Source organism: Thermobia domestica, chromosome 15, assembly GCF_964235325.1.
Source record: "Thermobia domestica chromosome 15, izTheDome1.hap1.1, whole genome shotgun sequence".
Taxonomy (NCBI): Eukaryota; Metazoa; Arthropoda; class Insecta; order Zygentoma; family Lepismatidae; genus Thermobia; species Thermobia domestica.
This window is the reverse complement of record NC_137468.1, coordinates 23,433,757-23,693,552: the sequence shown is the minus strand read 5'-3', so window position 1 is coordinate 23,693,552 and position 259,796 is coordinate 23,433,757. Positions and strand designations below refer to the sequence as shown.

General features: G+C 36.4%; 7 protein-coding genes across 13 annotated transcripts; 3 read left to right on the top strand and 4 right to left on the bottom strand.

Moving 5' to 3' along the window:
- Positions 1–9,448: 9,448 nt before the first annotated feature.
- On the bottom strand, positions 9,449–31,714 carry LOC145672117 (SUZ RNA-binding domain-containing). Its single transcript, XM_081741395.1, has 5 exons — positions 31,408–31,714; positions 22,826–22,893; positions 18,459–18,636; positions 15,652–15,731; positions 9,449–12,092 (listed from the first exon to the last, which is right to left on the bottom strand). Exons 1-5 carry the CDS (start codon positions 31,465–31,467, stop codon positions 11,981–11,983), a joined length of 498 nt encoding a protein of 165 aa, XP_081597521.1. The 5' UTR covers positions 31,468–31,714; the 3' UTR covers positions 9,449–11,980.
- A 59-nt stretch (positions 31,715–31,773) lies between these two features.
- On the top strand, positions 31,774–58,971 carry LOC145672116 (tetratricopeptide repeat protein 36). Its single transcript, XM_081741394.1, has 4 exons — positions 31,774–32,160; positions 45,816–45,998; positions 52,261–52,433; positions 56,095–58,971. Exons 1-4 carry the CDS (start codon positions 32,055–32,057, stop codon positions 56,185–56,187), a joined length of 555 nt encoding a protein of 184 aa, XP_081597520.1. The 5' UTR covers positions 31,774–32,054; the 3' UTR covers positions 56,188–58,971.
- Positions 58,972–64,448: 5,477 nt separating this feature from the next.
- On the bottom strand, positions 64,449–93,277 carry Trp1 (translocation protein 1). 2 transcript variants are annotated; one of them, XM_081741392.1, is made up of 8 exons: positions 93,120–93,277; positions 81,132–81,255; positions 80,538–80,637; positions 79,177–79,351; positions 74,501–74,688; positions 72,373–72,559; positions 67,724–67,857; positions 64,449–65,403 (listed from the first exon to the last, which is right to left on the bottom strand). In XM_081741392.1, the coding sequence occupies exons 1-8, from the start codon at positions 93,153–93,155 to the stop codon at positions 65,274–65,276; spliced, it is 1,074 nt and encodes a 357-aa protein (XP_081597518.1). In that variant the 5' UTR covers positions 93,156–93,277; the 3' UTR covers positions 64,449–65,273. The 2 variants fall into 2 exon arrangements, with proteins under 2 accessions (XP_081597518.1, XP_081597517.1); XM_081741391.1 differs by lacking the exon at positions 93,120–93,277 and adding an exon at positions 83,399–83,464.
- An 81-nt stretch (positions 93,278–93,358) lies between these two features.
- Positions 93,359–150,474, top strand: LOC145672114 (dnaJ homolog subfamily C member 28). 4 transcript variants are annotated; one of them, XM_081741388.1, is made up of 8 exons: positions 93,370–93,512; positions 97,350–97,456; positions 105,522–105,675; positions 106,653–106,784; positions 112,784–112,903; positions 116,117–116,322; positions 125,822–125,963; positions 134,711–135,387. In XM_081741388.1, exons 3-8 carry the CDS (start codon positions 105,541–105,543, stop codon positions 135,209–135,211), a joined length of 1,236 nt encoding a protein of 411 aa, XP_081597514.1. In that variant the 5' UTR covers positions 93,370–93,512; positions 97,350–97,456; positions 105,522–105,540; the 3' UTR covers positions 135,212–135,387. The 4 variants fall into 4 exon arrangements, with proteins under 4 accessions (XP_081597513.1, XP_081597516.1, XP_081597514.1 ...); XM_081741387.1 differs by lacking the exon at positions 97,350–97,456 and having other exon boundaries at positions 93,359–93,512; XM_081741390.1 differs by lacking the exons at positions 97,350–97,456; positions 125,822–125,963; positions 134,711–135,387 and adding exons at positions 143,504–143,648; positions 149,873–150,474 and having other exon boundaries at positions 93,364–93,512.
- Positions 150,475–153,941: 3,467 nt separating this feature from the next.
- On the bottom strand, positions 153,942–221,156 carry Gart (trifunctional purine biosynthetic protein adenosine-3 Gart). Of its 3 annotated transcripts, none has more exons than XM_081741385.1 (18): positions 221,004–221,156; positions 208,914–209,010; positions 206,255–206,344; positions 201,100–201,347; positions 198,901–199,081; positions 197,528–197,741; positions 196,542–196,672; positions 191,631–191,754; positions 189,871–190,090; positions 186,204–186,426; positions 183,755–183,953; positions 182,666–182,917; positions 179,182–179,385; positions 176,624–176,773; positions 169,548–169,693; positions 164,505–164,627; positions 161,183–161,440; positions 153,942–157,457 (listed from the first exon to the last, which is right to left on the bottom strand). In XM_081741385.1, the coding sequence occupies exons 2-18, from the start codon at positions 208,992–208,994 to the stop codon at positions 157,272–157,274; spliced, it is 3,030 nt and encodes a 1,009-aa protein (XP_081597511.1). In that variant the 5' UTR covers positions 208,995–209,010; positions 221,004–221,156; the 3' UTR covers positions 153,942–157,271. The 3 variants fall into 3 exon arrangements, with proteins under 3 accessions (XP_081597511.1, XP_081597510.1, XP_081597512.1); XM_081741384.1 differs by lacking the exon at positions 221,004–221,156 and adding an exon at positions 216,300–216,688; XM_081741386.1 differs by lacking the exon at positions 221,004–221,156 and adding an exon at positions 215,989–216,008.
- LOC145671442 (uncharacterized) lies at positions 213,063–213,503 on the bottom strand. The gene has a single exon (XM_081740631.1). It carries the CDS (start codon positions 213,501–213,503, stop codon positions 213,063–213,065), a length of 441 nt encoding a protein of 146 aa, XP_081596757.1.
- On the top strand, positions 214,253–250,904 carry LOC145671441 (transient receptor potential cation channel subfamily A member 1-like). Its single transcript, XM_081740630.1, has 4 exons — positions 214,253–214,392; positions 236,008–236,638; positions 239,345–239,523; positions 247,285–250,904. Exons 1-4 carry the CDS (start codon positions 214,253–214,255, stop codon positions 250,037–250,039), a joined length of 3,705 nt encoding a protein of 1,234 aa, XP_081596756.1. The 3' UTR covers positions 250,040–250,904.
- The last annotated feature ends 8,892 nt before the right edge of the window (positions 250,905–259,796 follow it).

Below are 259,796 nucleotides of genomic sequence, written 5' to 3'. Positions count from 1 at the left end.
TGTTCATATAATGACTTTTTCAAATTATAATCTTACATTATGAATCGTGTAACACAAACTGTTTGGGATCTAAGACTTGAATGAACTAGTGTTGTTCACGAGACGTGAAATTTCTCATCTAGTCTCAAATTTAAAAACATGCTTCTCATCTTGTTTTCAAGACAAAACGAAAAAAAAATTCTCGTCTCATAGGCAATAGAATAGGGGAACCTAAGTTGGTGATAGTTTTTTTTAGACTTCCGAACTATGCCATGCATAAGTGTCAAAGTACGTCTTTGTCCATTCGTCTGTAGGAAGGTATCAGAGCTAAAATGGAAAGAGATATCAAGATGTAGTTCCTTGCAATCAATTCAACGTCCCAAGGATAGGTTCCATATCCTCCGTTAACCCTCTATTCAAACCGGAAGTGCTTGAAATTAATCATTTCCGGTTTCAAAGTTTATCGCCATAGAACGAAAATGATAACATAGCGAAAAGAGATTATTCGAAAACGACACAGGGTCTCAAGACAACATACCGTGACTATATACAGCACTTTACGAAAACCGAAAGTGGTTCAAATTTACTATTACTTCCGGTTTCAACGTTTATCGCCATAGAACAAAAATGATAACAAATAGCGAGAAACAGATTTTTGCAAACGATTAAGCGTCTGACAAAATAACATGATTATACACGACAATCTACTGAGACTGGAAGTGGTTAACATGTAATATTACTTCAGGTTACAATACTGATTTCCGTAGAGCAAAAGCGGAAAATTCTGTCAAGATGATGTTTTTTGCTATCGACTCAGCGTCCCAAGAATAGATTCCATCCTCCCCATTAATCCTCTTTTCAAACCTAAAGTGGTTCAAATTAGCCATTTCCGGTTTTAATATTTATCGTCATAGAACGAAAATGGTAACAGATAGCATTTTTTTGCAAACGATTCAGCCCAAAACATTCTATCGAAACCGGAAGTGGTTAAAATTTACTATTACTTCCAGTTTGAATTCTCAATTTTGTAGAGTAAAACTGTAAATGCTATTTTTTTTTCAATTGATTCAGCGTCTGAATAGGTTCCATCTGCTCCTTTAACCTCTATTCAAACCGGAAGTGGTTAATCATTTTCGGTTTCAACCTTTATCACCATAGAACAAAAACGGTAACATATAGCAAGAAAAGTTTTTGCAATCGATTTAGCGTCTGAAGACAATGTATTATGACTATCTACAACACTCTACCAAAACCAGAAGTGGTCCAAACTTACTATTTCTTCCAGTTTCAATACTGATTTCCCTAAAGCAAGAACGGAAAGTGCTATTAAGATGCGGTTTTTTGTAATCGATTCAGCATCCCAAGAATAAATCCCATCTACTCCGACAAAAAATCTTGGAACTACGGACGATGTTATTCTAATTTGCTGCAGCGTTGACAGACTATTCAAACCGGAAGTGGTTAAATTAGCCATTTCCGGTTTCAATTTAACACCATAGAATGAAAACGGTAAGGGATAGCAAGTAATGTCTTCTTAATGAGTAATGAGGAAAAGGTTTGTCTTTGAACTTATTACTCTATTGCAACCAGTACTAATAGATGCACTACTTCGTGTTTGATTATTGTATTCACATAGTTTGAAAGTCTTAGTTTCACACTGTGAAGCGAGATATTCACTTGTTTTTCTTTTTTTACCAATGCAACTGTAACTCGTATAACTTTGGATACAGCCAATAGGTGGTTTAGGCAGATTAGTTCGTTACGCTGCAGGCAGGACAGCGTTTTCTTTCAGTCACCGAGTTACAGAAGTAATACGAAGATTAAGAGTTGAATTGAGGAGCAATTTTGAAGTTATCGGTAAGTAACATTGGGCCTTATGCAGAGTCGCTTTGATGAGCGATTAGAGCCCTACTAAAGAGTTCGACTAACGTATGTCTCCTGCAGTAGTCTGGCGTTTAGTATGACACTAATCATACGTCAAAACGACTCTGCATAAGGCGGATCATGCTTTGTATCATTTCAGAAGCTTAAATTAATACAGTACAAAATACATCGATAGAGTATATTCTACTCTAAAGACAAGAAAAATAGTGTGATAAGTGTATTTGTTAGCTTTCTTTATACTTATGCATTGTACAGAAGGCTGTTCGTTTTATATCCGATATACTGGGCTTTATGCAGAGTCGTTTTGACGTCTGATTAACGTCATACTACGGGGTTGACTAACGGGCGGTTATCAAAATTGTATTCAGAGTCTCTGATTAGGAAGTAGTATTTGTCGAGGTTAATCACATGTGACTAATTAATCTAGAGCAGAAGCTGATCTTTTACCTACGGTTTAGCGTGCGACACAACATTTGGTATTTCGTATTTCATATATTTTCAGTTTTACAGACTACGCATGCGCTCTACTTCTACTTTTCCGTAGTTGCCACATTTATTTTCCTCGCCCGATGCATTGGAGTTATATAAATTAATCATACCCAAATCATCTTTTTAGTTGTACTCAAGGTAGACTCTGAATACCCTTAGTAAATTTTTAGTATGCGTACTAACTAGTCTGTGACTAAACTTCGATTAACGAATTCTCTCTGAATACCGCCCACTCACCCTAAAAGGTACCGTGCTGCCACCGCCGATCATGTTCTATTAGACCCCCGGCATTGTGGACTACAGGAACTTGCGAGTTGTTTTGTTTACAGTTGACAATGTGTGGTGAAATCTGGGGCTCATATCACGTTGGGTTGAGGGATTTTTTTGGAATGCCAATCGACGAATCCCCCTTAGCACTACGGGTGTCACTTCGCTTGCAGCCCTTCTCCTGGTGATATTCGTCGGTGAATGTTTCGCTAGGGGAGCCCTGTTGTGTGTAACGGGTCACAATAGCTTTCGCAGTAGTCACCCCGAGTGTTAATCCATTCTCCGAATACTGTTTCACAATAGGTATACTTATGTCAAAAATGATTGTCGCAACTCTATAACTGTCTTGTTGTACGAATATAATTTTATAATCATTTTGCAGGGTACTTTTTTTAAAAATGAAATCTTTGTTTTGCGTCCCACGCTTATGCCGGTTAGGCTAGAGACGGTGATGATGAGAAATGAATGAAATGGTGGAATGGAGAAAGTGGGAGGAAACGGGAGAACCCCGAGAAAACCCACGAGTACGGTGTTTGTCCACCACAGTCCTCTCAGCGCGAGCTGGGTTCGAAACAGGGACCCCAAGCACCGGAGGTGTACACTCTACCACTGAGCCACCGTGCCCCGTAGGGTACTTTTAATATTGCTACTGTGTGTATAATCGGGAAATTATATTTGAGGTAAATTTCATAGGAAAAGAATTATAAATACGAGAATTAGAATGAGTAAAACAAAATGTTGCTAAATGGACAAGAAAATTTCACTTTCGTTTTATTGTTCTTATTTACTGCTCTTTTGACATGAAATTTGCCACATATATGTCATTGCCTATTATACACATTACTAACATTATAAGAAATACTGGGCAAATTCGTTATCAAATTATATTCCTACAACATATTTATAGACATGCCATAATAATTTTGGACATGAGTGTACATAGAGAACTTAGCATGGAAAAGACATAACCCTCCCAACACAGGTTGACTTTCGGCGCCATTTGATAATACGCACCTACAAGGTCAGACACAACACTGCTCCCGTCAGCAAACCCATAGTTCCAGCATGACACTTCATTTGACAGTTTGGCCTTGTACGACGAATTCGTCATGTACTAATCCCGGACGACAAAAATCAGAACTTTTAGCTGGGACGGACTTGTCTGGCCATTTTGGCTTTCAGGATCCAGATGACTTCCACTGGGATATTACCTTGGTTACGGAGTCATAACTAAAACTCAAGCATCATTCATCCCCATCGGTAGTGCTGTTTCCTTCAGTTCCCTCTTGATAGTGACAAGAGGTTCTGGTATTATGCAAGAATCCACGGCACGAATTTCGCTGATACACACCGCATCTCTAGGACTTTGTGTAAGATTTGGTAACATGAAACGAAGGAAATGTTTACCTCCCTCTCACAAGTGCACTGACCTGAGGAATTTCCTTCTTATTCCGACTCACGGACAGGAATCATTCTTCATGGACATTCTTTCAGCTTGAAAACGTGCAAACCACTGAAAGGTCGTTGCGTGACTCATTGATGCATCACCGAACGGAACTTGTGCAACGTTTCATATATCTCTGCAGCCATTTTTTCAAGTTAAAAAAAGTCATAAATTTGCTGTTCCTTTGGATCATTCATTTCACAATACAAGAATCATACAACATACTGCACGCAATCAATCACATTTCATTTAAAACTGCCTGGGCTTAAGTGAACGATAACACTGTGATGTCATCATGATATATAGGGTGTTTCAAAACAACACCGACAACGTTTGGGAGGTGACTCCTGAGACCAAGATAAGACAAAAGTATAGACCAACCTGGGTGCACAAATGCTTCTTTTCGGAGTTATAGACTGCCGAAAACATGAGAAACTAAACTTCAAAGATGCATACCTCCAAAACTATGGGACCTACTGTAGTCGGGTCAAGACTTCTCTTAGGAACTAGTATGTGCCCTATCCAAATATCCAAGTTTCAGAATCCTGCGGTAGTTCCGCAACAGTTTTTTTTTTTTTTTTTTTTTTTTTTATAGAGATAGTTAGTGAGTACTTCAAACTATATGCCTGTAGTCAAACTCTCTGTATAAAAATTGTTGCGTGAGTACCTTAGGATTCTGAAACATGTATTTTGGATAGCACACATATTAGTTCCTAAGTGAAATCTTGATCTCCCGACAATGGTAGGTCTCATAGTTTTGGAGGTATGCACCTTTAAAGTTCAGTTTTTCATGTTTTCGGCAGTCTATAACTCCGAAAGGAAGCATTTGTGCACCCAGGTTGGTCTATACTTTTTTTCTTATCTTGGTGTCAGGAATCACCTCCCAAACGTTGTCAGTGTTGTTTTGAAACACCCTGTATTGCCACGTTTACCTACAGTGGGGAGTTCGAGAGCTTTTATGACAGAAAATGTTCTGGAGATTAAATGAACCGCTCTTATGCTGTTGATACGAGATTTTCATCGAATATTGAGGTCATGGAGTTTATGGGTCTTTTTAAACGTACAGGAAGAGGAAGCTTCTATTCCGAGCGTATTCGAATTCTGCACAAGCGCTAGTGTTACAGCCGAGGAACTTTGTGTAATCCGAAACTTAACAGGTAAGTGCATCATGATCGGTCTTACAACTTTTCAGTCAGTCCTCGTACTGTTTAACTGTACAAGACAGGCCTTCTTTCCGCATTAACGAGTTCCTGCCCTTCACCTTTGCTTGCTCAAGGTTTTTTTCCATTTTTTTTTTCAAAATTTGTGAATAACTTGAATAATATCAAAAGTATAGGAAGTGATCCAGATAGTATCTACAAAAGGATATTACATGACTAATAATTATTTTTAAGGTCCTCCGTATAGTGTATAAATTTGGGTGCCCAACTATTATGACGTCACAAACTAGACACCCAAATTTCTGGTCTATAAGAAAAGGTTTCAGAACGGTTATTAATTTGTTTAATAGCATTTTGTAGATACTACTAGGTTCACTTCCTATTATTTTTTTTATACAGTAAAACCTGTCTTCAACGGACCCTTTATTAAACGGAAAACTGTCTTAAACGGAAATATTTCACGGTCCCATGAATTTTGGAGAACAAAACGTGTAAAAAGTCCCTTCATTAAGCGAAAACTGTGTTACGCGGACAACGGAAAGAAAGATAAATATTTAACGGAAAATTCTGAGTTCCGGACTACAGCGTTTAGATGATGTTTAGACATTTTGTGAGACATATACATTATACTCTCTGCGATAAAATGTTCGTTCTTTTGTTAAATATTTCTGGACAGCGTAGACTTTCCCCAACCACTACTCATATTCACCCCCACAAATTGTCCTTAATCCCCGCAACTTAATCAAGAATCATACGGAATGTCGGAAAGAAGAAAACGAGATAGAGGAAGAAGAGGAATACGATACCGAGTTCGAAGAAGAAAAAATGAAATGAAATCTTTGAGTTTTACGTCCCACGGTTATGCCGGTTAGGCTAAAGGAGACGGTGAAGATGAGTAATGAATGAAATGGTGGAATGAAGAAAGTGGGAGGAAACGGGAGAACCCCGAGAAAACCCACGCACACGGTGTTTGTCCACCACAAAGTTCACTTGGCGGGGGCTGGGATCGAACCCGGGACCCCAAGCACCAGAGGTGAACGCTCTACCACTGAGCCACCGCGGCCCCCGAGTTCGAAGAAGAGTGTAGAATAAATACATATCAAGATGCTCTCAGAAGTTTAAAGGAACTGCAAAAATTTGCCATACGGAAAAATTATTCTGATTCACTTAGTATAATTTCTCAGGCTAAAGTGTATGCAGAAAGTCAAGCAGCCAAGCAGCAATGTACACAGAAAACCCTGCTTGGCTATTAGAAAAATAAAGAAAACGTGTGCATAGTATATTTTGTATTCATTTTAATCTTTTTGTGTATTTATTCGTAGAAGAAAGAAGCACTGTAATCGAATAATGTACGCACAGCAATATATTTTCTCAGTATGCCCCTTTATAAGCATGTTTTTTTTTTTTTTTTTAAAAAAAAAAAGGAAAGGTCTACCTCCACTAAGCGGAAACCTGACTTTAACGGAAATTTTTGCAAGTCCCGTTCGATTCCGCTAAAGACAGGTTTCACTGTATATTCTTCCCTCTTTTCACGTTATTAAGTCACTAAAATTTAAAAAAAGTGGGATAAGCTTAGCGAAAGGCTTTAACAGTCACCCAAATAAAGATCTTAAATCAACGGAAAAACAGCGTTACTAACAGCCAATCGAAAAACATCAGACATCATACACAACCTTCACCCAATTTGTGTATTTCATAATTATCAACTAATTCACCATATCTTGATTTAATGATACTAACTAACTACAGTATATATATTCCTTTCGACTGTTTCGTAGGTGTTAGATGCCGTAACTGATTCATTTTCGCTATTTTATGCCACAAAAACGGAAACGTTCGTAACATTACTATTCGGACCCACAGTTTACTTTGACGTGTGACTCTAAGCATGTGTCTTTCTTTCCACAATGCATCAAACCTTAACTCTCTTGCTGTAGCGCTTTTGAACATCGCTATGTAAAACGTGAAATACTTCCTTTCGGAGTTACAGGCTGCCAAAAACAAAACAAAGAACTTTAAAGGGTCCATAGCTCCAAAACCATGGGGCCTACCGTAGTCGGGTCAAGACTTCACTTAGGAACTAATATGTATACATTGGGACAGAAAGAGAGGGCTCTTTTTCCAGGAATTCTAAAAACCCTGTTCATTCCTCTGGACCTTCCCCTATTAGTCTTCGCGACACGTGGTAGAGATTTATGATCCCTTCCGGCTAAAAACAAATGTTGCCTCGATTCCTTTTCCTTCTTTCCTTTTTCCTAGTTGAATTTTTTTTTAAATTTTTGTTGTTGTTAACTGAAAATAGGAAGGAAACCATTCTCCTTATTTTGCCGGACTTTTAACTACACAAGTGGATCGGAGGTACGGCAACACTGAGAGCAATGACAGCTTACACGCTCGCGAGGACTAGCCGAGGGTTGTGGGGGTGAAAAGGAGCAGTGGTTGGGGAAAGAGCCCTTTAAAGCTGTCCCGATGTATAAGATATTCAAAAATACGTGTTTCAGATTCTAAGGTACTTACGTGATTGGGAGTTTGGCTACGGGCATATAATTTGAAGTACTCAGCAACTACTTCTATAAAAATTGTTGCGCAAGTACCGCAGGACTCTAAAACTTGCATGTTTGGATAAGGCACATACTAGTTTTTAAGTGAAATCTTGACCCAACTACCGTAGGTCCCATACTTTTGGAGCTATGGACCTTTAAAGTTCATTTTTTCATCAGCCTATAACTCTGAAAGAAAGCTTTTGTGCACCCACATTGGTCTATACTTTTTCTTATCTTGGTGTCAGCAGGAATCACATCCCAAATGTTGTCGATGTTGTTTTGAAACATCCTATATATATATATATATATATATATATATATATATATATATATATATATATATATATATATATATATATATATATATAACTTGAAAAAATCCAACAATACAGCTAAAATTCTTTCATTTTTTTAAACTCAACTATTTACATAAAGCTTCTATGTAAAGAAGAGTACATTCAGTGTCCTTCAGACACGTTCCTCAGTCAGTATAAAACTAAGTCGCAACTCTTGAAAAACAAATTTTCGCTTAGAAATTGACAATCCTGGATGACTCAAACTTATAGTCAGTGTTACCTTACACATATCTATGTGTTCTTAGGCTTGAATATGCGGCTGCAGAAATACACACGTGTGTTAAGACATGTTCAGGAGACACTAACTACAAGTTTATCATTAAATTATCTAACTTTCAAAGATTAAGACGATTAGTTTTTTTTTTTTTTCTTTCTTACAGTTTCTTCGACTTCTTTAATTTTCTTCTCCTCAAGAGCAGTCGTCGTCAAAGTTTCCTTACTTTTCAAAAGGTTTGGTTTACAAGCGAAACACCTTAATATACAAATCCTAATAACTACTTAGTAGACCATCATCAATTTTGGCCGGGATGAAGAAGGTCGAAAGGTAGAAAATGTATTCGTTGATGAACGTGATCCATCCACTTGATTTGAAATTATCCCTTTCCCTCTATACTCCCATTAGGTGTTGTTATAGAAGAATTGCCCCTTGGTAGAGCCTTTCTATTTGATCTGTGCCCCTTCTGGCGCTACTGTCGATGTGTGTGTTCCTGTACCTCCCTCGAAAGAGGAGAGACAAGTTGTTGCGGCCGAGATCTTTCAATTGTTGGATGCGGAACCGTTGCCACAATAAATTATTTCACGGACTTCGCTGTGCTCTGTCTTGTTAGCCATTCTAAGCAGCCTACGATCTTCACCCGTCAAGACCAAACGACTGAATCACAAATTACCAACACAGCCGAGGTCATTCACTTCTTTTCCCTAAGCAAAGGGAGGGTTTCTTCCCTTAGAGGGTGGCGGGTTCGAATATGTTTCGCATATTTTCCGAGGGCACACCTGAAATAGATAGGCTCTAGTATGTCCCACGAAAATCTAAGAGTGAACTTGGTTGCATACCATTCAGTTACTTTCAATATTTTAACTGAACTCCTTCAAGCGATGTACACGTGGCACTACTACCTGTTACTGCTGAAGTTGCCTGATGAACATCGAATGTACTCAACTCAGTAAGAAACTTATACTCAAAGAAATTCTTTAAGAAAATTCTGTAACATATACTCCGTATGCTTAGCACAGTATACTATTGCACTAAGCATTACAGAATTTTCAAAATATTAAGAAGACAATTTATTTACACTTGATATCTTTTTGGTGGTAGAAATCAAACACTTCTGTACTTCTTTGCATTTTTTTCGGCCTTGCATATTTTTTATTTACTGTAATTGTATATATTTTCTGCAATACCAAACTAAAAATATTATTTCTGATATAACAGTGCTTAATCATATTGCAATTGATATTTTTTTTGAGTTCTCATAAAAAGACTAAGCTCAGAAACCAGAAAGACTCTCTATGTATGCACCAAATACTAAAATGAATGCCCGCTACCAATTTCAAATGTAACCGTCATGTTATATATTATTTAAAATTATACTAATAGAAGAATGATAATTAATCTTCATTTTCACATTTGTTACGTAATAAATACTTATTCTCTCTCATATGCACGGGTTTATTAAGTATTTTAACACATCACTTCTTTTTTTTAAAAAAAAAAATCCGTTTGGTCAATTTTTTCCACTTCCCTGAAAAAAAAACTCACCTAAACACTATACAATAACGTTTATAACACAACCAGATGACAAATAAATACTGTCGGCCCAACAATGGGCCAACGGAGGCAGTATCATCATTTGTTCCTGCATATCGTAAATCCACATACAATAATATGCCTTTTTAATATATATTTTTACATGTCCCATATGATCTCTTAAACACAATATTGGCAAGTTTTATATGGTTATTTATTTTTTAAAAAAATAACTTTCTCTTTGTATTTTAGGCAGGGAAAATCATTATTTATATTGTACAATTTCATAGCATGGTGATTTGATACCAAAGAGTACATTTTTCTTAATCTATTGAGTCCTTATGTTACTTCTTTTCTATTTTTTTTTTTTTAAAGAAATCAAAATTTTTAGAGAAGTTCTTATCAAGCACAGTCATATAATATTCATTCTGAAAACATGCTACTTATATTTGGCAAGAATTCAGAATATAAGGCACAAACCCTTATTGTTGCTGATTTTTTAAAGAAAAATATCTTCTATAGACAATTGGACACACAAACATATATAGTGTAATATATTCTAATATTTTTAGCACTAAAAGAAGAGCAGTCTGCGTTGTTGATATGTCCGCATATCTTCACCCTATCATATTATCTATGTAGTGATCAGCAACTATAAGGGCGTATTTGGGCTGTGCAATGGTTGGCAAGAAAAGAGAATCAGTGTTGTTCGAGCCACAAGCCTTTCAACTACCAGTCAGTACTTGAAAACTGGAACAAAAACAAACTCTTTAGAAATATTACAGTAAAACATACGCTATTCCGAGTACTTCAGCGTTTAACAGCTATCAATACCCTACAACAATTGAACTGTCGCAACAAACAGTGAAAATTCCGAAAGAAAGCAACTCTTAGTTTTTTAAAAAAAAAATCTTTTTTCTTTCACACTTATATGCTTATCCTTCGCATCTCTCCAGCTGCAAATGGATGCTACGCATTTATCTTTGATTTGCGCACAATGCGAAATTAATACATCTTTATACCGTTTCAGGGCATAAAGAATCTATGTCTTAAACTTATAATATTCAATATTCCACATTAAACAGTGGAATGTATCGTCCAACAAGTCGTATAACCTTCTTTAATTTCTCATATTAATATAATAGATCTGTTCAGTGCAGAAGGTTAACAACATCATAGAACCTAGAGGCAACAGTCCTCGCAAACTGCTTCAATGTTGTCCTTGATTAAAGATATTCCACTTCTAAATAATATATTTATAGATCTATTTCAGGCGAACAAAGTAGACCTTCATACCTCGCATTTACCTAATATAAACCTCTATATGTTACTATCGGTAGTATTTAAAAAATAAAATAAAATTACACATGCGTGAGTGTCTTGGATCAATAAAAATAAAGCCTCATATAAAAATTTCATCTCTAACGTCACGCAACAACACACCTTATATAAAACATACGCTTACTTATAATTCTGTTTAAAAGGCAGAAAAAAAGGCTCTCCCTTCGTTCTTAGACTAAATGTCTGGTAATTACCCAAGCTCGCTATAGACTGCATGGTAGTCACTTACGTCATCGCTCATGGTTAAATTGTCAAGTGTGTATGCGAGTGTACAGCCTCACTAGAAATAAACAAAATCTGAGAAGATATAATTCAAAAACTTTCACTGAGCCAGTCATCTTTTTTTTATATATAAAATTACACTAACCTAAGATCGCACATGATTGTTGATAGTAAACAATTCATAAAAATGCACAAATATCAATGTTTTTCCACCTGTACAATTTTTTTCTAGTTTTTTTGTTCTTTTATTGACACATCCACACGCACACACACTATTAATATCATGATTCAGGTAACAAAACTACCTCTATGGCACCTCCCGAAACAAGCAAGAACATGTCTTTGAAGAGGGTTTTCACTGAAGGTTCAATAATTGCTCATTCCAGCAAGGAAATAGTTCTTTTCTTGTATTTTTTAATAATAAAAAAGAGGAAAAAGATTTTTTTCCCTGAGCAGCAGACTTCTCTTAGAACCTTCAGTAAAATATGACTTGGTAGGCAAAAAGTAAGTCTTTGCAAATGAATGAGTTCTGCTTGTTTAAGTTTTCACTACCTTCGAAGGTGGAAACCTTTGGTACCATCGGGGCCTTTCGGTAGACGTAAAATATTGTCAGAATCCGATGTCTTTAATAGCTCCATTTTGGTCTGGATTTTGTTTATCCTACAAAGAAATAACAAGAGCATCAATGTAACTGAAATCAAGCGCAGGAAACATATTATACAATTAAATTAATATTAATACTTATGGAGATATGGAAATGGCGTCAACTTACACAAGCAGAAAATGACGCTGATTTATTTCAAACACTGGATTTATTGCTAATGTCCGTTTGCTATAATGAACGTAAATTACTACCAAAATGTAAATATCTAGATATTAATAGGTATTCTTGTTAGCTGCTTTTTCTTATCAATTAAAAGTGTATTATATGTGGGGTGATTACCTATTTTTTTCTTTCATTCTTCAATTCTACGTAACTCTTATATCATTCGTTTAATTGTGACCAAGACTTTTTTCCTTAAGAATGTAAAGAAAAAGAAAACAGCAAGAACTTTCGAGTTCCTAATGGGCCAGGTGAAGAAAAAACAATTAATAGCATTTTACAAAATAAACAGGATTAATTACAATTCTGTAATTAAGTAAGCGCACGGAAATCATTATATATACATATATACTGTGTCCATAAAAATACCGTCATATTTTAAAGTGGTATTACGTCGTTTTTGATAATAGTATTTAAGTGAAATGGTCACATTTGAAATATATATATATATATATATATATACAGGGGAGTCTCTTTAATTCGAAGTTCTTGGTCATACAAGACACATCTACACGGTAATCAAAAATGAAATCAAAGTTTTACGTCCCACGATTATGCCGGCTAGGTTAAAGGAGACGATGATGGTGAAAAGTGAATGAAATGGTGGAATGAATAAAGTAGGAGGAAACGGGAGAACCCCGAGGAAACCCACGTACACGGTGTTTGTCCACAACAAAGCTCACTTTGTACGAGCTGGGATCGAACCAAGGACCCCATGCACCAGAGATACACGGTAAGCAAATTCTTCTCGTACTCGGTGTAGATTATCAGCCGTGATAGTCTGCAGTAGATGCGTTATCCGATCACAAACTTCCTCAAAGGACATGAACATTGGCGATACATAAAATGTATCTTTAACAAACCTCCAAAAAAAGAAATCGCATGGTGTAAATCCGGCGAACGGGCTGGCCAGGGGAGAATGTTGTCTTTTGTTGCAGCACGTCCAATCCAGCGGTGATGAAGAACGCGATTAACAAGCTCTCGTACATTCCTGTGAAAATGGGGCGGAGCACCGTCCAGTTGCAAAATATAATAATCATAATTGGTGTTCAGCTGGGGTAACAACCAGGTTTCCAACATGTCTAGAAATGACTCACCGGTCACAATTTTTTGTTCAAAGAAAATTGGGTCGTGCACCTTCTCGCGGGACACTGCATAGAAAACGTTCATTTTTGGAGAGTCACGCTGATGCTCTATCTTTGTATGTGGTTTCTCGCTTCCCCAGATACGCACAGTGGCTTCATCACAGTAGATGTCTTTCTGCCAAACCATCTTCCTCCACTCTCAACTGCATTTCTTCACAAAAGTCACTTTGTCGACTGGTGTTACGGCCTGCACTAATGGCACTATCGCACTAATGACAAGCAAACATCATGTAGCGCATGAAAAACTTGGACAGCTGCCACTGCTTACGGTGAGGTTTTACCCGTGTAAGATAATAAACAGATTTATTATTAATCTTTAAAACCGCGCCATTCACTTATAAACACGCTGTATATATGTGTATGTGTAACCTTCATTTTGAATTGTATTTCAATATGCGATTTTCTACCTGTTTAACTCCTCTTTTGTTCTAATTGTTTTCTAAACGATTCTTTGATAAGATAAAAATGTAGGTAAAAATGAATAAAAATTGTAATGCTGCAATATTATATGTACGCTACTTCAGAACATTGTTTTTTCTTAATACAGTGAAACCTCTGAATAACGCGCCACCAATGGGACACGAATTTTTGTTCGTTACTGAGAGGTGTCCGTTACAGAAATTTAATTTCTCACAACAGTAACTGTATGTAGTAATATACAGTAAATACATTATGTATGAGTGTAAATATGTAATATTCAATATGAAAATACTCTATTTAGTACGTATTTGAGTTAGTGGGAGGGATGAAGGAGAAATTCATTTTTGTTAAATATTATTATTGCTGGGGGATGTATTAATATATCCATATACTGCAAAAGATAATGCGTATGGTAATTTTCTTAAGTACATGACATCACAGTGTAAGCATTTTTCATTTATTTCAAATTCTCAGAACCTTCTCAAAACATGCGTTAGAAACTCTTTTGTTTAGCGAAAAATGTATGCTTTTTCTTCTACAAGGGTAATAAAACTCTTTAGCAAGTGTCCATTGAGAATCCTCAGTACGGTTGCAGAAGAAACACGGGTGTGTGTGTTTTGCATCGCAGAACTGAGAATAATTTCTGTCCGTTATGAAGAGATTATTGAAATGTTTGGGGGGGAAAGGATTGTCCGTATCTGAGCGTCCGTAAAAGGGAGGGTTTCGTTCCATAAGAGAATATATGTTTTTGCCGGGACAAAAAAATCTGTCTGTATTATAGAGGTGTCCGTTAAGGGTGGTTTCACTGTATATGGTATTTTTCCGTCAGTCTAAAAGCCTTTGAAGTCACAAGTCATTTTTGTATTTCTAGGCTTAAGTATATCGAATTTACATTTGATCCCGCATTGGAATTACATTCAGATTTTACTGTTAAAAAGAGTGTGGATTGGTGAAGAAAAGAAGGGTTCGTTTAATTAGTCTCTCTGCATGTAAAACAGCATTTGAGGACAAATTACTGAAATAATATCAGCAAAATTAGAAAAGCACAACATACGAAACGAGAATAGTCATACCATGTAAATAGAAAATATCTGGTAATACACATTATCAGAATATATTAGTTTGTAGTCTGGAAATCAGGTTTGATAAATTTATAAACCTATTCTTGTACCATTCTAAAATTAATGGAAAATCTAAAATTAAAATATAACTCACTGAAACAAATCGTTAAAATAATAAATGAAAAGGCATCAAGAAAAATATAGAAAATAATTTAAACATAATTTCTCTGGAAACCTTGTATGAGATCAACGTGAGTATTTGAAGTATTTGTGGTTACTTCAATAATAAAATATTAATTCTTCGGGGAAGCAGGAATACAAGAAACAAAAGGACTTTAAATTTCAGAAACACCTTATGTATACAAGAGAAATTGATTTCAGAAATAATAGTTTAGAAAAAAAGGAAAGAAAAAAAACTTAAATTATCCGTTCATTTTAGCACACCGTAAAGAAATGTGCAAGTTTACGTCCATTTATAGCACTCGACAGTCTTGTTCAAAAAACTTGATACCCTCATCTTGCTTTAGAAAAGCATTTTCTAGCCACCATATGAAGGAAATTCTATTTTTTGGGCTCTAAATAGAGGTCTCAATGGGCCAAACAAATCCATACTTGTTTGATTTAATTTCGACTATTTAAAAGAGGACAGAGCTTTTCAGACAGAGATGGGCAATCAGATTTTTATAAACAAAACTGTACATGATAATAAATAAAGAATTAACACATATTAATGTATTGCATTTTTAGTTTAAAAAAGTTAAAAATCTCACTTTTCATCATTTAGTTGTTCTTCTGGACTTCTAGCTTCGCCTAAAATTCGCAGTCTAGCCTGAGCATATTCTTGTTCTCTCTGCAGGGGTAACATGAAGCACCGGAAAAAAAATACAAACACAACTATTAATAACTGAAACTAATACATTTCTTACTACTGCTACACTAAAAGTATTTTTATTTTCGACACAAACTCATGAGTTCTTGACCACAAGCAGAGGGGGAATATTGGAATCTGCACTTGTAAATTTGGAAATATTAACAAAACTGATCAAAGTGCTAATTATATTAATAATACTCATGTAACAGTTTCGGCACTGTAACATTACCTTCATCAGACACGTTATCTGATGGACATCACTCAATAAGTTTGTAGCATGACATATAGGTATCGCCACTATTTACAAATTCATAGGATGTGTAGGAAGTACTCGGATGGTACCTAACTTATAGGCCCCAGGCCGCTTCCTTTCTTCCCCAATCCTTTCTTTCTTTCCCTTCCTCAGATAATGTGCTCCCCGAGGGACGTAATCCCTTATATATGAGGGGCTGAATGACCATAGATGCCAAAAGCCCAGAAATCTAAATCCTATTTCAAATAATACGTGTCATTTTTTTTAAAGTTTAAACGTGGCCGTACAAACACTGATGGTGGTGAACGCTCTGGTCGCCAAAATTCGGCAGTTGTTCCAGAAAACTTTAAAAAAATCCACGAAATATGTTTGGCCGATCGTAAATTGAAGTTGCGTGAGACAGCTTCACCCTTTCGCATGAACATGGTCCATTTGTCCATGAGAAAGCTCTGCTCGAAGTGGGTACCCTATTTGCTTATAGTCGACCAAAAAAAACGCACTGACGATTCAAAGCGCTGTTTGGAGCTGTTTCAGCGCAATAAAAAGGATCTTTTCATGCGGTAATGTAAAAAAAGATAAAACATGGATCCATCAATACACTCCAAAGTCGCAGTCAGTTGAGTGGACAGCAACTGGCGAAAGCCACCCACAGCGACCAAAAACGCAAATGTCAGCTGGTAAGATTTTGGCACTCGTATTTTGGGATGTGCAAGGTATTTTATTAATTAATTACCTATGTCGTTATCGTTGCGTTTAAAAGAAATTGCCAAAAAATCCCAAATGAAGAGGAAAAAGTGCTCTTGCACCAAGACAATGCACCATGTTACAAGTCGAAACGAACTGCACATTGAATTGCTTCGTCATCCACCGTACTCTCCAAATCTGGCTCCCAGTGACTACTACCTGTTTGCAGACCTAAAAAGAATGCTTTAGAGTACGAGATTTGGCAATCCAATAAAGAAGTGATTGCCGAAACTAAAGCCTATTTTGAGGCCAAAGATAAATCATTCTACAAAAAGGCATCGAATATTAGAGAAGTATTGGAATGAATGTATCACTGTTGAAGAAGAATATGTTGATGAATAAAGTCAAATTTTGCCTCAAAAGTTGATGTTTTATTAGTCATCCTACGAACTTATTAATGTTAATTTGTCTCATGAAGGCGATATTACATTGCTGAAACTGTTACACATCTGTTATTAATATAATTAGCGCTTTGGTCAATTTTATTGATACATGGAACTTGTACCCTTCTCCTTTCTTCTACTATATAAAATACAACGACAGCTTAGAAATGTTACATTGCATTCTTATTATGTCAATGTTGCCAATAACAATAGATGAAGTGGAAATTCTTGTATAGTTAATTTTACGAACATTTCTGTTATCCACTATTGTTTTAGGTTTTTATGGTTGGCGTCCTTATACAACAACAAGAGTTTTAAGGATAGAACATACTATTAATGTAGGCTTCGAACCACATTCGGGGATGGAGTCCAGTGCAACTGGTGGGTGTGCACACACTACGATGAGTCTTACCGTTCACCACAACACTATCTCGCTTAAAAGAGAAATGGATTTCAGGATCATTCCACCGGCGCCGGCAATTTCCTTCTCCTACCCACATTATGTAACGTCCATAAGTTCACTCAACTCCGATTTTAAGAGGGCATGATTGCTCAGTGGTAGAGCGCTTACCTCTGGTGTATGGGGTCTCTGGTTCGATCCTTGTTCAAGTACGTTTGTGGTGGATAACATCGTGTCCGTGGGGTTTTCTCGGGATACTTCTGTTTCCTCTCACTTTCTCATTCCACTAATTTTTCCATCATCATTCATTTGCTGTAACCAGTGTGTCCTTCACCTTAAAAGTGCATAATCGTTGGATGTTCAACTTAAAGATTTCATTCATTTCATTTCAACTCCGATTTTATCCACAATTCCGTTAGGAGTTCTGTTGTGAAATCTTGTCATTTTTCTACCAGAAGTCTAAAGAATTAAATATGATGCGCAAGGAACGCATTTTTAGTGTAACCACATATACCAACAGCTCTGATCAAAATACTTGCATTGAGTCTAGAGATTATCATTCAGATGTTACGTTCTCGACAAATAAATACAAACTAGATAACTAATAATGATAAAAGTATAGTATATACAGGGCTCGAAACTCCTGGGTGCCTGGTGACTGGAAATGAGTCTGACGTCTAAGTTTTATAGACGTCACTATTCACAGTGAACTAAGCGCGTTCAAACTAGTTTCTTAGCTTTGGCACGGTTTAACGCTTTGGTATATAAAAGCCAAGAAAACTTGTAGCATAATCTCGGTGCGTTAAGACGCCCACACCAGAAGAAGAGATAATAAAACTTGCGGAAATGTAACCATTACATAAACACAGATAACCCTGTTTAAGTACACAGAACTATAAATTAAAGTTGTCCTATTCTCTGCTCACCTGTTGTAAAGTCTTTATAGGCTGCCTAGGTTTACTATCACCATTTACTTGAGGACCTTCTACCCTATGTATAGTCTTTGGCGGCCGCTTCAAAATCTTTACCTGGGGTTCCGGTGCTACGTATTGGGTTCGCAAACTGTCTTCCCCTTGCAATATAACGTTGGCTGGAGCTGATGGACTAAACATACAAAACAAACATCGTGATAAGTTAAAAATAAATAAAGAAATAATGGCAAAATGACCAACTATTACAAAACAATTAAAAACTTTTGACAATGCACAGGATGTCCGAAAAAGTTACTCTGCACTGTGAATGCGTGCTTCTATGTAGGTAATGTATGGCCTGTAAACCAAACTGTATCTCTATATACATATCCAAAGGAATCTATTCGCTACATTAACGTGCAGAAGTGTTTGTACGTCCGAAGAGGTTCGTTTTTTAACGTCTTTTTATACAAATAATTTCAAAATGGCGTTACTTTCAGTGCACAGAAACTTTCTAGAATTGAATTAACTAAACCAAGCTTTTTCTAAACTGTATCTCATTCATGAAACGAAGTAATTGAAAGAGAAATATTTTGTGATATTCCACATGTCCCAAAGTAAACTTAATTATTCTGCTAATGGAGCGCGGACTGCAAAAATTTCCGTAAACTCAAAACAGTCTATACACTTAACAAATCGCTTTACACATTAATTAATTAATTAATTAATTAATTAATTAAAACAACTTACAAGTCATCTGAATATAAAGAAAACTACCAACACACTGAATGTTTTTGAGTGACTAACACTCTATTTTAGAAAGTAAGGCAATATGACAAAGGAAAATATTTTAATACTGGATTTGAATCAAAACGTCGAACAACAAAGAACGAACCAAATACATCTGTGATTTTTATGTAAAAAGTAGAAGCATCAATCGATATTTCTATGCCCCATTCTCTATCAGCATAAGTACAATAGAATTTTCAATTAGTGACAGATGTCTGTGGCTTTGCTGAATATCTATCCTGAGTCTTTTGGTCCCGAGTTGAACTATATTATCGCCGAAATTTGCTGAGTTTTCCAAATGGCATCATACAGTTTTTGCCAAAATTTAATGCAGGACAACTAAAAATATATATATAAGAGACCTTCCTATATGGACCACTTCACAACTATAAAAGTTTGCATAAACGTGAACATTTACAGAAAGAGACAGGCACAGAATCCAAGCAACGGAGAAGAGATTCTGAAGGAGCATTTTCGGGAAAACTTCAAATAAGGAAGAAATGTTGTATGATATTTAACAGATTGATTGAGTTTTACGTCCCGTTCAGTAGCGAGGCTATATGAGACGTGGACCTACTGATTAACGTGGGATCCGAACCACACGAGCTCCCGCCGGGAATCGAACTGATATTTAACAAGTTTCAACCCTCACTGTGGTCTTCATCAGTAACTCTTCGCCTTATTGTGAGCTCGAGACCCGTATTCGATTCCCTGCAAGAGCTCATGTGGTTCGGATTCCACGTTAAGCTGTAGGTCCACATCTCATATAGTTTCGTTGCTGAATGGGACGCTAAACTCAAATCTAATCTCCCGTTGCAATATTTATTCTTGATAATTTATCCACGGGAAGTGAGGCATTCTTGAACTACCAAAATGCTTAAGCAACGGTGATTTTAATTTTACATTAGTTAACAAAGAACAGTGCACATTTTCAAAGAGGAGTAGTTCTTTTTAGTTATTTCTGCAAGAAGATTGTGGATAGTGGAAACGTTTAAGTAAATAAAATTTTTTTTAGAAGTATTGTTGGAATAATATATTTGGTCTAGGAATTAATTCGTGCGGTTGGTACGCACACATTGAAGCTGTAGTACAAACACAAAATACATAAATACCTTAAGAAAAATATTGTCCATCGCTAGCCACCACTTTCGCCCATCTGTCAGGCAATGTACGGATTCCGTGGCGAAAGAAGTCCTCATCCTTGGAAGCGATCCAGTCAGAGACCCATGTTTCGATATCTTCTGAAGAAGTAAACGCTGTCCAATCAAATCGTTGTTCATGCAATCGAACAAGTAGTAGTCCGAAGGAGCAACGTCTGGTGAATACGGCGGGTGGGGTAAAACTTCCCATCCGACATTTTCTAAATAGGTTTTGACCGGTTTTGCGACATGTGGGCGAGCGTTATCATGTTGAACAATAAGTTTATCATGTCTGTTCTCCCATTCTGGTCGTGTTCTGGCCAGAGCTTGCTTCAAACGCATTAATTGTCGTCGATAACGTTCTCCATTCATAGTTTCACCTGGTTGCAGCAGCTCATAGTACACCACACCTTTCATATCCCACCATATGCACAGCATAACCTTTGCACAGTGAATATCTCGTTTTGGTTGTGATGGACCTGGTTCATCTGATTTCACCCAGGCCTTTTTTCGTTTAGGGTTCTCGTAATGGATCCACTTCTCATCACCCGTAATAATTCGATGCAGAAACCCCTTTCTGCTCTGTCGTTGAAGCAGCAATTCGCAAATGGTTTTTCGTCTTTCAACGTCTCTGTCTTTCAATTCATGTGGAACCCAATGTGACATCTTTTGAATCATTCCCATGGCTTTCAAGCGTTTGGAGACTGTTGTTTGATCAACGCCTAATGCTGCTGCAAGTTGTTCCTGCGTTTGACACGAATCCTGCTCGAGCAATGCTGTCAATTCTTCGTCTTGAAATTTTTTTGGCTGTCCAGCTCGCTCTTGGTCTGCCAAGCCGAAATCACCACTTCTAAACCGTGCAAACCACTTCTGACACGTTCGCTCAGCTAGAGTATGGTCACCATACACTTCCACCAAAATACGACGACTTTCAGTCGCACTTTTCTGCATGTTAAAGTAATGCAGCAGGACACCCCGCAAAAACACTTTATCAGGCACAAATTGCGCCATGTTCACTTAACTACAAACTGGTGTTGTTGACGCTTTAATCCACTGCCCTATACTACGAACGATACGCGATGACAGGGGTTTGCAACACATGTGTGGATACACGGAACTGTGGGACGCTCCGTTCGTTGCGCCATCTCTTGTCCACCCGCACGAATTAATTCCTAGACCAAATATATATATATATATATATATATATATATATATATATATATATATTTAATTTTCACAAATTTTCTACCGTTATTAGTGGCACGCTTTGTAAGTAATATTCATATCATTTAAATGTTTACAATTCTTTTCTCAAGAATGGAAGCCCAAAAGTGAAGCTGTATGAGGTTCTACAACTACACAAAAACTTATGAATTTCTCCTCATGGTGTTAATTTTGATGGTTCAACCATGTCCTCCACATGGATTAATAATCAAGAATCAATACAACAGCGGGAGAAGTTACTGATGAAGACCCCAGTGAGAGCTGAAATCATTTAACATAATACAGTACAAGACACTTTTGAGATACAAGGTTGGTGCTTAATTTTTTGTCAATGTGTCTAACCTTTTATTAATGCCGAAATTTTTAATAGAAACCCCCACCTTTGTCAGTGGCTTATTTATTTACATCAACGCATATTGGTATTTTAATACATTTTAGCTTGAAAACGACAAATCCAAGAGACAAATGACATGATGAGATATAGCAGGATGTGGAAAGAAAAGGATTGAGATAGGCAAAGTCCTGGTATGAAAACTGATGGGTTGGAAAAAAAAAAATCATTGAAGAAGCCTCGCACAAACTGTAACTCAGCAGAATGCTGAAATCGGGAACAGATTATAATAGTGATCACTGTTCAAATGGTTCCACCATTTTATACAGGAAATAAAAATTTGATGGGCATTCATTACACTTACAGTCTGACTGCTACCTCCGATGTTCTCTGCAGGTGTGAAAAAAATCACGCATGAGCATAAAGGCCTCACCAGCTTTAAAGCAGAGGACACGTTTCGTACCTGAATTTATCAAGGAAAAAAATATAGGTACGATTATTTATTTATTATTTTCTTTTAATAGATTATGTACCTGTAAGACAGATACTTGGTAGGCCACTGTGCTACGTAACTATTAGAAAGAATGATCGGTAAATTATAAAGTCTAATAAAAAAAACTTCAAACATGTGCTTTGATTTACATGTTTTACGCCACCATTATTTACAAGAAAAAAAAAGTTATCGTTATTTTATTTTGGTGTTTTATTTCTTACAATGTCTACTCACTTATTATATACCCGATAAAACCTGCAATTACTACACAAAATATATGGGTAATTCTAGTATTCTATAATCGGAAGCGGTGCATTTCGTTTCCTTAAGTTTATTTATGTTAACCATGATTAACCCCCTGTATTATTCGATTAAATGAACAATAGAGGATAAAATAGACACTTACTTCTGTGTTCCAGCATCTTCAGATGACGGACTTTTGGGTTTAATGTTCTTCAACTTCCTGTCCAGTTCCTTTATACAAAAGAAAGGAAACAAAATTAGTTTTAAGGTTTTTTATAATTGTGTTATGATTATAAAAATTAATATATATACGTGAATTTATTCCAAAGCTCTTTTTAACAATTTGGCCCTTCCTCAAAACCTAAACGTTCTACAGTGTGTAAAAGCCTACTTTTCACTGAAATCTTGTTTCACCTTCAGGTTAAACTTATAAATTGTGGTAGCTAATAACAGTCTCACTTTGAAATAGTTTCTTAAGAAGCGAATTCAGATATATAGATGTAAAAATAACTTTCCCTCTTTCTCCTACAAGACTGTATTAAGAATCATGTACCGCACAAAGGTGAGATATCTGAAAGAGCTGAAGCAAAAAATTACAGATGTGATTGGATAATCAGGAGGGCTTCAAAAATCCACTCGCCTGCTCGCCAATGGTGAGTACATTTTTACATTTGGCGAGTAAAGTCCGAGCATCAGGGTTTTATTCCACACAACAAATAAAATAAATAAAAAATAATGTAATATTGCAATGCACCACCATCGTGAACGATCTTTTTCATTCGACTCTCAGCTTCTGTGTACCGCTAAATAGGTTTTGTCAATTTTGTTATTCTTTCCTGCCAAAGAGTAGCGTTAGTGCTAAGCAGCAGTTTGGTTACGACGCAAACGTAGTTCCACCTGTTTCATATTTGGAATGAAAATCTTACCGGCAGATGAATTCTCGCCCGTACCCATTACCCTTTTAAAAACTGACGATGTTGTCCCATTTGAATGAAACGAAATAAGAAAATAGACATTGTGAAGCGTAAAAATTGTGATCCATAATATATTTAGTTCCGAGTGCTACTCCTGCATTGGCTTGCAACTACTCTTTTTTTCTTTTTATTTGTAAGAGGCATGCCAATAAATAAAATTTAAAAAAATGCATTAATATGTTTACTGTGTCGCAAAGTGGTTTCTCACTGTGACTGCAAAATGGTCTGGCTAGTACATTTTTTGGCTGACGAGTACTTGCAAGCAAGATTTTTCAAGGACTGCAAAATGGTCTGGCTAGTAGATTTTTTTGGCTGGCGAGTACTTGCAAGCAAGATTTTTCAAGTTCTGATAATAAGTGTGTATATATAAATAAATGAACTACTGAAACGGCTGATTTGGTAGGTATAATAAAAGCTTCTAATTCGAAATATCGACATAGAACTGAAGAAAAGACTGATGAAAGCATTAGTACAGAGTGTGAAGTTGTATGGATATGAAGTACGGACTTCAGGAGAAGAAAAACAAAAGCTTCTAACAGGCAATATCAACAGAGAACTGAAGAAAAGATTTATGAAAGCATATATATGGACATGAGGCATGGGCTCGTAGGAGAGGAGAACCCGAGAATACAGAATAAATGTGGTGCTGTAGAAGGGTGTTCAAAAACATAGATGGATAAGTTATTACAAGAAAACTTGTCGGAAATAGTAAAAGAAAGACAAGTGTACTGAGGGCTATATACAAAAGAAAAAATAGGATGATTGGACACATTATGCCACATGGAAGAACCACTCTATTAGCTATGAACAGAATGGCAGAAGAAAAAATACACTGAGGAAGGCCGAATTGGAATATAACGACCAAACGAGAAAAGACATAGGGGAGAAAAAGTTCAGGGAAATGAGAACTGTGGCTCAGGGTAGGGAAGAGTGGAAAGACGCATCAAATTAATCGAACGATTGCTGATCTGAGATGAAAAACAAAACAAAGACGAAAATCAATATCCTAAACGAGTGGCAGCTCTAAGTTGTGATACAAGCTTAATGGTTGAACACTAACATTAAAAAAGTAGTTTGAGCAGAACAAAAATTTCTCAGTTTTACGTCCCACACTTATGCAAGTTGCGCTAAAGGAAACGGTGATAATGAGAAATGAATGAAATGTTGGAATTAAGAAAGTGAGAGGAAACAGGAGAACCCCTAGAAAATCACGCAGACGGTGTTATTCCACCACAAAGTTCACTTGGCGTGAGCGGGGATCAAACCATGGACACCACACACTAGACGTGAACGCTTTACCACTGATCCACCGCAGCCCCCTTGAGCAGAACGAATCAGTATGCAATGCTCAGTGCATTGGTACTATATGCTGCAGACCTGGTTTTCGATTTTAGCCTAGCTGCACTTTTTGAATTACACTCAATTAAACCTACAAAGAATTTAGTCTTTAAAATATCTACTATTTCCTCTGTCTCGTAGATATCACGATAAACCACTTTTCCTCTCCTTGTGATTATATGCAATTTTGCTTTCTTTCTTCCAACACCTGTCTCTCCATTCTCCATTGATTTTTCAATAATTCAATGAATCTCGATAACATTTGTTGCTTATTAAGGTAACATTATTGACCCCATCAGGGCAGTTTCAAAACAAATCACAATCTCGCGTTGAAGAAAATACAAGAAGATATTGTGTTTTTTCCCTCTTTTTCTGTTACTCTTTTCCTCTAACTTCTTTTTATCATTTTGGCAATGCTCTAAGAATTAAAGAGCGTAAATCTGACAACTTGGCTTTACCTACAAAGAACATCAAAGTTTTCCAATATTTGCCTTTCAGTGTACACCGTGAACTAATATATTTTGTTCTACGGTTTAACGTGAAATAGAGTTTTCAGATATATCCTGATTTCAAGTAGGGTCCAAAGTAGGCAGTAGGTAAGCCTTGACAACAATCGGCATCCAGTGCTTCGGAGGGAAGTCGGGAGCTCCAAGTTTTTTTGTGTTCTGAATAACGTGATGCGATGTATCTAAGTATTTCGTCACGGTATATTTCACGTTTTATTCACTTATAAGCGTGAAAGAAAGCATCGCAGTATGCTCTTTCCCGAGTACGAGAGATCGTGCTGCTGACGATCCTTAACACTTGCGACATCGCGCCAAAGGATTCCGTGTTCATTGCTATCAAGATTTATCGTTTGCTTACTTTGGACCAATCATAAAGTCAGAGCACATCTCAAAATTAGGTTGATGGCAAGTCTGGGAATTTCACCCTGCAGGAAATACTCTGTACACTCGTTGAACATTAATAAAATACGCATTTTTGGACTGCGTATGCGACTTCCTTTACGCTGATAAGGACAACAGTCCACAGTTTTTCGAATTCGAAATAGAACCTCTTGAAATTTGGCTTTTTCACTTATTTTGATGTGAGGAGAGCGAGAGAGAGAGATAGTAGATCTAACTCTCTCAGGAAGCACCATGTAAGGTAGGCAACGGTTTTTTTTTTTTTTTTTTCCTTTCTTCTAGACACTACAAGTGACAAGTAGGGACCTACACAACATCCTAATACAAAGTGGTGTGACAAAATTAGATACCGTAGCACTGCGAATATCTTGGAAACGATTTATCCAAGACAAATGCTTATCAAAAAAATATTGGAAAGACCTTAATCCAGCAATGGATCGATAACTGTTGATAATGGTATATAAGCGTTTCAAATATAAATAACCCTCACCAGTACACTCATGTGATCCCAATTCTCATTCTTGATATCTGAGCATTTAAGATTAAGAAATAAACGCTTATACCTTGTTTTGAGAGATCATATGTTCAACTTCGTAGCTGTAAGAATTTCTAAAACTAGAGATAGTTAACTAAAATTTACTGTTCCTGTGTATAACTGGGTAAACTACTGTTATAATAGGTGCGGCAGTGAAAAGGGCGATTTTGAAACCTCCACCAGCGATACAAACTTATTCACAGCGATATAAAAGAATTACAACATGAATTTACAATGCCTGCAATTTGTGAGGAATGTTTCTGAACAACTTGCATATCTTGCACAGACATGTTACGACACAAAATGTCCATTACTTGAAATTGACATCACGTAGGTGGTCCCCCTTCAACTTCACACATATTCCAAGTTTTTTTACGGAAGTTAGACATCACATCTCGCAGGACTGGCACTGAAATTCGATTAACTTCCTTGTGACTTTGATCCATCAGTTCCTGGATGATATGTGGTGGGTCACACCGGAAGATCTCAGATTTCAAATGACCCCAAAGGAAGAAATCACATGCTAAAAGGTCAGGGGATCTTGGAGGCCAGGGAATGTCCCGTTCTTGGAGATGAGATGACCAGGAAAAATGTTTTGTAGCACGTCAATGGAAATGAGTGACGTATGGCATGTGGCCCCATCTTATTGGAAAAAATGTGTTTGCAGTTACAGGAAGATCAGCAAGCACTAGGAAATGGTTTAACGTGAACATAACGTTCTGTATTCACAGAAACAGCATTACCGCGATCGTCTTAAATAATAATAATAATAATAATAATAATAATAAGGCCTTATGATTCCAAATGATGATACGCCATACCACACTACCACTTTCTGACTGTGAAGTGGCTTTTCATGAAGCATTTCAGGATTTTCACGTGACCAGTATCTAAAGTTTTGCTTGTTAACATAACCTGACACATAAAAATTGGCCTCATCGCTCATGATCAGATTGTCGCACACGCCTGGGTTGTCGTTCATGAGTTCCAACAATTCCCGGCAAAAGCGTAGTCTCTTTGGGAGGTCGTTCGCATTCAGTTGTTGCACTATCTGCATTTTGTATGGATGATATTGCACTTCCTTGTGCAATATTCGCCGTACACTGCGATCCGGCATGCCAAATCGCAGGGCATGCTTGCGTGCAGAACGCCTGGGACTTCGGCTGAAGGCTTCTTCCACTCTTGCAACATCCTCTGGTGTGCACACGCGTTTCGCACTTCCACCCCTCTTTCTCATCACATTACCTGTTTCCTCTAAATTCCGTACCCAGAATTTGATAGCATGCGCCGACGGAATTGACGGGCATGACGTGGGAGATTGTAATGAGCACGACATACACGTTGCGCGGCCACGTAGCTGTCGTTGTTTTTGTAAAACGCCTTCACAGCAAAAGCGCGTTGCTCACCGGTCCACGACGCCATCTCAAGTGAACACCGATATCAGGATCAATGGCAAAGGTTTGTTGTCCAGATGGCACCACTCTCGTTCTCTGATTCCTAACGTAACTTACTTTTCCAGGGTTTCAAAATCACCCGTTTCACTGCCGCACCTGTTATATGAATATAACAAACGGTTCTGCGAACTCGAAATATTTTATCAACCGATTCTAGCAAACCGGCTGAATAGCATCGTTATTTTTGGTAAAGCACACAGAAGTACGCTCTTTCTATGACAAGTAAACGATATTTAAAGTGATTAACAGTTCAAGAGCTACTGATACAAAAACAAAGCAAAGGAAGGTATCCTCAATTATCACTAATAATTATAAGAAGGGAGGCGTGGCTCAGTGGTAGAGCACTCAACTCTGGTACGAGGCCCATGGTTCGAACCCCGGCCACACGAGTTTGTGGAAGACAATATCGTGTACGAAGATTTGCTCAAAGTTTTCCCGTTTCCTCCCAAATCCTCATTCGCTTTCTCCTTTAGTCTCCGGACGTGACACTAACAATTTTATTTTTTCATTGCCGCAGAAATCAACCCCATGCCTCCCAGACGCAAAAATGTGAATAATTTTAGTCATAAAGACATAGGTGTCTGCAGATTTTTTTTCACGAGAAGGCAAAGTGTGTAATCCTTTCTTTTATTATTATGGTTATTATTTAATTAATAATCTATGACCTTTCGGAAAATAACGCTCAGCTCTCAAGATAGAAGAAGGGAAAGGATGTAGAAATGTGTCGCCCAGGAGCCGATTCCGATATTTACGACATAGTATCAGCAAAATGTCAAAGCTTTTGTTTTTCGCTGATCACTTAGTATCATAAAACAGGTATATATATATATACAACAGAAGTTAGAAACGTAAAGATACGAGGAAAATACTCTAGAATTAAATTTTGAAATTATTGCTCGTCCTCGGAAACTTGAATTCCAGGAAGAGTCCATGTCCTTCCCCCTTTCAGTTGTGGACGTCCATGCATAGGATCCGTTCTGCATGTAGATGGTGGTGGTGATGGGGTTAACTCCTATTGAAAATTGTTTACATTTTTTTCAAAACCACCAAATTTCCAGAAATAAAAAGCATTTCGCTTCTGGCAATGGTGGAATTGTTATGCATTGCTAAAATTCCACATACGCACCAACATTACCTATCAGTTTTCGTAAACGGTTGGGGATGTTTGCGACAGACTTTTGCAGATAGTCCAGCGATACGTTTCCAAGAACTTCGCGAATTCGCTCCTCTAGTTCATGAAGAGTCTTTGGCACTGCGCGATGAACTTTCTCTTTCGCCAATCCTCAAGAGAAGTCACACGGCATTAGGTCAGGATTCCATGCTGGTCATTCAAGTGGGCCACGAGGAGCTAAATGAAGCGGCGCCTCATTTGATATTTATATTTAAAGAGTAGGTAGTTGTAATTTTCCTCGTGGACTTCCTGTCAACATAATCTTCAAGCACAACAAGATATTGTTCTGCACTCATTGTGTACCGAATGACGTATCGACCTACAACTTTTGTTGGACATCCCGCACCAAACTGTACCCTTTGGGCGATGATGGTTTCTTTTTAACAACCACCCTCTCCTGTCTGGTAATAACAATCGTGCTGGTAAACAAACCTCCTACCATGAAACATGGTTTCATCTGAACAAAGGAAATTGCAGCAAAAAATCGGACTAGTCTTTATACCAGTAAGCATCATCTACAGATACTCCAACCGATGATTCCAGTCTTCTGGTGATAATTCCTGATAGTAATGTGGTTTCCATGGACGAACTTTTTCTTCAGAACAGTTCGTACTGTGTGTCGCGTTAAACTACTTTCGCGAAATGCCTGTCTTTGTGATTTCTAAGGAAGTGAACATTTCCTGAACCTGCTGCATATTTTCCTCTGTCCTGGATCTTGAGGAACGACCGCAGCTTCTAATATATGCTACAGAACCTGTGTGTCTTTACCACGAACTGCCATACTTCGTACCGGGATGTCAGCTCGCTCACACAAGGTCAGACGTTGCGCCATGGACCACTACTAATACATGCAATGACATAAATGAGGTATCATGTAATAAATTCTACCGCTGCAAGGAGCAAAATGCTTTCTGTTTCATTATTATTATTATTAATATTATTTTTTAAAGTCTTAAACAATTTTTAATAGGGAGTTAACTCCAGCACACCCTGTAAGTGACTATAAGTACCGATAAAATTTTTTTAATATTCTTAAATTTCCACTGCTGAGACAAAAATCACTGTGAAGACAGTCTTGCAAAGATAGATCTCAGGCTATTCTGTACTCCCTGAGGATGAGTGTCCGATTGTAACACTCGAAATATTGGAAGAAAAAATGTCCGAGTAACATTAGTAAGTGAGTAACTTGAAATAATAAATCATATAGTATTTCTGAGCTCGCATATACATTTATTTGAACTTCCCTTCTGTAATACAACATACAGCCTACCTTTCTCTGAATCAGTTCGCTCTTAAAATATCATACTTTTAATATTATCTGCGTACTACGAGGTTAGGTTAAGTAAGTTTTTCTTAGAAAGAATGATACTCATATGCATCTAATTAATATTACCAGAAACTTGTGGATTTTTTAAACCGGAAATTCCACTTGTTCCAAAGACGTTCATCAATAAATCACACTAAGAGAATTAAAAATGAGACAGAGCTTTCACGCCTTTCGAATATAAGGGTACAGGGTAGAAACTCAAATTATAACCATATTATCAAAATACTGGTCCTGTTTAAAGGAATCTTCAACGAAATGAAACCTTCCGGCACGGGTAATTATTTTAGGAAAGAGTGTCACATAATTTCTAACATTTACGTTTGCTATTTCGCTCGGACTAAATCTACACTTCGATCTAGGATATCTGGATTTTTTTTAACTGTTCAACAATGAAAGACTCGTCCTGTACTTACATCGGAAAACACTCATGTCATATTACGAAGGAAACAATTCACTTCTAAGCGTCAACATCAGATTATTTGCTGCATACTCGTTACAAAAAAACTACCGGCTCAGCAAATTCCTTTACGCTACTGCGATATATCGTGTCACGTTATGAAAACGAGTACATCAAAATTCTGAAAACACTCTGAAATTTGGTGTTGGTACAAGGCAAATTATACACCGTCTCAAGTGATCCTCCCTGCTTTCAATACGAGCTACATGATAGTGATAGCAAGGGCAAATTCCTTTGAACTTTACATACAAACACCGAAATGTACCTAAATAGGTTAAGTATGTTTCCAACATGCAGAAGCACCACAGAAATGTGATTCATAGCGAAGTATTATTGAACCTTCCCTTTCTAAGAACTAAAAATACTATATTCCGCTAATTCAATATGTTAACTATTTTTTTGCATAAATTAATTGGGAAAAATTCTATCGTTCTTGTTACACGAGAACTGACACCACATTCTGCAGGTCTGCACGATAGTTCATTGAATTTTTTGGCTTATAGAAGTAAGAAGTCCATCTTGCAAACACGGACATACTACAAACATGTATAAATTACAAATAGTGACAGAAATAGAATGTATACCCCTGAATCTTCCATTTCTTCCCAACTTTCAAACAAATCACTGTCCTCACTTGCAGCCATCCTGGACTGGATTTATGTTCCTTATTTAATAATAGCAATAGTAACCTATTAATGATGGACAGTTCATGAAGGAACTTTCCAATGTGATAAAATCACTAGAACCGGAATGAGAAAATCAAGTGTTTCGTTCATGAATCACATGGTCGAATCGGATTTTCTTGAACTTAACCATTTGTAATACAATAATTTAGTTCCTCTTCTACACTCATGTATATTGACGTAGTAGCCAATCAGGTTTTCCACGACACTTGTTTACCTTGTCGACTCTTTATTTTCGTCCTTTTTCTTTAAACTATGTGACCAGAATGTAAAATAAAATTCCTCACTCCAGTGTCTTTATATCGGCAAGCTGTGAAAGTGTATTCCTTTTCTTTAAGTTCTAAAAAGTATGCAACTTGTGTTGTTTAAATTTTCGTATATTTAATATACCTATGGATACGTTTTGGTGCCGCAATTGAGTATTGTCATCAATTCCTACTAATCAGAGAAATTTTAATTTGCGCGTGACTTATTACATCTGGTAACTTACATTTCAGACCACAGCGTACTGCGTGGAGAAAGAAAACTTTAAAATCTCTGGTAACAAAATGACCAGTGAAAATGATAGGGCTGTTTTGAATAGCATCTTTAACCCTTTACTTCCTATTGGTGAGCAAATAACTTTATTCGACGAGCAAGGAGAAGACCTGGAAGGTAAGTTTTTTTTTTTATTGTATAGGCAAAATTTAAGATTTATATCACGCAGTATCATATACATAATTTGTCAAGGGGGGTTAAAGCTCCCAAGTTCATACCATTTTAAATGTTTATATACATATATTAATGTGATATATATTTTTTTAATTTTGTATTTGTAAATTGTTAGAGCACGCGATTTCGTAGTGTATAGATCCTGGTTCTGTTCCCAATTGATCACTAACATTTTCTGGCGTTGACCCACCATCATGAAGGGCCGTGGTATCTCAGTGATAGACCACTCCTCTCTAGTGCGTGTTGTACCTGTTTTGATCCCAGCTCCCGCCAAATGGACCATTGTGTGGGATTTCACGTGTACTGCCGTTTCCTCGCACTTTCTTCATTCTACTATTTCGTTAATTATCATCACCTCCCTTATCCTCCAAGACCTCGCGGATCGTAAAACAGAGATTTTATTCATCATGAAACAATTGTGGAACTACATGAATTAAGAAGTAGTGAACTCGGATTTGGAAAATAAAAAATAATGTCATCTTAAAGCTGATGCACAGATTATGCGTCATCACGTTGAACTACATCTAGCTAGCTTCATGTGTTCCTAGCGACAGTGAGTTAAGTGTTTCGTTCTATCTTTTAACTAATTGAAAATGAAATGAAATTTTTCAGTTTTACGTCCCACGAATATGCCGGTTAGGCTAAAGGAGACGGTGATGATGAGAAATGAATGAAATGGCGGAATGAAGAAAGTGGGAGGAAGCGGGAGAACCCCGAGAAAACCCACGAGCACGGTGTTTGTCTACCACAAAGTCCACACGGCGTAAACTGGGATCGAACCAGGGACCCCAAGCACCGAAGCTGAACGCTCTACCATTGAGCCACCGCACCCCCTGTTAACTAATGGAATTAGTTAGTATTTCAAATCCTTATGACTGTAAAGAAAACTAGAAAGAACGAGACTTGTTTGTTACGTGTCTCCGCTGCAATTCGGCTCACTTCTGTGTATTGAATAAAATTCTTAGCAGGGGCGGCTTTAGGATTTCAATTTTGGGTAGGCCCGCTCCCTCGCTTACGGATACATATACACATTTGATTGATTAATGAGAGTAGGAAATTAATTTTACAGTAGTAGATGCTGTTTGTTAAATAATTAACTAACTAACTAACTCTATGGCCTATGGAACCCGGAGGTTCAGTGCCGCGTTCACAAAAGCTCTCCACTGACTTCTATCCTTAGCTAATTGGATCCAGTTTCTACTTTGTATTCCTATCTCTGAGAGATCCATCTTAATATTATCCTCCCATCTGCGCCTAGGTCTTCCTAATGGTCGTTTTCCTATGGGTCTACCAGTCAAGACTTTGAAAGCGTTTCTACTTTCTTCCATTCTAGCTACATGACCTGCCCACCTAAGCCTCCTAGACTTGACGACCCTAACAATGTTGGGTAAACCGTATAAACTATGTAGTTCCTCGTTATGAAGCTTCCGCCATTCCCCATTCTCGTTCCTCTTGGGCCCGAATATTCTTCTCAGGATCCTGTTCTCAAATACTTTCAGTCTATGTTCTTCCCTCAGAGTAAGCGACCATGTTTCGCAACCATACAGAACAACAGGCATGATTATCGTTTTATATATTTTAAGCTTCAAATTCCTCGACAGAATTCGCGACGACAAGAGATTTTGAACCGAATAGTAACACGATATCCCTGCTTTTAGTCGACATTTAATTTCTTCGTGAATATGATTTTCGTCTGTTAATATTGATCCTAAATATTTGAAAGTATCCACTTTATCAAAAGTATTATTTAATATTTTAACGCCTCCACAATTTGCCGTATTACGGTCCCGACGCACTTCCATGTATTTAGTTTTCTCTGCATTTACTTCTAAACCCATGTCCCTGCAAGCGTTTAATAATATCTCTGCATTTATTTCTACTGTTCTCCTATCATCCCCTATTAAATTTACATCATCAGCATATGCCATAACCTGGTGAATGCCGTTCAACTCTAGGCCCTGGTTGCTATCTTTGATTTTCCTTATGGCGTATTCCAGCACAAAGTTAAATAATAATGGCGACAACGCATCTCCTTGTTTCAGGCCATTTTCGACGTGGAAGCTCGTGGACAAAAATTTTCCTACCCGGACTTTACTTTGGGATTCACTTAAATCTACCATTAATATAAATAGTGGAAAATATATTTCCTCTTTATTGTATCTTTTAGCGTTTATATATTTTCCAAAATGTTTGGGTAGGCCCGTGCCTACCCATCCTACCCGTTAAAGCCGCCACTGATCCTTAATGTGGTATCGCAACAGTACGTGAAAAAGTCAGATACCAGCCATGCGGGGAATTTTTCAGCCGGTGACACATGGTCAGTGCACTTGTCTGCGCTCGTTGACATGGCAGTTTATTAGTCCCATGATGCTTTTCTGGTCCCGCCACTGCTGTAGTCATACTAAATTATTTTTTATATATATTATTTGATATATTTATTATATACTATTTGTTATTCTTTAAGTTCTTTTTCATATGGGAAATTTAAATTTGTATCCATCTGCGTGCTTTAGTGTTTCGTTCCATGTTAAATAGTTTTAGGTATTCAGCGCACAACAACTTAAGTATATACAGGACTGATTCTATTAAATTTAATTTGGTTCAGAATATACTTTTGATTTTCTTGAAAAATTGCATATGAAAGATATCTTAAGTAAAACCAGTACCTATAATAACCCAGCCAGGCGGCTGACGTTAGTTGTACACAAGGAAATTAGTTCGCAACTTTGCCGCTCGCAGTAGATCAAACGAGGTATAACTACCTTACTTATGTTCGTATTTAATCATAAATTATTAAAGCCAAGTATTAGTTTATAGTTTGTGTAATTTCAGTGATTTTACTTACCTAAATTGTCAGCATATTCCAAGTTGGACTTCTCCGTTGTGAGCAAGAATTGCGAGCCTATTATGGACTCAAACCATAACGATTTGCGTCAACGCAACGCAAACGTAGGACAATTTCTTTTCTCAACAAAATTTTATCTTGAGTACCTATTGCTTCGACTGTAGCAAGTAAACTACTTACATATGCACTATATATTATTGAGTACAAGTATTAATTTATTTATTATTTTTATTTTACGTTGGTTTTGATTCTATTACGCTTTGCGAATAACTAAACAGTATGGGCCTTATGCAGAGTCGTTTTGACGTATGATTAGCGTAATACTAAAGACTTGACTACTGCAGGAAACATGTTAGTCGAACTCTTTAGTATGGCCCTAATCACACGTCAGAACGACTCTGCATAAGTCACTGTCTCTTTGTCATGTATATGTGAATTTGTTTTATATTTTCATGCAGTGGCGCACCCACGGGCGATCCACTGAGTCCGGACTCCTCAAGCTTCCTAAATCAACATACATTTTTACATTTTTTCGATAAAACTATACTCGTTTAACAGGGAAATGATTGATGTAGCTTGAAAACTTGATCTTGCACTTCATCTGTAGGGTCTAGTCTTTCTCTTATAAAAGCAATCTATCATTCTTTTTCTGAAAATATAGGTGAAAGTATTTTACAATTACTTATCATCTTTTCATGTGCAAAATAATACTTGTTTAATATTACATAGACGTAATGGCTTGTAGTACAGGATCTCCCCGAAACTTGGACACCTCCCACCGACGAAAGATTTTGATTGCGCGCCTGTTCTCATGTAACATATTCTTGTGTTTTTAATATATTTATTATATGTCTCCCCATATAGCGACACGTCATCGTCGAAAAGGAGTGGAGCTGAGAAGGCGGCTATATTTTTTCATGCATGTATCTCCCTTCATCTCCATGTTCTTGCACCCTCTCTCTCTCTCTCTCTCTCTCTCTCTCTCTCTCTCTCTCTATATATATATATATATATATATATATATATATATATATATATATATATATATATATATATATATATATATATATATATATATATATTGTGGTATTACTTACCACACATTTATTAATTAACATTTTATTTACAACATTATGTTAACTTTTAAATAATAACATTTTGCAGCTTGCATTATATTAAATTTATCACACTTAATTACCTTAACCTTAATGTTTTATAATATGCAATTTTTGTAATATAAACATTAATTAAAATAAAATTAAAATTATATATAATTATTAACTTAAAAAACAAGTAATACCACAAAATATATATATATATATATATATATATATATATATATATATATATATATATATATATATATATATATATATATATATATATATATACATGGGCGGCGATTAGGGAGGCAAAGGGGGGCAGTTGCCCCCACTTTTTTTTTAAATTACCCATTAATGTATATAGTTTAATATGGAAATATATAGTTTTGTATGTATTATTGGTTCATAGAATAAAAATGGTGCCATAAAATATTTGTCGTTCCATGAGTACGTAGTGGTTGTCTTCCCGTGGAATTAAGAAAGCTACTAGGGATGCGCACGAGACGAGTCGAGACAGGATTTTCCTGGCAAAATTCGAGTCGAGACATGGCTCTTCCAATAGAAAAATATACATTTTTCGAGTCGAGACATCACTTTTACACCACATTTTCGAGACGAGACAGCAACAAATCTTGTCTTGTGCGCATCCCTAAAAGCTACAGGAATTGCGTTTGAATTGCCACTAAAAATGGCCCAAAAATTAACCTATTGGAGTGCCACAATTCGAGCGTACTTTCATTTCTTCTTGCAAGGGCTCGATATGTTAGTCAGCCGCTCTGGAACTAATTGAGATAACATTTCGTAAGAAAAGAAGTCGTTCACAAGTTATTCTTTAATTGCACAAAAATCGACAGTTACTAAAATGTATTTTCTTCTTTGTAAATATTAAGGAATATTTTGATTTGATTTTTTTCAGTTTAACATCCTGTTCAGCAGCGAAGTTATATGAGACGTGGTGTTAATGATCAACGTGGAGTCCAAACCACGTGAGCTCCCTCGAATCCCCGGAATCGAGCCCGGATCTCCCACGTCAAAAGGCGTGTACGCTAACCGCTTAGCCACGAAGGAGCTCAGTGAGGAATATTAATTTTGCAGTGTAATATACGAATTTAGGGGTGTACATATACAGTTTTGTATATACAGTTAAATTTAGTGAATTCAGCATAATTCTAGGTTTTAGAATTATTTTGTATAACTGAAATGTGGAGTGACTCTAAGTATTGCTGAGTTTTGATATATTCCAAGAAAGTGAAAACCGTACTTAATGGCAACGAACATGTTTCGGGAAGTTGCAAAAGTATTTCTTTAAATGTCGTAGCATATGCTTGTAGTATTCACTGTCATTCTAAGAGTAATAACACATATAATAGCATGCGTGGAATTAAAAATCGTGGAAGTTGTTGAAACTGGAAGTTGTTCATTAATTTCCAGTTTCAATATAACCTACAAAACAAGCCTCATTATTCATTACTATGATTATTTGATTAATATTATCCTTTCTGTTTATTTGTTTTGCAAATTTGTTATTAAATAGGACCCTAATCTGATCACACAATTTTCCAGACAGGTATTCATGAGCAAGGAATATAATCTCTTCTTACACCTTCGTTGTTTAAGAGTACAAAGGGCTAGTATCTACTTGCGTTGCTCTTGTCAATTTACTTAATAAATATGAAACAAGATATACGGTATTTTAACTGAAAAAGACAGTATCCTAATAGTTATACAACCTTTCGTCAAACAAAGTGTTACAAGCAACCAGGAAAACTAACATTGATATCAAATATTCAGATCATGTCTTGCCCCCCCCCACTTTTAACATCCAACCGCCGCCACTGTATATATATATATATATATATATATATATATATATATATATATATATATATATATATATATATATATATATATATATAAGAGCAGTGGCGTATTTAGGGGGGTGGCTTCCGGGCTTAAGCCCCCCCCCCGAAATTTTACTTAGTATAGTAAAGTCAATGAAATATCTTGCAGAATTTTCACATTTCCAGGCAAAGCCCCCCGAAAGTAAGCAAAGCCACTCCCGAAACAAAATCGTAAATACGCCACTGTATAAGAGTAAGAAACTAATAATAGCTCGCACACGGTGTTTATCCACCGCACAGCTTACTTGGTGCGAGCTAAAAACGAACTTGGGACCTCATACACCATAAGTGAATGATCTACCACTGATCTGTTGCAGCCCCTACAGAGATTCAAAATAAATAAGATCAACAATCAAATAATATGAATTTGAGATTGTCTTTGAACAAATTATAGATACATGTAAATAGCTATAGTTCACTTACCCCTTCGTAAAAAAAAAAAAAAAAAAAAAAAAAATGCTCTTTAGGTTAAACGACACAGTGGTTACCGAAAGTGAATAATGATTAAATTAATTTTTTGTGTTTTCCCATTGGGAATCAAACCTGGGACCATGTGTGCCAGCGCTAGCCACTAGACCAGCGAGGAGGGCTTATTTCCTCTTTCAGTTCAGTTCAGTACATTACATCTCATTGTGAAAAGTTCTTGGTGTGGATTAGGAACCCAATACACTTGCTTTAGTATTTGTTTGTATTTTCTCCGTTTATTTGAGCTCCTCAATAGTCAGTATTGCGATGGATCAGTTTTTACAAATCTTTCTTCCCTAACTATCTACAATATCGTATAAACAATAATTATGCACTTTCGCATACTGTCTATGCAGGGCAAAGGCAGACATCGATTTCAGGAACATTTATGACGTGGACCAATAATATTGCGTTTTATTTTTTTTTTTTTTCGCGAGAGAGATTTCGGATGTTATTTCTTTCCTTGCTACAATATCTACAAATGTTGAAAAATTTTTGAAAAATCATTTTAAGGTACATTTTATATGAATACTTGCATTTAAATATTTTGAATTTAAATATTAAATCCGTATTTTATTTGAAATAGTCATTGACACACACAAGTATAAGGATGTGTTGTAAGTCTTGAAATGTTCTGGTACACAATGTACACTCATGTCCAAAATGATTGTCGCATATCTATAACCGTCTTCTTGTAAGAATATAATTTGATAAACTTTTGCAGGGTACTTTCAATACTGATACTATATGTACAATCGGGAAATGTATATTTGTGGTAAATTTCATAGGAAAAGAATTATAAATACGAAAATTAGAATGAGTAAAACAAAATGTTTCTAAATGGACAAGAAAGTTTTATTTTCGTTTTATTGTTCTTATTTACTGTCTTTTGACATGAAAATTTGCCACATATATGTTTTTGTCGATTATACATACACTAACATAAGAAATACCGGTCGAATTCGTTATCAAATTATATTCCTACAACCAGAGACGTATGCAGGGGGTGGGTCCTGGGGGTCCGGACCCCTCCGAAATTTCGACTTTTGTGTAAATTTAGCCTAATTTTAGGGGCAATTTTAGGAATTTTATTATAAAATACCCTCATATTGAGTTTGCCCCCCCCCCCCGAAATAAATTCCTGCGTACGTTACTGCCTACAACAACATTTTTATAGACATGCGACAATAATTTAGGACATGAGTGTATCTGTATGTATTACAGTACAATGAAAGGAGGTTAACATTTAAAGTATAGACACTCTACAGTAGGGATGGCCACGAAATTCCGGTTCCGGCGGAACCGGTTCTCGGAGATCCGGTTTTCAGAACTGGTTCCGGACCTGGATCCGAAAACCCGGTTCCAGAACCGGATCTTAGGAGCCGGTTCCATACTTGAATCCGAAAATCCGGTTCCAGAACCGGATCTTAGGAACCGGTTCTAGACCTGGATCCGAAAGCCCCCAAAGACCCGTAAAGGAGGCACAAATTTCACCTTCAAAACACTGCAAAGAGGACCATGCGCTTGTGGCCTCCCCGCCCAGCCTCGCTTGTGCCCCCAGAAAATTGATCCACCAGTGGGTGTTTAGCCAAATGAGTTGGCCAGTTTGCCTGTTTAACCATTAAGTTTGCCAGTTACCCAGTTAATTTAGCCAAATGAGACAAGCGGCCGCCGCCTGGGCGCCTGCCTGTCGCTTCCACCATTTCATCTAGCACACTGTTCACAGCCTTCCAGCAGCTCGGGTTTAGCGTAGGGATCGTCACAAAGTTTTGGTTCCAGAGCTGGATCCGAAAACCCGGTTCCAGAATCGGATCTTGAGAACCGGTTCCAGATATGGATCCGAAGAACCGGTTCCAGACCTGGATCTGAAGAACCGGTTCCAGACCTGGATCCGAAAAACCGGTTCCAGACCTGGATCCGAAAAACAATTTCCGGAACCGGATCTTCTACAACCGGATCCATTCAGACCCGAAAACCGGTTCCAACAGGAACCGGTTCTGGCCATCCCTACTCTACAGCCACCTTCCTGTCTGTTCCTCGATTCCACGTCGATACCACTCTTGTCCATAGAAACAAAGAAGTGAGTCATTACTGTTTCTATCTCTTGCTAGTTGGTGAAGCATGTGATTTCAGAAACTGTACTATGGACCGAAGCACGTAATAATTCGAAGAGGCAATGCCATCGTGACGACTGCTGATCAGTTTGATGCCATTAAGTTCGTGCATTTTGTTTTGCGTTTGTCGAGTCGAGTGTGGTTTTGCGCTATCCTGTTGCAGTAGAGCGCGCTTTCGGTTCACCAATACAGAATATTTTTGGCGTAGTGTAGTATGCATCCGCCTTCAATTGTTTGGAATAAAGGCTAACAGTTGTTAGAAACGAACTTGAAGTGAATTACCTCCATATAGTTCCACCGTAGTTCAGAGCATGACTTTATGCACGAAACGGCTCACGACTGGTTCTTGAAGTTAGCTCTTTCCCGACCACTATTTTGTAAAATCAGATTTTGGTAGTGTTGCCACGAGATGAGACAAGACGAGATATATCACGAGACGTCTCGTCTCGTCTCGTGGAAACACTAGATTTCGGAGAAACACTGACTTTTCGTCGCACATGACAACCCGTTTCAGGAGACGCATATCATGCGGACTTTGCATCAGTTGTCTTCACACAGTTATTCTTCTCTGGGCATAAGCGGCACCTCTTGATAGTTTTCCCGACTTCATGAAGGTGACGCGCTACAGTGACTGGGACATACCAAGTTGATTTGATTTGACAATTGTTGTGTACTGGTAGATGGATTTCCCTCAATCGTGTGTCGTATGGTCTCAGAATCAGCTACCCTGAGGCAACCACCTCTTGGGCGGTCTTTTATAACCTGCACGAAATTTCTGGAACCAACGAGTTGCTGTGCTGTGATTCATTGCACCTCCCCCTTTCACGCGATAAAAATTTTGGGTTGCTGTCGTAGCGTTATGCCCGAGTTCGAACTCATATTTAACAGTTCATGTATCAAACATAGTTCAGCATTCATTGTCATTGTCAGTGGCTTCCAGGGGCGGATTAAAGGAGGGGGCGAGGGGGGCGATTGCCCCCCCAAGAGCCCTCTAAAATATTAAAATTACACACACTGCCGCTTGTAGCTTACCGCCACAAGAACGAAAGTTTGGGATCGTTCTTGCGTTATTTCTATTTAAAAATAGTCTCTATACGGCATGACGCGTTTACGCTAACGATAACTCGAGTCATAATATCAGATAAATCTCAGGAAGAAGGACGGTGTTACTTGAGGCTAGAGCATCTGGAAAACTATTCATGGCTGGTTCTTTCCCATAAGGAGAGGGATCTTTTTTGTAAATATTGCTCATTTTTTGCAACGGGTTTTTTGGGGGCTATCGAAGAAACGTGCCCCTCCAAACTCTTGGGACTGAACATTTGAAGAAATTCGCTACTTTCTACGGTATTTTAGAAACTCACAACAAGGCACAATATCAACACTCTTGAGGTCGGAAAAGCGTTTCTGAAAAACTACTGGGAACCAGTGAAATCAGTCGAGAATCAAATCAACTCGTCAAGAAGACAAGTCATCCAAAATCGCAACAAACTGGAATTAATGTTGCTGAATGTGATATTCCTTGGAAGGCAAGGCATTGCTTTTCAAGGCCACAGGGACGATGCTTATGCGGATAATTGGACCTCAGATGTTGACGGTGGAGAAACTAAGTTCAACGAGGGCAATTTTCGAGAATTGCTCAAATTTAGAATGGCTTGTAGTGACGATCTCTTAAAGAATCACTGGAAGAAAGCATCGAAAAGGACCATTTTTGCCAATAAAACCACACAAAACACCCTCATTAAGGGTTGTGGATGAGAAATCACGTCTGTAAAATTGTCAATCGAGTGCGAGAGGATCAGTTTTATTCTATTATGTTTGATGAGACTAGAGTCGTTTCGCACACATCTCAGCTGTCTTTGATTCTAAGGTACGAACTCATGAGTGAAATAAGAGAAGACTTCTTCGGTTTCATTGATCCTCCGCCAGCAGAGCTGAAAGGTGAGGACATTGATTCGAGCTCGGAATCCGAAGACGAACCGCCCGAACTCTCACTGACTGGAGGGAAAATTGGAGAAATTGTTCTATCTTTGCTACGAGATTTCTCATTCGACCCGGAAAACTGCGTTGGTATTGGTACAGATGGTTGCGCCGTCACGACCTCTCAAAGTCGCCGGGCAGTGCAGGAGATCCAGAAGGAGGCTTCAAACGCGCTGCACTGTTCATATTGTACTCACAGCCTCAACTTATCTATCGTCAGAACAGGTCGTCGTCAGAACAGTGCGTAAGGAACTGTCTAGGAACAACGAAAGAGATCATTGCGTTTCTCACCGCATCTCAAAACGTAATACTGCCCTTAAGCTTACGGTTAGTGGCCAGTTGGAGACATTGTGTGAAACGAGATGGGTTGAACGGAACGACGCGGCATTACAATTTCACGTGAAATTTCAATAATATAAGTGAGGTTCTACAGTGTGTTCCAAGTAGTCCGAGTTAGATACAGCAGCCAAGCATGGGTACTTTCTTCTGCCATGCACGACAGCGAGTTTATCGTAACTATTACGTGTCTTCAGGGTGTTCTCACGATAACCCTCCCCTCAATCGACTTTTGCAAAAGACAAATTTAGACATGAACGCAACGTCAGATACCATTCAGGACACTATCGCAGCATTAAACAAGAAGCGTTCAAACAGCAAAGAATTCAAGGCAACTTTCGAAGCAATATCCAGAATGGCTGCTAGTGTCGACGTGCAGATTCAAACTCCTCATCTCATCCAAAGACAAACATCGTACGAACTTCAGGGCAGATGACACGACATCTTACTACTGAAGAACTGTTTACATTCCGTTTATAGAGTCGGTTGTAGAGGACCTCAAAACTCGTCTTGCGCAGGAAGTTTTCAATGTATACGGACTAAACATTTTATTGCCAACACGCGCAACTGACTAAACTCTGAGCAACAACTTCCGCATTCTAGCAGAAAGATTTTACAAAACTATCGGAACTAAAGAAAAAACACTGTTTTCCCTCTTTAGTCTGAATTTGCAATCTGCATTTCTAAATGGAAGAGAATTAAAGAAGAAGGTGAAACTCTATCACGGACTGCGTTGGAGGCCTTGACCACCAGCGACGAAGATCCTCACGTGACTATTCGAAAACTGCTGCGCATACTTGTAACCCTGTGGTACGGATTCCACGTTAATCAGCAGGTCTCATATAGCCTCGCTGCTGAAAGGGACGTTTAACTCAACATCAACTCAACTTGTAACTCTGCATTCGAGCGTGGCCAGTGCAGAACGATCTTAATCCACATTGCACCGACTGAAAACGTGGTTGCGATCTCGTTTTGGCGAAAAGCGGCTGAAGGGACTAGCACTTTTAAATGTCATAGGGACATTGTCGTAGATCGCGACAATATTATATCGAGAGATACGCCTTGGGTGGTATTCGCCGAAAAGCATATTTTGAGTGTAACTTCTAAGTTCTTTTGTCCTTGTGTTTAATTCATTTTACTAAAATACAGAAACGTTATGAGCGTTCTAAAAAAATGTTTAACCTGATACTTTTTCTAGCGAAATATTTAGTAGAGCATAGCCACGACCAGGACTGTAGACAGAATATCTTTTCGGGAGAGGAGGCATTGTCGTGAAAATTCCGTAGCAATTATACCGTTTACTCTCTTATCCTGAATCCGTTTTACCTTTCTTTTTTTTGGGGGGGGGGGATTTCGGAGAACATATCCCACTCCACAACAAAGAGCCCCTCCCAAGACGTTTGGTTTAATCCGCCAATGGTGGCTTCCATGTTAGACTGCTTGCCACTACTTCTTAGGCCAGTTTGACCTTGCACTTATGGTCGACCACGGCGTATACACGCGCTTGCTGTTTGGGTTGTCGAAATATTGCAAGATTTATCTAATCTCCAAATTGACTGAACTACTAATCCATCTGGATTGAATATAAAGTATCATATGGAAGAAATCAAATTTCTAAAGAAATTGATTTGAGAATGCGTATTATAGAGCAGAGCTCTCAATCTATGGTAAGCGTACTACTGGTGGCATGTGCGGCTAATAGTAATATTAATAATTAATATGATTTGAGGGCACGCCAATAGAAAAAGGTTGAGAACACTTGTTATAGAGAAATGTGAGGGAATAGCGCATACCTAAGACTGACAAGATTGTGAAGCTATTCTGTAATGTATAAAGCTCAAAATTTCTTAACATTTTGTAATCCTTTCTGTTTGTACGAAAAGTCAGTAAAATATTTGAATTACTATATTAGGACAAAAAATGTAATAGAATAAACACCCCTCAAATGTACACCGGTGGCTAATGCCGTGAAGTTGGAAAGAATTATATACACATGAACAACTAGGTTCCAAATTGACATTTTATTGAAATACAAATCTACTATTACAACTAAAGCACGGGCTGCTGATACCATATATTGCATGGCAGCGCAACCGGACATTTTTTAAACATGAAACAATTTTTTTACGTATTATAATAGTATTTCAATAAAAATAAACCTTTGCTCTTGAGCGCAATACACTATTGATGCATCCCTTTAAAAAAAACATTTAAAAAAACTAAAGAAAAGAGAGAGATTTACATTTTCAGTTGCAACAAGCGTTGCCACTGGATTCAGTAACATTTGTACCGTGTTATGCAAAAATGAACTACGCGCCAAACTTTGAAAATCCACGTAAATGCGACGATTGGTTCCTGATACGCATTAGAACGTTTTTCACAATCGAAAAGAGAGGAAAACCAACACCTTTCTAAGAGAAGATACATAATTTCACTTTTGATTACGGCTACATTTATGTTGGACATCAACCTTTATACGTAATTTTCTTTAAAGTATGAAAGTGGCGCTTAGTTCGTTTTCGCATGACGCGGTACATTTAGCATAGGGCAGAAAGCTCCTTAACGCAGCTAGGTAAAGCCAAGAAGCCCATAATATAGAATGGCGTGGAAGTAGTCCCCAGTAGTTCAAAAAGGGTAACAACCTAGAAGTTAGGATCTGGAGTAGAGTAATAGGTTGTGAATTAGAATTAGAATATCAAGTATACAAGAACTATGTATTTCTGGCTTCAATACATAGGTAATCACTTGTGTATGTCAGTTAATATTCCTTTGATATAAAGCAATACTCCTATAGCATCTAGGAGCCAGAATCTTAAAGATATACTCTATAAACCATCCCAAACATTCATTCTTCCAGATGGCGGCACACCACTAAATCCTGAAGTGATGGCATTACAAGCAGAAGGTGTGAAAACTGCAGAATCTGGAAACCCGCAGGAGGCAATCAATATATTCACTAAGGTTATCCAACTAGCTCCACATCATCCATCATGTTACAACAATAGAGCTCAGGCATATAGGTTGATTAATGCAATACCAGGTAATGTACTTTGATCTATTTAATACATTTTGCTACCAATGAAAGTAAAATATTATGACAAGCCCATTAAATACAGTATTAGGTGGTCCAAAAAGTATTGAGACATTTGCGTACGAGATGGCGTTAGTGTTCCAAATCTCAGGATATATATGTCGCAGCGTGTGAGGCCTCACGTCATTTGACAGTTGAAACTAGTAGATGTGCAAAAAGTTGGAATTCTTATAGCCAGACGTAAGGTATTGCGCAGTGAAAATGATGAACTTTCCTCTAAACTGTGCTACATTTTAAAATTTATTTCGATGAAGGCGCAAACGCTGCGCAGGTTCACAAAGAAATTTGTGTAGTTTGTGGGAAGATACGTTATCGAAAGCAACAGCCAAAAGATGGTTCAATCGCTCTCGTTCTGGAAATTTCGATGTTGAAGATGTTCCTCACTGCGGGCGACCAATCACCGCAAGAATGGATTATATTCTAGCAAAAGTTGAGGAAGACCAACGTGTAAGCAGTCATAACATTACCATTAATCACCAAACACTGCTAAACCATTCGGAGAAAGGTGGCTACAGAAAGAAGCTCGACATTTGGTTGCCACATGATATGACTCAAAAATATTTACTCGATCGAATTTCTATCCGCGAAACTCTATTGAAACGTAATGAGCTCGAGCTATTTCTAAAGCGGTTTATCATGAGTGATGAAAATTGGGAAAACTACGACAACAATGTGCGATAAAGATCACGGTCGAAACAAGAACCTCCAATGTCTATGTGCGTTTGGTCGAACTGGAAAGACATCGTTCATCAAGAGATGCTGCCGCCGGGCAGCACGATAGATTCAGACATGTACCGTCGACTATAAGCGCAAATGCATCTAGCAATTCAAAAGAAAGATCCAGAACTGGTTAACAGAAAGGGTATCATATACCATATTGGCAATGCCAAACCGCATAAATTTTAAATGACCCATCAGAAATTGAGAGAACTTGGCTAGGACGTTTTTAATGCACCCACCGGACTTTGCACCGTCAGACTATCATTTGCAATGGTCTCTGGGCAATTCCCTAAATTGTGTTAAGTTTAGTTTGAAATGAGGCCTCTAAAAACCACGTGTAACATTTTTTGGAACAGAAACGACGGAAGTTCTTTAGCAACGAGATAATGGTGTTGTCAGACAAATGGCCAAGGAACAAACTGGTGCATACAGGTACAATGACATTCTCAAATCACACTAAATGCTTTCTCAATTTTGATCTCCAAAGCCTCAATACTTTTAAGACAATCTGTTCTAAGGATATGTTCTTTTTTGGAAATGTACATGTCCATTGTTTTTTTTTTTTTTTTACTATAAAATACTTCACAGTTATTTTGTTAGTGAAAACACTTCCTTTCGCTCATGCGTTGATTCTAACTAGTCGAAATTTGCGATTGGATTTCTGTCTGTTACTCGTATGCGTGAAACAATGAACGTCATGCATATACGCCATCTGTCGGTTCTGAAGAAAGTCTACGTCGCTCAGTAAGGAAACGGCTTAGAGAAAGATACGATCCATGTTGTTTTTTTTAATTTTTTTTTTATATATAATAATAAATACCTACGACGTTGTCAATAAAACGAAGAATGAAAAACGTAACAGAACTTAGGGTTTCTTTGAAAAGTATTGTTTATTTGAAGATTATTTGCTTATTTGTTTATAACCAGGGTGCGAATTGGCGGGGGGGATGCCAGGGATTTCCCCCCCTGACAAAAGTCTTTCCCACCCTGGAGAAGAAAAATTTTATCCCTGGCAGGGATAACTTTTCCCCCCTCTGGAGTATTTTTAAATGGACATAAAGATAAGATAGAAAAAGAAAACAATTCTTACTTTGCGTAGCTGACCTAAATATTACTTGAGTGAAAATTTATGAAAGATCTCACATCTCAACTGTTTTGTACTTGTTAGTATATATTTCTATATATATATATATATATGTGTGTGTGTGTGTGTGTGTGTGAGGACTGGGTGCGCATATGGGTGAAATTCATCCCCCCCTGGGAAAATTTTGCAATTCGCACACTGTTTATAACCAATTAATTGAACATCTAAGAACAAGCTTATACTATACTAATTGGCAAGATTATATAACAGCGAGGTTTTCCAGTTCTTTTAAAAGCTATAATGTGTATGATACACGTATAAACATACGAAGGCCGTTGTAATAGTAATTTTATTTAGTACCTTTACGTAAATGGGCATTGTTTGTGGCCTGAATTAATATTTTAATTAATGTTCTGATGTTTGGGTGATCAACCGACCTTACGAAGCGAATTTTATTTATTTATTTTTAAGTCTTAACTATATATAAAACTACATGAGCTGACATAAATTATTGAGCACTTCCTGTAGGGCTACAATGATTAAATTTGGCATGATTGTAGCTTTCCGGAACTAACCCACAGGAAAATTGCCAAAAGTGAATATTTTTAATTTTTAGGGGGTCTAAAGAGTGGATGAAGAATTTCCCCATGTTATTTAAATGGCAATTTTTTTTACCTATAATCTCATGTTTTAGGTAGTTAGAATTGGAAAAAAGTTGAAATTCGGCATGTTTGTACCTTTTCGTTAGCACTACTTAGGTAAATCAGTAAAAATAATTTTAAAAATCCAACTTTAGAGGGGTTTTATAGGGAACTGAAAAACCTTTCCCATGTTATTTATATGGGACATCTTTTACACCCCCAAATTATTGAGCACATCCTGTAGGGCTACAATGATTAAATTTGACATGATTGTAGGTTTTCGGGACAAACCCACAGGAAAGTTGCCAAAAGTGAATATTTTTAATTTTTAGAGGATCTAAAGAGGGGATGAAGAATTTCCCCATGTTATTTAAATGGGCCTTTTTCTGGATCTGTAATCTCATGTTTTAGGTATTTAGAATTGGAATAAAAACTTGAAATTCGGTATGCTTGTACGTATTCGTTAGAGTTACCTGAGTGAATCATCACAAACAAAAATTTCCAACCATAGAGTGTTTTATGGGGAACTGAAAAATCTTTCCGATGTTATTTATATGGGACGTCTTCTACACCCCAAAATGGTTAGACACTTCCGACAGGATTAGAATCATGAAATTTGGCATGATTATAGCCTTCCACGACTAACCAACAGGAAAATTGCCAAAAGTGAATATTTTTAATTTCTTAGGGGTCTAAGGGGGATGAAGAAATTTCCATGCTATTTAAATGGACGTTTTCTTGGGATACAAAATCATATCTTTTAGATAGTTGAAATAGCAAAAGGAACGATAGAATTATGGGTTCAAAAGGTGCGAGGCCGTAGGTCGAGCAAAGAGAGTGTGTGGGGGCGAAGACCCCGGATGGGCAATTCAGAAAATATAAAGAGCAAGTCCACGAAATTCACTGTTGATGCAAAAGCCGATAGATAAGAAATGGAAGTCCTTATGGCCGATAGATAAGGAATGGAATACTCGGGGGTCTGGGGGCGGAGCCCCCAGCTAACCAAAGGCTAGTCAACAATATAAAAGCACAGTGATTTGATAGTAGAGTGCTAATTTCTGATACACAAGTTCGTCGTGAATTCGATAATTATGCATTCAGGGAGGAGATCGATGAAATTTAATCATGCGAAAACATTTCCCGAAGTAAAAATAATCTAAATTCTTCAATGAATTCAATATTATGATGCACAAACTTGAGATGATAATCATGTCTACGAGCTTCCTGAGAATTCTCCAGTGTTGTTATCGAACTACTCTACACATTAACAATATTATTTCACCATAATATCTTTACACTTACTGTCGTTTTCTTTAGACAATGAAACATACTCGTAAACAGGCCGGTAGCCAGCTCAAAAATATAGGGGGCCCGGCTGAAGTTAGGGGGGAGGGCGATCCAACCATATTATAGTTCATTTGCAAGCCTACAGTGAAAATTTTAGGGGGAAAGCAAAAATTTAGGGGGGCGGCCCCCTAGACCTCCTGGATACCGGCCTGCTCGTAAATTATTTATATTAGCCCATGTGAACACTTAGATCGACTGAAGTGTTTTTAACACGAGTTAACATTCAAACCAACAAATAGATAGATATGATAGCACTAATTCCAATTGGCTGATTACTGAATGAAATGAAATATTTAGTTTTATGTTCCAAGAATGTGCCCTGTAGCCTAAGGAAAACAGATGATCAATGAAAGTGAATGATTATAAAATAATTGGTGGAATGTTCATGTGGGAGGAAACGTCAGAATTACGAGAAAATCCACGGACAGGATGTTGTCCACAATAACATCTCATGGCCTGAGATCGATCCAGGGACATCTTGCACCAGAGGTGAGTACTCCGTCACAGACCTACCGTTTTCCCTAATTACGAAGGTTCGTGATACTGTATGTCATGATGAGTCATGTAAACAATATTCTGTTCCAGTGAGTGAAGCAATAACCTATTTACACTTACGAAACCTTTTAGAGCTGAACTTTTCAAATATTTGCTTTTATGTTTTTTTTTTCCCTTCTGGACCTCTGAAGAAAACGTACAAAACACAGTACTTTCACGATCTAATATTTTCCGAGTGTACCACCATATACCAAATATTACTCACACTCAGAGACTACGAGAAAAATATTATAAATATGAGTCGTCCAGTTCCGAAACGGCTATTGTCCATTTACAGAAAATCCCAGAAAACCGAGAAAAACTGTAGGATCGATACGTTTTGTAAAACTGGAAATATTTGAGGATATTCAGCCTTTTCATATGAACACATCGAAGTATTCCCAGTTCTACAAAACATGCAGATCCTAATTTTTTTTTAAAAATAAAGTTTTCTGATCTTCTGCACACAAGAGCCGTTTTGAAACTGGAAGACTCATATGTTCGTATGTTCAGAACACAAATTTATGTAAGGTAGAGGTCTGCACGGGCCGGAATTTTTAGCCTGGGCCCGGCCCGGCCCGTGAATTTATAAAGTGAGGCCCGACCCGAGTCCGAAATATGTTTTAGCATTTAAGCCTCCGCCTGAGCTCGCGTGACAATCAAATGAGCCCGAAATAAGCCCGTACAGAAACTTAACGCAAAATTGTATTTTTATTTACAGCAATTAGAGGTTTAATTTTGCAGTTGTTCTTTAAAATTTTTCCAGAAAGAACGGTCCAATAAATATCGTTGTACAGTATATTTAGAAAGTGAGGCCCGAAAAGACCTGAGAAATATGGTTGTATATTTGAAAATTTACGGCCCGAGCCTGGCCCGGGCCCGAAGTGATATATTTGTAGGCCCGTGTCTGGCCCGAGCCGGTGCAGACCTCTAATATGAGGTGGTTGAAAAAGAAAGTTGAAGTTTCAAAGTAATAACAAATCTAATACATAATGAAAAAAATGAAATGAAATCTTTAAGTTTTACGTCCCACGGTTATGCCGGTAAGGCTAAAGGAGACGGTGATTATGACAAATGAATGAAATAGTGGAATGAAGAAAGTGGGAGGAAACGGGAGAACCCCGAGAAAACCCACGAGCACGGTGTTTGTCCACCACAAAGTACACACGGCGCGAGATTGGATCGAACCAGGGACCCCAAGCACTGGAGGTGAACGCTCTACCACTGAGCCACAGCGCCCCCCCCTAATACATAATGAATTCGTGGCATTCATAATGTATGATCTACTAATATTCTACTTGTTCAGGCTTGAAAAATCCCGAGCGTCAGGTAGACATGGCGAATGGAAATACAAGACTGGTTCCTAGATAATTTAAATACAAAATATGTAGGTCTAAGTATCAAATTTGTATTATTGTGGTGCCTAGTTTAGAGGACTCACGCCTAGATCAGAAGAAAAATTTTCGACCACTGCTTTTGTTCACGATGTTTTTTCGCCAGCTTAACCATGTCTGTCTGTCTCTGTTTACAATAGCTCTCATCAACTACAATTGACTGCTGTGGCTACGACAGAGTATTTTCCAGTGGAATGTGATTTTTATGTTATATTAATCAGATTTTTTTTTTAAAGGAATATTATATACGGTTCTATAAAAGAGCTATCAAGAAACAAAATAAACTGAATTTGCTGAAAGTGATACAAGTCTGTTAAACACTATACAATAATGAAGAGAAGTTAGAGTTGAACCATAATTAACAGTACGAAAGTTTGATGTTGTAAGAATGTAGTGCAAAACAGGCAAGAAGTAGGAAATTGTAAGAACTCCTGCGGGAAAGCTGGGACAACTACCTTGATAATTGAACCATTTACTCTTTTCGTTGACAGAAGCTCTTATGGACTTGGAGCGTGCCATTGAGTTAAGTAATGGGACGGGATATGCAGCTCGCCAAGCATTTTGCCAACGAGGTCTCATTCATCGGAAAGAAGGCAGAGATGAGGAGGCAGCAGCTGATTTCGAAAAAGCTGCTAAACTTGGAAGTGAATTTGCTAAAGTTCAGGTAAAAATAGTACATTTCATTTCCTCATAGGCTGTTTTCTACGATTTTTTTTCTTGGTTATTATCTCGTTGCTTACCTATCAATTTCGAATCAGACAAATGACATTATGCAATATAGAAAGTAGTGAATTCTAAGACTTAAGAAACCCAAAGGTTTATGGTCGCAGAAACAATCCTATTCCCACCAAGTACACTTTCCTAAGGCTAAGAACATGTTGGAGAATTTCATCTCATCATTCACCTCCCACAGAAATTAATTAACTCTAACCAGCAGCGGCGTTGTAATTTCGTCACAAAGTCACATGCCTTCCTAATATTCCGAAGAAAAATATTTATAACTCGTTATAAAATTTATTCCTGTATACGAATGAGGAAGACCCAACACAAATTTTAGTTATTTCAATATGAACCCTGCAACCTTGATTGATGCCCATGAGAGATATGGCAACATAACATAAGTCACAGTGAGTCAATCTTACCATTTGTTTGTCTGTTTTGGGCTGGTTCTTTCTAGCATCTGCACTTTAAACACCTTTAATACAGGAGCGTCATTTCAGATTTTGCTTGGGGGGGCAAAACCCCTCGATATAAGTAAAATTTCGCGTTTTTCACTCATTTACTACTACTCTATTGATAAAATCTATATTAATCTCAAACTCAGGGGGGGCAAATGCTCCTCCCTGCCCCCCTAAATGACGCCCCTGCTTTAATATAAACATGCATTTGTAGAAAGGGTGGTACTCAGAGGAAAGTAGTTTCTGCTTCTCGCGGGAAAAAGACTGACAATTGTTTCAAGACGAGAGCTCCGAATAGACTTACGAAGAGTGATTGCATTGCGAAGCATATATGAAGGAAAACTAAAAATACTTTATTAATAGACTACGATTTCCGGATTTAATAACACTTATACGTATTATTTGTTTATTTATTGAAGTTTTTAAGGAGCGAATGAATATTCTTGAGCTACATGTTAAACTGTTTTACCTTTTAAATATTACTGTAAAAGCATATATACAAAGGTACAGATAAATATGGAACTGTTGCCCTTATACTGCAATTCAAATAAATAGCCGTAAAATACAAATTGAAGAACAGCAAAATGTCGAAAAATAAAATTTGAAATTTTACAAACAATAAATAGGCTATATGAACAGAAATTTTCTTGTTTATACTAGCTTAAAGGTCAGAACTATCGTGGTTTTGAGTTTATTATCAGTCATGTAGGCAGTATAACGCGATGAACACTCACGGTAGTTCAGTAAATTCGGTCTCCACTAAACTTGAGAAATTTCATGCATATTTTGGAGCTTTCTCGTGGAAATATATGAGAATAGCACATGCACCTTCGGCATGGAGGAAATCCTCCCTGCTGGTGTACTGGCTAGCGAGTACCTCTTTTGTGTACATGGACCCGGATTCGATTCCTGTTGGGAAAACAGAACATTGAATATCACAATCTTTCATTAATCATCCGTCTCCTTTAGCCTAACAAAAAACATAACTATGGACATTGAACCATAAACTTCATTTTCATTTCATCTTCGCCATGGAATATCAGGGTTCAATTCCAGGTAGAAACATGTGATTCAGATTTTACATTAAATAGTTGGGTCTACGTTTTAATGCTGAAAACGAATGGTCGAATGTAGGTATTTTATGTATACATACACTCACTCACACTATTTTCATCTGAATTTTCTGCATTCAAAATAGAAATAGTGCTATTCTCTAAATTACTTCTTCACAGCGTAGAAAGAGAACAAACATAATGACTTTGATGGATGGTCAAGTTTCAAATAATAATATTTCAAAGACACAGATCACTTAGCTCCATAGTACTTTCGAAGGTCCATGTTCCGTTAAGGGGGTCCAAAACTACACTGGACTCCCTTAAGCTAACCTAACCTGACCTAACCTAATAGAACCTAATATAACGTTATATTATGTAATCAAACGAAAATCAATAGAAAAAAGTGGTGTCAAAGACACTGGACCCCCTTAACAAAACATTGACCCTTTCGAAGTATCAGATCTAAAATTTTTGATGTTGTACTTCATTTTTCTTTTAACTTCACTGTTGTGTAAAAAACTTCGAATTAACTAGTAATACTTAAATTTTTTTATTACGGATTACAGGAGAAAGTGCATTAGAATACTGTGTAGTCTTCATAACTCTAAACAGTACGTACATGTAATAGAAAATAAGCAACGAAACCATTATTGCTGGAAATTTCTTTTGGTATGAATATTATTTTCGGAAATTACTGAAAAACGTTATCAATGGTGATGTGCTATTTCTTATTTAAACGTGATCTAAAAATTACTGTTATTACTAATTGTAGCACCCAATACGTTGACCTATTGTACACGGTTGTTAAAATCATGTTTAATTAAAAGCTCTAATTATCTATATTTAACACTTTTTTGTTTGTTTGTTTGTTTAAGTTTACCCACCAAGCGCCCCAAACTCAAAGCTATATGCAATCATTCAAGGACTTGGCTGTATACAACAATCCCGTAGATAGCGACATCTATTAACGATAAGCAGAAAAGCGATAGCGCAAGTGGAGACATCTATTAACGACAAGTAGAAAAACGATAGCGCAAGTGGCGACACCTATTAGGGTGATGCACTGAAACGTTTGGCGTTTATTGTAAGGGATTTTCGTTGTACCCCTTATCTTTCTGCAACCGACATTACAAATGTTTTAAGCAAGGTTGCATAACAATCAAGGATAGTATGACACACAGACAGGCGTATTATCTTTTTATAATCAGAATTTTACCATTTTTTTTATTTTTATAAAGTAGCTCGGAAATTTATCCTTTAATGTACGTATTTGATTTGTGTAACATCTTACATCTGGACATTTCATGCCACTGTTATAGCAAGTAGGCATAATTTGAATAACAGTTTCATTGTTCTTTGAATCCCTATTGTTCTATAATGCTTCCTTGGACTTATTTTCTCTCATTATGGCTATGTATTTTTTTATTAAGTCACAGACGGTCTAAACTCCAGGTCTCCATCTTAGAGCCTGTATCCTTTAAGCTTTTTCTTGTAGAACTGAGGACGAAATAAAAGATGAAAGCTATATTTAAGAAAAAAATCACCAGGAGCGATAGAATACTCCAGACAGCAACTTTTTGTTTTGTATTGTGCTTTTTTGTGGATTATGTGTGTGTGTGATCAGTTTAACCTCATGTAACCAATTATCCCAATTATTAAGTGTTTACGAATGTACTCGTTCATTTTTATTTATAATGAAATAATTTGTAATAATAATAATACTATTACCACTGCACAGGTAATATCATTTCATTCATCATATTTGTCTCAGAATTAAAATCATTAAGATGTTTTTACATGGAAAGAAACAACCTTCCTCTTCTATCCTACGGAGTCAGAAGGTTCGAGTGCGTAACATTAACAACAGACTTGAGTATTATCAATTAAAAATAGACTTGAGTATTATCAATTATTTTCTGCTATTTTCTGTGCGTATTTCAAAATTTAATAAAAATATTATTTGTTTACTGTATTTAGAGTTGAATATTATTAATCAATCAAGAATTGCAAGATACCACACTTTAAAAATACTATTCTCTCAGTATAGCCCCAATCAGTAATGCGTTTTTTAAAAATGAATTTCTTCTTCCAGGCTATACAATTGAACCCTTACGCAGCAATGTGCAACAAAATGCTTCATGATGTGTTCAGCAAATTGCAGAAGGGCGAAGTCGAAAGTAAATGAACTTCATTAAAAAAAAAAAAAAAAAAAATCACTTAGAAAAGCTACTTTTATATTCTGTAAAAATACGAAGTGATACTTTGCACAAAACAATGTCACCATTTTGAATTGCACCCACTTAACTATCACGTTCAAAAATTATACAACATAATTTATCCTCGCTTCTCAGTGTAAAAATATAATTTAAAAATTTTGTAGCGATTGGAAAGATCAACATTGTAATTTAATTTGCGTGAAAATATACACACAAATCTTCCAGACATCAAAGCCGACAAAGGGTTATAGCTAGACATACAAGAGTTAAAAAAATAATAATAAATAAATGATCCACGGCTTCCTTTGTTCTGCATTTTTTTTATTTATTTAATTTCAATCTTTAAATTACAAAATAACTGTTCTTTCAATGGAAAGATCAAACCGTGACGCGATAGATTTTTCAGTCCGAACGATTGATTTGTAGAATTAATGCAGCAATGTTCAATGATGTGTAAGTTTAATAGCATCAGTAACAACTGCTGAAAATATGAAGTTGGATTTTGTTTCAGGGAATTATCTTATATAAGCAACTGAAGTATAAATTAGCTTCTGTTAGTCACATGTTTCACGAACTAAAGTCACATTTCATATGGAAGCTCAGATCGAAAACAAGTGCAGTATTTTAACGAATTTATAGAGATCTTTAAAATTTGAAGAGGAATTTTTACGCTATTCCCAAACCTCTGTTTCAAACATATTGACATGAGTTACAAGTAAATACAAAACGAGATTAATATAATTAAATTTTACTACTGTACTAGCCTACAACATATCCGCAATTGCATTCACACAACACTTATTAGGCTCTTTCAAAACAAAATATTTGAATTTCATAGAAAAATGTTTCTCGAACTGATACGATGATAGCGTACTTTTATACCAAAGCAAAAATATGGCTTTTTATTCTTTTACGTCTATTTCTTTGCTCAAGGTAGTATTTCTTTCTCTCTTGTAAGTTTGAATTCAGGCAACCCAGAAAACACAAATAACAAGATACACTGATACGGCCCCCATGCCGTAAACATCGCCAACACCTAGTGGTCCACTTGCCAGTAAATGTCGATCGTCGATATAGCGACGTGTCGAAGGATTACCGATAGTGTGCCGGGCAGCAGGGTTTCGTCGAGTCGAAACAGATACCTAGAGTCGGGGTGTTGAGGTTACCACTGCGTAACAGCGAAGACTTCATTTTGGTCTGCGCTCTTTCGATCCGTCACGGAGTATTACGAAGGGATCAACACGAACTATCTCCAGTCATATGCATGCGGTTATTATTATATAGGTCCCTTATTTTTTCCTGACGAATCGTTCCTAACGTTAGCTCCGGGGATCAAGAGTAACCTCTGCATTATGAAGTGAAAAATCTTGAGATGAGTGTGTATAATTATGAATTTAGATGGCAATTGTCGCCGATCATTTGAAATTGAATATGGGAGAACTATGAAATAAAGTAAATAGACACGCGTCATTTTGTTATAAAATTACAGGGCGAACGCACTTTATCTGATCCCAAACGATTATCGTCGAATGTACACCGTTAAAGGAGCACTCTGATTGGTCAAATTAAAAGAACCTCAATAATTTATCCATCCTCAAGCATTTTTTTTTAATCGCCTTCGTGGCGAAGTCGAATGAACACGCGTCTAATAATCATAAGATGGGTGGTTCGCGCCCACTCCGGAGAAATTCTTTTGTAGACTCACCTTAATGGAAACACATCATGCATATAGGCAATTTAATATATTTGGGGGGAGTAATTTTGTGATTCATTGGTGTTTCGTCGCGTCTCTGCCGCTGGTGGTACAATTTTCAAAACAGAAGTGGAGCCACCGTGGATCGTCGCTGCAGGTTCGCCAATTTTTGGAGAGATGTCGCTAGTTACCCATCGGTGATTCACCGGCGCTTATGGCATGGGGTTGTTAAATTTGAATTCAGGCAACCCAGAAAACACAAATAATAAAATATACACTGTTAAGGCGGTTAGACAACCACAATAACACAAATGGCACGTTGTGTTGCATAACTGACATTGTATGCAAATAATACACTGTAGTTTGAAACCCAATTAAGATAGCCAATTCCGGACCAAATTTATGAATCGTATTCTATAAAAAGAAATTTCTTAATTTTAGAATTTACTATATCAAACTAAATTTAGTAGTTGAATATAGAAATCATTAAAAAAAAAGAAAGAAATTTATCGTTATTTACTCCGAAAAGCATTTTTGAATGATAACACAAAATATCCCACGCCGAAAAGTGGGCTCCTGCTTCTTTATTGTCTTTCTTTTCTTTAAAAAAAAAATGGATGTAGCTAGCCAGATGACTTTTAGTTAATGTGTTTCCTATCGTTGTTTTTGGTTTTCTAGCTCATAGTTCTTTACTCGTAATTTAAAGAGTTTTCAAACTGCATCATGGTACCGATTAATACCGAAAATTCCGTATTAAAAAAAAGAAAAAAACTTGGGATGAATCAGTAAACAATATGACTACACGGGAACTAAAGGTATCCATGTAGGATTCTCAATCAAGCGAGGGTTGTAATATTTTTGAACGTGACTTAGAAATGAAACTTTCGTTAACAGTGTATATTCATTGTAATTTGATTACACAGGTATATGGACATCTATAATATATACACATATATGTTAGTTAATGTTACTGTAACATGTTACGTAAGAAAAATGTTAACTAGGCTCAAAAATTTTCAATAAAATCTGTTTCTAAAATAAAATAGCGTATTGATTCAAGAATGTTCTATTAATATTTACAAGTACTGTGACACAGCCTGGCTATTCAATCATACCTAACCTCAATTTTAATAGTACCAAGTGGCTAATTAATTATCAGCAAATATAAGACGTAACTGAAAGTGGATTTTTATTTACGATATATTCTGAAATTTTTTAAGTTACACATCCATATGATGATGACAAATATTCTTCTTCATCAGCAATTACTATTATTATTATTATTCGGTAATGATTGGCAGATAATTTGCCGCTGATTGAGAAGCATCAAGGCCCTACGGTTCCAGCTATCTTCTTCATCTTGACATAATGGTTACTCCTTTTTGTATTTTTCATCAACTGTCATATTTGTCCTTTTTTTTTTTCCATTTTGCCGTATCTTTTTATCATGGTCCTCACGGTACTATTTATTCTTAAACAATGCCTAACTACAGGCTGGGGCAAAAGTCCAGCACCACTCTTTTATTTTTGAAACTGTTTGAGGAAAGATGACGAAACTTCGGATGTAGGTAATCGGGTTGGGAGTGCGCCACATGGTGCCATTTGACGATGAAATCCGCACTTTGAATTCAGATCCAATATTTCAAATAGGAAGGGGACATACGACACATGATTTTAGGTTAGAATTTCACCAGAAATATGAATCTGAAGTTATTTTTCACGTAACTTTAATCAGTAATGAAATTTTGTGAAGTAAACATTGTATGTAGGATCCTACAAGATATGCTTTATGTGTTGTCCGTTGTGTGCTATACTGCTCTTCTAGTGAAATTGTAGATTAAAATCATGTGTTGTATGCCCCCTCCCCCATTTGAAATATAAGACCTGAATTCAAAATGGTGGATTTCAAGTTGGCCACCATGATGCTAAATTGCACCATCTGGCACGCTCCCAACCCAATAATACACATCCAAACTTCCGTTACCTTTCTTTAAGCCGTTTCAAAAGTACGAGGGTGGTGCTGTACTTTTGCCTTACCCTGTATTTTTTTTTTTTTTTTGCTGCTGTTGCTGCATATTTTCACATGTTCCAGAACACAGTTTTAGTTTTTCTAAGATTACTATTATAGTGATCGCACACTTGAGAAAACGTCAAACAGCAGAAGTTCATCAACAATGTTGCCAAACTTTCAAGACATGGTAACATGAGTGACAAAAGTAAAGCAGCTCTTTAAGTAACTATAACACAAATAATAATAATTATTATTCCAATTAAATAGTAACAATAACATCAACAGTGACAACGATGAAAATACAAAACAAATCCGTTAACAAAACGAAACTTAGTGGCAATCCAACATTATAATATCGTCAAGAGATGTTCTCCGTATTGCGCGAGACAAAACACTAGCAAAATTTTATGGATATGGCTAACAATCGGAACAAAATGATAGAGTGACGATCTGAGCACTTTCATTTTCATTGATATTTTTAAACAACATTTTCGTTTTTTTTTTCTTTCTTTTTAATAGTGCTTTTCAGTTCAGATTCTACAATAAGCTTCGTATCAATTGGAACCCGTAGAAACTTAATTTATGACATGAATATACGTAAGATAATAATAATGGCGTTTTGAAGTAAACAAAGCAGTTGCGCTTTAAGGAGCAAAGAATATAAATTATTCGACAAAGAAACATATTGTCTGTGTACTTCCTCGTGAGATACAGCACAAAAAGACTGGTTCTGTTCACACGTAACAAAAAGTTCTGGTTCACTTTCAGAAGACACACCAGTACTCTATCACTGTTTGTGGCTACTCTGTTCTCCAGACTAGATAATTTGACTATACACTTAGTAGTGTGTGTATAGTTTTGTCGCTAAAGTGAATTTCCAACTAAAATACTTTCGGTTTCGGCTGTGTTTCCAAACAAGCTACTGAATTTCGGTATTATGGAGCTTAGCAGTGTCCATATACAAATATAGCAATGTCCATGGGTAACCAGTTACCAAACGTCCTCTTTTCTCCGAACATATAATCCTTTTTAAGAGCAAAATGAGCGTCCGGCCGGATTTTCGCCCACATTAAAACCGACCGGGTTTTCTAACGATTTAAAACAAATTCTATCTTAATTCCTGCGAATATTTATACCTATACACCACAAAGGGAGTGTGTAATAGTCGAATGCAGCTCGTCTGCTAAGATTGTGCAAGAAAAAAGAGACTGTTATAACTTGCTTAGCAGCAACATCAGTGAATGCATGTAACATAAATTGAAGTTTGTTGTTCAAAATATACATATTTATAGTTTGTAAAACAACGGAGAACGTCATTTAAAAGATAAAGGGGTATTTATACTTGTACACATTTTGTAAATAAATGTTTCTGTCAGATATCCTCCTTTACTTCATGAAATTTGATGATCATGTCAATAACGCAGCTAAAACCTTGAGAATTGCAACTGAGTCCAGTGTAAGGTAGTACATAGCTATTTATTTGGACCAACCGAAGTTTTCAATGGAAGGTCCTATTTTCCTCAGCGGTTCTTTCTTAAAACATAAAAAGCCAATTCCTTTCGAAACCCCATCATTCTTTTATGAATTCCCTGTAAACTATGCAGACGAATTCCAATAAGCAGTGTCTTACTAAACTAGCTTTCGCCTACCTTTCCCCTGCAATCTATTCTTCAATGACCAGAAATACAGTATTTTTTGACTCAATTATCGTCCCACATTCAAGGTCGTATGAAACATAATGATACAAGATGAATAATGGAAAAAGAGACATCGGCACCTCGTGTACTTGATCTTTAAATATACGATAGAAAATTCTTTTTAATGGTTTGTACACAGTCCGCAGCAAAAAAACTGCAACATGAACATGTAAGTTTATTGTGAAACTACGCCTATTCGCCCAGGGAATCAACATAACGTCTAAGTGGCACGAATCACGCCAGGAGAAACTTCGGCGTCTTCCCCTGCACACTTATTTTGGAGCAAAAGACTACATCGTTTCAAAATAAACTTACATGCTCATGTTACAGATTTTTTGCTGCGGACCGTACAAACCATTAAAAAGAATTAAAAGTTGTTGTAAGCCAGAAATATTGTTTGCTGCTACAAAAGACGTCAAAAGACTTTTTATTTATTAATAAATGAATTAATTAATGAAAGAAAAATATATTTGTAAGCGTATGGGAAGAGTTATAAAACAATCATACATGGCAGAGTTCAGACTACAAAAGTTCGTGGAATATATATATATATATATATATATATATATATATATATAGGGTGGCCCAAAAGTAGGTATACAGTACCGTACTGATAAACTCATTGCATGTTATATTATCATTTCTTATTGTTATCCATCAAATACGTTTAGTTTTTTTTTATTATTTGTTCTTAATGTACTTTTACTTATATCTTAAGCTCAGAACAACCGAAGGAAATAAATCTATAAGCTAGAATGTTATACGTGATCAATGCAGGAGTGTATATCTACTTTTGGGGCACCCTGTATATATACTGTTAAATAGGGAATTCTTACTAAGTCGTTTATCCAACTACTGGAGCGAAAATCAGAAAATGTCAAAAGTGACACATGTTTTACCTAAATATAGCTACATGATACATGCATTATATGTCCCTTTTTGCCTACGAGGGTAATCTCAAAATTAAGTCCTCTAAGCGTTGGGGACACAGGAAGCTGTTCCTGCGGCTGTTGGTAATACTGTTGTGTTTGTTGTTTCCCACATTGCCAAACACGACTGATAGGACCTCGCTGGAACGCTGAGTCTTCACTTAGCTGCTTGTAATGGAATTCGTGCCAAGTGCGAAGTTCGCACAATTATTTGGTTTTTGAACTCATTGAAATTCATCGCCAGCTGACGGAAGTGTTTAGCAAGGCATGTATGGAAGTCAGAAACGTCGACAAGTGGTGTAGGAACTTTACAACTGGTTGTACTAAAATTCACGACGAAGGAGCATAAGACCGTTAATTTCCGACAGTGACTAGCACCTGTTTCCTAAGCTGACAGAACATCTGACGGGAACAGTGGTACAGTATGATCGTGCAGTATGAGTCAAAAGATTCAATTGGTAAGGTTTTCCGCCACTTCTGAGGTCCAGACAGCTTTTCCAAGATGTATGATCATTACTCTGCAGAAACGTGCCAAATTCTGGTACGCTCGATTGTGGTGGTCAACGGTTGTTTAAAGCGCAGTATAGGTGTCATCATGCACCCTCGTATCATGACATAATGAAATGGCAGAACATGTTCCTGCGGAATAATTTTACTGTGCCTTAAGCGGGTGGAGGAGTGCATAATAGAAAGAGAGAGGAAGACATTAGGCATACTATGAGAGTTTATGCAAGTCACTGCACTGATTGTCAATTAAAAAACATCCTTACACTACATGTCACAAGATCGTCCAACAATATATCCAGATGTTTTCCTACGGCCATCAACATCTGCATGTATTGAATGACGGATTACAATGCCTGTTACACTATTTGCAGATACATGAGCGGAAGGCAGCAGATGTACGCACATATATGTGAATAGTTTAATCGGTGGATGTTCAAGGATGAAGCCATCTTTCACGTCAGCGACCTGTGAACACACAATCATTTTGGAAACGGAAAACCGCGCCCATCAGGAAGTATATGTTCTTTATTCTTTCAGAAGGGCACTGTTTGTACAATCATTTACTTGGATATAATGGAATAATCTGTCATACCACAGTTGAAGAAGAAAACTTGCTATATAGCATCAGCAAAAACCAATGGATATGCTAGACCTGCGAAGAAAAGTCTCAAAAGTATTTGTTCACGCCAGAAATCCTTGAGTCTACCAGGTATGTGCAAAAAGTTTTTGAACACAGATAAATGTTTATGGCAAACGAGGAAAAGCGTGAACTTGTCGGTGAAGGTGTGAGTGTGCGTTCATATCCCGAAATATTGTTCGTCGAGTCCAAGGGAAAATTGTTCACAAAACTTTCTTGTAAACCGTGGATCCACTGTATTTTATCTCAGGCCATTGAGTTGTGTTGATTGCCTTCAATTTCGTGGCATACAGCGTTGTTATATGTGAAAAGCAAGTGTTAGGAGGCAAACGAAGGCTTTACATATAAGTTGCCATAAAATGAAAACCAGAGCTCTCCGCGATGTAATTCTTGTCTTTAAAACCAGAACATTTAACGAGCTACTAACATTATACTTATCCACATTTTAGGTTATGACTATTACCCTGAGTGTACGGAAGCAAAACACAATACTTAAGAAAAGACGTGGATCACTTTCTCTATGATTTAAGTATATTTTCCAAATTACGTGAAAAACACTATTTTTTCCAGGTAATTCACAATTTTTCATTCCACCATTAACTTAACTGTTTAGAGTAAATACCAATATCGTACGATCCACTAAAAAGATTAAAAACTTTTCTCTCTAGTTTCCAACCCCGAACATGTGGCCTGATTCTCTTCTTTACCAATTTTTGAGGAAAGGACAGGGTGACGGTTAATACGAAACCACTAAAATATGGATGGGAATACTCAAACTTTTTATTGATATCGTAATATACATGCGCCAGCATTCCCCAGGATGCTGAATGAAAATAGTTAAATGTTCTTTTTTTTACTTAAACTCATGGTAATCACAGTAGAACAGTACAAAAGCTTTGTAAAAATCATTCCAAAAATAAAAAAGACTTTTCCATTTTTCAAAGTCGCCAGTAACTTTAAATATAGATTCCTATGTAACTAAGAACAACGTCGTTTGACCATCCATTGTAGTTTCCTTTTATAAGAAAAAACAATAATACCAACTCAAAATTACAGTACCGAGGTGACAAGGTTCTCACTATTAAAAGTTCAGTTCAGGTAAGATAACCGCAATGTAATAATGAATACTTTCGTATATAAAGAAATGATACTTATGAAGAGAATAGTTTTATATGTATATCATTATATATATATATATAAATAACATATTGTACAGAATACAGACTCTCACGGAATGGGCAACATGTTTATATCTATTCAATCTTCAAAAAACTTAAATGACGATTTCACGGCTTGTTGCATTTATCAAATACTTTTTGTTTTCTTTACTATATCAAAAGTCGCAGTAGACTTCATATTTGGTTACTTAACAGCCAAGCTTTCAACAATTTTAACAAAACGATCTATAATAATACAATAAAACATATGATATATTTGTATATTTTTTTTTTTAAATAAACGTAAAATGTTTGAGACGTCAACACATAATGGAAAACGTTACGTTATACGACAATTCTAAAACAATCGATAGCACTCCATCGTTATCAACCAGAGCTTGGATTGAAGTATTAATTATAATAGTTAACTGCAACCTGTTGATTCCACCTCCTCTTTCTCAACCATTTCAAAATCCTTCCCCGTTTGAGACTTTTGACTGCTCTCCGATTCACTTTCTGAATGATCCTGTTCCTTCTCAGAGCCTTCAGGAGATCTGAAGAAAGGAAATACAAAATAGCTTAAATAAATTTGCTTATTAGGATGATCCTTATTTGTATAAAGAAAAATAAATTTTGAAATTCTTTTAGACCAATCCTCTAAAATTGTTCCATATCAGACAAAAGTAAACCATGAGAAACATTAGCTCTATTGTAAAATATTAAACGATGCTTCAAAGACCTAAAGTTTTGAATGTGTTTGCAGTACATAGTATGTGGAAAAAGTCTAGAATACACCCCTTTAATTTAAAAACGGCTGAAGGGAATGATACCATATATAGGATGAAAGTAGTTGAGGTAGAACTGTACCTCAATTTTGTGTAATACCATTATGGCGGTCATCTTGAAATCTGCACCTCTTGGGTCAAGTCGAAATTGGGTCATGTGACATTTTCGAGAAGCTTTTCACCACAAATATAAATTTGATATTGCTTTTAAAATTAATTTAATAATGTCAAGTGTTACTACACGTGTGGAAAATGAAAAGCTCTGTTATTTTATATCTAGTTACGAATAGTGGATTTGTAAGAATTTTAGAAGGAATGTCTTCCCTGAAACAAACTGCTAGACAAATTTGAATCCTTGTTTCGCTATAGACTACAAATATGAGGAAACATGGAATAAATTGAAATATCCTTTATATAGTAGCGGTATGGGAAGTTTTCAATCTTGTTTGCTACATAGTTTACCTTTGTTGCATCCAGAAAAGACTGTTTGTAGTCCTACACTATCTGCAAAGAAACTGATTTTTTTTGTTCCTCATTTTTCGTAAGGACGTTGAACTATACTTCTATTAATTTGCCACCTTATTCTGTTGTATCGTTACGTGGAAGAATTTAACTACTTTCTTTCCTTGAAAATAGTGATCTCGTTATTTGGTCACGAAATCGGATCACACTAACGGAACTTTTTTGGATTTTTTTTTTTTTTTATGTCAACGAAATGTGTTTCTTGTAAAATATCACTGATTTATTTTTACACTGTAATTTCTTTCACGCCACTACATACCTCAACCCTTTTGCTGTTTCATATTTTCCGTAACAGCTTTAATTTTAACCAATTTTCGTTTTTCCACTATGCTAACTTCATTGTCAAAAAATGCCAACACTACATGTTCCTTCGACAAATACCTTATATAACGGAAAACATAGAAAAGCTGCTTCAATAATTCAGCATCTATTTTACTATAACTACGAACCTTATAAAAATTGCAATCTTACAATGGGATACTCAAGCACACTTAAACCAAGCTTGCACACAGTCTGCCAGAAAAATACTTTTCGAAGGTCTGTTTCTTCTTGCATCGTTAAACGAAATTTTTGATGTCACAGGAATATTTTCAAGGAGTAGATTGCTTTCTCCATCCACCTTCCCTCATCCCATGAAATTCTCCAAGCAAACGAAAGGAAATAAATTACTCGAGGAGACATGGCAACAAGGAATATGGTGGTTAGTTGTAATAATTCCTTATTGTCTTCTCTGCATTATCTTGTTTCTAGAGAATTTAAAGCAAAGAATCTCGGAAATGTTGCTTACAACTGCGTCGGAAATTCCTGGCATTATCGCTATCTATTTTGGACCACTTGATCTGAAAACGCTTAAATATGGGAACGTCCGGTCCAGATGTAAAAGATACATCACACTTATCAAATTCAGACGTTACAACCAATAGATAAACGTGATGTCTGCACACGGGAGATGCAGATCTTTCTGGACCTTCTGTTGCAGCAAAACGCAAGCACCGTTGGTATGACCCATATTACAGGAAGTAATATTACAACATACTGCCATCAAGAACAAGTGAATGGCCTAGAGTACAAGCAATATGTTCCTATCTTGATGATGGAAAATAGGTTTACCAATGAATCTCTCATGATTAACTTCTGTAATAATTACTGGTAACAGATCGACAGTTTCTCTACCAGCCAAATTCACCAGTAGTTCCCTGTCCCAATGTATAAAACTAATGCACTCTGAAAGTGTTCTTTATGGTTTTGTGCAACTTCGCGACGGACTTGTTTACAATTCAAGATGTAAAAGTAAGGATCCGGTGATACAGTAGTAAAAATAGTGCTGAGACGTTCCCACAGAGGAAGGATACATTAAATGAAAGTAATAAACACGAAGATAAAAGGTGAGACCTATGCATATGTGTCCTATAGCTTCTTTAGGTAGACTGAAAATAAAATTACAAAATGCTCTTAATATCATTAGTGCAGATGTAAATCATTATTACTATAAAGAATACGTATTCGAACACTCCTCCAAGAAATCCAATATTAGTAACAATATACAACACGAAAAACATTTTCTTACCTCTCCAAGGGCTCCTCTTCTTTCTCCTCAGATTTTTCTACTTCTCGCTCTTCTTCATTATCTGAATCTTTTTCTTTTCTCTTTTTCTTTATTGATTTTTTATCATCTTCTGAACTACCTCCTTTATATTCATACTGGAAAATAAATGAATACATATAAGAATATATATTAACTAGCCTTTTTAAAAAACAATACAATATTCAAATATTATTTCTACATAATGCTTGGTGTAGTTGTTTTCTAGTAATTCTAAAGTGCTGATTAATTTTTCCCCAGCATAAATTAGCTAGAGGATTTTATAAAGTGAGAAAACAGATAAACGCTGTTTTCCCGTATTTTATATTCTTCACATCTCGCGTTCGGTCAGATGAGTTTACATTTAATTGGGATTTCAGGTTAAAGGGGCAACCGCCGCAATGGTTCAGTGGCAGAGCACTTATCTCTGACACATGAGGTCTTTAGTTCGATACCAGTTCCCGCTAAGTTGTCTTTGTAGTGGACAAACACCGTCCCGTTTCCTCCTAATTTCATCATTATCGGCGTCTTCCTTAGAGTCACGTGGGTCGATAATTAAAAAAAAAAAAGTTTATTGGTTAGTTACATTCAAATAAAAATTTGTTCTGCTAATCTAAATTTAGTGAGTGTATTGGTGATATCCGCCAAAATTTTGTTTTATCAACTAAAACCTCCTAAGTTTGTTGTACGTACGGTTAAGTAATGTGAATCAGCATGGTTTTAACATTTTTAAAATAAGCCAATTTAGTTTTTTTTCACTCCATTTGGACACCTTCTGCGTAATGCATGTTATGAAGATGCGACAACAAACAGACGAGGCAGATAAGATATGTTATTATATATAGTTATTCAGCTCATGCATTAAATTTACCTGCTTACGATATGCAGTCATTGTCTCCTAATATAAAAGAACATACAATCAGTATTGTAAAGTACTTCAAGTGCGGTATATGAGTGCGGTATATAGAGAACCTGGGTAACTTAAACTTACCCTTATAACAGAGTACGATGGAAGTCTTGTAGACTGATTGGAGGAGTGTGTTAACAGTTGATCAACAGTTGCGCAAGTATGCGAAGAAAGCTGACTACTTATTGATTATGTGTCACGTTTTCTTAAACCTATGACTATTGCATTTGATGAAGTGCAGAACAAGAAGTGCACTATAGAAGACATTGTAAGATTATGGAAAAACCTCAAACTTGAATTGCAGCAAACAAAAGACAAGCAGGTACTTTCCAAATTCAGATATCACTACAATATAGCTCTCTTCTACGCTCACTTCTTAGCATTCCTGTTAGATATTCAAAAAGATAAGGAAAAACAAGATGCTTTGAAGCAGGGTGGATTGATTTAAATCAGACTGATTTAAATCACTTGATTTTTTAAATAAAAATCGTTGATTTAAATCGAATTCCGAAATAAATTAATTTAAAGTGAAAATAAGTAAAATCCCGTTTCTGTTCTGTTATTTCGATTATGGAAGTTAATAATCATAATACAATGAGATTCAAATGTACAGTATAGTATGAAAACAAGTGTCATGCAGAGGATGATTAGGGAAAATCCCGTTTTGAACAGGTAACGGAATCATGCTTTCTTCTTTTCGTAACATTGGGTTTGGGTTTTAAAATCGTTAACTATTTCACGAAGAAATTACCATCGACATTTAAGACGAAAATTCTTTTTTGTACGTGTCTGTTTGTTTGTTCCCAGATAATAGGGCGTATTTAGAGGGGTCCTATCACCTCTCTCTCTCTTTTTTTTTTTTTTTTTTTTTTTTTTTTGTTAATTTTATAACTTTAGGCAAAATTCATGTATTTCATACCGCAAGCTAGTTCTGAGTTTTTAAAAATAGGCCCTTGCCAAATATCAGTAACTTTTGTGAAAAAAAAAGTGTCATTTTGATAAACGTTGTTGTACTTTTTCCGTAATGCTTAACCTTGATCACCTATTTTTAGGTGATAGGGTAGAATCTTCATTATTCGATTAAAAAGTACCAATAAGGCTTTTTACTTCGTTTTCTTCAAGACTGTAGGCATTTTAGAACACGTTACATATGCTTCCATGCCTTTCTACGTTGAAGCATAGTGTGTGATGAAGTCATAAATTTAACAATATATATTTTTTGTTATGCGTATTATTATTATTTTTTGGCGGGTTACATTTTGCATTCAGAAGACTGAAATTTTACACACTCGTTCAGTGCACCCCTTTATAATTTTCAGATGTTTTCAGATCTCTGCGTGGAAGCAGCGGGGTCCAGAGAGCAAAAATGTTTCAAAAAGGATATTTTTAACAAAAATAGCTTTTTTCGTGATTTTCCCGCCTCAGATGGAGACATATGAATGGTACCGTTTGAAAGGCTGTTCATTCTGAAGAAAATGATGTACGTACTATGCTCCTAGGATAAATAGGGATGTCTCAGGAAACTGTTACCTGAGATTCTGTTCTATACGGGAATCTGGGGTATTTGGGGAATATTATTTTTCGCGGGCTTACTTTTGCACCTACAAGACTGAAATTTTGCACATTTACTCAGTGCACCCCTCAGTATTTTTCAGATTTGTTTCAGATCTCTGCCTTAAAACAGGGGGAGGGGTCCACAGAGGTAAAAATTTAAGAAAAAAGATATTTTTAACAGAAAATTCCTTTTTTCGTGATTTCCCCGCCCCAGATACATGATGGAGACATTTGAAGTGTACCGTTTGAAAATTTGTTTTATTCTGAAGAGAATAATGTACAAATCATGATCCTAGGATAAATAGGGATGTCTGAGGAAATCTTTATATTACATCCGGGTCATCTGGGGCATTGTGGGAATGTTCTTAGCTCATTGTTAAATAGCTTCCTCACCCTTACTACTCAAGATAGAATCTTGAAATTTTGTTTACACATTTAGTACAGCCCTTAGTATTTCCTAGTTGATTTTGAGATCTGTGCGTTAACACAGGGGAATCCAGAGGGAATCATTTTTTTTTTAAATGCCGATTACTCTCAAAATTTCCCGCTTCAGGGACATGATAGGGAAATGTAAATGTTACCGTTTCAAAAGCTGTTCTATTCTAAAGAGAGTGATGAATGTACCATGATCCTAGGATAAATTGGGATGATGCTGTAGCTGCTTGACTGAAAGTCTATAATTTACCTTTAAAAAGAGCCATAATTTAAAAGGGTTAAGAAACATTGTTTGGGATTGATATAGGTTAACGATTGGGGATAATTCAAAATTCAACCCCAATACTTTCATTTAAATGGCATAATTAGCATTTAATACTAATTCCTAATGCTTTTTCTTCAGTTCGCGATTTGTATTATACGAGGAAAAAGATTTGATTTAAATCAAAAAAATCGATTTAAATACAAAAAATCAACAAAAATGATTTTTTTTTTAAAAAAAAAATCATGATTTTTTTCCACCCTGCTTTGTAGTTTCCGAGAACCCGTCAGTCCCAAACACTCCTTCCTTTGATTTTGAAGTTTAAAGGTGAAAGGAAACTATTTAACAAGGCATATTTTGATTCTACAGTGACAAAGATGTCAATATATGAATGGTAATAAAACCACAAATTTCAAATATAGAAATAGCAATGGTTTATTTTCCGCTATCGAGCAGTTACTAACTATACAGATGGCGTTACAAGATTGTTTCTAGTTTCAGTTTTGTTCAATTATCGCTAAGAAACCATTTGGGGTCCGAGAAGACAGACTGCAACTAAGCTGATAATACTGTTTAAAGTTTTCAACATCGTCGATAGCCAGTGGCGTATTTAGGGGGGGGGGCTTCCGGGCTTAAGCCCCCCCCCCGAAATCTTACTTACTATAGTAAAGTATATGAAATATCTTGCAGAATTTTCACATTTTCAGGCAAAGCCCCCCCGAAAGTTAGCAAAGCCCCTCCCGAAACAAAATCGTAAATACGCCACTGTCGATAGCATTTACGGATTGACTAACTGCTTGAGTAGAAATGAAACACAAGTTTTTTTTCTTTCTTTTTTTTTTTAAAAAAACAAGAAAGTTAGAAAGATTTGCGAGTAGTAATGGAAAGGGATGGTGTAAGTGTTATACTTCTCTATTTTTGTACTTCCCTATAGTATAAGAATACCAAATGAAACTACCACAGCACAATTATCTTGGAAACACATGGAAGCGTCATTAGCCACAGTATAAAAATTACAATTTTCCTACAACTTATACGAACTAAAAATCTTATCAGACGCAAATATTATGTAACGTCATAAAAACATGTGCAGTAAGGATAGTCAATAACATGAAGATACAGTATTATAAAAAACTAAAAATTTAGTGCAAAACAGTCATTCCAGGCCAAGGCTGTCACTGAAAAACAAGCGCTAATCTTCAAATTTTATTATTTTCAAATTCAGCGGCCACAAATTAGTAAAGTTAGCTGGTCTTATTTCTGTAAAATTGTGTGTGTTGCATAGGGTTCTCAACTGATTCCCAATTTACTTCATTTATTAAAAAAAAAAAAAAAAAAAAAAAAAAAAAAATCACCTATTGCAGTAGAAATCATTGACAGAAAATTTCACTCTATATACGTAAGTACTAATATTTTTAATACACAAATATTACTACAGTAAGAGTATTAAAGTTAAGTAAAAATTCAATTTCTTACTTTCCATAGAGGCCAGAAAGATGCTAAGAATCCTACATCTTCTGTCAAATTAGGGAATATCCAAAAATGATGCTTGCCAAAAGACGAAACCCAAACTAAGCAGAAAATAATTACTCGTAAAATAGCCAACGCTATAATGAAAACCAGGAACCCTGCTGCTGCTATGCTCAAATAATACACTCCTTTCCTGAAACAAAAAAGTATTTCATATTAGTTCTACCTCACTCACATCATATGAGAAGCTTTATATACATTATTATTTACGAGGTGCGTGTAGAAAGGAAGGACAAATTATTTTAGTGTGGAACTAGCGTTAAATTCACCATATATGTTGCTATTCCTATATGTGTATTATCTACTCAAGTGGTTGATTTTCCTCGCCTGCTGCGATCCTGCAGTAGGTATTCAAATCTCTATGCTGCCTCCTTCAGTCCATTTCAATGTACAAAATCATGTCAGTAAAAGCTGAAAATGCACAACATAAACGTTTGGTGAGAACTGAGTTATGTCCTGATGTTCACTGACATCAACTTCACTGTGTTTCGTATCGCATGACATGTCAATACGTTACAACCGCTGAGTGGTTAAGTGTGGTATCAAACTTTTGGCTAAAAATAGTAAACTCACAGTTTCAAACCAACATCAACAATCTTATTTATCTTCTAAATAGTTTGCTTAAACATTAGAGAGCTTGTAACACTTGGGACAATTTAACCGATAACATCCATTGAAAAAAAAAAAAAATAAATAAATCCTTTAAAGCAGTGGTTATCAACTTTCTTTCAGAGGCGACATGTTTTACCAAACGGCCACGACATCGACACACATTTGCTATTTTTTTAAATAATTAATAACATAAATCACAGTAGTTTAAGACTATAACTACTATGAAGTAGTGGGCATTGTTGTTGCCATTGGAGAAGATGGTTGATAGTCTGTCAAAATTTATTCTAACTAATTATTAAATGCCTCAGGATTCTGAATTCTAAAATGTCGCTCGTACCATATAGAACTACTGAACGACACATCAGTTAGAAATGACTGTTTTAAAGGCTGAACCATACAAACAGAATTAACTTGAAGAGGGTCTCGAATTTAAAATATTAAGAAGTTATCTTTTTAAAAAAATCCGTTGTAATATATTCCACATTCATCAGAGGAAGGTACTTGTACAGTTTTGAAATAAGTACAGTCGCCTTCAAAGTCCATACTCTTTCTATATATATATTATGAGAACATAAATAAAAGGGAATTACGTTTTAAGTGTTTCCATTGTTGATTCATCAGGCCATTAGATTGGTGGGCTCTCTTACCGACTGACCTGTCTCGTAAGTCATCTACCTTAACTATCAATCTGTTAGCAATATCATATTGTACTGAAAACTGTTATGGGCGCCAAATGTGATATTACTCCGCAAATCCTCTTTTCTTTAAAAATTCTGTTTTCTCTTTCCTCATCTCTCTAAATGATGAATTGTCAGCGAAAGCGCTTACAGTATGTTTTTTTGTTTTTTGTTTGTATTTAAAAATGTTTTTCTATTAATTTCTGGTAACTAATTTGTTTTCCTATGCGCGAACCTTTAGTTTTAAAAAATTAACTAATATTGATGAAATAAAATTGTTTTAACGTACCACGTTTATACTCTTTAGGCTAAGGGAGACGGATGCTTATGACAAGTGAATGATGATGGAACAAATTATAGAATGAGAATGTGGAAGGAAACAGAACGGAAGTATCCCGAGAAAACCTACATGAACCAACTGCAACCGAAATAGTTTGTTCAACCGATTACTTAAGCTAACTGGAAATTTTTAGTACAAGATCTAACGATTTCAGAAGTACACAGAAAAGGAATGACAAGATATCTTACGAACATGTTTTTTGTATTTCATTTTTTTTTAAAAGTCAATGAATGATGCAGTCAGCTCTGGTGAGGTGTCCTTTGCTCGAACCTAAGCCAGACGCCACACGAGTTTATGGTGGACAACACCGTTCGTACTTTTTCTTGGGTTCCCTCGTTTCCCTCCAAAATCTGACTCCACCAATTATTTCACAACTACCCATTCATTAATCATTCGTCTCCTTTACCTAAGACTACAAATTTCATTTCTTTTCATAATTAATTACCTAAATGATGAGGGCCACAGCGGGAACAAACAAATAGCTATGGAACCAATAACAAGCAGGCTTCCGAAGAACCAATAGTAAATAGGTATCGGCTCATAAATCCAAACATAAGCATCTAATCCATCCACAAAGATTTGCTCTAAGTGCATTTCCAAGCGGATTTTTCTCTTCTTCTTTTCCTTATCGTCCTAAAAGAAAATCAATATATATTCAGTTGTCGCAATATTAATTATGAAATACTGTACATGATAAGTAAATAAAATAACGAAAGAGTTACCTGAAATCTTGAATATAACCCCTCTGTACATTGACTTCAAAAGCCTCAAAACCTGTTAGTTAAGTATTTTGGGTGTAATTCAATATGATATTCAACTGAATGCTTCACATCTACTTTTTCCCTTTCCTAGCTGATAAAGCTTTAAAGTTTTTAGTTTACATTCTCAATTCTGTACTATAAATATTTATACTATTTTTCCGTAATTCATTTTCCATGCATACTTCATAATTGCAATAAAATGCTTCATCAGATAAGGGACAGACAAAAAGCTATGAAGCGTCCAAGTGAGCGCTACGATGGAATAAAAGGTCAGTTGGAATTGGTTGGATGAAATTTAACGAAGAAAAGTTGCTGAGGCTTGAGTGTTGTGAACCAAAAGAACGGACTTCATTGAAGAGCTTGAAAGACAGAAAGCATACACAACATTTCATGAAAATCAGGCAGTTTTTAAGGAAGTTACCGTTAACATGTTATCACAAAATGGGGTGAATTTACCATGTTACCTTTGACTAATGCCATCTTCAACCAAAAGAAATAAGCTCCTTGTCTCAAACAAAACGCGAACTATGTTTCATAAAAGATAGAGAATCCGAATCTTCATGAAATTTTTGCGGCACTTTTTTAAAATCTGGGCAATAATGCCGAATTTACTTTTTCATAATTGACCGATTTTAACTCTAAATAAAGGGAATGTTTGGTAAGTTTCGAAAAAAAAAAATATATATATATGGCATATTGCATCACAGTCGAATATCTTTTTCCTTATGAAAATGATCATAGAACATATTTTATTAATCATGAGGAATGTGCAGCCACTCATTTTCGAAATGAGTTTACAGGGTCTCTATTAAAATTCCAAAATGAAATTTCGTGACCTTTTCTTCACAAAATCATAAAATTTCAAGAGCGAAGTTGAGTGCAAATTAGGCTGAATTTTCATCCATGCAATAGAAACGTACTTTGCTTGCGATTTGGTAGCGTCTAAAGCCGACTATAGACATTTTTGGTGGTGATTTTTGACGTTTTATAGAACGAAATTTTCCAATCTGTACTTACATTTGCAGTTAAAAAAAATCGTGACCCAAAAGCTAAATTTCGTGACTTTCATGACCGTTTTCCGATTTCGTGACTTTAGTGACCGATAGGTTTAACAAGATGGAATGGATATAGGTTAAGAAGATTCATACGACATATATACAATATAGCATCAAAATTGAACATGAATTTCTTACGGGACAACGTATTTTTTTAAAATGGAACGAGGGAGGGATAAATTCAGCCTTTCACTCTTGATAGATTTCAACCCCAAGTAGTGGGAATAATTGAGGCGTGTCATAGGAAGTTTCCGCCGCATTACGTCAAGACTGAATAATTTTGACGAAAATTATAGGGTAAAATTATATTCTTATCATATTATTTAAATGAGGGAATTTTCCTTTCTATTCTTGAAAGATCTCAGCAGTCAATGGCGATGATCAGCAAACCGTAAAGAAGATACGGCATATACACATACATACTGTCTTGTGTTAAAACTGGAATAATTTTTACGTATATTACACTGGAAAATTATCTTGTTAGTATATTATGTATATGTGCAAAACTTGCAACATGGGATGGATTTTACCTCCCTTATTCGTGAAGGTTTCAACCCCAAACAATAGGTTTATCTGCAAAGGCTAGAGGAAGGTACACTCATGTCCAAAATGATTGTCGCATATCTATAACTGTCTTCTTGTAAGAATATAATTTGGTAACGATGTTGCAGGGCACTTTTAATACTGATACTATGTGTATAATCGGGAAATGTATATTTGTGGTAAATTTTATAGGGAAAGAATTATAAATACGAAAATTAGAATGAATAAAACAAAATCTTGCTAAATGGAGGAGAAAGTTTTATTTTCGTTTTATTGTTCTTATTTACTACTCTTTTGACATGAAATTTGCCACATACATGTCTTTGCCGAATATACACATACTAACATTATAAGAAATACCGGTGGCCGCGGTGACCCAGTGGTAGAGCGTTCACCTCTGCTGCTTGGGGTCCCGGGTTCGATCCCAGCCTCTGCCAAGTGAACTTTGTAGTGACCAAACACCGTGTGCGTGGGTTTTCTCGGGGTTTTCCCGTTTGCTCCCACTTTCTTCATTCCACCATTTCATTCATTACTCATCATCACCGTCTCCATTAGGTTAACCGACATAACTGCGGGACTAACTAAAAGATTTCATTTCATTTCATAAGATATACCGGGTGAATTCGTTATCAAATTATATTCCTAGAACATCATATTTATAGATATGCGACAATAATTTTGGACATGAGTGTACATACTAAATTTCATTAAAACTGGATCAAGTTAATGAGAGTTACCGGGAAAAACACACAAATGCGAGGTTTAATAATAACAATAAATAAAGCTACAAACAAACAAATAAGCGGGATGCTAATGTATATCACAGTCTCATTTTGCTTTCTGAGAACATGGAAGAACCTAAGCGAATGATTTTGAGGATTTCTTGCAGAAGGTATGGTTAAATGTACTGTTCTGATGGGTTGCTGTCCTGGGACAGGTAATGACGAATGCTGCAATGTTCATTACTACTTATTATATTATTTGAAGTAAGTTGCACTTTGTCTTAGAGAAAATGTTCCATTGATTCACATTTAAAAGGTTCTTAATCTATATCGTTTACAATAAATAAGACACACGACTTACAATAAGAATTAAACAAAAAATATTGACCTATGCAGAAGAAAAATTCAAAATGAAAAACCTAAATAACTCAGTATACTAGGCATTTATGAACCATATTGTTGATGAAAATAATTCTTTTACTAACATGTCAGAAATCATAAAAAACGGACCAACATTCACTGAAGCATCCGAATAACAATCTACTTGCACGCGTTTCAACGATAAATTTTCGCCATTGGGAGATATTATGAAGTATTCAACCTGTAAACAGTCTTCTATCACGAAGTATAAAGTTCAATATTTCACAAGAGGTATTACCTGTCGCACGAGTCTGTGCATGTTTTGTAGTGGCGCTGCTGCTGTGTTTATGTTTTGGCACTGGGCGAAAGGGGTGGTAGAAGGGAAGGCAAGAATAGTTTTCTGTATTCCTTTACAGGGTTGCCAGGACGTCTTCCTACAAAGTAACAGGCCTTGTGCCTCAACTAGATCTTCCGCCGTGAAACACCCCCGTTTCCCTCATAGAGTATACCATGCATACTATTTCCCTATTTTATTCTCCTGCCGGCACCATCAACACATGTTAAGCGATACTGAATGAAAATATTTCTGTTCATATCCTTTTGATTTTCTCAAAAACCTGACCACAAAAGAAATCTCAAGAAACTAGTACCTCTGCCGACCCTGCCATGTTGCTCCTACCACTTGTAAACAAGGAAGTTAATTCCCAACTTCGCCGCATGCAGAGAAAAATCAGTCGAGTAATACATCTTCTTTCGAGATCAACTGTATGGAGTGACGTAATGTGTATGTATACGTAGACGAAAGATAATTGGTTGACTTATAATTAAGGTAAAAACTAATTTGATTTTGAATTTAGCATCCCGTTCATCAGCAAGGTTATATGAGACGTGGACCTACAGTTTTACGTGGGATCCGAAACACAGGAGGTACCTCCGGGAATCGAACCCGGGTCTCCCACGCCAAAGGCGCGTACGCTAACCGCTTAGCCATGAGGGAGCTCCAGGTAAAAACTGAGTTTTAATGTGTTCCAAAATATGGAAAATTCATAAGTTTTTGAATGCCGACTGTTTTCAACTTATCAACTTACATTTCGCAAGCAGTGTGAACAAACACATGTTCATTATTCAGGATGAAAGTGATGCTGAACGACTTAAAGATTTTGGTGCACAGATATAATTTGTCGACATTTTATTCACTTCAAGTCTGGATACAGGTAATATGAAAATAACACAGTCTACAAAACAAACAAAAAATCAAATTCAATATTTTACTAACCCATACTCATCATATGATTTATTAAAAATGTATTTCATCGAGCTACAAAAAAGCACTGATGATGGCAAAATCTTATCACTGTGTGTTAAAAACTTATCGAAACGTGTGTCACTAGATTGTTATTGGACTGCTTATACTGTAAGTGCTAATATTTTATTATAATCTGACATACATCTTACGTATTATCATTATTAACCTATTACCATTCGATATGCATATTTCAATAAGTAATGTCGGAAATCCCTTACTTACTACTAACTTAATTCTGAAACACCCGGTTTCCAGTACAAGAATTTATTGCGCGTCGTCCCTGTGTGATTACATAATAGATATTTTCCTGATTTTTCTCACACCACTAAAAATAGTTTGAAAATTATCTTATACATTAGAAACCCTCTTCGTACCTTTCTGTCCTCATCCTTCTTATCTCCTTCGGCATGACTGCTTTCTGCTTCTTCCTTTTTCTTCTCGTCTCCGTCCTTTTTCTTCTCTTTCTCCTTTTTCTTCAACTTTGCCTTCAACTCCTGCTCCGACACCGGAACCTTCTTTGCTCGGTGGAAAAATTTGTGCCTCAGCATCCTTCAACAACATAACAGTATATAAGTGGCAGTTCAAGAGGACGAGAATTCGGTAAAGAATACATATATTTATTTTCCTTTAACAGTATTCTTATTTTAAACTGCTCGGTGAGCGATCAAGCATAGGCGATTTAAAAAGACATTTTACCTTAACATTTCTATATTCATTTTTACCGATGAACGCTACAGGATAGATGTCACAGAAATAAATAGTAAACAAACACACATCTCTGTATCGTGTGAATATTTTTGGTTAGATATAATATCAGTTCTCTCTGGCACATTCTTCAAACTATTTCTCGTTGATACACTAGGCTCCTTACACTACACAATCTTTTTGAGAGTTGCTTCCTTGGAAAATTTAAACGGAACAGGGTCATCCGTGAAACCATTGAGTTTTGTTATATTATCCGAACTTATTCACTTCAGAATTCTGTTCATGTTATGGAAATCTCAATTAAGAATGCCATTATTTTCATAGCGAATTTCTGTGAAAGATTTTCTATAAATTTTACGTATATTAAAAAAAAACTATATATTTTTTTCCAACTTGTCTAAAACACGTAAAATTCACTCTCATTTTTAAAGCACTTTTCACTGTGGACTTGAACGCTACAGTAGAAATAACTATTAAAAATAAATTATTGTAAATGTAGACACTTTATTCTTTTTCACCCTACTTTGGCAACACTGTATAAGCAAACTACGGCAACAAAGAGAAATGGTAATGAAAGCCACTTTACCATTAGTTTAATCTAAATTAAATTAAGGTGTCCTTTTTTTTTTCTAAAGCAGGTACTGAATCTTATGTAATCTGCAACATAGCATAGTAGTTTGGTTTGCATAACTTGAGGGTTACAGACATACTCTACTTTTTGATTCTTCAGAAGATATAACTCCCATCCACCCTCGGGTCGAAAATCGGGAAAAATGTTCGTACGTAATTAGCTTTGGAGAAGATCCATCTGTGTACAAAATTTGGTGACTCTAGGAAACTCCTTCCTATGGAAAAATCTAATGATAAGACACACACGTTATAAATTCCCTTAAATCTAAATATGTTGAAAATAAAGTGGGTTGAAAAAAGTTAAAGTGTAGCAGTAAGTTTTCTTTTACAGATTTTTAAAATATGCATTCCCGTAGTTTTGGATTTTCTTATATTAGGTGAGAAAACTACACATACTTACAAGTCCAACATATTAACAACATCTTGTCGCGTTTGAAACAGTGTTCCACCCTTTGTTTGAGCCCAGTTAGATTCCATTAAGGCATCGACAGCCTTACAAGCTGAAAGAACGGAGAGACTGAGTCAGAAAAAAAAAGAAGTTATCATATTGTCACAAATCTAATTTGAAATACAAATTACGTTTATTTTCACACATTACTAGGTTTTATACGGGGAAGCTGAAGAGGACAGAACAATAAATCGGAAGGAAACCAACTATGGTCTCCTGTTAATCAAGATCTATTACGGATTATTTGCTACAATGTTCTACGTATCTTGATCATTACTGTTCCAGGCAATTACAAGAACTTGTAGACATAATTAACAAAAAACGAAAGATGTATATCTATTTCGGTTATAGAAAAATATTTACGGTTAAGTCTAAATTAAAACTTGGTTTCCACCACAAAAGAGTGTTATATAGGATATGAATAAAAGATAATATTGCAAGACCTGAAGTTTCTCGGATTAAGATACATGCACTTGTAAACAGTGGTTACGGCAAATGACCAAAATGTGACAGAAGGTAGTGAATTAGAAACTGAGAACTAATTACCTGTAAAATATTCCACATTGTGACTTAAGAATTTAGTTTTCTTTGTAGGTACATTCCTCCGCAGCCATTTAGCTATAGCATATTCATCTTTGGATGCTTTGTCTTCTTTCTCCACGGATCCTTCCTAGAAAAACAAAGTAACATCGCATAAATGAATGAAAGATGTTCAGCAATGAAAGATATCCAAGACTCTTACTCCACTAGTTACAACTGAAAAAGTTTTGTCGACGTTTGTCAATCACAACGTGATTCATAATTCAGAGCCAAAAGTTTATATTAAGGAAAGTCGAAATTGGGAAAGTTTCTGAAGTTGTTTGACAATACAAGGGCAATGAAGTTTTGAGATTACATAGCACGAAATATATTAGCTTTACAGAAAGCAATTTGGGCAATTTTTGAGAAACTCACACTTGAATTAATCAGTACTAACCAACTTATTTAATGTGTTGCGGATAACGTAGGTAAAGTTCTCAATATAAAATAAAAAATTAAAAACTCGACTAACATTCTAATCATAATATAAAAAATTCCTTTGGTACCATTTTTAACGTTTTGAATTGAATACTACCGTATATTCGGAGCAATATAGGAAACAAATTGACATTTGGAAGTATTGTTACCCTGTTGTTAGCCTACTTAATGAGTATTCTGCTGTGATGTGCGCTATAACTACCTCCTCAAAGGAGAAAGTGTATGATTTTTGTTTATTTGGATGAATGGGGTGGAACGTTTGTTTGTTTATGCGTGTGTTAGAGCGGGGAAAGGAGGAGAAGAAAAGGAAAAAGAAATTAAATAAAATACATCCTTCTATGAAGTAAAAGAAATATCCATAAAAGAGTATTACTTAACGTATGTTTTAATTGTCACGAATATTGTAAGCTTAATGTGCCAATTACCTAGAGGATGAGGGTACTCTCCTTTTGTAATTACAGTAGACTCCCGTGTATCCGAATCGCGACTATCCGGCCTACTTTTCTTTTATCATAATTAAATGAGGAAGGCAAGGCGTTACATTGGCAACATAGCGAAGGCATTGGAAGCGGGCGTCTACTACGATCCTTCTACGTGTCGTGTGCAAAATACAAGTTGTGACACGAAACGAGCAGCGTTGTATTCCTTGTTTCGTCAGTGTGTAACAGACCTCAATACAGTAAACTTGCCGCTGTTCCTGATCATAACTGTACAGTACGTACAGTACTGTATTCGTAAATTGTTCTTGGGGTATTCTTAATGTTCATAAAGAAATGAGTTCATAGAACTCCGGCCTGCCCTTCCGCAACGTTAGGTCGGATATACAGGAGTCTATTGTAATAATAATGATTTATATTATACAGTGTATTTCCCCAAAAGAGTTATACAAATTAACAATTTTTCCGCTTCTAAATATTAATTATATTTTGAATGAATTATGTCGTTGAAATATCACAAGTAACACAAAAATTTTAATGTACTTACTCGCAATTTAATTATTACGAATCCGAGATAAAAATATCTGATGTATGTTAACTAAACCAAATTAATATTTTAGCATCTAGCTTGTTCTTATAAAATAACTCTCTTCCGGTTTGATTGATTGGAGGAATTAATAACAAATTTGATTAATGAATATGCATCGCTTTCAGGTAACTACCACGTGCATGGTTATTTAGAGGACAGAAGTGGAACTACTATGTTTCTCAAAACATCAATTAGAAATTTTGTATTTCAATTCTTGATGGGAGAAGAATTATGACGTATGGTTGTTTTTCTTCTCTCTTTAGCACATAGAACCATTGATGATTTCAGAAAGATTCAACCGGAGGGGAAGTCGAAATAAACAGCGGATGAAACGAGTGCTACAAAAATATTGGTGACCCTAAACTAAAAAATACCCGTGAATTTTTTCGCTTGGGGGAAAAAGTTTCCCCCCAGTCATCCCCTGAAATCATTACTATTTAGTTTATCCTTTACACGATATAGTCTAAATAAATGAGTGATTCGTAACTGAACATTAGGTTCCAAGGTTACATCTTCATTCGAAAGAAATTAATGTCATGATCATTATTGTTAATAAGACATCTAAACAATCTATAAATGCACTGAAAACGTTTGACAAGATACTACAATGCATTACAGTACTCATGGCACTTACATATATTCAAATTTGAGGTCACGTGGCTAAGGTATTTGATTACGATTGGATTTGTTTTGCGTCCGTGTCAGAAGCAAGGCTATATGAGACGTGGACCTACAGCTAAATGTGGGATCCAAACCACATGAGTTGTTACCATAAATCGAACCTGTGTCCACCACACCAAAGATGCATATGCAATAGCCATGAGGGAGCTCTGCGTTTAGTTTCGATTTTGATCCAGTACAAACCCAAGTAATCGTTCGGATTCCACTGTAGCAAGTGGTCCCGTCTCATATAGCCTCGGAACTGAAAAAAAATTCCAATCAATTGAAAATGCATATATATATCACATCGACGCGTCATATCATGGTTTCAATTACTTTCGTGTGAATATTAAGAAAACGCACTAAATGCTTTAATTAATAAGTAACAATGATCGCTGTATTAAACACATTTCTTTCTGCCAAATATACATTCAACTTGTGGACTTTATTACACTTTCTATCAATATAAATGTGGCTATACACAGGAATTCATTTCGGGAGGCACAAAGCTTTTCGGGAGCTCCCAATTCAATATGATGATAAATTATATTAAAATTTGTAAAATTACTCCTGAAATTAGACTAAATTTACAGAAAAGTCGGGGTTTCCGGAATCCAAACCTCTAGGATCCACCTCTTAGTACGTCTCTGACTGTCATTAATCTTCAGTAGATAAATTATCAACTGCTTTGAAGTTTTCTGGAGAACCATAAACCTCTCCTCGTATATGATAAAAATAATAAGAACTTTAGCATTTAAGGAAATTGAGCAAGGTCACCGAAGTTCGAGGAACCAGTAAGTGGGTCACGACAATCACATTAAAATACTTCTGCAGATAAATAATTCTACGATCTCCAGAGATATGTGTAACGTGAAACGGTGTATCATTTTCTCTTTTAAATTTCTCTATGTAGCAATAATCCGCACAAGAAATCGAGATTTTCTAACTCTATACAAACGTCATTTATAACACACAATGCTATACAAGCGCCCTTTTGTTATACACCCGTACGGTTGAAAGGGCAACGCATTTGCAGCGCCAATTGTGCCTCTAAAGTGGTTATTTTATAGCTCTATACAGGGTGTTCCAGAGCGACCCAGACACTATCTTTTTCTCGAGAACGGTACATGCTATCAAGTTGAAATAAAAAATTGCATCACGAATGTGGCTCCAAAGAATCCGTAGAAATTATTTACAAAATCCCGAAAGTCCCCCTTCGTGGTGTAATAGGGGGCACATGCCCCGTTCTTGCGATTTTCAAATGGGAACATGTTTCGAATCAGGGTGGAAAAATTATGATTTTTTTTTTTAAATAATTTTTGTTGATTTTTTTGATTTAAATAAAATCTTACTTCTCGCGTAATACAAGTCACGAACTGAAGATAAAACATTAGGAATTAATATTAAATATTAATTATGCTATTTAAGTGAAAGTATTGGCCTTGATTTTGAATTGATTACCAGTCGTTAACTTATTTCAATCTCAAATAGAGATGCAAGGGTTCGGAAAAAAACGTTCTTTTTTTTTGGGGGGGGGGGCGTTTTAGCTGCTTCGCTTTTTTGCTTGGGAAATTTTCGGCTTTTTTTCAAATTCTGCTTTAAATTGATAAAGCAGGTTTTGTTTCGCTTCTCTACAATACAAAAACTCATTTAAGTAGTAATGGATGCAGATAATAATACAAAAACTCGAAAATAAACATGAATTTCGAAAACATATTTCAAACAATTTTAATTCTTAACACATTTTTACTATGAATCCCAAAAAATTAATCCATGTATATAATACGTTGCAGTTAAGTTTTAACTTTCATATGCATTATAAGCAATATTTTTTATTGTGAATTAAAAATACAAAAACAAGGAAAAACTGTTACATGACATACAGAATTTATTGTACTGTGTGTGTGAGTTCAAACAATAACACACTGGGAAGATAATAATATATTTACTGAACAAACGCACAAAACAAATTCAAGTTTCGACACTGTAGCCTTCTTAAAAATAACGTTTTTCCCTTTGTTCATTACGTATATCAAGTAGCTCAAGTGGTACAACGTTGGCTTCGCATTCGGGACGTTACCTTGGCCTTGGCCGATACCTTCCCAAATCCTTTCCATGTTCTTAGATATCCAGTATAAAAATAGCCTCTGAGCTGCATCTGGTGATTGTTAAATACATAAATATCATTCCCTCGTCATTCTGTTATAGCCTATACGTTTATTATGTCTGACTTCCGAGACTTTCATAAACATTTGTACTAGAGTAACAATGAAAAATAATCATTGTTTTATTATAATTCAACGTATTACTTTAAAAGACTCAAAAAAAAATGCAATCTTTGTATAAGACGCTCAAAAATCACCTAATTTGTTAATGTACCTCTTGCTTCCGCCTTTGCTATCCCTACAGAAACTTCTTTGAAGTGGAACAGAAAGGTTGAAAATGTATTTTCTATTCATTTATTACATACGTAATAATCTGTTACTACCTATCAGGCGCTTCGGACCTGCAAAATCGATAAAATCTCAAATTCTGTAATGCACTGACTGTTCCTTAAGCTTGTTTAGAGTCAGGAAAGTACTGAATTTTCTGTTCATGGATCATATGCGTAATACTGTTCATCTGAGCTTTTGGTTTCCAAGGCCTGGAATATCTAACCACCATCACGGTTTACCCAGTCCTGAAGGTTTCTGAATTTTTAACAAGAATTCAACATATCATTACGGAATCTCCCCCCCCCCCAAAAAAAAAAAAATTACGAAATACATTTAAGTGAAACACAACAAACATGAGTGAGTGGTTTGCTTTTTCGCTTCTATTGGGAAATCCGGGATTCAGTCCCGCATTCGACCATTTCGACAAAAGTTCTTAATTCCATCTGTGAATGTAGAGATAGTGCGTGTACTGTGATTCCTGGCTGATTTCATTTCTTATGTTCTTAATTGTTGTTATTACTAATTACCACCAATAACGGATTTGTGAAAGTGGTTAGGGTGAAGCCTGAAGCCTGTTCTTTCGGTCTGAAGCCTGTTCTCCGAAATTACTGAATTTCTAAAACAAACGAAATTTTAGTTATGTCTTTACTCTTCAAACTCCCCTCAAATGAAAATCAGGCTGTTTAGAAAAAAATAACCATTAATACGAAAAAAACCCTTCCAAAACACTTTTCTAAATCCGTACTGACTATTTGTATAAAATGGTAATCAAAGTTGCATCCCGAAGATTATTGCTACATCATTACACAGCTACAGTATAACAGAAATGTGGAAGTATGATCTGACGGATATATTGAAAAACACAAATTTAACTATGTGCCAGAAACTAGAGTACTAAGCTCTAAGAAATAAAACACGAATAACTAAAAATGAAATGATCTAAAGAAAAAATGTCGATAACTCAGAAGTTAAAATAAAATTTATATAGCCTCTAAAATTGCTCTCAAATACTACGTACTTAATGTTTAATTCATAAAACATGTGCTCCATCCATCATGATGCTGAATTCTAGAGGGAAATATGGCATGTAGGTCATGAAATTTTGTTTAACTATAGAGTAAACTATAAGAAAGTTATTTAGATAGAAAAATCATGAAAATGAAAAAAGCCAAAATTTCCCTAAAAAGGAGGCATTTTATGTAAAAAAAAAAAAAATAAATAAATAAACAAATAAAAATAAAAATAAATAAATAAAATAAAATAAAAAAGCCGGCTATTTTGAATCTCTAATCCCAAACAATGTTTCTTAAGCACTAAGGAAAAAGTACGGCGACGTTTATCAACATGATACTTTTTTTCACAAAAGTTACTCATATTTGGCAAGAGCATATCTATTAAAAAAAAAAAAAAAAAAAAAAAAAAAAAAAAAAAAAAAAAAAAAAAAAAAAAGGCTTGCGGCACGAAATACATATAAAATACGCAAATTTCGCCTACAGTTATAAAATCTAAAAAAGATTTAAGTTTCGGAGAGGGAATCGGATCCCTTTATAAATACGTCCCTATTATCTGGGAACAAACGAACAAACACTCACACAAAAGAATTTTCGTCTTAAATATTCATGGTGATTTTCTCGTTGTAATAGTTAACGATTTAAAAACCTTATGCTACAAAGATAAGAAAGCAGAATTCGTCCGTTACCCGTTCAAAACGGGATTTTCCCTAATCATCCTTTGCACGAAACACTCGTGTTCATACTGTGCTGTACATACATTTGCATCTTATTGTATTATGATTAGCTTCCATAATTGAAATAACACAACACAGGCTGGATTTTACTTATTTTCACTTGAAATTAATTTATTTCGGAATTTGATTTAAATCAACGATTTTTATTTAAAAAATCAAGTGATTTAAATCTCGATTTAAATCAATCCAGCCTGTTTCGAATGCACATTCGAAAAGGTGGGAGGGGAAATAAGATTGCCCTACGAAACATGTGTCCATACTACCTACCGTTTTCCGTGTACCAATTGTTCTTTCAAAAAAATCAAGCCACGCGAAATAGAGTATACGGAGTTTACTAATTAAGATAATGTAAGCACCGTCACAGTTTCGGTAACTGCAAGACACACGCTTTCCAATGATATGTCACATGGTGACTCAGGGTCTAAAAAAACAAGAAACTGCGTGACCCAAAAAAGGGGTCTAAAGTAAGGTCAGAACTCGAAAATTTCAAATGGAAAGGGGGGTCGAGTAATACCTCGTTGCAAAAGTCTCTGCAAATGTTAAAAGAACTCGAACACGATTTTGGAATCCACTAACCACTTTCAACATGGTGAACATAACAATATCGAAACCATGAATTTCTGGTTCTTCATGAAGAAATAAAACGTATTAGTGAAGTTGCCCACTTGACCAAAAAAAAAGGGTGGACATGTAATAGTACCACAAAGAAGCAAGTTCCATTTGTCTGTCCGTAAGCTTTTCACACTGCACGGTTTAACGCAAGTTATGTCGCACAGGTGCAGGTGTGTCTAGCTCTTCTGCTAGTTCTAGTGTGCTTCCACTGATAACATGAATATCTCACTCCAATCTTAGTCTCATTCACCGTTGTCTGTAGCAAAACGTTGCGTCGTCGAAGGGATTGTGTGAAAAGTCTGGATTTGTTAACGTACATTCCTCGTGGTCGTGTGCATTTCTGTCAATTACTTCGCATTGGCAAATCGTAGCATGTAAGTTGAAATGTCGTTCACAAACGAACTAGCATTTGATATGCTCATGGTGTTGGGTGAGTGCCAACGAAATAGTTTCGGTGCTGCTAGGTATCCCGATCGGAAATATCGTTCAAGACATGTGTTTCGCAACCTTGCCGAACGTCTAGATGCACAAGTGGAAATGTTCAGAATTCTAGCAAAGGAATGAACGCATAGCTCAGCCTGTTCGAGATAATAGGTCTGCTGATGCACATGCAGCCTTCCATGTTAATCCTCACACGAGTATCAGGCAAGTTGCTCGTGATTCTGGTGTCAGCGCAACTACGGTGTCAAGGATTTTAAGGCCAACGCACTTCACCCATACCATATTTCCTTGCATCAAGAGCTACATGGCACTCATTTTCAAAGCAGGCTCAACTTTTGCATGTGGTCTCAAGCTCAAGTGCATGCAAATGCTCGATTCTTTGACGAAATAGTATTGTGGATTGATGAGGCTACATTTAAAAGTGATGGTCAGGTAAATCGTCACAACATGCATTATTGGACCGCCGTAAACCCACCGTGGATACAAGAGATTGATCATCAACGGAGATGGTCTTTGAATGTGTGGTGTGGAATCATCGGCGGAAGAATAATTGGACCTCATTTTTTTGAAGCGATTCTTACGCGTGTTGTTTACCGTACATTTCTGCAAGAACAATTGCCCATTCTTCTTGACGACGTCCCCTTACACATCAGGACACACATGTGGCTACAACAAGATGGTTGCCCAGAACATTTTGAACTGACAGCAAGGAATCAGGTGAATGCAATGTTTCGTGGTCGCTGGGTACGTAGGAGTGGATTGTGCCCTGGCCTCCTAGGTCACCAGACTTAACATGTTTAGATTATTATTTATGTCTTTGACTTAAAAGAAATCGTTTATCAAAATCGCCCCACAACAAGGGACAAAATGATGGAGCGCATATTTGCTGCATGCAGGCAGATTAGTGAGGAGGAAATTATTGCGGCACAAAATCATTTCCGTTACCGTGTGCAAAAATGCATTGAATCACAGGACAGGGATTTCGAACATCTAGTCTAAGTTGGTAAATGTGCATCGAAGTCAGTGCTTTACCTATTCTTTTCGTTTTCGCTCATCATTCGTTTCTCATTGTGTTTCGATTTTCTTTTTATTTCACTTAAGACTACTGTACTATCTTTTGTCAAGCAACGTCATTTTCTGTAGCAATCATTTTCTGTACAATGAAAGACCCCTTCAGTTGGCGAAGCAGCCGTTAAACAAGCCAACGAATTCCTTATTGTGAGTGGAAATCACTGCCATCCTAAGCCTGGAAAAAGTGTGAAAACCGGTCCAAGTTACATTATTTCTTCATGACGAAGCACAAATTCAGTGTTTCGATATTGTTATGGTCGCCATGTTGAAAGTGGTTAGTTGATTCCAAAATCGTGTTCGAGCTCTTTTAACAGTTGCAGAGACCTTTGCAACGAGGTATTACTCGACCCCCTTTCCATTTGAAATTTTCGAGTTCTGATCTTACTTTGGACCCCCTTTTTTGGGCCACGCATTTAAGACCCTGAGTCACCATGTCGCATATCATTGGAAAGTGTGTGTCTTGCACTTCCCGAAACTGTGACGGTGCTTACATTATCTTAATTAGTAAATTCCGTATACTCTATTTCGCGCGCCTTCATTTTTTTGAAAAAAAAAAAAAAAAAAAAAAAAAAAGTACACGGAAAACGGTAGGTAATTAGTACGGACAAATGTTGCGTAGGGCAATCTTATTTTCCCCCCACCTTTTCGAATGTGCATTCGAAACATATCGTTCCCATTTGAAAATCACAAGAACGGGGGCATTACACCACGAAGGGAGGCTTTCAGGATTTTGTAAATAACTTCTACGGATTTTTTGGACCCACAGTTGTGATGCATTTTTTTTTTTTTTCAACTTGATAGCAAGTTCCGTTCTCGAGAAAAAGGTAGTGTCTGGGTCGCTCGGGAACACCCTATATATTAGTAGGCATTAGCGAATAAAATAAGACTAGAACGGTAAGGTTCTAGAACACAGGTAGCTGTTTCCATTTAGCTGTAACAAAGATAGAAAACAACGTGCACTGCGTGGCCCTAACCCGGGTTCACTCGCTAACGCTCGCTCGGCAATATATGTGCATTAAATAATAAACTTTAGTATAGAAAGGAACCAACCTAGCTATTAACATACATGGGAGGGCCTGTGTTCCAGAACCTTCCCGACCAGAACGCATTAGGATATTATTTATATCCACAAAAATAATGTAAAAGCATTTTATGAAGCGGCTTGCATATTAATCTGAGGTTAAATTCTGATAAGCCCAGCCGCGCGAAATCAATGTCCTTTGTGTCGCACCATAGATCTAGGATGTTAACGCTTCGGTTAGCTTAAGGTGGGATAGGTTCCATATTCTTGGATCTACTGCGGAGCTTCTTAACCCACCAATGTACTAAAGTAAGTGAACGAAACCAAATCCAACCTCACATAGGCCGATAAAGTTCCAACATTTCATGTCTTTCTTATGTATCGTACCAAAATTTGGGGTTAACTGCTGTATCGCCGGACCAATTTCATCAAATTTACCAGATGACTTGTAGAATTTATTTTGGTTTGTGAGGAAGAGTGAGTGAAAGTCAGGTGAGGAGCATGGTTGAAATTAAGAAAATACTCCTCCTTGTTAGTTGTTTTTAATGTTGTAAGCGGCACTATTTATGTGGAGGCGGAAGGTACATTTGTTATGATTTATTGGAACGGCAGTTTGGAAATGGTGCGTAAATGACAAGATTGTCACGTATTGTGTTTGAGTTTTATCGAGTTGTAAAAAAATAAGGAGTGTCAGTTGTTGAAATTGTGTGAAAGGCATGTCTACTAAACAGATGAACAGAATATCGTAAGTGTAGAAACGAACTGAAACTACAGAAAAAAGGAGCATCTAATCTAACCTAAATTGGTACATTTTGGTACTTTCGTGGATGGCATTAAGCAGCTCCCCCAAAGTCGTGCAACTCATAAGCCATGAATTTTATGACATATAAAGTGTTTCTCCACTATCCTCGTTTACGCGTATACCCACCTCCGCTGACGCGCCTGCTCCATACGGACGCACACCCTCACTACCAATCAGACCCCTGCTGCACTCCTATTCTAACTCGGTTAGATGGAATTTGTGTTCATCAGTGGCCACCTAGCACAAATTGGTTCGTGTTTTATCACCTAGTTTTTATGCGAGATGTTCACACTGTATTCGAACAATAATGACTACCAAGTGAAAAAAAAAAAAAAAAAATGAAATGCAACCTTTGAGATTTACGTCCCACGTTTATGCCGGTCAGGCTAAAGGAGATTATGATAATGATTAGAAATGAAAGAAATGGTGGAATGAGGGAAGTGGAAGCGGTAGAACCCCGAGAAAACCCACGAGCACGACTTTGTCCACCACAAAGTCCACACGGTGCGAGCTGGAATCGATCCAGGGATAACAAGCACCGGAGGCGAACGCTCTACCACTGAGCCATCGCGCCACCTAACTACCAAGTGAGCCACGCTCACAACCGGCTATTGCTTAGCTTTGGCGGGCCAGGTTTTTAACAAACTATTTTTTTGCTATATTCTATTCACATTCGGTTAGGTTAGGGCAATAACATTCAATTCAGACAGTATTACCGAGCGAGCGTTAGCGAGTGATGGCGGGTTACAGCCCCGAAGGGCACGGTGTTTTCTGTTTTCGTTAGTGTTGGCCCCATTACCGATATTTCCTTTGTGTGTTCTAGAGACGGAAATTATAGCGAAATTTCAATTTTTCTTTCGGAACTGTAATTCACTTTCACGAACCGTTTCTTAAATTGGCGATGTACAATTAAACGAATAGATTGCGACTGGAATTTTACAAGGACAATGAACATACTGCACGTAGCTACACGGCCATGCACTAATGCTGATCTTCGCTGTCCTGCGCAAACTTCCAACACATATATTTATAATACATCTAAACTGAAATATTCATGTATTATATTTGTAGTGGTAATTTTAATACATTTATTCTTTTGCTACCATATACAACATGGAATAGACTGTGCAAAAGTTCACTGAGTGACCAACCGGGGAGAGAGAGGAAAAAAAAAACGCTTCTATCCGTGAATGCATACTAAACATTAACAAATAATTTATAAATCACAAGTCCGTTTCTTATAATGCGCAGTCAATACGAACTTCATTAAACCATCATATTTTATCATGGTTTGTAATATATACTTCATTTATAGAAATATACAATTTTAGATAACATTTTATCTTTTCCAGCCGATATTGGTTGTAGATAAATTGCTAATTTCGACTTCACGCCACAAACTGATACAGGAGTAGTAATGTTAGTGCATCTGTCCATTTACTAAATAAAATGAACATATTATATTAAGGAGATAAAATGATAACTTGTAAATACTATAGTTCCGCACGACTTTTGCAATAATACAAAGAATGACATGATTGACAATGGTAAGTAGGAAAAACAACCTGTAATTACATCTGTATGTACTGAATGTAGCATTATCATCAAGCAGTTTGTGTGAATAACAGAAGAAAATAAGCAATATTTCGGACTTTTAACAGTTACATTTACATAATCGGAATATAATTATGAAAGTTATTACCTCTTTACGTTTTCGCAACTTCCTCTTCTCCGCCATGTTGTCATTTCTGAAAGATACTTGCAATTGTGATCAAATGAAGTACTATTTTAACATACATTACTATTTATTTTGTAATGAATTATGAAAAATAACACCAAAATTAAGAAATCTGCTTTATTTCATTTATTTATTTGCAAATAATTTCTTGCATTGAACTATACTTGCAATTTCGTTTTGCCACGGAGGCGGAAAACAGCTGACTATACATCAGCTGCAACGCGAACCGTGACCTGTGGAAAATGGAGCATACGTACTCTTTCGGCATGAACTACAGAATTTAATTATTTTACAAAGAAATAGCCCCTTCTCCAGTATGACAAAATTGTAATGTATGCTTCTGAATAGGATTTATAGGTATTAGTTGAAGTTTTGTTCAAACATTTTCTTTAATATCAGTTTGTGTAATTTATTTACTTCGTAAATTACCCTAACAACGTAGCAATAACAACTAGGTCTAACATTCGCATTTTGACCCGGTCGAGCTTGTAAATGAATTGAACTGTAACGAGGTTAAACCACTTGGTATGAAAGTCATTAATAAGTGTATTTCTTTCACGCCCGAGTGTAATTCACTTACTATGGATTAGGGTTAGTAAAGAAAACTCTGTGAATTGAATTTATACACCATTTGTGAGGTTGCAGAAACTCGAGGAATTTATCATAGTTCATGTATATAATTTGGAAAATTATTCGTGCGTTTAAAGTCAATTAGTTTATTACGTAGATTAGTTTGCTATCTTTAAGTAAGAATGTTGTAGTATTAGTCAATGAACATGTAAATGTAAATTTGCCAACCTCAAAAATTACCAAAAGCAATTTCCTGCCGGTAAAGCTTGATATCACTGAAAATAACACCTTTGTGCCTCAGAGTAGATCCAAGATCTGCAGGCTTAAAATGTTTAAAATTGTGTCGTTGGGAAATTCACTGTCATTACCGTAGAAAATGTCTCAAGAAAGAAGCTGCATCCCTCGTTGCAAATTCACTTTACCATTTTGCGAATCTATACTCCATCCAGACGTATGCCATAAAAAACGTGAAAAAAAAAAAAACTGCTAGGTAGCCGTTGAAAAGCACGAATGCTATCAAACAGTCAGGGCAGGCGCGGGGGTGTGTCCGTAGGGAGCAGGCGCGTCATCGACTGTGGGTTCTAAACGACAATGTCTCTAAACGTTAGGTTCGCTCAGTAGCTTTCATGATTCACTCACTGCAATTACATTCATGCCATTTCTACGATGTTCAAACTGAAACATGTAATAGTTTCTCCATTTCTTTATTTTTATGTCTTCCGACATTTATTATGCTTTCTGCGTAGTTTCAATAATCATGCCCCTTCACAAAACATAATAACTCCTGACCCTCACGCTGTAAATAACTGAAACTGGAAATATCACATCATTCAAATGAAACTAATATCTTTCAATACGGGGAACTGATTGCCCCATTACACCCTCGGCAAGGTTCTAGAACACAGGTCCCCCTTCCCATTTAGCTGCAATAAAGAAAAAACATGCGGGGCTCTAACCCGTCTTCACTCGCTAACGTTCGCTCGGCAATACTATGTGAATTAAACAAGTAGTTACCTATATGGAGGGACCTGTGTTCTAGAATCTTCCCCCTTAAGTCTGGCGTCAGCATGCCTACTTTTAAAAGTGAGTTCCCATAAGATACAGCTTTTTACATGTCAAACTAAAACTTTTAACTTGTCATTTCTGGACTTACTCTCTGGCACTTAACCCGGAAACGATAGTTGGAAAATTACATTTTTATCGCTAATTATCTTCTTATGCTTCTGCAAACTATTTACAGTACTATTTGCAATATAACAATACCCAAATGGCGCAGGTGAATTTGCTGGAGGCTAACATATATTTTTTTAAAAATTAATAATATTTCGGTAATTATCTCTACATCCTTCCGCAAATTATCTACACTGGGCGACATCACAATATTTCACCTAGTACAGGTGACATTTAGCCACAAAAAATCATTGAAAAATAATTTTAAGCTGGTTTACAGTAGTTATCAAATTATTATTATTATTATTATTATTTGCTTTTGTTGCTTAAAATGATGCCCTAAAATGATTCTAGACTTTCATATTGTTGGCACATACCAAAATAATTGCGTACAGATTGACTATATACGTGCAAACTGATGTGCTTATTGAAAACTATTTTTCACGCACTAAGAAGTTGAGAACAACTTTTGAGTTAATTTCCGAAAATTCGAGATAGAACTACTAAAACATTACAGAAGAAATTAAAATGAAATCTTGATTTTTACGTCTAACGCTTCTGTCGGCTACGCTGAAGTAGACCGTGGTGATGAGAAATGAATGAAGAAAGTGGGAGCAAGAAGAGAATCCCGAGGAACCCCACACGCACACCGTGTTTGCCCACCACAAAGTTAACTCAGCCTGAGCTACAGGAGAAATTCAGTAGTAGAACTTTTCGGATAGTACGTCGTGGGTTCAAAATCTGAAATCACTCTTTTGCAACAGCTTCGTTGAATCGCATACCCGCCTCGCTGACGCCTCTGCTTCCTGCGAACGTTACCACTGCGCGGGCACACCTACAACGCCCTTGCGTTGATTCAGTTCGTGTTTTTTAGTGGCAACTTGGCACAGAAGTACACCTTTTTCGAGTTAACACTCAACATGATACGAGTAAGGTAGGGTAGTAGAGCTGGTTAGGTTAAGTGCCGGAAAGTAGGTCACGAAATATGAAACCTAACCTAACATTAACCCTAACATCTCTCTGCGGTACAAAAGTAATGGTAGTAGGGTAAGTTAGGTTAGTATTTGTATAATGCATTTACATGTACACTCATGTCCAAAATTATTGTCGCATATCTATAAATATGTTTTTGTAGGAATATAATTTGATAACGAATTCGCCCCGTATTTCTTATACTGTTAGTATGTGTATAATTGACAAAGACGTGTATGTGGCAAATTTCGTGTCAAAAGAGCAGTAAATGAGAACAATAAAACGAAAATAAAACTTTATTGTCCATTTAGCAACATTTTGTTTTACTCATTCTAATTTTCGTATTTATAATTCTTTTCCTATGAAATTTACCACAAATACACATTTCCCGATTATACACATAGTATCAGTATTAAAAGTACCCTGCAAAATTATTATCAAATTATATTCTTACAAGAATACAGTTATAGATATGCTACGATCATTTTGGACATGAGTGTACCTTAATGTGGGTTTCGCAGTGATACGAGTACTTGTAATGGTTTCATACTAGCAACACTACACTTGCAGAAATTTGCTCATTAGAAACATATATTTCTATGCACAATGTTTAATTTTCTCAAAATTTTACAAAGATGTGGCACCAATAATTTTGACTTAAGTAGTAATATCTTTAGTCTATTTTTCTAATTTACGGATCACGGTGGCTCAGTGGTAGATCGTTCATCTCTGATACATGGGGTCCTTGGTTCGATTCCAGCTCGCCCCAAGTGAACTTTGTGGTGGACAAACAACGTGTGCGTGGTTTTCTCAGAGTTCTCCACTTTCTTCTTTCCATAATTTCCTTATTTCTCATCATTACCGTCTCCTTTAGCCAAGCCGGCATACTGTGGGACGTAAAACTTAAAGATTTCTTTATTTATTATTATTATATTTGTTGCAAATTTATAACAAGTTATGGAAGCATATTACAACACACGATCATTTATTTCTCGGTGTCTAGAACTGCAGCTGTGGTGTATTTGGTGAGAATATTCGTGAGCACTTCGTAGTTAATGGTTAATGTTCTCGTCCCTGGTGCGGGAGACATAGTTCAATTCCCTGTTGAAGCTCTAGTCTGATTTTACTCCAATTCGATTTCCGATGAGAGTATTAGTTTGTCAGATTTTACGTTAAGTTTGAGCGCTTACGAACTTAGTGCGTAAATGGAACGATAAGTCCTATTTAATCTTGTAAGACAGTCAATTAAAACAGTCGGTAACCACTCTTCAGTTGGGCAATAGAATATTGATGGTCGCGCAGGGTCTTGGAAACCGTGTTATTGAGTGAATTGAAAATAAAAAAAAAGTCAGAACTGAGACGTAATTTTCTGTATCAATACGATTGAAAAATTTAGTGATTATGTAAAATAAAAACTTAATTTTGAAAATATGCAACCTCAAAAGACACCATTATTATTATTAAGTTTTCTCCTTTTGGCAGGTCCTGAGACTAATGAAGTTTTTTAGATTTGGGCCTGGAAGTGTTTCTCGATCTTCAGCTTCCTTCATTATATTTATTCTCCTACTTCGTCCCTTCGGGAAAAAAGGGTAATGTGGTGTATTTGTATTCCCATTTCGTTTTCTTTTTTTTATTTTTATTTTTTTTTATTTATTTATTATTTCCATGTTGACCAGCTTGTGGTTCATCCACCTTTTAGAACAGTTTTCCCTTCTAGGAACAAGAACCGAGGAGGCGTTGACATTCTGGTAGAGGTTGACTCCTTATCCCAGGAGTCAGTCGGTCCTCACCTACGTTAGCCGTTGCCCGCTTTGTCTCGCGAGGGGGTGTAGGTTGAGATTTTCCTTTCATTTAAGATGAGATCCGAGAGCATTCTTCAAACCTCTCTAGTACTTTTAGAGACACTATTCGGATTAATCAGAATACTATTCATCCGCACCAGCTAGTGAGCATTCAGTGCAGACCTTTACTCCAATGTGCTCTCTGCTGATGTATCTATTGCAGTTTCCATCTGTAGGTGAATCGTGCCTTTCTGTTTTGTTTCAAGTTACAAACTTGATATCTCCTGGTGCTTGTTGATTCCACCTGTTCCTGTTTCGTTTTCGTTCGTCAGTAATTCCGGCAAGTTTTTTTCACTTCTGTATATGCCACTATTATTATTTTTTTTTTTTCTGATTTCGGCTCCATGCTGAATGAATTATTGTAAAATTTTGAAAATAGTATGACACATTACACCAAAAACAAACAGTAGTAACAAATATTATTGTGGAACTTTTTTTTTTTTTAATTGGGGATAGGGATAGTAATCTATCCCACATGAGAAGACTGAATTCACCCTTTACGACTCATGATTGATTTTTACCCCAAGCACTGGGGATTACGGAAAAATTGCACAGAAAGTGTACATTGTATCGTACCAAAACCGAATGAATTTTAGAAAATTTAACGTTGATCGCTAAAAGAAATCGAAAGGGAAGGGCGGGAGTGGGGGAAGGGTTAATAGAAGGGCAAATCCACTGTTTTATCCTTTACTGACTTTAATTCTCTGCAGAGGGGATGATTGAGAAGCCTGAAAGAAAACATAAGACGTATTACGCTAAAAATCGAACAATTTTAACGAAAATTACCGCGGAACACATTTTTCTAATTAGAAGGGTGGGGGAATTCACTTTGATTCTTGGCAGATTTTAACCCTAAGCTGTAGGTATAATTCTAATACCATAAAGAAGAGATATGCTAAATTTTGTCATGATCGAAAATTCTTTGCGTTGTTTATATTGGAAAATTATCTTGCATATACATGGTTAAACTTTCTGCATGGGGTGGATTTTATCCCCTTATACTTGATAGAGTGTATCCTCAAACAATAAGGTTATTTCGGCAAGTAGAATGGAGACACATACCAACTTCCATCCAAGTCGGTTAAATTTTACGAAAGTCATCGTGGAACAGACGGGGACACACACACACACACACACACACACACACACACACACACACACACACACACACACACACACACACACACACACACACCTCTACCTCTCTTTCTGGTTCTCTTTACACGTTTCGGTTTTATTACCATTATTATTATGTAATTTCCATGCCTAGTTATACTTGGGTGGATGAGGGTTGGGGAAAACAAAATGGTGTGCAACGTTCATCCAACGTCGTGATGCTAGTTGGAAAGCTATCTGAAAGAAAGAAAAAAAAATTGTCGGACTCAATCAAAAAAACCCAGCTACAACGGCTATGGCATGCGTGATCTGCTGACTCGTTCGAGGATTTGTGATTACGGATTTCCTTAAGTATTGAAATAAAATAGGGAGTACATTTTTAATAATGTATATTAATTTTTGTAATTTACTTACTCAACTTAATTGACATTATATATACATATAAACACAAAATCTTGGACCCGATGATTATATTCTGTCGATATGTAGAGGTTCTCTCGATACCTAGAGGAAATTGTCACATGTGTGCATCCAAAACAGAGTATATGTTGAATGATGATCTTCGTTCGAATCCAGTTTCTATCTGCATATATTTATTTATCATCCAAGTGCACTTTTTTAAGTGAATGTAACAGATTAGTAATGTCAGCATCTGAAATGTTTTTCTCCCTTTTTTGTCCTGGAACTTCAGCCGAGATATCCTTGTTGAATTTTGTACTGTTGTTTTCCTCTGTTGTTTTAGGGATACTCGATTTTTCCTTTGTTTGTTTGTTGGTGCCTGTGATTTTGTATTCTGCTTGAACAAAACAATTGCATTCTTCCGTAGTTGTGCTGCTAGTACAAGAGGTGCCAGGTCTTTCTTGAGTTTGGTTCACTGTAGCTTCAGCTGACGAAATTGTATTATTATCGATAGCTTGTTGATTCTTTGAATTGATATAAAGCTTCGAGACAATCGTTTCTAGGTCTTCAATCTCATTTTCCAGTTGCGTAGAAGGCACAGTTATCAGTTTCTTTTGTTGACCCTTTGGAGTGATGTGAATCTTCGAGAGGATCATTTGTAGGTCTTCAATCTCAGTTTTCTGTTGCGTAGAAGGCGCAGTTATCATGTCATAAGTTTTTGCTGTCTTGTGATCTCTGTTTCTGTTTGTCTTTTTATATTTACGATGATGCCTTCTGTGATGCATTTTTTCCATTCTTATTATGTCATCCAGGCTAAGATGTAACTTATCAATCTTTTTGTCAAGTGTGCTTTTAGGCTTAGTGTTATCAATGTCTGCTGGCACATATTCATAATGACGACTTTGTTCTAAACGTATTTTTTTCATTTTTATTTTTATTATTTCATCGAGACTCATCATTAACTTCCTCTCAATATTTCCCTGGCCTTCCTTTGTATTCATGCTAGAAGCAAACTACGATCGAATGCTTATTGTAATAGTCTTATTAAGCAAAAACTTACAGCTACTTAGAAAATGTATTATGTATTGATAGGTAATAGCAACAAAATTTATAATAACAATGTAAAATTAACAATTGATTTTTATTGTTTTCTAAATAGAAATTCATTGGTACCAGAATGTTACATCTAGCCCATAGCACTACACACAAAGCCAATAATAATAGTTCCGACAAACCAAAACATGAATTTATTTTTAGAAAATACATTACAGTAAAATAGTAAATAAATTAAACAATTTTGTGTTTTAAATTAGCAGTAATTTTAAAAATATAATAATACTGACCATACATTGACATCAGTGGTCATTAGTGTCAGGCCTGTGAAAAACCCAGTTAAAAATAACATCCAATGGGTTTTATTGATTAAAATTGGGTTTATTGCGAAAAATGAGGGTTTTATTAATTTTTTTTACATACATTTAAAGCTGTATTCCTATTTAAAATACCACTTAAGCTAGCGTTTCCCAACCTTTTTCAACTCGCGGCACACTACAGGTGTAATTTTAATTCTCGCGGCACACTCATTTGTAAATAGAAAATACCGTGTTTTTTTTTTTTTCCTGTGATTACTGATCTCCTTCTCACACAGAAGAAAGCTTGATCACTGGTTTTTCCCCTTGGTAAATCATTATGCTTATTATTTCATTCTAATTTAAAAATAGAAAATAATTGCAATGAAATATAGGATTCAGGTTTTCGAAAATACACTTTATTTTTCGAAAACTAGATCCAACCTTTCGTTAAGAAGGAAGATCACTAAATAACGAACGAACAAACAAATCTCTTGTACTTTAAAAGTATAAATGTAGGTAATTTGTATGCAATGTTTACTTTGTCAAAAGGATTGAATAATATTTTATAATTTCAAGTTACGAAATAATAGTTTGAAACAATAAAGAAGCAATAATGGTTATAACAATGATAACAAGTACATTTTTCGACATTAATATGAAACTTGTAATTTATTAACACGGTTAATATACGTTACAATGTTTAAATATTACACAAAGGTTAGAATTGTTCAATAATATTTTCTAATATATGAAGGATTACAATTTTTCAAAAATAAGGAAAACAGGTTGGTTCACGAAGCAAAATTAATGTGCAACTTGAGTACAATATTCTTTCATAATCTTCTTCAATTGTGGATGGATAGTTGATAAACACACCCTCATATTGTGTTCCGGAGTTAACAGTTGTGACCTGTTCTTACACTTGATTGTGTTCATTGCAGAAAATCCTGCTTCACTTAAGTAGGATGTAGAAAAGGGAATGACAACTTTCACAGCCTTTGTAGAAATGTGTAAGAGGCTGCGGCAAATAAAATTCTGTTTTCGAAATACTACCTGCTACAGAGTAATGTATGCACAATAATATATTACAGTATTTTTTTTTTTTCATTATAGATGATCATAGTAATGTGAAATACAAATATATATATATTTTTCCTATTTCTTGCAATTTGGTTGCTATAGAATTAATAATTTTGTTTCAATTTCCTCGCGGCACACCAGCGGCCTATTTGCGGCACACCGGTTGGGAAACGCTGACTTAAGCGTTTATGTTCTATTGTACATATTTGGAATGAAACTATGGAATTTCCTTGTCACACAAAGGGAATCAGTGAAGACCCATCCACGTTTCATGTGCCGGATCCCCCTTAGCACTACGTGTGTCACTTTGCTTGCAGCCCTTCTCCTGGTGGTTTTTATGGGTGAATGTTTAGCAGGGGGAGCCCTGTTGTGTGTAACAGGCCACAATAGCTTTCGCAGTAGTCACTCCGAGTGTTGACCCATTCTCCGACACTGTTTCACAATAGGTACATACAAAAACTTAGCATGGAAAAGAGCCATTTCGTAACCCTCCCAATACCGGTTGATTTTTGGTGCCATTTGATAACACTCACTCATCAACAAGGTCAGACATCACACTGCAACCGCAAGCAAACCCATAATTCCAGCAAGGTACGCCACGTGGTAGCATCGAATCGAAAATGGTCGAATATACAGCGAACAACCTTCTGTAGGTCTATTGTTAAATCACTGATTCGATTTCAAACATTCTATTAATAATATTATTTTTATCGTTGTTTTTATTTTTGGATTTCTTCTATTAGAAGCATGAGCCGTTTTGTGACTGGAACAAATAATCTTGCAGCAGACGTCCTCATTAAGCATTTTAGCCAGCCAATCAATTGTAGTAAGCGTACTTCCATGTAATCTGATCATTTAATTTTAAAAGTCTTCCCTGCTGGTCTATTGGCGACCGCGTGTGCCTTTGTTGCACGTGGTCACAGGGTCAATTACCAGTGGGAGAGCACAAACTATTTAATTTCTCAACCATTCACTTTTATTTCCATCATCTGTCTCCTTTAGCGTACGTTAAAAAAAAAAAAAAAAAAAGTTGAAGGTTCGTTATCAGGCATCCATAGTTCCTTGTGAGCTGTAGCACTATTGTCTTCTTATATTTTTAAAAATGTATAATGTACAGTTAGCTTAGCTTAGTCAATGAAGTTCACATAATTTAATAATCGACGAAGTTATGGTTAGGTCTTCATTTAAATGCAAATCTGAAGTTCTTGTCTAGATGTCTAGTTTGTTCCAGCATTAAATATTCTGATGTAACGTGATTTATAAACGAAGGTAGGGCTGGGACAAACCATACCAACAACATAAGACTTCCATATTTACCGAGTGAGGGTGACCAAGCGATTAAAGTCTTTGCTTCGTAGTTCGGATGTCTTGAGTTTAGATTCCGCTGCTGGCCATCCTAATTGAGGTTTCTTTTCAATATCGCCTGCTCGAATTTCATTTAATTTTTAGGCCCTGGCCAACTTTAGAAGCATCCTTTCAGTTTTCCTTTTCAGTGTCCAAATAAAAAAATGACTTTTGATCACACATGTGATAGAGGTATCAGCTAGATAAGTTTAGAATATAACTTTTACGTGCTATATATATATATACAGGGTTTGTCCGGAAAGTAATAGGACTGAGTCGATTTTAAAAAAATTATTGAGCCAATCGTTACAATTCTTTAAAAACTTTCAAAATAGGCTCCTTCTGCGTCGATGCAGCGCTGCCAGCGCGATTTCCAAGCATTGAAGGCGTCACGGAAGTCATTCTCCGGAATAGCCTTGAGAGCCGCGGTGCAAGCTGCTTGGATCCCCTCTGTCGTCTCAAAATGCTTGCCTTTCATCGGGCGTTTCAGGCGAGGAAACAAAAAGAAGTCCGGGGGGCCACGTCTGGGCTGTAGGGCGGCTGCGGAAGCGTTGGGATGCCGGCCTTGGTCAGGTAGCTGTTCACAAGAAAGGCGGTGTGAGCCGGGGCGTTATCGTGGTGCAGCTTCCAGTCGGCTCCGATGTCTGGTCGGACCCGATTGACCCTTCGTTTGAGTCTCTTGAGCACTTCCACGTAAAACTTGGCGTTGACGGTTTGTCCAGGAGGAACAAATTCATGGTGGACGATGCCTTTGATGTCAAAAAAGACAATGAGCATCGTTTTCACTTTGGATTTGCTCATTCTTCCCTTTTTTGGGCGAGGAGACGCCGGCGTGTGCCACTCGGAAGATTGCCTCTTTGTCTCGGGATCATACTCAAAGATCCATGATTCGTCACCTGTGATTACGTTATTTAAAAATTGGGGGTCACTTTCACACATGTTCAAATTTTCGTGGCACAATTCCACTCGCCGCAATTTCTGGTCGTCAGTGAGCACTTTTGGGACAATCTTCGCGCACACCTTGCGCATGTTCAAATGCTCCGTCACAATTTCATGAACCACAGTTTTTGGTAAATTTAACATCTGGGCAATTAAACGAATACTTAGTCGATGGTCTGAGTTCAAAACTTCGCGCACACGAGTCACATTGTCGGTGTTTGTCGAAGTCGAAGGTCTTCCAGCACGATCTTCATCGGCGACCTCTTCCCGGCCCTCCAAAAAGGCCTTGTGCCACCGAAACACACCACTTCTTGCTAAAGCATCATCTGGGTAAGCCTGCTTGATCATATCAAACGTCTCTGTCGCAGATTTACCGAGTTTAACACAGAATTTAATCGCGTACCTCTGCTCTAACGAACGCTGCATTTTCGACTTGCACCACTCACAGAAACACGTCGCGCGAAAAGGCCTGTCTTGACTCTCCGTGTGCTCGGAGACAACTGACCAACCGCTCGTTCGTTAGCTAGGAACGCCCTCTACCGGATCCAGTCGATGCACGCACGCTCCGAAGTACAGTCATGGCGGAATAAAATCAGTCCTATTACTTCCCGGACAAACCCTATATATATATATATATATATATATATATATATATATATATATATATATATATATATAGATATAGATATATATAGATATATATAGATATATATAAGTGTATTTTACAAGCGATATCGCATCGCAGTTTGCAATGCAAAAAAAAAAAAAAAAAAAACATGGAAATGCGATACAAATTGCTAAATGTATCGCAAATTGCGATGCATATTTGCATCTTTTATAACCACGGAAGCTAAAATAAGGAGCAAGCTGAAAAAATATTACTATTATTTCAAGAAACTTTTCTTTGAAAGGTCGGTTGTTGCAATAAAAAATGCCTTGACTCTGGGTTACAAAACAGTTTTCCATTCTGTCTTTCCTTCTCTTTGTCGGTTTGTTGCTAGTGGGTCATCCTCCAGATCTTCTCAGGTTTCGGGTCATACTATCTTTGTTTCTGAAAGTGTAATAAAAAAAAAAATGTCCCTTGAAGAAAAGGCACATTGGCATCAGAGAAAACGGGTTCAAATTATATTGGACCTAGCCGATATATGGTGTGGTATGAATGGAGCTTCGATATGGTTAGTAAAGCGCAAAAGTATGTTTTACTTTCCATGTTTATAAAGCTTGTAATAAACCGACCAACTGTTTGGGATTTACCAAAATTAATTATTTTTATTGCTCCGTAACTATAAATAATAATAATAATAATAATAATATATTTATAAAAGAAATCCAATAAAAACGAAAGTATTTCACAATTCCATTCATAATGAAATGTAACAGTGAAATACTTTTGTATTTATTGGACTTTTATGAATCTATAATTGCACATTATGGCACAGAAAATGCGATACAAAATTTACAAATTGCGATAAATTTGCTACACAAACTGTAAACTGTAAACAAAACGCTGCTTTATATACTCTGTATATATATATATATATATATATATATATATATATAAAACCTTTTTTCTTTCTTTTTAGATAAGGAAATCCCTTCAAAATGATGCCAGCAATCTATCGTTATCCCATCAATGAATGTCGCTCTGCTTCAGTTTATATTAAAAACTTCGCTGCCATAATTGATCGAAAGTATGTAACGAAACCGTTCATGAATTCGGTTCGAGAGGAAGAAAAGGTATCTATTAGTGCATTTTTAGTTTAGTAATTTGGAAGGAAAGTAAACGCAGTAAGAGAAGAAATCATTGTCTGGATTTTCTATTGTGCAGGATTAGTACTGAATTTTTGACACAAATAAGAAAAGTTCATGAAATCTTTCAGGGGAAGAAAATAAACAAAGGAAAGTTATCGAATTTCAGAAAAAATCGATAATCCCCAGATATATGAATAATCATATATATTGATAATTTTGAACATAAAATCTTGAGGTTACGCTAATTTGTCGAGCCTATTGTAAAAGGTCAAATTGAAATATATAGGCTTACAACTTCAAAAATTATAAAAGCGCGTATACTACAAGTCAAGAAAATCCTTATATTGTTAATCAGCAATTTTACAGTGTCATAATAAATGAATACTTTCACGCTTAGTTGAATGTGTTAAAACAAATTTCATGTTACAACTTTACAAGCACGGTAGGTAGTTATAATTCTCAAAATAGTTCATGTGAGATTTTCTCTTTTGTAGCAAGGATGCCAAACTTTTTACGTGCGATATTACTTTTTTTTTTTTTAATTTAAAAAATTTTTTTTAACGTCCACGTTTATGCTCCATGGTGATTGTGTCGGTGATGATGATCATGAACTCTGCTTTATCTCTTGCCTCGCTTTGTTTCTTTTCTTTCTTTCTCTCTCTCTCCATTCTATTAATAAGCTACTCAAGGACTGCTAGCTAAGTGTCTGGATTTAGAAGCTTTTAGTATTTTTGTATTGAAGTGATTTGATTTTCAATTGCCCACTCTAGATTCCCTTTTTACACATTTTCGCTGGTTTCTATGTATTTATTTATATAAATTTGTCTACATATATTGTTTCTTATATCTTCCTTCCTTCATAATGTTAATATTAACTGATCGACTTTGACGAACTTTGCCACACGATTATACATTTTATTTAGTAATAGGTTTTATTATAACATTCTTCGTATTATTTTCAGAAATGCTATGAAACTTTGGAATTGCCTGAAAATTGTGACCAAGAACAATTGAGAAGCACCTTCCTAAAGCTGGTAAAGCGATTCCATCCTGACAGTGGTTCGTCAGAAGCAGATGCCGATAAGTTTCAGGAGGTAAATTTATATATTATGTATATTTTATAAATCATTATTGTATGTACTCTACCATCATTGGCAGGTCTTTGTCGTACATTCAGAGAAGCTTTCATTGGGCACTGTACTCAGCTAGCTAACAATATCTTCGTTTTACCAACTTTAACATTGTTCCCTGCTCGAGTGATCCCAAGCAAAACATACTCACGTGGTCGGTTTGGCTACAGCAACCGAAATGCAACATAAAAGACATGCATTCACAGGAAATAGATCCAGTTTTAGAATCCATAATAAACCACTAAATACACACTTCATTTATTCATAAATATCAATATTCAAATATTTACTAATAGGCACTGTGGAATACATATTTATAAATTGTAATTACTAACCTTGTATCCGTGGTTAAAAAAAAAAAAAAAAAAAAAAAAAAAAATGCTAGAAGATTTCAGTAGTCTCTGCCATTTTTTTTTTTTTTTTTTTTTCAGTAACTCTTGAACTGCTGCGCTAGACTCGTTGTGTATCTTCTGATAATGTGACTGTCTCGGAAGAGGACAACGACATTACTTTGGAAAAGTCTAAATAAAAGACAATTTAGGAATGACACTGAATTATGAAGCACTTGTATATATGTTCTGTAAAAGATTGAAATAAGATTTTCTATTAAACTAGTAGGAAGTCACATGAACGAAGACGTCACTAAATACTAGAAAAACCGTTACTCTATTCATTCTTTTAATGCTAATTTAATGTAAAGTCGTTATTTTAATTTCTTACAGAACACATGTACAATGCTTCATAATATGAATTATCACACAATAGTGCATAAAGTTATTTTTATTAACATGAAACAGAATGAACAGTTAAGATCATATTTTTCAGTGCGAATATTTGTATACGCGGAAGATGAGGAAGAAATAATCAAAACTGCCAAAAGGGCAGTAACCTGGTCACGGTGATGTGAGCTGGAAAACAAACTTTTCCACAACAACGAAAACTATAACAACATCCAACTGACCTCAATGTGTGCTTCTGTGTTCTGTTATTTACAAGAAAAATTAAAAACATGAAAACATCTCGTGACGTCGTAGTTTGGGCAAATAACACGCGGATTATTAAAAACTGGACAGAAAAACAAAAATAATCAATATTTTATTTTTTAAAATGTAATAATATTTATCAGGAACTATTATTTGAACTTTCTAAAACTCAAAAATACAGTATCAAAAACTTTCCGAAAACAAAAATAGTTGAGCAAACAAGGACATTCACGCATATAAAAAGTCAACTTTTAAATCAAATCATTCTGGGTTCAGCATTTGGAATCATTATTCTTCCAGCGTTCATTCTGGACTTGGGATCCATTCTACTCGAATGCTTATTCTAATCCTAATTTATAATCCCTCATGAAAACTTTTGAGAAAACAGGGAATGTACAGTGCTTGTTTTCGCATGTTTTGCTCATGTGCTACAGGCGTTACGTGTAAAGTAAATGGCTTGGAACAGAAACAGGCACTTATCCGGGAAATAACACCTGTTTTTGAATAATAATTCTTGTCCTGACATGAAATCACATGTGTGCACTGTACATTGACTGATCAGTACCTGTGCGACGCGCATGTACATGCAATGTTCAGAAGAAAATGTTAGGGGCTGCAGACATGTGCAGATCAGCGAATGTAAGTTCATGTGTAGCACGTGGTATTTAGTGAAAACGTGTCTGCGTATATAACGGTACCAACACATACACTGTACTCCACCGATGTTGTAACATGTACATTTGCGTTCCAGGCCAGCCGGTATTTTAAATGTTGAACGAAAATTTTCTGCACATTACATATAATGTGTTCCGTTTTTTAACGTGGTTTTCAGCTATTCTGAATTTCAAAAGAAATCTGCTGTGAACATGAGCTGTTTTTTCCCTGTATTGCCGAATGTTCATGCAGGTTCCAGAGAATTGTTCATCTAGCAAGAGTGTGTCGTTTACATGTCTGGTACATGGTATGTTTTTAATACGGAAAATAGGATTTCCAGGTGGTTTGTTTTAGCAGAAAAGGGTTGTATAAACATGAACTGTACATGGTATGTAGTGACCATGTATTTGCAGGTTACAGAGAAACAGTACACTGTCTGAAATATGAAAGAAACATGCCCGGTAGACAGAATGTTTTAAATCCGAGAAAAGGCCATTTTCAGATGGGTTTCTCAAAAAAAAAAAAAAAAAAAAAAAAAAAAAAAAAAAAAAAAAAAAAAAAAAAAAAACACGAATGAATTCTTGAATTTCCAGCAAAACAGACTAATCTCGACAATATTGGAAGGCTCACTGTGTGGGTAGAAATTTGCAGGTGCGAATTTATATTTTCCTGGACCAGCAGCAGATACTGGTATGTTTAGAAACACTGTGTTGCTGGAAATTCAGTCTTGATTCTTATTCCTTCAGCAAAATTTCGAACTCAAGTTTCATTCAACAGTGTACACATTTTATAATTACCACAAAATGGAAAATAACTAGTAGGCCTAAAGACCAGGGACAGGTTAAAAAACCGAAAATTGTGCCCTATAGTGTAGATGCCCGCTAGTTTGAAATAATGGCTGCCATCTTGAAATTTTAAGTCGGATAGCCACCAAAAAGTATACGGCAAATTTCGGGTGTGTCGTGTTTTTACCCTCAAAGATAAAAGACCAAAACTGCCTATTTCCAGTTCCCTTTTCACTGCATGTTTGAGATCCCTGTACATTGCATGTTCAGTGCTCTCGAACAATACTAAAATAGCACTGGTCTTCTTTCTTTTACATGCAATGTTCAGCGGATGACCAGCTGCTGTTGAAGAGAAAACACGTTAAGATCAGTTGCAAAACATGCAGTCCACAGATGCTGCGTTCGGTTATAGGTACAAAACATGCGTTTTCCAGGTACAAACCAGGTGTTCACTTCTTCCTTGTTTACCTGTGTTTTTCCGTTTCCAAGGACTGAACACGCAATGTTTTTAAAAAACATGAGCACATGATCAGGCGTAAAACAGTGTTCCAATTTCAAGGGTTTTCCAGGCGCATGTTGTACATGCGCATGTACGGTACGTGTTTTTTTTCTGTGCATTGTATGGTAACTGCATGACAATCCAAGTATCTATTCACTTTCACAAATTGTTATTGGTATAAGTATGGAATGTTAATATTTACATTATGTATATGTGGTTTTCAGTTACAGATCTGATGATTTATGATTTCTTTCACTTTTATTTTTTTAACGGTCTTCTCAGCATCTGTCAAATCTGAATGAGAAGTGTCAGAATCATTTAGGCATTGGTCTCCAATTAACAGGCAATGTTTTATAAAGCACACAATTCTACCGATACTAACCAATCCACTACTAAGCGGTACTAATACATTTATGAATCTACTGTAGTGTAGTACTACTATTTTTTTTTATATATATATATATATGTGTGTTAATTATTCAGTGTTATTCGTAAATTGTTTATCGTGTACATTTCTAAAGTAATGGTTTTGTTCTCTTCCGAGACAATCACAGCATGATAAGATACAAACAGAGAGTAGCGTAACAATTCAAAAAATTACTGAACGAAGTAGCAGAGACTATTGAAACTTTGTATCCCTCCCACCCTCACACAGATACAAGGTTAGTAATTTCAATCAAGATCCAAACATGGAAATGGCCAAAAGTTTTATCTTCCTAAAATCAAAATCTTACCTTACACCTCTTACTCCGATCCTATTTGAGCTTCCATTTCTATGATATTTAAGTCTACACTGAGACCATGGTCACGTGCAATATACGATATATATAAAGAACTATTACTTCTATTCAGTAGTTGACCAAGTGGAAATTCTACGTATGTGCACAAATAACATTGAGAGGAATGTGTTCGAATTTTTCCTCATCAAAACAGTAAAACCGGAATTAAATTTAGACCGGTGGAACCTAGATCATCGTTGGGACGACATTATACTGAGTTAAATCAAAGGAAAATTAACTTAAACATTTTTATTTATTAATTTACATATTGCACAAACTTAGAACTGGTGCTTATCATTGACCAGCAAGCAACAAATTGGAATTTGCTCCTCACAGACAATTTGAAATTATTTGTTTGGGAAGATGTATTTCTGAAACTGAAAAGAAAAAAATCGTATCAGTTAGTGTAATAACATACAAGGAGATTAATTTGAAGCGAAATTTCACAAAAGCGACAATGTTAGAAATAATTATAGTAATTCGTTAGAGTAGTGGAAAATGTATAAATGAACATGAGTGTTGTAGAAGGATTATTATACAGGTTATAACCACCACTAGACCCACTGCATATAATTTATTGACAGCAGATATGGTTTCCGCAATACTTTGTCCTATTTTTCAATTTTCAGGACAAGGAACAGTCTATGTGATGAAATAGAATTGATAGTTTCTTCTTACTTTGCATATTGTCCGTGACCGTGATCTCAGAGTGGACCGAAATATTCTGAAAATGAAACCTTAAATAGAATCGGATTAAGAGATGCAAGATAAGATTTTGTTTTTACAAATATGAACCCTAGACCTCATTCAGTAAGTTTATTACCTTCCTGCATCATTAGGAGGATATAAATTAACGAGAAATGTTAACAGTCGTGTATTACGTCATTATGAAGTGTAACGGACCGTTTCAGCTTTGTTCATTTTATTTCAGTGTTAATGTTTGAATGCTTGGTTATGTTTATTCAATATGCCGACGTTATGTTTATCTGCGCTGTTGGATTTAAGTTTACTATTTGTTAATTACCTCATGTTTATGTTGTAAAATTTTCTCTCTGACATATAAATAATCTTTGAAAATTTTTTGTAATTTAGTTTTAAAAAAAAGAAGAAAGTAAGTGTGTGTAATATATAGTTTATTGTCGTAAAAACAAAAGGCAACGACAGAATAATCTTGTAAAATAATTTTATGTAGTTTAGACATCAAAATACTCACTTTAGAAAATAAATTGCAATTATTTATTTATCTGTTTTTCTAGTTTGGTAAAAGGAATTTGTCGCAAGGAAGTTTAATAAAGAAAATGATGTATATGTAAACCAACGTCCTCCGGAATCCTATAGTTATCATTAGCTGTATGAAACTACAGTGGATGTACGATTTATTCAGATCTGACAATCTAAGTTTTCTTTTATTGGTATCTAGCTCAACTTAACCATGTACACAATATTCATCAAATTCGTTAGCTACATCCAATTAGGCACTTTCTTATGAGGGCATACCGTCTTGTTTCTGAACCTGTAACCTAGAAAGGTGTAACACAGAAGTCTCATTACTAATTGCTGATCTTCCACTTCAATTCAATTGTTTGATCAGCATCGTAGCGAATAGTAGTAAAGCCTCTATTCCCCTGTCTACAAGCGAAAGTTGTCGTTGTCAGGAATGGTGGAGGGATACAAGTGTGTGTATATATATATATACACAACACTGTAAATAAAAGTGCGTTTCGGAAGTCTCATTACTTATGTACAGACCTCGTATTTACATATCCTATAGTGGTCAATACAGGGCATTACCTATTGCTATAACAGTGGAAAGAGTTCTAGCGACTTCGCCCGTCACTGCAGAGAACTTAGCCAAAGGGATTCATCATCGCTATGGGATTTCGGTGTGCTGGCAAATTAGTAATAGGTAAGGCTCACAAATATGTAAAGACGCGTGTGCCAGTCAACCATTATGGTCCCTATTTTCTGCAGATATTCCACGTTTGTACGGACAAGACTCCAAATGTGCACATTCACATAGAACAATTTGTGGTCTCCGAAAGGCTTGCAGAGAATTCTTAGGCCCATTCTACAGCATAATCTCCTACAATGAAAATTATGAAACGAGCGATTGCTGACAACATTATTGGCCCAACCGAGTCGAACAACCTTCTGTATGAACACTAACACAGTATATATATATATATATATATATATATGGTTCAAGGGGGATTTACACTTAATTTATTTAATTTTTGTTCTATCTATATATATTTATCCGTAGATTGAAACTGCATATCGTAAACTTCAAGATAAGTTTGCAAGGGAACGCTCTTCAGTGAATGAAGGAGAAGGGGAATTTGGCCTGTATTACCAAGAACCTGAAGACGATAATTACATAAAGGTGAGTAAAACAAACATGTGTCTGCTTCCGTCTATTAAATGTTTTATAAAACGTTTTATCTTCAATAAGCTCCCTCGTTGCTGTATAGTTAGCTACGCATCTGTGGCACAGGAAAGTCGGGTTCGATTCCCGGTGGAAGCTCTTGTGGTTCGGATCTCACGTTAAGCTATAGGTCCACGTCTCGTATAGTATAGAGGGACGCTCAAGTCTAATCAGCAGTTTATCTTTAATTTTTGCAGAAACTAATATCGAATCTTAATTCAGAGCTATTACAGATTCAGTAACATGTATCTCGATGTTCTTGAAAGCCTGCGTATATTTCGGTTGATTTTTGGGTGTATCCTTCACCAGAGTTTAAAAGAAAATTGAAAATGGGTTGTGTGAAAGTAAGAAATTTGGATGCTGTGCATTGTCGTGTTCAGAAATCAAAATATTTCGCGAATTTTTCAGCTGACTTCCTCGATATAAAAGAAAATATCCAGAAACAAATAAAGTACATTCTTGCCAGATAATGCTTCATAGTTATGTTTTCTTGTCGTATGACATGAAAAGTACTACAGCGTGTCGGAAAAAATATATTTTGCATTTGCTTCTCGACACGTTCTGTAATGGCCAAGTAGATATAATATACAGTTTGTAAAAAAATAACTACATCACTTGCTAAAAGTATGGCAGAACATCTAAAGAATAACAGTAGTTACTTTTAGTAGTGATATGCATTCATAGATTTTCATAAAAACAAATCTTGTGTGGTTCTCTTACTCAGTCTTTTGTTTTGTTGTTATTTGTTTCCCCTTTTTGTCACCAGGTGGGTCTGTTGTTGGCTAGTGTCGTTAAAAAACTGCATATGCAGCTCGGGTGGAGATTGATAAAGTAATGCACATTGTTCTTATCGCATGATTGTTTGCCTGATTGGTGTTGCAGTGTTTGCTTTTATAGTGTTCTGAAGTTTATAAATATATAAGCAGTGTATTTACTGCGAATATATTGTTATCGATTTGACGAATCATGAGCTTGAAAGACACATCACCTCGCAAGCAAGGACAAATATTGGCCCTACACAAGGAAGGAGTAAGTCCAAGAGAAATTGGTAGAAAAGTTAACGTTCATCAGTCTACAGTGTCAAGAATCATCAATAAACAACTAGAATTTGGACACTGTTCGATTAGAAACAGCTGTGGAAGGAAGAAGAAAATATTTGCGAGGGTTGACCGAAAATTGATGTCACTAGCGTTGCAGAAAAGAAGCATGAGTTCACGTCAACTGGCTGCACAAATGGAAATGGAGTTAGGTATTAGAGTGAGCCATTCAACAGTAGTGTCTAGACTGAAATCTTTTGGATTTGAGAAGAAAAAGCCGCGAAGAAAACCGCAACTGACAAAGAAACATAAGGATGCAAGGAACATTTTTGTGCAAAGGTAAGGGCAGTGGACAGAGGAAAACTGCGATCGTGTGATTTTTTCGGCCGAAAAGAAGTTTAATATCGTTGGAAACGATGCCGGAGTGAAGCTTTGGATGAGTAGGGGGGAATTAAATCATAATTGTATATCTGAGACACAGAAGTTCTCGGCAAGTATTATGTTGTGGGGTTGCTTAATATCGAGAGCAATTGGAAAAATTGAAATTTGTAATGGTTCAGTTAACACCGAAAAGTACATACAAATTCTTGATCATAAATTAATTCCAACAACTAGGACTTATTTTACAGGGGTAAATCTGAACAAATTCTACTTTCAGGATGACAATGCTTCATGCCATCGATCTCGTTCAGTCCATAATTGGTTTAAGGAGATGGATATAGAGAGAATCTGGTGGCCTCCTAATTCACTAGATTTGAATCCTATCGAAAACCTGTGCCATATTATGAACAAGAACCTGCGGAAAAGGTATTTGGAAAACAGGAACCAGCTAATGACAGCAATTGTACATACTTGGTACCATGATTTAGACATGTTAACATGCCGTAATCTTGTTCACAGTATGCCCAGAAGAATTCAGGCTGTCAAGAAGGCTAAAGGAGGCCATACAAAATACTAAATGAAGGACAGTATAAAAAGGATGATATTGTGTTATTCAGTCGCTTGGAAATCAAGAAAAAAATATTTTTTCTTGCTAAATGTTACCTTATAAGATAATTTTTTCAATTAGTTTGTTGCAAAATATTTTTGTCATATAGTTAAGTGTGTTCTAGGGGTACTTCATTTTACATAAGTTTGTGAATAATAGTAGACAAAATCTGTTTGAACTAATTTAGCAGTTACAATAAACATCCAGTAATATGCTGATTAAATTTTAAATATGTTATGCTGTATCATACAATTTATATGCCCCAAATAAGAAAATTTATTGCTATAAATCTTAAGTGATGCAGTTATTTTTTTACAAACTGTAGTAGTAATGTGGAGCTCTCACATATGTGTTTGCTGCTTCTTCCAGCTTTAACGATATTTGTGGACACATTCCTACTCTTACTCGAAAATAGCTTTAATTTTTTTTTACACTACCAAAACTTTAAAGATCTTTTTTTTAAAAAAACGGTGAACGCCTATTGTTTATCATGGTAACGTAACATTTTAAAAAATGAAATGAAATGTCCCACGATTTTGTCCTTTAGGCTAAAGGAGACGGATGATAATGGAAGAATTGGTGGAATGAGAATGTGGGAAGAAACAGGAGTAGCCTGAGAAAACCCACGGACACAATGTTGTCCATCACAAACTTACTTAGTCGGGAATCGAACCAGGGACCTCATGTACCAGAGGGTACGTAACTTTTTTAAAAACAAATGTTCTGTGAATATGATAACTGTAAAGACAACAGTTTTTTCAAAGTTTATATTTAGAGTAACCCTCTGTAGTCTTCCTAACTACTTCAGTACTTGTGACCTTGGTGTGCATAAGAAAATGACAGGTATAAATCCATATAATGAAATCAATTATGTGTATTGTTATTGAGGTACTTTTCTCTCAGTTTTTGTTTAACCGGAGTTACTAAAGTAAGAACATATGTAGATATTTATTTGTTTATTTACCGAGTATGTATATTATTTTCCTGGTGGAACTGAGGAAAATCTCAGTCCGGATTGTCAGCTACGCGATTTGAATCCGAGACCTCACCTTTACTCTACAATGCCCAATTTATGTGAAAAGTATTATATTTATTTTACTTGATATATTTGCGTATTTTTAATTGATAGAAATAATTTGTTTTCAGCACACAGCACCTCAACATAGACAGTACTTAAGCTATGAAGGTTTTGGCATGGGCTCGCCTCAGCAGAGAGAGAAACAATATCAAATCTATCGAGCAGCTGTTGCACAGGAGAATGTTTACAGACACAAGGTTAATAAGATGACGCATCTAGAAGAAAATGGTTTGGTTGGGAAAGATAAAAAAGAGGCCAAAAAGATAAAGACACGGTAATACATGAATCTTAAGTTAAAAATTTCATTTTATTTTCTGTTTGTGTTACTAGTTGTTAATTTGGAAGACAATTTTATTTCCGTATCTACGCAGAAGTTTTAGAACACCTTGAGAAAAGCAAAGTGAGCATACTAAATTTAAAACTTCTGCACTATGAGCCAGCAGTATCTTGACAACTGCATACAAAGTAAAAGCTTTTATATTTTTTATTGCCAGTTATAAAAGAGAAGGAACATTTTCTGTCACCTAATTGGTGGTAAGGAAGGGTAATTTTCTAGTGTTTACTGAATAAAGAATTAACACTTAGTGTTCATTTTTCTTGTAATAACGCAAGCACTGAAGTACAAAATGTCTGTCTTGAGAGCCGCAAGACAATTATGTATTATTTCATTGGTTTGTCAAATATGCGTAATGTGACAGAATTCGATATTCTCATTAAGGTAGAACGAATTCTTTCCGATTTTTCATCATGTGTAGTGGGGAGAAGTGCAATTTATAGCACTAAGTTCACACACACATAAAATGAGAGTTTTAGAACAACTCCATGATTTCCCAAAAATGCCTTGAAATTTCACTAAAACTCTAATTTTTGAAGTTACAATATATTCAGGTACAAGCGCAAGGCGCATGCCAGAGATGTGTCACATAGGAAGGTGAGGTTAAGGGGCGTCTGCATTTTCCATTCGCATTTTGATATTTGAAAAAGAACGTGTTTTATTAAATATTTTACTTTTAGTTATTTTATATTGTAAATAATTTTAGTCTTTCAATGTATATATTTACCACAATTTCTGTAATCATCGGGGGCGCGGTGCCTTACTGGTAGAACTTTTAGCACCGGTGCTTGGAGTCCCTGGTTCGATCCCAGCTCGCGCCGTGTGGACCTTGTAGTGGACAAACACCGTGCTTGTGGGTTTTCTCGGGGTTCTCCCGTTTCCTCCCACTTTCATCATTCCAACATTTCATTCACTTCTCATCATCACCGTCTTTAGCCTAACCGGCATAAGCGTGGGACGTAAAACTCAAAGATTTCATTTTCATTTTACTTTTCCTGTAATCATTTCAATAAAATGACAAAACATAATGCATAACTCCTGTTTCACTGTGTAAGTGTGAGTTCTTAACATTGAGCTGGATATTTTACACTTATTTTATGTTTTCCACGTGTTTAAATTCACCTATTTGTATTTGAATAAACACAACTGCTTTTTTTTAAAACAATATTTTAAAAAGTCGTCGGAAATACTACAGTAAAGTATCAAAGTAATACAGCCTGTGAGCAAACGAGCAATATATTTCGCATTGTTAGTATGAGTAGCGGCGTGTCCACGCGCAGAGAATTTTTGTCCCTACTCTTTACGGGAGAAAGAAAAACGCCAAGCCGTGGACTGCTAGAATTCACCTTATCGGCGCTGAAAATAAGTAAGTTATATATATATATATATATATAGAGATAGATAGATAGATAGATAGATAGATAGATAGATAGATAGATAGATAGATAGATAGATAGATATAGATAAGATATAGATAAGATATACGGATGTTTCAAAACAACACCGTCAACGTTTGAGAGGTCATTCGTGGCACCAAGATAAGACAAAAGTATAGACGAACCTGGGTGCACAAATGCTTGCTTTCGAAGCTATAGGCTGCCGAAAACATAACAACAACAGCAATAATAATAATAAAAAAAAAAAAACCTTTAAGGTCCTTAACTCCAAAACTATACGACCTCCCGTAGTCGGGTCAACACTTCACTTAGGAACTAGTATGTTCCCTATCCAAATACCGAAGTTTCACAATTCTGGGGTACTTCTGCTACAATTTTTATAGAGGTAGTTGATAAATACTTCAAATTATATGCCCGTAGCCAAACTCTTTCTATAAAAATTGTGTGAATACCATAGGATTCTGAAACATGTATTTTTGGATAGGGCACATGCTAGTTCCTAAGTAAAGTCTTGACCCGACTACGGTAAATCCCACACTATTGGAGCTATGGACCTTTATGAACATGAAGTTCATATTCATGTTTTCGGCAGCCTATAACTCCGAAAGGAAGCATTTGTGTACCCGGGTTGATTTATACTTTTTGTCGTATCTTGATGGCAGGAACACCTCCCAAACGCTGTCGGTGTTGTTTTGAAACACACTATATCTACATCTATCTATCTATCTATCGATATATATATATATATATATATATATATATATACAGATGGTGATCAGAAAAATGGAAACACCTGTAGTTGGCAACACGTCAGATGTGTGGGTTGGCAGTTGTGTCGTGGCGCCCGCAGCGCCGGACCGCTGGTGGTGGTGTGTTAGGTCGGTCTCCATACTACGTCAGGCGCAGTGGAACAGCAGTGTCCAGTGGCTGCAGCAGACGGAAGTAGTGTAAAATGGGAGACCTCTCAGATTTTCAAAGAGGGCAAATTGTTGGTGCGCGGTTATGTGGAGTGAGTGTGACGACAGTGTCGAAGGTGATGACGGCCTACACAACACACGGGAAAACCACATTGGGGAAGGGAAACAGTGGGCGGAAGAAAATCATGAGTGACAGGTCACGCCGGGTGTTAAAGCGCATTGTCACGCAGAACCGTCGTGCCACTGCGGAGCAAGTGACGGAGGAACTCAATTAGCACCTCCCCCACCCTGTTTTGACAATTACAGTCCGCCGCGAAATACATGACATGAACTTACGGGGTCGTGTTGCACGGGCCAAACCGCTCATCAGGGACCATAACGCTTTCGCACGCCGCAAATGGTGCCGCAATCATGCAACTTGGACCGTTGAGGACTGGAAACGTGTGATATGGTCGGATGAGTCATCCTTCACCCTATTCCCAACCACGGGCCGTGTTTAAGTGTGGAGAACGCCCAAAGAAGCTCATGATCTGCAGTGTCTCCGCCCAACTGTGAAACATGGCGGCGGCTCGGTGATGCTGTGGGCCGCCATATCATGGTTTTCATTGGGTCCTGTGGTCACACTTAGCGGACGAATCACTGCTAACGATTATGTCGCAATTTTAGGAGACCACTTGCATCCTATGGTCCGGATGTTGTTCCTGGACAACGACGCTATTTTCCAGGATGATAATGCACCCATTCACACAGCTGGCGTTGTTGCAGCGTGGTTTGAGGAACATCGGGATGAAGTTCAACACCTCCCTTGGCCCGCCCAATCCCCAGATCTCAACATAATTGAACATCTGTGGTCCGTCTTGGAAACACGACTCCGGTGACGATATCCACCTCCATCCTCTCTGACAGAACTGGCCGATGCTCTGCACGAGGAATGGTGTAAAATTCCACTTGCTACCATTCACGACCTCTATGCCTCCATCCCACGTCGCATCAAGGCTGTTCTGAAGGCGAAAGGTGGCCCGACACCATATTAATCTGATAAGTTGCAATTTCGTTCAGGTGTTTCCATTTTTCTTATCACCATCTGTATATATATATCGATTATAATTAAGTACGTATATATTCATCTTTAGTGTTTCAAATGCGAAAATAAATTCTGATTAAGTATTGTTTAGGTGGTAGGTACCTTTTAAATTAGCTGATTTTTTCGCCTGATCGCATATAAATACACAAAAGTTGTAAGTTTTGTTTCGATACCTCGCCGGTTTCTTTCTTTTTCTCTTGGACAGTCATGTTCTCCCAACATCAATTGCAAGATGGCGTTGTTTATGAAAATAGGGTCACTCGTTAGGGAAGTACATATTATGATCAAATTTCTTCATGTACATTTGTTAAAATGTCGAGAAATTTGGACTGAAAACATCGTGGTGCTCTTTGTTAATATTTTATCATTTAGGACTATCTTTTTGAAGAAAAATCGCGGTTTGGGCATATTCCAATACGCATCTTTCATTATTTATTTAGATCATAAGACTGCACTTTTAATTTTGTGGAGTTGTGTTGTTGCCGATCTATAAACATTGATGAGGAGACATTTCATTGTTACGTTCCTTTCGTCAAGAATTGTAGGTGAGTATTCTTGTATTTTGGTTTCGTTCTAGCTATTTATTTTCATAAGTATACTTTAAAACTGGAAAACTGATAGAGATATGAAACGTAGATACTTGCATTAATATGTATTCAAACGTTGTGGTTGTAACCAAATGTAGGTCGGCGTAAAAGAATCCGTTTCAAACTAATGGTACACTAGCTAATACTAGTAGATAATAAACTGGTTTTAGGGACGAGGGGTGTGCCCAGTCAGATTATGCACATTTACACCCTTATTTCTGTATTTCTTGGTTTACAATCAGCCACTGTTTGGTTCAAGAAACATTTCAATTTTTGATCCGTTAGGAATCGAACCCAAGGTTGCATACGCATAGCATTTGAGGGTATGGGAGCAGTTTCACACCAGATTAAGAGTAGCTACAAGGTCTAAATTATAAACATGTCGAAGCAACTTATTAAGGATTCGAAACAATGTATTGGTTTGCTTATAATGTGGTTGTATTCGTTATTCGTAAGTGCTATAATGTATATCTAGGTATTGCATATGTTTACTTTAATTTAATATTTATATTTGCAGGTGCCTCTTGAAGTGATTATTATGATATATTTGGTATTGTAACTGCGTACCACTACTGCAGAGAGAGAGAATTCAACAGGCAAGTCTTTAATTATTCAGGGTTGTGTCTCTTTCGAAGCAGCATTAATAAAATAAATAAGTAATGGGGAACACAATTGTTGGCGTCACATCTTGGTTCGATATTGTTTTGGTATGTTAAGCAATCAATCGTACATAAATATAGTTATATATATATATATATCACGGTAATGATGGTATCATAGACAGAACAATGATCATAAAAATTCTCAATACAAAGTCAGGAAAGTCTTTCGCACTGTACTTCATATAATTAAAATGGAAGGAAATCAAAGATAACATTGTTATATGTGAGCAGATTATGAGTATATTATACATGGAATATGTTCTACAGACGAAGCGTGAAGTCTAATAGTATACTTGCATTAATTCAGGTTGAGTAACCACGTACCATAAAAGAATAATATACATCTTGAAATATTACAAGGTAAACTACTTCTACAAATGGTGAAGTACAGCAAAGAATGTGGAACAATATACAGTAATTTCGTAGTAAACAACAAGTTTCATTTTGTACTTCTGTTGTATATAACTGTCTGACACAAGCTTCAAAATATGAAGCATATGTTAATTATGTTTTTCAGTGAATAAATATATATATTAAAGTTCCGATTGCATGTTTAAATACGTCATGAGTTTCATAGCTTTAAAGAACGTAGTTAATGTTTTAAGAGTTCAGCTTATTTATTTAGTTTTAGTATTCCAAATATAGCCGGATTCATTTTACGTTGAAAACTTCAACATTAAAGATGGAGTGGTTTATCACCCACATATTTCATATGTAATGATATGATGCGGCCGATCGACCTAATTTAAAGACTGACACCGTGTATCATCCAGCCTGTGTTTCTTCTATACTTGGACTGTTTTGTTCTCATGCACCTCCAAGGTGTATCCCTCTGCCTTAATTCACATTATTGATGTGGCCCCTGTACTCACACAAAGGAAGTAGGGTACGCCCACTGTGTGGCCAGACCGAAGTCCTGGAGTGCCTATCAGTTTATCCTATTAGTCGAGTCGCCCCTGCTAGCGAGTCAGGTCTTACGTGCTCTGCAGGCATAGCGCTCGAGCTTTATAAAGCAGGCTAATCTCCCAGCAACGCAAGCACTAGCTACCGCATCCCACGATACCACAGTCCGGCAGAGTCCAACCCAATATGAGAGCCATAGGTATGTCCGAGTGGGACAGGACGTTTGGGCGCAAAACTATTTGGGCGCGAGGTACATAGTATAAATCACAATTTACGACATATAAAGTAAGCTAGGCACTGAAAACTAAGCGCGAATCAAGATATATATACATTTCCTGCACTTTTATCTTTATCTCACCTCATTTATCTATCTATTTTCTATCTCTTATTTATTCATCTAAATTAAATAGTTTAATGCGTTTGTGGCATTTTTCCATAACCTCGTCATGGATTGATTTTTCGCTTGTTCACGATTCTTGTACTTTCAACATGTTTTATCTAATTTTTGTATTATATAAGAAATAAAAAAGCTAGGAAATAAAGGAATCGGAAGAACTGTTAATAATTTGGTTAATGTTAATTAAAACATATTGATTTAATTTTTGTATTTTTTTTAAAGTTAATAATTACATACTTATGAATATTATGAGCAAAGTTTGTTTTCTTTCATATTACGTTTGCCAAACTTTTCTCTTCCTTAAGTCTAATAAAGAACTACCAATAAAAGATTTCTGCGCACTCGAGTTGAGGGAAAGATGTTCATAGAGGGTGTCTAAGACATTGAGTTTAGGAACTGCAGTATACCGTATTTTTGGTATCACTTTTTGTTATTAACATTCCAATATAACAATCAAAACTTAACACTTATTTTCGTCCCATGGTAAGCATTTAATCTGCATTAAAGAAAGTGGCGAAAGGAAAAAAAGAACGATTTCAAAGTGAAAAATAATAGTTAAGTGTACATATATTGATCATTTATCCACTAAAAATGTGTTTGACATTCACACTGATTGCATAACTAAAGTAGTAGGCCTCTTTAAGTTCTTTAATGGAATAGGCTCACTATATGTGTAATGTAGTCAATCATATCTAGTCTGGTCTACTTACTTTGGCTTGAGAAGTTATCAAATTAAAAGCACACTTAACTTTGATTGAAATTTAAATTTACAAAATTTAATTGTTAATTAGTTTTTAGAATTTTGAAATTCCAGTATTTCAAGTATATAAAACAAAATCCAGCATAATTCCACTACAGTAGACACCTTGTGATATCTTGATTCGAACTTAGTATTCAGCGCCTAACATAATGACTTTTTAATTTAACTCACGCCCAAACGTCACGTACCGTGTCCGAGGAGTTTGATCATCCCAACCTTGCCTAACTCTGTCGTTCAGTGGCTACCGTCTTCCGCGTAGAGAGACCCTAACACGTTGAGATACTCCTTGCTCCACTAGTACGTGTTTAAGTCACCATTTAGATTTGATGCCAGCTCCTTATCCTAGAGAGATTTCTTGCTTCCACAGGGATCGGAAACCTTTACTCAAATACCTAGGATCGAGCTTTTTTCCTAGTTGCCGTTCGGTCTTCCTCCAGGATCGAGGGTAGGATCGTCCAAGCAATACAGAACTTCCTTTAAGGTACCGTAGAGGTACACTGTACATTACCAGAGCCAAGAACTAAGGTAGACTGTCGGCGAACAGACATGATCACTTGGGAGTAGGAGAATTTTCCCTTACAGGCTCGTCCAAGTAATGGGACTACCCATCTTTTACGTGTTTAGGCACCACGTTGTAGCTATGATATCTTCTGAACACAATGGTACGTGTAATCCACCATTGGAAGAGCACCTCACCCTCCCTCTTTAGTCTTATCTAAGCAATACGGAACTTCCTCTATTTACGGAAGAGGTACACTGTATATTACCAGACCGAATGACCGATGGCGGCTCCACTGATAGGATCGTGGATCCTGCATCAGTGAAGTAAAAGAGGAGCCTGGAACGAAGGATTCCTTCTACTCTCTCTCTCACCCTTGAGGTACGAGAGTGCATTAGAATACGAGTATGCCATTTGGGATCCAAGAGCACGCATTAAACGCTCATTGAGAGCTGTACCACATTATCGTCCTGGTAGGACGTCAGATCCTCCCCACTGGGCACACAATCCTTTTTTTTTTTTTTTTTTTTTTTTTTTTTCATACGTGTTGTTGTACCGTAGTCTTATCTCCCGGGTCCAAGGGCGCGGAAAATCTAGTTGCCCATTTCGGAGGTAGAGTGTGAGCTCTCTTTTCCGCCGGTGTGGACAACAACACACCATATCTACCTCAATGACACCGTGACGAGGTTACACGTACCCATTTCATATTGAATGGCATGGATTAGTTGCCATTGGAAGATCTAGCCGAAACCTTCATTTCCCAGTAGATTGTTGTCCAGTCTTACAAAGCAGTCCATAAATGGGACAGTAGCACAAACTCAAGACATAACGAGAGTAGCGTGTTTGCACGCACTTCTCAAGTTTCAATCTCCCTCTTACCATTCCCAGACACTACAATGCATGTAAACTGGTAACAGTCGAGCATTGGAAATTGATTTTTTTTTTTTAATCATTTACCTGATAGAGATGAGAAAAATCATGGAAAAATTTCAGAGTGGCCGGCCAAACGAATCGAACGCGGGACTTCGCAATTATGGATGACTATTCATTTATATCTGATTGTCCATCTAAATAGCGTTTACTTGAATCATTTATGTTATGTTATTACTAAATTAACGAAAGAACATTTTTTAATAATGTGCCTATATATGAAACGCAATGATTTTGTCCGTTGGATTGATGGGAAGTCAACGCCGCCGTTTTTACACCAAGGCTATACGAAACGAGACTTGCAGTTTAACTTTAAATCCGAGGAATGATATCGTTCAACTCCATCGCGGTTCATAATGTCGCTATAAACATTTTATTTTTTCAACGTAGTACTAATATGTGTGTAGAAGAGTGTTAAAAAAAAAATTCATTGGACTGGCGGCAGTTAAATCGAATCCATGTTGTAAATTTAAATAACTTCCAGTGACTTCTAAAACATTATATATAACTATTTCTAAATATTATATATAGACAATGGGCAATCAGTGTGTAAGATTTGTAATCCGAAGAATGAAAAGTTTAAACCCATTGTTTACAAGTTAGTTAAGATTTTTAAGTGTTTGACCATAGCCACTTAATGAAATGATGTCTTAAATCAGCCATGTGCATCAGCCGGTCCTGGCCCGCCTGACCGTTGTTGAAAATATGACCATAACTCTTAAAACAAATTCATTTTTTCTGAATAACTGATGACCACCTTGAAAATAACCTCCACGCAGGAACATCCAGTGTACTACCGAACAGTGAGAGACTAGTTCAGAATATAGATGAGTTTCAAACCGATATGATAAATAAATAATTTTGTAATGCCTTTCTTTAGTAAGTAAATATTTTGGTTACCATTATAACAGTGTGTTCCTGCACAATAAACGAATTTCTCCATTGAATATAGCTGTTCAGTTCTTGTGAAAATGTTATACAAGACAAAGTCTGTATACAAGACAAAGTACGACCCTGGATGGCAGTAAATCCTCTTTGATTAGCCCACTCCCTGTTCCAACTTGCACATGCCTGTCTTAAATTAAACTTAACGACCGTTTCTTTCTCTATCGGTTTCCAGTTAGAATGACCTAAGAAGAAACGATCGAGAAATAAAATTTTGTGACGGTAAAATATATATTCTGATCACAATAACGATTTCAATTAAGTTACTTCACTTTAAAGATAAGTTAGTAGATTAAAATATCTTTATGTAAATACAAATACCTTTACAAAAATATTTTCCTCTTTGGTTTTATGGAAGCTATGGCATGGTTGACTTTCTGAATTATCTGGTCAAGGAGACCCAAGGGAGAAGAAAAGATGTGAAACACTATGACGCGAAAATATCAAAACAACTCAGTCGCAGATGGAGCGATTCCGAAGTTGCAAGAAGAATGACACAGGTAAGTGGCTTGCAACAAAATTAATTTGTCATTGTGAATTGAAGATTTTTTGTTTTCCTAATTAAGTTTACAGATTAGACTTAGCATAGGATAGAATACAATAACGAGGTTTTGTTTTTTTTTAGGTTTCGTAAACTATTTGATTCGTTCTAGTTCTCGGTGGCCCAGGTTTTCTAATTATTGTCATTCAAATTGTACTAGAAAAGTTGTTAATTAAAAAAAAAAAAAAAAAAAAAGCTTTTTATTCAGTTAAGTTGTACAAATTATACGACATCCGTATTCATTGTGTTTGAGAAATAGATTATAGTGTTCTTTACTTATCGTGAAGATAGAACCATTTCAAAATAGATGAAACACTAATGAATCGTTTGAAATTATTTTCAAAGACTGAAAAAATGTGACTGCGTCGGGAATCAAACCTGGGTGTCAGTTTGATATGTCGATGCGTTAACCACTACACTATTGTGTTAAGTTCGTGGAGGCGCTATTCCTCGTATATTGTCTAAATCAAGTCGCGAAATTTTAGAATTTAACCAGTTAAGAATGCTCGAAGAGCATTGCCAAAAGGAACTTAGAAAAAAGAATTATTTTTTCTTATTTACTTCTACAGGCTTTATACCATTGTTCTGTGTACTTTATTGTTATAGTCATTAAACAATTCTTGTAAACATTTCCTCGAATACTAAATTTTTACACATATTTTATTTAAGAGTTCTGTTAAAACGTTCCACGATATGTCGTTTTATGAAGACACATGCTCAAAATTGAAAAATTCACAAAATATCATCTCTTTATGTCTTACGGTTCCCGAGATATGGTTCCTTAAATCTCCCGAAATCCGAACTTTTTGGTCAATATCTGGGGAACGGGGCCAGTTGGCAAGTGGCCACCGGTTACTATTTTGTACCAAAATATTCACCATCCTCTTAGGTATTCATCAATACCAGTATCATCTCTTTATGACTTAACGATTCCAGAGATTCTGAATCGCTTTTTTTGGCCAGTATCTCCTGAACAGTAAGAGTGACGCGAAAAGATTCCATCACTTTTTCAGATAGTTTTTGATACCTCTATCGAAGGGGAGGGCTCAAAATTGAAATATTCGCAAGTAACAGACAGACACAGACAGACATACATACGTAGACATAGAGAATTCAGTAACGAACGTCTTAAGTTGGTTGAAAATGATGAAGCATTTAATAATTAGTTAAATAAATTTTCAGACAGTACCAGTCAACATCTCTAGAAGCAGTAATGGTCAACACTACATAGTCATTATTTTATAGGAACTTATAAACTTACACTATTATAATTTATATCATTATTAATAATAAAACAAATTAAAACATTTGTCACGATGTCATGTGTGTTCAGTAAGGTGTGTCGTCTGTCAAAAACGGTTAGGAACCACTGCATTAATATAGTATTTTACAAATTACCTTCCCAATTAGAAACCTGAACAAATCTCGCTTAACAATATTCAGACAGGCGAAAATTCTATCAATGGAGACAGAAACTCAATAAGTTTGTTTTATATTTGTTTCAAAATATCACATCTCATGTTGTCAGTGTGACTTCCTTCGTCATGCACGACACATCTAGCTTATAGTCAATTTCTTGCTATATATATTTTAACATTGGACTATCCAATAATGCATTGGCTTCTGAGATGCGAACATGAACATCCTGAATGCACGTGTTGTGTGATAAAATTCCAGAGAAAAAAGTGACAGGGTGCAAGATTAGTGAACGTAAAAGCCAACGTAAACGTTCACTATCATCTCTACCAGCATGCCTGATCCATGTTTGGTAGTCACCTATTCAGTTTACGTCTGACATCTGAGTGGAAATGGGGTGGTGCTTTTATGTTGATAAATGAAGCCGGATTATCATGTTCCAATTGTGGAAAAAGCCATGTCCGTTACATTTGGAGGTATGAAGTCTCTGTGATTGTCTTCGTCAAAGAAGAAAGAGTCATATACCATGCTGATAGCACGAAAAACATTTACCGGTACTCTAGGGGAGTCGAGTACATGCTCCATATAACATCAGAATTTTCTAGACCTTAGACCCGACATTATGTTTGTGCACTTTGCTTGACATGTGTCTGTCAATTAATATCAATAATTGCATAAAACCATCAGTTTGGACTTGCATATCCTTGCAGAAAGACTGTCTCTTGACTTAGTCGTCCGGTTTCAGGGCTTGCAACAGTTGCAAAAGTAAGGATGGAATCGCAAACGTTTGCATTAAATCTTTCACATATTTGGTTGCAGGATGTATAATTCTGTGTTGACTGCGATGGTTGATTTTTGTGGGCTTCATACGTTATTCTCTCACACGATCCTTAATTGCCTTGCTTACTGGTGGACGGCTGGGTGACTTTTGCTTACGGATGCATCCATTTGCTTTTAAATCCAAAATAACACTTGCGGATACTATGTCCACTGGGAGCCTCTTCAACAAACTTCCTTCTAAATTAACGTTACACAGTGATAACAGACTGGCAGAAGTGAAAATCCAACACGCAAAACGACGCCTTGTCTTCATTGGCAGCCATTTTTTTTCTCCTATCGACAGCTTTATCAGCTACTGAAAAGTTTTAAGTTTTCGTTTCCATTGATACCGTGTTACTAAACGAGATTCGTTTAGGTGTATAATCAGGAATATATTCGTAATAACACTGTATAGTCACTGGGCTATCCAAAAACAGTAGGAACTTAGAGTATATGAAGCCGAGGATACTCTGTTCCAGTTTTGGAAGAAGCCATGTCCGTAACAGATCCGTCCGTTCTCTGCCAGTCTGTATTGTCAGAATGGCTGAGAACTAACTTCAGATTAAAAGTGTATTTCACCTATAGTCTAATAACGAGTGGACCGTTTCTGAAACAGTAGTCCTCTTAGATTAAACATTAGTCCAAAAAGACAAGGAAAAAAAAAATGAAATTCTAATTGATTATCTCGAACAGTGTCTGGAAATTACGTCTTTCACTTTGTCTCTCAGGATTGACACTTGATGAAATTTATTACCTTACATATTATTATTAGTATTATTAAGTACACTGGCCTTTATAAATTAAGCAACAAAGACAAAATGTGTAATAAAATGACGAGGGGTGGGGGATGAAATGCAGAGAACATGGATATCATAATACAACGAGTATTGACGAATGATCGGGGAAAGATTGTGCGGAAGAACTCGCGATTATACTGCCCTCACATGACTTCGTAAAGTACTATGTACGGACGAGGACTACATGAGCTCACGGAATTGTTGGGTGACAGTGTGCGTGTAGAGTGCAGAAGCAGGTCTAGTGGAGTGAAACAGGTGAATATAGCAACGAGGCATCATTTACAGGATGAATTACGCTGGCGTGCCATCGGTAGATTGGAAGCAGGGCAGCGTCAGGTCGACGTGGCCCGGTTGGTCACCAGGTTATGGAGCAAGTACCAGAAAATGCAGAATGCTTCGAGAAGTTGCAGTGGCGGTCAAAAACGTTTGACATCGGTCAGGAATGAACGATATATTCGTTTGAATAGTCGAAGAAGCAGGTCTGCAACAGCAACTCTTAAGTGCGTGTGGAGGCTGTTGGTGCCACTGGACGACCTCTATCAACGAGTACAGTACGCAGGCGACTTCACGAAGGTGGGTTTTATGCCAGAATACCAGTGGTGTGTGTACCACTTACCCGGTGTCACAAGAGACAGCGATTAAATTTGGCAGAAGCGCATGTGAATTGGACCCAGAAGCAATGACAGTCAGTCGTCTATACTGACGAATCTAGATTTTCTCTGGATAGTGATTCTTGACGCAGATTGGTCTGGCGAGAAAAAGGAACCCGGTACCATCCATCCAATATTGTAAAAAGGGATCGATACGGTGGTGCAGATATGCTTGTGTAGGGTGGCATCTCGCTTGGAGGACATACTGATCTGTATGTTCTCACGCGTGACACAATGATAGCTCAGCGCTATAGGGATGACGTTCCCTTGTACCCTTCAGAGGTCACGTTGTATTCTTCGCACGTGCCAGAGGTGAGGGATTCTACAGGACGATAATGCTCGTCCCCATAGAGCACAAGCGATCGATCTGTACTTGGAGGAACACCATATTTAACTAACGAAGTGGCCATCGAGGTTCCCGGACCTTAACCCGATAGAACACATGTGAAATGCTCTAGGTCGACGAATTGCAAGTCGTGTACCTCCTCCACGAACTCTCCAAGATCTTCAACCGGCTCTTCGTCAACAATGGACCCAGATACCAAATGAGCTAGTACAAACATTTATTACTAGCATGAGACGACGTTGTGAATCTTGTATTACTATGGATGGTGATCATATCCCTTATTAGTGTCAGCAAACCATCCTTTATTGGCTTCAGTGTTTCAGAGTTTCAGTGCCACCTACATCCAGCATCATTTTTTCCCCACGAGTGTAACTTTCATTTGGTAGTTTTCCTTGCTGTATAGCGTAAAATTGGTGCTTCTTTAATTTCGATAACAGTTTGTTCACTTGCATGCGTTTACTTTCCTTATACACCTGAATATCCATTTATTGCTTAATTTATGACGGCCAGTGTATTATGCCTGTTGTCAGGTCCTGGAATCAATGTTTTCTATTTATTTATTTATTTTTGTGTTGGTAATGTTTCTTCCATCTTTCTCGAACTCTCGGTATTTTCTTATATATTTCAAATCATCAATCTGTTGTGTTCTTCGTATTCCTATTCCTCGCTTTCCTTCCATCTTTCCCCCAATGGCCGTGTGAAGAAGATAATTTCTTCGCAAGATGTTTCCAATCCAGTTGATCTTCCTATGAAGGATGCTAGCTACAAGTGTCCTTTTCTGTCCTATCCGTTTTAAAACATATTCGTTTCTTACTGTTTCCGTCCACTTTATCTTCTGCATGTTCCTCCAATACCACATTTCGAAGCGCTCTAAATAATTCCTCTCTAACTTCCGTAATCCATAAAATATTTTTGATAGCTTTCAGTTATTAAAAGAAACTACTAAGTATTTTTTTTTTATTAATACCAAGGTAGAATTCAGAGAATTGTAATTAATGTTAACTTAAGAATATAAGTGATATTAAGATATGCTGAAAAGATTTTTAAAAAATGATAAATTTTGATTTGAAGGGAATGAGTATTGCGGTCTTTAGAACATTCTGACTAATAAAAGTGTTCCTCACTTGAAGACGTTTGACAAACACTGGCATAGTGGTTAACACATCTGCATGTAAGTTGGAGACCTGGATTCGATTTTCAGCCCAGTCACTTTCTTGACTCGTGTATAATTGAATTTGCACCAATAGATTGTATGGCGAAAAAAAAAAAAAATGGATTGTTTCCTCCGTATCGTAATGTGATGAGAAGTTCGTAATCATAGACAAACGTCATGTATTAGTTATAAGGAAGTACGCTAACTCATTCTTATTACAACTCTGTAGAAGACAGTGACTTAAGTTGTCGAAGTCATCAGCTATAATTTTGAACAATGGGGCATAGTAGCTTACTCAGCTCTCAGCTCTGGTGCGAGGGGGCCTGGTGACTCAATCCCAGCCCTGGGGGTGCGGTGGCTCAGTGGTAGAGCGTTCACCTCCGGTGCTTGGGGTCCCTGGTTCGATCCCAGCTCGCGCCGTGTGGACTTTGTGGTGGACAAACACCGTGCTCGTGGGTTTTCTCAGGGTTCTCCCGTTTCCTCCCACTATCTTCATTCCACCATTTCATTCATTTCTCATAATCACCGTCTCCTTTAGCCTAACCGGCATAACCGTGGGACGTAAACCTCAAAGATTTTTCAATCCCAGCCCATGTCAGTTTGTAGTGAGCAACATTGTTTTTGTGTTTTTTATCGGGGTTCTCCTTTTCCTCCCACATTCTCATTTTATCAGTTCCTTTGATAATCATTCACTGAACTGAAAAATTTCATTTATTTATATGTAATTTTAAACACAATAAAGTTAGTTCATTTTCATTTAAAGTTGGTAAATGTTGTCAGCTTTTAATCTGTGAAAAGTGTTAGCTAAAATTATAACGTAGAAAAAATATAATTGAGGGGCCTGTGACAATAATAAAATGGGTTCCATTGTAAGTAACAATGATAATAAAATTTAGCGAGAATAATAAAATTAGCCATTTTCAGTTTCAGCGAGGATCACCATAGAGCATAAACGGTCAGGTATAGCGGGAAGCGATCTTTTAGAATCGATTCAGCGTCCCGAAAATTGATTTTATATCCCCTATTAATTCTCGATTCAGACCGAAAGTGGAAGAAATATACAATTTCCGATTTCAACATTGATCGCTATATAACAAATAGTCTAATATATAGCGACAGGCTGTTTTATTGCAGTCAATTGAGCGTCCAACAATAGATGCCATCTCCTCTGTTTTCTCTCTCATCAGACTAGAAGTGGTAGCAATCAATCATTTCAAGTTTCAGTGTTATTTGTGATAGAACATAGATGGCAATAGGTAGCGAGAAGCGGTAATTTGAAATCAATTCTGCGTCTCAAGAGTAAATTCCATTTCCATGCTTATTCTTCTGGATTCAGGGTCTGAGTAACCAAGGAAAATTACTGTGATCTTATTCCTCTATTGCAACCACAAGTTATTGATGTACTACTTTCAGTTTTAGTATTGAATTTGCATAGGCCTAGTTTTAGTATTGAATTTGCATAGTTTAGAATAGAAGTCTACCGTAATTTCACACTGTAAAACGAAACTCATTTTTTGATTATTAATAGAATGAATTACAACTTTGAATTTTCCATCGGTACAGCTGCCTTAACATATCTGCCGTTTACATTAAACTATTGAGCAATAATAATAATAATAATAATAATAATAATAATAATAATAATAATAATAATAATAATAATAATAATAACTTCATAGACTCGAAATTTATAATGAAAAGTATTTCTTGTGCAAATTATGTCATGTCATTTGAGAACAAGCTTCTGAGATGAATATTCGGACCCAAGAGGAACGGGAATGGGGAATTGCGGAAACTTCATAACGAGAAACTGCATAATTTATACCGTTCACCAAACATTGTTTGGGGTATCAAGTCTAGGAGACTCAGATGGATAGGTCATACAGCCAGTATGGAAGAAAGCAGGAACGCTTTCAAAGTCTTAATTGAAAATCCAATCGAAAAACGACCATTAGGAAGACCTAGGCGCAGATGGAAAGATATTACTAAGATGGATCTCGCAGAAATAAGATACAAAGTAGAAACTGTATCCATTTGGCTAAGGATAGAAGTCAATGGATAGACTTTGTGATCGCGGCATTGAATCCGGTTCCATAGGCCATGGAGTAGTTAGTTAAGTTAAAGCTCAAAGCTCTTAATCCATACTACGAGCGCATCCAGAAAGTAACTTTCCCATGCGTCCCATAGCTAGGAAACCATATGTTGCGTGAAGCGACTACGTGCACGTGAGAAAGTAAAGTCCTAGCATGGCGCATGCGTCAGCGGAACTTCCGTAGTGTTCTCGGTAGCATCGTGGCAGTGGTTGAAGATAGACGTTATTATTCCAGCGTCTGCCGCGTGTGAAGTGCGAGCAATGATAAAGTTTTTCAATGCACAGAGCATAACGCTGATTGAAATCCATCGTCAACTGCACTAGGTCTATGGGCCTAACGTCATGAGCAAGCAGATAGTTCGTTGTTGACGTTGACAATTTGCAGCAAGATGCCAAAATGTGCATGATGAAAAGCGCAGTGGGAGCCCAACCGTCATCATAGACGACCATGTGGACCTTGTTCAGGAACGCATCATGCAGAATCGTCGCTTCACAATAACGGAACTCAGCGTTCAGTTCCCACAGATTTCCCGCTCCTTATTTCCCACCACTGTCATGGAGCACCTGTTGTTCAAGAAGTGTGCCAGGTCGGTGCCGAAGCAACTGACTCCAGAACACAAAGCAAGGCGCAAGGAGTCAACATTTTTTTTTTTTAACGATACCACGATAGGGAGAAGAGTTTCTGGACCGAGTCATCACAGGGAATGAAACGTGGGCTGCTTACAGGATTCAACATGCACATTTTGGCGTCCTGCTGCAAATGAGTACACCAGCAACGCACCTCTGCTTGCTCATGACGTTAGACCCATAGACCTGGCACAGCTGACGATGGATTTCAATCGGTGCTGTGCCGTGTGCATTGAAAAACTTTATCACTGCTCGCACTTTACATGCAGCAGGAGCTGGAATAGGAAGGTCCATCTTACTGCCACGACGCTACTGAGAGCACTAGGGAAGTACCGCTGGCACCTGCGCCACGCTAGGACCTTACTCTCTCACATGCACGCAGTCTCTTCGCGCAATATACGGTTTCCTATCTATGAGAGGCGTGGGAAAATTACTTTCTAGATGCGCTCGTAGTATGGATTAAGAGCTTTGAGCTTTAACTTAACTAACTACTCCATGTCCTATGGAACCGGATTCAATGCCGCGTTCACAAAGTCTCTCCATTGACTTCTATCCTCAGGTGGTTCTGATCGCACATAACACTGTATGTCTACGTATCAGTAGCCTCTCTACTGAAAGGTACGCTAAACCCCAGTCGAACCAACCAAGCACTTCATTAATGATCTATTTTTCCCCCTTATTTGAATTGCATATTGAATAAAAGTACGCTAGTTTTATAAATAATTGATAGTTTGTAAGATGGATGTTTTATGGAAATTAACTTGCATTAAATAATGTCTTATCTGTAAATATGTATTTCTTCGCAGATGTTGGTGAGCAATAATTTATTTCCTGAATGGGCAGACTTACAAAAGAACATAATTGAAGACATTTCAAGTATACGGCAAAGTCTTCTTTCAGTCAGACAAGATTTCGGAGACTATCCTCTGACACCTATCGAGGAAGAAGCTTGGGCAAGTGTCATAAGTAACCACGCAAGTGCAGTGGATCTTTTGAATACAAAAATTCACAAATACAACTCTCTGGCACCAGTTATTAAAAAACGGATAGTCCCATTCAATATAGAAGCAGAAGCAAATACTATATTGAAAACAAATGCAAGTATTAAAACTATAGAAATGGCAGAGTATGTTCCCGCAACGAAATTTGTTGTACAACCAAAGCCGAAAGTTGCTCCAAAACGAGAAGTGCAACAAGAAAGACCTACTGCTTCAAGTAGAGGTATTTTTGGCTACTTAGAGGAGTTGTTGAGCCGAGCGAAGGTTGCAAATTTTCTTGATATATTTTCCAGTGCGAAAAGCAAGTAAATTACTAAATTCTTTTTGTTAATATGAAGATTAATAACAATTTTTTCCTTAATTCTGTTATTTTCTTATAATTGGCAGTTTGATTTTTTTTTTTTTTTTTAATATTCACGGTTCAATAATCAAATAGTTATGTTCTGTATAATGACCTTAAGCAAATAAAAGATTCCTTCTGACTATTATAGTGTTTCATTTGCGAAAATGAAAATGCTTGATGATCAGTGTCCTGTATACGATATATAGCTTAGCTATTTTGACACGCTATTTCTTATGAACTATGTTTAGACGTAGTAATCACTCTGGGTTTTTGGATATCCGGAAGAAGTAAAATCGCACGAGAACCAACTATATTACATATGTAAGAAAAATTGTAAAGCTTGCAAAACAAATTCAACGATATCTGTTACGTTGAAAATATAACCCTATCCCCTGAAAAGGAAACTACAAATTTTAACATTTTACATACAGGGTGTCTCAAAAGTCCTTTGACATAGGGTAACTCTGTTATTATCAGAGTTACAATAAAATGTAAGAGAGGAAACCGTCTCCAATTATAATGGTTTCAATCTAAAGTGAAGGATTTTCATTTAGCATTGTGCGTATAAAGAGTATACAGCCCAAACGACTTGTCCGATTTTAAAAATTTCTTCACTTAGATTGAAAATATCATATTTGGAGACGGTTTCCTCTCTTATATTTTGTTGTAACTCTGATAATAACAGAGTTACCCTGTCAAAGGGACTTTTGAGACACCCTGTAAGTGACCTAAAAGATCTTATAAATGATGAATACAGTCTTGTTTGTGATATTCCTGTTGGGGATATAAAGGTATTAGCTCACTTACAAATTTTTCGCATTTTTAAAAAAATAAAAAAAGGTAAGTAAACTCCGGAAATCTTGACAGTCATAATCTTTTTCAAATATATTTGTTATAATGGGTTTCTTTTTTTGTATAATAAGGATATGTAATCATCCAGATGTAATCATAAATGAAAAAGTACCATTTAGCTGGGAAATGTAATTAAAAACACAACGGACTAACTACTACAACGATCAAGACAATGAAATATTTCTGTTTTTTTTTCTGGAGGACAATAACTACAGAACATGAAATGCCATTTTATTGTAACCATCGTAGTCTTTATATATAGTCAGGTTCAAAATTTGATTGAATTAATTTGACTTTAACGTTGTTTCAGCGTTTGTAAAGAATGATACTAAAAGCTGTATATGTCATACAGGGTGTAGCAGAAAACACTGACGGTTTTTCACATTGAAATTGTGTTCAGACTGACTGTTTCACAAATGGTATTTTATTTCCGAATGAAGTTTGTGACAACAAATAAGTATGAAGCATTCCACTGATACTTTTTGAAAATCATATTTTTCAAAGTATTTAACCCATTCTTCCATATTGATGAACTGTAAGCGGTTTTCCTGAAGGTGTCTTCTTTACGGCGTAAGCTCTCTGAAAAGTTCCTAATCCGCAAAATGATGTATTGTGGTTTGGAACACTGTAATTTTGATGAATGTTGAATTGCCGGGGAAATGTATGCCTAGTAACAATTACTGACTCCACCATAACACCGGGGCCGCGGTGGCTCAGTGGTAGAGCGTTCACCTCTGGTGCTTGGGGTCCCGGGTTCGATCCCAGCCCCTGCCAAGTGGACTTTGTGGTGAACAAACACCGTGTGTAGGGGGTTTTCTCGGGGTTCTCCCGTTTCCTCTCACTTTCTTCATTCCACCATTTCATTCATCAATCATCATCACCGTCTCCTTTAGCCTAACCGGCATAATCGTGGGACGTAAAACTCAAAGATTTCATTTCATTTCATTTTCCACCATAACACCAGAACGTCTAGAGTATTTTTAATCAGACTTGGTGCACATATTACTTGGAGAAGAATACTGTAGGGCTAACCCCCTAGCACACCTAAGGGATATGAGAGGGGATGACTAGAGGAACGAGTTTTTCGGAATGCGCGATAAAACGAAATGCGTTAGAATTAAGTAATTTTCAGTTTCTTGATGCTTTATGATATTCTATGTGTATTTTCATTGGTTTCCGTTGTGCGATAAAACGCGAAATTTCTAACAATACGCGATATAACGCGCAATTTTAAAAATACGTTTTCATTAATTTAAAAACGCCAGTTTTCCTCTGACGGAACGGTAGAAGTAGCATGAACGATTCATTTTGGGTGATACGGACATGGCTATAAGATCATGTGCGCGTTAGCTATCACCATCGCAGCTGGAAGGGGGGCAGCCATTTTAATTAGCTAGCCAGAGAGTCCCTTTGTAGGGGAGAAAGTGGCAGTGATGTGCGATGAGACCACTGACCGTAAAGGAAGAGCTGTCTTTGCAGTTTTGGCCTGTACAATTGAGGAAACATTGGAGCAAGAGTGTGTTTACTATTACTTTTCTGGATGCAGTAATGCAACCACATGTTCTCAAGTGATAATAGACACACTACACGGCTACAGCATTGAGTATAAGAATATTATTGGTTTTGTCTCAGACAGTGCAAGTCCTTTGACACGTTGTCTGTAATAATTGGAACCCACATGGTTCATGTACAGTAGTGTTGGTCACACAAATTGAACTTGATTGAAGATATCTGGCAGAACACTTTGAAATAACGTAATTATTTTATGTGCAAAGTGAAAAATGCATTTTTGAACGCAAGGAAACTCAAAAGCAAGTACCAAATTTTGCTTAAAGTGAAGTATCCTGATCTTGAACCCAAGTTGTTCCCCGAGCGTGTTCTGACTAGGTGGAGTATTGGTTCCATGCTGTGCAGTATCGAGACAAATACTTAGAACTACTAGATCAGTTCCTTTCAAAATGCGACGATCTAAATTCTCAAGCTAATACGCTCAGAAGTTATTTGAAAGACAAGAAGCTGTTTTTGAATGCTCAGTTAAGTTTTGTTAGTGATAATAGTGGGGACCTTGTCGATTTTATAACTTTCACTGAGACGGACAAATCTCTGACAACACATCTGTTTGGTAGTCGTCTTGACACTTAGTACTCGATTGAACGTTTTGCGGCAGGGCCTCTTTTGCTGAAAAAGTGTGCTGAAAAAGCTAAAGCACACTTACGTTTGTTATTAAGTGAAAAGAGGGTAGTGTTGAATGTGACATTAAAAGAAAAAAAAGTGCAGAAAGATCATTCTTGAAGTTTTCTTCCCAAAAAAGAAGACTCTCAAGCTACAGAAATATATGATGCTTTGGGAAAGTTGATCCTTCTGTAATTGCATGTAGTAGTGAACCAGATTGTTGCGTTGAGGAACTTTTTTATAGTTTTGCCTTCATTTAAAAAAGAAAGAAAACGGATTATGAAGTACCGTATTTGGAGTTTTACAAAGCGGCCTATGAATTCTTGACAAGTGATTCGTCTGGGAAGTGCAGTGTAGTGAATGTTTTGAAACAAGAGTTCCGAAGTGATGACTGTTTGAAGTTTGTTATAAATGCACTTACATATGTGTGGCTTCCAACAAGCAATGCCAATTGTGAGAGGTTTTTTTCCAAGTATGAACTGGTGGTACGTAACAAACGTTCAATGAAGGAGGAAAATGTGGAAGCATGTAACATGCTTATGTTTAATGCTTAAATGTAACTTGTGCCATGCGTTTTCAGAAGAGAGCAAAACTTTCCTACTCATAGTAAGTTTACTGATTTTCCTTCAGTTTGATTTTTTAAAAAATCTATAAGTGAAATTTACAATGTCAAGTAAAATATTCAGTGTGTTTTGTCTGTAGGTAATTAATGGTTTATTTCTGTAGTGATCTATGAATAAAAGAAACATATTTTCCATAAGAGCTACAAAATTCGAAACTTTATTTGGAAAATGCGACGAAACGCAAAATTTTCAAATTTTTAGTGCGAAAAACTCGTGCTCTTACCCTTAAGGATGACCTATAAAAATGATCGGAAATGACCAATTTTAGTGTCGAATCCATCCATAGTTTTCGAGGTCCCTAAGTTGATTAGTGAAATTCCGGTGTTCTGTAAGTCCAAGTTGAGCTTGCAGCGGAGTTAGGCCCCTAACACACCTAAGGAGAGTAGAACGGAGGTGACATCAAAACGATCGAAGACGACTGATATTAGGGTCGAATCCATAGTTTTTGGAGTTTCTGAGGTTAATACTGACACTCCTAATGCCGTTTCAGTCTAAGTTCAGCCCCATTAACACCCATGGGGAGATTGACATGTAAAATAATCGGAAACCACTGATATTAGTGTAGAATCTAAAATTTCCGGGGTCCCTAAGTTAATTGGTTACAGTTGCAATACCTTTAAAGTAAATTCAGCTCCCAGTTGGGGTAAGACCATCTAGCGCCCCTAGAATTGAGTGGAAAGTAGGGAACTTGTAAAAGTATATAAAAAAAATACCTTATAATAGTACCGAATCCAGTTTTCGTGACCCGTGAGATGAAATCTTTTAAGCTTTACGTTCCTCGAATATACCGGCTAGGCTAAAGGAGACGGTGATGATGAGAAATGACTGAAATGGTGGAATAAAGAAAGTGGGAGGAAACGGGAGAACCCCGAGAAAACCCATACACACAGTGTTTGTCCACCATAAAGCTCACTTGGCGCGAGCTGGGATCGAACCAAGGACCCCATGCACCAGAGGTCAACGCTCTACTACTGAGCTAACGCGGCCCAAACCCGAGATGAATAGTGACAAGTCCACGTTTATCCCTCATTGGTACCCATAAGGGGATGGGACGTAAATGACTTGTAACAGTGATTGAAAAAGACCTATATTACTGTTTGGGGTCGCTGAAATGAATAGTGACGCACCCAATACCGTTAAAATCCTAGTTCAACCCTGTTAGCACATTTTGGGAGGCGGAAATAGTAACATAAAAGAATGAGAAACAACCGATATTAGTGTACAATCCATAATTTTCGGGGTCGTTTAGCTATTACGTGACAGTCCCGATGTCATTTAATAGTTCCATTTTTTTTTTTAATTTATTTTTCAACAGCATAGTTTGATGGTTAAAACTGCAAACATCCCCAAGTACCAAACCAAGTTTAAAAACATTGAATCCAACTTGTTGGACTGGAAAATATGATGCTCTGTATTCTTTGAAATATCGATTTTACGATGTCAAATGCCTATTGTATAATTTTTACAAATAAAAGTCCAAAGGAAAGAAACGACATATTGCCTGAAGATAAACTTAGAATATTTTGGTTTGTTCTGTTGCTAGTAGTACAGTCCAAAATGAGAGAAAGTTAATATTACTTCTAAGTCATTACAATTGGAGACAACTGACTTCAATCACAACATATGAGCTTCTCTAGATTGTTGTGTTAGAAATTGTTGATCGGAGGAGAAAATTTGAAGAGTTGTTGTCAGAAGCATCTGAAATAAGTGCGAAATGAGGTATTAAGAATGAGTTTTACAGTACCGTGATGAGAACAGCAAGATCACACCCTGACATACCTCGTGAAGATGAAAGACTGATTGATCCTAAAAGCCGCTTCAAAGTAACCGAGTTTTCCACAACGGTAGACACTATGTGGGCAGTTGGGAAATCGATTCCAAGGTATAAAGGCCATTGCCGTTGTAGATGCACAAAGTGATACAACCAAAGTTCCTTATAGCCTCCACAGAAGCAGAAATTCAGGTAAAGCAGGGATGTTTTCACAAAGATTCTCCGAAGATATATCCCAATTATATTCCGTTGCAGCTGCTTTTAGTTTGGGCTACCTTTATAGACAACTTTAAGTAAATGACAAATGTTAAGCAGCACACTGATTTTTCAATGGTGGATCACAGTTCCTGATTGTCAAGTTATCTGGATATGTGCACGGGATATTTCATGTATTTGACTGTTCCAGTGACTATAACTAAAACCGAAAGATCCTTTCCGAAGCTACAGATAATTGAAAACTATGTTTGTAGATGAATGAGCCAAGAACGACTGAACAGTTTAACACTGTTATGCTTTGAAAATGAGAAGGCTTTAAAAATTGATTTCACCAAAGTAGTCGATTAATTTGCGTTCCAGAAATCTAGAAAGGTTTTTTTTTTTTTTTGAACTAATTCGTAGATACACGCCACTAATCGGTGTTCATGCTGCTACTCGCAGTAGCTTATGGGAAGTATTAAAAAGTTTTTAAAAATAAATATTATTTTTTTACACTGATTAACCGTAGAATTCCAATAACGCCATTTATCTTTTGATGTAGGTACCTTGAAATCTTAATAAAAGATTGTTATTAAAGTTTAAATAAACTTTAAAAAAAAAATATTATTTTAGTTGAAATATGTGTATGATTCTTATCATTTCTTTATATTCCAAAAAATAAAGGGCTCATGATGTTAATATTGCTCACATGAACATGATTATATTTCCTCGAGGCCTACGTGCTGAACGCGTTTCCAGATATTTGGTAGACGTTGAGTACCGTGGAGAAAGTTTGTGAGAAGGTTTCGAGAGAGCGCCCTAAAATATGATCAATGCTGAGAATGTCACGAAAACTTCCATTGAAGACCTCTTTCATTTTTTGAACAAATTAAAATCGCACGGTCTCATATCCGGGGAATATGGGGGCTGATTCAGTACCTCCTAACCCCATCGTTCTCTTTCAAGAGCTCCCTTCTGGCTACATGATTAGCGGACGCGCCTTCTACGGGAGAGACCTGGATTCAATTCCCGGCGGGAGTTCATGTGGTTCGAATCCCACGTTAGCTTTAGGTGCTAAAAGGGATCCTAAGCTCCAAATCAGCTAACCAGCTTCTTTTTCAAAGGATGCATCACTTTAAATAAATTAAAATATAAATAAATAAAATTACAGGAGCTAAATCTGGCAATAAGAATACAATATCTACTTCGAATCCAGATACTACTGCACAGTGCTGGGGTGTATTTTCATGGAACAGAAATCATGAAAGCAGTTCTGTCCTGACATGTCACATATTGGTACAAGAACTTGGATTATTACACAGTATTTTTTGTACCCTTCTGTAAAAGTTGTAGGAGTGTAGTGATTATGCTAATTTACAGTAACATCATTGTTGTTTGCTCTATGATTTAACTTTTGATCGCTTCACATACATCTTGTTCAGTGGTTGTCATTATAGCAACCAAAAGCATAAAAATAACAAACCTTTAGACATGCTTTTGCTATCCGGAACATCTTTTTTTTATTATTGTTATTGTTGTTGTTTATCTAAGGGTTCAGATAAAATTAATTTTAAAATGTTAATAAACCATAAAAGCATATGTGAAATAAAGCATAATTCTTGAAAACTTAACTGTCTCTTTAATTGTTAGTTTAATTATTGTAATTAAACAGTTGTAGTTAATTATTGTAACCAAGAATTAAATTTATTATTAAATTTACAGTAACAATGAAAACCCAAACAGGCCAATAGTGGATATTTTTAAGAGTGAAAAAATTTCTCATACACTTATACTGAAGTTCCAAATTTAAGAGTTTAAAAACATAACTGCAGTTCCGTGAGGAGCAGGACAATAATAAAAATAATGTTATAGCATGACTGTGATGGTTTCATGGTCAGTGCACACCCGAATCAGAAAAATTCATCATCAGCTTCAGTTGATAGAAGCTTTTCTACACTACTCTAAAAGGTTGTGTCCGACAGAAGAGAATCTTGAGCCCCTCCCCGTCTTTTCCTTCTACCGTACCTTTTTAGGACGTTCCTCATAACATAGTTCCTTCTCAACCAATGTCCCAATCATTTTCTCTTTCTTTCTCTAATTACATCTAAAATTGTTCTTTCTTTTCTCCCCCACCATTTCTAACACCTCATTTGTTCCGTTGGACCCAGCTAATTCTTTTCATTCTCTACTTCAACATTTCGAAAGCCTCCAGTATCTTTTCATCACTTTTCCGTAGTTCATGTTTCTGCCCCATAGAATGCAATATTTCACACGAAACACTTTTTCAGTCTTTTTCATAATTCTTTATTCAGAGATCCACTAAACAGACTTTTCTTCCTCGTAAATGCTTGTTTCGCCATTCCTATCCTTCCTTTCACATTCGCATATTATGTCCTTACTAATAGTAGTGTCCAGGTACTGAAAACTAGTCTTTTTGACAACACCCAGGATGATTTGAGTTGAGTTCCCTACTGTACGAGCTTCCAGAAACTCGTAGCTCAGGAAGCACACTTTTTCGCAAGATTTTCATTACAATGTTTTCTTTCATTTGATATAAAGAATCATAACCCGAAATGTGATGATGGCATTGTTTCCGTAGGCTATATTTAAACGTATATTGAAATAAATGTTTTGATTTTTGAAAGGTACGGCATGGAGCGTCTAGTAGAAGATTTAATTCAGGAGTCCATGTCTCGGGGGGAGTTTGATAATCTCGCTGGGAAAGGAAAACCTCTTCCTGAGAAGAATGCCTACCCTTACGTCGACTTCGTCACGCAGAAAATGAACCAGGTAGGTAAACTCGTAATGGTGACCACAGTGACTAATGAGCTTCTTAACTACTACAACGTTAACCTTCACATTTATTTTTACATTTCCGCATCGAATATTCAATGAAATACATTTTTGGGTTTTACATAACGTAAGTTATGCATATGTTAATATATTTAGGTCACTTCACCTAAGATGGCCAAAGTTTGTGCGCTCACCTGCTCAGGACAATCCCTTCCTCCACTAACGGTTGTTCTCGATGTGGTGGCCACGAGTCTGGACTATCGCCCTGCAATGCAATTTCCACTGAAGCAGTGCGCGTCGAAGGTGTGTGAGAGGAATTGTAGAACACACCGCTTCACAAGCATTCCAGAGCCCCGCTATGGTGGTGGAACGCCTTCGCGCGAGGCCTTGTTTCAGAAGGCCAAAGGCGCAGAAATCCATCGAGGACGCATCTAGTGACTTCACAGATATGGACGAGAAGGGTATAACAGACACACCAGTCTCCGTGGCCATACGCCGATAATACGCGACAGAACTGCGAACAGTGTGACTGGATGCTTTGTCCATGTGGATCAACACCTTCCCTGTGTCCCTGCGATACAACTGTGGGTTGTGCGTTGTGTATAAGTATTCCATTATGTTCGTTCGCTGCATTCACTTTGGCCTTCGAATCCACACGATACATTGGCAACTTTCCATGGGCGCAGAAAACTGCCACCACCATGAAGCCTTTCGAAAACTTCTTGTGACATTCACGGATGAACTCGCCGCGGCCCTTCGCATCATGTGGTGAATAAAAATGCTCCTGGGCTTAATGGTGTCATCAAGGTAGATCCAGCCTTCATCCAGTGACAAACCACTGCCATTTGTCATCTGAGAGGTACTGTTCATACAACGTTCTTGCGTTCGTGAATATCTCTTGAATGTGCCTTGATGATAACTTATGCCCCATCGCCTTATGACGTTTTTTCAGACCCAAATTGTCCTTTTATCAAACGACACACTGTGCTCTTGATATCCTGCATGAGGTGGCAAGGTTACTTTGGGTGGGTTGGTTGTCCTTCACAACTGATGCCCTGATGTTTCTCACAACGCGTAGTGCCCTGGCTGGACATGCACGTTTCCTTTTTACTGTCACGCCTTGATCTTAATATTTAGGGCCGGTGCTTTTAGTGCTGCCTTACCCTTCCTACTGTACGCCTGCTGATATTGTTGCTGGCTTACCCTTGCCGCACATATTTTCACAATCACTGACGCACTGAATTGTGCATCGGAAAGTGCGCATATGTCGGTGTCACTTTAACAGACATAATAGCTGTTCACCACAACAACCTCCACACAGTGTTGTACGTGACTCACTACTGGATTCACGGGTTACTAACTTCTGGTTCCTTCTACGCTGTGCTTGTCATCAGCTCTGTAAAATTGGCCACCTTATGTGAATTGACCTTCTGTATATATAGGCACGTAGCCAGGATTTCGTAATAGGCGGGGTCCGTGACATGAAATACTGCGGTTATCGCACCAGGGGCTAGATCACTCTAAACTATTTTAATAAGAAACTATGAGGGAATCTTGAGTAAAGGAATATTAAAAAAGTATTGAAAAAGATTTTCCAATATATTACGTTCCTTCTTCTGTTCATTCAAATATAAGAATTTTCCTTTCATAATGACCTCAACTATTATAAAAAGTACATATACACTATTATAAAGAATACGTATCCAATCATGTCTTGTAAAATATTTACAATATCTGCGTTCCTTTCTCTCTTGATCAAATATTTACAGAACTTTCTTTCCTTATAACTTTTTGTGTTTATTATTCCGTCAGCTATTGTCTGTTCCAAATAAAACGTTAAAGGAGCAGTAGAAAACTGTTTCTGAAATAGCATGTTTGATACTGCAGAGAAGCAATGACGAAAAATTATGGTAAAAATGTCCACACTATTACAGAATGGCTCTATGTTTTCGAAAGCTTAAAATTTCCCTGATTAGTAGCAGAAATTTTGAGAACTCCATAACTTTTCTAGGAATTTCAAATTCCCTGACTCTTCCAGGATATCCTGCTCATTCGGCACAATGTATTGTAAGTAACTCGGCTAATGCATTCCTCGTAAGGCTGAAGTGGAGAGGAAAAAATTAGAAGGGCACATACCGACAACGCTGTGCCTAAGTGTGCATATCATTCATTGACTACTACTTATTTAACTTGTCATTTGGAACAGACAGTAAAACACACGTCAGTAACTTTCTCCTTCTGTCTCAACAAATATTTACAGAAGCAACCTCCTTTTCCCTCTTCGTGCCATTACATTTAACATCTCGTTAGGGGTGAAAGGAGACATCAGAGCCATGCCAGTTAGACGTTCTTTCCCCACTCGGTTTCGTAGGTAAGTCTTTATTCTTTTCAAAGTTGGGAACGATCTCTCTGCTTCACATGTCGACACTGGTAACGATGCCAGAACACAGTAAATAGCGGATGTTCGGGTAGAAGTTTTTGTCACATGCATCTAAAGTCGTCATAATTCTATCTGGTAAAGCAGATTTCTCAACGGAATTCCATTTTTGGCACCATAACATAAATTGTATTCTGCTTCAATGGCTGCTTGGGAAGCCCCTGCCTTCGTAGTACGGTTTTAGCTTTGTGATTGTTTCTGCATTCTTGCTGTAGCTTTTTATTTTGAATGCTGCTTCTTCTTTTTCTCATTTCTTTTTGTTTCATCCTTCCTTAATTATTTTATCATTTCTGGTTTCGAAGGGGAGGGGGGTCCGGACTTCCTTAGGCTACGTATCTACATATATATACTATGTGATTAAAAGTATCCGGACACCTGGCTGAAAATGACTTACAAGTTTGTGGCGCCCTCCATCGGTACTGCTGGAATTCAATATGGTGTTGGCCCACCCTTAGCCTTGATGACAGCTTCCACTCTCGCAGGCATACTTTCAATCAGGTGTTGGAAGGTTTCTCGGGGAATGGCAGCCCATTCTTCATGGAGTGCTGAAGTGAGGAGATGTATCGATGTAGGTCGGTGAGGCCTGGCACGAAGTCGGCGCTCCAAACCATCCCAAAGGTGTTCTATAGGATCAAGTCAGGACTCTGTGCAGGCCAGTCCATTACAGGGATGTTATGGTCGTGTAACCACCCCGCCAGAGGCCGTGCAGTATGAGCAGGTGCTCGATCGTGTCGAAAGATGCAATCGCCATTCCTGAATTGCTCTTCAACAGTGGGAAGCAAGGAGGTGCTTAAAACATCAATGTAGGCCTGCGCTGTGAGAGTGCCACGCAAAACAAGGAGTGCAAGCCCCCTCCAAGAAAAACACGACCACACCATAACACCACCATCTCCTAACTTTACTGTTGGCACTACACACGCTGACAGATGACGTTCACCGGGTATTCGCCATACCCACACTCTGCCATCGGATCGCCACATTGTGTTCCGTGATTTGTCACTCCACACAACGTTTTTCTATTGTTTAGTCGTCCAATGTTTTTGATCCTTACACCAAGCGAGGCGTCGTTTGACATTTACCTGCATGATGTGTGGCTTATGAGCAGCTGCTCCACCATGAAATCCAAGTTTTCTCACCTCACGCCTTACTGTCATAGTACTTGGAGTGGATCCTGACGCATTTTGGAATTCCTGTGTGGTGGTCTGGATAGATGTTTGCCTATTACACTTTACGACCCTCTTCAACTGTGGGCGGTCTCAGTCAACAGACGAGATCGGCCTGTACACTTTTGTGCTGTACGTGTCCCTTCACGTTTCCACATCACTATCACATCAGACACAGTGGACCTAGGGATATTTAGGAGTGTGGAAATCTCGCGTACAGACTTCTGACACAAGTGACACCCAATTACCTGACCACGTTCGAAGTCCGCGCGTTTCGCGGAGCGCCCCATTCTGTTTTCTCACGATGTCTAATGACTACTGAGGTCGCTGATAATGAGTACCTGGTAGTAGATGGCAGCACAATGCACCTAATATGAAAATCGTATGTTTTGGGAGGTGTCCGGATACTTTTGATCACATAGTATATATATATATAGCCTGCTCCGTAATTCGTGTAATTTTCTAGAGCACTGGAATATGAAATTTTCACACTCTTAATGTTAAATTTGACATTCTTATTGAAAAATGTCTGAATTTTTAAACTTTTAACATTAAATGAGAGAAAGTCATTTATAAAACACAAACACAAAAGTTCATTTTCATTATGGGATATTCAGTTTTAAATTTTTGAAGCAGTTTTCTCCAATGATTGTTGGTAAGGATTTTGGGGCAATTGAGTATTATTTGTTACAAAATGCAATAACACTCATCCGCAATGCTAGTATAGTCGTCTCGAACATTATTTTGGGTAATGGGAGCAAGGGGCGTAAAAAGGTGGTGGGTGGAGTGTTACCAAAATTCCAAATGTTATTTTGGGAACGCCAGTAAGCGTCAGAGTAATCACAAATGTCACAGAATTAATACTCCGATGCTCCTTGCATGTGCCAGTGACTGATATGGGCTACAGACCCCTTCTAAAAATCACATAAAAATCACTATAAGTATACTTAGCAGGGACTACCAGAAGTTATTTTTTGGATCAATTAGTGTGAAATTCGGTTTTACTGTAGTAAAAAGGTATATTTTTAATATAGGATGTTACTTTGGTAACGCACCGCCTTAGGGGGAGCACAGGGGGCGAAACATATGATGGTGAATCTTTATAAGAATTCCAAATTTTATTCTGAAAATGCCAGTGAGCATCAGGTTAATCATAAATTTCACAGAATTAATATCCCGATGCTCCTTGCATGTGTCAGTGACTTATATGGGGCTATAGTCCCCTTCCAAAAATCATATAAAAATTGGGCATAAATATCCTTAGCAGAGACATACGGGATTTTTTTTGGTCAAATAATGTGAAAGTTGGTGTAATTGTAGTAAACAGGTACGTGCTTTTGAAATCTGGATTTCTGATTTGGTAAGACAGCACCTTAGGGGCTACAGGGGGAGAAGCATTTGATGGTGAATCTTTATAAAAATTCCATTTTTTAAAAAAGTTCTAAACATTTTACTTCTGCCGAACCGAATACGGTTAATTTAATGGAAATTTACTGTTCTATTGTCTGATTGAACATTTTGAAACATTATTGTGCCAATTATGTGGAACTTCCAGATAATTTTTGATTCTTCCAAAATTAATACTTTTTAATCTATTTTTTTTTGTGAAGGTCTTGTTTGTGTGTTGGTACACTTCTGTTGTAGTGTAGTATGATTTGTTGTTAATGTTCCAAAGGCAGTGTATGTGTGTGGTAAATAGCTCTTTGCAAAGGAGTGGATGTGAAGAACATGTAAATTTTGCTTTATGGTGATAAAATAATTATATAATTTTGTATTAAAAAAGAATATGTAAAAAATATATAATATTTAATAAGCAAATATAAATGTAAAGTTTAATATTTCAAATTTTATTTTGAAAATGAGAGTGAGCATCAAATTAATCACAAATATCATAGAATTAATACTCCGATGCTCCTTGGATGTGCCAGTGACTAATATAAGGCTACAGCCCTCTTCTAAAAACCACATTAAAAATTTACTATAAATATCCGTAGCACAAACATACCGGAAAAAAACTATTTTTTGGATCAATTAATTTTAAATTTGGTGTTATTGTAGTACAAAGGTATGTGGTTTTTTAATATAGAATGTTATTTTGATAACGCAGCGGCCTTAGGGGGGCATAGGGGGTGAAGGATAAGATGGTGGATCTTTATAAAAATTCCAAGTTTTATTCTGGAAATGTCAGTGAGGTCAGGTTAATCATAAATTTCACAGAATTAATATTCTTAGAAATAACCAGAAACTTTCATTAATTTTGAGCACCCTCTTCAATAATCCTCCTTTGGGCCGAAAATAATAAGAATGACTTCGTACGCGATTAGACTTGGCGAAGACCTGTATGTACAAGATTGGGTAGCTGTAGCTGACTCCTTTCTTTTGTAAAAACTTGATGGACACAGATGATTTTATTTACTAGTATAAATAGCATATGGTTACGTCAAACGTAAGCGCATCAAATAATTTTCGAGCCATATAAATGTGGAAAAGTAATCTTCAAAAAAGTAGGCTTCCACGCATCTAAATGTTCTCATCACTAAATACGAGTTAGCATGCATTCTGAGATAACACTGTATATTTAATTAACTTTTTCTTATTTTTATTTACCCTTTGAATTGCAGATGTTAGCCGAGCAAGGATTTGCGCCGGAGTGGATTACGTTGCAGAAAGAAATTCGTGAAGAAAAGTCGCAATTAAGAACAAAATTGTGTTTATGCAGACAACGCCTCGGTAGGTATCCATTGAGTGACGAGGAAGAAGAGCAGTGGAAACAGATGATCTACGAACATGAAGAAGTAACGAAAAAATTAAATTCGAAGATCAATAAATACAATCTTCTGGTGCCGCTAATGAGAAAGCAAATGATCCTGTTCAAACTGGAAAAGGAAGCAGAAAAAATCTTGCAAGAAGGGAAGTGTAAATATGATTTACCTGAACAGCCACCCGCGAGAAAAGAATTGCAACAGACACACAGTAACTCTTCACAAAGTAAAGGTTTCTTCGCAGCGCTAGAAGATATGTTTATGAAAACTAGTTAGTAGCAAGTTTTTAACCTTGTGTAATTTTCACATGTTGTATATATTCCAAGCTCTTGTTGAGATCCAGAGCAATAACAGACGCTGGCTCGATAGATGTTTAGCTGTGTCGCGTTTAATTAGGGGTAAATAAGTTGTAGATATGTACTATTTGTAAAGAATTGTTAATAAAATCCGTATGCTCCTAAGATACGTTTTAAGAATAAATATTTAGTTACGAGGAGTGATCGAAAAGTGAGGTTACAAAGCTTGCAGTGAAACTTATATATATTATTTCATACAACCAATACAGTCAACAGATAGTACATATATTAGATTATTTTTCTACATAGTCTCCATATCGTTTGAGGCACTTGTCATATCGTGCGATAAGTTTCAAGATTCCCTCTTTGTGAAAATCCTGTCCTTGCGTGTTGAGCCACGTTGCCACGAAGTGTTTCACCTCTTCGTCTGAAGCAAAGCAAAGCGCTTCCGAACATTCCCAATTCTGCCTTCAGATGCCGTAACGTGATCCTCCTGTTGTTCTGAATCAGCTCCTCCACGCTAGCTGTGTTCAAATCTGTTGATGCCGTGCTGGATCGGCCACTGCGTTCCTCGTCGGTGACGTTTTGCCTACCAGTCGCATATCTGGCGAGACATACAGTCTCTTCGTAAACCCCTACCAGCTGCCGGTGAATTTCAGTAACTGATGAGGTTACATGTTTCGCCCGCAGAAATCGAATAACTAAGCGGACAGAAATGAAGAGTGTGCGGTAATTTTAATACACGGAAATGTGTAGACTTTCAGCCATCCAGTTTTCCAAACGAGTCGCCATTTATGCTTACCTACAACTAGCGTTGTAGTAGTGGATCGCTGAAAGTCTACACATTTCCGTGTATTAAAATTACCGCACACTCTTCATTTCTCTATAACAGACGAAACTCTAGAAATATCGGTCTTGCAACTTTAGTTTCTGATCCTCCCTCGTAGCTGAAAAATTATATTAAAACTGGGAATCCTGAAATTAAACAGTTTCAAACAAGAATAGTTAGCACCTTTTTTTTTTCACAGCAGAAATGTACACGGTAAGTATTATAAAGTGCGAAATAAATGGAATCACTAATTAGTATTACGCAGCTTCAACATTTCCTAGACACTGGATTGGGATAAAGCATGTGTAATGGACGCCACGGGTACCTTATCTCAAACTCATAGACTGTGCCTTCTGATGAATTTTGAAATTGTGATCTACATTGAGATAGTCCGGGATCTGAATGACTTTGCGGGGAAGGGGAGAGAGTTAATCACTGCAAGGGTTGCTCACATGTTGAAGAGAATTCAAGGAATCAGCGAAATGTTCGAGGAAGTGCGTTGAGAATGCTGGCGGGCATGTGGAATAGGTACTAAAATAATATGTTTGTTAATCGTCAGTTCTTCCACTTGTTCCAAACTTTAGAAACCTGATAAACATAGATCACATCATATAACATGCACATACCAAACGGCACGTCTCACTTCTGAAATTCAAGCATGTCACATTTTAGGACCATACTGGAGTATTGTTGTTAGGAGAAAATAATTCATCCTGAGTATCGTTTTTGGTGTAATTTTTCGGCTCCGAGGTTGAGACGTGAGCCTACAGTTTAATATCCGAACCACTGCCATGCGTTAACTCTCCTATCGGAATCGCAACAAAGGCTCATACGTTGGCCACTAGAGCAGTGGAAGGAGCTGAGTATGTTTGTGGTTCTATGTAGTGTATCTAAAATTTTTCCCTCATGCCTGGAACAGATCTTCATAGCATAAAGATTCAGAGTAGTTTACAGTAATGTATGACAAGATTTTTGGCTTCTCTTAACTTGGTATCAATTAGCTGTTTGAGGCTTGAAACTTACATATTTCTGCTTAATTCCTTTAGGGAATTCTTGAAAAAAATAATGTTACGCTGAACACTTTTTTTGAAATGAAATTTAAAACGTGCTTCAAATTAAATAAGAAATTAATATGTTGATCTAATGATATTTGTATGAAAAGAGTCTTCAGTATACTATTAAAGGTTAAGTATCAAGATATGAACAGTAGCTACAAGTTTTTTTTTTTTTTTTTTTTTTTTTTTTTTTGCTAGCCCATTTTACTCTCTATACCTTTTCTTAAAACAGTTCCTAAAGGAATGCTCAAATTCTACTGGTAAGCATCTTACTACAATACTAATAATGTTAAAAGTGATTTAATAAATTACTAGAATTGATATTTAAAATTTTACGTAATTAGCTCTGTCACCCTCGATGTACATCCAAATAGAACCCAAAATCGTGTTAATCTCATTCGAAACCCATCAATGATCGAACTCAAAATTGTACTCCCACAAATACACCAAGGCCATGAGGAATAGCATGAGTTATGAACTTGAGATCCACAGTCAACACAGTTAAAAGATACTGGTGTTACCAATAGTGTTGCTAACTGGCACAATCGTAAACTAGAATTTGGCAGTGTCTAGCATTACTGGGGAGAAATGATAAAGTATTTTGAATCCATCACCAGGCGTACTCTTCTCGCATTCATTTAAAATGATGTGATCACTTATATTCATTCATCTGTCCTATTAACATTTATTTATCTTACCTGAATATTCAGTTGCACTAGGTGGATTTATGGTTCCATTTTACTCTTGTTATTTAAGCGTGGATAGCACATAGCACAGGAAACAGAACTTGTTGAGAGATAAGAGTATTGCTTCCAACAATATCCAAAGGACAACGCGTAATAATCATACATACTGGCGGAGAAACTGTTTTTATTACAGTTGGGTTAGTAATATGTAAACGTGGAAAAAGCCTGGGGATTGTCACAAAGACGTGAATTATGAAAAGTGGTTGAGGTCACGGCTAATTTCAAACTTGGCGGGTATTTCAGTTCTTGTGAGAGAGAATGCACCGTGTCACAATGCTGTCCAGTTATTTGCTTCTCCAACATCATCATCTCCCAAAAACGTAATGATCGATTGGCTTGCGAGACATACTTCTTATAGAGAAGATATGTGAAAATCATAGCTTTACAATTTAAAATATATTTGCCACTAGTTGAGTATAGATATTTAGTTCATTGCTTGCCACCGTTATCATCCATTCATTTGGGATGCAGTGAAAGAATATATAGCAGTAAGAAATACAATTTTTTCCTTGGATGATGCGATTAAATTCGCTGAAGTGAAGTTTACAATGATAACAGTGGTAGAGTAGAAGGCAAAGTGTGATAAAGTACGAAGATGTCAACAAACATATTTTCAAATGGAGCCTCAATGAGACGTTATTACGGAAGATATAATAACAAACTTGGCCGAGGACAGTGATAGGGATTTGTCACAAGAAACAGAAGATGGAAATGATGAAATCGAGGATATGGACAGCATTGAGCCTTAATAAATATTTCAACCTACATGTATCCATTACGTTAAGTATTTATCATTCATTGTTAAAATGTACTTATCTTCAACGTTAGGATCCGCGTGGGTTAGAAACACTACCAGCAAGTCCCCCCTCCTCCCTCTCCGCTACCATCTTCCTAACCAATAACGTTCTTCCTACTCTTCGATGCTCATAGCTCATTCTATACCTCGCAATATTATAATCAATCACGAAAATTACGTTCGAAATAAAATGCAATTTGCCACTATTTATTTTATAAAAATATCATCTTTATTTGGTATGTATATAAAAGAATTACAAACAGCAATAATAGAACAAAATCAGGAATGTCATATTTTCATGCAGAAGCAATCGTCTTACTTTATCATACATATAAATGCATTACAAAACAAGTCACAAGTGAGCATACACATATAATTTTGTGTGATATAAATTCAATAGGAACTTTTAACACCAGAATCTTGATATTATTAGTTCATTTCTCATCAAAAGATGCGTCAATTATTTATATGTATCTACTTGTGCGTTGTATACAATTTTAAATATTACAAAGTTAACCAGGTAATGATTCTTTTGCGTTGACAAATGATTTGGGCGCTAGACGTTGAATTTTCTATCTCACCCTACGAAATCTCGGACTTGATCATCCTATCACCAATAATCTCTTACAGACCTTTTGTTTCTAATAAAACTCCAATGATTTCAATATTTGAATTATATTTTTACAATATACCATGTCAATTTAAATAGCCATGTAGAGTAGTCTGAGTATAGAAATTAGTGACAAACGCAGGAAGCTTCTGACGTTGCTGATAGCCCAAGTGATGAAATATCCATTCGCCAAGAAGATCGGACTTCGAATCCTACTAATTCGATACAATTTCTCCAACATCATGATGTTTATTATTTTTAAAAGCTTCCAAACATATTTAATTGATTCAACAGCATCTACAATAATTCTTGAACAGTATGTATTTCCATGAAAGAGGCAGAATTTTTGTTTCTTACTATACAAATGACACAAAAAAACGAATGTTTCTAAACAATACATTTGTAGAATGAATATAAAATGCGTGCTAAGTGCCAAAAATGGAAACGTTCGCTTGAATATAAAAATGTGACCTATGTGCCTAACACTACTCAGTGAACAACTGGCTATCTAGTATTCACTGTGGAAGTAGTTCAAATAATCCCCAGACGAATGCGCGTGCCTATATGTCCCATCAGTTCTGAAGTAACATCTGAGCTATTTACTCAATATTTTCGTTTTGACACTTAGCACCGATTCCGTATTCAGTCTACATTTATATGTTATATGCATGTGCCCTCAGCAACATAACTGAAATAAAGTCTTTATACGGAAAAGAGTACGGCTTGTCAATATATTTATCTTATTCAGTCTAAAAGACCATCTCATTTTGCTTCTGTATTTCAGTATCTTATGAAGTCTCAAAATAGTTTTTGAAATACATCATTTGAGTTTACAAATATCTCAGATCTTCAATAACTTTTTTTTCTTTCTTTCTTTCTTGTTACTATTGGATACATACTGGGCATAAACTAAAAAGTGAAAATTTTTGAAGAGGTAGACCTATTGGATCAACTAGACTAAGTTTCCATTTTCAATAGCTTCTCATTTGTAAATTAATTGGCCTGTTATAATATAGTGTTTTCTGTTCGTTTTTATCCAGCCCCAAAAGTATTGACCGTTTGAAATTTTACACTTTTCGACAGGGGTACCGTCATATTCAAAAAAATGGATTCCTGTGGCAACATGTCAGTAATTTCTGAATTAAAATTAACTAAGTGCACAAGTGTGTTATTTTCCGTATAATTTACAGAAAACTATTGAAGAAAATTCATTAGCAAAGGCTTATGGAAATAACTCTTTATAACCACCCGACCGATCTCGATCAAATTTTCAACATAGATGAGGTTCGGACCTGGAATGTTTTTTATCATTTCATTTTGACGGTGCAACTTAGGGGAGGGAGAGGAGGAGATTTAAAACAAATGTTTGATAGTATCGAATCCATAGTTTTCGAGGTAGCTGAGATGAACAGTGACACTTCCGATGCCGTTTAAATCCAAACGGCAAATCAGCCCTTTATGTCCAAAATGAAACGTATACTTTTTTTTACGTGCGACTGGTACTAATGTTTTATTGTATTCCAAATGCAGCAAGTTTATCAGATAATTAACATCTACAATTTATTTTTTTAAAGTAAACTTCCACTGTATTTAAAAAGTAAAACTGAGAACATTGGACGATTATGGAAATAGTGGATGCGAATTTAGAAAACTTAGTATTTTCCTAAATTTAACCTTAAATTATAGTGTTCACTGTATTGCGCTCAGAGAAAATTTACCTACTTAGTCATGAAAGTTGGGATTTGGACTTAGTGAATTGACTAATTACTATTCGAACAAGAATTAGTGGAAATACGCGGAACAAACCTGTTAGAAGTTACATGTTAAGTAAATTGGACAGAGTATAAATGTAATTTATTATAAACATTTGCTAAATACATGAAGAACGACTGATTATATGTGTGTGCGTGGTAAATTAGAAACTCCTTACCAATATTCTTTCTATATTGAATACGTTAATTTTACAATAAACTTGGAAATTAGAAAACTTCGACATGCGGCTGAGTGCGCCATATACGCAGTAAACACACTAGTAACTATACAATTTCCCAAAATGGTTATATAAAATCGCAAATTCTACGCGTCACTTCAAACCTTGGAAGATCATATTTGAAGTCTGCTTTCTACACTTGCACATTTTGAATAATAATAATAAAAAACCTCAGTTAACGTGAAAAATCGAATTTCGAAACATATCTTTCATCATTATCTCCACATTTGAATTAAACTTTGAATGTTATCTATCTATCTATCTATATAGACCAATTTTTCATGCTTATTTTTATTTCAAGGATATTAGTTAATATATACATCTAATTGTAGATTGTGGAGTCTGAACCCCAGAACTTCCGCTTCATTATGCCACTGAGCACAGGAACCATTTTTGAACATGACTACCAAAAGGGACAAAATCACATAAAATGTTTTGGATTTATAATTTTCAACAAGGGAATTGTTCAACGATTATACACAACTTGGAAACTTCTTGAACTACCTAAAATATTTTCTTTCAAGTGTCCGGCTTCAAGTTACTGTCTTCAATTGCTGCTTAATTTTTGGCAGTTGGGACTGTCGCCTTCTGAACTATAACGTATTCATAGCTTTAAGCAATCCCTTTAAGTTTTTACCCTAAGACTACACTATTCCTACCTAGACAACACAAAGTAAGGGGACACTCCCGACTATCCAAAATTAGGTAGCGGTAGAAAACAGCAACTTGGAACCAGTATGCTTGAAATAAGGTAATCCATGTACTTTTGAATATCTCTCCTTTGCGAAATATTCCTGAACTGTCTCTAAATTATGTTACACGAATTTCAGTCCCTAATTTTCTTTTGAGTTAGCTGCAGTTGAAATGCATACAAAAACATGTTCTCTCATTTTAATTAAGAAAGTCCTTTAATAAAAGTGACGTGCGAGTATGTTGCTATTGGGTCCAAATAATTTTTCCGTTTTCATCCAAAGTAATATGTCCTCTGGCAAGGAGTTCCAATGCTTTAGGAAAAGCCTTATGTTCCACCAACTTCACACGCTCCTGTAATGTCTCTTCAGTGTCTCCTATTTCTATAGGTGCAGACTCTTGAACAATAATGGCACCAGCGTCAATGTCTTCCTACAATAAAGATAAACATATATATTTTTATTTTATTTATATGTATAGTTCCAGATACAGCACGTTGCCCATTTTACACTGAAACGTGTAAAAACAGTAATACAAAAAAAAAAAAAAAATAATAAAAATAAAAACAAAAATAAAAAATAAAATAAATAACATATCAAGAAAAGAATTAATTAACAAATACTACATAACAATATTTACAACTTAATTTTGCACAATGCGCATAGCAAACTTCTTTCGGAAGTAAAGCTATCTAAGGTATGTAGAAGTCCCTTGAAATTTGTAGGAAACCTTTGAACTACTGCAAGCCTAGGTTTCGAAACACACAATAAATTCGTATTCCGTGTTGTGCGAATGAATACTTTGAAATTGAGTGTGGGAAGTAGGGAATAACCATTTAATTTTCCATATCACCTTTTTTCAGACTAGTGTTGAGGAGATGAAGTTAATGGGATTTTATTTTAAGATTTTTTAATAATTGGATTAACTAAAGATAAATAAATGTGAGAAAATTAAAAGACAAAATTAAAAGTCAAGAAATTACAACAACACAGAATTAGGTTAAGAAAATAGATTTCAAAATTATGTTATCCAAGTATTGTTTTGGTTATGTCAATTGTAAAGACAGACGTGTGAATGTGCAATGTTTTGATTACAAAGAATAACAAAGATGAAATGTTGTGAGAGTAGTTATAATGTTTACGTTGTTGTTTGTCAATTGTTAACATCGACATAAATTTTAGGATGTGACAAAATTGTCAGATTACGGAGATAGACGTCTGGAGATTTTGTCTATTTGATGATCATTGCAGAAATGTGAATTTCGGCAATGAGAGAAAAAACACGTGAAGCGACGTAAAGCAAGATGGCAGATTGGGAAACTGACAGTTGAAAATAAATACTCTACGAAGAGGAGATGGTGAGGATTCGACGGAGAGCGGTCTCAAACGATCTTTCGACGGAGAAGAGACTCTCAATTCATTCATTTTTAAGTTTGACAAATCAACGTGAATTACTATAAGAATCTTTACGAACTATGGCGAATTAGTCTACAATATAAGTTCTACGACCAGTTTACTTTTTGAACTTTTAAATAGCGTTACAATCACCAGTGGCTGGAGTTACCTCTGCTGCACCTTAGCTTCCTGAAGAAACAACATCAACTGAAGGTATGTGTTTGCTATTCGTTTTTCATCAAATAGAGAAATTAATCAGACTCAGTAGGTTGTGATCTGGTAACGTTTGTTCATCCTTTACACCACAAAGTACACTCTAACATCACAATTGTTTATTGAAAATACAATGATTATTAACATAACTCGTCATGTGTTTACTTTCTTAAAATTAGTAATTGAATTTTCCCGGACATTATAGAAAATGTTCGGAGAACAATCTTCCTGTGTCTTCGAGCTACGCACTTGCTATTAAAGGCACACACAGGGGGGTTGACACTAGTATTATCCAATGCTATATTAAATGCTCTCAATTGTCAAGCAAGCAGAAAATTCCCTTCTGAGAAACATGACATTTACGTTAATAATATCTGAGTTACAAATGTGTCATATCACTTCATGGTTAAGATTAAATATTTTAATCCCGAGGGGTTCACATTAATAATTTTGACTATGATACTTTTAAACAATACGCTTAATAAAAATTATATTTTTTATTGTTCACCCTGATCTTTTTAAAATACGTTTTTAAAAATTCATGTTATACATATTTCATGGATTCACTTATTTAGGTACTTCGTCCTTCATGGGTGAATATGCTTTCGTCTTAAAACAAATAGCACATGAATAAGGCATGAGTTTTAAAATTAACCTGTAATACGGTGTCTACTAAAATTCCAAAATGAAATTTCGTGAATTTTTCTTTACCAAACCATAAAATTCCGCACATTCTCAAGAGCGAATTTGGGTGCAAATTAGACCGAATTTTCATGCATGTGATAGAAGCGTACTTTGCTTGCGATCCAGCCGACCATAGACATTTTTGGTGGTGAATTTTGACGCTTTATGGAACAAAATTTTCAAGTCTGTACTTATATTTTTGCAGATAAAAAAATCGTGACTCAAAAGCTAAATTTCGTGACTTTTTCTTGATTTCGTGACTGATAGACACCCTGTGTAAATATTCTATTGCAATTTACGTCGAACTGTGACTGTCGCCACAGCCTGTTCCAGGAACTGAGACAGTCACTTTTGCTGCATTCGCTGTACAGTCCTTTGTGACAATCTCTTCAACGCTTCGTGATCCCTGTCACTAAGGCTTCTCTTTGCTTATGTTTTGTCATGAACTCTGTACGTTATTATTTCTCCGAATACCTAACACACTGGCTATCTTAGGTACAATTGTGGCAATTAACCTCGAAAACATTCGTCCTCTTTGAAACTCACGAGATGTCTCATTTTGCATTACCAACATCTGTCTGCTTCAACACATGCCTCCACCCTACCCCGCCTGATATACTGCAGTCGATGACGTAACATACCACTAACAACGGTCAGGAGCTACACACGCCCTCTCAGTGTTACATGTTACCACCTCACATCTTTTTTAACGTTCAACGCTTATGCCTTTCACAGAGCTCATAGTGGTCTGGTCTCTTGTAAATAGTTGAAAAGTGACCAAAAGCACACGAAAAATGACCAAAAAGTGTTCAAAAGAACACGAAAAAGTGACCAAAATCTCCTCATGCCACTTTTTTCCTTTGTCAATTTCTCCATCAGCTCTCTCTTTGTTTCTTATTTTGTTTCATTTTTCCTTCTTTACATGTTTTTGAGCTTCCTCCTTTCTTAGGTTTTCTAAGTACGCTTTGTAGTTACGGTAAGCAGACTTAGCAGATGTAAGAAGCTTCTGAGTAAGTGGAACCAGTTCTGACCTATTTCCGAATTTTTCATCCCAGACATTATATTTAACTTAGCATTGAGAGTTCTCAAAGTCGTGAAATATTCAAATTCATCACCTACTCTTAAGAAGAACATACAAGAAACATAACACAAGACGAACATGATGAACAACACAAATACACACACACAACGTTGAGCGGAGCGAGAGAAAACTAAAAGACTATTATGATAGAAGAAAGAATAGACACAGAAGGGTTCTCAACCCCACCTTGAGAGCTTAAGCACCCACCAACCATCAACTGTGCTTTAAAAAGAATAAAAACTGAAGTGAGAATAAAGCTGACTGTTTCACGTATGGCAGCAAGTACTGAAGCTTTCAAACAAGTTTTTGCCTTTTTCCATTTACTTTTATAATATTTTTCTTAGAAAACTGCCAATGCAAAACATAAATCACACGAAAAAGTCACTTTACCTTTCCAAAAAGTAACTTTTAGTGACAAATTTAAAAAAAAAAGTAACTTTTAGTGACAAATTAAAAAAAAAAAAGTGACTTTTAGTGACCAACTTGAAAAAAAGTAACTTTTAGTTTAAAAAAGTGACTCGCTATGAGCCCTGCTTTCACACAAAAGGAGACGAGCGAATGATTAATGACAATGAATTATTATGAAATTATTTCTTTTTGTGCTTTTCCACCAGGAATCGAACCCGAGACTACGTACACTAAAGACACAGGCACTTGCTGTGTGTTTCTCATTATATATCATCTCGCAAGGTATATTAATCTAAGAATGAAGAAAGCATTTAAGATAAGTGAAATATTAAGCCTTACACGTTCCTATAAGGCATAACAAATTTCGATGTACTTACCGCAACGAAATGCACAGTGCAGCCTGTAATCCGAACTCCAGCCTCCAACGCTTGTCTATGAGCATGAGTGCCTTTGAAGAGAGGAAGTAATGATGGGTGGATATTAATAAGTTTCCCCCGCCAATTTCTAACAAATTCTCCTCCAAGCACTCGCATGAAGCCAGCTAAACACACAATTTCTACTCCAGCTTCCAAAAGGGCAGCATGGACAGCGCTGTCGAAGTCGGCTCTCGATGAAAACTTTCCATGAGGTATCACCTACATAAGACAAGAAAATTACTAACTTGTAACAGCGCACAGGAAACACATTCATATACTAATACATAACTTAACTTCTAGCTTGTTTTTGGTTTCATGCTGTCTCTTTTGGTTAAAAAAAGGTAAGGGAAGGTAAATTTCAGCATTTTTTTTTCAAAAGTCAAACGATAGTAAAATAACCAAAATTGTTGATTTTTTTAAAATATGAACCACGGTCTAAAGTATACATATATAATTTACAACATGTCATTTCATGCCCAAGGCAAGATACAGAGTTGAATTTAATATTAGAAACACAGGAGCTTTAGCACTAAAATAAAGACTGAGCTAACGTGTAGGTTACACAAAAATGGATTCAAGTTAACGAGTATTACTGTAAAATACTAACAAGATTGTTAGAACCATTTTCGAATGAAAAAAGAAGAAGAAACTTTAAATACCCGAATCTAAAAATTACAAGAAAAAAAGTATCAATTTATTGAATGGATCTGCACATAAGAACGACGATCGAAACCTCATTCTTGAATATATTTGGCTTCAATGAAATATTAAAAGCTCGAATTATCTCAATTTTATGAATTTGCAGTGTTGCAAACTTAGAATCGAATTTGTTACTAGACTTAGTGCTTTTTTAATTTTATAGGTTGGCAACACTTATAGGAATATGTTACAGAATATGAAACTTCTTTTTCTTATAATTATTTCCGATTGGTTCTATTTTTAAACATTCTTTGTTTTAGCTTCTTCTAAACGACTTCCAACAAAGCTACGTTTTATAACACGCTAATCTGTTGCTGTTTTACCGACATATTCTACCGCAAATCAGTTCTCACTAGAAGTATTAACTTTTTATTATAAAACAACCATTCAAAACTTAAAACATACGGCCCGTTACAGCAGGGTGTCTACTGATGCTGGAAATACTTGAATTATACTGGAACTTAATTTAAATACTGGAAATATACTGAAATTTTGATCCACATACTGGAAAAATCATTTGTCAACAATACTCTTTTGTAATTGTTTTAATCGTCTTACAAACAATTTTGTATCCTTTAAGATTGTAAATTTTTCGAAAAGGATAAGAGATGGCGCTGTAAACACTAAGTATTGGGGAGCTTTGCTCTAATTTTTTATTCGATTTTTACTATTTACAAATCATTTCTTTGGACAATTTTATTATTTGTTATAATCTTCATATACTGTTTTTCATTTTCAATATGTTCACGCGCTGCTTCTCCTTCTTTATTACATTAATAGTGTGATAAACAATTATATTTAAAACAGGCAAATTCGGCCATCTTGGCACGTGCCATTTTAGCACATATCCTTAATTCAAACAATTTATAATTAAAACAAATATAGTGAAATAGACTACAGGACTCTAAGGGCGGGACTTCCTTTATAAATCTCCCGTAAGGGAGGTAACTGAAACTGAACTGAAACTTTTCGAAAGCACGAGTTGTATACATTTTGTAATTTAGACATTTAAAGAAATTGGTGGAGTGGAGGGCTGTGAGGGGAATTGGGAGGCCTTTTAAAAAAATGTTAAAAAATCATTGTATTTCAAAAAAAAAATCAAGGTTAACTAAATTTACTAAAAATAAAATATTCTTTTAATGGTGTGATTATTCCTAAAGAACTTTTTAAAAAATCATTGTATTAGGTACAGGAATTTTGCTGATGGTTATACTGAATATACTGGAATTTTGAAAATGAAACTCAGTAGACACCCTGTATAGTGATCGACGTTAAAAACTGAAATTGTTAATCCACTTCTGGTGAATGGATCACGTTCTTCAAAAAACTCGATTCCTTACTTGTGATCCTCTACATCTTGGTTAAAACTTATGGTAATACGTCACAGATTTTGTATCTCCCGGTCGAACGGAGACAGAGCAAATATAGAAAGGAAAAAAGAAAAAGAAGAAGAAACTTTCAATACCCGAATCTAAAAATTACAAGAAAAAAAGTACCAATTTATTGAATGGATCTGCACATAAGAACGACGATCGAAACCTCATTCTTGAATATGTTTGGCTTCAATGAAATATTAAACGCTCGAATTATCTCAATTTTATGATTTTGCAGTGTTGCAAACTTAGAATCGAATTTGTTACTAGACTTAGTGATTTTTTAATTTTATAGGTTGGCAACACTTATGGGCCGGCTAGGCTAAAGGAAACTGTGATGAGAAATGTATGAAATTGTGGACTGAAGAAACTAGGAGGAAACGGGAGAACCCCGAGAAAACCCACGAGTAGGTGTTTGTCCACCACAAAGTCCACATAGCGCGAGCTGGAATCGAACCAGGGACCCCAAGCACCGGAGGTGAACGCTCTACCACTGAGCCACCGCCTCCCCCCCCCCCCAAATATAGAAAGGAGTTTTTGGTAAACAAATTCCTTAAAAATCATTGTTTTAAAAATGTTCACTTTTTTTTCCCTTCTGTATGTTCTCTACAAAACCATAATGATTTGCCCCTCTCTCTTAAAGAGTGCGAGTAATGTACCATTAGCCAATCAGAATTTTGAACATCAAAAGGATGCGAAGTTTTGTTTATTGCCATTTAGAGAGTTCTATAACATTTCATTTGTAACCTGTCTAAATTGCTCAGTTTAAATACCGTTTTATTTGTTCGTATTTGCTTTACTTAAAATTTGGAGAATATTATTTTCTGCATCTGCAGGTATTGCTTCATTGACCGATTTTATACGCAATGGAACCAACGGTGACTAATTTGGTATGTTTCACTATATTACTATAATCAAATATTTTACTGCATTAATAATAATAATAATAATTTGTCATTTGCGTACGGTGGAAGAAGAGAGTTTCAAAAGCAAAGTTATGTTTTTGGGAAAGATCAGTCAAATTAAAAAGTATACACAAAAATAAAGCTAAATATGATGGTTAGTTGATTTGTAGTTCAAAGACTCTTTTTAGCACCAAAGTTATATCAGATATGAACCTACAGCTTATTTAGGATCCGAATCACGTGAGCTTCCATTAGGAATCGACCAAGTATACACTAATCAGTAACTGGAAATACTGAAAACTTTACCTTTGTTGGAATATTAGCTCTTTCAGCTCTTCGAAGTCCTTCCACATCTTTCTTATTGGAAATTACAATGACGATCTCTGCTGCACTAGGTTTGAGTGGATCGGTTGTGTGATTAATAAGAGACTGAAAATAAGAAATTCCACTAATTAGTACGCATGCTATCATGTGCGAATTTCATCCGGAAGTTACATAGAGTTTGAAAATTATCCTAGATAACAAAAAAACAAACAAAAAAAAAAAACCTAAAAAGGAAGGAAAAGATGTATTTAGAACAAGGCTGTAAACGAAATAATAAAATAAAAGATAGAAACTCCCTCTTGCTGTGATTTTATATTTATGTAAGAACTGAAAAATTGGCTCTACCTAGAACTTCTGACTTCGAATCATCCAATTCTTCTATCTTTTCATAGTTTCCAATTTTATTACTGGCATTGGCTTCTTCATTGGTTCCCCTTCTTCCTTGTTTTCTTCTATGCTTTATAATCACTTCACTAATTTTCTCAGTCTTGTCCATCTCATTGTTCTCCTCTATCTTGTCCTTATCAACTGCATCCCCTTTTGCTTCTACCAATTGCAATATTCTTATTTCGGTTTCCGTTTCAGCTATATTCAGACCGTTCTCATTAGATACGCCCACTCTAGTTCACGTTGCATTACATTAGGCAACTCCTAAACTTGTTTTGGGGCAATCACATTTTCAGGTGGTGCCTATAATTCTAGTTTCCCATCATGGATAGTCATTTGTTACTAGTCCCTTTCTTTTTCTTCCAACCTGCTTTCTAGATACATCAGTCTGCAAAATAGTTTCATCCGTCACATTTAAAACGAGTTTTGCCATATGCTACACACTTTTTTTTTTTTTTTTTTTTTTTTTTTTTTTTTTTTTTTTTTTTTTTTTACCGCAGCGTTTTCCAAAGTATTCTTTGTTCTTGTACAGGATAACGAAAAGGAAGATATAGGCTGCTGTTTTTGTTTTTGTCTTAGTAAAAGAAACCTGTTTATGACTAGATGAAGAAGATGAGCCCGATTTGTACACCTTATTAGAAGATGTTTCATGGCCTTTGGAAGAAAAGATTGCATTTACATCACCTTCATCTTGCTCAATTTTGATCGAAAACTGAAAACTAATCTGACTGCTCAGCAATAACTGTAATAGTAATACATCTGGAAGGTGATTTTTCTTGGAAGCTAATAACTGACGTCCAGCCATTCCATTATTTATTCTGACCACCAACCAATCTCGGAGGGCTTGATCTATATACTGTTCAAAGTTGCAAAACCCAACCTATGTTAAGGCGTGCACGAATTACATTGCCATTTGATGCGAACCTGGGGTATTAGTTGTACCCCATAATGGTTTAACATCAAAGACGAGGAAGAGGAACTGGTTGGGACATTGGCTAAGAAGGAAATGTATGAGAAGGGATATGCTACAAGGTATAGTGCCAGGAAAAAGGGGGAGGGATGAAGGAGATCACAATTGATGGACGATATCAAAACAGAAAAATCGTACATGAAGACGAACAGGTTACCGGAAGACCGTGGAGCATGGAAGCTTCTCAAACGCTTCTTAACTGCGGCAAGAGACCTGCCAATAATGGCAGAATACCTATGATGATGATGATGATGATGATGAGCTTTTGGGTCAATTACAGAAAGAAAGGTCGACATCTTAGTCTTCATATATCTTAGACGCCCAGGACATTTAGTCAAATCTTTCCAGATAAGGCTGAATTCATGTCAAACGCTTCAAAAGATGTCCGATTCCATTATTAAGGATGATAATTGAGAACAAAATCCGAACTAAGTCTGCGCCAATGTTATGCTTGTAATGGGTTGAAAATGATTGAGTTTGATTGATGTAGAAAGTAACCGTACTGTATTTCTAAAATAACTTACTGCTCAAACTAGATCTATGCGGTGACTCGAAAAACTTCATCCATTTTGTAACAAGTATGCTACTGCTATTAACCAAGGCCACAATAAGTTTACTCAGGTACTCCCATTTATTAAATATAACTGTAACTACTTTTATAATGATCTAAATGTACCTACACTTCCACAATTACATTTATAGTGCAAATTAGCATTTAACAAACTTGTATCTGCCTTCCTTTTTAACAACACTGTCCTTAACATTTTAGAAACATCTGAACACTCAACTACTGGTAACTAAGACGTGATTATATTTTAACACAGAACAATATTGAAAAATTCGAACTACCCCAACAACTATCTCCAAACAAAAATCCCAAGAACAACTGTCCGAATATTCATATATATATACATTTTCCTTCCATAACAGCTCTGAGTCCTCCTTCAAACCAAAAATTTGATAATGTAGCAACGCCGTAAAGAAATAATGGGCCATAACATTGATCTTCCAATCCATTATATAGTTATATAGATTATTTCCAGATGATAGTTAAAGCAACTACATGTTGATACTAACCCCATTAGTATCGGTACAAGTTAAGTAAATAAATAGAAATAAACACCTAATTTGATAACAGGAGCAAGCAAATACATATACACGTGACTTTTCTTAGAGCATGATATAGCTTATACCATATGAATAGACGTGTATAGTATCAACTGCAATGCTTTAGTATCAACGTCTACCGGACTTAACTGCCATCTGGCAAGAATAGATATAACTGCTTGAGAGAATCGTATAGCAATGCGGCTAATGGTTCGAAGTTTATCTTCGATGTTGCCATAGCGTGAAATTTTGGTTGACTAACACTTGAAGGAGGCTCAGGTGGGAGGGTATATCATTACATAGCATTTTTGCTTTATTTTTACCTGTAGAATAATGTTCAGTGGTCTGTGGATGTCACTTTTCGAACATCAGATATCTATCTATGCCAGAATATAGGGTGAACTACTTAAAGTGGCCCCCTTCTTGTAACTTCTAAACTAATTGACAGAAATAGCTAATATTTTGTACCACGCAAATATTAGAAGGGGGGAAAGAGTTTGACATATTCGATAATATCACATACAAGAAGTAGTACATTTTCTTCCCTTTGAAGTAATAAATAATTTATTTTTTACCGATGTGACTTTCCAGAAGGGCAGCCACCGATATTCACACACTTTAGAAATATATACCGTACATCCTTTCGCTAAAATGATTTACCAGATCATGAAAGAAAGGGGAAAATAAATATAAAGAATAGAGAAAATGCTGAGAAACGTGCCGGTGTCCAGGCGTCCAGAAATAATAGAAAATAATTAGCGATTTTAATTCGCACCGTTGAGAAGTACGCTCCAAAGTTTACCATCAGAACCTGACGTAAACGGAGTATAGTGAAGGAAAATAAAACTAATCACATGACTACCGAAGGGTTGGTCGGTAAGAGTGCAAGGAAACGACGAAATAATAAATAAAGAGTAGTAAAACTTCTGTTAGTCCTTCGTCTAACCTGATTAAATAGACTTTGTCCTACGCCTTTCTTACATTTGTGCACTGGTTCTTATCATATTTAACTTCTACTGCTTATTTGGCCTGAGTGAATCACCTATAATATACAAGCATTCTTCAATATATTTACAAGAGAAACAAGTTTTTTATATATATATATATATATATATATATATAACCAGAAATAATAGAAATTAGCGATTTTAATTAGCAATAATTAGAAAACTTTTTTTTTTCTTCAGACAAATCTTAACTGACTTCACACACACAACCCACTTGTTTAAAATGTCAAACAATAGAAACAGTTTAACGTCCTATGAAAGTATTCCGAAACTTTGCAATACAACCCTGAGCTTTGCAATGCAACCATAACTACACTAAAGAATATGTGGTTACCTATAAGTTTGTTACTTAGCCGTAATTAACCCAGCATCCATTGAAGAGTCCGCTCCAAAGATTACCATCAGAACCTAACGAAATATATGAGAGATCACCAGGAAAGTATACTCTTTCAAACAAAATTATTAAGATCGATGTAGCCATGTCAAAGTTATTTCGAAACATACCTAGAAAATATATACGAGGAACGATTAAAAATAAAACTGACTGAAAGCACGCGACCGTTCCTAGGGGTAGTAGAGAGTTCTTCCGCTAGGTAGGTCTAGTAGAGACCTTCTCAAATCATTTGGTCAAGCAGCGTCTGCGTAGGAGGTTGATTTTTTTTATTGTGGTGGTGTTTTTCTCAACTGTTCTCGTTTGCCGTCTGCGAAATCGTTGTGAGAGATTTAAAGGAACAAAAACTATGTTAGAAAATTTGCTTCTTGCTTGCAACGGAAGCCTACCAAATGCTTTAACAGGTTTTCAAAAAGGATGCTATGAGCGCACACAAGTTTTCCAATGGTTTGAGCAGTTTGAACATGATGAGATCAATGTTGAAGATCATGCTCGATCTGGTCGCTCTTCATCATCTCAAAACGATGGAAACATTGAAAAAATCCGTCAAAAAATCAACAAAGATTCTTGTTTCACGATCGACGAAATTTCAGAATAGACAGGAGTGAGCTGGAGCTCGTGCCAGCGGATTTTCAATGAGGATTTGCAAAAGAGACGCGTTGCCGCTAAGTTTCTTCCTCGCCTGCTAACACAGGATCTGTATATTTGGGCTCTCACGAGTAGACTATCGTTCCCTACCCTCCGTGTTTGATAGGCCTAGCGCCGTGGGACTTTGTTTTTGTGTCCGAGAATTAAATAATAATAATAATAATAATAATAATAATAATAATAATAATAATAATAATAATAATAATAATAATAATAAATAAATAAATAAATAAATCTAAAAGGGAGCCGTTTTGATTTTGTGGAGGGTGTAAAAAGAGCTTAGCAGAGGGCACTGGACGACATCAAAGTTGAAAAGTTCCAGAGATGATTCAAACAGTGGGAAAGAAGACTGGAGAATTGCATCGCATCTAATGGAAATTACTTCGAAGACTGAAAGTATTTTGTAAAAAAAACTTAATAAAATATTTTTTTTAGAACAAAAGTCCAGTTTTTTTGGGTTGAATTGAGATCATCATTTTTTTAAAGCCTGTTAAAAATGACAAGACTTCACATACCTGTAGATTTGTACCACTTCCAGAAATCAATACGCCAACTCGCTTCCTAACCAGAGGCATCTGTACTTGAATAGCGTGCTTGACGTAGGGCCTCATCACAAGCTCCATACACTCCACGAAATTTTGTACTTCAACTAACGATTCATCTAAAATATACACATAAAGACATGTAGCAACCAGGGAAAAGGAAAATTACAATACACACAAAATCTATATTTCACCTTAACAGCTCATTTTCAAGACTGGTAGAAGGAATACGCGAAAAATAAATAGTGCTGCCCATGTTTTCTTTCTACTAGACTTAAAAGCACGCTTGAATAGTTATTTTACATTTTTCTATTTCTTTATAAATAGTCCATGTGTTACTGTTAGAAGAAATCAAATATTAGGTACAATCCACTACTTTTCCATTTTCATAAGTAAACAAATGAACAAATAAATGAAATCAAATATTAGGAACAGTCCGCAGCAAAAAAACCTGCAACATGAAACTACACCTAACAGCGCAGGGAATCAACATAACGTCTACGCCAAGAGAAACCTCGGCGTCCTCCCCTGCACACTTATTTTGGAGCAAAAGACTTCGTCGTTTCACAATAAACTTACATGCTCATGTTGCAGGTTTTTTCTGCGGACTGTACAATCCATTACTTTTCCATTTTCATAAATAAATAAACAGAGAAATCAAATATTAGGTACAATCTGTTACTTTTCTGTTTTCATAAATAAATAAATAACCTATTCCAGGAGAGTAAAAATTATCAACTGTATCAAGTTGGCAACGAACGACCATTTGGTACCATAATAATCATTTTCTCTGGATTTTCTTGAATGCCGCGCCATCAGATTTCCCTCGAGCGTGTCATTTTCTTCATCTCGATATAATCTATCGATTTATATAGGGTGTATCAAAAGTCCGGGTTCATAGATTAACTTCATTATGAGTAAAAAAATATGAAAAAAAAATGGAAAGAGGGAAACTTGTTAGAAATATGAGGTTTTCAATCTAAAATGGCGGAATTTTTCCAATCACGCAAGTCGTTTGGTCTCCTCACTGATAAGGCACCTTATGGTAAATGAAAAAGCAACGTTTCAAATTCAGCAGGCTCTTCGCACGGAATGTAAAGACAAGCAAAAATAACACAGTGAACTAGCACATTGTTGTGTGATGAGGAAACCTAGAACACCTCAAATCCGTTTCCCAATAATGCTGTATTGTTGATGTGGTGAGATCCTAAGAGAGCAACCTGCTGAACTGACAACATTGCTTAATTTAATATAAGGGCCTCACTAAAATGGAGCCCAAATGGCAGGCGCGACTGGAAATATTCCACCATTTTAGACTGAACCTACCTATTTCCAACAACTTTCCATTCTTTCGTACCTTCACTCATAACGGACTTAGCCTATGGTCCCGGAATTTTGATACACCCCGTACATACGGAGAACATTATAGATTTTAAAATATATATATTAAGAGCTTATCACAATTTTGGGCTATATCTCACTAGCCATACTGTGCTGCTATCTTGCAAGTACCATAATGAAAAGTTTTTCGGCAATGTATTATTATGTCTATCATCATGTGACAAGATAATGTATCTGACGAAGGGAATGATGCATTGCCGAAACTGAAATATTACTATTATTATTTATTAATAGTGATTTGCTTTGGTCAGATTTTACTTTTATTTAACACTTTGAGTGCTAACTCCGTATTTTTACGCAGTAGCTGAATTCGTAGACTGCGGATTCTGTATTTATACGTGATGTGATTTAAAATGTATTTCAATGGTTTTGCTCCTTTATTATACGGAGTTAAGAGTTGTGAAATATCCCTTGGACTTCGTAGTTCGGAATTTTGTCAATAGATGGCGTGCAGATCCTAATTAATATCTTGTAACGACCAGGGTTCAAAAACCATGTGCTTATTGTTTGGCCGTTAAAATAGCGAGAAAGAACTTACCGGATGATTCAATACGCTTCAGTTTACAAGCGGAATTAAGCGACAGTGACGGTGATTTGTTCGAAGGAGAGTTATTGAACTCTTGTGAGAATAATCCAGACTATAGCAACAGAAATATCAGATATGTCAAATAAGTAACCCTGAGATAATTCTCATATTCGCATTCATTTTCCTTGTATTACGTGTAAATGTTATTTGTGATTTGTAATGGTTTTGTGGTTGGAATACAGAATAGTATATATAAGAATAAAGAGCAAGCTCTAAACTTTCAAACGGTGCATGTTGTACTGTTTTAGCTTTTCTAGATTTTGAGATACTGTTTTTTAAAGGATGCAAAAAAAGCCCAGCATTCTTGGGAAAGCCTGCACTTCAGAGCCCAGCACTCAAAAGTGTTAAAGCAACGAAGTTCCAAAGTTAGAAAAAACGGCACTTAGCTTTTTGTCATACCCAAAAACAGAACATTCTTGATACTACTTGTGGTTGGTTGGTTGATTTGGAGCTTTAACGTCTCGTTCAGCACCAAAGCTATAAGAGACATGGACTTTCAGCTTAACGTGAGATGCGAACATAGTCCCCACAGTGAATCGAACCCAGGTCTTCCGCACCAAAGGTGCGTAAGCTTGCCATATAGCCACAAGGGAGTTTTACTGTTCATGATGTCCATGTTTCTCCTATTCAATGTAAGTTAATGCATGTGATTTTCGCCCAAAAAATTTTACTTGTTAAAGGAGAGCAAATTATAACACAAAGAGTGAAAAAGTAACTGGACCGGAACACGAATCTGGGACCTCTGGTATACCGTGCCGATGCTTTAACCGCTACACTACCCAGTCCACTTCCCAGAAGAACCACCCAATCTCTCACTCTCGAGGTTGGTATTCTCATCTCGGACCACGTGGGTTCTACCACAGACCCCCTGCTGTGATTAAACAATCCTGTGTCCTTATATCAATCATAAGGCGTAGTGGTTAACGCATCAGCATGGTATGCCAGAAGTCCCGGGCTCGAGTCTTCATCCAGTCAGTCACTTTTTCACTCTTTGTTTTAGAATTCGGACATATGTATAGAGGATTTGGTGTAGGGATGGCCAGACGGATCCGGATCTCGGATATCCGGATCCTATAAGATCCGGATCTGGATTCTATAAGATCCGGATCCGGATATCCGGTTCCTGGATCCATACCCGAAATTTCGAAGTTCAGATTCGGACTCCTGTTTTGAATATTTTAGGCCTTAGATTGAGACCCAGAACTAAAATATCCATATGTATAAAATTTACTAGGTGAATTTTATCTAACTCAGTGGGAAGACAATTCAATTTAAATGACAAAAGCTTACATCAAAATCTGATTTTCACATTTTTCGGGTTTAGACCACTGTTGTGCACACCCCATCATTTAGTCTTTAGTATATCTTTAAAGTACTACAAGTATGCCACTTTCGTCTCAAGTCAGTAGTTGTATAGATAGATCTGCCTTTTGTTATACTATATTAATCAAGTTAGGATTAAAATTCGATTGTTTGTGAGACCTATGATAATATTTTCAGAATGAGTTATAACGTTGAAAAACTGCATAGTAATGCTGCATATTTTCTTTGTGCCACATTGGAAATTAATCTAGTCTATCTGATACAGTCGGCTCTTATGATTAATCCAATGATCTGAACTCCTGCAGCATTACGCTAAAATCATGGATGTCTTTGAATTTTCATCATTTCTATTTATTTTTTTTTATTTTTTTTATTACGAGCAAAATAAATATCATAAGCGGTATTTTACATAATACATATAGACGCAGATCAGCCACTTGATTGCTTAAAGTTTATAGCAAAGCTATTACATTTCTAAGACACTGGCGGCCTTAGAACAAAATCCATGGCTTTCCCATAAAATCTTAAATCTCTCTATATAAAAAGGGCAAGGTCCTGAGTGACTGAGTGACAGATCACCGTACAGGCCAAATCGCTTAAGCTACAAACTTGAAATTTGGACAGTTTATAGGCTTTGTGACATAGGATACCACTAAGGAAAGACTTTGGTAAATTCGACGAGGAAGGGGGGAAATGGGGTGGAAAACATTGATGTTTCTTGACGTTAGATACTTCAAATTTGGTATTTGGGTTTTTCATTGAAAATAATTTGATACTTGTTTAAGTGTTTTTTGATATTTAAATTAGAAGGGGCAGGGAAGATGTAGAAAGTAAAAGAAGGGGTGGTAATTGCAATTATTGCAATTAGTATAATAATATGCCTATATGTCGGAAACTTAAAGGGTTAGAAACATGGAATTTGGTATTTGGACTTCTCACTTAAAATAATTAGATACGTATTTCAACGTTTTTTTGATATGTGGCCCAGAAGAAAAGAAAAAGGGCGAGAGGAAAATTAAGGGGATTACAATTATTGTATTAATATGTTCAATCCTTTAAGGTTAGAGACTTGAAATTTGGTATTTGCATTTCTCATTGAAAATAATTTGACATGTGTTTCAGTGTTTTTTGACGTTTTAGTAAAAAGGAAAAGAAAAGAAATGGAAACGAAAGAGGGTGGGGATTGTAATTATTATAATAACATGTCGATATCTGGGAACCTCTGAAGGTTAGGAGCATAGAATTTGGTATTTGGACTTTACATTTGAAATAATTAGGTATGTACTTAAGCGTCTTTTGATGTATGTCTTAGAAGGAAAGAAAAGGGGCGGGGAGAAAAGACTTTTATATCTCGGAATCCTGGAATGTTAGAGAAATGAAACTTGTTATTTGAACAAAAATTCGTTATGAAATGAAATCCTTGAGTTTTATGTCCCACGTTTATGCCGGTTAGGCTAAAGGAGACGGTGATTATGAGAAATAAATGAAATGGTGGAATGAAGAAAGTGGGAGGAAACGGGAAAACCCCGAGAAAACCCACGAGCACGGTGTTTGTCCACTACAAAGTCCACATGGCGCGAGCTGGGATCGAACCAGGGACCGCAAGCACCGGAGGTGAACGCTCTACCACTAAGCCACCGCGCCCCCTTAAAAATTCGTTATGTTTGCAAGCGTATGATGTGCGAGGCCGTAGACCGAGCAAATGTGTGGGCTGGGGGGAGAGCCCCCATGTACTCGCACTGAAATTCGGTATATCTCGGGATACCGGAATGTTATTACATACAACTTTATATTTGAACTGAGATTCGGGGGGGGGGGGGGTTGTACGAGGTACGAGATCATAGCCCGATCAAATGAGATATCAGAGGGTCTAAGGGCAAATCCCCAGACATTTCTTTTTAAATTGATTATGATTAGAGGCTTTTGTGGTGCGAGGCCCTAGTAACGGGGGTCTAGTGGCGAAGCCTCCAACTAGCCGAGGTCTATTAAGTATATAAATGTATTTGCGTAATGACTGGAAATTGGATGTATGCCTGTGGACAAAATTGCATAAGTAGCCACGAGAAATGACAATCCTTTAAAATAAAAATTTTAAAAAGCACCAAAATGCACTCTTGAATGAGTTGTATATTATGTTTGCGCAGGGGCGAATCCAGAGCGGACGCCTGGAGGGGGCGGATGGATTCTTAGGGGCGGTTGAGGATGCTAGCAGTGAAAAATTACTTAGATGATTTGAAATTGCCACAAATTACTACTAAAGTACACTTTAATGGTGGCGCTGGGTAGGGGCGAACGACTTTTCGCCCTCCCCCTGGATCCGCCTATGTGTTTACATGAATGATATAGCTTCTTATACAACCTATGCAGAGTTAATAGTAGTGGAATACTAATTACAAAGATACGTGTTACTGCTCGAGGCTCCATATGGTATTTTGTATACACATACAGTACATTAATACATTGATTTTGATACATTAATTGCCATTTAGAACTTTATCTCTACTACAATTCTTAATTCTAACTGGAGTGGTACGGTCACAGAGAAACGTATTTTTAAAGAAAGAAAAAAAGTTCATCAAGAGCAAGAAAAGGAAGTTGGTCCTTAATTTGATTTGATCTATATTTTATTGGCTGTTCTATTAGCTAGGGCCTAGCCATCACGACTAGGAAATGGCCTCATTCAGTGACCACAATAAGTCAGAAAGAATTAGAAAAGTAAGCAGCATGAGCCTAATGAAGAAGCTTGGGCTTGAAACTAAGGTTTCATCCCAGCATTTGACTAGTGTTACAGAAAACAAAGGACAAATTTCCATCAGGATGACCGCTTTAAAAAAGATTTACTGCCTTTTCGGTCAAGTATTTCCACTAGAATCGAATCTGACAATGAGATTGCTCTCACCAAAGTTGACAGTTTTACTCAATCAAATTTGGAGTAATTGTGACATTAAGGCACGAAAATCAAATATCAACAGAATGAAGAGAACGCAAGGCTGTCACACGATCAGATACCAAAAGTGTCTTAAAATCTTATTTTAAGCATAGGAATGAAAATCACTTTGTCAATAATTTCGAAAATTTTGCTGATTCGGAACACCCGAATTTTCTGACACGGAGTTTCGAATCCGGATCCAAGATCCGGTTTTGCGGGTCGGGATCCAAGATACGAAATTTCGGATCCGGATCCAGTGTCCGGATATCCGGATCCAAAAATATCCGGATCTGGCCATCCCTAATTGGTGTGTAAAATTAAAATAAATAAATAAATAAATAAAATTAAAAAAATGTTGTTTTCTTCTTTCATTAGTACCGTATATATGAGAGATTATTAGTTAATCTCTAAATTTAAATCCTGTAAACCTTTCAGAATTATCAGAAATAATGAATTGTTTATAAATAAACGAATAATGAATATTTGTTTGAATTATCTCAATATTATGAATACTTTAATGCTATTCATTCTTTCCATTTATTTATTTATTTAGTCATCTTTTGTATATACAGGGATTACTTCCGATTGCACATTACCTTTGTCATAAATCTATCAATTTACATTTGATTTAAGTACATCATTTTTATCTTTCAATTTCGTTTATTTTTTTTTCTTTTCTTTTTTTTTTTTAATTTTTCATAATAATTATTATTACTATTGAAAATAGATTAGCTTAGTATTTGTTTCGGTCTTTCCTACTAGAATTTATTTCTCCAAATCCTAGTATGAACTTGTAAATATAGTACTTACCTCCATCAACTTTTTCTATACTACCAATAACAGCAGGTGCTTCACCAGATATATTCCCAAGAACTGAACTGACATCATCTTTAGCTACAACAAGCACAATTCCCAAGCCACAATTAAATGTTCGTAACATTTCCTTTTCTGTCACGCCACCTGCCAAAAAACATGGATGTTTTGAGTTAATTAGCACTATGAAATATTTAGTGAATTACTCAATTTATATTTATGTAAATTCGTACCAGTGTTAGCTTAATAACAAACTAACTCTATGGCCTCTGGAACCCGGAGGTTCAATGCCGCGTTCACAAAAGCTCTCCACTGACTTCTATCCTTAGCTAACTGTATCCAGTTTCTACTTTGTATTCCAATCTCTGCGAGATCCATCTTAATATTGTCCTCCCATCTGCACCTAGGTCTTCCTAATGGTCGTTTTCCGACTGGTCTTCCAGTCAAGACTTTGAAGGCGTTTCTACTTTCTTCCTTTGAAGGCGTTTCTACTTTCTTCCATTCTAGCTACATGACCTGCCCACCTAAGCCTCCTAGACTTGACGACCCTATCAATGTTGGGTAAACCGTATAAATTATGTAGTTCCTCGTTAGCTTAATTAATATCTTAGGAAATCAAAATCTGGTAAACGAATTCGAAGTATTGATGAAACGAAAGAAGAATATGAGAATTCTGACATCCAGTAATGGTTTACTTACAGAGGTCACACGAAAAACAAAGGAGAAAATTAAGGGATGTTAGAAGAAGAAAAAATTGGGAAAAACAAAATCTGTTTTAATATTTAGACCATTTTTACCTGCATACAGTAGTAGGACTGATTTTTTTCCCGTCAAAACGTGGTGAAGGAGGGGGATGTTACCGCAATGGTTGGGTGGATGGGGGGGGGTCTTATCTACCAGTGCACCAGTCGCCAATCGTCTCCAAGCTTTCTCGGAATGTGGATCGACTTTAAGATGAACCCCTTTCAAGGTACCTTGTTATCTCCACAATGAATTGTTTGTTACAGCAGCGTTACGTGGTGAAGTTTTGCGTCAAACTGGGTAAAACTGGGAGTGAGGCCCATGACACGATCAAGATTGCTTATGGGAATGATGCCATGGTCGGTCAAGTATTTTTGAGTGGCATAAATTGTTTCGGGAGGGAAAAGAGCAAGTTAAGATAAGCGACGGTTAGGACGCCCTTCAACGGCAAAAAGTGACGAAAACTTTGTGAAAGTGCGAAATCTTTTGAACTCTGATAGCAAAAGCCCGCAAGAGCAACTCGAAAATGAAATTGATGTTGATCATCTTTTGAGTGCAAAGGAGTGGTTCACAGAGAGTTTGTACTAGGGATGGGCAAAACCGTTTTTTTATAAAAACCGAAAACCGGTTTCTATAAAAACCGAAACCCGAAAAACCGACATTTCGGTTTTCTCCAAAACCGGTTTCGGTTTTTCTCCAAAACCGGTTTCGGTTTTTCTCCAAAACCGGTTTCGGTTTTCACCGAAACTGGTTTCGGTGAAAACTTTTCGAAAACACATAAAACTATTTCTGTGGAAATGGATTCGGTTTCCGGAGAACAACGAAACACCATTCTGGTCACAAATAGAACAAATTTTGGAAAAAAAAAAATCGGAATCGGTTTTGAAGAAAACCGAAACCGGACCAGGTAAAAAACCGAACCGGTTTTGGAGAAAACCGATTTCAGTGAAAACCGAACCGGTTCTGAAGAAAACCGAAACCGGTTTCGGTGAAAAACCGAAACCGTTTTTTTTAAATTTTCAAAAAACCGGTTTAGGTTTTTCTAAAAACCGAAAAACCGGTTTTTGTGCCCACCACTAGTTTGTACTGCCTGGCCAGACTGTAAATCCTGCATTCTACGTGGAAGTAATTGAAAGACTCAGAAAACGAATCACCTACGTCCGCCCAGTAATCTCTGGATCATCGAAGCTTCATCACGACAATGCGCCGAGCCACACCGCCTTTGCTGTCATGGACTTCCTAACGAAACATGGCGTCACACAGCTTCCCAAGACACCTTACAGCCCATATGTCCCTCCTGCAGACTTCTTCCTCTTGCCCCGACTGAAAAGGGTCATGAAAGGACGCAGCACGGCTCGGCTCAGGCCATTCAAAAGGTCGTAACTAGAGAGCAGAAGAGCATTCCAGTTTCTGCGTTCCAGGGAGCCTTCAGTGATTGACAAAGTCGCTGGAAACGTTGTGTTGATGCAGAAGCGGCAAATTTTTGAAAACTATTAACTCGATGTGTCAAAATCGTGAATACATTAAAAAATAATAATAATAATAATAAATTCTACCACTTTCCGGACAAATCAAGTAGAAAAAGAAAAAGTGTATCCATTTGTTTCACTGGAATAACATCTGAATCTCATTATTGCATTATAATCAACGAAACGGTACAGAAACCTACGACTAAATATCACTATCTTTGTTTTAATGATTTTATGGCATTCCTCTTTCCTACCTGGTCGTCTTCATATCAAGCCAAGCTCTTAAAAAAATAAATTACTCATTTTATTCCATGGATAAAAGAACTCTTAATGTATGATACGTACCTATAGCTGCCAGCCAGCCAAATACTGGTAAAATTTTCCAATTTTTAGCGTTCAACACGGCTTTGACTCCCTTCGGCAATACTCGAGGAATATTTTCTGTCAGTCCTCCTCCAGTTATATGAGCCAAGGCTTTCGCTTTCCCGCTTTTCAAAACGTTCAGCAAGCTCTTAAAATAAATCTTCGTGGGAGTTAATAGTTCTTCGCCTGCAATGATTCAATCACTTTGAATCAAACCAAACAATTTTATATACTTTATACACTAAAAGATTTAAACGAAACATTTCCTTGCCCTTAGCAAGAAATAAACAGTGCTCAGTGATAAAAATTCTTTCCTTTTGTGCCCACAGTCCTTCGTTCGATTCCACGTTTGTGAGACTAATTCTCTTACATTCTCCCGTTCTTTCCCCTATCTTCATTCCTCCAATTCCTTCATAATCATCCATCTGGATTTTCCCTCTTCTTTCCTTGTCTACAAGACATCACGGTATGATTGCTTGAAAGTTTTATGATATAGAATTATTAAACTCTAAACTTCTTGGTGCTACACCCCATGAAATGAATGTATATTTATGAATGTCACGTTGTGGGAATTTGTGCTCCTCACGATAAGATTTTCAGACGTGTCGAAGTTCACGATTCTAATCCCTGTTATCATTACTTTCCTTACGCAAACATTTTTCCCTAGTATTGGTTTGAAAATATTCCCTTGCTCCATCTTCGCATTCAAATCTCCTAATAGAATTTTCATATAATATCACAAGAGTTGGATAAATACACGTTCTACTTCTTCATAAAAACCTGTTAGGACATATACAATAAGGACAATAATACCGCACCACCGACCCTGAAGAGTAATAATACATAAAGAAGAGAAAGAAAAAAAAAAAAGAGTATTATTAACAAATTCAACACGCTTAATTGTTGATATTACACGATTGTGAACGAAAAATCCTGTTCCTAGTTCGTGATTTTTATTTACTTCTCCATAAAAAATGTACAATGAAGACTTCCTATATATCATGTTCCAAATCCATTTTTAAGTTAGTTAGCTAGTACTAAGTTATCTCTCCTGATCGATAACTTCTGTAGATGTTTCTGAACGAGCCCTTTTTTTTTTTTTACCAGAATAATGATGTTAGCCTCAGATGGAGCACCACCCCTTGTCGTCTCGAACAGCAACCTAAAGACGCGCCATGTGAACCCACGTTAAAGGAAATCTACATGAAAATAAATATAAAATAGTGTGAAAAGTAGGTAAACAATAAAGATAATTTACTATTATTGTCGGTAAAGATAATTTATTTTGAGATTACACATTATATTTACTATTACAATTCAAGATTAAATTTAAATAAATTTAGTTATAAAATTTAATATAACACAAACACCATAGCTTTAATGAACACCACTGTTATAGTATAACCCTAACACAAACTCTATTCCGTCTGCTGTCCATGTATTTTTGGTTCATCATATATATATACTGGTATATATTGACAACCTCCCTGGTTCGTTTCTAAACTTGGGGATGTTTGTGTGAACACAGAGAAGTTACCTTCCACTCACTATCTGAAATGAGTGGGAACGCAACCTAATACAATGCGAGAGGTAATGGTTTGGTTCATGATATTACGGGGATTTCAATAACTGAATAACAACTCAAGATTTTGATAATTAAATAACTGTTGTATTTTCATTACTTGGTGTAAGTAAGTGTAAAGTGTCGTGTGCTAATTCGGGTAATTACAAGTTTGCCAGATCTAACATTGCATACCAAACATTGAGCTGTCGACTAATGTTTAGAAAGAAGCACATGCCTCTTGGTGTTCTGCTCTGCTACTCCTGCAGGTGCTGGTCCAATGATTCCTTCCTACCGTCAGGCCACAGGCTGGGCGGTGTCTCGCTGTTGACTCTTCACTGGACGGAACGGAGGTTCGAACTACGAACAAGCTGCGATCTATGTTGAATGTACCGAAGTTCTGCCAACGGCTAGCATATTAATTATTCTTCAAAACGTATAATGAATTTTTCAGAGTTCGTCTAGTTAAATGTTGAATCGCGTAGCTTAAGAAAAGCTGTTACTAGACATTTTATTAGATAGAATCCTTTAACTTCGATCTCCGACTCTTTTTATCCGACTGCTCTCGACTGTCTCGATCTCTCCGTCAAACTCTCTCGTAGAACTCTCTTGGTCGAACTCTCCTCGTCGAACCCTCTGGTCCTCTCGGTTTTGTGGAACTTCTTCTGTTCTGGAATCCGCCGTTTCTGCATGACGTCAGAGGCGTGTGCTCTTTCTTGTCTAGGAAACGCAGTCGTTTCCTCATTGTGGTCGACGACTGGCAATTCTTGGAATGCTTCGACTCACGATTCCTGGCAATTTTAACATACCCGAGAAAGTGTCTAGTGTTCACAAACATCTTACAATTTACTTACAATGAATTCCGTTAATTCTTTCCGATCAGCCATTATTTGGATTTTAACTTTAATTTCCTGTCATGAAAACAATTTGCTAAAGAAAGCGTGTTACATACCATTGTTACATAAGTTTTAAAAGCAATGACTTCAACGTTTATGTAATTTGTTTTCCATTGATTATTGTTTAACTGTTACTTTGCTGTTTTTATTAATCTTAAAACTCAAAATTTAAATCTTCAATAAAATATGATTAACTAAAATATACTTGAAATAAATAAGATATACGGGCTCTGCCACAATATATATTTTCTCGTATTAAAGCAGTGGTTCCCAACCTTTTTTGACTGATGACACACTGCTGAACGTCCACGAAATTGCGACACACCTCTTAGATTTTCTATTATTTATAATAATATACATTATCATAGTGCAAGCTTATAAAATGACTCTTATCTAATACTGAGCATTGTTGACTGGTACAGTCTATCTCAAAATTGATTTTAGCTAATTATTAAACGCTTCATGATTTTTAAATCTTAAAATCTCTCTAGACATCTTACGGGACTGCATGAGACATCGGTTAGGAACCACTGCCTTATGTTATCTACTTTTTATTCACGTACTTATATTCACATAATCAAGACTGCTCAGGAATTCAAAACGTAGATCTAACGTTTTTAGGGGTTTCTTCTACGCATCAAGTTGGACTTAGGAATTGGCAATACTAAAACAATATGGATGCGATACATCTACGTTAAAACTAAGTGTTTATGTTGAAAACCTTCATATTTATCGTTTTTTTCATAATTTGTACTGGATTAATATACCTCTTATACCAAACTGAACAAAAGACTCAGTGTGTAGATAAGAAGAAAAAATCTAAACATAACATAGTGGACCAGAAGTTTTTGGAAAACAACAGCAAATGTAACCAATTGGATCTTTTTTTTTTCTTTCTTTCAACAAATTTTCGTCCCTTCAAAGAAATAACAGTCAAGAGTTACTGAAATAAACAAAAGAAGGTGTATACAGGTAAATATTTTATTCTCCAATATCTTCTTTGACTTACCAAACGTTTTTGCAGTCTCGCTAAACGGTGCTATGTCGCTGTACTTTTTTCCTGATTTCTCCAGTATTTTCCTAACCAAACTAAAACCATTGCTGTGAACACCGCTGGACGGAATTCCTATCAAAACATCTCCAGGCTTTATCTGATCAGTGAGCGGAAGCAAATTCTTTCGTTCTACAGCACCAACAGCAAAACCGGCCAAATCGTATTCCGATCCTGAGTAAATTCCTGGCATTTCGGCTGTTTCGCCTCCTGTAAAACAAAAGAGTTTCAACAAATTATATGTGGTTAGATTACATTCATTTATAATTTACAATTAAAACCTTTAATGGCAAAATGCAAGTGGATTAAACAAAACAAACAAACAAAACTGAAAGAGGAGATTCCTTACATTGAATCGGGAATACATAACGTTTCAGGAGCTCTCAAAGAAATTAAAACTGAAATTATTAGGAATAAATACTGGCAATATACTTTTGGATTTAATACCATGCTCGTTTGAATAACGTTGTTCTTTGTTTATGTATAAATAAATACTGCTGTAAGCAGATAATCATAATTCTGTAATTTGTAAAAATGAAATGAAAATGAAATCTTTAAGTTTTACGTCCCACGGTTATGCCGGTTAGGCTAAAGGAGACGGTGATGATGAGAGATGAGTGAAAATGATGGAATGAAGAAAGTGGGAGGAAACGGGAGAACTCCGAGAAAACCCACGAGCACGGTGTTTGTCCACCACAAAGTTCACTTGGCGGAGGCTGGGATCGAACCCGGGACCCCAAGCACCAGAAGAAAATTCTAAATGAAAAATCGGCACGGATTGTTGCCTTCGATAGATTATGAAGTTCCTTTTCTAAAAATTTGAAGTCTCCAGGTTAAAATTTGTAAGAGAAATTGTAAATTTTCGTAAAAGGTAAAAAATACATGAGATATGAAGACCGTAGTGACATCTATCGGCAAAACTTATCCCTTTACACCAACCTTAAACTTTAGATCCATGTCTCATGAAGTTAAATATAAACAAAAGACAAAAACGTTTCAAAATAAAGTACGATGTATATATTATTAAAAACAAGAAAAAAAACTTACCTATTAGAGCACAGCCAGCCTGCTGGCAACCATCTTTGACACTTCGTATTACTTCACTGGCAACTTTTACATCAAGAGATCCACATGCATAATAGTCGAGGAAGAACAAAGGTTCTGCTCCATGTGCAAGAATATCATTGACACACATTGCGACCAAGTCAATGCCAATCGTCGAATGAGAATTACATGCTTGAGCAATCTTTAAATAAAATTAACAGAATGCAATTTTTAAAAAAAATAATAAAAGAAAAGAAAAACAAACGAAAAAAGCAGTTAAGAAAACAAAGCAAAATAAAATAAAGTAAAATAATCAAGAAAAGCAGCGTGAAATCTGAGAAAACCATAGTTTTGAAGAAACAACACCAAAAAAGGACTGTAATTGATAGATGATATTCATTTCAAATTTTCCATTGAAATGAAGGTATCAGTGGCGGGTTGCAGTAAATAAAAATTTTTAAATTGCGTCACGCGTCTTGCCAATGAAGGCAGAATACTTAAATTTTATGTTCAAATATCAAAATTACAATATTTAACACACTAAGCGTTTATTAGATTAAAAAAAAAAAAAAATGCTGAACACTGGAACAGAAGCAGAGGGTAAACCTCTACGTAACGGAACAGAGCACAGTATAACCCCTACGTAACGAATTCCTTCGGAATTTCTTTCTTTCTTTAAATTGAGGCTTTTATTAAATAGGGGTTGATCTAAAAGAAGTGCAGATCATTAAAAAAAACGTTAACTATTATGAATATTTTAATACATTTTGTGTTTTTAAAGCAGTAGAAGTGAATGATTTTCATTTCCACTTTTAAGGATTGTTCCACGTAGAAGATTTTATTTATTTTTAAAATTTATTTTGTTTAGTAGAACCGGAACAATATTGCGCTGCAGTTTCACGGATAGCTTCTTTGGATTTTAAAATCATGCTTCCCGATGATGTGGTAGTTTAATTATTTTCTTCTGCCTCCGTAAGCTTCTTTCCTTCTTGAACTATGGCTACTGCGAATACATTATCCTGATTTTAACGAGGGGAACACAGTCAGTGCACCGAACTCAGAGTGCAAAGTTCTGGAACAGATTCCGTCGCCAAACCGAGTCTGTACCTGGCCGAGTATGGCCACCAAATATAGTAATCTTTCCTCAGATAATTGGCTATTTGCTCACCAAATTTCGTTCAGATCCGGCCACCAGTTACCGAGAAATAAAGTACCACAAATAAGGCAAGATGAATCTTGTCTGTCTGAGATCGGCCATCAAATATAGAGATCTTGATTCTTTAGATGACGATAGGCTACTTGCCCACCACATTTGATTTATATCCGGCCACCAAGCAGGAAACTATAAGCTTCTGTATGCTTATACCAGGAGCTAATAATAAAAACAGCTTCCACAAGAGCAAATTTCGAAAAACCACGGCTAACTTCACGAAATACACGCAAACCGTTACGAAATCAAGTTTTGCAATGGAAATATCAGTCAATTCTGGTAAATATGGCGTTCCATGAGCGATGTACATCAATATTTTCTATTACTAGTATGGTTTTCCTTAAATGAGGATTTAAATGCAGTATGTAAATAGCGTTATTTTGCGGACCAAATTAATCTTTCGCTAAATGCGGAAACGTAAAATCGGAGATATACTGTATACATTTATATAAATTTATTCAGTCAGCCGGTGGTATTTAACACGCTTTCTTAGGAAACTTCAGAAAAACCTGAAAGAACTTGTAACTTACACATTAATACATATATTACCGAAAAGAAACTAAGAAGACTGCTGATACGTTTTACAATTGCACAAGAAAGAACAATTACAATTCACTTTGTGGGAGGTACGGTGGTTCAACAGTAGAGCGCTTACCTCTGGTGCGTGGGGCCCCTGGTTCGATCTTCGGACAAATTTGTGGTGGACGACAACGTGCTCATGAGTTTTTTTCTCGGGATACTCCCGTTTCCTCCCACCTCCTCATTCCATCAATTCTTCTATCATCATTCATTTGCTTTAATCATAGTCTCCTTTAGCCTAACAGACAAAATCGTGGGACCTTAAACTCAAACATTTCATTTGATTTTATTTACAATCCATTCTATTGAATTATATAAAATAAATTATAGATACACAATTTGAGAGTTCCTATAATTACTCTATAAAGTTTAATTTTAATTCCTACATCCTACGTAGGCATTAATATTCGGATTACGAGAGGAGAATAAGAAAGGAAAAACTCTACACTGAACTATTTGTCATTTAAAAAAACTAAAGTAAATCTCAAAAAGTGTATTGTTTAATAGAATTTTTAGAGGATGCCAAAACATTAGAGGAATGTCCTCACCCTGCACGTAAATCTATGTCTTAATCTACATTTTTGAGGTCTTTATTCTTCATAGTTTTAATAGACAAACAACATTAAAAATAACAGTCCTTAAAAACATTAAAAATCAACTCACTTTTAACTTTGTGCCGACACCATCAGTTCCTGAGACGAGTAACGGCTCTGTAAACCCAGCAGCTTTGACATCAAAAAGGCCTCCAAATCCTCCGATGGAACCCACAACTCCACTACGCTTCGTTTCATCTATGCCTGGCTTGATCTGTCGTATCAGATCGTCTGCTGCCGTAATATCGACTCCACTCTTCTGGTACGTCAACTCACCTTCTCGCAACAGTGACCTACGAGAAATCAATAGGAATTTTACAAGTTATTAGCACGGGAGGATATTTCTTTTCGACCGACCGTAAAAGTTTATAGCTCCACTACTATGGGTCCTATTGTAGTCGGGTCAAGGCACTGAGGAACTGGTATGCGAACTATCCAAATATTCATGTTTGCGAATGCTTCAGTACTTGCACGCCAATTGTTAGCGGTGTAGGTAGAGAGTGATAAAGTACTCCCAAAAACCTCTCTAAAAATGATTGTGCAAGTACTAAAGATTCTGAAAGATGGATATTTGGATAGTTCACATACTAGTTTCTCAGTGATTTCTTGTCCCGACTACGATCGGTCCTATAATTGTGGAACGGTGGACCTTTAAAAGTTCATTTTTTTCACGTTTTTGGCACCTTATAACTACGAAACTATGCACTTCCGACCACAGGTCCATATGAACTTTTTTCTTATTTTGATGTGAGGAATCAATTACCAAAATATTGTAACAAACTTTTGTAACACCCTGTATACAGTAATATTGTTACAATATACTATATAAAGAAAAAAGAAAATTACATTTTCAAAGTCAAAACTTAGTAAACACAAGAACACAAAAATATTTGACTTTTCTAAATATTTTTGAAACAGAGTCGAACAAGAGAATGAGAAAAAAAATATGCCATGTAGAACTTCACAATAGCTGCTTATTATTGAATATCATAATGATAATCACATAGAGATGTTTAAGATAGGCGAAACAAGTAGTTTACACACACACACGTGGAGTGTATTGAGTTTAAATGAAATGAAATGAAATCTTAAAGTTTTTACGTCCCACGGTTATGCCGGTTAGATTAAAGGAGACGGTGGTAGTGAGAAATGAGCGAAATGGTGGAATGAAGAAAGTGGGAGGAAACGGGAAAACCCACGAGCACGGTGTTTGTCTACCACAAAGTCCACACGGCGCGAGTTGGGGTCGAACCATGGATTCCACGCACCGCAGGTGAACGCTCTACCACTGAGTCACCGCGCTCCCTAACTATTGAGTTTAGTTACGAACTCTTTGAGATAGTAACTCATGAACAGGTAAAGAAAACTAGCAGGTCTGTGTGTTAATAACGAAATGATATACGAAGAAATAATCATTGTCCGATAAAGTGAGTGCTTGTAATGTTCAATTTTATTACATTATCAAACAAATGTAATTTGAATAGACAATGTATAGGTTGAAATTAAAGTGCCACGAACGAAATCCGCTGGTCCTTGTTTCGTCATAGCTGAGAACTGTCAAAGTGATTATCAGCGCAAAGCAGCGCATCACTTGCAAAATAAACATGAAGATAAATAGTTGCCTTGAATGACTAAAGTTACAGAAGCATTAATATATGATCTTTAACATATTTTATGCATTAAAAATTCCTTTAAGTTCTTGAAAAGCATTCAACGATGAGTTGTGATGGGATGAAAGATACACAAGAACGGCAGAAGCAAGCCAGAAGTAATATTTCCTCTGTCCACAATTTTAATAGAAAGGAGACAACGGAATGCTTTTCATTTTGTTGCCAAGTCTCAAAGGTATTAATTTTGCTGAAACGTGTCCTACATCTCACCAACATTTCCTATAAACATTTTAGTTCGTGTAAACTATAACGGTCAGTAAACGTACTGATATTTATAAAATCTATCGAAGTCACATAGATTTGAACTTCTTCCTATATTGAGTAATCCAGTCCCAAAATGACTGTTGTCCATTTATATCAAATTCTAGAAAACCGAGAAAAACTGTAGGATTGATGCGTTTTGTAGAACTGGAAATATTTCCAGTTTTACAAAAACATGCAGATCCTACATTTTTTGTAAGTTTTCTGGTATTTGCTGTAAATGGACGAAAGTCCTTTTAGAACTGGACGACTCAATTAAAAGTCAAATTGTAATACGCGTGTGTATTTTGGTTATTTTGAACGAAATGTTAATATCAAATTAACCCATTTTCAATCCTTACAAAAATAAGGCGAATACTTCAATACTATTCGAAGTTGATCGAGAAAACTTGCAATCTGGCAACACCGCAACTGATGTCAAACTTCCTTTCTGGGCGGCCACTGGACTTCATTTCTTCCACTTGTCATAATACCATAATTCTGGCTCCTTATTTTTCCAACCCAAAGACTAGTATTAAAAATTTCATGGCATAATCGTTGTTGTTGCTAACTGCTGTGACCTTGGCGAAAGGATGTTGCAGAAGTGACTCATAGAATGGCACACTAGTAGTAAGAGTACTTAATATTTTACATCCAAGTTGGGTAATGCGTTTTCTCATTACAAGGAAATATAAAACTTACGCGCAAACTTCAAACTGCGAGTATATACAATTATCGTAGTGAATTACTAATAGATTTGGATTTGAATTTAATATTTCTGGGCTGTCGGCATCGATGGCCATGGTAGCCCATCCCGTTTGAGGGATGACGTTCCTCGGCGAGCACACTATCCGGGTAAAGAGAGGGAAAAAAAAGAGGCCTGGAACCTATATGTACAGCTCACAGATGACGAGAAGAACCCTAAAAGAGGGGTAGCGGGGAAAGGTCAATGACACGGTCAGGTCCATTTTCGGTTTTTGAGGTGTGGTCTATACTTAGATGTCGTCTGCTACTCCGGGTAGCTATCTGTGTGCTATTCCGTGGTGTCATTTGAAACCCCCGTGCGAAAAGTGGGCGAGCCCATACCTACGTCACACTACTTCTGCTAGGGTTCTTCTTGTCATCTGTGAGCTGTAAGGTACCAGGCATTTGCCTAGTGTGAATGATGAAAACCTTATTCAAGATGGTTGACCTGAAAAAGCTTTTTACACTTTATTGACCGAGTGCCTCCACCGTGAATCAAACCCGGAACCGTGAATTACCAATAGTTACGCATAATAATAATAATAATAATAATAATAATAATAATAATAATAATAATAATAATAATAATAATAATAATAATAATAATAATAATAATAATAATAAACCCTTTAATCTGACACACACACACATATCATATATCACCGCACCTTTTAAAATATAATATTAAGGGTCTTCACTACAGCGAAATTAAACTACCGCTAATTTTAGAGTTCTTCTGTAATATTTTCAAAACAAATAAAAATATTCGAAATACAGAAACGTAGTGAACTAGACAATGCGATTTTGCATGTGATACCTTTACCACAATTCACCTATCTGCTTTTGGTATGCTGCTATTTACAGAACCCGCCAAAAATGCTAAATCTATCTACAGTTGCAAATCGAAAGCAGATAGATGAGTTCACTACGTTTCTGCTTTTCGAATATTTTTTATTTATTTTGAAGATATTACAAAAAAAAAAATCTAAAATTAGCGGCAGTTTAATTTCGCTGTAGTGAAGACCCTTAAGACAAAAGTGTACGACGATTATGTCAGGAAACAGATACTTTAAAAATTCTCACCTTGCAATTCCTTTGAATCCTATGTCCCTCCTATAATGAGCTCCATCAAACACTACTTTCTTACATCCTAGCTGTGCTTTGGAAGCTGCATTAACTAGAGAGGAGGCAAGGCCCACAACAATTAATACACGCCCTCCGTTTGTCACTATATTTTCACCATCTAACGCTGTGCCACTGTGAAATACTAAGTAGCCAGGAAGTTTAGTTACTTCATCCAGCCCTGGAACAAAAATTCAAGAAATTTTTGAAATTTATCTTGACAATAGTATACTCCAATGCCTTGCAATACGTTAGAATGCTATCAGTTTTGTTTCTTGATTTGACAACTTCCAGATACAGTTTGCGAGGCCAATTTATACTATAATCATTAACAAAGAATAACATGGAAAAGAAAGTGTCAGACTCTATATTTAAAGGCGCTTCGCCTGATGGAACTGAAGAAACCCTTGAGGAAAACAGTTGCGATGACTTTGCATCAGCGGCGGATCCAGGACGGACTTGGGGGGGGGGGGGGGGTCGGTAGTAATACTGCTACTTACAGCTACTTTTAAGAGCTCCAAACTTTTTATGGATGGGTTTCTTCATATAAAAAAATAAGAAAGTTTCCTCTTCTGGGGGAGGAGGGGCAATTGCCACGATCGCTCCCCTGGATCCGCCCCTGCTTTACATCGGATTCAAATCTGAGACTTCCGCACTATGAAAATAAAATTAAATTTCTTGCTTTACGCTCCACAGTTATTGCCCTTTAAGCCAAAAGAGAGATATGGTTAATAGAATAACTAAAGTGCTTTCAAAACTAGAAACAAATTAACAGCTCAAAAACACGTGCAGATTTGTTTTGAAGAAGGAAATCTACTTCACAGAGTTATTGCGGTCACTTAGCGAGGGTCGAATCGTAAACGTCATTTTAGCAATAGTGGGTGGAGGGTTTTCTTGGCAACAAACCTTAACATGCACAAACTGGGACGATAAACATATCCTTTCATCCATCCAAATAAACCAATCTTTAGAGATTTTCTTTTTCGTTAAGACTCAGAGGACAGTTCCAGCTGATAACTTACTGGGATGCGCACAAAGTGGCAACAGCGTACCACGTGCTTCTCCAAATGTCAATTTGTTTCTAGTTTTGAAAGCACTATAGTTGATTACATAGAATACTTTTTTATTTATTTATTTATTTATTTATTTATTTATTTTACCCTGTACTAACCTTTGTGTTCCAATAGTGATGATGCAATACTCACTAATTTCTTATCGATATTTTAGGCATAATACATTAATGCTTTTCGTCGGGATGAATTCTAAGCTAAACTGTGAAAAGTTTCACATTCTAGAGCAGTGGTTTTCAACGTGGGTGTTAAGGCTCCCCAGAGGGTGCTGGAACACTAAGGGGCGATAGACTATTTAGAAGGTATTTGAGATTTCATGACCTATTAGACTTTTTCCTTATTATTGGATGAAAGCCATTATACATCTTAAAAATTATCAAAAGTTTAGACTTTATAACTAATTACTCAAAATTGACATATAGTCCAAAGTTCCACTGAATGACGAAAATATTCTATTAACATGTGTTACACCTTATTTATCTATTTGCTAACTTGTTTTTCTGTACAACATTTAATCACTAGCAAATCTCATATATATATATATATATATATATATATATATATATATATATATATATATATATATATATATATATATATATGTAAGAAAGTTTAGATTGGTTATAACCTTGAGACTTCTCTCCAACTTACCTGTTATCACTTTCCCTTTAGTAGATGATTCAGGATAGCCAGCACTCGCTAACACTACTCCAACAGCGTTTGTGGACGGTTTCCATTGCAATTCACAAGAACTCAAATTTCCTGTACAGCAAGCCTGAAAAGTGGAAACTGGAAATAACTACATGTGTTTTGCTATTCCTGTGCGTGTACTATCATAGGATAAACTAATCTGATCAACCATACACATAAGAAATAATCTGCCATATACATAAAAAAACAGAAGAAGAAAAAATCCTCTATAGGTGTAGATTTAATGAAATTCAATAAATAAATAAAACAATACAACTGAGTCCGTATCGAATCCAGTTCTTCTCTTATCGTGAATATGTGCTAACCACTACACTATTAAGTTCTTCCCTTATCAAGAATTTTATACCCTTCAGATTTATTTTCACGCATTTAGACCACATGTATTTATATACAATACGCAGATGAGGAATACAATACAAAATATTGAAATGCCGTGCCCTTAATTATTCTCAACATGAAAGATTTTTATCACCACTATTTTCAAGGTCCAGTTACGAACATTATAAATTTATAATATTTAAGATCAAATCGTAAAGAACATTTCAAGGTCAATAAATACGAAAAACAAGTAAAAACTTAACAGCAAGCGAATCATGTTACTTACAAAAGGATTTCATAAAGAATTTTATTGTAGTCACATTATCATTTTCATTTGGTAAAAAGTACTTTAGTACTTTTAATCTATCGATTCAGTGAGATCTTAAAACTCTTAAATTTCTTTAATACATTATATCTATCTATCTATCTATATATATATATATATATATACATATATATATATAGTCATGACTATTTCGGTTTTTATGAAGATATCGGATCCACATAGATCCAGGTACTTTGAACAACTGACTTAAGCCATCGATACAAATAGAAATTTTTATCTGCACGAAATTAAAGAACTACAAAAATTTATCTTTACTAAGAGAAAAAGACAAACATTTACTTGGTATCTCAGTAACAGAACTGACTTTATTGCGCCTGTAAATTTTTTGTAAAATTTTATTATTAACTTAATGAAAATATGCCAAATATTTCTTCTTACATACTGGGTAGGTTTCCAACTGCCAAAAATTATATTCTTCACTGATATACAATAAACAATGAACCATAAATCAAACCCGGGTCTCTGGATTACCATGCCAATGCGGTAATCACTACGGTACCCAGTATACTTCCTGAACAACCATACATTTTATCACTCTTAAGTTACTCGTATCTCCTCTATTTATCACATTATACACAATTTAACTAACACGTAAGTTCTGTAATGTAGACACTTGATTATCCAAGAACAACCGGACATGTGACATGATCCACGTGGACTTGAGGGACTAAGAACCGACTTAAACAGTGGTAGAATGTATGGCTGTTCAGAGAGACGGCAGAACAGCATAATGGTTAACAAATCGACACGTAAGCTGAAAACTTGAGCTCGATTACAGACGTAGTTGTGTAATTTTTAATTTTTTTTTATACGATTGAATTCTCCTATTTTCTGGGGTAACATGCAAAAATCTGAACACTGACTTGGAGGAGCTTTGAACTCCTGGTTTCTTCCTTGCTAACCTAATATACTGAGCTAAAAGCTACACGTTCAATTTTCTGTTTCTGGTACTTTATTCCGCACACCAGCTGTGTGCTGAAAATTTTCAAAAAGAATATTAGTAAGGATGGAGGATATTTATTGTGACAAACATCTAAATTCATTTGAAACTGACATAAAAAATACTACACGTATATGTAGTATGTCGCTTTTTCAATTGAAATACAAATAGCAAAGCAGAGAACCACCATCATTTACTTAGAATGTCTTTCACGCGGGGCCTTTTACATTAACTTTATGGTTATATTTTACATAAATTTGAATTACTTTGTATTTCTTAAACATCTGTTACGCATTGTCCATGGCAGTAATTTGAAGAACTGTCTTATAGACAAACTCAAAAGATCGCTTAAGAAGTTGTAAGCTTTATTCTTTTCTATTTTGTTATGGTTTAATTAAAAATAAATCAATCGCCAAACTTTCGCTTACTACATTGTCAGAATTGTCAAGACAAGTAAGAAGAAAGGAGGGTTCAGTGAGAACATGCTAGTCGGCACACATGTCTTGATAATGTTGACGGTATAGTCAACGGAAATTCGACGATTAATGACTTCTTTGAATAAATCCGTGATAGAATAGAAAAGAGCAAGGTTTAGGGTTTAGAGTTTAACACCTTACAAAACTAAGCTGAAGAAAAATACAAATATTCACTTGGACCTGGTATACGTCTGTTATGTAGTAAGGGTTGAAATTTCAATGAGAAACTTACATCTTTTACAGTAGTGTTTTCTTAAAGCATCTACACAAACTTATCACATAAGGTTTCTTCTATTATTATCATAATTAATACACAAATAAAAATATTATACTTCTGTTATCAGTAGAAAAAAATAAAAGTGAAACTTTTGTTACTGATAATATTGACGTACGGGCACAGCAAAAAGATCGGATGTTTTTCAATTAATAATAATGCACTTATTACATATTTCTACGCGTTTCTTTATTCAACATATTGGAGTTTCTATAATTTGATGTGAAAATGTTACGCGATTTACGTAATCTTGAGGCTTTAGTTGCTGAACCACAGCCATTTTGTATGGATGACAATATAAATCACAATGAAGTATTTGCCCTACGCTACGATCAAAATGATGCATAGCAGAACCGTATTTATGAGCTGCCCGCTTTAACCCTTTCCAGATCCTGGCATTTTGGGCTATTTTTTAGACTTTCAGTCAAGCAGCTACTGCATCGTCACTATTTATCCTAGGATCATGGTTCATACCTCATTCTCTTCAGAATAGAGCAGGCTTTCAAATGGTATCACTTCCATGCCCATACCATATACCAGGAGAGGGAAAATTGATATCAAAGGAAAAATTTTGATGGGAAATTTTTTTGTCCAACCTTGGGCCCCCCTGGCCCCCCCTGTGTGAACATAGAGACCTCCAAAAAATCTGATGAATAGTACTTGGTAAACTAAATATGTGTACCAAATTTCAAGTTTCTATCTTGAATAGTAAGGGCGGGAGAAATTTTATCAGGAATTCCCACCATGCCCAAAACGACCGCAAAACACCATGATCTCAGGGAAAAAAATTCCTGAGACATCCCTAATTACCCTAGGGTCATGTTTCGCCCATCATTCTTTTCAGAACAGAACTGCCTTTCAGACGGTATGACTCACGTGTCTCTATCATGTATGTAAAGGGGGAAAATTCTCAAAAAAGGGATTTTTTGGGTCTAAAAATCCCTTTTTTCAACTTTTGCCCCTCTGGACCCCCCTGTTTTTACGCAGAAATCGGAAAAAAAAACTTCTGGTAAATACTACTCGGTGGACTGAATGTTTGTGCAAAATTTCAATCTTCTACGTGAAAAAATAGGCCCACCAGAAAAAATTTCCCTACTTTGCCCCACTTTTACCCTATACAGAAGTATATTTGGATAAAAATTCACTGAGACGGCCCTAATTACCCTAGAATAATAATTCGACCGTCGTTCTCTTCAGAATGGAACGGCCTTTCAGAGGGTATGACTCACGTGGTCCTATCATGTATGTGAGGCGGAAAAATGACGAAAAACGGGATTTTTGGGGTAAAAATATCCCTTTTCTAACCCTTTGCCCCTCTGGTTCCCCCCCTGTTTTAACACTGACATCGGAACAAAAAATCTGGTAAATACTACTCGGTGGACTGAATGTTTGTGCAAAATTTCAATCTTCTACGTAGAAAAATAAGCCCGCCAAAAAATACTGAACATAGGCTTAGAAAATGAGAAAAGAAATTTTTGACTTATGACGTCTTCACCTCCTACGTCTGGACGCAGGACGGTCTGAAACCATATGTAATGTCTTCTACAATGTCTCTGGACTTGAAAAACAAAAAAAAAAAAAAAAAAAACAAAAAAAAAACGGACGAAAAAGCTCAAATAGCAGAGAAATAACGCAATGTACCATGAAAAGTGCATATGGTACAAATTGTACCATAGGATCCCGAAGGGGTTAAACTATATCTACTGCTTGTTCAATGTTTTCTGTCGTCCTGGCTGACCTTCAACTACCTATTAACTTCCCGTAACAATGTTGTGTTACAGGATGAAACGTGTCCTTTTCAACTTACGTCGAAATGTTGAGGGAAGAATCACTACTTTCAAAATATATTTCCAAATGCACGATGCTCACACGACTACAGATGCATGGCTACTGAACTGTGTCGCATGCGCAGCAACTGATCAAGCCATGCTCCTTCCCCTTCCCTTCTATTTACGCTTATTCGCACCATTGCTACTCACCAATGAAAATTGGCAGATCATTTTGCTGCACGACGAGAAATTGACACTACTTGGATGACGTCATCTCCAAAACCTAAGACATTATTTTCCACCCCGATATGTTAAATAAATAAATATGTACAAACGTTGCGTAATGAGTGTTATTATTAATTAAAAACAATCTGATCATTTGCCTCATCTTCTATTTGTAGTTTTATTACTTGAAGAACCTTTCTTTATTATGATGTTTCTATATTCCAACAATGGGTGCATATGATGTGGTAAGTTTGTGGTAGATGCTTTAAAAAAATGCCGCTGAGGAAGATAGGAATTTCCACTGAAATTTTCACTTTCAGAGATTATTTATCTATAATGCTTCTTTTTTTTTTAAAAAAAAAAAAGAAAAAAAATTGCTTTTGTCTTGAGGATGGGTCGAATGTTGCTCGAAACACATCGACTACTGTTTGTGGTATACTATTAACGAAAAATAAACAAGTTAATACTTTTTTCTTACACTCTCTTGAACAGTTAAAACTTACCACCATGATGTCATACAAATCTGATTCCAAAAGAGGAAGAAGAATTTGGGTTTCGGGATCTCCAAAGCGACAGTTGAATTCCAATACTTTCGGTCCGGTTTTTGTCAGCATGAGACCAGCATAGAGAACACCTGCGCAAAGACAATCACCATATTTTACAAATAACATTTTTGTTAGTATTAAAATCTATTGTACACCACACTCTATTAAGTTTTAAGAAGTATAATAATTAAAAAGGAAAAATCATATCAAAATTTTTTCTTAAACTCTAGCTAACAAGAACTTCAGAAATCCCGATTGAAAGCCAAACAAACAAACGAAAATACAGATGGATTAGTTATGCTGTAAATGAAATACCAAACCCCCCTCAAAAAAAAAAGAAATACTTTTTACCTAGAATCCCGAAGGCATCCGATCACTACAAAGGCAGATGTGATGGTGATCCATAAAAGAAGGATGCAGAAAAAGTGGGAAAAACTCGAAAGGGCTTAAAAAGCTGGTGGTCAATAGTCAGATGATGGTGATTCATAGATGCTCTATGTTCCTGCACGAACACTCATATCCAAATTGATTGTCGCATGTCTATAGATATGTTGTTGTAGGAATATAATTTGATAACGAATTCGCCCGGTATTTCTTGTAATGTTAGTATGTGTATAATCGGCAAAGACATGTATGTGGTAAATTTCATAAAAGAGCAATAAATAAGAACAATAAAACGAAAATAAAACTTTCTTATCCATTTAGCAACATTTTGTTGTACTCATTCTAATTTTCGTATTTATAATTGTTTTCCTATGAAATTTACCACAAATATACGTTTCCCGATTATACACACAGTAACAGTATTAAAAGTACCCTGCAAAATCATTATCAAATTATATTCTTACAAGAAGACAGTTATAGATATGCGACAAACATTTTGCACATGAGTGTACAACATCAAGTAAGTCAATTATTGTTATTAATACGATAAAAGTAATTACCTACAAAGGGAGTATTTTCCTTCTTTAGTCCGTTAACAGCTCTCTGAAGAATCGTTTCTTCTATAACCTTCAATGTATCGTCAGTCACTAAAGGACAAGGAGCATAAGCACCCATCCCACCTGTATTCAGACCTTGGTCGTCTTCCAATATCCTCTTGTGATCTTGTGCTGGTAGCAACAGCTTCACTGTGGACCCATCTGTGAAAGCTAACACCTTCCAAAAAGAAAATCAGAAATAATAATATATAATCATACAATCTGAAAACTTTATATATAAAATTGTGTTGTTTCAAGTCAGAAGCATTAAGATATAACTCTTACATAATGATAAAGTAACAATAATGAAATTCCTTGGTACCTCAACTCATGAATGTAAGTTTCCTCATGCTGTATGGTTAGCGTATGCGGGAGGCCCGGGCTCGATTCCCAGTATGAGCTCATGTTGATTGGATCCCCACGTTAAACTGCAGGTTACGTTTCACACAGCCTCGGTGCTGAACGGAACTATAACCTCCAAATCGACGAACCAACTACTGAATGAATGGCTTTGGCCTTTCAAATGGCGCGCATTCAACCGGATGATGCGTAGCCACGGAATAGACTAAACAGCATTATTCTTGGCTTTCTAGGTAAAAGTGAAATGAAATTTATACTTCTACGTCTTATGTTATGCTTTCTAGGTTAAAGGAAACGGGTGATTAATGGAAGTTAATGATTATAAAATAACTGGTGGAATGATAATGTGGGAGGAAACAAGAGCGTACCCTGAGAAACCACACAGGTATGACCCCCACACAAATTTACATGGGTCGGGATCGAACCAGGAACTCATACCACAAATGAGCGCACTACCACTGAGCCACCCTGCATCCCTTTGTAGATCAAAAATTGAAATTTTGTAATTTAAGTAGCTTCCCAATTGATTGTTTGGATGGGTCAACGTTAAAAATTATGTACCTCCATTGAGAATCGAACCAGGGACAAATCATTCTAGCCGACACATGTAAGGACATAACACTGTTATTACTTAAGATTGCAACATAATGTAATATTAGGGGCCGTGGTGGTTCAGTGGTAGAGTATTCACCTCTAATGGGTGGGGCCCCTAGTTCGATCCCAGCTCGCGCCAAGTGAACTTTATGGTGGACAAACAAAGTGTGCATCGGTTTTCTCTGGGCTCTCCCGTTTCCTTCCACTTTATTCAATTCACTATTGCATTCATTTCTCATCATCACCGTCTCCTTTAGCCTAGTCGGCGTAACCGTGGGACGAAAAACTAAAAGATTTCATTTCATAATGTAATATTGTGTACACAGTCAGTAGAAAAATTTATAGTTTACATTAAGAAAAATATTTTTAAAAAAAATACTTACGGAAACTTCATCGCCTTCTAGAAACTCTTCAACTACGACGATCTCTCCTGCTGCACCGAATTTCTTATCCCTGAGCATAAAGTTGATGGCATCCTCCGCTTCCTGTTTGCTTGTTGCTATTATTACTCCCTTCCCAGCTGCCAATCCACTAGCTTTTATTACCACCGGGCAAAGATTTTCACTACAAAAACAGATTTACACCAGAGTTCAAGCAAATTACATTATACTGATAATATGTTACCGTTTGCATTTCAATGCACTTATTTATCCAGGACAAGTTATTATACCAGGATTATTTCTGTAACTGCTACTTTTCTAATTGTTTTCCTTTCTTTTTATGCGGGGAGAAAAGATAAATTAAGCACTTAAAAGCAAAAATAAGTGGATTTGCAATCACACAAGTAACACATTTGGGTTTTTAAATATGCATCATATGGTTTTATTTTTAAATCATCAATTGCCTTAATGTATTGGATAATAACATAAGGTGGTTCTACTCAAAATGAGCAAAGTGATTCTTAGAACAGAAGAAGTTAAAAGTTCTAATAACAATGGACTAGAAACGATTCAGTTAGAAGTTAGAAATAAGCAAACATGTTGATAACAAATTTGAAATGTTATAACATACAACTGAATAAATCCAGTATATTAACGCCGGTTGCATTTAACAAAAGGAGAATTACAAGAACCTACGCACATAAGAATTTTTGTTAAGGTGTAGTTGAACTATAGTTAAACAGTTTCCGTGTGCGCTGACAGCTTTAGCAGTATTTATAAGTCATCAACAAGTTGAAGTATACAATGAACGGGCTTCTTGGAAAAAGTACGATACATAGTTTATAGGGTTATTACTATTTTAATTTGTTCTTTCTGTGAGTAAAGATTGGAAAGAATTTTCCGATAATTGTAATTCACTTTTTTGCCAGATGTAGAATTAATAAATTAAAGCATAAATCCAATATATACAATTGAAAGTCACTGTTTGTGACATCATACCTCTTGAGCCACTCGACCGATCTCGATCAAATTTTCAACATAGATGAGGTTCGGGCCTGGGATGGTTTTAGTCATTTCAGTTTCACGGTGCAACTTAAGGGAGGGGAAGGAAGGGGAGATATTTAAAAATGATCAAAAATGACCGATATTCGTATCGACTACATAGCTTTAAGGGTCACTGAGATGAACAGTGACAATCCCGATGCTGTATAAATCCAATTCAGCCCCGCAACTTAGGAGAGAGGGACGCGATATATGATCAACAATGACCGATATTAGTATCGATTACATAGTTTTCGGGATCGCTGAGGCGAACAGTAACACTTTCGATGCTGTTTAAATCCAAACTCAGCCCCCAATGTCCTTTATGTTCAAAATGAAACGTATTCTCAGCGTGCGAAAGTGAAGAGTATAAAGTTGACATGAAGTTTGTCTTTCCAGTCAACGAAGGTGCCAGCGCACACGAAAACTGTCTTACTAAACAATATAATAATAAAAGACATCACCTTACGTGCCATTAATTACTTCCTTTTCCCATCATTTTGTTTTTACATTTGTTGCAAACATGAATTTTCAGAGGGCTTTTTTTTTTATTAGAATATCCTTAACAGTCCATGGCCATGTTACCCCGTCACACATATGAGGGTCCCTCGGCGATCAGACTACCGAGGGAATTGGAGAGAAAGAAAGGGATGGGGAAGGAAGGAAGCGACCTGGACAATTGTGTTAGGTACCATCCTGGCATTTGCCTAGTGTGAATGAAGAAAATCCAGAAAAGCCTCACTCAGGGTGGCTGGCCTGAAAAAGCTGTTACATGTTTTCTACCGAGTGTCCCACCGGGAATAGAATCCGGAACTGCTCGCACCAAAGGCAAGAGCGTTAGCGACTACGCTTCGCGGGTTGGACAGTCCAGTTTTAGAAGATAATGCTGAGAGAATATTCACAATTAATGTGCACTACTGTTATACATGAAAGTAAAAACTGTTAACAGTTGTTTACAGCAGAAACTTAAGGCAGTAAACAGAATCTGTTTTGAATTAATTAGTTTATATATTTTTTAAATTTACTTCTAGATGATGTGCTATAATTCATTATCAACAACAAATAAAGTTAGACACTCTCTCCCTTCAAAATTGACTGTCTAGTATGACAACTCCCACCGGTTAAGTAATTGCATATACAATATTGTTACATTATCGTTACCTTGTAATGAACTTCTTTGCTTCGTCAGCCGACGTAAACGACTTCCATTTGGCAGTAGGAATGTTGTATTTATCCATAAAATTCTTTGCCCATTCTTTGCTAGCTTCGATTTGTGCTGGAACTTTCTTTGGGCCAAAACACAGAATATCCTCGTTAGCCAGGACATCTGCTAAACCCTTGGCTAAAGGATCCTCCGGGCCAACAACAACTAAATGGACATTGTTTTGTTTACACCATGATGCAATTGCCTATTTCGTAAGAGATTAAAATAATTAGTATAGGTCGAGGCAAATACTCCATAGTAAGAATTGCTCTGTATTACTCACCTATTCGTACTTACCATAAAACAGGGATAAGACAACTAAAAGTGAAATTATGTATCTAAGTTACTTAGCGGGCTGCTTCAAATATATTGTAAGGTTCCACGTGTTTTCACACCATGCTGGATGTAAGTATGTGTTTCTACACCATGTGCTTGAAGTAAACATTCTTCAGACGACCTTGATCTTGGGAAAAAGCCACAAATCCACTGACGGCTGAACTTCGGAACATACCAAAACAAGACTTCCAACGTTGTTTCCAACAATAGCAGGAGCGGTAGAACAAGTGTGTATGTTCTCAAGAATCCTATTTTGAAGGCGATTAAGTGAATGTGTACCTATATTGTGGTAATAAATAGTTCTCAAGAATCCTATTTTGAAGGCGATTAAGTGAATGTGTACCTATATTGTGGTAATAAATAGTTCTCAAGAATCCTATTTTGAAGGCGATTAAGTGAATGTGTACCTATATTGTGGTAATAAATAGTTCTCAAGAATCCTATTTTGAAGGCGATTAAGTGAATGTGTACCTATATTGTGGTAATAAATAGTTTTCAAGAATCCTATTTTGAAGGCGATTAAGTGAATGTGTACCTATATTGTGGTAATAAATAGTTCTCAAGAATCCTATTTTGAAGGCGATTAAGTGAATGTGTACCTATATTGTGGTAATAAATAGTTCTCAAGAATCCTATTTTGAAGGCGATTAAGTGAATGTGTACCTATATTGTGGTAATAAATAGTTCTCAAGAATCCTATTTTGAAGGCGATTAAGTGAATGTGTACCTATATTGTGGTAATAAATAGTTCTCAAGAATCCTATTTTGAAGGCGATTAAGTGAATGTGTACCTATATTGTGGTAATAAATAGTTACAACGAAATTTCGGGAACTTTTGACTGCCCCACGCAAGTCCACTACTTTTAAAATTATCAAGAACGATGCCATGCAGTAAATTTTACAGCATATATAGGAAATAGCAATGGCGAGATTAAAGTTTGCTGCATGATTAGGATGACCATAGCTAACAGTGGGACACCTATAGAAAAGTTGCAGCAATTTTTGAATAAATTAATAATGTCACAGTGAAACAGTAGTACAAAATGACAATGTGAAACAAAACAGCGTTTATTGTATAGTTGAAAACTAGCTGGAAACATAATAAAGCAGTGGTATATAATGAACAAAAAGTATATTCAATAAAACTTAAATATGGTGTTTTGTAGTGGCAAAAAATCTGTGCTTGGACAAAAGTGTTATATATATAAAGAGAGAGAGAGAGAGACAGTATCTTGTATTCTCAAAACAAGACAATCTCCCAATTGATCGGGATATGGTCACCCTGTGTATGACATACCTGGAAATGAAGGTGAAGAATAAGTTGTTTCCTCGAAATATCAATAAATCATACTGAATATTGTAGAACATGGATAACGCCGCCATGACAATGGATATGTGATAACAGTGTATTCCTGTGCTCCAGACAAAGCATCACAAATCACATTATATTCTTCATTGTAGATGATGAATTTTACAGAGGATGCGCGGGAGTCTTCAGAGCAGTGATCATTTCAGGTTTTCCTCGGGGTAGGGGGAGCTTTCAATACACAGGGAGTACACGTAGTACTGCAAAAATACTAGTAACTCACGTTGAGTACGATTCGATATAAGTCGGGGGAAGGTGCATTTCGTAGCTCCGTAGGGGAATTTCCCCAGATCCTCTGAAATTATCACTGCTTCAGAGTATATTTACCCGTAGTCCATAAGGAGAAAGGAAGAGTGATATAGACATATCTGAGAATTAAACACACAGGCTATGTGATAACATATATGAAACACACAATCACACACAACCTCAGGGAAGTATGTAAGAGGTGACCAACTCCCAAGTAGCCAAAAGGAGTTGAAGTCTGATGAAGACACTGTTATTGTGTTGAAACTGTTACGTGATTGTGTGTTTTATATATATTAAATTGAGTTGAGTTGATTTTGAGTTTACCGTCCCTTTCAGCAGCGAGGCTATGGGACCTACTGATTAACGTGGAATCCGAACCACATGAGCTCCCGCCGGGAATCGAACCCGGGTCTCCCGTACACTAACCGCTTAGCCACGAAGGAGCTCTGTTTTATATATATTATCACATAGCCTTGCTCAATGTGTTGCTGTGTTTAGTTTGACAAAATGGAAACAAGATCTGATAGAATAGTTATCTGAGAATTCTACATAATAAACAATACACTTGTGCCGAAGAAAATATTTGAGTTCTGAGATAAAGGAAGTGAAGTATGAATTAATGTTGTTAAATACGTACTGAACTTCAATCTAACACTATTTTCAAAACCTCTCCTTTTAAGGCTTTAAGCACGGAAAAAATAAAGTGCACATAATTTTTAAAAATATTACATTAATTACCCTATCATTGTGGAAAGAAAAATACAAGAATTTTGTTAACTCCCTTGTATGTAATTAACACTCATGAACAGGATTGGCAAGGTAATTTACTCATTACTTTTTTTTTTTTTTTTTTTACATAATTTACTAGTAACGTGTCACGGAAAGTCGGTTTTTTATGAAAATGTAAAAAAACAATATTTTTAAAAAACTAAAACTACTCAAATCAGAATACAAAATGCATTTTTTCTCTAACTTACTAGTTGCATCAACTGAATCGATGTCTAAACTTTCAAAGCTTATATTATTAACAGAGATTGTTGAAAAGAACATATGTAGCGTGTAGGTTAATATTTTTATTGTTTTACCCTCGTTGTAGGCTACGGAGCGAACAGAGCATTGAAAACTGAAACCGACAAAAGAACCGACAGCAAGTGTGAGGTAGAGTGGGTTTTTGTGAGTGCAAAAGCTGGCAAACGCGGTGACATCGAAAGCGCATGGATATTAAAGGAAGGATTGTTACTGCATTGTACGATCGTCCTTCATTCCACGATGGCTTCTCTGGCCTAAAACTTGTCGCCCACAGACGATTTAAAACATAAAACATTATGATTTATTTTAATTATGCGTGGAAATTGTAGTACTTATTTGTTATTTATAGGGCAAGGCTACTTTACAAAGTTAATATGGCAGTTTATAGAATTGTAAAATCCAATAAGAAGCCACACAAATCCGAAAAGAACCTTTTAAAGCTTTTTTTTCTTTGTACAAAACCACACAATAATTAGGCGAAAAAAATATTTTAATTTGTAGACTTGTTTCTATTTTTTTTTTTTTTTTTTTACGTAATTTACATATTTTACGCTTCACGTAGAAAATCTCTTCTTACGTGTAATTACCCAAGCCTGCTCATGAGGATGACTCTTACTTTCTCTCGTGAAAGCGTAAGGAGAAAACAGTGCCTAAGAATAAGTGAAAGTAAAGTAAATTTGATTTTTATTTTAATACAGCCTTGAAGTTACTTGAGATAAGATTTACAATTTAAACTACAGAGGCTGATCTGTTTTTATCCGAACAACTTGCAAACAGCGACACCTGTCAAACTAGAGTTCCAAGAGCAACAAAATTGTACGCACATGTATATCAATCTCTCAGCTCTTGTGTACCAGTGAAGGTGTTGCAGTCGGTAAAATGCCATCGAAAAAAAAAAAAGTTTTTGGGAAGGGTACGACATGATTCTTTCCCGTACACTTTAGCATTTCCTGCAAACATAATTGTCGGAATAATGGTTTTGGGGCAGGACGAGCCAGTGAGAGTGTTATAATTAAATGTTATGTATACACACCAGGCTCCTCCACAACGCATAAAGAGGACATTAGTACAACTCACAAAACCTATGCTAAAGAAGATTCGGGATATGTCGGCCTGTACGAATCCATTACCACACGTTATGAGCAAGCAATTATATGTAGCTATAGTGAATCATGTAATCAAACACAAATTGAGGCTCCAAATCGTACTAAGCATGCATGCGTAACATCACTGCATATTGTGGAATGAAAGAGCAAACGTCACCTGGCTAATGACCATAGGAAATTTGTTTTGACAATGGACAACGCATAGATCTACCTAAGCAACTATGGAAAAGTTAGAGTCATCACCAACAGAGGTGTAGAAAGTTTCTCGAAATGCTTTAAGGTTATCACAACCTTTTGCTGCAGAAGGAAGTTGAAGATTTGTAAGGTCGAAAAAATGACAAAACTGATGCTGCTTATTTCCAAGAATATGCCTTATCCCCAGTTTAAACAGAAAATATAATCATAGTGTGGAACTGCACCAGGATAAAGGCTTAAGTCACACGGTCAACACGTCACTGGCCTTCTATCGGCGCATGGCTGCTGTAACTGGTATCCATGCTATTCCGATTGAGGATATTTTTCGTTACGGAGTCCACATGTTTCTCATGGATTAATGTGTTTTTAAGACTTCTCGAACGATGCCTTTTCATTACGTCGGGTTCGCACGGTACACGGCCTTTGGAAAACCTACGGGCAGTAGTGGGATAGTATACTCCTGGTACCGTTGCAATGGAAACTACGATGTCGTGCAATAGTTCATACCGATGTCTATCCTATCGAGCATGATCGATTATGGAGGGGTTGAATATCTTAGCTTAACAATTTCAGTTTGTTCGGATGGAAACTTATCAGCCTCTGTAGAATCCGAGTCACAACTCTGGTTCATATCCAAGGCAAGAAACCTGTTAGAAATGGAAAGTGGGACCACGCGCATTAGCAACTTCGGCGCTAAAAAGGGCACCAGGTATGTATCCCAGATGGAATACAGGATCGAGTCAGGTTCATGGTTTCAGTTTTATGGTATTTTATAGTTATTTTCTATCTTGTTTATGATTTATATAAGTGCCCATTAGCAGAATAACTTACCTTATGGTCGTTAACATTCAAGTCAACTCTGGAGACCTTTTCTTCAGCTAGTATTCCAACATTATTTGTAGATACGAAGATTTCTTTTACCTGAAAAATAATAACAATGCAACATTATTCAATGGCATTGTATTATATTTCATATTTTCACATACAACAAGTATTTAGTGCATAATATTAAAGGGAAAAATCTAATTACTTAAATACTTGGCGATAACTGTTTCTTAAACATGCTCTTCGAAATGCTGCTTGCCTGTCCCTCCTTTGATACTGGGAATCTGATATTTGTCATTATGAAGACTATTGTTTGGTCTCCGGCAGGAAACATAGACCCAACTCTTGTTCCAATGATTTGGCTATCCACCACCTGCTAACGAAGATCCTAACAAGACTTCGACGCGGTGTGCTTTCTGGTTGAGTGTAAACATCCTGGCATCAATGAAAGAATGTGAAGAACATACCTTTTGCACATTTCTCTAATTTTGTAGGTCGATTATTTCGGCACCTCTTGATTACTGGAGCCTTATTCAAGTCCTGATGGATATTGCAGCACTGTAAATAAATAACTGGAAAATCTCAAGATATAAAGATAAACTACCCATGATGTGAGTAAAAACCTGGATTTTTAACTACAAGGAAATATGATTTAAAAAGGCTCAAGTCATTAAGAGGCGCTGAAATAATCGTCCCACAAAATTAGAAAAATACGCAAAAGGTATGTTTTTTACATTATTTTATTCTATATAAAAGTGTATTAAACAAAAATGAAGGCTGGTCACAAATTTGGATGAAAGTATGAGCATGTTCAAAACTGACATGAGGACTGTCTGCATTGTTCTTAAGACAAAGGCACGTAACAACCTGAATAATTCTCCGAGAATTCTCACGTCCAAGTTCCCAAATTTTGCAGCATCTTCGGATGTTGTACTCATGGAAGATTTCTATGACTTCCCTTTGTCAATACTGATATTATGTCGCTCTTGAAGCAGAGTGCTCACACACGTCAGAACTTTTTGCACAGCTCATTGCTCTACTGCCATACGCCTGTGGAATCACTGGAAAAACCTCCGTTCCAGTTTTGCCTTCCTTGGGACACAATTTATACTAGTTCACAGAATTACGTCACTCGACATATTAACTCAGGAAAAATCCCTGCTCTCTGCACCTGTTATATGTTCCTGAATAGCCTCGGACTACTTTTTATTATCTCGTATTGTTAAGCAGAAGTACTTAACACAAAGTGTCATATTGAAACTTTTTTCCTACTTTTTTTAATTACACATAGCATAGCACGCTTTCTTTCCTCCATATGTTGAAAGCGTGGCGTCGAACATTCCCTTAGGACTCTCCTCCCTCAGTAGGTCACGACCCATCGGTTGAAAATCGCTACTTTAGACCATTTACTAAGAAGAAACCTAATATACAATAATATTGTCCTTTGTTCTCTGACTCTCTGTAATGCTGGGTTATCACAACTACGCATATACACAGCTCAATTAAAATCTTTACAGACATCATTACTCTATATAAATACGCCCTTAGCGTCTTATGGTATTTTCCCTAAACATCTGGGACTGTTGGCGGGAAATATTTGGTTGATTTTGTATAAAGGCATGTGTACCTGCCAACTGCATAAGGTTCAGGTTTTGGTGGTGGTGGAAGCCCACGTTAATAGCAGGTCTTATCCTTTATAACGTGTGTTCCATAAGGACGCGAAACATCTAAATCCAACGCAACTCCCTAAACATCCACTATATGAAGCAAATTACGACTCCCGGTGGGGACACACGGTAGAAAAGATGCAACACCCTTTTCAGACCAGTCATCCTGAGTGAGGTTTTACCTGGGTTTCTCTCATTCACACCAGGCAAATGTCGGGATGGCACCTAACAAAATGGTCTCAGGCCTCTTCTTTCTTTCCTTCCTCTCTAATTTCCTGGGCAATGTGATCGCACAGGGACGTCATCCCTCATATTTGTTACGGAATAACATGGCCATAGATGCCGAAAGCCTAGAAGCCTAATCCCCTAAACCCTAATGAAGCAAAATACGCACAAAAAAAAAAACAAAAAAAAAAAACATCTGATCACGTCGCATGTGCAAACATTCGTGATACTTTTCTCTATTATCCCTGTATTCATTATTCTCTCTCTCCTAAGAATAGTGATAGATAAAAATAAGGGTTTGTGTACAGCCCGCTCCCCCCAGTTATTTGTCACCGGAACTGGAAGAATCACAACTACTACTACTACTTATATCGAGAACAGAACCCAGCCAACCCCTGCGGGGCTTCTAACTCGTTCCTATTACTACTACTACTATTGCTACTAACTACTACCACTACCGCTACTACTATTATTACTACTTGTACTCAAGCTTCCTTACCACGAGATTTACATCTTATATCTTTATAACATGCGATTCCGATTCATTATGAACTAATATGAATCGTTACAATCACTATGATTCGTTAAAAATCACTGGGGGGAGCGGGCTATACTCAGTCCAAAATAAGTAAAAAGAAAGTTGGTTTCATTTCATAGAACTGCGTCTTTCATTATTACAAACTGTTTCCAATCTCCATTCTCACTTTTAACAGTCATATTATGTATGAAATTGGAATCAACTAAGAGATAGACAAAACAATGTTGTAACTCACCTTCGGAGACTGTGCTAATTTCCAACATAATGCGTGTTCCCTTCCTCCAGTACCTATTACAAGTACCTTTGCTCCTTGCATAGTCGTTTCTGAAATACTAGTAATAGAAAACAAAGTCAACATGTGTATAATATAAACATACTGCCTGATTAATAATTGATATTTCAAACAAATTATTTTCCGTAACAGTAACATATCTGTCTTTAGACTCGAGCTTCAAGTTGCATTGTTATAAACTACAAGAGTTAGTCATTTTTTTTCTACATAGTTACTGAAAAATATAATTCCAGTTTCAAAAATATATTCACGTGATGCAAAATAAACTCGTTTTAATACTGTTCAGGCCGATTAATTTGTTATTGTTGTATTCGTCATGTTATTCCTAACATAAGCCATATCAGGGCTCATAGTAGTCTGGTCTCTTGTAAATAGTTGAAAAGTGACTAAAAGCACACGAAAAAGTGACCAAAATCTCATCATGCCCCTTTTTCCCTTTGTCAATTTCTCCATCACCTCTCTCTTTGTTTGTTGTTTTGTTTCATCTATTCTTCGAGCTTTCTCCTTTCTTAGGTTTTCTAAGTATGCTTTATAGTTATGGTAGGCAGACTTAGCAGATGTAAGAAGCTTCTGAATAAGTGGAACCAGTTCTGGCCTATTTCCGAATTTCTTTATCCTAGACATTATATTTAACTTAGCATTGAGAAAAGCCATGAAATATTCAAATTCATTACCTACTCTTAAGAAGAACATACAAGAAGCATAACACAAGACGAACATGATGAGCCACACAAACACACACACAACGTTTGAGCGGAGCGTTAACTATTACGAGAGAAAACTAAAAGACTATCATGATAGAAGAAAGAATAGACACAGAAGGATTCTCAACCCCACCTTGAGAGCTTAAGCATCCACCAACCATCCACTGTGCTTTAGAGAGAAATAAAGCTGACTTTCACATGTGGCAGGAAGTACTGAAGCTTTCAGAAGAGTAATGAGTAACAAATTTCTGTTTTTTTTCTTTTTTTTTTAAAAAAAAAATAATAATAGAAAACTGCCAATGCAAAACATAAATCACACGAAAAAGCCACTTTACCTTCTAAAAAAAAGTAACTCTTAGTGGCAAATTTGAAAAAAAGTAACTTTTGGTGACCAACTTGAAAAAAAGTAACTTTTAGTTTAAAAAAAAAAAAAAGTAACTCGCTATGCGCCCTGCCATATTCAATATTAAATTTCATGTGGCTAACTAACGTATTAAAGTTCAAGACAACGAAGTATGTAGATGAGAAGTTCCTAACCTTGATTACCTATTACTCCCATCGTAAACCCTGCATACTTCCCCACAAACCCCTTCCTTTGCACTCGTTGGTCATACGTGCTTTATGCTTGCCCCTTTCTACGATTTCAGATGCAACACTGAATTCTCAAATTAACAGATTCTTCTATAATTATTATTATTATTTACTCTCACTTGATAAGTTTTTAGAGTGTGTTGTACACAGAAGTTGCACGTTGTGCTTATTTTTGATAATTTTGTAAAGAATTTTAATTTCCAAAATTATTACTTTTCGTTAGAAATCTTCAATAGTGTAGCCCAGAGCATATATTCTCAATATTTATTTTATTCAATTTTCTATTTTATTAATCATTTCTATGTTTTTGGAAAATTAAAAATTATTCATTGGGACATTGTAGAAGTATGAAGTAAAGAAATGTTAAACAATAAAAGCATTACACAAATTACGAGTTGTGCGTTAAGATTAATGTAATGATTATATAACTCTGGTATTCAGGAAGATACGACGCGGCGCATTATTGTAACTTTTGTAAAGGAGAAAAACAATCCGAAATAGTTACTAACTGGAAAGAATTAAGGAAATTTATGTGATAAAACTTTGTAAGTAATTTGTTAACATCAACAAAATTTCGGGTGTGTCAAAACTGCTAGTATCGCCGACGCGGACATTCTGGAGATTCTCGTCGCTGATCAACTATGAGGAAACTGACAAGTTTCCTGGAGCAGAGAACAACAAACTTTTGACGTAAGGACGATGAAGCTAAATCCCAGGAAGGGGAAGCAGAACAAAACCAGGGAGTCGGCGGTCTCTAGAGAGAGTGGGAGAAACGGAGTCTGATAGAGGAGAGTAGGTGGACGCATCAAAAGAGTAAATAAAAGTTCATCGAGGAGTTTTAGGAGCGGAAGGAGTCGTGACAAGTCACTTCTACTCCAAGAACCTTGAGATACTTGAGGTCCACAAATGGTCGCATAGGAGGTATCTTTAGAAGAAACACCATCGCTCTCGGGCGAAGTCAACATCCATTGCCAACTTCTTCAGGAGGTCACCACTGCAGGCCGAGGTCACCATTCGGACGTTGGAGGACGTCTAGGATCCATCAGGTATGTGTTCCTTCTCTGGTTTGGTTATCAGTGATATAATGTCCAGTAATATCGAGATCTAGCAGGATTGACTCCCCCCGCAACTAGACACACACACACTTTACACTTTAAAAGACAGTTGCTAATACGAAATATAGGAGCATAACCATTATTAATTCTGATTTGTTATTTCAAATGCTTTACCTCTCGTTTATGACTTGTTTAAGTTTTTATAATCTACCGTTCATCCTGGAAGGTGAACGGAAGGGGATTATTCCGTGTTGTCTTGCTTTAACACCCACGGAACTCAGACAACAACGCGGGGTAAGTCCACAATAGGAATAGGCAAGACGAAATGTCAAACATGTAGAATCTTTGAAGGCTACTAAAGCTTCATTGTAAATGGTCGTTATAAATAGAGATTGATTCACAATTTAATAGCTAATTTCTGTCAGTAGCTTGCTGCCCTTTGCTCGCTCTCTCCCCCCAGGTTGAGAACCACTGATGTAAATTTAAATAGGAGTTATACATAAATGTTAATGCATAACAATAAAAAAATAATTATTGCTAGTGATTGTAACCACCGCTTAAAAACGCCCTCGCGTTCCCACTCGTATCACTATTTCTGAGAATATTATTTAAAACTTTTGATTTGAACCATTACCCACTCTATTCTTCTACGAGGTTTCGCATGTGGAACAAAAGAAACTCTTTCTCTTGAAATAATATTTTCCGCGACCGAACGATCTACGATTTGCGGAACAAACTAAGATATTAACAACCTAATTCGTCTGATATTTATCTCGTATAGAATTTTTTGATTTTTAGATTTGAATGTTTCTGGAGAAATCGAGTTTATTCGCATTCTGACACTGATTTAGGACAAGAACAATTTGAGAAGGGGCAAATTGAAATCCAAAGTCCAAAGAAGATGTTCGAAAGCTTGTTCACAAACAAGATGTCCCTGCTCTTTCACGTATGCAGCCACTTCTAATCTGTGGTCAACGAGAAAGAGAACTTCTTTGCATCGTCGTCACTGGCGAACTTCAAATTCATGAAGCATCCTGGCATCGGAAAGAGAGGTCGATGTCAGTTCTTTAGATCTTATTTCACTTGCATATTCCGGCAGCATTTCCTCCTTGCCGATCATCGGTGATCTACAAACATGGGTGCGATTTCCATGGGAAAACGACAGTATGCAATGTCAAAGAAATACGGCTGGTTAGTTAAAGAACTTTATAAGGTTAAAATATTATTACGGTACTATCATTTTCTAATACTTTGATTTATTGGCGAAAAAAGCACTACAAATATATGCAGAATACAAGCATTTTGTAGTACAAAGTTCTACCATTAAAACAGTTTTATTTTTATTGTAATATCCCCCAAAATAAGCAAAATTGGTGAAAAAAAAAACAAAAATCAAAAAGCGTTACGAAGGAACGGAGGAGGGGTTCGGCCTTGCGTTACGAAGCGGGACAAGAGGAAGGGAGAAGATAAAAATTGGTCAAAAATACCGTTACGTAATATGTGGACAGCCCCTAAGTGTTTTGAGGCATAAAAGAGTGATCATCAAATTTTCAGTCTTATGATATACTTTTTTTTTTTTTCATTTAATTCTTATCGACATCGGAACTAGCTTTTGAATGGAAAAATTTGGATTTGTTTTTCCTCTGTGTTTACATATACAGGGTGTTTCAAAACAACACTGACAACGTTTAGGAGATAGTAGGCAGACTGGCGAGAAAACGTCTAAACCAAACACCTCAAATTTACTTTCCTCCACGAATAACACTTACCCACATGTTTTCGTGCAAAATTAAATCTTTTCTTCTATTGGCATTACTTACGTACGGGCTTTTACTTGGTACTCTACTATGAAGCGTGGAATATCTGCGGACTGTTTCTGCGATAACGTTCTTGCCTAACTTTGAGTTTTGGGATGCCGCAATACTCACTGCACTTAGCCTGGGATTGTTCTTAATTTTGCGAAGAATAGCACGTTCGTCACTATCTGACAATGTCCTGGGCTGTCCAATTTGTGGTATGGATTCTATTCTATTTTCATTTTCATACATCCTGACAATGTCTCCAACGGTACTCTTGAGGATGTGTAATATTTCAGCTATTTTAGCGTATTTACGCCGTTTTGCATGATGACAGATCATCAATTGCCATTGCTCGAGACTTGTGTTTTTACCTTTTCTACCCATATTCGCCACAGTCTAACCTGTTTGATTCACAACGTTCAGTGCTGATTATGCACCTTTGTCACGACCTCTCTTCTGCTGTCATCTGCAGTACATGTCTTGTCTTCATACCATACCCTCTACATAGTACAGAAACGAGTAAACACCGTAGGCATTATCAAAACCGAATATTAATTGAAGGTATTTTTTGGTCTATTATCTGTTTCACATCCTGTTACCAAGCATTAATTAGCAGTTTGTGTCACATTTTTTTTTTTTTTTTTTTTTCAGAGCTCAATATGTATCCACGTATCTTTTCCCTTACACATCACGTTTACTTGACAGTTTATTATCCAAATCCAATTTGTTTTTGGCAATTCCTAATAAAAACCGAATATTAATGTAAGCGACTGTAGCCCAAATACAGTTGCAGAACCAGTTAGGAGGGATATCAGTTGGCGTAAAGAGATCCAGTTTTCTGCCCCACCCGCTATTGAGTTGACTCCGTTACAATATTACAGATAATTTTGCACCGATGAAAGGATGGAGAACATTGTGGAACAATCAAACCCTTATTGTGTCCAGCAAACTGAGACATCCCTGAATACTACCAAAATTAAAGAGAACAGTATTTGGGAATAAATATGCTGGCAGGTATTAGACATGTGTGTTGTGAATGTCTGGATATTATATCCCAGACATTGCATGCAACAAGATAAAACTAGATACAAAAGTTTGCCGCAATTCCTTTTTAAGTGGCTGCAAGGTTGATGATGTCCAATAAGAGTGTGACACGCAAACGAGGAATACCTTCCAATGATGATAAATCTCTTCCAGTGGCTAAGCAGAGGAACCCTCATGCTATAAAACCAATTGATGATGTAAAGTACGATGGTGTTGGTCATTGGCGAGAGTACGCAACACAGAAGCAGCGCTGTAAACTTTGTTCAAAGAAAATCTAATCCAATGACTGTTTATATTACAAAACAATAAGTTTCATGTTAATGTACTTTCCTTACATGCAAATCTTGCATACCGGTAATATATTTCTCATTAAATTAGATGAGGTAATAATAAAAACTATATTCATGTAATAATGTTATCCTTATGACTTGCCCAATGATGCCGTACGGCGTCATAGGACTTTCGTACTACAAAAAACAAAATTTGGCAATTTTTTGGGTTTAATGTATTGCGTGGCATCATTGCAACACGAAATGCTGAAAAAATATTTTTTTTTCTATCACACACGAAAATTCGGGCTTGAGAGGGTTAAAACGACTGTGCGAAAAACATGTGTAAATTGGTCATTAAAATCCACGAATGCCCCCTGACAGTTAGAGCAGGAGCGCAGCACGGGGTCAGCGCGGGAACGCGTCTGTAGGGAATAGGCGCGTCAACGACGATGGGTATACACGTAAACTAATAATCACATAAAAAAGTAAACTCGCCATATATATTTACTACTTACACATTGCTTCGTAGTAGTGTAGTTTTGGCGCAGCACTAGAAATAATCGTAATTCTTTCACTAATTCACTCCTTATTGTCTCCTAAAACATTTGCGATGGGCGACATGAAAATATCTCACGTGACATAGATAAAATTCAAGTGGGTCACCCGAGATAATTATTGGAAAATTACATTTTTTTTTTAAATTTGCGTATTAATACGGTTGCCGGATGCATGGCATAAGAACTACAGTGACAAAAGCACAATCCAACGTTTGCTAGGTGGCCACTACAAAGCACGAATGCTATCTAATCGAGTCTGGGTAGTGCGAAGCTGTTGAGCCCGCGTCAGCGATGGTGGGTATGAGCGTAAGCGAGGACATTGAAAAAGAAGTGGATTTTGGCAAACATGCGAGTTTCAACAGCACTTATCATGGTTTTACACTAGTAACGTTTCACTTGTAAACATAAAATACAGCTTCTGTACACTGTGGAGAAATACACCGCTGGTGGAAAATAACATTTAATAGAGTCATTTTTCATATGCACTCACTTATTTTATTCACCGTAAAGCACTTGTAATGATTTTACACTAGTAACCCTACACTTGTAAACCTGAAATACAGCTGTATTACTTTGTATAAAATTTTGTCGCCAGCAGAAATATGTTCCCTATAAATATATCTTTTCATACAAAGTATTGAATTTCACCTCTAAATCTTCCAAAATGTGGTGCGCCAAAACTACACCAGCACCCATTGCTCTTCTGAAATAAAAGGTAATATTCATTCATTAAATTTTGCAAATTCTATGCGGACCTAAAATAAGATAGAGCCAGAACTTTTAAAAAGAAATTTCTGGTGTCTCCCTCAAGTTCACCTGTGCCAACTGTACTGTCATATCAGTCATAACAAGTAGTTTGCAGAAGCACAAGATTAGTGGAAGAATCATAATTTTTCAATATTTCGAGTAGTTTGTTCAATCTTAACCTGCACAAAAGGTAACTATTTATACGTGCTCCACATATATAAAGAATAGCTACAGTGAAAGTACACTTACTATTTAGTGCAAAGGTAAATATAACAGGTGGCCGACAAATTTACACACGTGGATGAGATTCTTTTTCACGTGGATTATAAGGATAGAGTCTAATAGCTGCTTATAGTCTCTTTGGCATCGTTAGTAAGTAGGAGTCTTTGATTATTTGACTAGCAAACAAGATAAACCGGATTAACAGCTTGGTTACAGATTAACTCTTAGACGTCGATTTTAAACTTGGCGGCATTGAGGGCTACAAACCGAAGTTGTAATACAGCACAGACTGTCTGTGTAATACAGTACCAAACACAAATAGAAATGCTATAATTTACCTGTATTTTGTTTCTAAAGGCGAGACGAAACTTCACGTGCTTCTAGCTTCGGATGAGCTGAACTTGAAGGAGAACAAGAGCGAAGAGACACGAGATCGTAGATTACTGGGGGGCAAACAGGCTCATTTCAAAAGTATCTATGATTGGAGAGTTCAAGGTTAAAACTGATAATGGTTTAACACTTGTTGGAAAGAGTGGATGCAGTGGACAGAACAACATTCCACATAGTCAAGTTGAAGATAATTTTTTATAAGTGGCGTACGTTATAATTTGTGAACTTCTGAAATAATTCGCAAGTTACTGGGTGCGGTTTTCTTCCAAAAATTTACTTAAATAAATATTATACCACCAAGAACTCTTGAGTGGTGGATACGAGGGGATGACCCGGCCCAACCCTTCGTCCTTTTACAAGGACGTAGATGTCGAAAATGGATATTATCCTATCTGCTTACATGTAGTGTGTGGTAGTGTGTTTGTTCCAGCGTTCCTCAACCACTGTGTCGCGAGACATTGGTGTGTTGCGAATACATGTCAGGTGCGTCGCCCACAAAGAAATTATCTTTAGAAGAAAATAAAAAGTTATCGCCAAGCGACTTGATTTTAGACTTATCTTCCAAGTTTTAAGCTGGAAAGCTTAAGATTAGAATTTATGGCCATTTAGCCCGTCATATATATGAGGGATGACGTCCCTCGGCGAGCACATTATCCGGAGAAAAGGAAGGAAGAAAGGATTGGGGAAGGAAGGAAGCGGCCTGGGAACTTTAAGTTAGGTACCACCCCGGCATATGCCTGGTGTTAATGAGGAAAACTTCATTCAAGATGGCTGGCCTAAAAATGCTTTTTATACTTTTTCGACCGAGTGCATCCACCGGGAATCGAACCCGTAGTTAGTGACTACGTTATGCTTTTTTATTTTTATAAAAGATCAACTGATCTTACTTTAGTTTCCTGCGCAACCCGAGTTTCCTCGTATACAAAGTCTCTTGGACCATTACTAAATTTGATAGGGACACGAAAGCATACATATCCAGGACAGTTAAAATTCCAAAGGCTCTCCCACCGGGAATCGAACCCGTGACCCCGTACTAGCCACTAGACTAGCGGGGAGGGCCTACGCGAGGCCGCTCACTTAGAAAGTCTCATATTCCTGCTTGGAAGAGTCATAAGTTTCGTTTATGTTAATATGTTTCTGTTCAAGAGTCTTATGTAATTTGCTTCTGAGATTTGTATCTCACAGTCGTTCCGTAATTTTTAGAAATATATTGTACTTTTGTTTACTTTTTTGCATCTAGGGAAAAATCACATGCAAGGGTGTCGCGAAAGTTTAAAACGTACTTTGGTGTGCCCCAAAGGAAGAAAGGTCGAGAAACGTTGGTTTATTCCATTTATGATTCCAGATATTGAGATGTTTTTTTTCTTAATAAATAAAAATTATCACATAAAAAGAGGTATTGTACAGTCATGTTAAAGAACTTACTTCCCAGAAACTCTAACGCTACATAAGATTTCAGCATATTGTAGGAATATACTGTATTTTTAATCTTTTTGACCTCTTTCTCTTTACTTTACATATTATGCATAAAAATTTACTATCTGCGGCTGCGAATGGAGAACATTAAGAAAGAAAATGGATGTTAAATCTCTCTCTCTCTCTCTCTCTATATATATATATATATATATATATATATATATATATATATATATATATATATATATATATATATATATATATATATATCTGTCTTCAGCGGAATCGAGCGGGACCCGCAAAAAATTCCGTTAAAGTCAGGTTTCCGCTTAATGGAGGTAGACCTTTCCTTTAAAAAAATGCTTATAACGGATATACTGAGAATATATATAGGTGTACGTAACTTGTTCAATTACAGTACTTATTCCTTGTACGGATTAATACACAAAAAACGTTTTGTTTATTTTTCCCAGTAGTCAAGCAGGATTTTCCGTATATATTGCTGCTTGGCTGCGGTATAGTTCAGGATACTGAAAAGCTTCCTCTGGAATTTTGAAAGTCCTCTGAACTCTTTCCTACTTGTTTTACGACACGTGATAGCGATATTTAATTCCTGCTTTGTTGCGTCAATTCCTATTTTCCAGAACCTTGTTTTGTCAGTTTTCTCCTAATTTTTGTCGGCTGCCGCTAGTCGCTACACAAGCGGAACTGAAGTACGCTGATACAAAGAAGACTGACAGCTGACATGGTCCGAAGGAACAGCTGAAACTTGTGGGGGTGAAATCCCGGTGAATATGAGTAATGATTGACAAAGGTCAACATTGTCCATAAAGATTTAAGAAAAGAACGAAGAATTTATCGCAGACAGTTTAATGTATATGTTAGCCCTCTCACATGATGTCTAAAAAAATTTCTAATCCGTGTAGTCTGAAACTCAGAATTTTCCGTTAGTTTTATTTTGCTTTCCGTTGTCCGCATAACACAGTTTCGCTTAATGAAGGGTCTTTTACACGTTTTTTACTCCAAAATTCATGGGACCGTGAAATATTTCCGTTTAAGACAGTTTTCCGTTTAATAAAGGGTCCGTTGAAGGCAGGTTTTACTGTATATATATATGACTATGTTTGTGTCTTCATACCTCTTGAACCATCCGACCGATCTCGATCAAATTTTCAATAGGTTTGTGCCTGGGATGGTTTTTATAATTTCACTTTGTCAGTGCATCTTAGGGAAGATGTTTTAAAATGATCTAAAATGACCGATATTAGTGTCGAATTCATAGTTTTCGGGGTTGCTCAGACGAACAGTAAGACTTCCGATGCCAGCTCGTGGGAAGAACGGGATTCTGCTAATATATAAGAACTTAAGGGTTATTAAGCTTCTGTTTATGCGAAGTGACCGCGGCTTAGATGTGCTATATTCGCGGTGGCACTTAACAGCATCAGGAGGCAACTGGGGAGCTAACTTAATTAAAGAGTTGGAGAACTCAAGCCCAGAAAACCAGAAATATAGTCGACTATAATTAATGGGCTGACCGTGCATAGCCATCTGTCTGCCATCTGAGATCTGACCGGTTATGAATTTCATGAGTTATAGGGGCATCTTTTGTCCCTTCCCAAAATAAGAGAAGAAAAAAAAAAAAACAATCAATCAATTATGGACTCAAGATTGAGTTTGGCTACGGGCATATAATTTGAAGCAATCACAAACTCGCTCTATAAAAATTGTTATGGAAGTACTTTAGGATTCTGAAACATGCAGTTTTGGATAGGGCACATATTACTTCCTAAGAGAAGTCTTGACCCGACTACCGTACGTCTCATAGTTTTCGAACTATGGACCTCCTCTAAAGTTTATTTTTTTCATATTTTCGGGAGCTTATAACTCCGAAAGGAAGCATTTGTGCACCCAAGTTGGTCTATACTTTTCGTCTTATCTTTGTGCCAGGAATCACCTCCCAAACGTTGTCGCTGTTGTTTTGAAACACCCTGTATATTAAAGAACGATGTCGAACATGAGCCTAAGGGTGTGACTGTCTCTAGGCGCACTCCACCAGAGGACTGAAAAACTCTTTTTTATTATTATTATTATTATTATTATTATTATTATTATTATTATTATTATTATTATTATTATTATTATTATTATCCTAAGTGCATCTGAAGACGTTCCTCCCAATTTCGCATCGTCTTCTATCACGTCTCACCACAAGGTATCTCAAAACTTACTTTTTCTATTTCAAATGATCATCAGTTTGTTGCCTACAGAATGCAAATATACAGTTATCGAGTCTATTCATGGATAGGGCTAACATATTTCTAGACGAAAACCCAGAACACTATAAAGATTTACAGTATATTCATAGTTGTATACGAGTGACAAAAGAATATATTCTTCCTATCAGTTGAGTATTGATTACTAATAAAAGCGGGACCTGTAAATATGGCACGAATGATATTAACTTATGTTTAAGAGGGAATCTCGGCACATTTGGAGTTTCGAGCATTTGCGGGGAGAGGGCAGATTATGACAAACCCGGAGTGGCCCGGCTAAACCGAGACGTCTGGGAGCCTTATTCATGGATTCCTTCAGTTTATACCAACCGCCTATCAATATATACTTCTTAAAAAAAAAAAAAAAAAAAAAAAAAAAAAAAAAAAAAAAAAAAAAAAAACCTCAGAAACAGCTCTGAGTTAATGCAATTTCATGTGAAAATAATTTAAAAGAATCCAATTATCTTCATCAATAAGAATTTTAAGAATTATCCAAAAATGGATCAAAAGATTGCGACCTTGGCCAATAATTAGTTTTTGGATCAGGGGCTACAAAATTTTTGAACGGACCCTAAATTAAGTTTTTTTTGAATTTTTTTTTACGTATTAAGCACATTATACTGAGTTAAGTGATAGTTTGGGTTTGGCTACAGTACATGTAGTTCTACAGATATAAGGCGTACAAGAAAATTTTGCCTGACCCAGGGGCGGATCCAGGGGGGCGATCTGGGCGATCGTTTTCCCCCCAGAAGAGGAAACTTTCTTATTTTATATATATGAATAAAACCCATCCCAAAGTTTGGAGCCCTTAAAAGTAGCAATATGACAACCCCCCTCAGAAGTCGGTCCTGGATCCGCCCCTGGCGTGAACTATATTATATTTGATCTTTTGATCCAAAAAGAAATGATAAATTATGTATCTGTCAATTAAATACACTAAATGTCTATAAGTAAGGTACTTACATTCTGTTTTGTTAATTTAATACTGTAATTACGAATATAATGTGTATAATTTGAATTCCAGTATGCAGTACTTCGGTTAACACCTGTTTAAAGCTATTCACTGAATATAAATTGACATTATGAAACCTAGTATAAGAGGTAGCCTTTTCTGTCAAACTTTTATCTTTCTTATATTACGCAAAACAGTTATATTTCCATTTCTATTTCGGAATCTACCCTTAAAGGTTAAATTTATGCAACTTGACTGATAAGTAACTTTTTTTCTTTTACATCATTTTTACATCAATGTTGGAACGTCAGAAACCGATGATGAAAGTTACGTTAAATGAACATAGGTCAAGATAAGAATGACTGACGTAATTATTTTAAGACTAAGTATTTAGTATATTGAACTGGTGAGGCTGAAATAATGCTATCCCACTTGGTTGCTGCTTTAGGAAGTAGGCACTGGCCTGGCAGCATTGATACTCATATGATGTTCATAGATGCTTCGGATCAGGATTGAAAATGGATCTGAAAAGATAAGGGGGAACATGACGTTATGCCGTCCCCCGTGCCTATCTTTGCCCATTGTAACTTTTTAGGAAGTGGAGGTACACAATCGATATATTTTTGAAGTGAGGGATCGGCGTCTCCATGCCTGTTTCGGATATAAAATGAACTTTGGACGAACGTGGTGAAAGTTATAAATATTTTAATAATGTGCAATCGTTCTAGTGAACAGTTATTAACAAGTACAGGGGGTTTCAAAATGAGTCAAAATAAAAATTTCAGATTTCAATTGTGTCAGGGTGGTCCAAAAGTAGATATACCCCTGCATTGATCAAGTACAACATTCTAGTTTATGGGTTTATTTGCTTCACCTGTCCCGAGCTTAACATATAAGTAAAGAAGTTTTAAGAACAAATAATAAAGCAAGTCTACCTGATGGATAACAATAAGAAACAATATAAAATGTAATGAGCTGATCAGTACGGTATTGTAGGTCTATACCTACATTTGGAACATCCTGTATATATATATATATATACAGAATATATGAAGTATATATGGCTCATGGTGTCTGGGGTTAAGCACTCACTTCTAGTGAAGGGACACGGTGCCTCAGTTGTAGAGCGCTTACCTTTGGTATAAGAGGTTCCTGGTTTGATTTTCGGCCAAGTAAGCCTAAGTTTGTGGTGGACAGCATCGGTTCATTGGGTTTTCTTGGTACTCCGCTTTCCTCTCACATTGCCATTTCACCAGTTCTTCCATCATCATTCACTTCCCTTAATCATCCGTCTCCCTTAGCCTTACAGGTATAATCGTGCGACGTCAAACAGAAAGTTTTCATTTCATTTTTATCTCTGGTGCGTGGGGCCCCTGGTTCGATTCCAGCTTCCGCCACGTGACGTTGTGGTGGACAAACACCATGTGCGGCGTTTTCAACCTTTCGATGCTGAGGAACCATCAAAAGACAGAGAGAAATGGTTGCGGATTGCAAAGTAGAAAGCACCACACACCATTTAGATTTTTATTATTAACATTATTTGTTCTTTGCATTTATAATTGAAATTACTGATTTAAAAATTACTTCTATTCTCACAGTTTTGAAATTTTACAGTTACATAACTAACTAACTAACTCTATGGCCTATGGAACCCGGAGGTTCAGTGCCGCGTTCACAAAAGCTCTCCACTGACTTCTATCCTTAGCTAATTGCATCCAGTTTCTACTTTGTATTCATATCTCTGCGAGATCCATCTTAATATTTTCCTCCCATCTGCGCCTAGGTCTTCCTAATGGTCGTTTTTCTATGGGTCTACCAGTCAAGACTTTGAAAGCGTTTCTACTTTCTTCCATTCTAGCTACATGACCTGCCCACCTAAGCCTCCTAGACTTGACGACCCTAACAATGTTGGGTAAACCGTATAAACTATGTAGCTCCTCGTTATGAAGCTTCCGCCATTCCCCATTCTCGTTCTTCTTGGGTCCGAATATTCTTCTCAGAATCCTGTTCTCAAATACTTTCAGTCTATGTTCTTCCCTCAGAGTAAGCGACCATGTTTCACAACCATACAGAACAACAGGCATGATTATCGTTTTATATATTTTATGCTTCAAATTCCTCGACAGAATTCGCGACGACAAGAGATTTTGAACCGAATAGTAACACGAATTCCCTGCTTTTAGTCGACATTTAATTTCTTCGTGAATATGATTTTCGTCTGTTAATATTGATCCTAAATATTTGAAAGTATCCACTTTATCAAAAGCATTATTTAATATTTTAACGCCTCCACAATTTGCCGTATTACGGTCCCGACGCACTTCCATGTATTTAGTTTTCTCTGCATTTACTTCTAAACCCATGTCCCTGCAAGCGTTTAATAAGATCTCTGCATTTATTTCTACTGTTCTCCTATCATCCCCTATTAAATTTACATCATCAGCATGTGCCATAACCTGGTGAATGCCGTTCAACTCTAGGCCCTGGTTGCTATCTTTGATTTTCCTTATGGCATATTCCAGCACAAAGTTAAATAATAATGGCGACAACGCATCTCCTTGTTTCAGGCCATTTTCAACGTGGAAGCTCGTGGACAAAAATTTTCCTACCCGGACTTTACTTTGGGATTCACTTAAACATATCTTAATTAATCTAATTAGCTTTCTCGGTATTCCAAGTTCTGTAAGAACGTTGTATAATGTTTCTCTCCTAACCGAGTCGTAAGCCTTTCTAAAATCAATAAATAGTTGATGTACCGGGGTATTGTATTCCCACTTCTTTTCGAGTATTTGGCGAATGGTAAATATTTACAGTTACATAACTATTTAAAATTTTCTCTGAGAAGTAATTTTTGTGAACGCAATGTAGTCTTGCTTCTGATTATTTGCCAAAATCTTATACATTACTTGATCCAATGTTGAAATTGCAAGACGTGAAGCGACATCAACGTCCAGGGTTCCTGTATTTTGCCCAGCCTAATTAGACAGAACAATAGATTCCCATTTCAAAACAAGATAAAAGCCATTAACAATTTAAAAGCTTTTCTGTTCGGATTGGGATATTATTCAGTCACGGATAATCGATACTAATTTAGACACTTGTTTGTGAACTGGAGTTGAGATTTGCAACAGAAGAAAGTTCAGCTAAACTTTTGTTCTCCTCAAGCAGTCCACGTCACTCGTGAAAGGATCAGTGATCAAATATTAATTTGTAGAGGATTCTCCTTCTTGCGCTTTGATTAGCAGTGATTGGTTTTCAAGCAGCGTTCTGAGATTTTGGCGTATAGCAGTCGTTATATATGTCGATTCTTCCACACTGATCCTTTCACGAACATACAAATATATATGTTGTCGTCACCTTAATGTCAAAGGGGAGTAAGAGACATGTGCGAATTAGCATTATTAGGCAAATGGATGTAAATAACAGAGTGGCGTATACCGCCTGTATATCAGATAATAAATTTTCAATGTATTCTGTATACGCCTTACTGTTCTTTTCCATTGTTAATATAACATTATGAAAGTTTTCTCTTTTCTTTCTTTTCTTTTCTTTTTCTTTCTTTTTTTTCAAAATCGGAAATTGGTGTCTATGGAACGAGAAGAAATGTTCGCTTAATAATTTCCGATCTTCTTAGTTGTCACAACTTTGTAAAGTATAACATAGCCGTTGATTAGTGGACTTTTTACAATGATTATCAAGTTATATTTTGGTCCAAAAATAAATTTTGTAGGTATAATGTGAGTGAACAGTATCAAGAATAGATGTGCTAGTAAGATGGGAAGACAGGAGCATAAACGTGACGTCATCAACAGTGAAGATGGATGATACGAGGATGGATTGAAAAGTTCGTGTCCTGACGTACAAAATTAGAAAATATTTAGATAAATTATATTTTATTTTTCTACGTAATACCCCTCGACCGAGATACATTTACGCCACACTCCGGTAACGCTTCTATACCTGCCACTTTTTTTTTTTTTTTTTTTTTTTTTTTTAATGATTTCTCGTGCCCTGCAAAACATCCCAGTACAGCACTTTTTAATTCTGCATCCGAAGAAAATCTCTGACTCCCCCCACCCCACTCACCCCAAAAAACTTTTCTGGTTTCTAAACAAGTGAAAGTCTGAAGAGGCCACATCCGGCAAATAGGGTGGGTGCGGCTACAGTTCGAACCCACAGGAATGAATTTCTACTATGGATGGAAGGAACGTCTGAACGCGCGCACTGCCTTAGTGAAATAATTCCTTTCTTCGGAGCATTTCTAGGCTTTTAATTCTGATTTTTCCTCACACAAACATCACAGAAGAGTGCAGTAGTATTCAGAATTAACAGTCTTTCTCTTTTCAAGAAATCAATTAGGACGTTGCCACTAGCATCCCAAGAAATTGATGTCATAACCTTGTTTGCTGACAAAACTTGTTTGCCTTTTTTTTAACGGGGGGGGGGGGGGGAAGAAGATCCAGGTTGTTTCGTCGATTGCGTTTGTGTTCAACTGAAATCACCTTGGGTTCCCCATCTCGCAAACACCTTAGAAAACCCTAATTCGTTGACAATGCTAGCTCATAGGAAATATTCACAGTCTCAGTTCTCTTGGGTTCTGATTCTGCAGTCATTCAAAATCAGGTCACAAATTTTATTGATATTTTCTGTAGTGGTCGACGTTGAAGGCCTGTCACTGCAGGAGTCATCTTCAATGCTGTTTCTGTCACTCTTAAATTAAGCTACCTACTTTTTCACCTTGGAATACGAGAACGCGGAATCTCCTAGTGTCTCTACCCTGTCCTTATGAATTTCCTGTAGTGTTAAGCCTTTTTTATTCAGGTACTTAATGACAGCTCAATGCTCGATTTTCTCCATGTCACATATTTCCATCACTTCAATTGACTTAGTGCCTTATAAACTGCTTACCTGAAACAATAGAGAAGTGAAATTGTACGCAGTGACTAGCAACGGATTAAAAAAATAAAATCTTTAAGTTTTACGTCCCACAGTTTTGCCGGTTAGGCTAAAGGAGACGGTGAAGATGAGAAATGAATGAAGTGGTGGAATGAAAGAAGTGGGAGGAAACGGGAGAACCCCGAGAAAACCCACGAGCACGATGTTTGTCCACCACAAAATCCACACGGCGCGAGCTGGGATCGAACCAGGGACCCCAAGCACCGGAGGTAAACGCTCTACCACTGAGCCACCGCGCCCCCAACCAACGGATATAGCTACGCAGTTAATGTATACAAATATAAAATAATTGCATCTTTCCTAGTCAGGCAATGAACTTTCCAATCCACCCTTGTATTGTTTACCCCATAGTTCTTTTTTTTGGGGGGGAGGGAGAGGTCGCTTATGTGAATATTGACATTCTTGGTGACATTCGAATCCAGTTCAGCCCCATGCGTATCCTAATGGGATAAGGAATTCAAATACTTTTCTCAAACCTATTCTGTTCGTGCGAAGAATGGGCATTTCAGCTAGTACGTACATCATAATCCGTTCTCAGAAAATATGCATAACAACTCCTACATTTAATTATATACCCGTATACATTGTGTCACTACATTTTAAAAGGAAAAGAGTTGTGTTATCCATAGCCTAGTTTTCATGCGATGGGGTCTCTTGAATGTTGTAAACTGCTAGCAGAGATTTCACAACTGTAGCAACAACACTCGCGAAGGTAATCCATTAACAACTTTGTTAATGGATATTTATTTGTATATATATTATGAAAAACTGATAGCTACGTAAGAGAAGACAGGAAATACTGCCCACGTAAGGAGTAATACTGAAATTAACATGTTAACATTTGTTCAAATATGGTGAAATTCAGTAAGTTTGTCTTTACATTATATTCTTTTTAAATAATATAATTTATATTGTGACAAATCTTTATCGAGATCTTCCGAATAAGACTAATTAACTTATTGTGCATTCATATTCAAAAATATCTTCTAACAGATCTTTATCTTAGATCAGTGATTCTCAAAATGTGGTCAGCAGACCGCTGGGTGTCTTGGGCGAATATTATGGGTTTCGCGAGGCAAAGTAAATTTCATGATTTTCATTATGAAAAATACGATTATAATAATCATACTGAGTAATATAATGATAATTATATTAGTGAATCTGGTTTTGGCAATTGTTGCAATGTAAGCACTGAACTTGCGATTGCGACAATCTATATAGTGTATATAGTGTTTATAGTGTATAGTGTGTATAGTATTTATATATATAATGTAAAGTACAAATCGTATTTTCTGTATACATGAAAATATTGTATTATCTTCTATTAAGGAATTTTGTTAGAAGTATGCCAAAATGCACATCTGTGAAAGAGGTGCTTAAAATCACTAAATTTAATAACAGCTGTCTTACATATAAAAATGTAATTAAAATACTATAGTTATTATGGGTTCTTTCAGTTTATTAGGTTTGAGTTTAGTGTCCATTTCAGCAGCAAGGCTATACAAGATGTGGACCTACAGCTTAATGTGGGATCGGAACCACTTGAGCTTCCATTTAGTGTGCTGTGTACTTCTGTTTCTCTTCTTAATACGGAAACAGAATTCAAAGGGAGCAATTCTTCCCAAAGATTCAAAATTGCTTCAGTTTGATTTGATTTGATGTCTCTTTCAGCAGCAAGGCTATATGAGACGTAACCAACCTACAGCTTAACGTGGGGCCCAAACCACATGTACTGCACCAAAGGCGTGTGCGCTTTCCACATAGCCACTAGGAAGCTCACAAAATTTCTTCAGAAGATTGTTATATTTCTTTGTCATATTCTCTACGTCTAACTTCTACGTATTCATGCATTACACCAGAAGAAGTAAATATTACCTCATCTTCTGTTGGTCTGTGATTACAGGGTATATATATTAGGTCATAGATAGCCAGTTTATAGCTATTGTTATACAATGAAACCTGTCTATATACGCGAGCACAGTTGCTGCATGGCGTATCTGAAAATATTTTTTTTTTTCTTAGTTTAACGTCCAACAATTACCCTTTAGGCTAAAGAAGGCGGATAATTAATAAAAGTGAATGATCGTCAAATTAAGATTTGTCCTCTCTCTCTCCGGGAATCGAACTCGGGATCATATGCACCAAAGAGACACGTAGTAGTCACTAGACTAGCTGGGAAGGTTCAAGGTGTCTCGGGTTCTATTCCCCGGGAGATTATTTGATGCAGTATGCAAATTCCTCCTTAAACTATAGATCTACGTATCATATGAAAGCTTGTAGAATAATCTTAATTAGAAATGCGCCAAAAAATTATTCTTTCAGAACAATATTATGCATGGTCCTCAAAGGGTTAAAATAAAGTCCATAAGCCAGGTCAGGTTTCTATCGGAGGCAAGGACTTACACCGGGTACCGAACCGGATACCACACGCACGAAGCATGTTCGTTAGACACTTGGCCACGATTGAGGACCGTATAAACATAATTATAATATATTTCTACATCTATGTATATTCTTCTTATAGATCTTATAGATAAGCAACAGTAATTTTTATAGTTTACATTAATAAAAGAAGTTTGATCTCTTTTACCCAACCGGGCGTGGTCCTTGTTTGTTTGAGGCTTTTTTATTTTCGCAGAACGATGGAGGCGATTGTTATCTTGTCATTTAGCGCAGTTCTCCCTGTGCGTGTTTCTTTGCAATTTGTGCATGTGAGGAAGTATCATGAAACGATGACAACCTGCAATTCACATGATACACTTCGCTTTATTACCTCCATGAAAGCATTAGTTTCTGTCATACAGGAGATGTCGATGCGAAGATCCTTGGAAGCAGAAGATTCTGTTATCTCACTCTGCAAGTTCAACAGGTTGAATCGAAAAGTCTCACAGTGGCGAAGATATTAAGAGGTAAGACCTATCTATATCTATAAGTTCAGTGGCGTAATGAAGGGAAATATTCCCTTGTCCGGCCTCAGGCGAAATAATCAGTGGAAGTGGGGGAGGGGCGGTAGGATAGAAGTGCGAAAAATATCTTCGCGTTGCAATGCTTCGACATGGGGAGTTAACATCAACATAATTATTAAACTAACAAAAATGGGTGTTAAATATGTATGAAATATATATATTAATTAGATATTCCATTAAGTGGGTTGAGTTTCCCCATCCCCGCAGGATTTCGGACCCTTGTCCGGACTCTGTCAAGTACAATGCTAGGAATTTTAGAGAACAAAATTGTACATTATGTGGAAATGAAAGTTTGGATTATATGTATATGATGAATCTAAAGAGTAGCAAATTTGCAATCGTTATAGATTCCAAACAAAGTCGTATCAACATCAAATAGCGTATATACACTCACCGCTGGTCTTGTGGGTAGCGTGCATGCCTGTGGTCTACGACAATGGTTCTTAACGTTTCCCACCGGCACCACCAATACGGCTCGCGTACCACAGATTGAGAAATCGTGGTGTAAGGGTTCCCGAGTTCGATTCCAGGTGGGAGGACAAAATACGTTGATTCGGATTCTTCCTTAATTTTAGGTTCATGTTTCATATAGTCTCGGTGCTGAAAGGGTACTAAGCTATAATCCAGTCAACTATAAAATAGCATATACAACTAACTTTGATAACGACGATGTGTACAGCTGTTCAACGCATGTTCTAGCTGAGGTTCTTTCACGTCCAAACGAATACTCTTGTAGCAACATCCGAAATACCAAAATTGCATGTGGACAATAACTATACGAATTTTCACTTTTAGGTCTTACAAAGATTTTTCAGCATTCACTTTTGTTTTAACACCCTTTACAACTAGAAGTCGCAGAGCATAAGTCTGGGAAACATGCAGGCCAAGAAAAGATACACATATCAATCTCTTCCCGAATTGTTCATCCAGATAACGTTTCAGCTAAAGGACTAAGGGAGGGGGTACCGAGCAATGTTGGAAGTAAACAGCATATATGCCTCCTCTGTTTAACTATGGAATTAGGAGTGTTTACAATATTTGACAGTATGCATTAACATAGAAAGTTCACTCCTTAAAGAAAAATTGACTTCATGTTACTCTTGTAAACTGTTTCAACTGTCGCTGCTGTAAATTTCTTGCCTTAGCCTCCTGCTTCCCGCACAACATGAAACCAATGTTGTCACATATATGTACGTCTATAAATTTTCAAAGCTTCTCGGGTGACGTAATAATTGATTGAAGATTTTTGGGGTTAAAATCCGCAGAAGGTCCAGACGCGGCTTCTGAGGGTAGGCAGGATAGGCTAAGCCTACCCTAGTTTACCTGAATAATTTATGAATTAAATCTTTAAAATATTTATAGAGCATTGTATAAAATTTCCCTGAAACAGAGTCTTCGAAATGTTTAAATTTGCAATTAATGATACACGCAAAGGCCTGGACGAATGTGCACTCTTAAATTTGCCTACTCTGCTAGATATTCTCAGTGTGTATACAAGTTTTAGCCCACGAATAAGCATAATATCCATCATATATTCCGAAGCATACACAGCGCATGCGTATAAAGCTTTGGCCAGCTCTTGCAGACTCTGCCTACTCCAACAGATACAGTGCCACAGTGCTGGCTTCCTTTTCCTGAAATCGCTAGGATCGCTTGCTTACATGTGCATTTACAGAGTTGCGAACGGCTTAAATCGTTAGGAATCTAAACGTGCTAGATACAAAACCAGAAAGTAATCGAGGGAGGGGCAGTATTGAAAACAAATAATACATGTTATTAGTGTTTAAAGATTCGGCATACAAACAACAGAAAAAATAATTATTTCAGAAATAATAATAATAATAATAATAATAATAATAATAATAATAATAATAATAATAATAATAATAATAATAATAATAATAATAATAATAATAATATTATTATTATTATTATTATTATTATTATTATTATTATTATTATTATTATTATTATTATTATTATTATTATTATTATTTGATGCATTTGTTATCAGTGGCATTGCAAGGGGTGGGCGATAACCCAAGACTTCGCGCTTTCAAAGGCCTTAAAAAGACCAACAAGCCTAAATAGGATTTAACATTGACTTTTATAAAGACCCATCGATTCAATAACTAATAATGTAAATACAAACAATTATGAATTCGGATTTGTTTACATAAAACATTACATAATAATGGTGGCTTGAAACAAACTTATCATCTATTCTTGTAACAGTGCCGTGCCGTGGGGAGGGGGGGAGCGAGGTGACGGCCCCGGACGTCGAAGTAAGGGGGTGCAAAATTCGGAGGGACGAAAGAAAAGAAAATAAGGAAAGAAAAGATAGAGAGAGGAAAATTACGTACTTAAATTCTCTTCCTGTTTAGAAAGTAGTTCTATAACGTTACTCATGTTAGGGAAATGCACAAAATGTAAAGAAAAAGTAATAAAAAGTGCTCAAAATCAAGGACAAGCAGGGTTTATTTTTGAAAATTTTCGTACGGTTCGCGCCAACAATGGTGACGCTCAGCGGCTGGTCTGTCGACCTCACTCAGTCGTATGTTTGGGGCACCTCATATACTCTCGCCCCGGTCGCTGATTTTCTACGGCACGGCACTGTCTTGTAATATTAGACTTCTAACATAGCCGAGTAGTACACAATACATTTAGTTTTATTGTGTACCGGATTATATACTTTTTTTTATAATTTGCCTACCCTTAGCATTTTGGTACGATCCGCCACTGAGAAGGTTCCTCTAAAATTAATAAATTTACTTGGAAATTGAGAGCATTATACGAAATTCAAGCATCAGACAAACCAAAAATGGCTACGAAGGTCATTACTGTACAGTAACTAATTAAAGAGAAAAATGAAGTTTAATCTTGGGCCATATAAAGGAGCGAAGTAAGACTATATTAGGTAAACTGACAATAGGGCATGTGTCAGTGTTTCAAACCCATTCTCTTAGTAGCTAACCTAGGAAGTATATGATGCAATAATGATAGTGACCAACATGCACGCCCGAACTGGGGAGCAGAAGGGGCCCACTTGGCTCATGAAAATGTATATGTAATATAGTAAACCACCTATCCCTATATGAAATACCAGGCATAATATAGCAACCATGGAGATCCCGCCCCCCTAGAAAATTTTCTTCTGGCTCCTATGGTGACCAACTAACATCGTATAATAACATATTGCCCCTTCGGGACTCCACTACAGCGAATTGGTTCCATTTGTGCTCTTTGGTGCTAACGTAGCACAAGTTGATTTGTGTTTTTTGCGTAATAGTTTTCCTGGTATACGTCAGGATTTTGCAACACTGAAGAGCTGAAAGAACTACTTTTGCGCAGTAATGCAATATAGGCCTAGATGAATACTTATTTAGTTAAGAATAAAGAAATCTCGAAACTAAGAAGTATTTGGAAATAACAATTACGATTGAAACAGGGGTAATTTCAGTATAGTGTAAGACTATTGCGAGTAACATAACGATAAATAAATAGTAAAAATAACGTTTATAGCAGATTCATGTTCCTGGGATCAGAGGTCAACCTTAACCGCTTTCGGTTTGAAACTTTTCCTAGGAGGGCATGCATTAATATTCAGGGCGCCCCAGAAAAATTAGATTTCTCTGGGAAATATAGGAAATTTCCCCTTAGAAAAGTATGAAATCGGAGTTTTACTGAAGTAGAGCTTAGCAGTAGACAGGGTGCTGGGAATCCAGACCTCCCGAAATTCCGACGACCTTTCCATAAATTTAGTGTAATTTTAGGGGTGATTTTACAAATTTTAATATAGAAATATAATTTATTCTCGCATTGAATTTGGTCTCACCGAAAAGGTTCGAACCAACCACTGAATAAATTTCTGCGTACGTGCATGGAGGCCAGATTGCATTTATGCTTCATCTTAGGGTAATACATTTTATTCAAATGATGGGGCAGCAGCAACACTTTAAATTATTTTCAGTTCTTCTGGAATTGGCATGCTGGGCTCAAACCATGCTTAACAAGTTAAAATGAGGGAATAATGTTTGATATGTCTTAAGAAATATATATTATTTCTAGGGTATTTTTCTCCATAGGAGTCTTTTTATGTATGGTAGAGGAAAAAGAGGAGAGTGTGGAAGTGGTACAATTGATAGACAGTACTAAACAGAAAAAAAAAATGTATCAAGTGAAAAAAAAAAGTAGCGTATTGTAAGCAATATTCTCATTTTGCGGCACGATCTGCCAACAATGGAAGAACGCAGAATATCTCTAGTCTTTCGAGGGTGACTCCACGTCCTATTTTCGGTTGCTTTCGGTGTTGATCCAGTATCTTAAAGTAATACGGGGCTCATTCAATTGAAATGTAGCGAACTTCGGTCTAGAAAGCCAAAAAATATTGGTGTTACGAGTCGATGCATTACCCAATTGATGATCATATTCGACCTGGTGTGAATTTGAATGGAGTTTTTTTTTTATTATTCGCTGTACACTGGAGAATAAAGTGCTTTATTGTCTCTTGATTTTCTTTCGTTATGCCGTGCTCGTTGGTTTTCTCGGGGTTCTCCCGTTTCCTCCCATTTTCATTATTCCACCATTTCACTCATCTCTCATCATCATCGTCTCCTTTAGCCTAACCGGCATAACCATGGGACGTAAAACTTAAAGATTTCATTTCATTTCTTTCGTTATGCTGGAATAAATTAACTACTCGTACTGTGAATATGGTTCTCGATAACGCACAAAGAATTGTTTTCTTCTACGTTAAGAATTATTGTATTTATCAGTTTCAAAGCTTCAGTACAAGGGGGGTATCAAAAATTGGCACAATCATCTGGAAGGAAACAATTTTACATACCTTTGAGGCCGTGATGGCATCAATCATTCTCTGTGTAGGTCACTGTATTTCGTGACACAATCCCTGTTATCAAAATAGCCCTTTATTAGTGGACAATTCATTTCTGGAAAAAAGAAAGAAAATCACTTGATGCCAGGTCCGGTGAATATGGAGAATAAGGTAAGATTTCATATCCTACCTGCCTTCGCTATGGATACATTTGCTGAATGAGTTGTTGGAATGTGTGCCAAAGTAGCGGCCGTTTGCTGAGCATTCCTCGACGTTTGGTCTTCATCTCTTAACCGAGTTAGGAGATGATAATATTGTTGACTAGTTGATATTTAGTCCTCTGGCAGGTAATCTGTCATGATTACTTCCTCACAGTCCAAGAACACATACAGCATCACTTTGGAGACAGACGTTTGCACCTTTGCCGTTTTAGGGGTGGGGCAGGAAAGAAGTTTTCACTGCTTGCTCATTTCCTTTGTCTCTGGGTTATAAAGTTATACCTAATTTTAATCTATTGTGACTAATTGGCAGAAAACTCACACTGATCGAACATTTTCCTTGACGCTTCCTCTCGTAAGCAACCTGACACTTTTTGAAAATGCAGCTGGTTATGAATTATATTTCACACGATCCATAACTAATACCTATTTCTGCTACACTTTCAATGGTTAGGCTAGTTTTAGGCGGAAGCATATATCGTAGCAGATGTGCTGCCAAAAATCTCGTATAATATTCTATGGCATCGAAAGTATATGGTGCTTTTACACGGTAGCATTTTGATAAGCATCTTGTCATGACGTAGCAAACAAATCACTGGAGAATAGCGCAATTATGGCTCCGAAGCTAAAGCGTGAAGTAGCTAAAACTATGGTGGTTGTAACAACAATTCTCGCCGGTTATATTAAAAAACGAAAACCACAAAAAAGTATGAGGGCAAAGAATTGGTTGTTGCGGAAGGATGATAGTATTTAGTTATTTCTGTGGTAGAGAAAGAACTGAAGCCTAAGGATCCTATTGCATTCAAGAACTTCCTGCGTATGGATAATGCAGCCTTCGAAAAGTTCTTTGTATAAACACAGATGATCGTCATATATTTTAATCAGCATAATAATAGCATCCCTACTCCAACTAATTTTTCTTTAATACAATTCAATTTCCCTCACAAAACAAGAGCATGGATATTTGGCACAAAATCTTTCGCTTCCTTTTAACACACCAACACCACGGTGCTGCAATCGGACCAGAAATGGTGGGGAAAATGCTGCGAAATAGAGCAGGTTCTATCGGCAAGAAATACCAGAGGATATGCCATGGCATGTGAAATACTATAGCATTTGCTATTTTACACAGTAGGATATGGATGATACGATTTTTGCTACGACAAATGTTTCCATCTAAAACTAGCCTTACCCTTTTGCCTTCCAGTATGATATCTACTTTCCACGTCATGACGACATCATTTGTGAAAAATGGTCTCCCAGATCTAAGGCTATCCGAAGTGGTCGTGCTTCCAGTTTGAAATTACCATTTCCACTTGTATACCATCCCATAGGATGGTCTTTCATGCTCACAAACTGCTTTGCTCTTCTTGTGAATTTGCTTTGCTGATTTTCCCTAGAGATGCAGGAACTTGATAAGGTATCGTGCATCAAGTTTATCATTAATACATCTTGAGTAGCTTATCTGTAAGAAACAGTGTATAATATACATGTCCGAGATTCGTAGTTCGTTTGTTTCCTTCTGGGTGATTGCATGAACTTGACACTTGCTCGTGTTAACAAGAGAGTACGTACGGTCAATAATGTGGATACCTGTCTCATATAACACATAGGCTCTTTTATCAGTAACTTCCTAATAATCTGAATAAAATTCTCTTTGGTATAGATGACTTAGATCTATTTTAATTTTGCTTGTGAAGTACGTTCTATTGATTTAACACCATTTTTCTCTATCAAGGATGAGTAACTTGGAGAGACGAGATCCTCTATAGTTTATTGTGGGATCCATACCACACAGTTGAGTTTCCACCGGAAATCGAACGGGATCTGTACAATCAAAGGCACATGCAAACCATATAAACACAAGCAAGTTGAAGGCTATATGAAACTTTGATCTAAAGTTTGTTAAGAAATCTCAACCACGTGCAATACGTAATACGCACGGAAATGGCACTCGAGACTCATATAGTATAGAATTTTAAAAATATTTATCACTTCTGTGTGTAGAAACTACATAATGAAATTACGTTATTTATTTCAGCAACTGTGTAAAACTCGTTGACGACATCAGACAAATGGTAGAACTTTACGCAAAGTATAGCCTTTTACCAATAACTGAAGAAGGAGATGGTACGCAAGTTGACTCGAACAGCTTACCTTCGACACCTGGCTTCAACCATCATTCAGCCCCAACGAGTCCAGAAAGGAAGAACTCTCGCAAACAATCGGATGTATCATTATTTAACATCAGCGCCTCTTACGGACATAAAAGAAATCTTAAGCGTAGACAAGCGAGGCTTAATAGTCAACTATTATATTCAGCAGAAACAGGAAATGTCCCCCTCTTCAACAAATGCTTAACAATCGGAGCCACTGTTAATGCTACATGTTGGCCACTGAAAGTGTCCGTTCTGCAAGTGGCTGCTCTTTTTGGAAGACATGAAATGATCAGTACTTTACTTGCTTGTGGAGCTGAAGCCAGCATTGCAGATACTAACGGAAGAACAGCTCTACACCTTGCTGCTTGGTCGGGGAATGATACATGTGTAGAATTGTTACTTAACCATGGATGTAATGCAAACCAACGCACACAAACACCAGATAGTATTAACATCTACCCAGAGGAATGCAAAGATTCCTGTGACCATAACCATAACAGTCTAGGACGAAAGGTAAGTTCATTTTTACTTTTGTTACTTCTCTGTTGTTTTAATCAAATCTTGAAACTTTAATTTCACGCATTTCCATATCTAACTTACTAGAGTAGTGCTTCTCAATCTTGTTTACCTGGCGCCCCCTCCCTAAACCTTGCTATTTCATGCTTCCTCCTCCCAGGTCGTTATTTTTTTTTTATTTTTTTGTCTGAGTCCTGCAATTTCAGATGCAGCATTGAATTTAAAATGTTCAATAATAATAATAATACACCAACTTACAAAAAGAAGTTAAGTATTTGAAAGGAATGGTCCAATATCAACGTAATTTCGTACACATGCGCACCATCGGAGGGTATGTAAATGATTAGACTTGCAATGATCTTTGACGGCTAGAACGGCCACCAGAGTGCACTAGTGTTGTCACCACGAGACCATCTTATTAGGCCTGACAGCGTATATAAGGGGCGTGCACAGCGTCAGACGGTTAGTGACCGCAGTGAATATAATAACCATAATAACCATATGAATATAATAACCATAATCTCCCATTATTTCTAGCAAGACTTCTGGATACCATTGTAGTGCAGTATTATTTTTTAAACATTTTTTTCTTAATGAAACTGTAGTTGTTAAAACTCGACAGTTATTTTGTGAGTATACAGCATTTAATTGAACGCTTCTTTGTTACAAGATTCGTAACACAGTATTTGTAAGTTAAATAATTCTTAAAAAAAAAAAAGCGTGGTTAGGGAGCTGGCTTTAATGCGAGGCTGAGGAATTCAGAGTTGATTGACAGGTGCCCCACCCCGTCACCAAGAAACGGTCACTCGACGGTCCTGGGCAGGGTTGCCAGTGCGTTGTCAAAAAATTCAGCTAATACTAATATTCATAATTCAAAGAGTTTATGCATTTTTGGAATCCATATCGAAGATCCCTGTATACGTGGAACACGCAAATTAGGCTGTGATAACAAATGCTTCAGTTTTTCTCTCCCTCGCTTCTTCGTCGCACTGTACTTTGGCCTTCCTTATTACTTCTCTAGCTTCGCTCTGTATAGTTTGCCCTCTCTTACGCTGTGAAGCCATTGTCAAATGAATAATAAGCACCAAAACCGCAACCACAACAGCACACAACAAATAACCAACTCACACTCTCTTCAGTATGACATTCATATGATAATTTTTTAACCCTGGCAACGCTGACATATAGAAGGAGGGTAAGGGAGTATTGCAAGAGCAAGGCAGAACAATTGTTGAAAGTTTTCCCCCTTTACCTCAGTCCCCGCTGGTAAACAAGCTAGCTCCCTATAATATACATTCTTGGCTCCGTATAAATCAATTATTTGTAAATTATTTTAAATGTAGCTTTTATATTTTTCAATACTTCCAACAACAGCGACAATCTTTTAGAAAAAGTCAATGCTATTGATTAAAAAAGGCTTTACAACGAAATGTTATGGGTAACGTAGGAAGAGAGTAGCATTTAGTGTTTAGTAACCAAACACATAGCGTCTGTAAAGTTTCCTAAAGTTAAATTGTAAATGATCATTGCAAATGTTGCTTTATTCATAATTTCATGGTTTATTTCAAACAGTAACTTGCTCAATCCTTGATCACTCTTCACGCCCCCCTCCCTTTTCCAGTTTCAGTGATGGAGTAAATACATACGAGGGTGATTCAGAAAGTAATGTCTCCAAGCCCGCTACTAGCCAATAGTACTACAAACATTCTTAACTGTTAATGCAGTGATGTTTAAGCTATAGAATGTCACTTGTTTCACCTTCCTATCTCTTCTCTTTCCAGAGTAATCGAGCAATTCATTGCATCCAGTGGTGACGTCCGGTTGATTTCTGATTGCGGAAGATTGTGCACCCAGGAACATTCATCGTGGGCGACGAGTCGTGGATGCATCATTAGGAGTCGGAAACGAAGTGTCAGTCGATGGAGAACCTCCCACACGTCCTGTCCTCCGCCAAAAAATTCAAAGTTGTCCCATCTGGTGGCAAAATGTTGTTGACATTCTGCCTCATCCTGCGTATAGTCCGGATCTTGCACCATGCGACTTTTGGCTCTTCCCCAAACTTAAGGATCACCTTAAGGGCTAAAGATACAGTTGTGACGCGGAAGTGGAGACAGCAGTTCGACAATAATGTCGCCAGCACACACCACAGTTCTTCGCCGACAGCATGAAAAACCTTGCTTCGCATTGGTGGAAGTGTGTTGCCCGTAAAGGGGACACCATTTGTAGCTGACATTGCAAGCTTTTCACTGATACCTGTATCGGTGCTATCTGTCAAATTCAAATAAAGGTGTCACCTAGGAGGCATTTCTGAATCACCCTCGCATATAAGGTAATTTTATTAAACCAAACTCCTTAAACCAGTGGTTCCCAACCGGTGTGTCGCACAGTCCCACAGGGTGTGTCGCGAAATTTTAGAATTTAAAAATCATGAAGTATTTAATAACTAGTTAAGATCAATAATTTTGAGACAGACTGTACCAGTCATAACGCCTCCAGCGCCTGCAACAATACTCAGTACTAGATAGAGTCATACTTTAACCAATTGTTTTGTATCATGAAATTACATACTTACACAGATTACATGCATAGCATCAGATTACATACTTAGAAGTAACATATGTTAATATTACTTCTACTTCAATGATAGATAATGCTATTGTTACTTTTCGTTTTATGAAAATGATAATACAATTCTCTTTCCAGCTTCCAGTATTTGAAACGGGTCATACTCCACTGCATGTGGCTTGCCAGAGAGGGAATCTGGAATGTGTTCAACGGCTCATAGACGCAGGTGCAAACATAGAAGTCGCAAACGATAGAGGACTTACCCCATTGGAAGTAACTGGTGATAAGATTATGCAGGATGAACACTCTGCTGAAAGGTAAATTTAACATATCCATTAACATTCCGGGATGGGCGCTATAGTAAGGTGTTATGACCTGTTAAAGTTTAAAATTGCAAGGAGGTGATCACTTGCAATTTTCTTTATTGTTGCAAGTGATCCATTATGGCACTTACACAGGAGGAAATGTGTTAATAGTCTGGAGGATCGGTCATATGATCGTGCACTTTTTGATACAAGTATGAAATTTACAGTACACAATAATTGATGTGTAAACAACAATATTAGGGATGGAGCCAATCGAAATTGACGCTCTTCTCATAATGGCGGCCATATTGAAAAATTAATCTCGTAAAGGTGTTTTTTCTTGAAAATAGCTTATATTTTTCTCTTTATGTGCAAGTGATAATATTGTTTTAATTGCTATTGACCAAATAATGAACAATTTACACATTTGTATATTTTAGTTTGTTATTTAGTTTATTCAGTTTGTTATTTTTCAACATGGCGCCCAATGTGACAAGATTTAACATAATGCCATAACTATAGAGTGATGGGTATCAAAATATATGTTCTTGAGGTCACTAATTGCAAATATATGCTTAGAAATACTATCAGACGGTCTGTTCTTGATTTAGGAGAATGGAATTCATAGCACTATTAAGTATTTTAAGTTTATCTTTCTAACTTTACACGTCAAGCTTGTGGAAATTGAAGTTTGAATATAAGATTTCTGCAATGCCAAAACTGTACAATAAAACATATCACATAGCAAGAAAATTAAGAGTTTTACTTCATGTTAAAACATGAAGGACAGTAAAATTGGAATTTACAGTCTTTCTTCGTGTACCTATATTCAGCGTTCACATCTACAAAGAGCTGTACATGGTAAGTCAGCTTTGAAACAGCTACACTTTCCAGAACACACTTTGGAACAATTACATTTCAATATCTCTCTTGAAGACTCACTGACTAGTGGAGTTATTATCCAACGAGGTATCCATCTTTCTTCCTCGGTTTGTGTCCATCCGTAAATACTCGGAGATGGAAGTTCAGGTTCTTTTTCAAGTGATCTTCCCCAAATCTGTCCTGCTTGATAAGCTGTTCGAAGTAAATGCTGTAGCAAAGCATCTTGAGTTGGAGGTATAAGCTCAAGCTCACGATTGTTTCGTGTAAACATCTTTTGCCTCACTACATTTATGTCCTTTTCTATGCTGCAACGGTCATATAGCGATACAACAAAATTTTTCAACAATTGGAAACACTGTCTTCACGGCTTCTACATCTGGAGCGCTTGATAATGCTTGAAATGCCGAGGTAACCTCATCATAAGCTTTCCACGCTGTCCAAGCTAATATTTTACCTTTATCCTCAAAGTTAGATGTAGTGTCACTTCCCGTCAAAGCATGAAAAGCAAATATTGCATAGCTTTTCTCACTTCCCAGTGCCTTTGATATTGCTGTAGCATTGATATAACGCATATGTTTTCCTGATCCATACAATACCCACAAACAATCACATTCCAACTTATCTGCATGGTTGAATGCCAACACAACCACATCTGAGTCAACCGTACAAACTTGTATATTTCGATACCCTTCTATTATAACATCTGCTGCATGTAAAAATATTTTTGTCTGCTTCATCTTGAGAATATGGTACTATTCGACTTAAATCCGCAGGTTGTGAACTAACGGCACTGTTTCCTTGAGTGACAACAACTTTTCCTGGATATTCTGCTAAACTTACCAATTTTGCCAATAAAAGAAAAAATTCTGTTTTGTTTTCATCAATTTTAAGAAAGTCCTTCCAGTTTTTAGGCACCTTTTTATCCGCTTCAACTTTTCTTCGAATGCCTGTTCCTCTCTTCTCACGAACACAACTCTTCAAGCTATCTGGTTTATAGGTATCAAACACTACGTCAACACGTTTCACTTGCCCTTTAAATCGATTTCTAATCATGTTTATGAACTTTCCGGCATAGTCAGCAAACGAATCTGTAGCTTCGTGTGTCAGAAAGTGCACAATGACTGCACCATCAAGAATAATCATTTCAACATCAGGTCCAGCTTGATGAGGTTCGTCACTATCTTCTTCACTGCAAGAAATAACTTTTTCCAGGCAGGGTACTATGTCTGATTTACCTCCATACCGAATGCTTCCATTGCACTCTGCCAGTGACGGAGGAAATGATTGATGCTCATGACTGAAAAACTGATAAAGGTCGCTATCTCGCATTGACATCCTATGTACATTCTAAGGAAAAGATTGCGGTCTTGTTTGACGGCTACAATTTGTTGGGTGATTGTACATTTCGACCTAATTGGAGAACTGAAAAGCGGAAATTTATTCTTTGTCAGAGTTTCATTTATATTAACTTCACAGTTTAATAGACGATCAATGAAGAATTGTGTGCTCTGTTCTCTTCCAAGTGCTTCCATGTTTCTATATGATTTTGTAACATTTTCGTCAGCAATCACACGTGAATCCAAGGTAACTAAATCTTGTTGACTGTCCAGAAAAGGATCTCCCATTTCTTTTATTGTTTCCGCCAGGTTTCTAACATCCTTGATAAATCGAATCTGATTTGATGACACTTGTTCATGATGAATAGTTGAATCTGAGGAACTTGACAGGCTAATAATTTTTAAGAATTCCTCCACTACCCTTGTTGTTTCTGGCCCTGAGACCTATTTCGCTATTTGGAGAATGGACTAAATGCTGTGAAACTTTTCTACGTTTTTTAAAACAATTAAAGGACAAAAGCTGTGAAAGAGAGAGACAAACTTGGGACATATAATCCGCTTTGTTTTCAATGTTAGGACCATATAATATCATTCCAATAAGAGTTAACAATGTCGTTGGTACACTGTTTCGTTGGCACTTATTCTCAAATGACTCTTTAAATTGAAACTGGGGATGTTAAAAATATCTCGTCTTACTATGTTTGCAGTATGAGATAAAACAGTGGCATCTAACTCAGAATAATGAGAACAGGCTTTCTTGAGGCTTTTTCCTATATCACTGTTTCTCACAAGCAAAACTTATCGACCAGAGCCATGGGATTCAAGTTCTGGAAAATGACTAAGTATTTTCTCTTTTAGCCGCGTTGAATGCACTGTACTTGGGTCACCACCCAGTTGCTACATTCTCTGACAATAGAGTTTCTTGAGATGGCTCAACTGCAGCACAGAGGAAATTTCGTAGTCATCAAGAATACTTTCAATGTACATTAAAAGTTCTGCTAATGCGTTTTTTTTCATATGTATGATCTTCTGATCTTAATTTTAAATCTCCTTCCCGATTATATAGGGCTACAAGACATGTTGCATAATACACTGCATCTTGAGCAAACATATCACCAGCACTTAGCTTTGCAATTAATTTGTGGTCTTGAAGAGTAAACGCACATGATCTCACACGTTTATCAATTTTAAGTGTTCGTGATTTTCGAAATGACTGTGATTTCTCATCCACTGTTTCGTCACAAAAGAAGCACAATGTACACCCACCTTGACTGACTGAAAGTGAGTCCTTTGATCTGGTATTTTTCTCACTTGATGCAGATATGTCTGACTTATCTTGACTTCCACTTTTCTTCTTCTTTTCTTCTTTCAATTGCCCTGTTCAATTTAGTTTTATTGAATTTCAAAGAACAGCTTTTATGATATTTTGCCTTTTTATCCATAAATGTTTGCTTAATACCTTGTCCATCCAGCCTTCTTATTTTAAACCCTGAAGGTAGTGACTCTATTTCTTAAAATTTTACTAAATTTTCCGCTATAGTTGAATAGCCAGCAGCATCATTTGATGATTTACCAGCAAAATCACCAGGGCAGGTCAGCCTCTCCTTTGTTACTTCTTGGCAAAAAAAAAGACAAAGATCCCAGTTTGTGATTTCATCACGTGGTTTGGAAACCTCAGTATTGTCTATTAGTTTGAAATTTCGTTTCATTTTAGCTGCAGTTCAGTTCGGAAATAAATCGAAAACAAAATTTGAGTTACATTGAAAGACGAAAGAAGTAGCAGGCAAAATAACCGTAAAACAACTAATAAAAATAAATAAATCAATCAAAATTAAACATTTAAATTCAACATTTAAATTCAACATTTTACCAGGCCAAGTATCAAATGACCTTTATCAAAAGCATAAAAGTGAAAAATAGATTATAATTTAAAAATTAAAATGCATTAACATGTTAAACAATACAATTAAATGAATTTTATATGTACTGAGCGGCCATTTTTAATATGGCGGCTATCTCGACGAAATCACGTGATATTTTTTGGATCCACCCCTAGAATTGTTTCTTATGATGTCTATAAACCGCGTGTAGAATTTGACGCTTGTATCATAAATTGCACGATTCTTTGAGATTTTGGTACGGATCCTCCAGACTATAATGAGTGGTGGACGAAGTACCAGAGTGATTGCTGCTGACTTTAATGCCCAGAAGCCTAAGAGAAATGGCATTACACATTGACAATTTCCAAGTTATTGGACAAATTTCGTGCAGCAGATTCTGTAGTGAACAAGCCACGCAGTGTACGTTCAAGAACAGACACCGACGAGGAGACTGCAACAGCAATTGTGACATCGGTTGTAAAACGTCCACATCCCAGTACGCGCCAATTATCAGCAATATCCGGTGTCAGTCAGCGTTCAGCGTTCAAATCTGCGTGTGTTGCATACACACACCAATGGCACCCGTACAAGTTATATTTGCAACATGATCTCTTGGAGGATGACCCTGATTGGCGGTTACAGTTTGCAGAATGAGCTCTGTATTAATGCGACAGCAATCCAAACTTCATACGACAGGTGTTGTTCAGTGACGAAGCTAACTTTTATGTGCAAGGCGACGTAAACAAACAGAATCACCGTTACTGGTCAGATGCATACTCCTCGTAGGTGTGGCGTGGGAGACCCGGGTTCGATTCCCAGCGGGAGCTCATGTGGTTCGGATTTCACGTTAATCAGTAGGTCCACGTCTCATATAGCCTCGCTGCTGAAAAGGGACGCTAAACTCAAAATCAACTCAACTCAGTAGGCTTCATAAGCGATAAGCAACAACAATAGAAAAGCTTAGTAAAGTTCAGTAATTCTTATGGGTTTTACTGGAAAGAGGATATGATAAAAGGGGTGCCGTGATACAGATCTGTATTCTAATGCCACATTGACTTGATCCCTAGTCTTCCGTTGCAAGCGCTGCTAACGACTGAGGAAATTCCACTCGCTTTCTCTCGCTTAGCAACAGCTGAACCCTTATTGGCTCAACGCGTGGGTGTGTGAGGGTGTGAGCTTTAGTTCACATTTTGGCCACGGCTCAAGACATTTTGGCAGCACAATAGCTACGGATGACGAGCGGAGCCATCGCCTCGGGCGCTGATAGCAAGAGGGTGCCGAATGAGCAAGAAAAAATAAAAAAAAGTACTGGAAAAGAGTAAACGATGCGGGACCTCGTAAAGTTATTGCGCCCTGTTAACTCAATATTGTTGTCGATTTCCAAAGAAATGGATTTCGTAAAAATTTTCTTGCTTGCTCCGCTCGCAATCCAACGTTTCGATAAGAATCACAAGTTTTTACTTATTATTTAAGAGACCCCATCAGAGCGAAATTAAGATATCGCTAATTTTACAGTAATTATGTGATATCTTCAAATAGATAAAAGATACTCGAAATGTGGAACAAGAGCGGCCTAGATAATATAATTTTACATGAGATACCGTTATCACGACTCACTTATCTACTTTCGATTTCCAGTCGTTTAGAAAATCGGCATTTATTTTCGCGTTTCTAAATGGCTGCAAACGGAAAGCTACTAGGTGACTCGTGATAACGGTACCTCATGCAAAATAATATTGTCTAGCGTGTTCTTGTTCCACATTTCGATTTTCTTCTATATATTTGAAGATGATTAATGTAAAATTAGCGCTATTTTAATTTCGCAGTGATTAGGCGAAGAGTTATTATCATGAGTTGTAAAATGCAATGTTGGACAAAATAGAACAGAAATATTCAAAAGGAAAGAACTAAATAACATCGATATGGGCAAGTGTCCAAATTTAGAACAGATGTGCATACAACTACTCACCCAATTACAAATTTATGTTTTGCATATAACAAGCATCTGATTAAAAATGTACGTTTTGTACAGATGTATGTAAAAAAGTAAGGGTCAATTCAACCACCTCTGAGAAAAGTGGGAGTAACTTCCTTTCACTTTCTATTTATATTTAAATTGGTATTTTTTATTAATCTTTCATGACCTATATGATGAAGGCAATGTTGAAACTGATACACAAGTTTTATTAACTATATATTTAGTGTTTTGGTTAGTTTTGTTTTATTAATACAGCATGGAGATACTTTATCCAACCTGGTGAAGGAAAAGATTAGAGGCAACGTCAAACTATTCTAAATGACATTATGATTTGTGTTGATTGTCGGGCATAAGTTTGTACAGGGTGCGGCACGTAAAACCGGCCCGTCGTAATTGCGTTTTTGGCAACAAATATTTTCAGCTTCCTACCAAGAGATGGCGTGTCGAGCTGGGGTCGAGACACGTGACCTGCAGATGCATTTGTAAAGTCGGGTGAGTGTATGATAATGCTGTTTTCGATAACCGAGCGTGCTGCCGGTTTTACGTGCCGCACCCTGTATTTACCCATCAGTCTGGAATATATTATTAATTATAGATAATACTGTTTGAATCTATGGAAATTGTATATATAAATTATATTGTGAAATCCCTTATATACATATCACCTGACTAATCTTTATATTAAAATGCAAGGTTTATATGTTCGTGGTCAAAAAAGTTTGTGGCCAGGGGCGTAAATAAGGTCCCCGCAGACCCTGCAATTCGAGGTGGCCTCAAGCCATCAGGGGCCCCCAAATCGTGAAGTTGGAATTAAAGAAGGGGCCCCACTCCACGCTGTCTGCGGGGAGGCCCCCAAACCTTTAGTTACGCCACTGTTTGTGGGCAATTCTTTTGACAACATCTCGGAAGCCACAAGCTCTAGAAAGATGTCGTTTTTACTGATCGATTGCAAATTTTGTGTAGATTGTTCAGTTCTAACTGATTATTTAAAAAAATGGCAGTTATATCTTTATTACATTTATTAGGAGTACACTGGAAGTATTGAAATTTTAAAAGGTAAAGCATCGTATCCTACGAGTTATACATTCCAACACAACATATTTGTATACGGGGTTAGTATATCTCTCCGGCGTTTGTTTCATAGCCAAATTGTAATGAAAAACAAAGGATAACCATTTCTCCAGCCTAAGATGAATCTTTATTGCTTGGAGTGTTTTGCTCAATGAACACCATATATCACTGACATTAATTAATTCTGTGTGTAATATGTTTGCTTATTACATACTGCATGCAAGAAAAAAAACACTGATTATACATGGATTAGAAACTCCACCCGGAAGTAGGCTCAAATCTTGCAAACGGTGCGAGATATTGAAAAAATGATCGGAAAAATCTCCCTTTTATGATACCTCTTGCAGATTCTTATTAAGACGTCATTCACTTGTGTTTGTAAAGGGACATGTATAGATATGAGGAATGACAAGAGATTCATGCTCATATGTGAATAGTGCGCTGTGTAGAGAGCGCAGGTTCAGCTAGTTTAGTTTTAATTTGTATTTGGTGTGGAGTACTTTGCCTCCATATAACTTCTCAAGTTAACAAATAATTATCTTGGATTTTAAGTCGTTGTGCACACCAATACTGAATTATGCTTACACTTTCTGATTCATAATTTTTCGTTCTCATATTCTTCCAGGTACTTCAAAATTATTCATCTTCTGTTAGAAACACTTTCAAAGGCTAATGGAAATTCATCGCTGTTGCCGCTCCAACCTATCACCCCGGTCAGTACAGGTCTAGGACTTCTGAGGTCTGGAATAATTTCTGCAGCATTGGGAAAACTGCTGGTAGACACAGAAGAGCAGCCACAGTTTCAGTTTCCATCCGAGAAGCAACCAACTCTCGGTACTGCTTTGCATACCGCTGTTAGTCTATGCTCTGCAAAGGCGGTACGAATACTCTTACAGGTCGGAGCTTCTCTCTCGACACAAAATCGTGATGGCAACACAGTGTTTCATGTGGCTGTAAATCTACGAGTTTGCGATATTCTTGAACTTCTTCTGGATAAGGACAGTTCTGCTGAAGTGATTAACATTAGAAACAATCAAGGCAAAACTCCTCTTTTTCTAGCTGTGGAAAGTGGGTGGAAAGAAGGTGTGGATCTTCTACTAGAATCTGGCGCCATTGTGAGTATAATTTCCAACGATCATTCAACAGTTATTCACGAGGCTGCAAGAAAGGGAAACGACGAGCTTTTAGGAAATCTGCTTGCAGAGGAAAATGCTTTCCAAGTTATCAATACGGTCGATTATTTCGGAAACTCACCTTTGCATTATGCTGTTCGCAGTGAGAAATTTGAATGCGTATCTCTTCTTCTTAATGCCGGCGCTGATGTATATATTAAAACTGAACAAAAGGCAACTGTTCTACATTTAACATGTTTTCTGGGCTACCCTGAGATTCTTTCTCAAATACTTAAGCACGAAAATACTCCAAACTACATAAACGCAATTGACGATAAGGGGATGACGCCGCTTCATTACGCTTCTAAATTTGGACACACTGAATGCGTTAGTCTTTTACTGCAAGCAGGATGCCTAATATCTTCAGAAACATTCAACGGTTGTACAGCAATACATGAAGCGGCAGCAGAAGGTAATATTGAAGTTCTAGATGTTTTATTGAAAGAAAATGCGGACATTCTTACCATAGATAAGCAAGATAATCGAGGACAGACTGCCCTTCATAAGGCATCTTACAGAGGTAGTAGAGAATGCGTTCGACTTCTTCTGGAAGCAGGTTCAGATTTATCGTCACGTGATGGTGAAAATAGAACAGTACTTGAAAATATTTTAAACAACATTCCTCAAGCTGTTTCCTTTCTGGAAGAAATTTTAGACTCAAGAATCAAGGATAACGGAAAACCTCCTACTGATATGGAGTGTCAAATTACTTTAGATTTTTGCATATTGTCGCCACGTATAGGAGATAAACAAATGAATGTCATCAAAGCGCTTCTCAATAGCGGAAATGAACATCGACAAGACGATCTATTAATTCATCCGTTAGTTGAAACATTTATATTCCTTAAATGGAGGAAATTGAGATTATTTTTCTGCCTACTTCTTGGACTATATGTTTGCTTTGTTTTGTCTCTTTCCACACTAGTCACGGCAGTCTATTATTTTCCTTCAGAAAACAAGGAAACCCAAATCATAATTGCTAACATATCTAGAGTAATACTTTTATCTTCTATAGTTTGCATTATTCTCAATGAAATTTGGCAAGCGGTGAACTTGCGGAGATACTATTTTCGAGAATATGAAACTTGGGTGAAAATTGCTTGTATTCCCATGTCCATAATAGTTGCTACGTGTGATCATAAGGAAGAATGGGTGACGCATGTTACAACATTGGCTATTCTTCTTAGTTGGATGGAACTGATGTTCTTAACATCTCGTTTCCCAACCTGGGGGTATTATGCTCTGATGTTTTCCAAAGTAGCTGTCAATGTGATAAAAGTACTTACTACATTTGCCTTCTTAGTGATCGGCTTTGCTTTCAGTTTCTTTGTACAATTTCGAGACAAGCCTTCATTTCATAGTCCTTGGGAAGCATTTGTGAAAACGCTTGTTATGGTAACAGCAGAGTTTGATTACGAATCTTTATTCGATACAGCACGACAGCAAGGATTTGCTGGAACTGGTCGAATCATTTTTCTAATCTTTGTTATCTTAGCTGCTATTGTCCTGATGAATCTTATGGTAGGTTTAGCTGTCACAGACATTAATGGTCTTAAGAATGAGGGGAAAATACGAAAACTACAAAAACAAGCCGATTTTATATGCGTTCTCGAGCAAATCGCGTATCATAAGAAACTGATGCAGTGCTTTCCTTCGAAACTAAAGAATTTCTTTGAGCATAGAAGACAATTACGAACTCAGTTCTCCATCTATCCTGGTATTCCTAAAACAAAATCACTTTTCAAAACACACTTACCACGTTCCTTACAAGACAATATTGTCTCCAGAGCAATGAAAAATAAGAAAGATAACAGGAAATGGAGTTTTCGAGATGTGTTCAAAAAGATTACCCAACTTAGTAGGCAAAATGCTGATAGTTTTAATAGAGAAGATGATGGACATAGAGGTAGCCGCTTTACTGAAGTTAGTCGTATGTCAAATAAGATGGTATACCATGAGCTTTTAGATATGTTAACCAGTTTGAGAGCTCAAGTTGAATCATCACGTCAAGAACTTACAGCTCAAATTAGAACATCAAATTCAATTATTCTTCACGAAAATGATCGGTTAATGAGAACGGAAAGGAAGCTTGAGAGTTTTGAATCCGTAATGAGGAGTTATAATAATAAAATAGACAATTTGATTCAGGAACTTTCATCCAGAAGACCACCTAATGAGCAACTTATCGACATTTCTACAGAAGCATAATTTTTATTTATTTTTTGAAAGCGCGGTAATTCAGTGGTAGAGAGTTTACTTCTGAGACGAAGGATACCTTCTTCGATTTCAGGAAATGTCAGCGTGTGGTTCGTATCCATAAGTTTATCACGGAGTTGTCCCACTTCTTCATTCTACTTCCGTGATCATTCAGTTGCACCTGCTTTTGCCTATTTATAAATTTACTTATGCCTACAGGAAATAACCACAGGGTCAAAGATTTCATTAAATTTCGTAATATTTCTTATATCTTACTTTTGTCTTGTTCGTTTTTAATTTTATTTCTGTATTTTACTATGTTCTGTACTATTATACAGTATAAGCACTACTATTAGGAATACGTGTGTCACTGTTAGGAGTATATGTGACACTGTTAGGAGTATATGTGACATTGTTAGGAGTATATGTGACATTGATAGGAGTATATGTGACACTGTTAGGAGCATGTGTCACACTGTTAGAAGTATATGCGACATTGTTAGGAGTATATGAGACACTGTTAGGAGTATATGTGACAGTTACGAGTATATGTGACACAGTTAAGAGTATATGTGACACTGTTAGGAGAATATGTGACACTGTTAGGAGAATGTGTGACACTATTAGGACTATGTGTGACACTATTAGGAGTATATGTAACACTGTTAGGAGAGTTTGTGACATTGTTAGGAGTATATGTGACACTGTTAGGCGTATATGTGACACTGTTATTATATGTGTGACACTATTAGGAACATGTGTGGCATCTTTGAAATTTATTTTCATTATACACTAAAAAATATTGTAGAATTATATTATTCAGATTATTTGTAAATTCGATGAATGTATTAAGAAAGAGAGGTAATAAAGAAACGTGACAGACCAGAAATAATTTCCTCTAAGAAAAGTAGTCATCAGCAGAAATACACCTAGGTATTCATACCTCGCATGTCTCTAGTCAGTAACTTCGAAACGAATCGAGCAAATTTATTTATTTTTATGTAGAGATAAAGTAATTCTCTGTACAGTACTGAATATTGTACTTCCAATTGATCAATCGTTTGTAATTTATTTTAAAGAAAACTGTATGTGTATACTGGTACCATTTTTCTCGTGAGTGTACAATTAGCTAACAAGTAGGATGATATACCTTTAGAAGAAATATGTTTAAACTATACGCTTTACAAAGTTTTCAGATTAAATAAAACCAAAACCATTATCTAAGCTAAATTTCAACCAATTACTTTCCAATTTACGTGATACTAAAAAGGAATTTTAAGTTATTTTATCCTATGATTTCAATCGCTGTTCGTGATCTTCCTCAGAGCATGAAGATGAGGTTTTTCATGAGACATTATATTCTTACATCTTTATAAAGTTTGTGATTACTTTCTACTATTTCACTTACTTGAAATTCTTATTCTTGAAAATTCCTTGGACTTTAAAGTTTTCGGCTACGCCATAGAGCCTTGTTTACGGAGACTTAATGAAACAAAGAAAGAAATACTATCAACCTGCAGTTTTCCTACCTAAACAAAATAATATAGTACTTGATCCTACCAGTTCACAGCGTGCTGCTCTGACATCTGATCAGCAGCAGTTGGCAGGTATTAGTATTGTATTTCCAGTGAGTCTATTTTTTTTATTTGCCCTTGATATTTTTACGCTAAGTTTATTCCTCCCTCCCCCATCGTGAACAAGGTTTTCATATGTACCGAAACTTTTGAAGTGTAAAGTATTTTCAGGAATCAGAATTTCACATGCAAATACAGTGATTTAGCTACACCCCTTAGCAACTCCTAAAATTTTCGGACACCCCCGGAAATAAATTCCTTACATCTCCCCAACTAGGGGGTACAATATTAAAAAGATTCATTTTTGTTCTGCCTAAAGCCCTCCAGGAAATATTTGTAGGAAATATTGTAAATTGTCTTCTCTTTAGGCAGAACGAGAATTCCCGTTTTGCCTAATCTTTGGAGACAGGGAATTATATGCGAGGAGGAAACTTTTAGGGAAATGCAGCACCGAAAAGCTTGACTTTTAGCGTGTTTGTATGCAGATCGGAAATCATGTATAAAATGGCTGTAGTAACGAGGGCAGGAACTAAATTCAAGCGGTCAAAACCCAAGGAAAATTCTGACAAGGACAAAATATAAGGGACAAAATCACAGGAGTATATATTGGATGTACCAATGCACACCCTAAGCAATCATTATTTTCCCCCTTCAATTGTCATATATTAAAAAATGATGATAATCCATTCCGGTCAAAAGTTTCAGATGCAGGAACTGTAAGACAAGTCTGAGTCAAAAAAAATAAATAAATAAAATAAATAAATAAATAAAAAATAAAAAAATAATAAAAATAAAAAATAAAAAAATAAATAAATATATAAATAAATAAATAAAATCTAAAATGTTATCGTACTTTTTAAATGAAATAACTTTTTCTTTCTTTTAAAATGCTGAAAACTCAATAAAACGTAAAAATGTTATAATAAAAGGGCAGATTAGCTCAAATTACTCTCACACATACCCATATGAAAAGTTCTGGGTATTCCTATTTATTATACCTTTAATACATTTGAAATACGTTTAGCATGTTACAGTAAGACCATTCATTTTAATTACGAAAAGTAACAGTGATGCTATTTGAATTTAAAAAGTCGTTCTTATGTGGTAGCATATAGTTAGCAGTCTTTTAATTTGAGTAATGTATAAATATTTATTTTAAGTCTGGAACACTGATCAAGATTTTCTTTAGCAAAGACCAAAATGTGAAATATATACTTACTACAACAGTCTTACGTCTTTTATTGGGTTTTCATAATTTTTTTTAATGTTATTTCCATAAAGTGAAGAATTTCAGATAACATTTTAGATGCATAACAGTTGAAGAAAAAAAAAATCATTCTTTTATTAATCTGAGCCTATGATTCTGTCGTTTGAATTTAGTCCGTTTTGTCTGAATTTTCCTTTGGACTTGTCCTCTTGAATTTTGTGCTGCATTCGTAATAATTTGTTTGGTAATACTAACAGAGGCTGTAAGAATAACTATTTCTTTAGGTTTCATCATACATTTTAGATGTTATTCTCTTGTTCTTCTCAGAAAAATTACGAAGACACAGTTCTTTATCAGCAGTGTTATTCACATCCACTTTGGTAAAGATGAATGTGATGTTTTTAAAATACCTGCAGGCAAATGGAAAATTGGTTGACTCAGTTGCAAGAAAGACGTTTGACATTCTAACAGAAACGAACATAAAATAAACTTAATTCGGTATAATATCAAATTATTTCACATCAAGATTTTATTCACTTTTTCAGTAGTTCATCTTTAACAAGCTAAGAGTCACAGTTAAGTAAAAGGTGCCACAGTTGGCCATATATTAAGTAAACAATGCAAGAGGATACATAAGGCGGCTCTTAAGAAAGAATGTTAGTGTTCTAGATCACAAGTCCTTTTTCGGTATCACCTTATCAGGTGATTTGTCTTATATACATAATTCTATACTATGTGCAATAGTATCAAATATACTTCTATTTTCATATTTATATTGTCAATGTAAATATCAGCAATACAAAATATCAATATCAATATTGAAATACTTGTATGTTTTTTGTAGTTTCAATCAAATCAAAAGTCAGATAATCGTTGATAAGGGTCATCTTACGCATTCTTTTGCATTGTTTGCTTAATATATGGCCAAACATGTCTTGAGGATGTGAACTGTGGCACCTTTTACGTACTGCGAGCAGTTGCGGTTGTAGCGGGTACGCCGGGTAGGCACGGGCTTACCCAAATTTTGGAAAAATATATAAACACTAAAAGATACAATAAAGAGTAAATATATTTTCCAGTTTTCACTAGGGATGGGACTTGGGTATTTACCCACTGGGTAGGTAAATAAAAATTGGGTAAATACCCGGTAAATACCGAAATTTTATTTACCTACCCAAAAATGGGTATTTATTACAAACTTCAAGATTACATAATAAGAAGACATAGTGGACTCTAAAATAGCGGAATAAAATCTTCCAGATACAGATGTGGTTAAACAAAGATGCAAACCTGCAACACTGGAAACTCATAATATATATCTGGTAAAATTGCTTCGAACCATTCCTTTTCTAATTAAGTTCAGTACTGGTACTGATTTGAGACTTGAGAGTAGACGTGCCTCTTATCGTAGTTCAATTTCCGAAGTTTTCTTTTATTCAGGGAGAGAAAATAACTTAAAATGGGTAGAAAGAAAAGTAATGTTGCGCATATAATGTAAGAAATGATATATAGTAAATTGCAAGAAATGTGATGGAAACTATAAGCACGCATATGTAAATGAAATGTCTGATCATGTGTATAAATATTTTAAGTATCCTGAAAGTCTAAAGAAAACAATTTTAAAAGGTTTACAAGGGAGAAGTTTGTGTCATTGTTGCAAAATACTGGGACAAAACAAGTGAATGAAAGTGTATAACCTACGTCAAGTTGTAGTAACAATAAAAGCATTGATGACTCTTTACTGACAAGGGCGTCTTATAAAACTTTGATGCAGTTTCATATATGAAGATTCCTCCATCAATGTAAAAAGTTCATCTAGTAGCATTATCACTTTTATGGATACAATGACAGTTGATGAAAACGTAAGTAGCCTATATATGCATACCGTAACACACGTAAGTTAATGAGTTAATAAGCTCACACACACATCACATATCAAGTTACGTTTTGGGTTGAGCGATAAGGGAGTAGTTTGCTGGCTTGCTGTGTCTATAAGTTGTCTCAAAGTTCAGATAAAAATTGCAAATGGCAAAGGATAGTTAACTACTTATGTAATAAATTCAACAATTAATTTCTTATATATGACATTGCATTTACCCTAGCCCAGCGCAAGTGTTTCTATTAATGTACACGTAATTTTATTTCATATAATTCAAGGATTTGCCATATGACCTTGTAAAAGAGTCAAAAAACGATGGCTGAAAAGGGGTTGGCAAAACAATTTACAAGTATTTTCAAATAGCTTATATTTTGCAAAATAATGGCCACATGGTCAAATAAGTTGAAATTTTTAGGGACAATTTGATGCCAAGTTTAATGAAATGCAAAGACAACAAGGTTGCAAGTATCTAAATCTTCGATGTGGCGGTTGGAGTAATGTTCGTAATGAGGGAATAATCAACTTTAATATTACAAACCCCCATCCAATATTTGTTCAGTTTATCAACACGGAACGTAACCGCCACACTGCTGAGTGCATTAGAGATAAGTATTTGATGTCATTGAAAAATACGACCCAAGCAAAGTTCTTTGTTCTCATTTGTGATGATGCAGCAAATATGCAGAAGGATTTTTCTCTTGTCAAACAAAAGTATTTCCATTTGCAACCATAGTCACGTAAAACACACACGTTGAACCTTGTCTGCAGTGATATTTTGAAGTTTTCTTCGATTTCCTCACTTATGGCAAATGTTGTAGTCGTTATTGAAATAGTTAATATACTCAGGTATTGAATGCCTTTTCATGCAATTAACAATGAAAAGAACATTCACATTTCTCTCACTCTTCCATGTAAAACCCGCTGAGGAAGCTATTTACAATCTTTTGAAAGTCTGAAAGCTACAAAATCACTTTACATAATCTAGCTGTTCATGAAACCACTGCAAGATATACAGCATTTATTAAAGACCACAAAGCAAGGTTACTTGAAGATGAGGTTTTCTGGGTGACAGTTGAAAAGCTAATATATGTTCTTAAGCCAAAAGTCTCCTGGATAAATATATTAGAATCTGATGAATGTAACATACACCGAGTTGTTCCTGCTGTCAAAGAAATCGAAGAACAATTAAGAAAGGCTGTACCTGAATTCCCATTGTCCAAAACAGAAGAAACACATATTCTTAATAATTTCGAAAGCAGAAAAGTTACAGCACTTCAGCCGATTCACTATACCAGAACCATCCATCAATCACAGGGGTTTGACTTGACTCCAGAACAAGATCTCGATGGATTGGAGTTCATACACAAGGTTGCAGAGAACATGAAAGTAGATCTTGTAAATGTTATGAAGGATTTCGCACATTACAAGGTAAAGAAAAGTTTGTAGGGCAAGAAGTTCATTTGGACAAGTTTTGGTGAAATGAACCAAGTAATTTGGTGGCAAGGTTTGTGTGGAAGTACCCATTATCTGAAGTCGCACAGCGGATATTAACAGCATCGGTATTACCAGACGCCACAGAAAGATCCTTCAGTAATTTCTCAAAAATTCACACTAAGTCAAGGAATAGACTGACTGCTTTCAGAGCCGGAAAAATTACGTATATAGCTTATAACTGGAAGTTGCATCACCGGGAACAGAAGCCAAAAGTATCAACACAGCGTAAAGAGACTGAGAAGACTGTTGAGTCAGAGCAGCAGGAAGACTTAGAAAATAAGTTATCGGAAGATACAAGTTCATCACATTTGGAATGCACCATGGTACCAAGAAAAAGGAGAACCCATGAAGAAGACAGTGAAAGTGACACTTCTTAGATATGTGAGATAAATGGAGACATTACCAGCGATGATTCCATATATTCATTTCATGTATCCGATGAATATGGTGAGTAATCTTGGTAGAAATGCCATCTCATAACGAGATAACGTTTTGCCCTTATGTGTATAGAATATTTTGAGAACGCTACTAAGTCCTGAATATTCTCTAATTCTTTTGTACTTTTATTAGCTTGATACTGCCAATTGAGGTGTATGAAACCAGAGAAAACTAACTGAATTTTGCCCAATTCTAAATTAAAGCATGGAATCATTTGAATTACGCGTATGAATCTGATGCCACCCGATCATAAACTAATTAAAGAAACTGACGTAACCGTCATGTGAAGCCCATTAACCAATGGCATTTTATCTATTTTGTTCCCAAGAATGCTAGTTTCCCGCAAAACATGAAAATGCAGTTACTTCATTCTGGCTTCAGACAGCTCATTTTTTATTATATTGTGATGCCTAGCGAGCAAGTGTAGGGAAGTGTGAAAGTCTTCGTATATACTCCTATTCTTGCTGTGTTCAATTTGTAGTTATTAAAGCATGTATTATATAACAGAAAATATATTTCAAGTCATGTCAGTTGTAATGGCTTGTCGCCCATAGTCACTTGCAGAATGTAAATTAAAAGAAAAGCATTTATCAGCGTTCCATGTACTTGCTTAGTTTCTTTATTTGCAGAAAAATAAATGTAGTCTTTATCAGAGTGATCCGTTGTTTAAACTGTGCTCTCTGGAAAAATATCAAAACAGGAATGACCACATAATTCATTTCTATTAATGAAAATAATAAATTTAATGCCTTTTGACAATTGTTCTAGCTTCTACTGGATCTAATGTTACCTTTTCATTATTTTTATGTACTGCTCAAGAAGATCTGTATCACATACATGATTGAAAGGAAAAAAACCCTTATATTTACCCAATTTGGGTAAATACCTGGGTATTTACCCAAGGTAAATACCCAAAAAATATTTACCGGTAAAAATCCCATCACTAGTTTTCACATTAATGGTAAATAATTATTTAATAAACAGAATCAACCACTACTGTAAAGGTAATTTCCTATTGTCATTAATCAAGCAAATGTTCATGTGTATCCATACACGAGGGAGTGGGCCTACCCAAAATTAAAATCCTAAAACCGCCCCTGACTGCGAGCCTTAGCATGTTAGAGGCGAACTACTAAACAACTGAATAAAATTTTGTTGTGAAATGACTTGATACTGGACTGAAGTAACTTTGTTTTATCTTCGTTTCAGCTACAATGTCAAACGGCTTTCTTTGAATTGCGTCAATCAATTTTCCATTTCTCTGCAGGTAACTTTTATTTTATCACATTCATTTTTACTGAAATAGATGTGAATAACACTGTTAATAACAGAACTGCATCTAGTCATTTTTCCAAGAAGAACAGGTAGAATAACACCTAAAAATTTATGATAAAACTTAAAGAAATAGTTATTCTTCTTACAGAATCTGTTACAAGTACTAAAGATAACTTCTCTTGAAGAAATCTCTCCCTGAACAGAATTCCTCATCTCGAAAGATTAGTCAGAACGGGAATTTCCGTTCTGCCTAAAGATAAATCATTTAAAATATTTTCTACAAAGTGCTGGAGGGCCTTTAGGCAGAACGGAAAGACACCATTAAAAATCTTGCTATTTTCGTTTTTAAAAGATTTTGAATTCTTGTTTTTAAGTGTCAATAGAATAAAACAACTAACTTTCGACAAGTTGAGATTTTCAAGTAAAGCACGCAACGCAGGATTGAATGGAAATCAACCTTTACACGGCTGTGATCGTCACAACAACGTTTGATCAATCGATTGCCAACGATTTCATCTCGACGTCACACCAAGCATGAGAAAGTCGACGCTAATTGACTCTTGCTGAAGAAAAAGTCCAATACAATCGTGCGTTTCATGAACGAATTTTAAAATTTGTAAAAAAAAAAAAAAAAAAAAAAAAAAAAAAAAAAAAAAAGGAATGATTGCACCTTCACAGATTTTTTGAACATCCCCCCTAAGTTCAAATTTCTGGATAAATCACTGTGCAAATACACTTTATTATTTCTTATTAAATAGTTTTCTTTTATACATTCAACGCAAACTTAAATTTATTTAACTAAACAGACAAGTATAACAGTACTTCACGTAACAAGTATTACAATATTTAAAAGAATATTAACAAGAGCCGCATTTTTGAACTGATATGTGAGTCGATGGATAATATTGTTACCGTAGGGGGATTGTAACAAAAAGTCGATAGAGGACATTAATTCCTATGATTCTGTGGCTCTGTCTTTGGATGAAAATAATAATAATAATAATAATAATAATAATAATAATAATAATAATAATAATAATAATAATAATAATAATACATGTCTACTCAGAGTCCTGTTACTGCTCAGCTGGTTGGTATCAACGTGCTGTGAACGCGGAGCGCTATCCTCCACACTTTTCTTTGCACATGCTCGTGACTACTTATTGTGACAAACAGGACACATGTGTGAACATATGTGAACTATCAAAACATAAGATCAACAATGAGCAAACGTTAATTCTTCACAACAGTGAAACTAGATACTCTTCATATATTATGAACTGTTACGCAAGTATTCCACACCTCTGGTGCGAAGAGTCCCTGGTTCGAACCAGTGCCTTGTAAGTTTGTACCCGAACTGTGTCCAGAACCAGTCAGTCACTTTATCACTCTTTGTGCTATAGAATTCAGATCTACAGAGGATCTGATGTATATAAAAAAAATCGGCCGTCCCCTCTTTTATCTACATATATGGTCTCTTGTAACTTATTAATTACATTAACATGGTTTTCAAGCCCGTTTCTTGGTTTCCTAAAACTCAGTTTTATAGACTTAGTGTATAATAATATTCTGTTTTTATCCGTCTAAGTTAGAAAATACATGAAGAATATACACCACAACTATTTTCTCTTTAATGGTAATTCTTCTTTTCATGGGAAATATAAATTAGTATTGATCCTGTCGTTGTTCACAAAGTGTGAGGCTGACAAATATTGAGTTTTATGACAAATTTTGTAAGGTACAAAAATTGAGAGGAAATAAGTATTGTGTAATCATTTTAATGGCTTGAAATTCTGATTTCTGAAGATATTTTACAGGATTTTTTTAAATTATTATTATTACTTACAAGCTTTCAGCTTTCCCCTAGTGCCTTATTCATGGAGGATAAAATACATGAAGAAA

Excerpts from the sequence above, each read along its gene's own strand:
- LOC145672117 (XM_081741395.1), bottom strand. The coding sequence starts at position 31,467 with ATGGCTGCAAGTGAGGACAGTGATTTGTTTGAAAGTTGGGAAGAAATG. Across the intron at positions 22,894-31,407 it reads AAGAAATGGAAGATTCAGGG|GAACTGGACAGGAAGTTGAA; the intron begins GTATACATTCTA and ends TTTTGTATAAAG. Across the intron at positions 18,637-22,825 it reads GAAGATGCTGGAACACAGAA|TCCATCAGCTCCAGCCAACG; the intron begins GTAAGTGTCTAT and ends TTGTATGTTTAG.
- LOC145672116 (XM_081741394.1), top strand. The coding sequence starts at position 32,055 with ATGACCAGTGAAAATGATAGGGCTGTTTTGAATAGCATCTTTAACCCT. Across the intron at positions 32,161-45,815 it reads GCAAGGAGAAGACCTGGAAG|ATGGCGGCACACCACTAAAT; the intron begins GTAAGTTTTTTT and ends TCATTCTTCCAG. Across the intron at positions 52,434-56,094 it reads GTGAATTTGCTAAAGTTCAG|GCTATACAATTGAACCCTTA; the intron begins GTAAAAATAGTA and ends TTCTTCTTCCAG.
- Trp1 (XM_081741391.1), bottom strand. The coding sequence starts at position 83,449 with ATGGCTATTGCATATGCATCTTTGGTGTGGTGGACACAGGTTCGATTT. Across the intron at positions 80,638-81,131 it reads CAATGTGGAATATTTTACAG|CTTGTAAGGCTGTCGATGCC; the intron begins GTAATTAGTTCT and ends CCGTTCTTTCAG. Across the intron at positions 65,404-67,723 it reads GAAGAGGAGCCCTTGGAGAG|ATCTCCTGAAGGCTCTGAGA; the intron begins GTAAGAAAATGT and ends TCCTTTCTTCAG.
- LOC145672114 (XM_081741387.1), top strand. The coding sequence starts at position 105,541 with ATGATGCCAGCAATCTATCGTTATCCCATCAATGAATGTCGCTCTGCT. Across the intron at positions 105,676-106,652 it reads CGGTTCGAGAGGAAGAAAAG|AAATGCTATGAAACTTTGGA; the intron begins GTATCTATTAGT and ends TATTATTTTCAG. Across the intron at positions 116,323-125,821 it reads GCCAAAAAGATAAAGACACG|CTATGGCATGGTTGACTTTC; the intron begins GTAATACATGAA and ends GTTTTATGGAAG.
- Gart (XM_081741385.1), bottom strand. The coding sequence starts at position 208,994 with ATGCAAGGAGCAAAGGTACTTGTAATAGGTACTGGAGGAAGGGAACAC. Across the intron at positions 197,742-198,900 it reads TAGAAGGCGATGAAGTTTCC|GTGTTAGCTTTCACAGATGG; the intron begins GTAAGTATTTTT and ends TCTTTTTGGAAG. Across the intron at positions 186,427-189,870 it reads GGATTCAAAGGAATTGCAAG|GTCACTGTTGCGAGAAGGTG; the intron begins GTGAGAATTTTT and ends GATTTCTCGTAG.
- LOC145671442 (XM_081740631.1), bottom strand. The coding sequence starts at position 213,503 with ATGGGTAGAAAAGGTAAAAACACAAGTCTCGAGCAATGGCAATTGATG.
- LOC145671441 (XM_081740630.1), top strand. The coding sequence starts at position 214,253 with ATGTCCAATAAGAGTGTGACACGCAAACGAGGAATACCTTCCAATGAT. Across the intron at positions 214,393-236,007 it reads GGTGTTGGTCATTGGCGAGA|CAACTGTGTAAAACTCGTTG; the intron begins GTACGCAACACA and ends TATTTATTTCAG. Across the intron at positions 239,524-247,284 it reads GATGAACACTCTGCTGAAAG|GTACTTCAAAATTATTCATC; the intron begins GTAAATTTAACA and ends ATATTCTTCCAG.